The 203,485-nt window shown below is 42.2% G+C and overlaps 3 protein-coding genes, 2 long non-coding RNA genes and 1 pseudogene across 20 annotated transcripts, besides 17 other annotated features; 4 read left to right on the top strand and 2 right to left on the bottom strand.

The window, feature by feature from the left end:
* Nucleotides 15,687-16,241: an enhancer, noted in NCBI's record as "H3K4me1 hESC enhancer chr18:33664612-33665166 (GRCh37/hg19 assembly coordinates)". NCBI's record gives its function as "activates a minimal SCP1, AML or CMV promoter by ChIP-STARR-seq in primed H9 embryonic stem cells {active_cell/tissue: H9 hESC(primed)}" and the evidence as "EXISTENCE:reporter gene assay evidence [ECO:0000049][PMID:30033119]".
* Nucleotides 17,350-17,903: an enhancer, noted in NCBI's record as "H3K27ac hESC enhancer chr18:33666275-33666828 (GRCh37/hg19 assembly coordinates)". NCBI's record gives its function as "activates a minimal SCP1, AML or CMV promoter by ChIP-STARR-seq in primed H9 embryonic stem cells {active_cell/tissue: H9 hESC(primed)}" and the evidence as "EXISTENCE:reporter gene assay evidence [ECO:0000049][PMID:30033119]".
* Nucleotides 29,855-30,015: a silencer, noted in NCBI's record as "fragment chr18:33678780-33678940 (GRCh37/hg19 assembly coordinates)". NCBI's record gives its function as "represses an EF-1alpha promoter that drives an FKBP-Casp9 reporter gene in an ReSE screen in K562 erythroleukemia cells {active_cell/tissue: K562}" and the evidence as "EXISTENCE:reporter gene assay evidence [ECO:0000049][PMID:32094911]".
* On the bottom strand, nt 39,569-60,378 carry SLC39A6 (solute carrier family 39 member 6). Of its 2 annotated transcripts, NM_012319.4 has the most exons (10): nt 60,152-60,378; nt 57,257-58,054; nt 55,558-55,738; nt 54,533-54,702; nt 53,090-53,308; nt 47,712-47,817; nt 45,135-45,512; nt 43,539-43,619; nt 42,097-42,287; nt 39,569-40,783 (listed from the first exon to the last, which is right to left on the bottom strand). In NM_012319.4, exons 2-10 carry the CDS (start codon nt 58,043-58,045, stop codon nt 40,631-40,633), a joined length of 2,268 nt encoding a protein of 755 aa, NP_036451.4. In that variant the 5' UTR covers nt 58,046-58,054; nt 60,152-60,378; the 3' UTR covers nt 39,569-40,630. The 2 variants fall into 2 exon arrangements, with proteins under 2 accessions (NP_036451.4, NP_001092876.1); NM_001099406.2 differs by lacking the exons at nt 39,569-40,783; nt 57,257-58,054 and having other exon boundaries at nt 42,032-42,287.
* Nucleotides 60,176-60,681: an enhancer, noted in NCBI's record as "NANOG-H3K27ac-H3K4me1 hESC enhancer chr18:33709101-33709606 (GRCh37/hg19 assembly coordinates)". NCBI's record gives its function as "activates a minimal SCP1, AML or CMV promoter by ChIP-STARR-seq in primed H9 embryonic stem cells {active_cell/tissue: H9 hESC(primed)}" and the evidence as "EXISTENCE:reporter gene assay evidence [ECO:0000049][PMID:30033119]".
* Nucleotides 60,304-60,598: an enhancer, noted in NCBI's record as "tiled region #13825; HepG2 Activating DNase unmatched - State 1:Tss, and K562 Activating DNase unmatched - State 1:Tss". NCBI's record gives its function as "activates a minimal TATA promoter and a strong SV40 promoter by Sharpr-MPRA in HepG2 and K562 cells {active_cell/tissue: HepG2 | K562}" and the evidence as "EXISTENCE:reporter gene assay evidence [ECO:0000049][PMID:27701403]".
* Nucleotides 60,629-60,818: an enhancer, noted in NCBI's record as "active region_13234". NCBI's record gives its function as "activates an Ori minimal core promoter by ATAC-STARR-seq in GM12878 lymphoblastoid cells {active_cell/tissue: GM12878}" and the evidence as "EXISTENCE:reporter gene assay evidence [ECO:0000049][PMID:35858748]".
* Nucleotides 60,629-61,188: a biological region, named in NCBI's record as "NANOG-H3K27ac-H3K4me1 hESC enhancer GRCh37_chr18:33709607-33710112".
* Nucleotides 60,682-61,187: an enhancer, noted in NCBI's record as "NANOG-H3K27ac-H3K4me1 hESC enhancer chr18:33709607-33710112 (GRCh37/hg19 assembly coordinates)". NCBI's record gives its function as "activates a minimal SCP1, AML or CMV promoter by ChIP-STARR-seq in naive H9 embryonic stem cells {active_cell/tissue: H9 hESC(naive)}" and the evidence as "EXISTENCE:reporter gene assay evidence [ECO:0000049][PMID:30033119]".
* On the top strand, nt 60,937-111,595 carry ELP2 (elongator acetyltransferase complex subunit 2). Of its 15 annotated transcripts, NM_001242875.3 has the most exons (23): nt 60,937-61,109; nt 64,276-64,354; nt 67,345-67,415; nt 69,308-69,464; nt 69,833-69,910; nt 70,457-70,651; nt 72,175-72,239; nt 73,319-73,385; nt 73,864-74,004; nt 75,977-76,072; nt 76,986-77,086; nt 77,288-77,419; nt 85,888-86,037; nt 87,504-87,692; nt 89,873-89,942; nt 90,773-90,868; nt 90,996-91,053; nt 91,970-92,042; nt 95,513-95,705; nt 98,139-98,260; nt 101,101-101,234; nt 102,085-102,198; nt 105,523-111,595. In NM_001242875.3, the coding sequence occupies exons 1-23, from the start codon at nt 60,972-60,974 to the stop codon at nt 105,677-105,679; spliced, it is 2,676 nt and encodes an 891-aa protein (NP_001229804.1). In that variant the 5' UTR covers nt 60,937-60,971; the 3' UTR covers nt 105,680-111,595. The 15 variants fall into 15 exon arrangements, 11 of the variants coding, with proteins under 11 accessions (NP_001229804.1, NP_060725.1, NP_001311395.1 ...); NR_040110.3 differs by lacking the exon at nt 70,457-70,651 and having other exon boundaries at nt 98,191-98,260; NR_136898.2 differs by lacking the exon at nt 70,457-70,651 and having other exon boundaries at nt 98,194-98,260.
* Nucleotides 60,979-61,188: an enhancer, noted in NCBI's record as "active region_13235". NCBI's record gives its function as "activates an Ori minimal core promoter by ATAC-STARR-seq in GM12878 lymphoblastoid cells {active_cell/tissue: GM12878}" and the evidence as "EXISTENCE:reporter gene assay evidence [ECO:0000049][PMID:35858748]".
* Nucleotides 99,571-99,771: a silencer, noted in NCBI's record as "peak3116 fragment used in MPRA reporter construct". NCBI's record gives its function as "represses an SCP1 promoter by STARR-seq MPRAs in K562 erythroleukemia cells {active_cell/tissue: K562}" and the evidence as "EXISTENCE:reporter gene assay evidence [ECO:0000049][PMID:32103011]".
* On the bottom strand, nt 111,039-118,473 carry COSMOC (cell fate and sterol metabolism associated divergent transcript of MOCOS). The gene is made up of 2 exons (NR_134605.1): nt 118,273-118,473; nt 111,039-111,428 (listed from the first exon to the last, which is right to left on the bottom strand). It is a non-coding gene; the product is annotated as a cell fate and sterol metabolism associated divergent transcript of MOCOS (long non-coding RNA).
* Nucleotides 116,757-117,579: an enhancer, noted in NCBI's record as "H3K27ac-H3K4me1 hESC enhancer chr18:33765682-33766504 (GRCh37/hg19 assembly coordinates)". NCBI's record gives its function as "activates a minimal SCP1, AML or CMV promoter by ChIP-STARR-seq in primed H9 embryonic stem cells {active_cell/tissue: H9 hESC(primed)}" and the evidence as "EXISTENCE:reporter gene assay evidence [ECO:0000049][PMID:30033119]".
* Nucleotides 118,339-118,602: a silencer, noted in NCBI's record as "fragment chr18:33767264-33767527 (GRCh37/hg19 assembly coordinates)". NCBI's record gives its function as "represses an EF-1alpha promoter that drives an FKBP-Casp9 reporter gene in an ReSE screen in K562 erythroleukemia cells {active_cell/tissue: K562}" and the evidence as "EXISTENCE:reporter gene assay evidence [ECO:0000049][PMID:32094911]".
* Nucleotides 118,339-118,637: a biological region, named in NCBI's record as "ReSE screen-validated silencer GRCh37_chr18:33767264-33767527".
* Nucleotides 118,448-118,637: a silencer, noted in NCBI's record as "silent region_9402". NCBI's record gives its function as "represses an Ori minimal core promoter by ATAC-STARR-seq in GM12878 lymphoblastoid cells {active_cell/tissue: GM12878}" and the evidence as "EXISTENCE:reporter gene assay evidence [ECO:0000049][PMID:35858748]".
* Nucleotides 118,535-203,195, top strand: MOCOS (molybdenum cofactor sulfurase). Its single transcript, NM_017947.4, has 15 exons — nt 118,535-118,719; nt 126,295-126,384; nt 129,728-129,794; nt 130,721-131,362; nt 134,151-134,227; nt 136,115-136,314; nt 144,404-144,520; nt 146,554-147,015; nt 151,093-151,255; nt 179,960-180,038; nt 182,197-182,321; nt 188,006-188,111; nt 191,075-191,213; nt 197,787-197,891; nt 199,571-203,195. The coding sequence occupies exons 1-15, from the start codon at nt 118,578-118,580 to the stop codon at nt 199,721-199,723; spliced, it is 2,667 nt and encodes an 888-aa protein (NP_060417.4). The 5' UTR covers nt 118,535-118,577; the 3' UTR covers nt 199,724-203,195.
* On the top strand, nt 122,160-125,345 carry LOC124904286 (uncharacterized). Its single transcript, XR_007066343.1, has 2 exons — nt 122,160-122,241; nt 124,505-125,345. It is a non-coding gene; the product is annotated as an uncharacterized LOC124904286 (long non-coding RNA).
* Nucleotides 171,228-171,763: an enhancer, noted in NCBI's record as "OCT4-NANOG-H3K4me1 hESC enhancer chr18:33820153-33820688 (GRCh37/hg19 assembly coordinates)". NCBI's record gives its function as "activates a minimal SCP1, AML or CMV promoter by ChIP-STARR-seq in naive H9 embryonic stem cells {active_cell/tissue: H9 hESC(naive)}" and the evidence as "EXISTENCE:reporter gene assay evidence [ECO:0000049][PMID:30033119]".
* Nucleotides 171,764-172,297: an enhancer, noted in NCBI's record as "OCT4-NANOG-H3K4me1 hESC enhancer chr18:33820689-33821222 (GRCh37/hg19 assembly coordinates)". NCBI's record gives its function as "activates a minimal SCP1, AML or CMV promoter by ChIP-STARR-seq in naive H9 embryonic stem cells {active_cell/tissue: H9 hESC(naive)}" and the evidence as "EXISTENCE:reporter gene assay evidence [ECO:0000049][PMID:30033119]".
* Nucleotides 178,232-178,732: an enhancer, noted in NCBI's record as "H3K4me1 hESC enhancer chr18:33827157-33827657 (GRCh37/hg19 assembly coordinates)". NCBI's record gives its function as "activates a minimal SCP1, AML or CMV promoter by ChIP-STARR-seq in naive H9 embryonic stem cells {active_cell/tissue: H9 hESC(naive)}" and the evidence as "EXISTENCE:reporter gene assay evidence [ECO:0000049][PMID:30033119]".
* On the top strand, nt 195,775-195,977 carry RNU4-3P (RNA, U4 small nuclear 3, pseudogene; annotated as a pseudogene).

Genomic DNA, 203,485 nt, shown 5'->3' on the forward strand with positions numbered 1-203,485 from the left:
TCAGTCATGTTCACTGCAGTCTCGACCTCTGGGCTCAAGCAATCCTCCTCTGTGTCGGCCTCCCAAAGTGCTGGGAATACAGTTGTAAGCCACCATGCCTGGCCCTAAATATTAATACAAGAAACTTCCAGAAAGATACATAAGAAACCATAGGAATTCCTAAACTATCTTTTGACAAGCATCGTTCAAGAACTTTGCGGCCAGATGTGTGGCTCATGTCTATAATCCCAGCACTCTGGGAGGCCGAGGTGGGAGGATTGCTTGAGCCCAGGAGTTAGACACCAACCTGGGTAACATAGTGAGTCCCTGTCTTTACTAAAAATTTAAAAATTAGCTGGGCATGGTGGTATGCGCCTATGGTCCCAGGAAGCTGAGGTAGGAGGATCACCTGAACCTGAGAGGCAGAGGTTGCCGTGAGTCATGATTGTGCCACTGCACTCCAGCCTGAGCAACAGAGCAAGACCCTGTCTCAAAAAATGAAAAGGAAGGGCAGGGCACGGTGGCTCAAGCCTGTAATCCCAGCACTTTGGGAGGCCGAGGTGGGTAGATCACCAGGTCAGGAGTTCGAGACCAGCCTGGCCAACATGGTGAAATCCCATCTCTACAAAAAGTACAAAAATTAGCTGGGCATGGTGGTGGGCACCTATAATCCCATCTACTCGGGAGGCTGAGGCAGGAGAATTGTTTGAACCTGGAAGGCGGACGTTGCAGTGAGCCAAGATCGCGCCATTGCACTTCCAGCCTGGGCAACAGTGTGAGACTACATCTCAAAAAAAAAAAAAAAAAGAAAAGAAAGAGAAAGAAAAAAGAAAAAGAGAAAGAACTTCCAACAAGTAGGAACAGAATATGTATATCTGTGCCTGAGGTTCAGAGATATCGTTGTAGAGGTGAAGTTCACTCTTCCTTCACCTCTTTTCACTCCAATATCTATTCCTATCTTTACATTTCTTTCTTTCTCCATTATACATCTTTTTGTTTATCCAATCTATTTAGCCTAGTTTTTAACTTTAACTTAGTTCGAGTTTAACCTATCTTTTTTTTTTTTAAAAGGAGACAAGATATCGCTCTGTTGCCCAGGATGGAGTGCAGTGGCATCATCACAGCTCACCGCAGCCTCAACCTCCCAGGCTCAGGTGATTCCCCCCACCTCAGCCTACCAAGTAGCTAGGACTACAGGTGTACCATCATGCCCAGCTTATTTTTAAATTTTTTTTTTTAGAGATGGGGTCTCGCCATGTTGCCCAGGCTGGTCTTGAATTCTCAGGCTCAAGCCATCCTCCTGTCCCTGCCTCCCAAAGTGCTGGGATTATAGAACGTGAGCTACTGAGGCTGTCCAAACCTATCTATCCCCTGAGACCTTAAAAGTATCTTCAACAATATTCCATTCCATTCCACCAAAGACTACTTCCCATCTCCCAGTGTCTTCACCTGAGATTTCCACTCTTCTCATTCTCTATCTCTGTCTTCCTCTGTGTCTCAATTCTACCTAAAATTTCAGCTTAAATTCTGCCTTAAATTTCAGCTTTCTTTTCTTTCCACTCAGTCAATGTTAGATTCCTTCCTTGTGTTTTTTAATTACTGAATGCCTTATTTAGCACTTACACTACTAGTCTATGTTATTTACAATTTAATATATGTATTCTCTCTCTCCAGCTAGATTTAGCACTCCGTGACTCAGTCATAGCACCAACTCTTCTGTCTTCCTTGGTCCACAGTCTAATCTGGCTGTCCCTGCTCCAGGCTCCCAGAACATTCTATGTATGAATGTACCATGGCTTTTGGCACTAGGATGTTAGATCTACATTTATTGACGTTGTTACTTATAGCTATATTTTCAAAATATTGACTGTAACTATTTATACCTTTAGATACTTATGACTCGTTTTTATATCTTGTCTCTAAATTGGAAAGCAGGAGGTAAAATGGTCTCCATTCACAGAAGATATGATCTTAGATATAGATCTTGAAGAATTCACCCACAAAATTTAGAGATGATAAACAAATTCAGCAAAGTTGTGGGATATAAGATCAACACACAAAAATGAGTTGTATTTATATACACTGATAATAAATAATTTGAAAATGACATTAAGAAAAAAATCTTATTTACAATAACATCAAAAAAGGCTGAAATACTATGGAATAAATTTAGGCAAGGAAGTATAAGACTTGTATCCTGAAAACTACAAAATATTGGTGAAATATATCAAATACCTAAATAAATAGAAAGATATCCTGTGTTCATGGATTGGAGGATTTAATATTCTTAAGATGGCAATAATACCCCCAAGCAATCTTCAAATTCAATGCAATTCATGTTAAAATACCAATGGCCTTTTATGCAGAAATGGAAAACCTGACCTTAAAATTCATATGGAATTGAAAGGAGCCCTGAATAATCAAAACAATCTTGAAAAAGAAAAACAAAGTTGGAGGATTCACAGTTTCTTATTTCAAAAATTACTTCAAAGCTACAGTTATATCAAAACATATATCAGGCTAGGCGTGGTGGCTCACGCCTGTAATCCCAGCACTTTGGGAGGCCAAGGGGCTGGGGGCGGGGGGGGGGGTGGATCACAAAGTCAGGAATTCGAGACCAGCCTGGCCAATATGGTGAAACACCGTCTTTACTAAAAATACAAAAATTAGCTGGGTGTGGTGGCGTGTGCCTGTAGTCCCAGCTGCTCTGGAGACTGAGGCAGGAAAATCACTTGAACCCGGGAGGTAGAGGTTGCAGTGAGCCAAGATCGCGCCACTGCACTCCAGCCTGGGCGACAGAGCGAGACTCCGTCTCAAAAAAAAACAAAAACAAACAAAAAAAGCACACAAAACAGTGTGGTCTAGGCACAGTGGCTCATGCCCGTAATCCTAGCACTTTGGGAGGCCGAGGCGGGCGGATCTGTTGAGGTCAGGAGTTCGAAACCAGCCTGGACAACATGGTGAAATCCTGTCTCTACTTAAAATACCAAAAAATTCTCTGGGCGTGATGGCGGGCACCTGTAATGCCAGCTACTCAGGAGGCTGAGGCAGGAGAATGGCGTGAACCCAGGAGGCAGAGGTTGCAGTGAGCCGAGATTGCACCAGTGCACTCCAGCCTGGGTGACAGAGTGAGACTCCATCTCAAAAAACAAACAAACAAACAAACAAATAAACAAACAAAAAACCAGTGTGATATATTATTCAGCCATAAAAAGAGATGAAATAATAATGCATGATACAAGACAGATTAACCTCAAAAATATTATGCTAGCTGGCACAGTGGCTCATGCCTGTAGTCCCAACAATGTGGGAGGCTGAGGCAGGAATGAACCCTTGAGGTCAGGAGTTCAAGACCATCGTATACAACACAGTGAGACTCCATCTCTACAAAAAAAGAATTTTTTTTAAGCCCAGACATGGTGGCTGACACCAGCAATCCTAGTACTTTGAACTCCTGGACTCAAGCAATCCTCCCACCTCGGCCTCGCAAAGTGCTGGGATTACAGGTGTGAGCCACTGCTCCCAGCATAATATATTTTATGAACTAAATTAAAGGCTTTAAGGCTAGGCGCAGTGATTCATGACTGAAATTCCAGCATTTTGGGAGGCCAAGGCACATGTATTGCTTGAGGCCAGTGATTCAAGACTAACCTGGCAGCATGGCGAAACTCTGTCCGTACGAAAAGCACAAAAGTTAGCCGGGCATGGTGGTGCATACCTGTGGTCCCAGCTACTTGGGAGGCTGAGGTGGGAGGATCTCTTGAGCCCAGCAGGTCCAGGCTGCAGTGAGCTGTGATCGCACCACTGTACTCCAGCCTGGATGACACAGTGAGACCCTGTCTCAAAAAAAAAAAAAAAAAAAAAAAACAAAGAAAAAAGAAAAAATTAAAGGCTTTGGAGTTTAAAAAATACTCTTACTATCCATAATATCTTAATACTCTCAGTATCTATTCCGATAATACTGTTAAATATAATCATAATATAATTAGGGGAAACTGTTTAGTCTCATCACCAATAGATATGAGCTGCCACTGTCTCACCAGCCACCTAAAAAAAAAAAATACATGATTTTTTTTTTTTTTGAAACGGAGTCTGGCTCTGTCGCCAGGCTGGAGTGTAATGGTGCAATCTTGGCTCACTGCAACCTCTACCCCCTGGGTTCCTGCAATTCTCCTGCCTCAGCCTCTCAAGTAGCTGGGATTACAGATGTGCACGGCCATGCCCAGCTAATGTTTGTATTTTTAGTAGAGATGGGGTTTCACCATGTTAGTCAGGCGGGTCTCAAACTCTTGACCTCAAGTGATCTGTCTACTTCAGCCTCTCAAAGTGCTGGGATTACAGGTGTGAGCCACCACGCCTGGCCTTCGATCTTAGACCAGGATATTTTAGGTTCTGGAGGAGATCAGATAACAACCTTAAAGGAAAGGACTTTAACAAGCACTTTTACCAGTTTAAACAACATAAATTCCAGAGTGTTCATATAATATTGATCTCGTGAGATGGAACATGTACTATCTTAAAAAAAAATCATGCACTTACATCTCTACAGACTTCTCTGGAATATGTAATATTCCTAAAAAGTTCCAGGAAATAAACAAACAAATTAGGAGATTATGTATTCTAGCTGGCTCTAGCTGATACTCCCATGCATGTAAATACTGCCTCAGAGCCATTGTCATGTCAGATAAGTCAACAGCCCATCTTCCAACAAAAGGAATATGAAGTACTGCCTTTAGTTGAACAAAAGATGATGTTCTCTTTACAATCTTCTAATCAATAGAATCTTGACAATGAGTCTGAATTTCACGGAATAACATATTCCTGCAGGTTGACTTGAGCTATGTCAAAAGGGAGTACTGAGAAAGTAAGAAGATAACTCTGGTTACTGACAGCTAAACTGCAATCTTGCCAATGAAACATAAACTGTTCTCACAGGATATAAACAATAATTAGGCAAGTCCATTCTATGACTGTTGTGGAGCAAGACAGAGCCAAGGCCACCCTGCAGCCATGAAAATTGCTAGTATCTCCTTCTGATAACTAACATGAATAATTACAGCTTCTTTGCCAGTGACATCTCTATCCCCATCTTAACCCTCTGACCTCCTACATAAAAATGATCAAAGATCTACCCAATCACCAAATTGCTCCTGCTCCTCACAGCACCCAATCCAGAACTGACTCTGCACCTCTAAAGTCTCTTTAGAATCACGCAACACAAGCTTAAATCTTTTTTTTTGATCAGAATAAATTTATTGGACATTTTTTAAAAAATTTCAAAACCTAAAATAAAATAATATCCAAGTATAAATGCAATTTTCCTTTTAAAATATATACGATGCAACAATTACATTTATGAACTAATTCTTAATACATAGGTATAAAAATGTGAATTTATTTGAAGTGACCTCCAAGCTTAAATCTTAAAATAAGCCCTTCCCAATTCCTTCTTAATAACACACCCCATAGTTGCTGTGGTGTGTTCTCATTCTTGTTTGCTGCAGCAAACTAAATAAACTTTGTTTAACATTATATGGTTCTTATGGTCTTTGGTTGGTGGGTTTGGTTTTTGTTTGTTTGGTTGGTATTTTTAAGATAGGGTCTTGCTATGTCACCCTGGCTGGAATGCAGTGGCACGATCATAGTTCACTGCAGCCTCGACCTCCTGGGCTCAAGCAATCCTCCCACCTCAGCCTCCAGAGTAGCTGGGACTACAGGCATATGCCAGTGCATCAAGCTAACTTTTAAATTTTTTGTAGAAACAGGGTCTCCCTGTGTTGCCCAGGATAGTCTCCAACTCCTGGGCTCAAGCAATCATCCAGCCTCAGCCTCCTGACGTGCTGGGGTTACAGGCGTGAGCTATGGCACCCAGCCCATGGGCTTTGATACATAACATACATCAAACTTTTAATAGTGACTAGCTCTATGGGTAAGAATACAGGCAATTTCTTCTTTCCAATGTATATATTTCTTTTCTTTCTTTCTTTCTTTCTTTTTTTTTTTTTTTTTTTTGAAGCAGGTTCCTGTTCTGTCGCCTAGGCTGGAGAGCAGTGCCGCAATCACGGCTCACAGCAGCCTTGATCTCCTGGGCTCAGGGAATCCTCCCACTTCTCAGCCTCCCAAATATCTGGGAGCAGAGGCATGCACCACCATGCCCAGCTAATGTTTTGTATTTGTTATAGAGGTAGGGTTTCACCCTGTTGTCCAGGCTGGTCTGAAATTCGTAGGCTCAAGCAGTCAGTCCCACTCAGCTTCCCAAAGTGCTGGGATTACAGGTGTGAGCCACCACGCCTTACCTATACTTCAGTATGGTTTGAATTTTTTATTACAAGCATGTATTTGTTGTATAATGAGAAAATAATAAATATATTTTGATTGGGGCAGAAGAAGGACCTCAACTGGCTCCGCTTTGCAAATGAGATAAAGACCATATTTTTAGTATGGCATACAAGGCTCATGTTAATCCAGTTCTACCATTTTCTACAGCCCCATTGCCACAGCTCCCTCACTATGTTCTTGAATCTCCAGCAGGGCCAAACTTCTCTATTTCCCAAATCCATTCCTATTCCATTTTCCACTGCCTTCTATCCATTAAACAGGCAAGCATCATTCTTCCTGCAGCACTCTGACTTCACCCCACCATCAAAATAAAGAACTTTCTCGGCTGGCTCATGTCTATAATCCCAGCACTTTAGGGAGGCTGAGGCGAGTGGATCACTTAAGGCCAGGAGTTCAAGACCAGCCTGGCCAACATGGCGAAACCCCATCTCTGTGAAAAATACAAAAATTTGCCAGGAGTGGTGGCGCATGCTTGTAATTCCAGTTACTCGGGAGGCTGAGGCAGGAGAATTGCTTGAACCCAGGAGACAGAAGTTGCAGTGAGCCAAGATCACACCACTGCACTCCAGCCTGGATGACAGAGCAAGACTCTGTCTCAAAAAATAAATAAAATAAAATTTGATTTGAACAAACGTGAATGTATAAACAAAACATGGTATAATGCGCTGCTTAATGACATTTGGTCAATGACAGACACATAAGGTTATAATGAAGCTGAACACTTCCTATTGCTCGGTGATGTGTAACTGTTGTAACATTGTGCAATGCATTACTCATGTGCTTGTTATGATGCTGGTGTAAACAAACCTACTGTGCTGCCAGTTGTGTAAGTCTAGTGCATAGAATTATGTACAGTGCATAACACTTGATAATAAACAACTCTGTTACAGGTTTGTGTATTTACTATGGTTTTTATCTTTATTTTAAAGTGGACTTCTACTTCTGAAAAAGAGTTAACTGTGAAACAGCCTCAGGCAGGCTTTTCAGGATATGGAGTGAAACTAACCCAACAGCCATCGTGAGTGAGAGCAGGGCAGTCACACCCCATTTGATCCTGTAGAGGGAAACTCTCTGAGCTGAGACACTGTGGTAGGGAAAACTCCCACCAACCACTTGAAAGGGGCATCCAGCAGAGACTTCTGGTTTGGGCTTGGAAACTACCAAATTGGGACTCAACTGTTTTCAACTAATCAGGACTGAATGAGTTTGAGTTCCTCATTTGCGTATACGGACCTGATTGAGGACTGGAGCAGGACCTTTCCCTATTTAAGCCAGAACCCCTTTTTGTTCTCCAGAGCATGCTTTCTTTTTATATCAGAGGCTTCCTCTCCCAATCTGCAGATTGCTCATTTTTAGAAAATAAAGCTCTCCTTTGTCTTTCCCCTGCAGACCTCATGGTCTTTTATAAAAAAGAAGGTGTTTCAGACGACATTGTTATAAGAGATGACAGCTTCATGCATATTACTGCCCCTGAAGATCTTCTAGTGGGATAAGATGTAGAGGTGGAAGACAGTGATATTGATAATCCTGCCCTTGTTTAGGCATAGGCTAATGTGTGTGTTTGTGTATTAGTTTTTTTTGTTTTTTGTTTATTTATTTATTTATTTATTTATTTATTTATTTATTTATTTTTTATTGATCATTCTTGGGTGTTTCTCACAGAGGGGGATTTGGCAGGGTCATAGGACAATAGTGGAGGGAAGGTCAGCAGATAAACAAGTGAACAAAGGTCTCTGGTTTTCCTAGGCAGAGGACCCTGCGGCCTTCCCCAGTGTTTGTGTCCCTGGGTACTTGAGATTAGGGAGTGGTGATGACTCTTAACGAGCATGCTGCCTTCAAACATCTGTTTAACGAAGCACATCTTGCACCGCCCTTAATCCATTTAACCCTGAGTGGACACAGCACATGTTTCAGAGAGCACAGGGTTGGGGGTAAGGTCACAGATCAACAGGATCCCAAGGCAGAAGAATTTTTCTTAGTACAGAACAAAATGAAAAGTCTCCTATGTCTACTTCTTTCTACACAGACACGGCAACCATCCGATTTCTCAATCTTTTCCCCACCTTTCCCCCCTTTCTATTCCACAAAACCGCCATTGTCATCATGGCCCATTCTCAATGAGCTGTTGGGTACACCTCCCAGACGGGGTGGCGGCCGGGCAGAGGGGCTCCTCACCTCCCGGATGGGGCGGCTGGTCAGGCGGGGGGCTGACCCACCCACCTCCCTCCCGGACGGGGCGGCTGGCCGGGCAGAGGGGCTCCTCACTTCCCAGTAGGGGCGGCCTGGCAGAGGCGCCCCTCACCTCCCAGACGGGGAGGCTGGCCGGGCGGGGGGCTGACCCCCCCACCTCCCTCCCAGACGGGGCGGCTGGCCGGGCGGGGGGCTGACCCCCCACCTCCCTCCCGGACGGGGCGGCTGGCCTGGCGGGGGCTGACCCCCACCTCCCTCCCGGATGGGGTGGCTGCCGGGCAGAAATGCTCCTCACTTCCCAGACGGGGTGGTTGCCGGGCGGAGGGGCTCCTCACTTCTCAGATGGGGCGGCTGCCGGGCGGAGGGGCTCCTCACTTCTCAGATGGGGCGGCTGCCGGGCGGAGGGGCTCCTCACTTCTCAGATGGGGCGGTTGCCAGGCGGAGGGTCTCCTCCCTTCTCAGACGGGGCGGCAGGGCAGAGACGCTCCTCACCTCCCAGATGGGGTTGCGGCCGGGCAGAGGTGCTCCTCACATCCCAGACGGGGCGGCGGGGCAGAGGCGCTCCCCACATCTCAGACGATGGGTGGCCGGGCAGAGACGCTCCTCACTTCCTAGATGGGATGGCGGCCGGGAAGAGGTGCTCCTCACTTCCTAGATGGGATGGCAGCCGGGCAGAGACGCTCCTCACTTTCCAGACTGGGCAGCCAGGCAGAGGGGCTCCTCACGTCCCAGACGATGGGCGGCCAGGCAGAGATGCTCCTCACTTCCCAGACAGGGTGGCAGCTGGGCAGAGGCTGCACTCTCGGCACTTTGGGAGGCCAAGGCAGGCGGCTGGGAGGTGGAGGTTGTAGCAAGCCGAGATCACGCCACTGCACTCCAGCCTGGGCACCATTGAGCACTTAGTGAACCAGACTCCGTCTGCAATCCCGGCACCTAGGGAGGCCGAGGCTGGCGGATCACTCGCGGTTAGGAGCTGGAGACCAGCCCGGCCAACACAGCGAAACCCCGTCTCCACCAAAAAAATACGAAAACCAGTCAGGCATGGCGGCGCGCGCCTGCAATCGCAGGCACTCGGCAGGCTGAGGCAGGAGAATCAGGCAGGGAGGTTGCAGTGAGCCGAGATGGCAGCAGTACAGTCCAGCTTCGGCTCGGCATCAGAGGGAGACCGTGGAAAGAGAGGGAGAGGGAGACCGTGGGGAGAGGGAGACGGAGACCGTGGGGAGAGGGAGAGGGAGAGGGAGAGTGTGTATTAGTTTTTAACAAAAAAGTTTAAAAAGTAATTTTTTGGCAAGAAGAAGTTTATAAGATTAGGATATAAAGAAAGAATTTGTGTACAGCTATACAATGTGTTTGTATTTTAAGCTAAGTGTTATTACAAAATAGTTAGAGATAAGAATTCAAGATGGCAGATTGGAGACAAGGCTGATGTACAGCTCCCACTTGGACAGACAGAACAGTGTGTGGAGACTTACACCATGGACTTTTGCTCTAGGAACAACCACAGGAATGTACCAGGAAAACCAAAAGAATTCACAGATCATTTGAAAGAAGTAGTAGGCTGCTGCAAATTCTGTGAGACAGGAGAAAAACTGTGAGTTCTTAAGGTGAGAAGGGGGAAAAGCTGCCTCTGAACACACATCCCCACTGGGGAACCCGAAAGTCCAGATTATGGGAGAAGGATTTACCCTTACTTAAACCTGAAACAGACTTAGTGTGAAATATGAAAGTAGTGAGAAGAGCCTTGTAGGCACTTCCATTCTCCCGCTTGAGCCCAGGGAAGCCATCCCTGACTATATCTCACAGAGGCCCTCGGGAAATGCAGCCAGTGGAATTTGGGAGGGGTCACAGGGTGAAAGTAGTTTCCGGCTAAACTTTATAATAACTTTGACTGGGCACAAACTCTCTTGAGCAGAATCCAGGGCAAATGGGAACTACTGCAGAAAGGAGAGCAGGAGTCACAGCTGACAGTGAGGGCGGATGGGGAGGGGTATGGCTGAAAGCCATGCTTACTTTCTTAGCGGGTGAAACTTAAAGCTTGGGACTAGGTCTGAGTCCTGTGCACAGGCTGCCTGGAGATAAACTTGCACTGTTAGTTGGGTATGTTGAGAGTGAGAACAGCCTTGCCAACTGGATGGGAGCTGGGTGAGGTCTATTGCTACCAGCTTTCCCCCACTTCCCTGGTGATAGAGGCAGCCATAATCCCCTCTGGAACATAACCCCATTGGTCCAAGAACCGCCTTCCCCATCTCCCACAGTGGCTGCAGCAAACCCCACTCAAGGAGAGTCTGAGCTTAGACCCACCTAACCTTGCCCCCCCCACTTGATGGTATTTCTCTACCTGCCCTGGTAGCTGATCACAAAAGACAAACTCTTGGGAGTTTTATGACCCCACCCATTGCTTGAGAAACCTGAATACTTAACCTGGCCAATTTAGGACAAGCCGATATCCCCCTTCTACTATTGCAGCTGGTGGTCTCTTGAAAGCGCTACCTCCTGTCTAAAGGCCAACCAACTCAGGACGTTACAGCAACTCATGACTGAATGAACCTGCTCCAAGGAAGGAGAAAACAACAGCTAATTCCACTGCCTCCAACATCCTGGCAACTGGTGATCTTGAGTCTGTCCATGTGACAACTTCACTGCTAGCATAACCAGCTTTTGAGAAAGCCAACATACTAAACACATCTACAAGCAAGGACTCTCACAGAGTCTACTTCTCTCCCCTATCACCTCCACCAGAGCAGGTGCAGGTATCTACAGCTGGGAGACCTGAAGACAGATGGCATCACAGGACTCTTCACAGGTATTCTCCAGCAACAGACCAGAGCCAGAGCCTGGTAGCACCTCTGGGTGTCTAAACCAAGAAAAGCAATAACAATTACTTCCTGAAGTCTGGCTCACAGGAAGCCCCATCCCTAGAGGAAGGGGAGAACACCACATCAAGGGACCACCCTGCGGGACTAAAGAATCTGAACAGCAGCCTTGAGTTCCAGATTTTTCCACTGAAATAGTCTACCCAAAATAGGAGGAATCAGAAAAATAATTCTGGTAGAACGACAAAACAAGGTTCTATAACACCCCCAAAAGATGACACTAGATCCCCAGCAATGGATCCAAACCAAGAAGAAATCTTTGAATTGCCAGGTAAAGATTTCAGAAAGTTGATTATTAAGCTACTCGAGGAGATACCAGAGAAAGGTGAAAACCAATTTAAGGAAATTTTTAAAAAATACAAGATATGGATGAAAAATGCTCCAGAGAAATAGACATTATTAAGAAAAAACAATTATAACTTCTGGAAATGAAAGACACACTTAGAGAAATACAAAATGCATTGAAAAATTTCAACAATAGAATTGAACAAGTAGAAGAAAGAACTTCAGAGCTTGAAGACAAGGTCTTTAAATTAACCCGATCAGACAGAAACAAAGAAAAAAGAATTTAAAAAAATAAACAAAGCCTCCAAGAAATTTGGGATTATATTAAACAGCCAAACCTAAAAATAACTGGTGTTCCTGAGAAAGAAGAGAAATCTACAAGTTTGGAAAACATATTGAGGGAATAATTGAGGAAAACTTCCCTGACCTCACAAGTGATTTGGATGTATAGACATCCAAATATAAGAAGCTCAAAGAACACCTGGGAAATTAATCACAAAAAGATCATCATTCAGGCACATAGTCATCAGGTTATCTAAAGTCAAGACAAAGGAAAGAATCTTAAGAGCTGTGAGGCAAATGTATCAGGTAACCTATAAAGGAAAACCTATGAGATTAACAGCAGATTTCTCAGCAGAAAACCTACAAGTCAGAAGGGATTGGGTCTTATCTTTAGCGTTCTCAAACAAAATATCTGCCAGCCAAGAATTTTGTATCCAGCAAAACTAAGCTTTCTAAATGAAAGAGAGATAAAGTCTTTTTCAGAAAAACAAATGCGGAGAGAATTTGCCACCACCAAGCCAGCACTACAAGAAATGCTAAAATGAGTTCTAAATCTTGAAACAAAACCTTGCAAAATAGAACTGCCTCAAAGCATAAATCTCACAGGGCTTATAAAACAATAACATGATAATAATTTTAAAAAACCAAGGTATTCAGACAACGATTAGCCTGGTGGATAGAAGAGTAACTCACATCTCAATACTAATGTTGAATGTAAATGGCCGAAATGCTCCACTTAAAAGGTACAGAATGGCAGAATGGATAGAAATCCACCAACCAAGTATCTGCTATCTTCAAGAGACTCACCCAATGCATAAGAACTCACATAAACTTAAGGAAAAGGGGTGAAAAACGCTATTCCATGTAAAGGGAAACCAAAAGTGAGCAGGAATAACTATTCTTATATCCGACAAAACAGACCATAAAGCAACCAATAGTTAGAAAAGACGAAGAGGGACATTATGTAATAACAAGATCAGTCCAACAGGAAAATATCACATCCTAAATATATATGCACCTAACACAGGATCTCCCAAATTTATAAAAAAATTATTATTCAACATAAGAAATGAGATCGATAGCAACACAGTAATAGTGGGGGACTTCAGTACTTCACTGAGAGCACTAGACAGGTCATCAAGACAGAAAGTCAACAAAGAAAAAATGGACTTAAATTATACCCTAAAACAAATGGACTTAACAGATATTTACACAACATTCTACCCAACAACTGCAGAATACACATTCTTTTCATTAGCACATGGAAAATTCTCCAAGATAGACCATTTGGTAGGCCAAAAACCGAGTCTCAATACATTTATAAAAATCAGAATTATATCAAGTACCTTCTCAGACTACAGTGGAATAAAATTGGAAATTCACTGCAAAGGGAACCCTCAAAACTATGCAAATACAAGAAAATTAAATAATCTGCTCCTGAATGATCTTTGGGTCAAGAATGAAATCAAGATGGAAATCTTAAAATTCTTTGAACTGAACAATAATAGTGACACAACTTATCAAAACCTCCAAGACACAGCAAAAGTGGTGCTAAGAAGAAAGTTGATAACATTAAATGCCTACATCAAGAAGTCTGAAAGAGCACAAATAGACGATCTAAGGTCACACCTCAAGGCACTAGAGAAACAAGAACAAACCAAACCCAAACCCAGCAGGAGAAAGGAAGTAACAAAGATCAGAGCAGAACAAAATACAGTTGAAAGAAACAAACAACTAAAGATAAATTAAACAAAAAGCTGATTCTTTGCAAAGATAAATAAACTTTATAGACCATTATCAAGATTAACCAAAAAAAGAAGAGACAAGATCCAAACAGGATCAATTAGTAATGAAATGCGAGATATTATTATACAACTGATACAGCAGAAATACAAAGGATCATTCAAGGCTACTAGTTTTCATGCACACAAACTAGAAAATCTAGAGGAGATGGATAAATTCCTGGAAATATATAACCCTCCTAGATTAAATTAGGAAGAAATAAAAACTCTGAACTGACCAATAACAAGTAGCAAGATTGAAACAGTAATTTAAAAAATTGCCAACAACAAAAGAAGTCCAGGGCCAGATAGATTCACAGCTGAGTTCTATCAGGAATTCAAAGAAAAATTGGTACCAATTTTACTGAAACTATTCCAAAAGATAGAAAAAGAGGGAATCCTCCTTCAGTCATTCTGTGAAGCCAGTGTCACCATAATACCCAAGGCAGGAAAGGACATAACAAAAAAAGAAAACTACAGACGAATATCCCTGATGAACATAGATGCAGAAATTGTCAAAAAATACTAGCTAACGGCCGGGCGCGGTGGCTTACGCCTGTAATCCCAGCACTTTGGGAGGCCGAGGCAGGCGGATCACAAGGTCAGGAGATTGAGACCATCCTGGCTAACACGGTGAAACCTCGTCTCTACTAAAAATACAAAAAGTTAGCCGGGCGTTGTGGCAGGCGCCTGTAGTCCCAGCTGTTCGGGAGGCTGAGGCAGGAGAATGGCGTGAACCCAGGAGGCGGAGCTTGCAGTGAGCCGAGATCGCACCACTGCACTCCAGCCTGGGTGACAGAGTGAGACTCTGTCTCAAAAAAAAAAAAAAAAAAAAAAAAAATACTAGCTGACTGAATCCAACAGCATATTAAAAAGATAATACACCATGATCAGGTGGGTTTCATACCAGGGATGCAGGGATGGTTTAACATATGCAAGTCAATAAATGTGATACATCACATAAAGAGAATTAAAAAGAAAAATTATATGATCATCTCAATAGATGCAGGAAAAGCATTTGATAGAATCCAGCATCCCTTTATGATTAAAACCCTCAGCAAAATCGGCATAGAAGACACACACCTCAAGATAATAAAACCCATCTGTGACAAACTCACAGCCAACATTATACCAAGTGGGGAAAAGTTGAAACCATTCACCCTAAGCACTGAAGCCAGACAGGATACCCAATTTCACCACTTCTGTTCAACATAGTACTGGAAGTTCTATCTAAAGCAATCAGACAAGAGAAAGAAATAAAGGGCATCCAAATCAGTAAAGAGGAAATGAAACTGTCACTGTTTGCTGATGATGTGGTCGTATACCTAGAAAACCATAAAGATTCATTCAAAAAGCTCCTAGATCTGATAAATGAATTCAGTAAAGTTTCAGGATACAAAATCAATATACACAAATCAGTAGCAATGCTGTACACCAGCAATAACCAAGCAGAGGACCAAATCAAGATCTCAACCCCTTGTGCAACAGCTTCAAAAAAAAAAAGAAAGAAAGAAAGAAAGAAAGAAAAAATACTTAGGAATATATCTAACTAAGGAGGTGAAAAATCTCTACAAGGAAAACTACAAAACACTGCTGAAAGAAATCATAGATGACACAAACAAATTGAAACACATCTAATGCTCATGGATGGGTAGAATCAATATTGTGAAAATACCCATATTGCCAAAAGCAATCTATAAATTCAATGCAATTCCTATCAAAATACCATCATCATTCTTAACAGAACTAGAAAAAAATCATCCTAAAATTCATAGGGAACCAAAAAAGACCCTGCAAAGCCAAAGCAAGACTAAGCAAAAAGAACAAATCTACAGGCATCACATTACCTGTCTTCCAACTATACTACAAGGCTATAGTTACCAAAACAGCATGACACTAGTATAAAAATAGGCAAGTAGACCAATGAAACAGAATAGAGAACCCAGAAATAAAGCTAAATATTTATAGCCAACTAATCTTCAACAAAGCAAACCAAAATATAAAGTGGGGAAAGGACACCCTATTCAATAAATGGCACTGGGATAATTGGGAAGCTACATGAGGAAGAATGAAGCTGGTTCTTCGTCTCTCACCTTATACAAAAAAATCAACTCAAGATGGATCAAAAACTTCAATCTAAGACCTGAAATCATAAAAATTCTAGAAGATAACATCGGGAAAACTTATACACATTTGCTTAGGCAAAGAGTTCACGACCAAGAATCCAAAAACAAATACAACAAAAACAAAGATAAATAGATGGTAATGGCAGATGCAGGCCATCTAGAGTGGCCGCTGCTGTCACATGGGCTACAGAGGGGGGGCGCGGGTGGTAGCGGCAGGAGCAGCTGCAAAAGCAGCAACAGCAGCAGTGGGTCCCCTGTGCCCAGTGTTCCTGAGGCAGCCAACTGCACTGCCCCCACCCTTGCATGGCCAGGCAAGACCTATTCCAGGCCCAGAGGCTCTGCCACTCTGGACCCTGGCCCTGCGTCACTGCTGTCACCTACTGCCATTGCAGGGAAGGCCTGATGAGGTGGCAGAGCTGGGCCTGAGGCCAGCTAGAATCAGGGACCAGCGGGAGCTCCCTGGAGCCTGCCATGATAGGCTGCTATGATGGGGCTGGGTGGAGCCCCCCGCTGTGGGGGAGCAGCACAGTTGGGCATGGAGGGGTGGGCAGAGAGGGGCCCAGCGAGGACCTGGAGCTGCCACCCCAGGCTGCATGGAGGCACAGCTGGGGATGCCTGCATGCTCCATGGTGCAAGCAGGAGGCCCACCCTCCCAGGAGCAGGACTCAAGCTCTCGCACTCTGCACCCTAGATGCCATGGATGGTGGCAGGAGGGAGACAGGCTTCTGGGTGAAAAAGGGTGGATCCCTAGTGAGACCCCACCTTCAGGCCAGGGAGGGCTTGAAGGCTGGGGGCTGGGCTGCGAGTCCTGAGCGCCGGAATGAAAACTTGTGGTGTCTTTTTTCTGGGCCCATCCATGGCCACCCATGGACCAATCAGCACACACTTCCTCCCCTCTGAGGCCCATAAAAGCCCCGGGGTCAGCCAGAGCTGGACAGATGACAAGACGACCAGCTGCAGAGGGGAGGTACCCTCTCTGCTGGGAGCTGAACACTTGTTGGGATGACCTGCCTGCAGAGAGGAGCTACCCTCTCTGCTAAAAGCTGAACATTTGACAGGACACCCTGGATGCAGAAAGGAGCTGCTCCCTGCGGGGCTCCTCTGAATTGTCCTATTGCTCATAAAGCTCCTTTTCATCTTGCTCACCCTTCACTTACCTGCATACCTCATTCTTCCTGGTTGCAGGACAACAACTTGGAACTTGCTGAATGTCAAGGGTAAAAAAGCTGTAGCACAAACAGGACTGAAGCATGCCTCTTGCTCACCGTGTTGTAGGCAAAGAGAAGGAGAGAAGAGCTGCAGCCCTTCGGGGAGCCCATACCTGGGAGCTCCCTGAGCCATAACTATGACTGCCTCTTTGGGGCTCTGTGGTTTCTGGCATCTCCAAGCTTCCGGGTATCACCACGTTCCCCACTGCCAGCCATGGAAGCTGCTTGCAGTGAGCCTGGTCTGGCCACAGCCTCGCAGAGAGCTGGTGCCCATGCCAGCATGTGGAGCCGCCTGCCCCGCTGTAGCAGCTGGCATGTCTGACTGTACACAGTGGCCAGACCCCATGCTTGCTCACATACCCCTCACTGTTCCATGCCTGACTCACCCTTAGCAGACATGGGATCCGGGCCTTTGGGAGGCATGTGATCCAGGCCGGTAGTGTGAGCTGAGCGCAGCCTACCAGGCTGAGTGGGCAAAATGAGCCTAGTGAGTTTGAGCAAAACTTGGGCAAAGGTGCCACCAGCCACAGAGGTTTCTAGCCAAAAAGCAACACTCCAATGATTCCATAACAATGGGACCTAATTAAACTAAAAAGCTTCTGCACAGCAAAAGAAATAATCAGCAGAAGGCTGGACACGGTGGCTCACTCCTGTAATCCCGGCACTTTGGGAGGCCAAGGTAGGTGGATCATTTGAGGTCAGGAGTTTGAGACCAGCCTGGCCAATATGACGAAGCCCCGTCTCTACTAAAACTCCAAAAATTAACAGGGTGTGGTGGCTCATGCCTGTAGTCCCAGCTCCTTGGCAGGCTAAGGCATGAGAATCGCTTGACCCCAGGAGACTAAGGTTGCAGTGAGCTGAGATTGTGCCACCACTGCACTCCAGTCTGGTTGACAGAGTGAGACTGTCAAAAAAAAAAAAAAAAAAAAAAAAGAAGAAGAAGAAAAGAAATAATCAGCAGAGTAAAAAGATAACTCACAGAGTGGGAGAGAATATTAGCAAACTATACATCCAACAAAGGACTGATATCCAGAATCTACAAGAAACTCAAACAAATCATCAAGAAAAAAAATAATAATCCCTTCAAAGAGTGGGCAAAGGACATGAACAGCCAAGTCTCAAAAGAAGATATGCAAATGGCCAACAAACATATAAAAAATGCTCAATATCACTAATTATCAGGGAAATGCAAATCAAAACCACAATGTGAAACCACCTTACTTCTGCAAGAATGACAATAATTTAAATATCAAAAAATAACAGATGGTATCGTGGATGTGGTGAAAAGGGAACACTTTCACACTGCTTGTGGGAATGTAAACTAGTACAATCACTATGGAAAACTGTATGGAGATTCCTTGAAGAACTAAAAGTAGAACTGCTATTTGATCCAGCAATCCCACTACTGGGTACCTACCCAGAGAAAAAGAAGTCATTACATGAAAAAGACACTTGCACAAGCATGTTTATAGCAGCACGATTTACAATTGTAAAAATATGGAATCAGCCTAAACGCCCACTAACTGAGTAGATAAAGAAAATGTGGCATTCTACTCAGCCATAAAAAGCAATGAAGTAATGGCATCTGCAGCAACCTGGATAAAGTTGGAGACCATTATTCTAAGGGAAGTAATTCAGGGTTGGAAAACCAAATATCATATGTTTTCACTTGTAAGAGGGAGCTAAGCTATGAGGACACAAAAGCGTAAGAATGATATAATGGACTTTGGGGACTGTTGGGGGAAGGTCAGGAAGGGAGGGTGAAGGATGAAAGGCTACACATTGGGAGCCGGGCATGGTGGCTGCTTGGCACGGTGGCTAATGCCTGTAATCCCAGAACTTTGGGAGGCCAAGGCAGACAGATCACTTGAGGCCAGGAGTTCGAGATCAGCCTGGCCAACATGGTGAAACCTCATCTCTACTAAAAATACAAAAATTAGCCAGGCGTGGTGACAGGTGCCTATAATCCCAGCTACTTGGGAGGCTGAGGCAGGAGAATCGCTTCAACCTGGGAGGCGGAGGTTGCAATAAGCCAAGATTATGCCACTGCACTCCAGCCTGGGTGACAAAGTGAGCCCTTGTCTCAAAAACAAAAACAAAAACAAAAAACCCGATGGCTACACATTGTGTACAGTGTACACTGCTTGGGTGATGGGTGCACCAAAATCTCAGAAATTACCACTAAAGAACTTTCCCATGCAACCAAACACCATCTGTTCCCCAAAAACTATTGAAAAAAGTATTTAAAACACAAGAGTCAAAAAATAATTTAAACGTTTATGAAGTACAGTAAGCTAAGGTTAATATATTATTCAAGAAAAAAATCATTTTTACACATTTAATGCAGCCTAAGTGTATAGTATTTATAGAGTCTACAGTAATGTCCTAGGCCTTCACATTCACTCACTACTCACTTTCTGACTCACCCAGGGCAACTTCCAGTCCTGCAAGCTCCATTCGTGGTAAGTACCCTATACAGGTGTACCATTTTTTAATCTTTCATACCATATTTTTACTGTACCTTCTCTACATTTAGAAAGATTTAGATACACAAATACCATTGTGTTACAATTGTCTACAGTGTTCAGTACTATAACATACTATACAGATTTGTAGCCTAAAACAGTAGGCTATATGATATAGCCTAGTTGTATCATCTAGATTTGTGTAAGTACACTGTATGATATTTGGACAAAGATAAAGTTGCCTAATGGTGCATTTCTTTTCTTTTTCTTTTTTATAGTTTCTTTTTTTTTTTTCAGACAGAGTTTCACTCTGTTGCCCAGGCTGAAATGCAGTAGTGCAAATATTGGCTTATTACAACCTCTGCCTCCTAGGCTCAAGCGATCCTCCCATATCAGCCTCCCGAGTAGCTGGGGCTACAGGCAACACAACCACACCCAGCTAATTTTTGTATTTTTTGTAGAGACAGGGTTTCATCATGTTACCCAGGCTGGTCTCAAATTTCTTGGCTCAAGCCATCCTCCCGCCTCAGCCTCCTAATGTGCTGGAATTACAGACATCAGCCACCATGCCCGGCCTGGAACATTTCTTAAAAACATATTCTTGTTATAAAGCGACACATGACTGTGCATTCAATGGAAAATTATTCAGTCATTAAAAGAATGAAATTCTGGCCAGGCATGGTGGCTCATGCCTGTAATCCCAACCTTTGGGAAGACAAGTTGGGTGAATCACCTGAGAGGTCAGGAGTTTGAAACTGGCCCGGCCAACGTGGTGAAACACTGTCTCTAATAAAAATACAAAAATTAGCCAGGCATGCTGGCACATGCCTGTAGTCCCAGCTACTCTGGAGGATGAGGCAGGAGGGAGAATTGCTTGAACCCAGGAGGCAGAGGTTGCAGTGAGCCGAGATCATACCACTGCACTCCAGCCTGGGTGACAGAGTGAGACTCTGTCTCAAAAAAAAAAAAAGAAAGAAAGAAAACACGGAAGGAATGGAATTCTGATACATGTGAAAAATGAGTGAACCTTGAAAACATTATCTAAGTGAAATAAGCCAGACACAAAAGGACAAATTTTGTGTGATTCCACTTACATGAGGTACCTCAAATAGGCAAATCCATAGAGGCAGAAGGTAGAGTAGAGCTTAAACAATGGTAGGGGGAAGAGGGGAGGGAGGGAACAGAGAGTTATTGTTGAGTGGGTATAAAGTTTCTGTTTGAGATAATTAAAACATTCTGGAAGTAGATAGTGGTGATGGCTGCACAACACTGTGCATGTACTTAATGCCACTGAGTTGTACGCTTAAAAATGGTTTAACTGGTGGCGGAACATGGTGGCTCATGCCTGTAATCCCAGCACTTTGGGAGGCCAAGGCAGGCAGACCACTTGAGGTCAGGAGTTCAAGATCAGCCTGGCTAACATTTTAGTGAGACCCCTGTCTCTACTAAAAATACAAAAATTAGTCAGGTGTGGTGGCATGTGCCTGTAGTCCCAGCTACTCGGGAGGCTGAGACAGAAGAATCACTTGAAGCCCGGGAGGTGGAGCTTGCAGTGAGGCGAGATCACACCACTGCATTCCAGACTGGGCGACAGAGCAAGACTCCGTCTCAAAAAACAAGCAAACAGAAAAAGGTTTAAATGATAAATTTTATGTTATGTATATTTTGCCACAATAAAAAAAAGAAAACTCAATTTGAAATTGTATTATGGAAATTTCTAAGCATATACCAAAGTTAAAAGTATAATGGACTTCCATGTATCCATCACTAGTTTCAACAATTATCAATTCCTGGGCAAATTCTGCTGTTTTACCCACCACCGTCCCTACTGGATTATTTTGCAGCAATATCCAGGCATTTTATTCTCTGCAAATATTTGAGAATGTTTTTCCAAAATAAATTAAGCATTTTTTTTTTTTGAGACAGTGTCTCACTGTGTCGCCCAGGCTGGAGAACAGTACTGTGATCTCGGCTCACTGCAACCTCCGCCTCCCGGGTTCAAGCAATTCTCCTGCCTCAGCCACTGAAGTAGCTGGGATTACAGGCACGTGCCACCATGCCCGACTAATTTTTGTATTTTTAGTAGAGACAGGATTTCGACATGTTGGCGAGGCTGGTCTTGATCTTCCGGTCTCAAGTGATCCACCCGGCTTGACCTCCCAAAGTGCTGGAATTACAGGCTTGAACCATTGTGTCTGAACATAGTAAGCATTTCTTTACCAAGGATTTCCTATTCCTCCTCAAAACCCACATCAGATATCACCTCCTCTGTAAGACCATTTGTTTCCCATTTCCCTTAGAAGCAGCATGACCCATTCCTCTCTATGAGTATTGACAACTTCTTACCTATCCCTCTGAACCATGGTTTCTCAATCTTGGCACTGCAAGTTGTTCCCCTTATCCTAAATGTGTGGGGCACAGTGGCTCAGCCTGTAATCCCAGCACTTTGGGAGGCCGAGGTAGGCTGATGACTCGAGACCAGGAGTTTGAGACCAGCCTGGCCAACATGGTAAAACCCTGCCTCTAAAAACAAACAAACAAACAAAAATCCGCAAATGATTGGGACCAGAAGTATTAAAGATTTTGGATTTTTTGTGGATTTGGGAACATTTGCATATACATAATGAGATATCTTGGGGATGGGATCAAGTCTAAACACAAAATTCACTTATGTTTTATATATATGCTGAAGGTACTGTAATTTTATACAATATTTTAAATGATTTTGTGCATAAAACCAAGTTGAACCCTCAGAAAGCAAAGGTGTCATTATTTTAGTCACCCAAGTGGACAATTTGTGATTGCTTGTCATTACCATCATTCCTGGCTCTGAATTTATACGCTACCAATAAGCCATCATTTTCTTACACTTATTCACATGTAAGTGCTTAATAGTAAAACATGACATACACATCTGGCATGTGTGGAAAAGATGTATCAAAACTGAAGGGGCCTGGGAAAATCTTTTTTTCCCTTGGGGATGTTAAATAAACTGTGTGTTGTGCACCTGCATTTTGTCTGCAAATCATCATATAAAGTCAGGTATGGATTGTCCACTTGTGGCATCATGTCAGCAAAAATGTTTCCAATTTTGGAGCATTTTAGATTTTGGATTTTTGGATTAGGAATGCTTAACCTGGACTGATTTTGCCAGAGATCATTCTTTGATGTGGGAAGTGGTCCTGTGCATTAGAGGATGCTTCGCAGCAACCTGGCCTCTGTTAACTATTTGTAAGTAGCAAACTCCTCACTCCTTGTGACAATAAAAAATGTCTCCACACATCACCAAATGTCTTATATGGGCAAAATTGGCCCCAGTGGCAACTACTTCTTCAAAACTGCCCTGAAGAACTGCACTGCAGATATTTGCTTCTACATCTGTCTTCACTTCTCTTCTGCGAAATCCTAAAGGCCTGGACAACTTCTTCCTTATCTTAGGATAGCCAGTGACTGATTCTTGCTCAGATCTTCATAGGAAGCACCCTGAAAGGCCAAGGAAGCATTGGCAGATCTTCCTAGAACTTCAGGAAATCTGAGGCCATCACATCTAGCTCTAGCACTCCGTGTGGTGCCTTAATCACTTCTACAATGTCCCCTCCAGATTCTGTAAAGAATTCAAGCAATTGACACTTATCTCCCTGCAGGGGTGGGGGGCTCATTTTTAAAAAGTTTTTATGGTAAGCTGAAGCTTGCTGACTGTCTGACTTTACCCAGTGTCTCAATCCTTTTTTTTTTTTTTTTTTTTTTGAGACATTCTTGCTCTGTCACCCAGGCTGGAGTGCCGTGGCACGATCTTGACTCACCGCAACCTTTGCCTCCTGGGTTCAAGTGATTTTCGTGCCTCAGCCTTCTGAGTAGCTGGAATTACAGGCATGTGCCACCACACCCGGCTAATTGTTGTATTTTTAGTAGAGATGGGGTTTCACCATGTTGGCCAGGCTGGTCTAAAACTCTTGGCTTCAAGTGATCCACCTGCTTTGGTCTCCTAAAGTGCTGGGATTACAGGCATGAGCCACCCATGCCTGGACCCATTGTTCCAATTCTATTCTCTGAATTCTTATAAAATTAGCCTAACTTTACTTCCACATGATAGCCTTTTAGGTTTATGAAGACTACCATTATAATCATTCACTCAATCATTTAACAAATACATACTTGAAAAGGAGAAAAGCAACCACTGACATGTGCAGTTGGCCTGGCTCTATCACCTGGCCCTCTGTGGTGTTAGGAGCTCATCTGGCATCACAGACAGGTCATGGTATTCTTCTGATGAACATAAACAATCTCACAGAGCACCTACATCAGACAAGGGCACTCTATGACCTCGGTAAAGTGAGACAAAAACCAAACCAAACAAAAACAAGACCACTTCATAAATTTTATCCAAGAACAGGAAAAAATAAAGTCACTGTGTAAACCACAAAAATAGCCTCCTCTTCCTGCTAATATAACTGCTGCTTCTTTACCAATTATATCCTTAGCCTTGCTCTCTTCTTCCCCCTTCTAAAAAAAAATTTATTAAAATACCCAATCAGATAATTATTCCTGCTTCCTGGCATCATTCAATTCAGAGCAAAACCTCACTTCCTTGAAACCTCTGCCAAATCACCTAACTTAAGCCCAAATCCTCCTTGCTAACATACCAAGCCATTCCATGGTTCCCCCTCTTGTACATTCTCTTTCATGACAACAAGCCAAAAACTCAACTTGTTCAATTACAGGTATGTTCCTGGTGGTCTTTGGCTGGAAGGCATTGACATACTGAACACCTAATATAAGCCAGGCACTAGGGATAGGGCAATGAATAAAACAAACAAAAATCTGTGTCTCCGTCAGAGCTTCTGTGGAAGTGAAGAGTGAACCAGGTGAAAGCATAATATGGTGTGTTAGTTGTGCTATGTGCCATGTGGAAAAGTAATGTCGAGGAAGGAATATGGCTGTTGGGATTTTGGTTCACTAGGAACAGGCTTACTAAGGTGCCACTCTGAGATCTGAGGGAGGGGACATGTGACCCGTGCAGCTATTTCGGGGTGTTCAAAGAGCGAATGGCCAATACAAAGGCCCTAGGACAGGAAGGTGCCTGGGGTGGCTCAGGAGCAGCACGGAGAACTCCTGTGGCTGGAGTGGGTGATCAAAGAGGAGAGGAGTAGGAGACAGTAAGATGGGGCGTGAGGAGAGAACAATGATCAAATAGGGTCTTATAAACCACTGCCAGGATTTTGGCTTTTACTTTGCATAAGTGAGATGGGAAGTTGTTGCAAAGCGTTGAACAGAAAAATCACGTGGTTTCTTCTTCTTTCTTTCTTTTTTTCCTTTTCTTTCTTTCTGTTTTTTTTTTTTTTTTTTTTTGACAGAGTCTTGCTCTGTCACCTAGGCTGGAGCACAGTGGCATGATCTTGGCTCACTGCAGCCTCCGCCTCCCGGGTTCGAGTGACTCTCATGCCTCAGCCTCCTCAGTAGCTGGGATTACAAACACATGCCACTATGTCCACCTAATTTTTGTATTTTTAGTAGAGACAGGATTTTGTCACATTGGCCAGGCTGGTTTCAAACTCCTGACCTCAAGCGATCCTCCCACCTCAGCCTCCTAAAGTGCCGGGATTACAGGCGTGAGCCACTGTGCCCGGCCCAACATTTTTTTTTTTTTGTAAAATATCTTTCTAGCACACTACATTGTTTATCTATTTAACTTACTTCTTGTCCGCCTATTCTTTTTTTTATTTTTTTTGTAAAGACAGGGTCTCGCTATGTTGACCAGGCTGGTCTTGAACTCCTGGCCTCAAGCAATCCTCCTACCTCTGCCTCCCCAAAGTGCTGGGATTACAGGAGTGAGCTACTGACCCCAGCCTCTCTGCCTATTCTTACTAGAATAAACGTTCAATGAGAGCAAGGATTTGGGTCTATTTTTCTAATTAACAAACACTGCACAGAACAGTGTCTGGTTATAGTAGGGGCTCAATAAGTACTTGTTGAATGAATAGTTTTTGGATCCATTGTGACTTTTGTCTCACATCCATGAGCATGCTCCTTTGGCAGTGTTTCTCTAAAATGATCAGGGGATGTTCCAGCCAAATTCTGGAATAGTAGGATGTTTCTCCTTTGTTCAAACCCTGGCATTTTATGGTGCAGCCCAGCAAGCCTAGCCTGTTTGGCAGGCATATCAGCCACTTCATGCCTCCCTATCCAGAACCTTGTACTTTTCCTGCGAAGAAGAAAATCTACAGTCAGCCAACCCCTCGTAGCTCAGGATATGTGCTGTATCTCTAACAGTGGAATCACACATCTCATAGGAAATGGAGAAAAAGGACATCAGACATCCGACTGCAAAATCTCTTTTAAGAAAGGATGTCCCCAATAAAAGAACAAAGAAAGGAAGGAAGGAAAGAAGGAAGGAAGGCAGGAAGGCCCAGCTTGGGCAACATAGCAAGGTCTCATCTCTACTAATATATACATAAATAAATAAAACCGGCATGGTGGCGTGCACCTGTAGTCCCAGCTACTCAGAAGGCTGATGTGGGAGGATTAATTGAGTCTAGGAGTTTGAGGTTGTAGTGAGCTATGATTGTGCCACCTGCACGCTAGCCTGGACAACAGAGTGAGACCTTGTTTAAAAAAAAGGAAAAGTAAAGATGCCAAACTTGAACTCCCAAATTTTCAACTTTGGAGACCGTAGACAGGAGTTTAAGTTTCTTCTGTGGCATCAACTAGCTCTAGGACTTTAACCAAACCAATTAACCTCTCCAAACTTCGTTTTAGTCATCTGCAATATGAAACTAATAAGGCCTATATAGTAAGGCTGTTATGAGGATTGGGTAGAATTATGTAGAGGACTATAGTAGACCTTAGTAAATGCTATTTTTTCTTACTTCATAATCTCTTCCCATTTGCCAAATGTTTTCGGCTAAGATGAAGTGGGAGTAAAAATTAGCTGGGCGTGGTGGTGAGTGCCTGTAATCCCGGCTACTCAGGAGGCTGAGGCAGGAAAGTCACTTGAACCCGGGAGGCGGAGGTTGCAGTGAGCCGAGATCATGCCATTGCGCTCCAGCCTGGGCAACAAGAGCGAAACAGCGAAACTCCGTCTCAAAAATAAATAAATAAATAAATAAATAAATAAATAAATAAATAAATAAAGGACAACTGTGATATCTATTCTTTTGTATCTGGCTTTTCCCACTTAGCATATGTTTTCAAGGTTCATCCATGTTGTAGATAATTTTTTGTCTACAACGTTTTTGGAGATAAATTTGTTTTGTCTACAATTTTTTGTAGACAATTTTTAAATTGCATTTTCTTGTATGAGTGAGATTGAAATCCTGTAATATGTAAGCTTTTATATGATAAAAAGCCATTTGCGTCTTTCTCCATGACCACTTAATTCATGTTTGTAGTCCATTCCTCCTATCCAAGAATAGGAAATAACTTTACATGTACTCAAATATTTTGGCCCATCAGCAGCATTTGAGTTTCTCTTCACATACTTCTTGCACAGTTATGTTAAATAAAACTAGTTCTTTAAATTTACACCAAAAAAATAGCTAGTAATTGAACACTAGTAGCATCATTTCTAAATTAGTCATCTTCTCAATTTGTAAAATTTGAAGTTGTGTTAAAATTCCACAAGGTGGCAGACTGGTTCTACTAAGTTGGGCTTACTGCATGGGTTTAAATAACATCCTAAATGTGTTATATGCATTCAATGGAATAGTATTTAGCTTTAAAAAAGTGATATTCTGACACATGCTTCAACATAAATGAAAAAACTTTGATAAGATTATATTAAGTGAAATAAGCCAGTTACAAAAGGACACATATTGTATGTTCCACTTAAATGTGTAGTCAAAATCAGAAAGACAAAGTAGAATGGTGTTTGGCTGGGAAAAGAAGAAATGGGGAGTTATTGTTTAATGGATCCACAGTTTCACTTTCAGAAGACATAAAAATTCTGAATATGGATGGTGGTGACGACTGCACAACAATGTTAGTGTACTTAATGCCACTAAATTGTACACTTAAGAATGATTAACAAGGTAAATTTTATGTTATTGTATATTTTACCACAATAAAAAAGATGGTAAAAAATAAGATTCAAGTAAAGAAATGTATAAAGAATACAAAAGTCTTCCACTGTACTGTGTATCCTTCCAAAATTTCTGTAAGTACACCCACACCCAGGTGTGGTGTGTACTCAATATTTTACACTGTATTGTTCAATCAAGAGAAATATCCACCTCATCCTTTTTTAGAAAAAAACTTAGGAAAAGTTACTTTTTTCCTATGCAGTAGAATTCTGTGAGATTCACTACATATAGATTTGTGTAACCACCACCAAAATCAGGATACAGAATGATTCCATTACCATCTCTCAACCCCTGCCCCCCAAAAATCAAACTCCTATGCTAGTATTTTACAGTCACAGCCTTCCCAAAATGAACCCTGGGCAACCACTGATCTTTTCTTCCTATCATATTATCTTCTCCAGAGTACCATATAAATGGAAACATGTAATATGTAACCTTTTGAGTCTGCCTTCTTTCACTTAGCAAAATCACCATGTATTCATGGAGGTTGTTGCCTGTGTCAGTAGTTTATTCTTCTCACTACTGGGTAGTATTGCACTACACAGATATACCACAGCATTATTTATCCATTCAACTGTTGAAAGACACTTGGGTGGTTTCCAGTTTCTGGTGATTGTGAATAAAGCTGCTATACAAGTTTTTGTGCAAATGTTAAGTTTTAATTAGTCTAGGGCAAATACACAGGAGAGGGATTGTTGGGTCATAATGTACCCATAATGTAGTTGTATATTTACCTTTGTAAGAAATTACCAAATTGTTTTCCATAGAGGCTGTACCATTTTGCATACCCACTACCAATGTATGAAAGTTTAGTTACTCCACATCCTTGCTGGATATTGATATTGTCAGAATTTTTAATTTTAGCCATTTTAGGAGGTGAATACTGACAGCTCATTATGGTGTTAATTTGCATTTCCTTAGTGATTTATGCTATTGAACTCTTTTCATGTGCCGCCATGTGTTCTCTTTGGTGACATATCTACATATCTATTCAAGTTTTTCCCACATTTTAAAGAACTAGGTTGTTTGTTTTCTCACCATTGTGTTATGAGAGTTGTTTTTATATTCTGAAAACAAGTTCTTGGTTGGATATGTGATTTACGAATATTTTTCTCCCAGTTCATAGTTTCTCTTTTCTATTCTGACAAAACAAAAATTTTCAATTTTTTTTTTTTTTTGGTGGAGGAGACAGGGTCTCACTCTGTTGCCCAAGCTGGAGCACAGTGGCACCAACATGGCTCACTGCAGCCTTGACCTCCTAGGCTCAAGGGATCCTCCTATCTCAGCCTCCTGAGTAGCTGGGCCCACAGGCACATGCCACCATGCTCAGCTAATTTTTTACTTTTTTATTTTTTGGCAGAGATGGAGTCTCACCATGCTGCTCAATTGCTCAGGCTGGTCTTGAACTCCGGGGCACAAGCAATCCTCCTACCTTGGCCTCCCGAAGTGCTGGGATTATAGGTGTGAGCTACTGCGCCTGCCCAAACATTTTCAATTTTTCTGAAACAAATTATCAACTTATTCTTTTATGGATTGTGCTTTTGGTTCAAGTTTGCCTAACCCCAGGTTAGGAAGATTTTTCTCCTATATTTTCTTCTAAAAGTGTTATGGTTCTATATTCATATCTATGATCCATTTTGGATAAAGTTTTGTTTGGATTTTCATTTTGTTCTTTTGCCCATAATGTTCAGTTGTTTCAACACTATTTTTTGAAAAGACTGCTATTACACCATTGAATTGTCTTTTCACCTGTGTCAAAAATAAGTTGATTATATTTGTGTAAGTCTATTTCTAGGCTCTCTATCCTACTTCATTGATTTGTATATTTTTCCCTTGGTCAGAACAACCAAGTCATGATTATGGTAGTTTTATAGTAAGTCTGAAAGTCAGATAGTATGATTCTATCAACTTTATGCTTCTTCAGAATAGTTTTGGTTATTCTCATTCCTTTGCCTTTCTATATAAATTCAAGAATCAGCTTGTCTATACTTAAAAAGATCCTGCAATGATTTTGATTGAAATGAAAACATTTATTATGTTTTTTTCCAATCTATGAACATAGCATATCTCTCATTCAGCGTTTTTTTTTTTTTTTTTTCTTGAGACGGAGTCTTATTCTCTCACCCAGGCTTGAGTGCAGTGGCGCGATCTCGACTCACTGCAAGCTCCACCTCCCGGGTTCATGCCATTCTTCTGCCTCAGCCTCCCAAGTAGCTGGGACCACAGGTGCCTGCCACCACGCCTGGCTAATTTTTTGTATTTTTAGTAGAGACAGGGTTTCACCGTGTTAGCCAGGATGGTCTCGATCTCCTGACCTCATGATCTGCCCGCCTCGGCCTCCCAAAGTGCTGGGATTACAGGTGTGAGCCACCGCGCCCGGCCGCTTGTTCTTCTTCTTCCTCTTCTTCTTCTTTTTTTTTTTTTTTAAACACAGCATTTTGTAGTTTTTAGTATAAACACCCTTTACATGTTTTGTTAGAATCATACCTAAGTGTTGCAATTTGGAGGGAGCAATTTTAAATGGAATTTTATTTCTTAATTTTAATTTCCAATTGCTCATTGTCAGTAAACAGAAATAAAATTGACTTTTGTGTGTTGATATTGTATCCTGTACAAAGCTCAATTCACTTATTAGTTCTAGAAGTGTAACCAAACTCAGGTCCAGCTGCTCACCACCTATCAAGCTAAAAACACAAGAAGCAATGCATGGTAAAAGAAAAGTAACCTTTATTTCAAATGCCATCAGTGAGGGAGATAGCTGAGCTCAAGTCACAAAGAGATCATCTCAAACTTTTGGGCTGACTGAGGGAGTTTCAAAAGAGAAACTTGCTGTGAGAATCATGTAGGAGTGTTGCAGGGTGCAGCTCTGCATGCCTTGTTCTGATGGCTATCTTGAATAATCATCTATTCAGAGGTCTTGTTGGTGTTATCTTGACTTCAGTCTGGTGGTGGTGAACTAATTGTTTATGGACTCCCCTAAAAAGATGGATTTCCCAAGGCCTCCATGCCTGGTTTGTTTCAAGATTAGTCCCTGGAACTTTTAAACAAGGAGATGGTTAGATAAGTGTGTATGGTGCAAGGGAGTGTCTGGTAGAAAGGGGAGAGAAACAAAGAGTTTCAAAGTACATTTCAAGCCCATATTCTGAGTTTAGACAAAAAAGTTCAGAAATGCATTTTATAGCTAAGATACTCAGTTATAGAAGGGCCTATATGCATTTCTCTTACTTTATTTTACCAATGAACGTCCTTTTAAAAATTTACTTTAATTTTTACTTTTAGAGAGAGTCTTGTTCTGTTGCCTAGGCTGGAGTGCAGTGGTATGATCATGGCTTACTGCAACCTCAAACTCCTGGGTCCAAGCGCTCCTCCCACCTCAGCCTCCCAAATAGCTGGGACTACAGGCATATGCCATCATACCTGGCTCATTTTAAAATTTTGCATAGAGACAGAGTATTACTATGTTGCCCAGGCTGGTCTTGAACTCTTGGCTTGAAGCAATCCTCCTACCTTGGCCTCCCAAAGAGTTGGGATTACAGGCATGAGCCACCATGCCCAGCTGACATCCTTGTTTTATATCTGAGTTTAGATGAAAAGCATGTGTTTTTCACCAATAAGTATGATGTTAGCTATATGTTTTTTCTTAATCATATATGGTTAACTCTTTTTTTAAGAGACAGGCTCTGTTGCCCAGGCTAGAGTGCAGTGGTGTGATCATAATTCACTACAGCCTTGAACTTCTGGGCTCAAGCAATCTTCCAACAAAAGCCTACCTAGTAGCAGGTGCACACCACAATGTCTGGCTTATTTTTAAATTTCTTTGTAGAGAGGGAATCTCACTATGTTGGCCAGGCTTGACTTGAACTCCTGGCCTCAAGTAATCCTCCCACTTTGGCCTCCCAAAGTGCTGGGACTGCAGATGTGAGCCACCACACTCAGGCTGTAACTGGTTAATTTTTTTTCTTTTTTTAAAATTAAGTTCCGGGGTACATGTGCAGGATGTGCAGGTTTGTTACATAGGTAAACATGCGTCATAGTGGTTTGCTGCACCTATCAACCCATTACCTAGGTATTAAGCCCAGTATGTATCAGCTCTTTTCTCTAATGATCTCCCACCCCTGCCCTCCCCAAGAAGTCCCCAGTAAATGTTGTTCCCCTCCCTGTGTCCGTGTATTTTCATTTTTCAGCTCTCACTTATAAGTGAGAACATGTGATGTTTGGTTTTCTGTTCCTGCATTAGTTTGCTGAGGATAACGGCTTCCAGATTCATCCACGTGCCTGCAAAAGATATGATCTCATTCCTTTTTATGGCTGCATAGTATTCTATGGTGTATATGTATCATATTTTCTTTATCCAGCCTATCATTGATGGGCATTTGGGTTGACTCCATGTCTTTGTTATTGTGAGTAGTGCTTCAATGAACATACGTGTGCATGTACCTTTAAAATAGAATGATTTCCATTCCTCTGGGTATATACCCAGTAATGGAATTGCTGGATCAAATGGTATTTCTGGTTCTAAATCTTTGAGGAATCACCACACTGTCTTCCACAATGGTTGAACTAATTTACATTCCCACCAACAGTGTAAAAGCGTTCCTATTTCTCTGGAACCTCGCCACAAGGGAATCTCCTGATCCATGGATTGGAAAAAATTGTGGGAAAAGCATAGTACCCCTGGTTGGTGGCACAGTCCCTCACCACTTCCCTTGGCTGGGGGAGGGAGGTTTCCCTGGTCTGTGCACTTTCTGGGTGAAGTGACACCCCACCCTGCTTCTGCTCTCTTTCCATGGGTTGCGCCCACCACCCAGCCAGTCCCAGTGAGATGAACTGGGTACCTCAGTTGGAAATGCAGAAATCACCCACCTTCTCTGTTGGTCCAGCTTGGAGCTGCAGATGGGAGCTGCTTCTATCTGGCCATCTTGGTCCCTCCCTACCGTTAATTTTTATCAAACATTTTTTTCTGTACTAATTGATAAAATCATGAGGTTTTTCTTGGTCTGTAGTTTTCTTGTGCTGTCCTTGTGTTGTGGCCTTTGTAGTTCAGCAGGTGGAAGGGAATGGTGCCCAGCAGTTTTTTTTCTCCCCCATTGCTTAGCGAGCAGGAAGGAGGGTTTCAGTGTTATAGGATTCCTTCGGTGCTACTTTGCCACCTGGAAATCTCTTTGGCTGCCATGAACTCTGTCCAGGACCTCACTTGAGCCTGCTGGGCTCACTCTACAGGCTCGACCCAGCAGGCTCTGCTTGGCTTGCACCCTGGCCTATATCCCACACAGGCTGTGGGATCCGCACTCAACCTGTGGCTGGACCAGGCATGCTGTGAATGGCTTCCACATTAGGCACTGGCATCTAGATGAGGGGAACATGGTGGCACCTGAAAACTTGGAGACGTCAGTAACCACAGAGCCCCAAAGGGTGTTACAGCTCTTGCCTGGGGAGTCCCAAGTTCTGCCCCCAAGAAATGTTACAGCTCTCTCTCATTCCTGCTGCCCACAGCTTGACGAATGGGGTCTTGTTACAGCTTGTTCAGTCCTGCTGCTCGCAGCTTGGCAAGTTCCGGGTTCTTGTCCCGTGACCAAGAGGAATAAGGTACACGGATACCAGAGAGTGAGTAGGGCAGAGAAGAATTTTACTGAGCAAGAGAAAGAAAGCTCTCAGCAGAGAGGGGGCCCAAGAGCAGGTAGTGAGGCTAAGTGGGGTTTTTATGGGCTCAGAATGGGGGAGTACATGCTGATTGGTCCATAGGTGGGCTGGAAAAAGCACCATTTGATCGGCTAAAATGTATCAAGAAAGTTCTCACTCCAGTCACGGACTCTATCCATAGCTGGCAGCTCGGTTTTCAGGCTTCAGGCTGTCTTTGGCTTGAAGGTTGGGTTTCACCAGGGACCTGTCCCTGTCTGCCTAGGAATTTGTCTGTCTCCTTTTTGCTATCACTTGTCTGATTTTGATATCAGGGTAATGTCCTCATAAAATGGGTTAAGAAGTGTTTCCTTCTCTTCCATTTTCCAAAAGAGGTCATGTACTATTGCTATCATTTTTCTTTACATATTTGGTAGAATTCGCCAGTGAAACCATCTCAGCCTGGAATTTCTTCTTCAGAAGGTTTTAACTGTAAGTTCAACTTTTTATTTTTTTTCGACAGTCTTGCTCTGTCACTCAGGCTGGAGTGCAGTGGCATGATCTTAGCTAACTGCAACCTCCGCCCCCCAGGTTCAAGTGATTGTCGTGCCTCAGCCCCCCAAGTTGAGTAGCTGGGACTACAGGTGTGCACCATCATGTCTAGCTAATTTTTATATTTTTAGTAGAGATGGGGTTTTGCCATGTTGGCCAGGCTGGTCTTGAACTTCTGGCCTCAAGTGATTCACCTGCCTTGGCCTCCCAAAGTGTATAAATTCAACTTCTTTAATAGTTACAGTGCTATTTAGGTTGCTTATTTGTCCTGGGTGAGTTTTGGTACTTTGTGGGTTTTGAGGAATTGGTCCATTTGATCTAAGTTTCCAAATGTATGCAAGTGTAATTTTTCAGTATTCCTTATCCTATTTTTTTAAAGTCTCATTAAGTTGCCCAGTTTGGTCTTCAACTCCTGGGCTCAAGAGATTTTCCCACCTCAGCCTCCCAGGTAGCTCTCCTTTTAGGACCCCCTCCTTTTAACTTATTTTCAAGCAGACAAAAATGAAAATGCAATATATCAAAATTTGTGGGATTGTAGGTAAAGCAGTGTCTAGAGGGAAATTTATAGTATTAGATACTTGTATTAAAAAGATTTCAAATCGATATTCTAAGCTTCCACTTTAATAAATTGGAAATTAAAACGAAAGTAAAACCAAAACAAATGGAAGAAAGGAAATAATGAAGATAATTGCAGAAATCAATGCAATTGAAAACAGATGAATGAGAAAATGAAACCAAAATCTTATTTGAAAAAAAATCACTGAGAATGATAAACCTATAGTCAGAATGACGAGGGAAAAAAGAGAAAAGACACATTAGCAATAGTATGAATGATATCCCTACAGAAGCTACTGCTGGTAAGAAAATAGGCAAAGACTATGAATAACTCTATGGCTATAAATTTGGCAACTGAGGTAAAATGGAACAACTTCTTGAAGGACACAAAGTACTAAAACTCATTCAAGATCAAATATGTATCCTGAATGTTCCTATATCTATTAAAGAAATTGAATTCATGGATAAAAACTTTTAAATAAAACTCCATGCCCAGATTGTTTCAATGGTGAATTCTACAAAATCTCTTCCAGAACATAGAAGAGGAAAAAATACTTCTCTACTCATTTCATGTGATCAGGATTACTCTGATACAAAAAACAGACTTACATAAATGTGGTGATATGGTTTGAATTTGTGTCCCTCCCAAATCTCATGTCAAATTGTAACCCCCAGTGTTGGAAGAGGGGCCTGGTGGGACTTCAATAGATATTTCTCCAAAGATATGTAAATGGCCAAAAAGCAAATGAAAAGATATTCAACATCACTAGAGAAATGCAAGTCAAAACCACAATGAGACACCACATCCATTAGGATGGTTATCATAAAAGAAAAAAGAACCCTAAGAAACAGAAATAATATAAACATTGCTAGTGGAATGTAAAATGGTACAACTATTGTGGAAAACTGTATGATGATACCTCAAAAAATTAAACATGGAATTACTATATGATCCAGCAGTTCCTCTTCTGAGTATATACCCAAAGGAATTGAAAGCAGGGACTCAAACACTTATTTGTATACACATGTTTATAGCAGCATTATTCACAATAGCCCAAAGGTGGAAGCAACCTGAGTGTCCATCAATGAATGAATAAACACCATGTGTTATACACTTACAATGTGTGGTGGTTAATTTTAGGTGTCAACTTGATTAAAGAATACTCAGAAACCTGGTAATCCATTATTTTGGGGTGTGGCTGTGAGGGTGTTTCCAGAGGAGATCAGCATGTGAGTCTGAGTGGACTAGGTAGGGAAGATCTACCCTCAATGTGGGCGGGCACCGTGCAATCTGCTGGGGGCCCAGACAGAACAAAAACAGAGACAAGGTGAATATGTTGGTGTATCTGTGGGATCTGGGGTACACTCTTTCTCTTCTGTCCTTGTGCAACAACTCCAGGCTTCCTGGCCTTTGGGCTTCAGGACTTACACTAGTGGCTTTCTGGGTTCTCAGGTCTTTGGTCTTGGTCTGAGAGTTACACTCTCGGCATCCCTGGGTCTGAAGCCTTCAGACATGGACTGAACCATGCTCCTGGCATTCCAGGGTCTCCAGCTTGCAGACGGCCTGTTGTGGGACTTCTCAGCCTCCATACTGTATGAGCCAATTTCCCTAATAATCCCATAATCCTCTCTTATCTGTCTATCTATCTATCTATCTATCTATCTATCTATCTATCTATCTACCTATCTTTCTATCTCTTATTGGTTCTGTGTCTCTGGAGAACTCTAATACACATTCCTTTTCAGCCTTAAAAGGAAATAAAATTCTGACACATGCCATAACATGGATAGACCTTTAAGACATTATGCACAGAGAAATAAGGCAGGCAAAAAAGGAGAAATATGGCATGACCCTACTTACTTGACCTATCTGGAATGCTCCAGTATATAGAGGAGAAGAAAGTAAGACAGTGGTTACTAGGGGTTGGGACCACTGTCTTGCTTTCTGTCAGGGAGGAATGCGGAATTATTATTTAATGGGTACAGAGTTTCAATTTGGGATGATGAAAAAGTTCTGGAGATGGATGGTAATGATTTTACAACAACATGAATGTACTTAATGTCACTGACCTGTACACCTAAAAATTGCTAAAATGGTAAATTTTATGTTATGTGCATTTCACTGCAATTTTTAAAAAAGGAAAAAAAAATTGTAGTCATCAGTGACTCAGTGCTTATGATGATAGCTATGGAACTGCAGCAATTTGCTACCTCCTTAATTTTCATAGTATTTTATAGGTAAGCAGACAAGCTGAGAAAGTCAAGCTCCATCCATGAGTTGTATTATAGTTTATCTTTCTGGTCTACCAGTAGTTCCTCCCTCTCTGCACATTTCCCTCCCCTCTGCTGCTCATTCTTAAACCCTTGACTTCACAGGCTGGGAGTATTCAGGAAAAAGGCAAGTTTTTAATAGACTTTCTGAATCGTAAACATTTTTTTCTATTTGTGTATGCTGAAATGTTTTTCTTTAATCCTGAATATTTTATTAAATTTGTGATTTTTCTCTTTAATCTGTTAGCATGGTGTATGATGATAATGGGTTTTCTGATGTTGAGCCATTCCTTGCATTCCTTGGGATCACCTTACCTAATCATATTATATACTGTTGAGCTTGATTTGCTATTTTATCTAGGATTCTTTTATCTATATTAATTTCTGCTTTTCCTATGAGGTTTTGTCCAGCTCTGAAATTTTGCCCACCTTACAACTACAAGTTAGCCTGTTACTGTTTCATGGATGCTGGAAGATGTGACACTCCTGGGTCACCGAGAAAGAACTTACGGCTCACAGCAATAAAGAAGTTTACATCAGTTCCCCTTGACCCCTGAATCCCACAAGAGCAAAGTGAAACGTTCCAGACAGGGGCTGCACATGTAGTGAGTTTAGGTGGCATATAGCAGTTGAAGGACACTGGGCTTGGGGAATCTACCTCCTTTATATTATACAACACCTGCCCTTTGCCTCAGAATCTTTTTTTTTTTTTTTTTGAGACGTAGTCTTGCTCTGTCACCAGGCTGGAGTGCAATGGCGCCATCTCGGCTCACTGCAACTTCCAACTCCCCGGTTCGAGCGATTTTCCTGCCTCAGCCTCCGAAGTAGCTGGGATTACAGGCACGCACCATCATGCCTAGCTCATTTTTGTATTTTTAGTAGAGACGGGATTTCACCATGTTGGTCAGGATGGTATCGATCTCCTGACATCATGATCCATCCGCCTCGGCCTCCCAAAGTGCTGGGATTACAGGCGTGAGCCACCGTGCCCAGCCAGAACCTCATTCTTCAAGGTTGCTCACTGATAACTGGCCAAGGCAAAGAGTGGTCAGGGCCTTACATTCTCGACATATCTGGAAAGTGCAGGTACTCTCAGGGTCCAAGGCAAATTGCCTTTCCTAACGTGGTTTTCATATCAAGGTTACACTAACCTCAATTAACATGAGCTTTCTCTTTTAAATCCCAGAAACTATTTGGATAAATGAGGGATTTATGTCTTGAAGTTTTGGTCAAACACTGTAAACTGGGCCTATGTTTGGGGTGGAGAAGGGGAGAATTTTGATGTAATAATTTTTTTTTTCTTGAGTGAACATTTTGTATTTTCCCAGAAAGCTAATCTGTATCAAAAAGTTCTCAAATGTATAGGCTGATTTTTTATAATTGCTTGAATCTACTCTATTTATATCTCCTTTTTCATTGAAGATATTTCTATTTGTGACTTTTTTTGCCAGTCTGACAAGTTATGTTCCCTCCCAAAAATCAGCCTTTGGTCCACATTCTACAGCTTTTGCATTTTCCTCTCATCTCCATCCTCTGACACAGAGTGATGGGGACTATCTGAATCTTCCATATACCCGTTAACAGGTTCCAGCTGGAGTGGGAACCATAGTTCCTATTTCATCCTGTTTTTGTGGGCTGGTCCAGCACACCTTCTACCTTCAGAATTTCTGTGAAAGAAGGGACAAGTCTCTGTGCTCACCACACTCCTAGAGGTGCATTTCCAGTTATTAAAAGAACTTCCTCACCTTGCACTGATCTAGCAGTGGCACTATGGTAGGTCTGTGAGTTTCTGAAGCAGAGTAATCTATTCAACCAAAGGGGATGCTTAATTTCATCTGTGCAGGCACCCCCAACCAGGTAATTCTGATACCCATCCCCTTCGCTTGGTCTGAGAAACAGAAATGTTGGTGACGTGGTCTCTCAGTAAGCCCTAGATGAAGGGGGGATGGTATTGTCCACTTGTTACTGATTGTAGTGAATGCTTATAATTTTATGTGGCCTTGGCACTCATTGGGAATATAAGTTGGACTTTCCCATACAGAAGCAGAGCTCAGTCACCCTTGACACAGTTTCCAGTTCTATGTCTCCCAGTTCCTCAATGTGGTCCATCCAGATGGCTGCCTTATACAGCTGCTCACTGTCAACCACTTTGCTATGGCACAGCTAGATGCAGCTTGCCTGTCTGGCCTCATTGACCCTCACATGGGCTGTGTGGATATGTCACAGTGACCACCTCTCAGTCACAGAGTGGTCTCCTGGAACTTATGCCTGCTTGCTTTCAACCTAATTGAAACTCCTCAAGGGAAACTTGTTTGAATAATGCCCTGGACCCAATAAAGGCACTGGCCCATATGTCCCTCTCTTTCCCTGCCTGCATTCTCTGACCTCCATGTGTGTGGCCTCCAGATGTGCCATGTACTTCCCAGGACCTATAAATAATAATACCTGGAGTCTCTCTCAAGCATTGAGTCTCATCACAAGCTCTCCATCGTAAAAATCTTGAATTAAAACACTGACTCTCTTGAGAGTGTAGAATATTAATAATGCTTCTTCTACAGCTTTAGGTCCAGTTGTTAAAAAAAAAAAAAAAAAGAGAGACACCCGAAAACAAACTGTGGACCAATATTTTTTGAAGTGTCCTTTGTGATAAACAATTTAAAAATTGAATAAGGCCACCCAATACAATATTATAAATGAATTGATTAGTATACTACAATCCAGATGATAATTTAAAAATTCAGATAGCTCAATTTTTTAGGAACAGAAAGTAGAATGGTGGTTACCAGGGGCTAAGGGAAAATGGGGAGTTGGCGTTGAGTGGGTATAGAGTTTCAGTGTTGCAGGATGAAGAAGTTCTGGAGATTCATTGCACAACATGAATATACTTAAAACTACTGAACTCTACAGTTAAAAATGGTTCCAATGGTAAAAAAAATTTTTTTTTAAAAAGAAAACCAGACATCTGACGTCAAGCTGATATAAGGAATTTATTGTGTAAAAAAGAAACATCTAGAGAATGCCACAGACAGGCCTAGTATGGCTACAGTACCGTATATAAAAGACAATTGCTCACAATGATAGCACTGAAGCACTGAGAGATATCAAAGTACTTTCTGAATCGAATCAAATGATACTTAGTGTAGTTTTAATATCCTCATATATATCAAAGTTTTACTACTCTGATAATTTTGTAAACCAGGTAACCAGAACATCCAGTCATACAGCTTTTGGTGATATATAACTTGGCAATAACCCAGTCTGGTGATACATAAAACTACTCACTGTACTCATCTGGTATATACCCGCACGAACATTTTGAAATTCCAATTTCTTGGTCAAGTGATATATTGCTTGAATTCATTAAATATATTTAGATTTCTGTATTATACAAAGTTAAATGTACAACTAAATTAGTATATGAAAAGTGCTCACTACGTTTTTACGGGAAATAATCCTGACAAAAATGTTTAATGAATGTACTCTATACTAATTCTGCCTTTTTATACTTAATTCTAAATTTCTCCCCTCTAATTTACAACAAATTTTGTGATTTTTATAAGAATCTATGCCTCCCCAATTCTCAGATTCTTCTCTTTTCTCCTTTATTTCTTTGCTTAAATTCAGTATAAGCTTTCTTGGTATTTTAGGCTTCATGCACATTCTTATTCCTAAACACCAGCAGTTCTTCAGAGACCTAAAATCCAGTATAGGAATAACTGTGTTAGTTCTTGAAAAAGCATTAAAGACATTTTTCCCTGAAACATACAGAACATGTCATGCCAAATCTCTTGTTTACATAATAAACTGGTAATACCGGTGAATTGCACATACAGATTTTATCTCCAAGATAGAATAACTTAAATATTAAAACGTACCTTTAACTGACTTTGTAACAGACAGCAATATTCAATACAAAAATCACAAAACCCACTAACTTTAAACGCTGCATAGTACAGCATACAAACTCATCTCCCTATGACCTACTGAAACTATGACAACTTTTTAAGCTACTCTAGCATTTAAACCTTAACTAGAAATTTATACGAAACACGATTTTATGTTCAAATATGGAAATAAGTAACATAATTCCAAAACCCAAAAGCATCCCAGCATTCTGTAAAAAGAAATACCCCCAGCGGCTACATCCATGGTCACTAGCATCATTGTGCAGCATTTCAGGTACCTTTAAAAAAAAGTAAGGGAAAATAAGAGTGACATTTAAGTTTTTAGAACTACAGATTAGTTTTTAGAAAAATTTATAGGACAGTATACTAGCTTTATTTGTAGCTAGATATACTGTGAGTTAATTCCTTAAAACATGATTACATACATACTGACTCTAGCTAACAATGTCACACAGCATTTCCTAGCAGTTTAACAATGATTACTCATGATGTTCTGGGCAAGAAAAAGTTTGTATTGGTTCCAGTTTCCACTGGAAAATGAAAAGCGATATTGATTTTCCTACTTCAGTTACTGGCTGCATATCTGAACTGGATATAACATGTAGTTTGTCTTTAGTTCAGAGATAGAAAACCTTATACTATATAAGATACATATTGTCTTTGATTGCTTACAAAGTAAAAAATAAAAATAAAATAATAAAATACAATTTTAGCGGTAAGATTGGTTGGGATTGTTTTGAGGACATTAGTGACAAAAAGATATGACTCCTTTGTTGATTAATAAACTAAGCATTCTGAAGTATACAGCATGCCAACAATATGCATCTTGTCCTAGACTTCCTACAAATCTATAGAAAATTCACTGCCTGATTACTGAGATCATACCCTAAAATGATACATCAGAAGGATGTAGATATTTTTGTGAATCTGGACACATATTAAGCAAGATAAAGGTGTGATCAACAATCCAAAAAAAAAAAAAAAACTCTAAAGAACCTATATTCTTATATGCCACAAATTTCTGAATATAGAATCACTTCTCATAATGACTGCATTTAAAATCTTTTTTAAAAAAATGATTTTTTTTTTGAGACAGAGTCTTGCTCTGTTGTCCAGGCTGGAGTGCAGTAGTACAATCTCAGCTCACTGCAACCTCCATCTCCTGGGTTCAAGTGATTCTCCTGCCTCAGCCTCCCAAGTAGCTGGGACTACAGGCGCATGCCACCAACCCTGGTTAATTTTTTTGTAGTTTTTAGTTGAGACAGGGTTTCACCATGTTGGCCAGCCTGGTCTCGAACTCCTGACCTCACGTGATCTGCCTGGTTTGGTCTCCCAAAATGTTGGACTAACAGGCATGAGCCACCGTGCCCAGCCAAAAAAAAAGATATTTTATTGAGCCTATAGTCCTAGCTACTCAGGAGGCTGAGATGGAAGGATCATTTGGGCTCAGGAATTTGAGACCAGCCTGGACGACATAGCAAGATTCCACTTCCTGCTCCCCCAAAAAGAGAGAAAAAAAATGAGGCTTTACCGAATATTTTCTCTATTTTATTGTTGGTCAATAATGTAATAAGACTTCTTAAAAACTTACCATATCAACCAGAGCAACATACATGAATAAGCCAGCAGTAAGTGCAAATATCCACATAGAAACATTTTCAGCATAATGACCAATGAAAATTCCTGTTGCCATTCCAAGATACGCCAGCATGGCTGACAATGCATTATAAAGGACAGCCTGCTTAACGGTCATGCCAGCCTTTAGTAGAACAGCAAAGTCACCTTTAACAGAAAACAAAAAAGGAGGAAAAAGTCATTGAGAAATCATTTTTAAGACACATACCAAGATACTTCCCAGATTTAAGAAAATTTTCCAGTGTTTTTGAGAGGGGGAAAAGAAAACAAAATTAAGAATGACCTAGGGTTAAAGCAGTGTTAGTAAATCACCCTAACAGCTGTAGAAACTATTGTTTTTCCTTTTTATTCTTCATCATTCAACTTGATGTACAAACTTTTTTTTTTTTTCTTTTTTTTGAGACAGTATCTTGCTCTGTCACCCAGGCTGGAGTGCAGTGGCACCGATCTTGGCTCATTGCAACCTCTGCTTCCTGGGTTCAAGCCATTCCTGTGCCTCAGCCTCCTGGGTAGCTAGGACTACAAGTGCATGCCACCACACCTGGATAATTTTTTTACTTTTAGTAGAGACGGGGTTTCACCATGTTGACCAGGGTGGTTTTGAACTTCTGACCTCAGGTGATCCCCTTGCCCCGGCCTCCCGAAGTGCTGGGATTAAAGGCGTGAGCCACTGCACCTGGCCAGATACCTTAACCAAAAAAATTTTTTAAGGCTTACACTTTGTCAAAATGATAAACACTAAAAATTTAATATTGTGGTCTTGCAGTGTTTTCAAGGAGCTTGGAATTTGGCCACAAAGAAGGGAGGAATGGGTGGAGAACACACATGAGATGATCAGCAAATGATAATGGTAATGCATAAAAAACAGCTGAAGAGTTCAATGCTACAATTATAAAAGGAGAAAAGAGACACATGAAGATGGAAATAAGAGAGGGGCTTCATGGGACTTGAATGTGGAACATAGATGCTGAAGATGATAAGGAATGGCTGAACATATAACAAGGAACAAAAGTGAAAATGGCATCAGCGGTATGTGTGTGAATATATCTCCAAAACAAGAAAAACAAGGACGTGAACTGGGATCCAGAACTTGGGAAGGTTTTAATGCCTAGTGACAAAGAAGAACAATATTGAAAACACAACTCATCCACTTCCCTTCAATTCCAATGAGATTCTCTTTCTCAACTTTTGTTAATGGAAGATGATTCCTTTGTATCCTGTAGTCTTATTCACCTTGTGTGTATGAAGATGATCCCTGATGTCATCAGTATGCTGGTTAGCAGACTTATGAGAAGGCATGAAATTGATGAAGAAGCTTGCTGAACTACCATTAGCAAAAGCCAGTGACACTAGAACATTTCACCCACTTGGCAAATACAATTTATGTGGTTCTCTTACCTAATTCATGAGGCAACTCATGACAGAACACAGCAACAGAAGTACTTAAACCACTTGATAAGCCTTCAGTAAAAGCAGCACCTGTGTAAAAATCAATCAGAAAAAGTTTGGCTACATTAATTTGTGTTTTTTAATCTTATCAGTATGCAAAATGAGGTAACAAGAAAATGGTATTTTGGCTGTGAATGAATAGAAGTTTCCCAAACCAACTCTGTATCTTCTTTGTAAGAAATCTTAGAGTACATTCCATGAGGTCTAAATTTCCCAAAGGAGCACATCGGGCATGAAAGAGAAGGGAAGGTTTTCTAGGCCTTAGAATGAGCGGATAAAGTTATACAAATCTGAGGAGTAACTGCTACCATATAAAAGGCATATTCAAGAATATAAAATAAACTGTTTAAAAGGTTTAGGAAAAAACTCTCCTGTCAAGGGTATAAACATGTTTCACTTGCCTCAGAGGAATTTACTATGTAACTAGATGTTTACATTTATTCTTTCACTGTTTCAGTGAGAAAACTCTAAGACAAATAGCCGTCCCCTTTTAAAAATCTGACATATTATACAATCAATCAATTATAAACCATGACTGTGCATATATATTTTTTTTTTTCAGAGACAGGGTTTCATTCTGTTGGCCAGGTTGGAGTATAGTGGTGAGATCATAGCTCACTAGAACCTCAAACTCCCGGGCTCAAGCGTTCCATCTACCTCAGCCTACCAGGCAGCTGGGACTACAGGTGTGTACCACCATACCTGGCTAATTTTTTTTTTTTTTATTTGTAGAGATAAGGTCTCACTATGCTGTCTAGGCTGGTCTTGAACTCCTGGGCTTAAGCGATCCTCCTGCCTTGGCCACCCAAAGTGCTGGGAATACAGACATGAGCTACCGCACCCAGCCGACTGTGCAATCGGACATTCCTCCTTTGTCTGTTTCAGCTCTGCATAATATAGTACAAGAGGAAGAGCACTCGACTCCCAGGGAGCCAAGGCCAGGCCTAGCTATAACACAGCACAGCCTCCTTGGACAAGTGGCGTCACCTTGACAGGCCTCAGCTGCCTAATTGCATGGTTCCTTCCAGCACTAAATTATTAAAATTTGTAAGTATTCTGTTATCTCCCAATTGTGGTATAACAATTTATTAGCAAAAGTTCTATAATTCTTCATAGGATAGAGACTGGTAACTGGACTTAGATGTATGAAGATTCCTTTAGCATAAAAGATGATGGAAAATATAATTTTACTTTTATAAATATTATATTATCGATAAGGGAACTTCAATGTATAGGGAGAAAAAAAAATCTCATACATGCACCATACAAATTAAAGACTGATCTTAAGACCTTGCAATTTAAGAACAGCTTTTGACAGTTACAATTTAGGTAATGGGCTAGGTACAATTCCTAGCATTTAATCATACCTAACATTTATTGAGCACTTCATTGTCAAAGTAGTAAAAGAAAAAGTAACATTTTTATAATCTTGGAAGTCACTAATATCCTCATCTAAACTAATCTATTCTTTGTTAAAATTTGACTAGGTGTTTAATGTGACATTTTCAGAATCAATCAACAAGGAACAAATATGTAGATATATACCAATTGCTAGGCCATCGCTGAAATTGTGCAGGCCATCACCCATTATCACCATCCAGGCCAGAGTGGCGACGCCGGCATCTTTCAGCTCCTCCCGAGAGTAGCGCTGGCTGTGACTGTGAGGATGGTGGTTTTGGTGGTGGTGATGATGGAGAATATGATGGTAGTCATGATGGTGGTGAATGAGATCGTCTGACTGGCCGAGTGTATCGTGGAAATGTGAATGGCATTTATTCTTGCACCCTCTGGGTACATATTCATTGTAGACTTCCTGTGGATGAGCATGAGCTATCATGACCTCTTCTTCTTCCAAGACTGCAGGCTGCTGAGAATCAAAGTGGGAGGGCTCTTGTGAGTCTGCTCGTAAATAGCCTTCAGTTCCTAGGAATAAACATAAAGGGCATGGGGACAGTTAGAAGGCTTTGTTAATGGACTTGGAGACATTTCAAACCTCATTGAAAAAGTCAACAGAAGATCTTAAAGCATGATAACTCCTTCATATCTGCAGAACTAAATATTAAAGTATTACTGATGAAAAACATCAAAAGATTTTAATGAATTCCAGAAATGGAATGGTCTCAAATATTAAGAATGGATTTTAAATGTTAACCTTCAATAACTACCTCTCAGATGCTCCCTCAATTTCTTCTGCCTCCCTACCTTTTTAAAAATGACTTTTTTCCTCATCCTAAGAGAAGAACCTGCTTGTTTTAGAAAACATGTTATGTTATTTAAAATATTTATTTTAGAAAAATATCTTAGAGAAGTAATGAAAATTAGAAATAAAAAAACATGCATAATCCTGCCATCTGACTTCCTCTTTTTTGGAAGGCAAAATTCAAGGAAAAAACAGAGAATCCGAATTATTTCATCATCACCAAGAAGCATTTATTATCTATCTGTGCAAAGGAAAATAAATTGCCACAATAAGGTTATTTTTTTTCTCCTGTACATAGTTATCAATTTTCTTGGAACCATCCCTGACACTGCAGTCCATTTCTAGGGCAGGTATTTCCTCCCCATCATTACACATTTCACTGGAGTCCATTTAAAAAACTGAAGAGGGGGCCGGGCGTGGTGGCTCACGCCTGTAATCCCAGCACTTTGGGAGGCAGAGGTGGGCGGATCACAACGTCAGGGGATCGAGACCATCCTGGCTAACATGGTGAAACCCCGTCTCTACTAAAAATACAAAAAAAATAGCCAGGCATGGTGGCGGGTGCCTGTAGTCCCAGTTACTCGGGAGGCTGAGGCAGGAGAATGGCGTGAACCCGGGAGGCGGAGCTTGCAGTGAGCTGGGATCGCACCACTGCACTCCAGCCTGGGTGACAGAGTGAGACTCCGTCTCAAAAAAAAAAAAAAAATTAAAACAACAACAACAACAACAACAACAACAACAACCATATATCAAAACAGTGTGGTCTAGGCACAGTGGCTCATGCCTGCTGTCGTTGGGTGCTGAGGGAAGGCCTCTAAAGGAGATACCTGATTTGAGACCTGCACAACAAGAGGAGGAATGCATGTAATGGTCTCAGAGAACGGTATTCCAAGTACAAGGAATAGTGAGTGCATGGCCCGGAGACAAGCCTTATGTGCTCCCAGCGTGAAAAGAGGGCCAGTGGGGCTGGAGCACAGTGAACAATGCGGGAGAGTGGTGGGCTCAGCGGGACCTTGAAGATCATGGCAAGGAGCTGGGTTGAAAACATGAATCTTAACTCAGTCTGTCCGACAAGATATGCCAAGCAAACAGCCAAGTTTCAGGAAAAACAGGAGAAACATGGTAGATACAACCTTAGGCAAGTGATCAAAATTACCACCACCAATAAGTGACAAAGAATCATATCAGGTGGCACACCATGTGACAGAAAAGGACAAGTACCATTTTGCGGTATTCCTGCCAAAACTGATCAACCTAATCATGCAAAAATACTAAACAAACCCAAAAGTAGAGGCAACTAAATGCAATATTTGATCCTGAATTGTACTCTGGAACAATATTTTGGTGGGGGTTGGGGGAGTGTTGGCATAAAAAGCACTATTAAGGCATTTGGAAGAATAACGTCTACAGAGAATGGCACTGTATCAGTATAAATTTCCTGATTTAATAATTAAACTCTGGTTATATGAGAGAATGTCCATTTTCCTAGGAAACATAAGTATTTAGGAGTAAAGAAACATCATGTCTATAACTTACTCTCAAATGGTTTAGAAAAAAAGTGTGTGTAGCTGGCCCTTTAGTCACTAAAAAATTAAAGAAAAAGGTGTGTGTGTAGACAGAGCTAGAGAAAGACAGTGTGGTAAAATAACTGGGGAATATGAGTGAATGGGATACAGGAATTCTTTGTACGATTCTTAAACTTTTCTATGAATATGAATTTACTTCAAAATAAAAAGTTACAGAAAAAATAAATGTAAATATACAAAAACAATGTACTCACTGGCAATATTTTACAAAGTATGAGATACTGCAAAAACCAAAACCAAGGGACATGGTCCCATTTCTTCCAGATAGTCAAGTTGCCTGCAAATCATACAGCAATGAACTCCCTCCAGCCCTAAAATTTATGCATAAGAACTTACGATCATCTGTATCTACTTTCTCCTCATTTGTTGAAAGTTGAGATTCATACTTGGACAACTGCTTCTTAATCTCCACATCATCATCATTTTCAGGTTTCTTCTGATTCTAAAATAGTGAGGGAAAACAATACTTTAAAACAGTAATTTGTTTATATGTACAGCTTTCAATCAATAACCAGGTAAGCAAAACACACAGAATGCCCCCACAGTCATCTACTCTTAAGTATGTTCCCACACTAGCAGCACACTATCTCCTGGGAACTTGTCAGAAATGCATACTCCCGGCCAGGCGCGGCGGCTCACGCCTGTAATCGCAGCACTTTGGGAGGCCAAGGCAGGCAGATCATGAGGTCAGGAGTTCGAGACCAGCCTGGCCAATACGGTGAAACTCCATCTCTACTAAAAATACAAAAATTAGCCGGGTGTGGTGGCATGCGCCTGTATTCCCAGCTACTTGGGAAGCTGAGGCACAAGAATTGCTTGAACTCGGGAGGTGGAGGTTGCAGTGAGCCAAGATCGTGCCACTGCACTCCAGCCTGGGTGACAAAGGGAGACACTGTCTCAAAAAACAACAAAAAAATCCAGCTAGGGGCATTTCCTTCAGGCATCTAGTGATCTGGTAACCACCTGCCTGGCTTCTTCCATGCCTCTTCTGCACACTGAAACCCCAAACTTCCCATACTTTTTATAACCTAAAACTATAGTTTTTTAGTTATTAAAACACTTTTCTTTAATAAAACACCATTAACATGATTTCTCTTTTAAAACAAGCCTCTATTAACCCTGAATTCATCACTGGGCTTTTTAACCATCCCAAATACCATACCAGAGATATTGTCCCTAAGTCCAAGCAGCCTTTATGTTGTGTAAAGGTCACTGTTTGAACAATGGTGTCTGTGTATCATCTACTTATACAGAACATTTAAAATAAAAGTTATCACATAAATAACAGATTTCTTATTTGCAGTACCTTTGAATATGATGATCACCACCATACCTAAGATTTCATTCAAGCTCTAATACCATATCAAGTGTCTATACATTCTTAGATTTTAAGAGCTTTTAAAGGCAAACACGGCCGGGCATGGTGGCGAACGCCTGTAATCCCAGCACTTTGGGAGGCCGAGGTGGGCGGATCACAAGGTCAGGAGATCGAGACCATCCTGGCTAACATGGTGAAACCCCGTCTCTACTAAAAATACAAAAAATTAGCCGGGCGTGTTGGCGGGTGCCTGTAGTCCCAGCTACCCAGGAGGCTGAGGCAGGAGAATGGCGTGAATCTGGGAGGCGGAGCTTGCAGTGAGCAGAGATCGCGCCACTGCACTCCAGCCGGGGCGACAGAGTGAGACTCCATCTCAAAAAAAAAAAAAAAGGCAAACACACACACAAATCTTTACACTTATCCTGAATATAATGCCTCAATCAGAGAAAGTACTTAAATATTTGTAAAAATAAATGAACTCAGGGTATCTTAAATCATTTATGCTGGTGCTTTATTTCTCATTGGGCAATTGTTCTAGAAAGTAGTTTAACCAATTCTTTCATTCCATAAGTATTAAGGGCCCACAGTGTTCCCTATGCTAAATGCTGGGAGCAGAACATAAAATAAGCCCCACAGTCTCTGTTCTCATGGAGCTTACTATCCACAGGGAGAGGGTTTTACACAGGTAATGATTATATACTTCTTTGACTATAATTTTTGACACATTTTACAATAGAAAAGAACAGAGTGCTATTAAGAATGTATAATAACATGACCTCAATAATTTCCAGATGGCCACTGAAAAAATATAACTTATACCAAGACCTAAAGATAGGTAGGAATTTGGTGGGGAAGGTTGGGGAGGCAGCATTCCAGGCAGGGAGTAGCACCAGGAAGGGGCCAGCACTGTTCTGGAACTCAAAGAAGTACAAGGTGGCCGGGGCCTACTAGGTCAGAGAGGGTGGCCAGAGATGAGGCTGAGGCAACTAAAGGAGATCAGACAATAGAACTCTGTTGAGAATAGTGGGCTTTGTCCAAAAACTAATGGAGCCACTGGAGGAAGGATTTTAAGTAGTGGTGTGCAACCTCATCATATTTTCATTTAAACAAATCACTGCCCGCTCTGTGAAATCTAGATTGGGAAAAGGAGGAAAACAAAATAACGTGGACAGGCTCCTATTAGGAGGCAGTAACTGTCACTCAGGTGGGAAGTAACCATGGCCTGGACTAGAATGACAGCAAGAAAGATGGAGAGGAATGGAGAGACCATGGACATATTTATTAAAACTTGGTTGGATGTGGGGATGAGGGGGATATCAGAGATGATTCTCTAGTTTTCGGCATGAACAATAACCTTCACTAGCAGAAGGTGAACCTTAAGCAGCAGAAGGCCTATAACCTAAAAATATGATATACAGAATCTCCCAGGGATGCAGGATGGATCTCTTAAGAAAAATCCTAAGTAAAATGCCCTGTTACGAGCTTGAAGAACTCCCCATACTCACAATATAATGAGTAGTAGTTTTCTTTTTGAGAGAATTAGATTAAAAATTATTAAGTAAGTAACTTTAATATCTGGATGCCTTTAACAAAAGATAAACTCAGCATATTCCAAAAAGGGAAGAGAACATGTAACATTTGCAAAACTCCTATGGGAAGTCTTCATCTAGAAATTATGCTTATTTGCTGTTTCATGCTCCTTAAACATTCAATATTTACTACCATCGATTATGTACCAGACACTATTCTACACATTGGAGACAGAGCTGTAAACAAGACAGAGAGATCCTGGCTTTTAAGAGCTTACATTCTAGTAGATACTATTTTAAAGCAGAGTGCATCAAACTACTCTGACTATGACCCACATTAATATATGTAATGTAAAATAGTAATATATAATATTATTGTTGCATTTAAAAATATTGGTTATGACATACAGATTGATTTTACAACTCACTAACAATCTAGAGTTATAACCTAGAGTTAAAAAAGAAAAAATTATTCTGTGTCAGATAACAGAGGGCCTATTTCTTGGAGTCCTAGGTTAAAGAGGGCTAAGTTAAAGAAAAGCTATCCTTAGCTGGGCATGGTGGCATGAGCCTGTAGTCTCAGTTACTTGGGAGGCTGAGGTGGGAGGATTGCTTAAATCCAGGAATTTGAAGCGCAATGAGCTATGATCATGCCACTGCACTCTAACCTGGGCAACAGAGGAAGATGCTGTCTCTTAAAAAAAGATACTGTTTTCTTAAAAAAAGAAAAAAAAAGAAAAGCTGTATTTAGGTAAAATTTGGAAATGAAATTGAAATGAGAATGTTAAATAAATTATGACATTTTGACCCAGATGTACAGTTAAAAAAAGAAGAAAACAACCCAATCCCCAAGTCTCCCAGAATGAAAACTGATCTTTTTTTTAAATGTAAGAAAAACTGCAGAAGACTTAAAGAAGTAGGAATAAACTAGTCCATATATGGCAGATAACCTAAAACTATGATACATGGGATCTCCCAGAGGTGCAAGATGGCTCTCTTAAGGAAAATTCTAAGTAAAAAATGCCTGAAGAGCTCCCAGTACTCACCATATAATGAGTAGCTTTTTTTTTTCTTTTTGAGATAATTAAATGAGATTAGAAACTATTCAATAACATTAAGAAACAGTCCAAGGGAAGCAATTGCGTCAATGGGAACACAGAAGATGACTTCCTTGATTAAGAATAAATAAGCTATTCTTATTTTACTTCTTCCCTCTATATTTAGGTCCACTAAAGAGAAGGCTCAAAATTTTTAATTTGAGATTTCAGTGAACGTAAAATCCCTAAGAGCAAATACTCCTAGTATGTAAACACTCTCCTGTTTACACATGCATTTGTTTCCCACAGTGAGCTCTATGCTCAGCAAAAATCAACTGTGTTAGTTTTGAAACCTCTTCACGCCAGTTATACTTATTACTGTAATTGCACAATTTAATTACACATTGCTCAAACTATGAAATGATGGTAAGGAGTTACTTCTTTTTTGGGGGGTAGAGACAGTGTCTTGCTATGTTGCCCAGGCTGCTCTCAAACTCCTGGCCTCAAGCAATCCTGCTGCTTCAGCCTCCCAAAGTGCTAGGATCATAGGCGTGAGCCACCGTGCCTGGTAGGGGATACTTAATTCCGTGAACACAAAAGCTGAATACTTGGAAGATTCAAAGGCAAGGTGCTAAAAAAAGATATCAAATTACGTAAGGCTACCACTGAATAAATTTTTTTTTTAAATTTCCAAAACCTAGATTCTACATTCAGAATAGCTTTAAGTGTGTAATCTCTTGTTCAATTTTAGAGAAACCAAAATTGGAAATCATAGATGAAGCAGCATGGCTGATAAAGAAAAAAAGAAACGATACAGAATACGGAACTCCAACTTGAAGAAAATCCTGGTCAATATCAAGTGACCAGAATATGAGTGTACAGATGTATTAGGTTAGACTAAAATGTTGAGATATGAACACATCACTTTTCTTTTCTTTTTTTTTTTTTATTTTTTGAGACAGAGTCTCACTATTGCCCAGGCTGGAGTGCAGTGGTATAATCTCAGCTCACTGCAGCATCCGCCTCCCAAGTTCAAACAATTCTTGTGCCTCAGCCTCCCAAGTAGCTGAGATTACAGGCATGCGCCATCTCACCTGATTAATTTTTGTATTTGTAGTACAGATGGGGTTTCACCATGTTGGCCAGGCTGGTCTCGAACTCCTGGCCTTAAGTGATCTGCCTGCCTTGGCCTCCCAAAGTGCTGGGATTACAGGCATGAACCACCCCACCTGACCCACATCATTTTTAAGAGTCTCCTGACAGTCTTCTGAATGACTTGCCTGATCACATCAAATAAAAAGTGGCAAATTACCATAGGCGACTCAAAAGGGTTTTTTTTGGCCAGAAAGAAAGAGCCTATTGTTTGACTTCATACCATTTCTGATCCAATTTGCAAAGGGCAAGTCTGTAAAAGTCACATACCCTTTAAAAGAAAACAGAACATTTAGCTACTGGGTGACTGGAAATTAATGACATTAGTTAATCGTAACTACTAATAAATATTGATAGTGTATCCATGTATACACGATGCTTCTGGTCTTCAAGGCCCTGCTGGTACCTTGTCTGGTCACTTATACAGATGTTCATCCTTGCTTTTCTTATCCTGTCATGAGTTTCAAAAGAATAGCAAAGACAGAAAACTTCAGAGCTATTAAGATATAGAAATGCTCCTCATAAATATCTCTGGGACCAAAAAGTACTTCAAGGGTACTGAACTCCCTCTCAAATAAAGCTCATACAACCTGGGCATGCTATTCTAACAATCTAGTTAGAGTACTACTATAAATAAATATCTGAAGCATAGTAAGTACTCGGTATACTTTTTCTTACCTTTTTCTTCTTATCTTTAAATTGTTTGATCAATGTGAGGACATGTTCAACAAGAAACATGAAATACAGGCCTCCTAGAGCTGTTAGACCCTTCCACGTGGAATCAAAATAGGCACTTTCTTCTATGTTTTGAGAAGACAGATGACTGAAAAGTGGTCCTCTTTTCATTTCCATTGCTGGTTCTTCATGGCTATGACTATGGTGGTGACTTGCATGAGACTGAAGGCAAAATAATTTGTTATTTATAAATTCATCAGTTTCACACACCGAGTCAGAAAGTTGGCTAGGTAAGGTCAAAATTGAAATCATTCAGTTATGCAATTATTCAGATACTTCAGAGATGAGGTGAAGTTTAGGACATTAAAAATAAAATGACCAATGAGCAGCTAGCTATCTAGAACTTAATGCATGTCATGTACTTCAGATACATTCCCAGTGACCCCCATAATATATAAATAGTGAGCATTTTCAATGCTTGACGAATTACCATGGCCACAAATAACAGGAATACTAGACTTAATGTGCACAGTTTCTACTGCTTATTTTCCCAACTGAAAAGCCCATACCAATGTCATCACACTAGCATTGTAAGAAGCCTAGTGTGTGTGTGTGTTGGGTCCTGGCATGTACCCGAGATCCAGGTGCACTGCCCTAGCAGCCTGTAACTGAGTGGAGTAGTAACTACTGCTATTGCACATTAGGGAATCGGGTGTGGAACACACTAAGATACTGGGGGATCACAGAGTACACCCCATACACACGCCACTTTCTATCAGTAGGTATTCCCGAATGTCTGCCATCTGGTGGTCCGAGAGCTTGTCAGAGCAACATAGTTTTCTTTAACTACTGAATGGAACATGAGATTTGTAGTGCTCTAGGTATGGTGTGATTTCCTTTTCCCACATACTTGAAAACCTTTAATGGGAATTTAAAGAATGAAACACGCATATTTTTTAACTGAGCATCTATTCCAAATATCTGATGGAAAAGTAAATTCACTTTACCAAACTTGTTTTATGTGTCATGAAGTGTAAATCTTTAAATACATACATAAACATTCAACTCTGAAGAAAACCTCCAAGTTTCTTGGGTACATAAAGGGTCACATATTTTATTTCTTGGCAATTACACTAACAGATAAAGCAGATAACTCACATTGCTGCAGTCTATCACAGTACTAATAGCCAGGCAGAATTTGTCTCTTTTTATTAAGTGGGTTTCAAAAAGTTAAATTAGTCTGTGTTTTGTAAAAGGAAAGCAAAATTCACAAATGTATTAAGATCGAGCAGAAAAATACAGCTTTCACTTACCAAATATATTTTAAAATAAGCTTTTCTAAACCAAATTTCTAACATTTTATACAAAAAATTCTAGCATAAACCAAAACATTTTTTTTTCAATGTTGAATAATCAAACACTAACAGGACAAATTACTATACTTACATGTGGAAGAAGGTGTAAAAAAGCATCACCACTCAAAGTCCCAACGGCCAGTGCCACAAGGAAACTCAGGAGAAATTTGAAAAACACCCGATTCATGAGAGGCACTAAGATAACCCCCAGCAGAGACAGGAAACTGATGATGGAAATGGCTATAAAACCACCAACCCAGGCTGTCAAACAAAACAAAACAGAGCAAAGAAAAATTATACAACTAATAAACTCTACAAGAAAGACTTTTGGAGAGTAGCATAAAGCAACACGTAAAAGGAGAGAAGCTAAAAACACACAAATTCAATGCAAATAGGACCTACTGTGGCAATAGCACAATAACCAAGAAATCTGTTGTTGGCTCAAATGAACAACCTGACTGGTACTTAAGAACTCTCCAGGTAAGGAGCATAGCTCTAATGGGAAATTCTTCAGGTCGGGGTGAAAGAGGAAAAAAAAATGGTTACCAAGGATGAACTGTAGCTCACTTAGGAACTGAGCTTTCAGACTCCCATAAGAGCTAAATGATAAAAGAATTTTTTTTTTTTAAGAAAAAAGGAAAAGAAAGAAAAGAAGAGGAAGAAACCAGGAATTCAATAATGTCCTCAGAAAACAAAGCAGTGATTCCTTCCTCATTACTTTTGAGCAATGAGACCCTACGCTATAGCAGAGCCTATCCTAGCTTCACTTATCAATAAGAATGCATCAGTATTAGGTTTCTAAGCAGCATAAATGAACCCAAGACCTCTTCCCAAGCAGTGTGACATGATATAAAAATCCCAAATTTCAGGTGATCCTGACACCTTCTTGTAGGATGAACCCAGAGAAGTCATAATTGAAATTTTATTTTCTGGGATTTTTTTTTAAAGGGCAGGGCTAACACCCTTCCTTGCTTTCTTCACATTCAAGGCAAAGAACAACTAAGATGACATATTCAGAATTGTACTGGAAAACAAATAGGCTGATGCAAATCTAAGGAAAAGCACAATATAAATGAATCTACTGAAATTGTTTTTACATAAAAAAGGCAATTTTACCTATTTGTAATGAATAGGTCTTTGGAGGGATTTCAGCCTTCTTTTCACTTGTATGAATCAGACAAGATCTAGCATCAATTTGGTTGATGATGGCTGGACAGAGATAGTTGAACTCTGTTGCATTCAGCGGAACCTGGATGCCCATGCCATGAGATGTCAGTAGCTTTGATGCATTGAAACACTGAAAGAAACAAAGCAGTGAAAATCACCAAAAGCCATCCCCATTAGAGTAGTCTGATGACACAATACCCTTTTTTACTAATGCTACTTCGTTTTCTCGAGTTAATGAAAATTAAAATCAACTTCTGTTTTGAGCACTTTGGAACTTGCCTCCAGCTACCTGGCGATACTATGTCACCACAGTGGTATCCCACCTCTTCTACCTCATCAGAGAAGCAGTACATCACGAGTCACCTAGGGAGAAAGCCTCAGGTGGAACAAGCATGAGGATAAATGGAGATTCACAAGCCTGTTAACTCACTGTATAAACGTATTAAGGAAATGAGCTTTAATTTCAAAATGGGGCTCATCAGAGATTGAGAAATATGTTGCTTCAGTACTAACGCTATCCTACTTGGCCTAAACAAGTCCAAGACATGCCTCTCTTCTAGTAATGACTCTACTTGCAAAAACTCAGTTCTGTCTACATACCTGGCAAAGTAATGCTCTGCAATGAGAGGATATTAAATTATGCAGATTATTCTTGTGGAGGGCAAGGCTGGTTAATAAAACAAACCTGTACCGGCAGGCAGATGTTTTCAACTATTTAATTAGATGACAAACTTAGTTTGAAGATACTCCTCTGTGCAATCTCTCCCCCAGCCAAAAAAGAAAAAAAAAAAAAAACAACAAAAAAACCCCAAACTGGCTTTAGTACCAGTTTCTCATCTTCTGTAAAGACATTTTCAACTCCCACCACAATTCTCAGTTGGTACAACTCAGAGCAAACTTTATCACCAGGGCTGCTATGGCTATGGCCACTACTAGGATTAGTCCAGAATTAGTACAGTCACATGCTGGTTTGAATGAAGTACTAAAGTTTTGCTTATTAAACTGTATCAACTAATTCCTTGTTCCTTTTTTTTTTGACATAATTCCCTGTTCTTGACATCTCTCAGCCAAGGTGAATTACGTACAGTCTGGAAGTCTACTCTAGAAAAACCACATGAACTCAGAACCTCACTGTCCCAACTTTTCCCTTGTCCAGCATGACATTCATGGAAACTGCTCCAATTTCAATCATTCCTCAAGTCATGGTGGACCTTCTGTCAAGGAGGCAGCAGTGGTATTCTCAGTAGTCTTCAGCCCCTTCAGTCACACCTTTCCCTACAATATGGATTCTAACTCCTGCTTTCAACCCCTCATTTTCTATTTTTTATTAATAATGTTCACCTTTATAGACTTTCTCTAAAGATAGCCTTGATATCTTTCTCTACATATTTTATATTCTGTATTAGAAAAAATTGTAGGAGGCAGCACTACGCTCACCAAAAGAACTGTTCCCTAAGTTCTGAATTGGGAATGTTTACAACATAGCAGGCATGCTTTGTGGCAAGTGCCTTGCTGAGAAGGTGGAAATTCCCTTTTCAATAACTTCAACATTTTACTTTTACTTTAAACTCCTCATAACTAGAGATAGAGTAGCAGAGACAGGACAGACACACAGGTATATTAAAATAATGAACAGCACTCATCTTACCTCCTGAGGATTTTCATTTGTGTTTCTGGAATACATAAAGCCTTTTCGGGGCTCACTCACAGATTCATTTGTTTTCCTACCAGCCAGCCGGCTCACCCGGCTCTTTGATGTGACACTGGGTGGAGTGGAGCTGCTTACATCTTTGGGGAAGAGTTTTCCAGGTCTTGGAGTCTCTATTGTCTCTAGAAAGTGAGTTCCTTCAGAGACAGTGTTGTACACAGTTGAGGTCACTTCACTAGCACTAACACTGTCCTTGACATTCCTTCTACCACTGGCATGTTCTGGTCGGTGAGCTCCTTTCCCCTGGCTGTTTCTAGGATCTTTACCTGAACTATCTGAGTCATGGTCTGGGCAAAGAGCTTTTCGCTTATTTTTACCAGAAGCAGCATGATTATGGTGAGAGTGATGATCATGGTCAGAGTGATGCTCGTGCTCTGAGTGATGCTCATGGTCTGAGTGACGCTCATGGTCTGAGTGATGCTCGTGGTCTGAGTGATGGTCGTGGTCATGGTGTATATGGATTCTTTTAATCTTATCTATGCCTATATTTTGAAGTAATTTTCTGAACCCTTCAACTGACAAAGAATTATTTTCTCCATAGCGGTAGAAAAGCTGTTGTAGATGATATTGCCGTGTGGAAATTGCCAAGTCAACATTAATGCCAGATTCCCAATTCGGACTAATTTTCTCAGTGGTCTGGGGGAAAGCAGCTGCTTTTAGTTCATGAAGGGGATTTGTGACAGAGAGGGCAAAGGTCAGGATCAAGATTACAGATAACTTCCTCGCCATTGCGCCTTCCTAGAAAAGACAGGAAAAAAAAATTCTTGACTCACTTCTAAAACAAATTGAATTAAGAAACCTCATACTGAAAATTAATGTGTAATCAAATAATCAAAGTTGCCAGAGCATCATGTGGTGTGACCAGTGTGACGCTAGGTACTGTGAAGATGGAAAGAACTAGAGTCCTAGGCTCTACCCTTGCATTCCTAAAACACATGAAACAACTGGAGAAGAGCTGAGTGCTAAGAGACTGCCATTAGCACTGTAAAAGCAATAGTAATTCAGAGACAAGGGAGATCCATGTGGCCACAGCCATCAACTGCTTACTGAAGTTGAGAATTTATTTGAACGATTATTTGAATCATTGAGGCCAATGATTCATAATTAAATCTAGGCTGGGTGTGGTGGCTCATGCCTATAATCCCAGCACTTTGGGAGGCTGAGGCAGGCAGATCACCTGAGGCCAGGAGTTTGTGACCAGCCTGGGCAACATTGTGAAACCCTGTCTCAAAAAAAAAAAAGAACGAAATGAAATCTAGCTACCTTGATCATCACCATCATTTCATAAAATAACCTTCAAACACCAAAAAATAGAAATAATAATCTCAGAATTCACATATTTAAAAAATTTTAAACTAATACACTCTCCTTACATACAAGCCCATTTAAGACCCCTTTCCCCAATCACAATCCTCAAAGGTGCTCAATTTTGCCAGTGTATCCCTCAGGATATTTTCTATGCATACTCAAATACATGTATACTTAATTTTTTTTTTAAAGTTTTTTTTTTTTTTTTCTAGAGACGAGGTCTCACTATGTTGTCCGGGTTGGTCTTGAACTCCTGGCCTCAAGAGATCCTCCACCTCCAATTCCCAAAGTGCTGGGATTACAGGCGTGACCACTACGCCCAGCCTCAAATAAGTGTATACTTTAAATACACATTGAATCTTTTTTCCGACTTGACAATGAATCAGACACATTATGTCCATACATAGAATTCTTAAAGTAAACTGAACTTCATGAAAAACTCACTGTAGCATCCTTGTGTTACTACAAACCAGTCAACATTTAATCACAGGCTGTTAATCATCCACAGTAGTGTTTGGAACCAAAGGCCTGTGCCCCAAAGAGGAGGAAGCAATTGAGTTGGAGCTTGAAAAGCAGAATTCAGTTAAGCAGAGCCAGAATTCAGTTAATTCAGATCCAGCAGGATGTCCAGCACCAACGGTGGAGGTGATGGTGGTCAAACTCACATCTCCAGCAAAAGACGCAGACGTCAAGTTTACAACTAAGCAAGAGCATGGGGCTATCCAGCTCTACCACGGTCAGCTGTTCTTTGGACAGGGCTCTCGCATTCATTACCTTATCTAAAATACCGGTAAAACCTATTTTGCAAGGCGAAGGAGGAAAACACATGAAGGAATGTATATTACAAGTACTCGTTAAACTCATGTGTTGCACAAGTGCGAGGTATCATACAGGGAACAGTGGGAAATGGAGGTACGGCGTAGAACGAGGCTCCTGAAAGAGGAATCTTTGGGGCTTGAAGTTTCGGGAATTCTTTTACTAGGTAAAAGATAAACATTTAGAAATCATTCCCAGGAGAGAGGCGAGGAGCGGGGTGGGAGGGGACTAGCACAGGGGACAGCTCCGAGCCTTTCTCCAGGGAGGATGCTGAGCGCGGTCGTGGACCCGTTGAAGGATCTCCTTTCCTGCAAGTTGGTGTGTGCTGGAGGAAAAAGGAAAGCAGAAGGGAAGGGCCTTAGAGAAAAAGGCGAGTACAGAAAACGGAAAAGAGGGCACAAAGCTCTCTTCTAAAAGCTTTTTATTTCTAAACACGTCAGTCCCTTCTTCGAATATGGGATGAAAAGTACGGATCTTTTCCTCAAAAAATCCTCCGTTGCACCCCGAAGCCCATCTGAGCACCTTAAGAAGTCCGGCTCTCTAGGGTGAGTGGGCGCCTGCGGCGGGCTCCCCCCAGCATCCTCTTTCTGTAGCCCCCCTGCCCGGTCCGCAGGATCCGGTTCTCCGCAGAACCACCCCTACCCCGCCACGCCTGTCTGGCCTGAGGAGCTCCCCTCCCAGCCGCCCTGCTCCCGGACCTGAAAGACTCACGTCTCCGCGGCCTCGTTGTCCCACGGCCCGGCCACGCGCGCAGGTTTGGTTCCACACGGGCGGTCCAGAGGGCTCGGAACGGGCCCACTGGTGTCTTCGAGAAATCTCTACCAGGCGCGAACACGCGGTGGTTTCATTGGGTTGGCTGCCCCTCGGTCCGGGGGCAGCGCCGCGCAGCCACCCGGCAGCCGCGCCCCTAGCCTTCGCGAAGCTGGAAGACAATCACTAATTACCGCCGCGCGCAGCGCCGCGGGGAACCACCGCCCCCTTCGCCCAGGACTGCAGGGCATGCGCAGTGCGACCCCGGAACCCGGCTCCGCAGACGGATCCGCTTTTCCGTGTGTTCGCCGACGCCGCGGGGGCGTGGCGCGGCCCTAGCGCATTGTAAGCAGTTGGGGGTCATTTCCTCGAGGCCCTACTCGCTAGCCAGCGCCCCCGGGGCCAGCCCTGGCTGCTGCTGGGAGCCGGGTCGTAAGGGGCAGCGAGATGTTTCTGACGCTGCCCCAGGCACATGAGCCCCGGGTCCTTCGGGAGGGTCCCGAGCCACTCGGGTCGGATTTCGCTCTTGAGACAAAGGCCTGGCTCGTTCGCGGAGCGGGGCCACGGTCCAAGAGCAGAGCTAGCAAAGCGGCGGCCTTGCACAGGGGTTCCAGCCTGCGGTGGGAACGGAGAGTCTCAGGGGGGCGGGGCTGCCTCCGTCTGGCCCTCGGCTGGCTGCGAAACGTGGACTGGGTGATGCCTCAGGAGAAACCACCCTAGTAGTTCCGCTCCGAGGGCGGAAGTGCGCGTCTCTTGTTTGTGCGGCTGACCAGTTGGCGACATGGTGGCACCCGTGCTGGAGACTTCTCACGTGTTTTGCTGCCCAAACCGGGTGCGGGGAGTCCTGAACTGGAGCTCTGGGCCCAGAGGACTTCTGGCCTTTGGCACGTCCTGCTCCGTGGTGCTCTATGACCCCCTGGTAAGAGAGGTCGCTGGACGGCCGACCCTTGTGCTTTTCGGGTTGAACCTGTGGACGTGCTCCGGGCGCGCTGTTAGTTGCCGCCCCAGACCTAGGAGGCGAGTCGGGTCGGCTCAGGGGAGCGGGGTTTGGGCTCGGAGTCTCCAGTGGACCTGCCGGACTCGCTCCTCACCCCTCACCCTTTGCCGTCTCACGCGTGGCGTCATCCTAGGGTCATTGCTGCCCATGAGCTGCTAGTAACCTGTTAGTCCCACGCAGAAACCCGAATGATAAGCATCTTACCTGAAGCCTTCCTTGGGAACTGTAGTACCGTTAATCAATTTGGGTTTTAAAACAATTGAAATTTATATGTAGATTAAAACCATCATCCCACAGGTGCAATCTCATTTCAGTATTTCCTTCAGTTTTGGTTAATGAACTTTTGTTGTATTGAATTTCAAGGAAATGTTACCTGTGTTTTAGCTACGGGAATGGACATTTTAGAGAAAGTGTCAGTTTGGGGGAAAGGTCATAGGGGATGGGGATCCTAAGCACTGATTATAAGGCGGGACTTCCCTCGACTTCACCCAGTCAGTTGGTTATTTTCTTGGTGCTTTCCTCACCATATTTCTCAAGTGAATAGTTTTTGCATGCTCCCCGGAATTCATTATAACTCCATTCCCAATGGCTAAGTTGGTCTATACAGTTAGTCTTGCATCTCAAAAGGAGGCTCAGTGTAAAAAGTAAAATGTTGAAAATTCAAATACAACGCAGGAGATGGCTATATGTATTTCTGTTCATACGGCTTTATTAATTTGGTTAAAAATTTCATTATTGGCCAGGAGCGTGTCTCATGTCTGTAATCCCGGCACTTTGGGAGGCAGAGGTGGGAGCATCGCTTGAGTCCAGGAGTTGGAGACCAGTTTAGGCAACAGAGCGAGACCCCAGTCTCTACAAAAAGTTTAAAAAAAAAAATAGCTGGTTGTGGTGGCGTGCGCCTGTAGTCCCAGCTACTCGGGAGGTAGAGGTGGGAGGATCGCTTGAGCTCAGAAGTTTGAGGCTGCAGTGGACGGGGGTCGCACCACTGGACTCCAGCCTGGGCAACAGAGCCAGACCCTATCTCAAAAAAACATTATTCTCACACCCTTTGGAGATTCAAATATATATATGAAATATTTGTAACCACATTACCCCATCTTGAGCTTGCTTGCCTCTTCCTGGTTTTTGTTTCTTGTTATTTGCATTCTTGAATGGCAAGAGAAAGTGCAAAAAACAAGGGTAAACTTTAAAGGGACCATGAGGCAAGGACCGACTGTAGAATGGGAGAGACCACAGCAGGCTCTCCATCATCTCCCACAGCGTCTCCTCATCCAGCGCCGTGAGCGCGGAGCCTTGCGGCATTGCGGCACCGTTCCGCCATGGCTGGGCACTGGGAGGACCCTAAGAGGGGCGGCCATAGGGGTGGAGTTGTCAGGGAAGCAGGAGCCCGGGAGAGCCAGGGTGACACCCTTTTAAAATCAACTCCGTCGTAAAATTAGCAAGGCACACTCTTTGCCAGTCAACCCACGGTCCTGAGATGTTTACGGCAGAGGAAGCATCTTGGTAAAGTCTGCAAGGACAAACTTGCCGCTATATCACAGGACAAGATCTGCTTTTAAGATGATTATACTCATGCTTTGATGTACTTAACACACTGAAATGAAATTCTGATTCAGCTGTAGAATCCCATCTTTTTGCAGCAGTTGAATGGATTTGTTTCCATGTATTCCATCAGATTTTAAATGATAACCTGGTGGCTGAGCTAGTGAATTTTAGCATATTGACAAAGAAGTGTTGAGCCTAAAAAGTACTTTGTCCTGTTAAATATTTGCTGGTCGGGCTTTTTTTTTTTTTTTTTTTTTTTGGAGTGTAGTGACAGTAACTGCTCAGTGCAACCTGCAACCTCCACCTCCCGAAATCAAGTGATTCTCGTGCCTCAGCCTCCCTAGTAGCAGGGATTACAGGTGTGCACCCCCACACCTGGCCAATTTTTGTGTTTTTAGTAGAGACAGGTTTTACCACATTGGCCAGGCTGGTCTCCAACTCCTGGCCTCCTGAAGTGCTGGGATTAAAGGCATGAGCCACCACACCTGGCCTCGATTGGGCTTTTAAGTAAATATGGGAATAAAAGCATTTCAAATGCTAAAATAAAGTTTTGGGAATGATGCTCATTCAGCAAATCTTCGACGACCATCTGTGGGCTAGCCCTGGGCTGAGTGATGATGACACAAGGTAATGAGTGATAACGCGCGTGGCCACCAAGGAATTCTCAGTCTAGTGGGAGAGACAGTGAAGTACAGTAAATTGTTTTCCAGCCTCAAATAACCTATATGTGAAATATATTAGTTTATGCACATTTGCCTCTTCCTTTTTCTTAGCCATGAGAATTCTAGTTGGCGTATAAGCAGATACAAAGCCATTGCCGTTGACAACAGATAGAGAAAGGGGCTGTAAAGAGGAAGGTGCAGTAGTCACAGTTAAAATCTTTAATGGTGTGTGAAGTATGAGACCTCCAAGTGTGGGGTGAAGTTGGTGAAAGCAGTCTGTTGAGGATCTGTGGAGAACCTGGCAATAGGCCCTGCAGGAATCTGATGTGTGAGGACCTTAGTAGTTGTGGCCTTGTGACATTGTGCCACTGGGTCTGAAAAACCCACCGTCTCATTGGCCATTGGCATGCAAAGTGAACTGTGCTTGTACCCATTAATCACAGATTCTTCTATTGGAGGGCTTTTTTTTTTTTCTTTTGGTCAGAGAAACCCTCAGATTGGTGCAAGCATAGTAGGCCTACTTCCACAAGGAAGCAGCTGCTTGTCTAGTTTGGTGTGTCAGGACAGGCTGCCTAGGTGAAAAGGATGTGGGCACTGTAGGAGAGTGAGCAGAAGCAGGTGGGTGGATGCAGACGCGAGAGCTCAGTGTAATGGGAGGACAGGATGCTGGGAATGTGGAGTCTCAAGAAAGGCAGGACTGATTTAGAGGAATGGATGACTTAAGCCATGGTTAAAAGTTTATAGATTGAAGAAGGCAAATCTGTTTGATGTAAACCTGATCTTTTTACTAGCATCGAAAACACTGAAATCTGTTTTTACTTATTTATTAATTTTTCTGTAGGATAAATTCCAGTTTACTAACTGTATTTTCTTCTCTAAAGAAAAGGGTTGTTGTTACCAACTTGAATGGTCACACCGCCCGAGTCAATTGCATACAGTGGATTTGTAAACAGGATGGCTGTAAGTATTAACCAGATTTTAAAGTTGATCTCAATTGTTTTCTGATAAAATAAGGTTAGCCATTTTTTTCTCATCACTTCTCTTAATTTAGCATTACCTTATATGATGTTATGCAATTGGAGAAACAAGAAAAATGGTATTCCCAGTGAAATATCTGAACTGTATTTTTACTTCGTAGCAGTTGAAGCTTGGATTATACAGCAGTGCTTAGGATGAGGGTAGTGCAGCCCTAGACTTTGGCAGGATCCTGTCCCACCTCCCCAGTTGCCTGTAACCTTTATTAAAAGAACTTGTAAGCAGGGCCTAGACTGAGGCTGTGTTTTAGAGACTTGGTTTCTTGGTCTGTTTCTGCCATAAACAAGCTATTGGTTTTTCTTTTTATTCTTTTTTCTTTTATTTACTTATTTATTTATTTATTTATTTTTTTTTTGCCAACTAGTTGGAGACTAGAATGTTTATTTTTTTAAGAGACAGGATCTCTCACTTGTTGCCCAAGCTGGAATGCAGCGGCTCCATCAGAGTTCTCTGCAATAGCTGGGACCACAAGTGTGTGGCACCACGCCTTTCTAGTTTTTTAGGGGTTTTTTTTTTTTTTTTTTTTTTTTTTTTTTGAGATGGAGTCTCGCTTTGTCACCCAGGCTGGAGTGCAGTGGCAAGATCTCGGCTCACTGCGAGCTCCGCCTCCCGGGTTCACACCATTCTCCTGCCTTGCTCTGTAGCCCAGGCTTGTCTCGTACTCCTAACCTCAAGCAGTCTTCCCTCTTTAGCCTCCCAAAGTGCTGGGATTACAGGATTAGCTACTGTACCCGGCCAGCTATTGCTTTTTTAGGCAAGACATTGCATCTCTATTGACCCTAGTTTGCACCTTAATAACATGTGAGAAGTAAGAGATTGGACTAGATCAAGGGTGTCTTAGAGGTTTGTAAGACCTATGAGATCAAATTATTTTCATAATGATATCAAGAAGTTATTCACAGTATTCATTCTCATTGTCATGAATGTACAGTGTTTTCCAGCAGCCACATGATGTATGATACTGCAGCAGATTAAATACAGAAGCAGATATGAAAATCCAGCTATATTCTAATAAAATCATATGTTAAAGAGATTTGTAGGAATGTAAAATAGTTCCTCTCTTTCATTAAGTTTTTGTTTTGGAAACCATTGGGGTTTTTCCCCATCAAAATGTTATATATGTTCACACATCATAGAACCCATTGTTATTTTTAAGTAAATGGTTAAACACATATTTTTCATATTTCTCAGTTTTAATTTCTAATGTGGTTAATATTGGTACATATGGTTCATATAATCAAAAGCTTTTTGGGGTCCTCAAAAATTGTAAGACTGTAAAGGAATTCTAAGACCAAAAGTTATGAAAATTTCTGGACAAGATTATCTCCAGGTCTCTTCATCTCTAAGATTCTGACTCCAGAATTTTCAGTTAAAATATTAGTTGCCTTTAGATGGTGCTCCCAAAATCCTATGATATTTCTTTAGTTATCTTAAATATATCTACTGTAGTTTTGATATGGGTTCTGAATTAGTTTTATTTTTCATTACACACTCATTTGAGGGCATTTTGAGCCAGGCACAAATGCAAAATTTTCTGAATTATTAAGACTTTGCTATGATTTTATAAATGATGTTTAAAAAAGTTTTAATAAGCTACTTATTTGCTTCTGTAGGATTAGTCACATGTTAGGTCAATAAAAATCATTAAATGGTACAAGGGATGCCTGTTAGTATGGATAATAAAACATAATTGCAATTATATTAATTGCCACCAGATAACATCAAAGACTGACTTTCAGTATAGGAGTTTGTTATAAAATGTTAATTTAGGCTTGTATGTTTTATCTTCCGTTTAAAAGTGAGGTTACATAAAATGGATTGCTTGTGTATTACTGTAATCTATAACTATTATGATTGATTTCCTTTCATTGAACTGCCAGATAATGCAGATAGCCTTTCCAACCCTTTATCGGTGATATATAAAATTTTAATATCATTTTGTATTTTTAATATGTCTGAATTTTAACATTACTTTTATGTATAGACATTCTTAAAATCATATAGTTAGTTAAGTGGCTCAATTGCTGTGACACATGAAGTTGAAGCCCATGATCACAGTTGGCTGGCAGCAGAGTTAGGACATGAACCTGGGCCTTCTGAGTTCAAATCTAATGCTCTTTAGTCCAGCTGCTTCCCTGAAACAAATAAAAAGAAAATCCAAACCCAAATTAGGTTATTTGCCCCTTTTTTGGTACTACTTTTTCTTTTGTTATCACTGAGAAGTTGCAAGTATTTAAAAGATCTATTTTGAAGTGTGTCTCTAATTTCAACAATAAGTCATATTCTTGGTAGTAGCACCTGACTACAATGTTTCATATAATGTTCCTGCCAAGAGTGTTTAGCCTGCATCTAATCATGAGGAAACAATCAAACAGATTGAGGGACATTCTGCAGAACAAGTGCTGGGTACTGTCATTGTCACAAAAATGAGGGGGACTAGGAAACTATTCTACATTAAAGGAGACTAAAAAGATTTGATATCCAAATGTTGAGTGTATTTCCTTAGATTCTGAATCCCAAACAAAAAAAGTTTTAAAAGGCATTACTGAGAGAATTGGGACATTTTAATATGGACTGTATATTATATAATAATACTTATCAATGTTAGAATTTTTGAATGTGATAATTGTATTGAGGTAATATAGGAGAACGTTTTTGTCCTTAGGAGATATATGGTCTTTGAGGATCAGAGATCACAGTGTCTGCCACTTATTTTTAAGTAGTTTGCCTCCTAAAAGGTGTGTGTGTATGTATATAGAGGAAGAGTGAGATATTAAGCAAATATGGCAAAATGTTACCAGTTTGTGAATCTAGGTAGAGGGTACAGGGGTATTGTTTTTTGGTGTAGCTTGGAAATTTTTAAAAATTGCAGAAAAAATGAATAAAGATATTTACTGAGATATAATTTTTTTCAGCCCCTTCTACTGAATTAGTTTCTGGAGGATCTGATAATCAAGTGATTCACTGGGAAATAGAGGATAATCAGGTGAGTGGACATGTTTATAATCAAGAAATGACTTTTTTTGTTCATTTGTTTTTTAAGAGGTAGAGTTTCACTCTGTCACCCAGGCTGACGTGCAGTGGTGCGATCGTGGCTCACCTCAGCCTCCTAAGTAGCTGGGACTACAGGTGCCTGACACCATGCCTGGCTGATTTCTGTTTGTTTGTTTGTTTGTTTTTGTAGAGATGGGGTCTTACTTTGTTGCCCAGGCTGGTCTCAGAAATGACTTTTATATATACTTTTATTTTAAGTTTTTTTCTTCAACTATGTTGTTCTTTTATGAAGTTAATCTTGCTCATCAGCAACACAAATGCTGTATCTTTTATACTACACAGGCCCTGTACCCTTTGCTCTGATTTCTACTCCCATATTTGTATGCTGTTAACTGTCTCTGTGAATTTCCTGTCATTTTGGAATAATTTTCAAACTATTCTTACTTGGGCTGATCTGTTTTCAATGCTTTTGGCATACGAATATAGATTTACAAGACTCTTCTCAGTGCTACCCCACACTTCTGTCATGTTATGTTTTTAAAAATTCTCTGATTGAGCTATAACTGCTTAAAGATGTGAAATGAGTATTTTCAATAGATTTAGTTTTTTCAGGGGGTAATGACAGACTTGTTAAAAAAAAAAAGGTTATAAATACAAAAAGTATAAAGAAGGAAAAACCTATGCAAAATCTGAGCAGAGTTAACTTTCTGGTGAATGTCATTCCCCGTCTCTAGTTATGTGTGTATAATTATGCATAATAGAGATTCTATTGTATCCAAGGATTTTTTAAACCTTTTTGAGGTGAGATCTGGCTGTGTTGCCCAGGCTGGAGTGCAGTGGCTGTTCATAGGTAAGATGATGGTGCACTATAGCCAAGGACTCCTGGACTCAGGTGATACTCCTACCGCAGCCTCCCAAGTAACTGGGACTGCTGGCACACACCACTGCACCTGGCTTAAGTGTTTTTTCCAAGAAGTCAAAGGCTAATGATTCTAAAGAAAGTTAGTGTACAGACCCTTATACATGAGTATTATGTGCATCTTCTTTAGTGGCAGAATTCTGTTTTAAGTATTATAATTGGAAAAACAACTGAAGAGACATTTAAGGAACACCACTATTTCAGCAGACAGTTGATAGAAGATACCTTTTAAAAGAAGTGGTGGAATGTCACACATTTGAAACTTAAAAAAAGATAAACCCAAAACATCAGTAGAAGGGATGCCAGAGGGAATAATCTTGATGGCAAGCAGATAGATTTGATAAGCCAATGGGATTTCCCACTTCTCTTTGCTATTTTTCTATTTTGCAGCCCTACTTGATTTAGGCAAGTATCATGAGTGGATGCTAAAAGTACTTAGTAAAAGTTTGATGAGGAATAGAATGTTTATTCAATCCCAAAGTATACTCATATTATCACCAAAAAAAAAAAAAAAAAAAAAAAATTAACATCACGGTGAAAAAACCTGGCAGACAATACTTCTACTAAATATAAAGGTTAGCTTCACTAAAACCTGGACAAACTGAAATGATGTGCCTCCTGATGGGATGTGCTTATGTAGTAATGCTGTCAAAATGTATATTCTGAATCTCTTCATAATGAAAATCACACTAATCCAAAAAGAGGAACATTCCACAAAGTTGACCTATATTCTTCAGAATACCTATTGTCTCCTCAGAGTAGATTCCTAGATATGAGATTGCTGTGTCACAGGGCATGCACATTTTGTGTGTTGTTAACATGGTCAGACAGACTTCTTGAAAAATTCTTTTCAACTTAGAGGACCTATTTCTGGCTCAGCCATTTTATTGGCACATTTATCCAATTAAATAAAGGTAAAAAAAATCCTTTTTTTCACAATGCTTCTGTCATTCTTTCTGATTCAGCTTTTAAAAGCAGTGCATCTTCAAGGCCATGAAGGACCTGTTTATGCGGTGCATGCTGTTTACCAGAGGAGGACATCAGATCCTGCATTATGTACACTGATCGTTTCTGCAGCTGCAGATTCTGCTGTTCGACTCTGGTCTAAAAAGGGTCCAGAAGGTAGGTTTGGAGACATGATAATCCAGACAAATGAAATAATATTTAACAAATGAATGACGAGTAGAAGAGCATATATATAATTCTTTACAACTTTGGAGCAACTTTAAAAATACTATAATTCTAATCTAAATTTTTCTTTTGCACTTATTTAAAATTCTCTATACCAAGACTTTTTCATGTAAGTCATTTTGCTGTCTGTAACATCATTAAAATTTGGCCATTTAACTTCACATGGTCAGTGGGGGCTCAGGATTGACTTCTCTCATCTCCCTTCTGCTACCTGGGGCTGTGATGATGCTATCCAACCTGTCTAGTTGGATAAGCTCTGAGGTAGTTAGTTGTTCATTGTGTTTTTTATTATTTCTTAGTAATGTGCCTTCAGACTTTAAACTTTGGAAATGGATTTGCTTTGGCTCTCTGCTTATCTTTTTTGCCAAATACTGATGGTGAGTATCCTGTTAAGTATATGTTAAAAGGGCAGTATATTTGCATACTGTCATATGATTAGAACCTAAAAGAAATGTATTGGGTCTTAATTTTGTATCTGAATGTTTCTATGAAACAAGATGTGAATAACATACTTTCCTTATAATATTCAAATGATCTGAGTATAGAACATAAAGTTAAGGGGGGCTTATTAGGATTTTGATAGCCATTGATAATTTAAATGACTTACTGTGTACCCAAGATTGATACTGTTATCAAATATACTGTGGATGTATATAGGTCTAATTTGAGGAAAGAATCTAATTCTTTAGAAGGTGAAGGTCTGGGGTAAGTTGAAAAAGTGTTGAATGAAGATGGCATATGAGCATTTCTCTCAAAATGATAGCTCCTTCACATCCCGAATAATGACATTTTGCCCAAGACCACTTAAAATCTGCAAACAGAAAAATTTCCCTTTTGCTGTGAAACCCATCTGTATTTATCTTTGAGTATCTTCTACAAAGATAATAGCCAGTGTGAGTGAGTCAGCCTCTTTGCCTCCACAGTTACCTGGAAGACTGGCCAGGTGGAACGAGGCAGGGCCTGGAAGCCACCAGCCTCTCTCGCCCTCTGTAGCAGGAGCTGCGACTCTATGGTTTCATGTTACGCTTCCATTCTGTGCAAGGCTCTGTGGAAGGAGAAGCTGCACACATTCTGGCATCATAACAGAATTTCATTTCTTCCATCTGCATTCAGGCCAAGTGACTGGAGTTTTGTTTTTATTGTTTTTATTTTTCTTTTTTCTGTAGTTGATCTAAAGTAAGAAAATCTTTGAAAAACACATTGGTGGCAAGGCATGTCCTTAGAAAAAGTCTCTTATCTAGCAGAGTCATCAGGGCTGCCCTTTGGTAATGCAAATTATTAATGATTTTTTATCTTATTAAAATAATTTTACAGTCACATCTTTCATAGCTTTTTAAAATTTTAAAATTTAAAATTTATTTATTTATTTTTTAGAGACAAAGTCTCATTCTGTCACTCAGGCTGGAGTGCAGTGGTGATCATAGCTCACTGCAGCCTCAAACTCCTGGGCTCAGGTGATTTTCCCACCTCAGCCAAGTGGCTGGGACTACAAGCATGCTCCACCACGCCCAGCTAATTTTTTTATTCTTGTAGAGACAAGGTCTGTTTATGTTGCCCAGGCTGGTCTTGGACTCCTGGCTTCAAGTGGTTCTCCTGTCTCGGCCTCCCAAAGTGCTGGGATCACAGATGTGAGCCACTGCGTCTGGATCCCCTTGCGTAGCTTTGTAAATTTTTTATTTTATTTTTTTGACACAGGGTCTCATTCTGTTGCCCAGGCTGGAGTGCAGTGGCGCCATCACAGCTCACCTCAGCCTCCTGAGTAGCTGGGACTCCAAGCACATGCCACCATGCCTGGCTAATTGCCTTGTATAGCTTTTTAGCCACATGCTTAATTATATGCTCTTTTATTTATTTTTATTTTTATTTTGGGGGATGGAGTCTCGCTCCGTCGCCCAGGCTGGAGTGCAGTGGTGCAATCTCGGCTCACTGCAATCTCTGCCTCCTGGGTTTAAGTGATTTTCCTGCTTCAGCCTCCTGAGTAACTGGGATTATAGGCATATGCCACCACGCCCAGATAATTTTTGTATTTTTAGTAGAGACAAGGTTTTGTCATGTTGGCCAGGCTGGTCTCAAATTCCTGACCTCAGGTGATCTGCCCACCTCAGCCTCCCAAAGGATAACGCCCTAGGATTACAGGCATGAGCCACCACACCCAGCCTTTTATTTTGTTTTAAACAAAATAAAACATAAGGTTTTCAAACAAAACATAAAGTCCTCAAATTAACAAACATACCCTTAAATCTGTGTGCATTAGCCATGTTGGTAGGGCTCATAGTAGCTGTTCATTATTTAGTTGTCTTAACAACTTTTCATCTTGGTCTTTGGGCTGACATGGTGAAAATGCTCTCTAGTTGCTCTTGAGCTTATTTTTCACTTCTATCATAAATGTCATAGAATGGAGAGAAGGACTGGATTCTCATTTAATAGTCATTATATTTACCAAGTAACCACTGAATAGAACGTTTTAGAGTGTTCATTGTATTCCTGCAGACATTTATTGAGCATTTTCAATTATTCGTGTAGTGGTGTGGGAAATTGAAGTCAGGATTCTTTACTTAGAGCTTACAATCCAGTACAGTTGATAAATCATAACGTGGTGGAATAGAGAACTCACAGTGAAGCCTGTTTTTTCTTCCCCCAGTACCAATATTAGCATGTGGCAATGATGATTGCAGAATTCACATATTTGCTCAACAAAATGATCAGGTAATAATGTTTATATTAAGAGGCTGGAATTATATTCTGCTTAGTTATATCTCAATACAGACTATATCCAGATTATAGAATTTTAGGGAATGTTCTAATCTAAACCAAAATAATCCAATAGAATCTTTTTTTGACAGTCCTCTGTTAAGATGGTTGTCTACTCTGAACACCAAGTAACCGCTGCCTTGACCATCAGGCTCAGAGTTGTTAGGGGGAAACAGGTCATTAGGTGGGGGAGGAGAGATGGAAGATGCTGTGGTAGTTGTTTTTCTCTTAAAGATTTAAACGAGATATAACATACCTACAGTGAAGCATTCCTAGTAGTGTTTATTTGCCCTTCTGAGCTTTACTTAGATTTTGAGTGGTTAAACTAAAGGAGAGAAATTTAGAAAGGGGTTGGTTAACTCTAAACTCATTTATTTAATAGGATACTCATTTCTTTGCATTCTATAAGAAGGTTAAAAATGGTTGTGAAAGTCCAGCTATTCAACTTTTTTTTTTTTTTTTTTGAGACAGAGTCTTGTTCTGTCTCCTAGGCTGGTGCAGTGGTGAGAACATGCGTCACTGTAGTCTTGACTTCCTGGGGTGAAGCAATCCTCCTGCCTCAGCCTCCTGTGTAGTTGAGACCACAGGCGTGTATCACCATGCCTGACTACTTTTTAAATTTTTTGTAGACACAGGGTCTCACTTTATTGCCCCGGCTGGTCTCAGTTTCCTGGCCTCAAGTGATAGTCCCACCTCCTCAGCCTCGCAAGGTATTAGGATTATAGGTGTGAGCCACTGCCCAACCCACCTTTTTTTCTATATTATATGTATAGTATGTATCATTTTATATCTTAAACATTTAAAATATTTGAGATTACAAATATTATATTATCTACTCAGAGGTGCTCCAGTTAGTGATTTAGATATTACGTGATGGGTTTTTCATTCCCAAAGGAATGCTTTTTCTTGTCTAATCAAATAGTGTTCTCAGTAAAAGAGCAACGCAGTAGGACTGTCTGAGACCAAATGATGTCACTGGTATACATGAAGATGTTAAATTCTTACATCAAGCCCAATGATTTTTATCTTACTAGTTTCAGAAAGTGCTTTCTCTCTGTGGACATGAGGATTGGATTAGAGGAGTGGAATGGGCAGCCTTTGGTCAGTATGAAATTTTGCTAATGCACATACAATGGGAACAAATATGTGTTACTTCCAAGAAAGCAGCCTTTTTTGTTTTAATTTTTAAGTTTTCTTTGTATGTTATGTTTTTCTATTGTCCCAATTAGAAAGGAGGATGCTTATCTCTTCTGTTGTTAGTTGGATGGTAGATGATTAAATAAATTGGTATTTATCAGATGACATTAGCTGTCTTGTTCACATGCAGACCTTCTTGAAAAGTTCTTTGTAGAACTTAGTAGACTATATACTACATGTTGTAAACATGTATTAGCATTGTATGCATATTTGTCAATGTTATTAAAAATGAATATAGATCAAATGAATTGGAGGGTAAGGAAACAAAGTATTGTTTTTTTTCTGGAAAATCTGGAAATATATATATTATAGACAAAAAAGTCTTATACATAAACTTCACAATATAATGTTTTAAAATTAATACAACTTATTTTTTAATTAGGTAGAGATCTTTTCCTAGCAAGCTGTTCACAAGATTGCCTGATAAGAATATGGAAGCTGTATATAAAGTCAACATCTTTAGAAACTCAGGATGACGATAACATAAGACTGAAAGAAAATACTTTTACCATAGAAAATGAAAGTGAGTAATAATGAAAATATCCAATATAACGATACTTAGGTCTCCTAGTTGGTTGATTTTTTTTTCACCACCCACCTATGTGAAGGATAGTTTTTCACAATTGTCAGATTCCTACCTGAAATTTCTTTTTTCTTTCTTTTTTTTTTTGAGACAGAGTTTTGCTTCTTCACCTCGGCTGGAGTGCAGTGGCGTGAGCTTGGCTCACTGCAACCTCCGTCTCCCAGGTTCAAGTGATTCTCCTGCCTCAGGTTCAAGTGATTCTCCTGCCTCAGCCTTCCAAGTAGCTGGGATTACAGGCACGCACCACCACGCCTGGCTAACTTTTTTGTATTTTTAGTAGAAATGGGGTTTCACCATGTTAGCCAGGCTGGTCTCGAACTCCTGACCTCAGGTGATCTGCCCGCCTCGGCCTCCCAAAGTGCTGGGATTACAGGTGTGAGCCACCGTGCCTGGCCTTTTTTTTTTTTTTTTTTTTGAGACTTCTTACCCAGGTTGGAGTGCAGTGGCATAATCACAGCTCACTGCAGCCTTGAACTCCTTGGCTCAAGTGGCTTAGCTTCCTGAGTAGCTAGGACTACGCCATCACACCCAGCTAATTTTTAAAATTTTCTGTAAAGATAGGGTCTTGCTATGTTGTCCAGGCTGTTTTTCAACTACTGGCCTCAAATGATCCTTCCACCTTGGTATCCTAAAGTGTTGGGATTACAGGTGTGGGCCACCATGCTTGGCCTGATACTTTGTATTTTCCTATTTTTATGTGAGAATGAGTCATTTTTCATATGTGAAATATTTTTCTTCTAAACCATATTAGTAAGATTTTTAAAATTGCTGAGGATAATGTTTAGTGCTTCTCATTAAAGTAATTTGTAAAATATTACTAAATTTGCAGTTTTAGCATAGGAAGACCTAAAGGAATAATGTGAATTACTTACACATTTTATTGGCCTATGATAAAAGACAAGCTAAATCTCACCATTTGAGTAGTATATTTAATTCTGATTTTCCTATTGTCTAGCCTTAGAACAGTATCCCTGGATGGTAGATCCTGTTGGGATGTTGTATTTGAAAGAGATATTTTTGGATGTGACAGTTATAAAGGTAGTTCAGTGAACATTGTTCACCTAGGTGTATTCTGTTTTTTGTTACTATTCTTGGTGGTAAAGTCCATCAGAGTTGAGATTTTGGTAACAGTTTTATGGGGAGAACGAAAAAATGATATAACCAGCATATTAGGAGTAGCTATACCCAAATATGAATTTTTTTCTATTTTCATTATATTGTTTGAAAGGTCAAAATACTGATTTCATTATCTTTATTTCTGCATTTATCCTTTTAAAAAATGGGATTTGTATTTGTCCATTCTTACGCTTCTATAAAGAACTTCCCAAGACTGGGTAATTTGTAAGAGAAAGAGGTTTAGTTGACTCACAGTTCTGCAAAGCTGAGGAGGCCTCAGGAAACTTAAATTAATAGCAGAAGGGGAAGCAGACACCTTCTTCACAGGGCATCTCCCACCAGATCCTTCCCTTGACAGGTGGGACTTAGGGGGATTACAATTCAAGATGAGATTTAGGTGAGGACACAGAGCCAAACCATATCAGTATTTTAGGCTATTATATTCTTATAATGAGTGAGGATAATAAAGAGGCTGGCATGACTGTTTTTCCTTCCTCATTGTGGTTTAACAAAAGTAGCTGTCTCAGAAAATTGTAAAAATATAAGATATTCCTTCATATTTATTTATGACCAGCTAGAACAGAATATAAGGAAAAATGTATAACTTTTTCTCCTATAATTTTGAACAGCAGTTGAGGTTGAAGAAATTTAGAATGCATGTTCTTTTTTTGAATCCCAACTATCATATTTTGTCCTAATTTTTTTTTCTTACATAATTGCCCAACTGTCTTGGTTATGGAAATATTCTTTTTAGAAGAGCTTTGAGGAAATAATACCTTCATTGCTTTTGTTATAGGTGTTAAAATAGCATTTGCTGTTACTCTGGAGACAGTGCTAGCCGGTCATGAAAACTGGGTAAATGCAGTTCACTGGCAACCTGTGTTTTACAAAGGTAGGAAGAAAACCATACACATATCCCTTACTCCAGTTAAATCTTATGGCACAGTAAGCTGACCAAATCAAGTGGAGAATTTTTTTACTGTGATTAGAAATCTCAAATACATGACATTTTCAAGTTGACAAAGTATAATACTGCATTCCTGGTCTGCTGGACACTCAGTTCCATTGAACATTGAACTCCTAAGTGGGAAAAGTGTAATTCCTGCCATGATGCTGAAACTACCACACCCCCAGTAACTTTTTATCTTAAAAGTTTCCACTTGATTATTATGGGATTGAAGAAAAACTGACTTTCAAGCCAACTTCACTGGATCCTTTACCCTCAGTAATAACAAAGTTGGTACCACTGAAATACATTATTTATGAGAAAGTAAGACTGTTACTCCTTCTTTCTTTTGCCATTTATCTCCATTTATAGAGTGACAGTTCTGTGCATGTTCAGGCTGGTGCTGGGTGTATAGCTAGGTAAGGCATAGCCTCACATTCTTCCCTGGCCTCTTCCCCAAGGCAATAACAGTAATAATTAATTCTTAGGCAAACTACCATTCACCTCTTCCTTACATTATGCTATGTTTGCTGTAATTTAAAAAACAAAAAAAATTGGAATTATAGATATTACAGCTTGCCTTTTTAGCTTACCGTGTTTTGGAGCTGTATCCACATTGATTTGTGAAGCTCTAGTTATTTGTTTTTATTGCACGGTAGTAGTCTGTTGTCTGAATATACCACAACCCATTTATCTCTTCTTCTAATGGTAGACATTTGTGGTGTTTGCAATTTTTTGCTATTACAAATAATGTGCAGTGAACATCCTTGCAGTACCCATGTTGTTTGTTGTTTTTTTCTGGTCATCTACAAACATGATGATTGTTGATCACCTAAAGGGATTAGGTTTTATTTTTTAGATGGTGTCCTACAGCAGCCAGTGAGATTATTATCTGCTTCCATGGATAAAACCATGATTCTCTGGGCTCCAGATGAAGAGTCAGGAGTTTGGCTAGAACAGGTAAAAATGTTGGATATTTAAGGAACAGAAAATTAAGTTTTGAACTCTGTATTTAAATCCCAAGTCTATATTGATAGACCTGCAAATTTTCACTGTGTACATTAAAATAGTGGGAATTTAACAGTCTCTGGAATCAGCGATTTCTGTTGTGAGAAACATAGACTATTGATTAAGAATTGTTTTCTGTCTGTTATTGTACAGGTTCGAGTAGGTGAAGTAGGTGGGAATACTTTGGGATTTTATGATTGCCAGTTCAATGAAGATGGCTCCATGATCATTGCTCATGCTTTCCACGGAGCGTTGCACCTTTGGAAACAGAATACAGTTAACCCAGTAAGAAAAGAGTGTTTAAATAAAGCATTTCTAATCAAATAGAGTACATTCTAGGTAAATAGTATTTTGCTTATAACACTCTACAGAAACATAGTAGAGGCACTTGAAGTTCAAGTGACATAACTTTTTTCTGTAGACATTGTTAAGGTATTGAAATTTGCATGTAGGTAAATTTGCTACGTAAGTGCACTGTATTCCTTTAAGCTATAGAATTTTTTAATGATAATTTTTCTGAAATGTGTAGCTTTCCTGTCTTCTTAAAAAGTTAACATAATTGGATATCTTGTTGGACTGCTAGATCCCTATTATTGAATGAATGTCAGTCATTTATTGTGACTGACGTTCAACACCTGGGCATGGTGGCTCTTCTCAGCAACTTGAAAGGCTGAGATGGAGGATTGCTTGAAGCTAGGAGTTTGAGAACAGCCTTGGTGAAAGAATAAGACCCGTCTCCAAAAAAAAAGAGGTAGTCTTCTCCCTTTAGTCATGTAACTGTCTCTCTACAGCATTCCTTCTCTTACTTTGTAATCTGATTTGCTTCTAATCTGCTTCTAGCTTGGGAAAATTAGATAGCAAGAACGGAGTGGCCAAGAGCACAGGCCCTTGGAGCTAGACAGCCTGGGTTCACTTACTAGCTATGTGTCCTTGAGGACATTAGTTAATCCCTGTCTCAGGTTCCTCATTTGTAAAACATGGGTAGTTTTTTTTTTTTTTTTTTTTTCTTTTAACAGGATCTTACTCTGTCATCCAGGTGTGATCATAGCTCACTGCAACCTCATTCTCCTGGGGTTAAGCCATCCTCACGCTTCAACTTCCTGAGTAGCTGGGACTACAGGTGCACCTCACCACACCCAGCTAATATCTAAAATTTTTTTTATAGACACAGGGTCTTGCTTTGTTGCCCTGCCTAGTCCTGAACTCCTGGCTTCAAGTGATCCTCCCGCCTCAGTCTCCCAAAGTGCTGGGATTACAGGTGTGAGCCACTGCATTTGGCATGTGGATTGTTAATATTACCTACTGACAGTTTTTGTTTGTTTGTTTGTTTGTTTTGAGACCGAGTTTTGCTCTTTTGGCCCAGGTTGGAGTGCAGTGGTGTGATCTCGGCTCACTGCAACCTCCACCTTCCGGGTTCAAGTGATTCTTCTGCCTCAGCCTCCTGAGTGGCTGGGATTACAGGTGCCTACCACCATATCTGGCTAATTTTGTATTTTTATTAGAGACGGGGTTTCACCATGTTGGCCAGCCTGGTCTCGAACTCCTGACCTCAGGTGATTCTGCCCCTCCCCCCGCCTCAGCCTCCCAAAGTGCTGGGATTACAGGCGTGAGCCACCGCACCTGGTCTACTGGCAGGGTTTTTATGAGGCTTAAATGAGTTAACATTTATATGATATGCAAAACAAGGCCTGGCACATACTGGATGCTATGTAAGTGTATTTTATTTTATTATTATTGTTGTGTTTTTTATTAACACTTACTTTTTTTTATAAAGTATATTGCAAAGGAAACAGAAGCAGAGACGTGTAGGGTGAGGTATGGGAGAAGGGGTGCCAAGCTCCCATGCCCTCCCTGGCTGTGCCGCCCTCCAGGAACCTCCATGTGCTTAGCTATTCGGAAGCTCCGAAGCTCCCTGAACTGTGTCGTCTTTGGTTTTTATGGCAGCTTCATGACGTCAGCATTTTTTCCCCCAGGGTGGAACCCTCTCATGGTCAGGTTTTTGTTTTTTTTTTTTTGAGATGGAGTCTCACTCTGTCACCCAGGCTGGAGTGCAGTGGCGCTATCTCGGCTCACTGCAAGCTCCGCCTCCCGAGTTCACACCATTCTCCTGCCTCAGCCTCCTGAGTAGCTGGGACTACAGGTGCCTGCCACCACACCTGGCTAATTTTTTGTATTTTTAGTAGAGACGGGGCTTCATGGTTTTAGCACCTCGTGATCTGCCCACCTCGGCCTCCCAGAGTGCTGAGATTACAGGTGTGACCCACTGCGCCCAGCTGGTCGGGTTTAAGACACACAGTCAAACAGGTGGGGAAGATTAGAGGCCTGACCCTGAAGCCTAATATACCCAATTTTGTAGGTGAAGACTGTAACAAGGGCTATGGGAGTTTTGAGCCAGGAAGTTTTGTCAGAGAAAACCAGTGTACTTAACACCTCAGGCCATGGATCCCTCAGGCCAGGGATCCTTTACATCAAAAAATATAGGCTGGGTGTGATGGCTCATGCTGGTAATCCCAGCACTTTGGGAGGCCAAGGCGGGAGGATTATTTGAGCCCAGGAGCTTGAGGCCAGCCTGGGCAACATAGGGAGACCCTGTCTGTACCAATAATTTTAAAAATTAGCCATGGGCTTGCAGCCCTGGGTATCGTTGCAGGCGCCTGTGGTCGCAGCTACTTGGGAAGCTGACGCAGGAGGATTGTGTGAGCCTGGGAAGTTGAGGCTGCAGTGAGCCATGGTTACACCACTGCATTCCAGCCTGGGTGATAGACCAAGACCCTGTCTCAAAAAAAAAATGTGTATGCACACACAGTCAATAATTAGTCCAGTCCATCATACTGTATGAATGTCTCCCAGGCTGAGGCCACTCAGGTTTGCAGATTTCCTTCAATCTTGTCAGGTTTCAGAAGGAGTAGCCTCAGTCAATATTATATACAACTTCACTTTTTCAGGCATCTGGGATAATTAAGCTAAGAGACAATGTCATCTCTTGCTCTTGAGACTCTTATGAGTTGTTAATGTGATATTGAATTTTCCTCAATGACCCATTTATTCATTTCTTTACTCTCAGCTGCTATTTCTCCTTCTCTCCATTAATACCCAAAGCTTTTCATCTTTGAAAGGCACATTAGAATTGCCATTGTGTTGATCTAGATTGCTGGCAGTAATACAAGTCAAGCAAGTAGCTCCTCAGTCTACTACGTTCAGACAGGATAAGGTTAGGTAGGTGCAGAACTAGTGAGCTATTTTTACCACCAGGCAATGTAGCTGTTTTCACCATTAGCCCTAATTTTGCTAGATGGGGTGAAGGTACAACCGTACAACCCATTCCCGTCATGCCTTAGGAATTTTGATACAAGACTTAGAAACATAGTTGCAGGGTTTTTTGTTTTGTTTTGTTTTTTTTTTTTTTGCTTAGAAATCATCCCTGCTGTTCCAGTACTTGTTGTTGCAGGCCTGGTCCTGGACCACTGCATCAGGTAGAGGAGAAAAAATAAATTAAAAAAAAAATTTTTTTGAGGCGATTTGGGGAAGAAAGAAAAAAAATATAGTCATTTTACCAGTGTATTCCTCCTTTGGTAAGAACCGCATAGTCATACCAGCATCCTCCCCAACCCCCTTCCCCATATCAACAAGAAAAACAAAAAATCTAGCAGGGACACTCAAGTTCCACTCATGTTGAGTGTGAGTACACACTCATGAAGGTGTGTAAGCCAGCCCTTCATGCTTTTATCTCCCCTTATTTTAGACAACCGATGTTTCAATCGTCCATTTCTACTTCTCTGTCAAACTGTGACTCTAAGGAGGAGATATCTCTACCCATTGTTGGACATTATGAGCTGTACAGTGTATCTTTGGTCTGAAGAAATGATGGTCGGCCATCCAGATCTATTTAATATCTTCTGTTCTGGTTTTTTTATGGCATGTTGAGCATTTTCATCTTTCATTTGATAAGCAAAACCTACTACACAGTCAGTTTCAGTTCCTGTCAAGACCCATTTATAGCTCCCCAGGTCTACTAGCATCAGTCTTACTTGCCAGCCATGTTCAGGGCCTTCCCACCAGAGTCTGCCCTGTAGCCATCAGCAGTCTCTGTTGCTGACAAACAGAGCAGTTCTTTCTGGCATTATGTGCCTTGGAATTGCCATCTACTAACCCAGCAGCTCTTGAGAGCTGTTCATCTGACACTGCAGAATCCAGCAGTTTTTCACACAGTTCCAGTGTCAGTTCTAGGGGAAAAGAAACTCCTTGCTCAAGGGTATCTCCTCCTTCCATTCTCCAGGTAGTATAAAGCATTTCCGTTTTATTATGGAACTCTTCCGGACACTGCCATCCCCATTAGAATGTTTCTCTGACATCACTGGAGACAGTATGGGTGTTTCAGGTGTCATAGGGATAGCTTCAGCTAATGTTTCATAGCAAGACAGTAAATGCCCCTCAAGTGGAAATACTCTAGTCCAAACCCCAGTAGTTGTTGCTGGGAGCTACTCAGAAGCTTTAGCCATAAGCTCGAGGAGCTGTTTCACAGAGGGTGATGAAGTGGAGAATTTATCCTTCCCAGCACTCTAGCTTCTACCCTGCATTGTGTGGTTCAGGCAATTCTGCTGGTTCCCATTTAGCATATCCAGTTAATATTGCTTGAAGGTCAGATTTACATGCTTTCTGTTTTACAGTACCAGGTAGGGGAAACATTCCCCAATCAGACACAATGTTCAGCCCCATGATACAATCAGGTAAAAGAGATGCAACCACTTCATATGAAGTGTGTTCAAATATGCCAACTTTCATAATCCTATTAACCCTTAGATTTTTATGTTCTGTTTTCAGGAACTTCACCCCCAGACCATTTTACCCTTTCTTGTACAAAAAGCTTTGGGTCCCTTGCTGCCAAGGGTTGAGCCAAAGGACTCCAGCCCTTTTGTCAGTAGTTTCCCCCCCTATTGCCCCACGCCAGATCAGATTTTTCACTGTAGTCTCTGCCTTCCAGCTTTTTTTTTTTTTTCTCTTTTTTTGAGACAGTGTCTCACTCTGTTGCTCAGGCTGGGGTACAGTTGTGCAGTCATGGCTGACTGCAGTCTTGACCTCCTGGGCTCAATCGATCCTCCCACCTCCACCTCCCGAGTAGCTGAGACTACAGGCAGGCACCGCCATGCCCGGCTAATTTCTATTTTTTGTAGAGACGGGGTTTCACCATGTTGCCCAGGCTGGTCTCAGACTCCTGGGCTCAAGCAGTCTACCCGCTTCTGCCTCCCAAAGTGCTGAGATTATAGGTGTGAGCCACCCTGACCTGCCCTGCCTTCCAGCTTTTACCATTTCTCCAAACTGGGAGAAGTGCAGTAAACTGGTTTGGCATCCTTTAATGTTGGGAGACCAGGCGGGACTCCCTTTGGTCCACCCAGCCTTTGATAGTGTTGTATTACTACTTCGTTTTAGGCCAGGCATGGCGTCTCACACCTGGAATCCTAACACTTAGGAAAGCTGAGGTGGATGGATGGATCTCTTGAGCCCAGGAGTTTGAGACAAGCCTGGGCAACATGGCAAAACCCCATCTCTACAAAAAAGACAAAAATTAGCCAGGCATGGTTAATTCTTTGGGCTGAAGAAATGATGGTTGGGCATCCAGATCCATTTAGTATCTTCTGTTCTGTTCTGTTTTTTTTTTTTTTTTTTTTTTTGAGGTGGAGTTTCGCTCTTGTTGCCCAGGCTGGAGTGCAATGGCATGATCTTGGCTCACTGCACTCTCGCCTCCCTGGTTCAATTGATTCTCCTGTCTCAGCCGCCTGAGTAGCTGGGATTACATGCACCCACCACCATGCCCGGCTAATTTTTTTTTTTGTATTTTTAGGAGAGACGGAGTTTCACCATGTTAGCCAGGCTGGTCAACTCCTGACCGCAAGTGACCCACCTTCCTCAGCCTCCCAAAGTGCTGGGATTACAGGCCTGAGCCACCATGCCCAGCCAGTTCTGGTTTTTTAATGGTTTTTTTCCAGCTACTCAGAGGCTGAGGTGGGAAGATCACTTGGGCCTGGGAGGGAGGGTGAGGCTGCAGTTAGCCGTGATTGCATCACTGCACTCTAACCTGGGTGACAGAGTGAGACCCTATCTCAAAAAAAAAAAAACAACAAAGATCTTTGTTTTAACACCATCAGTTTCCATTTTATTCTTTGTTTCTTAATAACCATCTAAAGATTTCCACCCTGCCTTTGAATCTCTCCCTTTTACCTTTCCTGTTTTCTTGTCAACCTAATGTTTTTATTAGCATCTGTAAGACTCATGAGAAGCTGAGACAGCAAGTTTAATAAGGCTTCTTGAACGGTTTATTGATTCTGCAGGAGTACCATCACATGGGGTGCCCATGTAGAAGGAACCCCCTTAACCATAGCATTTACTGTGATCTGGGTAACAGGCATATTCAGCAGGTGAATATCCCTGTCATCACATAGCCAGTCTCACAAGGCTTGCATACAAAGCATATTAGCTGCCCCATCTGGGGTGTTACACTTGGCATTTATAGATGATGTTAGGCAGTCCCCATTTTTGGGGGTAAACAGACCTTACAGTGGCATTTATCCAGTCCACCTGGCTGGCCGTTCCCTCAGGAATAATCTCCCGTGTGTCTGGATTATATATCCCCACCCACGATTGTTCACTAGTGAGCTGTGGGTCCTGCATCAACCCAAACATGCTCTTCCACTCTGTAGCATTTAAAACCAAAGATACTGCCCCTAAATTAATCACTTTCATAGTCCACTTTAGCAAAGGTTCCCCAGGAAACTGATGATACCAGTCTATAAGATGGAACAATTCCTTAGCACTACACCCTTTGGTTTCAGTAGTTACTTGGTTTTGCCCTTCCCCCACATTGACTACCTTCTTGGTAACCACAGGACTTAGAAATATTTTCTGTTGTCCCTGCATAATTCTCTGCTTTGTGGGTGACTTTGAGGCTGGTGGCCTGAGCTCGCACCCACATTTTGAGCTGGGTCCAGCCTCAAGTCCTTATCCAGCACCCTCTTGTACTTTCATTTTAGCCATTATAGATAACAGTGACCAAGGGATTGAATTTTGGATTGAATATTTCACTTTTTTCTTTTTAGTTTGCATTTCCTTATGTATCCAATGAACCAACTCTTGGAGTTGGATCTATCCGTAAATTCCACTGGTAACTTTAACCTTTAGTAACTGATCTCAACACAGCTGCAGCTTCATACCATTGGTGAGCACATGATCAAAGATTCCTCATTCCCCACCCTTTTATCCTTTTTCTTCCCAAACCACACGATTCCGTGAGTCAGGGCCTTTCCAGCAAATCCTGCTTCACTAAGTATGTAGGGAAAACTCTCTCTCTTACACCACAGCAATCATTAACTTCTGTGAGCAAATGTGTGGGGGTTTCTTCCCCGACACCAAGCAGCAGACACCAGCTGGGTGTTCTCTAATTCAGTTCCAACACTCTCTACCCAGAGATAGTGTCAGATCCCAGAGGTTGAGGGCTCAGTCCCCAAGACTGCCCCTACCCCAGCAGTCACAGTCCAGGCCTCAGGAACTTCTGACTGACCAGCTTCAAGTTAGGATTCCCTCGACCCCCTCTTTAGGTTCAGTTAATTTGGGGTGACTCACAGAACTCAGGGAAACACTTAACATTTATTGGTTTATGGTATTGAAAGTGACTTGTTTTTTATATAGACTTTTTTTTTTTTATAGAGCAGTTTTAGGTTAACAGCAAAATTGATCTGAAGGTACAGAGTTTCCACGTCCCTCTACCCCCACACATCAACTTGTAGCCTCCCCCACTACATTGTTACAGTCAAGGACGATTTTTTAAAAGCCAAACACTGCCCTTCAGGACTGTTACTGTGGGAAACTGTTAGTCCAAAAGTGCTGTCCATTGCTCAAAACTTTTTGTAAACTCCCATTAGTGCTAACTTTAGAATCAGTTTTTGTTCACAGAGGGAGTAACATTTTTTGTCACAGGCTTTTTTTTTTTTTTTTTTGGCCAGACATAATATAGTTTAGTCACAGACTTATCCATCAGATTAGGTTTTGAATGACCTATTAGCTATTTATACACATTTAATTTTCCTCTAAAGGTTAAGTTTTAGTCCCACTTGAGGTTGTTCAAAAAGGTGCTCTGTGGACCAGGCATATGACATTTTCTATATTTTGTTGTCATTATTTGTTTATATGGTTGTTGTTGCAGGCTTCTTAGTAGGTGAACCAACTAGGTTTGATTCAGTTGTCTGTCCTCTACACCTGTAACTCTTTTTACTTAATAAAGCCATCAGGTCCACATGCAGAACCCACTGACTCGTTTTACACAATATTTTTACATTTTATACAATTTTTATTTAGTTTAATAAATACATAGAACCTAGTGTATACTAGAATTGTCCTGTGTACTTTACAAAAGTAACTCATTTAATCCTCATAATAACCCTAGAAGGTAGGTGCTGTTATAACTGTTTTATTCTATAATTGAGACACAGAAAGGTTAAGTAGTATCTGGCTGCTCAATAAATGATGAATGGAGGGAAATTTCCCACAGTTACTGATTTAAAGGATACAACACATATTTGAATGCTTAAGCTCTTACATGATTGATTGGAAAATGGATCCTATTATTCTGTGATCCGATCTTGTATACTTAGCTTTTCACCTTGCCAGAGGGCTTTAGTCTTCTCTGTTATCAGACGTGAGTGCTTTACTTTGGTGGTAGTCTTTGAGTATTTTGATATGTGATATGAGCACTTCCATTGCAGAGAGAGTGGACTCCAGAGATTGTCATTTCAGGACACTTTGATGGTGTCCAAGACCTAGTCTGGGATCCAGAAGGAGAATTTATTATCACTGTTGGTACTGATCAGACAACTAGACTTTTTGCTCCATGGAAGAGAAAAGACCAATCACAGGTAAAATGTCTTATTTATTTATTTATTTTTTCTTGGGACAGAGTTTCACATCACCCAGGCTGAAGTGCAATGGCACGATCTCAGCTCACTGCAGCCTCCGCCACCCAGGTTCAAGCGATTCTCCTGTCTCAGCCTCCCGAGTAGCTGGGATTATAGGTGCCCACCACCACACCCATCTTCTTTTTGTATTTTTAGTAGAGATGGGGTTTCACCATGTTGGCCAGACTGGTCTCGAACTCCTGACCTCAGGTGATGCACCGCCCCTCCCCCCCCCCCGCCTCCCAAAGTGCTGGGTTATAGGCATGAGCCACTGCAGCCGGCCTCTTCTTATTTTACTAATGTGTTTAAAAGAAAACATCCATGAACACAAGAAAAGTAGGGCAGCCACGCTAGCCATTAGGAAAATGCAAATTAGAACCATGATGAGATACCACCACACACCCTCTTGAATAGCTAAAGTAAAAAATATATTAACAAGTGCTGGTAAGGATGCAGAGCAACTGGAACTTTCATACATTGCTATTGGGGATGCAGAATGATACAGCCACTCTGGAAAACAGTTGGACATTTTATTTTTTGTTTTTTGTAGAGACAGGATCTTGCTATGTTGCTCAGGCTGGCCTTGAACTCCTGGCCTCAAGTGATCCTCCTGCCTCAGCCTCCCAAGTAACTAAGACTACAGGTGTGAGCCACCATGCCCAGCTAATTTTTAGATTTTTTGTAGAGACAGGGTCTTGCTCTGTTGCCTAGTTTCGTTATGTCTTGTAATTTTAGGTTTAATTCATTAGGAAGCATTATCAAGTGTACAATAAAAGCCTGAAGTCATATAGTATTAGATAATAGTAGTGAGGGCAGTTTTTGTTTAAGGAAATTTTCACTGTGTTAGGCACCTAGAATAAAACAAAATGTAAAAGATAGATCCTGTTTTCAAGGAGTTTACCATCTAGCTGTAGGGTAGGGCTATAGGTAGGGGGCAGTGGAACTAATGTTTCTGTAATTATTAGATAAGACCAGTTAATTGCTAAGTGTTGGCCCTGAGCTCAAACAGTTGTAAAACTTCACTACTGGTAAACTTTGAACTGCTATGTGGTAGAGAAAATCAGGATCCTCTGCTTCAGTTTCTGATAGAAATTCACGGAACTGACTGTGGGTCAGTCCGTAAGAGCTAGTGAAGTTTGCCACTAACACTACTGCTTGAGTAACACGTGGTAGATTCAAATAAATAGAGTTGAGAACATTGGGAACAGCATCTATAGTCAACTGAAAAACAAGTCAAATGATTTTGAGTGATTTTTCTGTGGCTCTTGGTAATTTTTACCAATACTGCCCAGTTGTGGTTTATTCATGGATGAATATTTGCCCCATGGTTATATTTCCATTGTATAGTAAATAATTTTCATCTAATAATTTGCTTATTGAAAATTCAGCTTTTGAATGATCATTTTTGTTTATCCCGTTTTACCCAGGTGACTTGGCATGAAATTGCAAGGCCTCAGATACATGGGTATGACCTGAAATGTTTGGCAATGATTAATCGGTTTCAGTTTGTATCTGGAGCAGATGAAAAAGTTCTTCGGGTTTTTTCTGCACCTCGGAATTTTGTGGAAAATTTTTGTGCCATTACAGGACAATCACTGAATCATGTGCTCTGTAATGTGAGTATTTCTCTAAATATTTTACCTAAATCTAGTCACTTCATTTTAAATTTAAAAGGATTTTTGCCTTAGGCTTTAAATGGAATATATGGGTAGAAAGAAAGTAATATTGTTTCTTAATGTAAGATGTGACAAAGTTTTTGTGCACTGTGGGGTGTAATAATTTAAATACTAAAACTAGAAATTTTGTGTAGCAAATGAGCTCAAAATACTACAAAGCTGCATTAGTGTTCAATTGAGACATGAATATGATGTTTTATCACTGTGTTAGGTACCTAGAATAGAACAAAATAAAAGATGGATACTGTTTTCAAGGAGATTACCATCTAGCTGTATGGTAGGGGTAGAGGTAGGGGGCAGTGGAACTAATGTATCTGCAGTTGTTAGATGAGACCAGTTAATTGCTAAATCTTATGGTACTAAAGTAAATTTCATAGAAGGAAGAGGTCATTGTATTGGAATAACGAGAACATGTTTAATGGGACTTGATTTGGGTTTTGTAAGGGTAACTTTCTTTTTTATGTTTATACGCCCTTCTAAGAAAGATTTGAGCTACTTATAAAAGTACATGGATTATAAAAATTATGAAGTAATTTTGAAAGAAGGAAAATTAAGTAGGAAGATAGGTTACACAGAAGTGCATATTATACAGTCCTTCACTTAGAGTTGAGTCACGAATTTGGTTCTGAGCTCAAAAAGGATAAGTACCCTTTTGATAGGCAAAAAGAAGGGGAGAGAGAGGGAGAGAGCAAAGGGAAGAGAGAGAGAGCAAAGGGGAGGCCAGAGCTATTGTGGTACCTGTTGGACTGAAGACTGGATAGAAGTGGGGAGAATGGGGAAAGTCCATGGTGGAAGACTTGGGAGGCAGGCACAGTCTGACTGTGGGGTGCTGTTGGAGGCTCCTACACAAAGAGTGATGAAAAGGATTTTGGAAGAGAGTTATCTGGAAGCCAAGAGACTCTGAAAGCAGTGAAACTAGCACCAGTGTGAGTAAGACTGGAGAAGAAAATGGAATTCATTAGAAATGAAGTAGCCAACTAAATTTCCTGGAATGTATACTCAGCACCTCATGCTACAGGCTTTCTTGATTATGTGAAGAGGATTTAAGATTCTGTTATGCTTGTTTCTAATAATAATGGACAATAGGAACAAGATCAAAAGGGAAGCCTTAATTGTGGTTATTATGTAGAGCTAAGCGTATGGAGGTGGAGGGACAGCTAGTTTCAGGATCTCTTCAGTTCTAGGAATTGAAATGGGGTTTTACGATTCCATGAGAGGCTTAGTCCCAGTTGTACACTTAGTTCTGTGTCCTAAGATACAGGGATCCTGTAGAGTAGCGAGCTGCTTGCTCTCGTTTGGGTTTTGCTCCCATACTAAGTGTTGGGATAGGTATGTAGGAATGCCTCTTACTGTTCTTTTCCATGTTAGTTTTTCTTTGTTTCTGAGATAAAGCATACTGTTTCTTGTGTCCCAGGTAGCCATTTTTGATGGTTTTAAATTCTTACTATTCATGTTTGTGTCTAGTTTCAGCTTCTGTGTTAAAGTCTAAGTTGTACAGAACACTCTTAGCAAATGAGCATGTGCCAGTTTTGATGGTTAGCATATATTTTCACATGTAATAATTTGATTGATATAAATTGCAAAATCTAAGCAGATATTGCCTTTTCAAATGACACTCATACGAAGTTTTAAAATACTCAGTTAGTTAGGTATGTTTAATGAAAATACTATGACTAATGCTGTAACTGTTCCCTTCTGGGAAGCATCTGTGTTTATATGAGCATCATCAGGGGATGTGCCTGTGAGATTATCTTGGAAGTAGAGCTCTGGGCCTTCCATTTTCAGCTCACTGCATTTCCTGTCAGACCCTGAAACCCATTGAAATGTTATGGTTCGATGAGGTCCCTTTATGGATGAGAGGATGCCCGACTTTATGGATTGCATGGGAGTTGGAGGCCTGGTAGGGCTTGTCTGTTGGAGAGTGATTGCTTAGCATTGCATTGTTGGTTCAGGAAGTGAAAGTACGGGTAGACATCCACACAAGATGGTCTTTAAACTGTTTCTCAGCATTTATGAGCGTGACTTTTTTGTAGTGCCTGAAGTAACAGTAACTTTTAGTTTTAAAATTAGCAAATAAAACTTTAGCATTTATAACTTAGATATTATATTTTCTATTCTAGCAAGATAGTGATCTTCCAGAAGGAGCCACTGTCCCTGCATTGGGATTATCAAATAAAGCTGTCTTTCAGGGTAAGGCTTTTGTCTTCAAAATTATTAAACCCATAGTGGTACTTAAACCCCAGTCATACACTTGTGTAATGTCTACCTAATGTTTGTTACAGCTGATTTTTTTTTTAAATCACAGTATATCTTTTCTATCACCTATTTCGTGATAAGTACTCTTTGTACACACTCAGACCACTGAAGTAGATGCAGTTTTCACAAAGCATGTTTTTTCCCTTTTTTTTTTTTTTTTGAGACAGAGTCTTGCTCTGTCACCCAGGCTGGAGTGCAGTGGCGCGATCTCAGCTCACTGCAACCTCTGCCTCCTGGCTTCAAGCAATTCTCCTGCCTCAGCCTCCCAAATAGCTGGGACTACAGGCATGTGCTACCATGCCCAGCTAATTTTTGTATTTTTAGTAGAGACAGGGTTTCACCATGTTGGCCAGAGTGGTCTGGAACTCCTGACCTCAGGTGATCCACCTGCCTTGGCCTCCCAAACTGCTGTTATTACAGGTGTGAGCCACCACGCCCTGCCACAAAGTATGTGTTTTGGTGTTAGAACTACAGATGAGAATGTGGGTAACCTGAAGAGTTGGTTGTGTAGTTTTAAAAGTTTGGAGACTGTTAGATCAAAGAAAATGGAAAGAACCTTTATGGAGTTGATTAATGCTGCCAGGAGCATGTTTGGAAAATACTGGAGTAATGGAAATACTCTTGCCTTTGGAATCACATGGACACAGCTGTGAATTGCACCACTTTGAATTACCACTGCTTTCTATGTGGTGGCCTTAATATTGAGACAAGTGAAGGAGATATAAAAATAGTGACTATATTCTTGATGTGTTTCTTCAAACTAGGAGATATAGCTTCTCAGCCTTCTGATGAAGAGGAGCTGTTAACTAGTACTGGTTTTGAGTATCAGCAGGTGGCCTTTCAGCCCTCCATACTTACTGGTAAGATGTGACAAAGACAATTTAATAAATCGCTAGAACACACAGTATGTTATCTATTGCTGCTGACCTAAATAAGTGCTATAGAATTCACTTTTACATAGAAAAAAATAGCTTCAATTTATTCTAGAGCCTCCCACTGAGGATCATCTTCTGCAGAATACTTTGTGGCCTGAAGTTCAAAAACTGTAAGTTAAACTGTATTTAGCTCTTTGGTCTGATTCTGTCGTAACTTCTGACTTTTCCTCCCCACCCCACAATCTGATGTCTCCTTTTTCTTCCTTCTACCTACCTTTTTCCTCCTCTTCTATATATCTCTTAGTGGCTCTTCATAAGGAATGAGAATTAAACCTTAACGTTTATTTTTATATTACTGTTTATTATGTTCATTAGTTTTGTTTATTCATCTTATTTTTAAAGTAGAGAAGCATAACAATATATATTTTTTCTTTATTAAGAAGACTTGGCTGGGTACAGTGGCTCACACCTGTAATCATAGCACTTTGGGAGGCCGTAGCAGGAGGATCACTTGAGGCCAGGAGTTTGAGACCAGCCTTGACAACATAGCGAGACCCCATCTCTACAAAAAATTTTAAAAAATTAGCCAGGCATGATGATGCATGCCTGTAGTCCCAAGCTACTTGAGAGACTGAGGCTGGAGGATTGCTTCTGCCCAGGAATTGGAGGCTGCAGTGAGCCATGATTGCACCACTGCACCCCAGCCTGGGTGACAGAATGAGACCTTGCCTTGAAAAAAAAAAAAAAGACTTAAGTTTTGTTGTTAGTCATGGTCTTTTTGTCTTTGATGGTTCCTGATGAAGACTTTTCCATGTTTTATTGTTTAGATACTGGCTGGTTGAAAGTAGGAGGTGAAAACTTGTATGTTAATTGTTTGAATGAGTTATATTACTTATAGGAAGCTGACATTTTTCTCCCATCTCCCTGTCTTTCTCTCAAATGTTTGCCTAGACAAACATACAATGTTCCTTAAAAGAATTGTATATTAGCTAGAGAGGTTGATGTTATTCTTTTTACTTTCAAAAATTGTGTGGCATGAGAATAGATTCATTTGCTAATAGTACTTTTTTTCTTTTTAAATTTTAGATATGGGCACGGTTATGAAATATTTTGTGTTACTTGTAACAGTTCAAAGACTCTGCTTGCCTCAGCTTGTAAGGTAGGGAAGTTTACTTTTGATTCTGCTTGGTCACAGGTTATTTGGGTCATCAGGCTCCTGCAAGTTTGGTAATGATTTAGGCAGAACTCTACGTGAAAGGCCACTAGTGCTTGGTTTTTTGAATCTTACTTTCTCAATTTCTCTTACCCTTCTGTCTCTTCAAAAGCTTATGGTTTCATTTTAAGTCTGTTTCAGCTGCACATTTTGAGTTTATCTGTGCCTCCCTGCTAAAAGTGATTTAATCAGGTATCTCAAAATGACACCTGCAATCCCGGCTACTCAGGAGGCTGAGACATGAGAATCACTTGAACCCCAGAGGTGGAAGTTGCAGTGAGTCAAGATCGCGCCACTGCACTCCAGCCTGGGTGACAGAGTGAGACTCTGTATATAAAACAGCGATATCTCAAAATGACACCTAAAAATTTGATGAATTTTAAATAATTGGAGTCATAGAGACACAGGGAAATGAGAAGAGGAAACCTGGAGTGAAATCCATCAGACTGTTTTTTGAGGACACTCTTGGCACTGACCTAAGGTAGATGACTTTTGCATTTACCTGGAAGGATGGTCTTGAATTCATCATTCAGTATTTATCCATATCCTGTGGAATGATATAGCAATTGTGGAGGATTATCCGAAGGGTCTGAAACCCACACATTCGTCTTAAATTTTCTGAAATTTATTTACTTGTTTTAAATATGATGATAAGAGCCGCCCACCTGCATGGGCTTGTGTCCCTGCTTTTAATGTGGATTTATGCCACTGATCTGCATTTTGGACATCATAAGAAATACTGCTGTGCTTCCCCTACACCCACCCCTACCCCACTTGTTTATTCTTTGAAATGGTACTGAGAGGACTTCCTTCTCTTATAGGAGCCTTTGGGAAAAATGGAATTCAGTAGTTCAAATGTCTGGGCTTCTACTGAGCAGATAATTTGTTTCTAACTTAGGGCACTGTCAATCCTGTAATTGATTTTTTTTCCCCCTTTTTAAGTTGATTCACAACAATATGTGTATCCTCTAAACATTTTTTAACAGCTTTATTTAGGGTTATTAACATACTATAAATGGTATGTTTAATGTGAACAATTTGATAAGTTTTGACATGTTTATCCCTGTATAAATCATCACTACAATCAAGATACTGTGTATATCCATCAACCCCCAACATTGTCTGTGCTCTTTGGCAATTCCTCTTTTCTACCTCTCCCTTTCCCCTCCTGCCTCCATCCCTAGGAAACCACTTGTCTGCTTTTTGTCATGATAGAGTAGTTTACATTTTCTAAAATTGTATATAAATAGGATCATGTAAGTATGTACTTTTTTGGTTTTGCTTCTTTCTTTCATCATAATTGTTTGAGATTTATCCATGTTTTTGCATGCATCAGTAGTTCATGCCTTCTTAATGCTGAGTAGTTTTACTTTGTACAGATGTACCACCATTTGTTGATCCATTCACTTATTAATGGACATTTGGGTTGTTTTCCAGTTTTGGGCTTTTACTCATGGTACAGTTATGAAAATTTATGTACAAATCTTTGCATGGATATATGCTTTCATTCTCTTGAGTACATATCTGTGAGTGGAATTGCCGGATGGTATGGTAGATATATATTTAAAATTTTAAGACAATTGACATGCTGTGTTCCGCAGTGGTTATACATTTTTGCAGCAGTGTATTAGATTTCCAGTTGCTGTGCACCCTCACCAGCACTTAGTATCAGTCTTTTTAACTTTAACCGTTCTAGTAAGTGTGTAGCAGCTCATTATGGCTGTGATTTATATTTCTCTAATGATATTAAGCATCTTTTCATGTGCTAATTTTTATCCATATGAAAATATGGTGAAACTATTCAAATCTTTTGCCCATTTATTTATTAGATTGTTTTCTTACTGAGTTTTGAAAAGTTTTTAAAGTTTTTTTTATAGATTTAGGGGTACAAGTGCAACTGTGTTACATGGATATATTGTGTCTTGTTGAACTCTGGATTTTAGCATACCCATCAGCTGAATAGTATACCTTGTACCTTGAGTATTTCATTCCTCAACCCCTCCCACCTTTTTGATTCTCCAGTGTCTACTATTATTTCATGCCATATGTCCATGTATACCCATTGTTTAGCTCCTGCTTGTAAGCAAAGATGTCTGGTTTTTGGCTTTTTGCTTCTGAGTCATTTCCCACTTAGGAGAATGGCTTCTAATTCAATCCATTTTGCTGCAGAAGACATGATTTCATTGTTTTTTATGGCCGAGTAGTAGTTCATGGGGGGTGTGTGTGTGTGTGTGTGTGTGTATACACCACATTTTAAAAATCCAATTATCCATTGATGGACACTGAACAGTTTTTTATATACCCTGGATACAACTTTATCACATGTGCTTATGTAGATATTTTTTCTCAGTGGCTTGTCATTCTCCTAACAGTGTCTTTCAACTAGCAGATGTTTTATGTTTTGGTGAAGTCCAGTTTATCAATTTTTTTTTTTAATTAGGCTGTGTCTTTCTTATATCTAGTCTTTGATTCAAGGTCACAAGGATTTTTCTGCTGTGTTTTGTTCTAGGAGTTTTATGGATTTTTAGCTTTTGCCTTTAGACCTATGATACTTTCAAATTAACTCTTGTATTTGTCATGGAGTATAGGTTAAAACTGATTTTCTTTTATTGTAGATACCAGTTTCAGCATCATTTTTTTAAAAGACTATCCCCTTCATCACTGTGCTTTGTCCCTTTGTCTAAAGTCGGTTGTTCATATATGTGGGTCTGTTCCGTAGACTTTATTCAGTTCTATTGATCTTTTTTGATATGATGCCAGTACCATACTCTGTTAGTAACGATAGTGTTTTAATAATACATCTTGAAATTAGGAAGTATAGAGTTATTTTGCCTATAGTAGATCCTTTATTTTGCATTTTAGAATCAGCTTAAGAGTTTCTGCAAAAATACCTGCAGGAATTTTGATGGAGATTGCATTGATTCTCTAGATCAATTTGGGGAGAATTTTAACAATATTGAGTATTTTGACATATGAATGCAATATGCCTGTCATTCATTCAGGTCTTTAATTTCTCTCAGGATTGATCTTTTTAAAAGTAAACCCTTTATTTTGGGATAATTTTCATTTTTTTCCCCCTTCATGTCACAGTTTTTCATTTTATTTTTCCCCCTCCATGTCACAGTTTTGATCATGGAATAATTTTTCAAGATCTGAGAGCTACAGTGAAAAGGAAAAAAAGAAAGAAAGAAAACATGATACTATAGTCCCTGATGATTGATTTTTTTTAATCCCAATCATCTGTAATTCTTCCCAGAGATAAGAAATGGTTGTAGTATGTTATCTCCTAGGAATTTTTTTTGGAATTCAAACAGATAAATAAAATATACTCATAGAAACAATGTGTTGTTTTTAAAATGTTTTCTCTTCAGTTTATTTTTACTTACTAGCTTCATTGTTTCATCTCTGTCCTATAGGCAGCTAAGAAAGAGCATGCAGCTATCATTCTTTGGAACACTACATCTTGGAAACAGGTGCAGAATTTAGTTTTCCACAGTTTGACAGTCACGCAGATGGCCTTCTCACCTAATGAGAAGTTCTTACTAGCTGTTTCCAGAGATCGAACCTGGTCATTGTGGAAAAAGCAGGATACAATCTCACCTGAGTTCGGTAAAACAGCTTCTGATTGGGAAAGTTATTAGTGAAACAGTTATGTTCATTTTATCTACATTAAGCAGCTTTAGTTAAGAGAAAGATAACAGAGTGAAGGGTAGAGCCTCATGTCTTTGAAGCCTTTCAAAGTTCTTGGATAACTGAGGAAGACTTGACCTTCCTTGTAAGATTTAAATGGAGATGATCTTTATTTGGGTTGACCTACTTGTGATTATGTAGTCAAGATGGCATGCATTCAGATATCTCAGTTCAAGAAACATAAACATCTGTATGTAGGAAGTTAGGTTTTGCAAATGGTGATAGAATGCTACCACAAAGCCTAATGGATAACTTATCCTAAGCTAGGATTTTATGGGACAGGAATAATGAAGATACAACTAAGAAAACTCATGGTTGAGTGGTTTCTTCTCTCTGAACTATTTTATTAATATAGTACTATTTTAAATTATGAAATGTAGAGGAAACCATTATCCTTAGCTTTTTCCTACCCTCTCCAGTCACCTCCTTCATTGAGAAGGGCATATTAGGCATCCATCTGGATAAATGACCCCTGAGCAAGGTGTTAGCCCACCTACCCACATTCTACTCTGAACCTGGCATAAACTGAAAAAAAAAAAAAGAGGACTAAAAACCTTTGTGTAGTTGGGTCAGTGGCCTATTCCTGTTCCCCCAGATTCTTTTGGTGGATAAGTTCTAGAGAGTGTTTAAAGTATATTTGCATTGTTTAATCCTGTTTTAAATTTTTCCATTGATAAGACTCGCATACAGTTTGGTTTTGTGATATTTCTGGTCTCTTTGTTTCTTGTGTTTTAGAGAACACCCAGGGACTGTAAAGTATACTCAGCAATATGTTTTAGAACAGACTGTTTTCTTTTGCATCACTAATCTTTTCCTAACATGCAGCATTTACTGTTTAAAAAGCTAAAGTCCACCAGGCACAGTGGCTCATGCGTGTGATCCCAGCACTTTGGGAGGCCGAGGTGGGCGGATCACCTGAGGTCAGGAGTTCAACACCAGTCTGGCCAACATGGTGAAACCCCATCTCTACTAAAAATACAAAAATTGGCTGGGCGTGGTGGTGCACGCCTGTAATCCCAGCTACTTGGGAGGCTGAGGCAGGAGAAGCATTTCAACCTGGGAGGCAGAGGTTGCAGTGAGCCAAGATGATGCCATTGCACTCCAGCCTAGGCGACAGAGCAAGACCCCATCTTAACAAAATAAAAAATAAGTTAAAGTTGGACGGGTGCGGTGGCTCACACCTGTAATCCTACCACTTTGGGAGGCTGAGGCAGGTGGATCATTTGAAGTCAGAAGTTTGAGACCAGCCTGGCCAATATGGTGAAACCCCATCTCTACTAAAAAAAATGTAAAGATTAGCCAGGCATGGTGGTGCATGCCTGTAATCCCCGCTACTCAGGAGGCTGAGACAGGAGGATTGCATGAACCCAGGAGATAAAGGTTGCAGTGAGTGGAGATCCCACCACGGCACTCCAGCCAGGGCATTAGAGTGAGACTTCGTCCCCCTGCAAAAAAAAATTGTATTAATAACATATTTATTAATTTGTTATATCTTTATGGATTATGGAGTAATAATAGATACGCTCTTATTCCCTCCTCATAAACAGTTATGTGGTTTTTGTTTTTTAGGGTTTTTTTTTTTTTTTTTTTTTTTTTTTTCAGACGGAGTTTCCCTCTTGTTCCCCAGGCTGGAGTGCAGTGGTATGATCTCAGCTCACTGCAGCCTCCGCCTCCTGGGTTCAAGTGATTCTCCTGCCTCAGCCTCCTGAGTAGCTGGGATTAAAGGCACCTGCTACCACACCTGGCTAATTTTTTGTATTTTTAGTAGAGACGGGGTTTCATCATGTTGGGCAGGCTGGTCTTGAACTCCTGACCTCAGGTGATCCACCCGCCTCTGCCTCCCAAAAGTGTGGGGATTACAGGCGTGAGCCACCATGCCTTGCCAACAGTTAGGTGTGTTAGGTTTAGTCCATATAAGGGCTAGAACTTCCCTTACACTTAAATCTTAAAAGGAAAATATTTTCTTAAGATTTCTTTTTTTAAACATTAAGTGGTGCATTAATCTTTTTTCTATAGCCTAATATGCAAATCTGCCTACTTTGAGTAAGGCTAAATAGCTTCAGGCTTCTTCTGTAGGCGTGAGTTGAACTTCAGTTGAGTGTTTGGAAGATGTTTGTCATCAGTCACTAGAGAGTGACCAGTCAGTACAAAAGCATTCCCTACTAGAAAAATAGCTGTGTCCACAGCCTTCTGGTGAGGGGTTGGTTGCCTGGCTTCAGTCTATTTCAAAAGTCAGTGCATATAAATTGAATATTAAGTCATATGGTGTATATGGCACTTAAACATCACTTCCTAACAGGTAAAAACCCAGCTTTCTCTGCTTTGTGAATAGTGTATACATATTTCTTTCAGAGCCAGTTTTTAGTCTTTTTGCCTTCACCAACAAAATTACTTCTGTGCACAGTAGAATTATTTGGTCTTGTGATTGGAGTCCTGACAGCAAGTATTTCTTCACTGGGAGTCGAGACAAAAAGGTAATTATTTAAAAATTTAATATTTTTTCAAATGTAAAAATAATATTTTTATAGGTATGTTTGAATAAAAAATGCATAATCCTGCCTTTCTGTTACAGCTTTTAAAAATCAGCTATGTATTCCTTTCTGTTTTTCGTATATGTACATATAAAAAAAGACTTTTCTTGTTAAATTCTATAAGTAAATTTCTCTGAAATGTCAAAAATATGAGGAGAAGACCTTTCAGACATATGACCTTCATCAAATGGTCCCAGTGGAAGAAGAGTAATAAATGAAATTAATCAAGACCAAGAAACTAGGAGGGCAGCGGGAGGTAGGGGAATAAGGGAAAAACTATTTTCTAGTTTTCTTACTTTTATGAATTTAACATTTTTCTGTAATAAATGATTGTTACCTTTTCATTTGGTGCTAGAAGTGGGTGGAGTATGACTGACCCAAGCTTTAAAAAAAGTCAAAACAAAGTAGCTAGGAATTTTTTTTTTTTTTTGAGACAGGGTCTCGGGTGCAGTGGTACAGTCACGGCTCACTGCAGCCTGGACCTCCTGGGCCCAAGCAATTTTCCCACCTCAGCCTTGGCCTCCCAAGTAGGTGGGACTACAGGTGCTCACCACCATGCCCAGCCAATGTTTTTATTGTGTAGAGATGGGGTCTTGCCATGTTGCCAGGCTGGTCCCAAACTCCTGGGCGCAAGCAGTCCTCCCACTTTGGCCTCCCAAAGTGTTGGAATTACAGGCATGAGCCACCACACCCAGCCTCAGAGTATGTTCTCCAACATGACCTTCACCTTTGTTTTCTGGGAAATGTCCACCTCACCTCTGGTCTTTCCTTTGTTTTCATACTCTTTAAAATATCCTTTTGTTCCTACAGACTAGAGGTGGTGAAGCAGTTTAGTGTTGGCCATTCCTCTCCCTGCCTTCTTTAGTCACAGACAAGGTACAGATCACTGAAGTGGAGTGCTAGCACAGACAGGGTGTCACTCAGGCTAAACACTTACATGTCAACCTCTATGGCAGACTTTACATCTCAGACCCTCCCTTCTGTTCATTTGCCTGTTCTTTCTTTCTTGGCATTGGTGTGCCTGTGCTGTGCTTGATGCTGAGGAAGAAGGACTGCTTTTGTCCCCCACAGTCATACTGTATTAATCTGTTTTCATGCTGCTATGAGGAACTGCCTGAGACTGGGTAATTTATAAAGGAAAGAGGTTTAATTGACTCACAGTTCCTCAGGGCTGGGGAGGCCTCAGGAAACTCAGTCATGGCAGAAGGTGAAACAAACACATCCTTCTTCACGTGGTGGCAGGAGAAAGAAGTGCTGAGCAAAAGGGGGAAGCCTCTTATAAAACCATCAGATCTCGTGAGAACTCACTCACTATCATGAGAAGAGCATGGAGGTAACCGCCCCCATGATCCTATTACCTCCTACTGTGTCCCTCCCACAACATACAGGGATTATGGGAACTACAATTCAAGATGAGATTTGGGTGGGGACACAGCCAAACCATATCACATGCCTATAGAACATGGTCCAGCTGCTACTCTCAGGGATAGGTCAGGGATCCAGCAGACAAAGCAGCATTCGCTGGACATTCTCTGAAATGTACTTCTTCTTGCTTAGACAAAGCCTTCTGCTCAGTATCTTGCTTTGGTTCTGCATTTTGCTACTGTTGTCCACTTCACTTCTCTCTCCATTTCTTTTTTTTTTTTTTTTTTTTTTTTTTTTGAGATGGAGTTTCGCTCTTGTTGCCTAGGCTGGAGTGCAGTGGCGTGATCTTGGCTCACTGCAACCCCCGCCTCCCAGGTTCAGGCGATTCTCCTGCCTCAGCCTCCTGAGTAGCTGGGATTACAGGCACCCACCACCATGCCCGGCTAATTTTTTGTATTTTTAGTAGAAACGGGGTTTCACCATGTGGGCCAGGCTGGTTTTGAACTCCTGGCCTCAAGCAGTCCACCCATCTCGACCTCCCAAACTGCTAGGATTATAGGTGTGAGCCACCACGCTCAGCCTGCTCTCCATTTCTTTGTGACCATTCACACATCCTTGAGGCATGAGCTTCCAGGGAAGCCTCATTTCATGAGGGGTATCATCTAGGTCAGGTTTTCCTCATAGCTGAGTAGATTCCCTGAGCAATGGACAGTGTAGAGGAAGAGCTAGAAAGCTGATAAGTTCTTTTTTTTTTTTTTTGAGACGGAGTTTCACTCTTGTTGCTCAGGCTGGAGTGCAGTGGCACGATCTCGGCTCACTGCAACCTCTGCCTGCTAGGTTCAAGCGATTCTCCTGCCTTAGCCTCCCTAGCAGCTGGGATTACAGGCACCCGCCACCACGCCCAGCTTATTTTTTGTATTTTTAGTAGAGACGGGGTTTCACTATGTTGGCCAGGCTGGTCTTGAACTCCTGACCTCAGGTGATCCACCCACCTCGGCCTCCCAGAATGCTGGGATTACAGGCATGAGCCACCGCGCCCAGCCCAAAAGCTGATTAGTTCTTAAGCATTTTGTGGTAGCTTCTTGGGGAAGTGCATGAGCCTACTGATGGGACTCCACTGGATCAGAACCAATTTGTGAGTATAGAAGGCATGTTAGACACCTCTCTGTGGTCTCTGGGCAGGAACGCTTTGTCTTTGGACCAAGGTGAGCTCTCGGAGACGCATGTCTGCTGTACCGTGCCTTCTTTCTGATGCTTGAAATGCTCTCAAGTCCTGGCACACCATACACGAATGTAATGATGCATTTTTTAAAATACCAGAGCAAATACTTTGTTTTATCTTTGCCGATGAAACTGTAGTACATGGCTAGAAACCTTGCAAAGAGAAGGCTTTACAGTGTGTGATCTGTCTGTATTAGGTGGTTGTCTGGGGTGAGTGCGACTCCACTGATGACTGTATTGAGCACAACATTGGCCCCTGCTCCTCAGTCCTGGACGTGGGTGGGGCTGTGACAGCTGTCAGCGTCTGCCCAGTGCTCCACCCTTCTCAACGGTCAGTCTCTGTGTGGGGCTTAGTTTTAAGAGGACCACTTGGTTTCTTAATATGTAGCCCTCATGTCATTTCATTTGTGAATTCTCCTAGCCTCTGAGTTACTGTCTTTTTTTTCTTTTTTTTTTTTTGTTTTGAGATGGAGTCTCACTCTGTCGCCCAGGCTGGAATGCAGTGGCGTGATCTCTGCTCACTGCAACCTCTGCCTTCTGAGTTTAAGCGATTCTCCTGCCTCAGCCTCCCAAGTAGGTGGGATTACAGGCATGCGCCGTCACGCCTGGCTCCTTTTTTTATATTTTTAATAGAGATGGGGTTTCACCATGTTGGTCAGGCAGGTCTTAATCTCCTGACCTCAAGTGATCCATCTGCCTCGTCCTCCCAAAGTGCTGGGATTACAGGCGTATGCCACCGTGCCTGGCCTGAGTTACTGTCTTTTGCAAAATGCTTATGTTTCTCATAATAATTTTTAAATTGATAGAACCTAATGATTCAGAATGTAAAATACAGGTTAGGAATGGGGCTCAAAGATTCTTACTTCACCAAATCTAGGACTATAATACTTTCTCTGTAACAAGCATCTTCAGTGGAACAAGGGTCCCTACAGCCAGCTGGGGAAACACTGGCTCATGGGCCTTGCCAGCAGAGGACACAGATAAATCTGTGTGCAGCCCCTGTAAAGAGGAGGCTCCTTGAGGACACAGGAGAGCAGTGCAGCATGTCCTGGGCTGATGCCTGCAGAGTCTTTTGTAAGGCAGGGACAGTTGGGACACTGTGAAGAACTACTTTAGAGCAATGACGAAGATAACAATTTCATGCTAAGTTAATCACTGTTGTCCCCCTCCCTTAAAAACAGATACGTGGTTGCAGTAGGATTGGAGTGTGGAAAGATTTGCTTATATACCTGGAAAAAGACTGATCAAGTTCCAGAAATAAATGACTGGACCCACTGTGTAGAAACAAGTCAAAGGTATTTCTTTCCTATTTTTGTTTCCATCAGATTAACTAGAAATTGTGGGGTCTTTCATGGCAAATTTTATGCCACATTTTCATGGAGAGGGACATATATCTGTATTCGTCGTGTCTACCACTTTGTTTTGTGGTAATCTGAAATTGATACATGTGGTAATCTGAAATTGATATATTGCACTTGATTTTTAAAAGTTTGCTTGACCAAATTGCTTGCATGCATAATATTATTTTTATAAACAACCATTTGAGATGAAAGTGATTTCCATAATGGTGTGTTGTAGAATTTGACTACAGTAGATTCTTAATTTGATTCAAAATGTTTGTGATTTTTAAAAATATTCTGGATTGCACTTTGGTAGTCGTATCCTTATGATTGAGCCCTTTACCTCAAAAGATCCTATAGTGGAGCTTTCAGGCATAGCAAGGCTCATGCCCTGGGCCTCATGCATTTGCCACCTGAGCTGGCATAGAGCACCTGCTGTTTACAACCTCCTCCCCATCCCACCCACCTAGACAGTAGGGATCACTTTTAATCTACCCTTTTACAGGTTTTATTCTTTTTGTGTGTGTGTGAGACAGGGTCTCACTCTGTCACCTAGGCTAGAGTGCAGTGGCAAGATCCCAGCTCACTGCAACCTCCGCCTCCCAGGCTCAATCAGTCTTCCTACCTCAGCCTCCCAAATAGCTGGGACTACAGACACGCACCACCATGCCAGGCTAATTTTTTTTGTATTTTTAGTAGAGACGGGGTTTCATTGTGTTGGCCAGGCTGGTCTCCATATCCTGGGCTCAAGCAATCCTCCTGTCTTGGCCTCCCAAAGTGCTGGAGTTACAGGCATGGGCCACTGTGCCTGGCCCACATTTTATTCTTTAAAAATGCCTAAATGTGGCTGGGTGTGTTGGCTCATGGTCTCTACCAGTGAGACCCCTGGTCTCTACCAAAAATAAAAGAAATTAGCCAGGTGTGATGGTGCATGACTGTGGGTCCCAGCTACTTGGGAGGGTGAAGTGGGAGGATCACTTGAGCCCAGGAGGTTGAGGCTGCAGCAAGCCATAATCACACCATTGCACTCCAGCCTGGGTGAGTGAGAGCCTGTCCCCCCCAAAAAAGTATAAACGTTCAGAAAGCTACTAATATCATTCTGTGTTATATTTTCTTAGGCTTTTTCAACCTTCGTATATCTGTACTGTTGAAAATACAATTTCAAATAGCAATTTCAAATGACAATATGATGAGGGTGAGTGCTTAATGGAGAGAGATTTGTGAGCAATGTCTTAAGATATTTCATCCAGCAGATCTTGTCTCCATGTCAGCCAAGCATGTTAGTGCTCATTATAATTATATTTATTAAAATGAGATATTGCCATGCCCCCATGGCTTCTCTCCTGCCTCTCTGGGCTGGGTTTAGCAGTTGAACTAGTTTGTGCTGTTGGCTTGCTGAAGAGGGAAGAAGTCTGTTGAAATTCCATGCTTCAGGCATTTGAAATTTTCTCTCTTCCTGGGCACCCTTTCCTTCCACTTTGCCTGCCCACAGTGCTCCCTTCACCTCTAACCTGGTGTGAAGACCTCTTCAATGGCCACCATGTGGGACACTGGTGGGAAGCCCCTTAGAAAGTGCAGGAAGGGAACACGTATAGAATTTGAGTTTTTTGTCTGAAGGGGTTGTTTTTTTCTTTGGTCATTATGGTGACTTAGGATTTGCAAGATGGAACTAATGCGTGACTTAACATATATTATTTGGATTGCTAATATTTCAGTTACCAAGTTCCAAGTACCTTTCAAATGAAAGCTTTTGCTAGTAATAAGATTTACAGAGGTAATATAAGCAAACACTACCCTTTAGGTTGGTTTGCCAAACTCCCTATCTTCTTAAATATGACATGTTAATATTCTGGATTTAAAGGACATTACCAAAAAAAGAAACCCACTATCTCAAAGCTTACATAGCCAAACAAGTATGTTCCTCAAAGTAGCTCCCTTGGAAAGAGTTATACCACATATGTTTATTTCCGTGATTTCACTACTTCAAATCCTTCTTTTAATGAAATGAGATAACTCTAATCCATAATAATTGAGATTCCAGTGATGTTGCTATCACTTAAAATGTTCTTGGAACTTCTCTGTAGGAATTGTGTTCAGAACTAGCTTACTAATGATGCAAGAAAACAAATTATAATGCCTTTTATAATATTACCTGTTTCAATCATTTCCTCTTTTTAAAGCTTGCCATTTATATCTATTAAGCTTGCCATTTATATTTATTATAAAGCTTACTTCCAGGTGCTTTCAACAGTCAGATTCATCCTCAAAGGAACATGAGCTATCACTGAGAGTACTCAAATCATAGTCTGCATAATATGGAAGCATTTTCTCTAGAATAATTTCAGAAAACAGTTGAGGCACAGCAGTCAGAGTGACTATTTGTAAGGGCACGCAGTCATCTTGTTGCATAGGTTCAGGAGGACTGATTTTTAAAATGGGTTTCGTGACTTCATTCTTCCCTTTTAATCATGAGAATGCATCTGGTGACAGGGACTGTCAGCAAATGAAAGTGTAATGTGTGTGCTCTGGTATTGTTTTCAGTGTTTATTGCCCTAAAACCTACTTAGGTTTTTCACTTTATTCCTTTTTGGTTTGGGAAGCTAATTTGCAGGTTAAATTTATAGAAGATGTTGTATTTTCATAGAGATTTATTCCTAACATACGTTGGTAACACTCTGGGTCTGCCTTTTTAAAGGGCTGGGGAGGTAGGGGGTAGGGAGCATTAATACGATGGTCTTGCCCAAGGTCACGCAGTTAGAGGTCACACTGGAGACCAAGACTCTTTCATTGTGCAGTACATTAAATCTGTCATTGTCTTTCTTTACCCAGTAGTAAAAATGCAATTCCATCCACCTCACAGGGATGTCAAAATAGTAAAATAATCTAGAATATATTGTAAAGTTAAAATTGTTATAAATTTAGTAATGTTATCTAAAAGACTAACTTGAATATCCATTTCATGAAATTCCATTGATCATTAAAACAACATTCATTTAAAAAAATTTTATTTTTTGTTTTTTTTTAAACAACATTTGACAGAGATTCATTGTCTGTGTCTTGCTCATTTTGGTGATGTTATTGCCAGTGAGTAAGATTAAAATTTAGTCTTGCAGTTTTAAGTAAATATAGTAAAATATTTTCCAGGTTAAAATAAAATGGCTAAAATGTTAATGATGCGATTTTAAAACCTGTACATTTCAATTTTCAGGTTTTAACTTCCATTCATGTTTACACCATTAATTGGAAAAACATTTCATGATTTCTCTATCTTTGTTTTAGCCAAAGTCATACACTGGCTATCAGAAAATTATGCTGGAAGAATTGCAGTGGAAAAACTGAACAGAAGGAAGCAGAAGGTGCTGAGTGGTTACACTTTGCAAGCTGTGGTGAAGATCACACTGTGAAGATACACAGAGTCAATAAATGTGCACTGTAATGGACTTAATAACTACATGCTTGCAGTCACTGGTATCTTAAAATATTATCATGTAAACAGGTCATCTTTACCTTCATAACTGAATTGAGTTTCTGGGTTTTTTTTTTTTTTGAGATGGAGTCTTGCTTTGTCACAACCTCCACCTCCCAGGTTCAAGCGATTCTCTTTCTTCAGCCTCCTGAGTAGCTGGGACTAGAGGCACACCACCAATTCCGGCTAATTTTTGTATTTTTAGTAGAGACTGGGTTTCACCGTTGGCCAGGCGGGTCTCAAACTCCTCGTCTCAGGTGATCTGCTTGCCTCGGCCTCCCAAAGTGCTGGGATTACAGGCGTGAGCCACTGCGCCCAGCCTGAGTTTCATTTTTTAAGTCACATAGCAGTAGTCCTTATTTCAGTGCTAGACCCTTTGAAATGCGATGAAAGCTATATGGACCCTTCGCTTTGTTATATAACATATGCACACATACCCAGAATTTTGCACATATGTTCAGAGATTCCTAGACCTGCAGACCTGCCTCTGTGTGTCCCAATTTAAGAACCTCTGTTCTTTCTTCATGACTGGATTTGCCCAATTTTGTGTTATTTTGGGACTTAATTTGTCCCTCTTTGGGACATTTCCTTATTTATTGCCCTCTTCAGAGAGTAGATGTAGAAAATAAAGAGAGGAAACCTAGATTACTTAATTTTATTTTAACATTTTCTATAGATAGCATACCACGCCAAGTGTGCTCTGTCTTGATCCCCTTCTTTCTAGCATCTGCCAGACATTGTAGAGTTTCGCAAGCAGTTGTAGGTTTGAGCTGCAGCCAGTCATTTCTTTTATTCTTTAAAAGTACATAGATTTGTCTTTTTAGGGCTTTACTGAAAGTAAAATATCCTGACATTTAAACTGACAGATGTAGGAGGTAAAAAATAGAGTTCTGAAACATTTGAATTTATGTGACAGCTGAAGTCACGAGATGAGGGATATATGTCCCCCAGGGAGGATGCAGAAAGAAGAAAAGGGTACTGGAAACAGCATGTCAGTGGTGCCAGCTGAGGGCTGGAGGCAGCCAGGAGAGTTGGGAGCCTGGGTGCTGGGTGGAGAGAGGTTAACAGGGAAGACATGGGAAGTATTGTGAAGGCTGGTGTGAGCAGGGGACTACTCCAGCCCTGTTGGAACATAGAGCCATTTGGCAGATTGACAATGCAGTGACAGCTGTATATAATAAATGTGTTGAAAGGAGGAAGGTGAGGATTTTCTTGGTGGGAGTTTATGCTGTTATTTAACATATTTTGCTTCCAAAGGGGTTAAGATGTTTTACCTAAATGGAGGTTTCTAGGTCAGTGCTATACAATATTTCTAATCTGTGTTTTATAGTGTGAGCTACATATGTAATTTTAAAATTTTCAAGTAGCCACATAATAAAGGAAACAGGTGAAATTTAATGACATATTTCCTTTAATACGGTATATCCAAAATATTATTATGTCAACCTATAATCAGTATAAAAACCTGTTACTGAAATATTTTATAGGGCCCATCTCAGTTCAGACTAGCCACATTTAAGTGCTTCATAGCCACATGTGGCTCATGGCCATCCATATTTGGACAATGTACTTTAGACTATTGCATCTGTATACTCTTGTGCCGTCAGCTGGGGGGTGGGGTGTGTGTGCGTGTATACCAAGGCAGTGAGCATCTGAGCTTTGAACCTCAAAGACCAAAATGCCCTGCCCATTTTCCTGCTTATCAGCTGAGGAATCTTTACCCACATTGACACATGGGCTTGTTCTGACCCAAGTGCATGCAGGCTTCCAGAGCAGATTCAGAGGCCTAACTTAGTCCTTTAGCTTTCCTCCCAGCACAGAACTCCCAAGGTTATCTGCAAGTAGGCCTTGCCTAGAGAGACTGAGTTTTCAAGTTGTCAGTTTTCCCAAATTGTCCTCAAGCATCTTCCTCTGGAATCACCTTACTGTTTAGTAAACATTCAGAGGACTTGCTACACATCTGGGCAGTCTGCATTGTAATTCATATGTGTTTACACATTTGTGTCTTCATCTGCTAAAGCACCTTTGAACCATATTGTAATTCATAATATCTGAAGCAATTATTATGAATTGTAGTAATTCATAATATTGAAGCGATTCATAATATCTGAAGCAATCCCCAGATACGGGTTAGGCATGGCCCTGCTCTGAGCAGGATGGCAAAAGTGGCAGTCCGTGACGCAGCCCTTGTTACCCCAGGCTATTACTAAATGGTGGTGGTGGTTTTATCTTAATTAAAATGACATCACCAACAATGGGCCCTTTCCTGTCTGCCAGGAAAAGTTTTCTGTAGTGACGCACGTGTTGTGTGTGTATGTGTGCGTTTGAGGCTATATTACTCATTGCTACGGCAGTTCAAAATGACTTGGAAAAAAACAATGAACGCTGGTCATTGATATGTATACTGACATGTTTGAGGGAAGTTACTGTGGTCTGTAACTTATGAAATACATAAAAAATATGATGGGTGGAGTGACGGACACATGGACAGATATGAAGCAAGCACTGTAAAATATTAGTGGTAGTTTTTGTATGCCCATACTCACGGCACCATTATTCACAGTAGCTAAGAGATGGAAGCAATATGTGCCCATCAGTGGGTGAATGATCAACAAAATGTGGTATATTCATACAGTGGAATATTATTCAGCCTCTAAAAGGAAGATACGCTGACATGTGCTGCAACATGGATGAATCTTGAGGACATGATGCTAAGTGAAGTAAGCCAGTCACTGGAAGACAAATACTCTATGCTTCCATTTATGTGAAGTATCTAGAGCAGTCAAATGCATAGAAACAAGTAGAATGGTAGTTGCCAAGGACTGGGGGAGGAGGAAATGAGGAGTTGTTTAATGGGTATAGTGTTTCAGTTTTGCAAGATAAAAAGTCCTGTGGATTGGTTGCACAGTTAAGTTATGTGAATGCTGTATGCCAACTCAACTGTACACTCTAAAATGGTTAAGATGGTAAATCTTATCTTTATTTTACCACAGTTTTTTTTAAAGCATGGTAAACACCATTTCCCAGGATGTAAATCGGTACTAAAAAAAAAGTGCTCCAAAGTAAGATATATTTGGGAAACACAGGGATAACTAAGGTTAGATAGGTGTTCTTTATTGCAGGAATTCTAAGAGCATTTAACAAATTAATTTACACTGGGAATTTTCAGTGTGGAGGGTCTGGCTCATAGCATTTCACAAACATTATACTTCAGAGTCCCAAAGCCTTTAAATAAAATGTTAATGGTAGAAACTCCTTAAGGGGTGTTCACTGTACAATTCTTTCAACTTTTCTGCATGCTGGGAGTTTTTTTGGTAACAACGTGTTGGGGAAAATGGCCTTGGAATATTTCATTCAAATTGGAGCCAAGCTAACACAAAGCTGTTGCTGCTAGTGGGAACAGCCCTGATGTCCATGTAACAAGCTGCCCTCCCCAACTCCCTCCTTCCTGTTTCTCCCTCCTCGGCACCCACTTCTAGGATTAACAGGCAGGGAGACGGGAGAGCCCAGCTCTGGGTACAGTTGGGCCACAGCAGAAGGAGGGCCAGGGTAGAGGTTTGGGCCTTGGCTCTGATGCTTGAACATAAACACACCTAGTCAGAAGTACATCAGTACAAAGTGGGCCCTACAAAATTATAGGGTCAGAAAACAGGTAAGTGGTTACCAGGGGCTGGGAATGGGGAGAGGAGTGACTACAGAGGGACCTAGATTCTTCAACAAATACATTACAAGAGGAAAAGGGAAGGGAAGGGAAGCCTGGAGATTGAAAGATACTTGAGACGTGTGAATCCAGTGCAATGTATGAACCTTGTTTGCCTCTTGATCTGAACTAGCCAATCAATCTTGTAAAAATGTGCTTAAGGGACAAAGCAAATTTGAACTCTGGCTGGATATTTGATGATATTAAGGAAACAACATTTAAACATATGACAGTGGGGCTATGGTTATGATTGGTTTTGTTTTTTTTTTCTCTAGAGACTGGGTTTTGCAGTGTTACCTAAGCTGGTCTTGAACTCCTGGGCTCAAGCAGTTCTCCCACCTCAGCCTTGGTTTAAGAAAAAAAAAAAAAAAGTTCTCTTGAATCATAATTTCAGTATTTATGGATGAAATCAATTTATGTCTTGGGTTGTTTCATAATGATTGTGTGTGTGTCAAGGACTAGATGGGTTTTAGATGTGTGGATTATTAATGAAGCTGGGCAGTGTTGGGGTGGTCATACTATTCTAATTTTTTAATATACTTAAAATTTCCTTATAAGAATTGTTTAGAAAGAATGAGCATATCCATAAGTTAAATACAAAAATTGTTACATTGTGAGGAGTTCTTCCCCTTCTAGCATGTAGTGGATGGTCCAGTATTAAGGCTCTGCCATGCTTAAACAAGAGACTGGCACTCCAAGGACAATGAGGCTGAGGCCAGAAGAGAGACAGCGTGTTGGATGGCTGCATGTGGTTGGTGGATAGAGGACTCTGAGCCCCACTCTGGTGGACTCAGAGATCTGGGACCCGGGCCGGGCGTGGTGGCTCATGCCTGTAATCCCAGCAATTTGGGAGGCTGAGGCGGGTGGATCACTTGAGGTCAGGAGTTCGAGACCAGCCTGGCCAACATGGTGAAACCCCATCTCTACTAAAAATACAAAAAAAAAAAAAAAATTAGTCGGGCATGGTGGTGGGCGCCTGTAATCCCAGATGTTCCAGAGGCTGAGGCAGGAGAACCGCTTGAACCCAGGAGGAGGAGGAGGTTGCAGTGGGCCGAGATCGAGCCACTGCACTCCAGCCTGGGCAACAGAGTGAGACTCCATCTCAAAAAAAAAAAAAAAAAAAAAAAAAATCTGGGACCCAGTACTGAGTGAAGACACCAGAGTGAAGGAGAGAGGCCATGCTGTGTCCGAGAAGCTCCTACTGGGGTGGAAGGGACAGCTCCACAAAGGCTGCTCTTGCAGGGGCTCTCCTGCAGCAAGGTGCCTGCTGACTGTCCCCAGACTGTCTCCCGACACAGAGGGATGCAAAGGCAGCCTCTTCCTGCTCAGTGGAATAGGGAAATTATATCACCTTTCACTTCCCACTCTCACTTCTGCCCCTGCTACCCTTAGTCTTTGGCTTTTGCTGACATTTTCCCCTCTTATCTTTTCTCCTGACCAAGTTCTAGGTATTTCATAGGGCAGTCTAGGTGAGGGTTGGAACCCCAATGAGTTGGGCAACAGAAACCCAGCTCACACTGGCTGTCACTGTGGGCAAGCTGTTCCCCTCATCTCTAAAAGTGGAGATGAGATTAGTGTATGAGTCTGGCTTCCATTCAACTGTGTGTGAAAAAAAATTGTAAAATTTTCTTTCTGGTTTACGCAAGTTAAAAGTTTATTTCTCTCATATGAAAGGAGTCAAGGCAGACAGACCAGGATGGGGAGGGAGATGTCTACAGGGTCAAGGACCCAGGCTCTTATTTCGCTGTCTGACGTCCTTAGTATGAGGCTTTCACCTTCCAGGATGGCTGCTTGGCCTCCTGCCATGGTCTTTGCGTTCCAGCCAGCAAAGAGGAAGAAGGCATGAAGAAAGGCCTGCCCCTGACTTTAAAAACATTTCTTGGAAGTCCCATACTATTTTGCTTAATCTCCTCGGGCAGAATTTAGTGTTGTGGCCATACCGAGCTTCAGGAGAAGCTGGGAAATTAAATCTTTATTGCAGATGCCCATGTGCTCAGCAGAGAACTGGGGTGCTTCATTCTGGAAGAAAGGGAGAACAACAGTAACCAGTGTGTAGGATTGTTCTGAGAATTAAATGAGCCAATATATGAAAAACACTAGTTTGGTCCCTGGGATATAAATAAGACAGCAGTAATTTGTATCTGGTACTATTATGATTAAATAAAGCTCTGCTCGTGTCAACTCCATAGAGCCTTTGGTAAACCCCTCAAGTATTCTTTTTTGTTTTTCCTCTGAATTCCGGAGTATTTTATTCCAGTTTTGTTTTATGGCACTTGTCACCTTATATCTTCTATTTTTGTGTATGTTTTATGCTGTGTCAGGTAGATGCCTTCTATTGTAAGGAAGTTCATCTCAAACACAAAGGAATTACTGGCTCATATGACTGAGAAAAATTCAGTGGTGGGATAGGCTTCAGGTGCAGTTTGATATGGGCTCTGCCTTCCTTTCTCTAGTTTGCTTAGCTCTGCCCTTTCCATGGCAGCCTTCTTCTTTTGTTATTATTTGAGACTGAGTTTCACTCTTGTTGCCCAGGCTGGAGTGCAGTGGCGTGATCTCGGCTCACTGCAACCTCCAACTCCTGGGTTCAAGTGATTCTCCTGCCTCAGCCCCCTGAATAGCTGGGATTACAGGCACATGCCAACACTCCTGGCTAATTTTTGTATTTTTAGTAGAGACGGGGTTTCACCATGTTGGCCAGGCTAGTCCTGAACTCCTGACCTCAGGTGATCCACCCACCTCAGCTTCCCAAAGTGCTGGGATTACAGGCATGAGCCACTGGGCCTGGCCCGTTATTATTTTTAATAGAGGCAGGGCCTTACTATGTTGCCCAAGCTGGTCTCAAACTCCTGGGCTCAAGCCATCCTCCTGTCTTGGCCTCCCGAAGTGCTGGGATTACAGGCATGAGCCACTGGGCCTGGCCCGTTATTATTTTTAATAGAGACAGGGCCTTACTATGTTGCCCAAGCTGGTCTCAAACTCCTGGGCTCAAGCCATCCTCCTGTCTTGGCCTCCCGAAGTGCTGGGATTATAGGGGTGGGCCACCATGCCTGGCCACATGGCAGCTTTCCCCTGAGGCCGTTCTCCCTCATTGCCGTAAGAGGAATGCAAACAGCCCCTACATTACTTTTTTCCTTGTTAGTATCAAAGGAAATAACTCTTAGCATTAAGTCTCTAACTTTACTCTGACTGGACCATTCCTCAGCTAATCACAGTGGGCAGGGGAAAGCCGCATGTTAAGTGGCTTGGGCCTGCCCATCTGATGTAACAAGCTGTGAGATCACCTGTGCTGGCCTAGAGGCAGAGTAGGTCCCAGTGAGATCACATAGCTGCTCTAACGTGGGGTGGTTCTCCAAAGCAAAATCAGAGGGGCCAATGGATACAGGATGGGCAACCAATGCAAGCCCCCTATACGAACCTGCTAAAGCCTAAACACCTGCGCATCAGATGGTTTTCCTGTTGTCCACAGCATCCCTGAATTCAGCAAATATGTATTGCCACATATTTGCTGAATTCAGGGATGAATGAGTTTGATAATGCTGATGGCTGGTGGAGGAAGTATTCTCAAATGTAATCTGCCAGTCGGTAAATAGAATATCTGAGATTCCTGTCTTGGTGGTTAAAGGGGTAGGGGGCAAAGAGTAGGAGGGAGGTGCTAGCACAGAAGGGACCAAGAAGGGGCTGGCCTGGCCCAGTGGACCTGCTCATGAATGAACATGGGAGAAGCCGAGCCCCCAGGAAGACAGCGCCAGGAAGATTGCTGCTCTGGGCCCTTTGCCCTCTCAGTCCTGTGGTCTACCTAGTATTGGTGGGTTTGGTTGTTTCAAACATTAGATATAATGGAGCCTTGTTCCCAATCATTTCATGATGTTGAACTGCCCTTTTCATTTCTATTCACAGGAAAGGTCTTGTGTCACTCTAGGGGAGGGAGCTTCCTGGGGTTTCTGATCTTTCTTTCCACTGCTCTCAGTTTCTACCAGGGCACTCTGCCAGTCTTTGGAGATAAACTTGCTCCAATGCTATGTCTGTCTCACTGCTTCCTTTGCCAGCCCTCTTCTGACTTCCTAGGTACCAGGATATCCAGGTCTGTGAGCTCTCATTTTTGGAAAAGTGTGCATTTCACTCTAGTAGGAAACACTTAAGTTAATTTCATTATCCAAACCAAATTCAGCCTTCTTGGACATACCTATCCCTATCCTGATATTTGTTGGGAAATTTGATTCCTCGTAATTGCAGCCCCCAACTGTAGGTTGGTGCAAAAGTAATTGCAGTTTTTGCCATTTTGATGCAAAAGCCGCAATTACTTTTGCAGCAACCTAATATCTTCCAGACTAGGAGGCCAAGGTTTTCAGGGGGCTCACCAGTGGGAAAACCTCTACCCTTACTCACCATTTAGGACTTGACCACTATAGTGGAGCTGCCATCCCCACCTGGATAATAGAGCTGTTCCTGCTTAGGCCACTGCATACCACCTACCCAACAAGTTTAACAATCTGTCCTAATTGTTTAACCCTTGTCCTAATAGGCCTTATGGCCTTAGATATTGCCAAGGTGCTCTCTTCTGGCTCTGTCCCCACTTCTCTAACTGAACTTTCCCACCTGTGGCATGAGACAGAGACCCTTTAAGTGCCACTGTCCCCAGGGTTCTGGCCTCTTTCCCTAAACACTTCAGAGCTCCTGAGATGACCTGTCCACAAGCCCCTCACATGACTCAAGTCTCCAACCCCAGACACTCTGTCCCTTTTGAGCCCTGAATCTCCACCGAGATGTCCTGACCGAGTTCCATATTGTCTCCCTATGCCTGAGACTCCCTCTGTCCACTCAGTCTCCCAATCTGACAGCACCAAGTCACCTTGGGCCAGTCCTTCGTCCCATTCATCCCTGAATTTCATCACTTCTGCACGATCTGGGCCTCAGACCAGGCCCTCACTGCTCTTCGCCAGGACTTTTGCCCAGCCTCTGACAGCAGGGCTGCCTGCAACCTCCCCACTCCCACCTCCCCCACTGCTGCCTGGGGTCTAAGCACACCCCGATCCAGCCACTCTCAGGAGGAGACTCTAGGGTGTTCATGTCCCTTTTAGACCAAGGCCAGCTTTCTCCTCTGTACCAGAAAGTCTGACCCCTCTTACTTCTCTCACTCCCCATCACACTTATCCCCACAGAGCTGCAGTCTGTGCTCCAGCTTCATTAAAAGTCCTGCATCTGGAATTCTCTGAGCCTTTTTGCAGCTCTAGACCTTTGAGTATGGAATGCTGCCTTCCTTCCCCCACCTCCTCCTCCAGGACCCTCTGGGCAGGTCTCCCAGCAGCCCCAGGTCTGGGAGGCTCTTTACCCCAAGCCTGGACCTTTGTGGGAAGGACTTTTCTCTAGCGCTCTGCAGCCTGGAGGGGTGACCTGACTATGAACCTATCTCCTTCCTCATCCCAGGAGCCTCTCAGGCACAGAGACTGCCTTGCTGACTGTTGTCTTCTCAGTGCCTACCATGTTTGCAGCAGGGCACAGCTGCCCAGTGAACACTGAATAAATGCCCCTGCCAAAAGCACTAGTAATTTTCAAGTGAATCTTCTAGTGTTTCAAGCCTGGACAGTTGCAAGAGGTTATAGCTGGTTTTCCTGCTCCCAATTCTCACAGGCTCATCCAGTCTGGTCATGGCCATTGGATAGTTCTACCTAAATCACTCATAGGGCACTTTCTAGTTCCAAAGCCTGCCTTTCCTTTGTTTGTCTACCACCAACTCCAAGCCTAACTCTGACAAGCACTCATTCATCTTCTGCTGAGTGAGTGAATGAATGAATGAATGAATGAATACATGAATGAATGCTTTGTATATAGTAGAGATTCTTGCAAGTGGAGCCCATTGCTAGGAGACACTGGGGGTGGGAGTTGTTAACCTGGGAGCAAGGGGATTTCGGGAAGCATCATCAGGAGGTAAGGAATCAGGCTCAGTGAGGTGCACCAGGGACTAAGATTCACACGGGGAGAGATTTAAAGTACAAAATTGAGGGCATCTCACCTGTCTGCCCAACTGGCTCATAGACACATAATTTTTCAAGTTCTTAGGTGAGAAAGGGTTGCAAGTGGGAGTTGGAAGAGCTGTTTTCCTACCTAGCTGTAAACTTTAGGTGCAGAAGCTGGCCTCTGGGGAACTCAGCATGGACCAGCTCAGGTTGCTTGGAAGCTCCAAGGCCAGCAGCTGGACCAGGTGAGAAGTGGCCATGGCAGCCTATAGCACAGGGCCCAGGAGATCACTCCTCCTCCCAGGTCAGACATTCCTTGGTGGGGATAGAGGTTCTGCTTAAGGCAGGGTGAGAGCGAGCAATCTGACTTCTGATAGTCTCTTTCTGGTAGGAGCGGCCCAGGGAATCTTGGTGAAATGCACCTAAGGGTGCCAATTAGAGGCCAAGACTCCCAGTGTTTCTCACATTCCCTACTCCTCCTCCCATCTTGACTGGCTCACTGCTATGGCCCACTTCAAAGGCTTCCTCCTTTGGGCTACCTTCCCTGGATATCTTGCTAGGAAGTAGCCGCTTCCTCTCTTTCAATTCTATACCTGCATCCTGAACCAGTGCTGCCTGGGCACTCAGCCCACATTGCCTTGTGGCTAGTGTAGGTTCATTTTCCTACTCAGCTGTAGGTGCTATCTTCACATCCACCCTCCCAAGCACACAGTGCCCTAGATGGGCATAGCCAACTGCTTTAAAGTATTTCTGGATTAATGGTAGATCCGTGATTTTTAATAACCTTCAGGAGTTCTGCACTGACTTGGCCTATTCCAATCCATCACTAGGCGAGCTTGTCTGAAGCAGCACCCCTGTGGACTGGTGGTTTGTTAGTTGGCTGTAGAACTCCTTGAGGAGAGGTTCTCCTTACATTTCCAGGGAAATGACCTAGGCCCTCCCTCCTCAGAGTGCCATTCGTGAATGGGGCATCAGCATCACCTGGGCTACTTAGAAACACAGAACCTCAAAGAGTCAGAACCTGCCTTTGAATAGGCTCTCTAGGGGATTCATGCAAATGAATGCCTGGAAACCCTGGCCTAGGGGAGACTCTCACCAGGAAGCAGGGCTTTAAAAGGATGGGTGAGGAGTGACACACTGAACAGCTGCTGGGAGGACCAACTCACCCCTCTCAACTTAGATGGGGAAACTGAGGCCCTGGGAACCACGGTGGCTCACACCAGAGAGTTAGCAAAACACACTTCCCTGCCTGGGCTCTGGAGACTGACTTCCCAGGTGCTAGCTTGTCTTCTAGCTGTGTGCCCGTGTGCAAGTTATTCTGCCTCTCTCTGCCTCAGCTTCCCCATCTGTAAGAGCCACCTCCTAGATCTGCATATTTAATCATTGAACGACCAGGACAGGTAAGAGTGTACACAGTGCAGTGCCTGGCACACAGTGAGGCCCTGTAACTAGCTCTTGTTATTAGTGCTGCCCAAAGCCACATTCACAGAAGACAGTCCAGTATCCAAAGTGCCTGCTTGAAGCATGGCCAGAAGGCAAGCAGATGGTGGGGTGGGCAGTGATGTCAATGAGCAAATGCCTGCATCCATCCATCAGTACATTAACTCCTCCTCGAACAACTATGGGTGTTTGTCGAGTAAGGTCCTGGACATTCAGCAGTGAGGGAGAGAGCGGGGGTGGTCAGTGGGCAGAGGCCACTGAGGAATATGGGTACCTGGGCATGGACCCTAGCGCTGCAGTCCACAGACCCCTGGGTCTCCGGCCAGGGGGAAATGAGCTCTTAGTGGCGGGTCTTTCTCTGGCCTGGTATCAGGGGCCTGGGCGGGAGAGCCAGGGCTGCGTGCTGCCTTCCCATGGCTCTCACGCTGGGCACCGGTATGCATCATGCATCAGCAAGGATCCTAGGGCATCTGCGGCCCATACCCTGGGTGGCAGCTGGCCTGGATGCAGCACAGGTTGAGCTCTTGGGGCATAGGCCTCCTTCCCACCTTGTCCCCCCGCTGTATGCCTCCAGGGCCTGTGGGCCGCCTGCACCTGGTCGCCGGCCTTGGGTTCTCCACCGAGCCTGCCTCTGAGTTATCTCCCCTGAGCCCCAGCACCTGCCGCCCATCCGCACTGTCCACCATCCCTGACATTCGATTCCCCCACGAGGCACCTCGCCTGTGCGTGCAGTACCTGTTTTGCTTCCACCCCATTCCCAGCAGCGGGTTCCGCACCTGGGATCGCACGTGAGATTTCCCCCCACCCCCCAACCGCATGCCTGGGCTCTACTACCTGCACCTGCCGCCCCACCCCTGCATCCCGCTCCGCACTTCCCGCGCATAGGTTTGGCCAGGCCCTCCCTATTGAGGCACCTGTTCTCCAAGACAGAGCCGCTGTGTCCCAGGTGCTCTGGGTGCAGGCGCGAGTGGGGATTGAAGGAGGCGCTCTTATTCCACTCTGTCCGGGACAGGGGCGGCTTTGTCCTAGGGCACTCTTGCTTTAATAGAGAGGGCCCGGCCACACCCACGTGCGGGAAGTGCGGGGCGGGATGCAGGGTTGGGGAGGCAAGGGCAGGAAGTAGGGCCCAGGACGCGGTTGGGAGGGCGGGGAAGCTCAGCTCACTTGGATCCCAGCTGCAGGGCCCGCTCCGGGGGAAGCCCCCGAGCTTCCCGGTTCCGAAAGTGTGCAGCCACTGAGAATTTATTAGCCTCGTGGATCCCTAATCTTTCCCCTTTTCTACCCTTTGGTCAGCCGCATTCTAACAAACGGCAAGCACACGCCCCGCTGGGTAGCAGCAACCCGAGAACGCCCCCACCCCCGCCCCCGCCAGACGCCGGTTCCCGCTTGAGAGGGTGAGGGTCCCGAGACCCCTGCGAGGAGGAGGGTCGCGGGGTTCCAGGATGCCGATGCCAAGCAGGAAAGATCACCTCGTTGCTTCTTCCACCGGCCTCTCCGCGAGACATAGCTAAACTTGAACTTGGCATTCCAAGGGTCTGGAAACATCTTCGTGGGACCCATCGAGAGGTTGTTTAAAGACTGGCACCCGCTCCCGCGCCCAGGTGGGGAAAGGGCTGGCCAGAAGTGAAAGTCCGGTCGGGGCGCCACACCTAGGCTGCGGATTCCGAGAGACTGGGAGGCTGGAGGCCTGGGAGGCGTGGCGGGGGCGGAGTCGCCGGGGGCCGGCTTCGCGCACTTCCCGGGCCCGGCCGGCCTGGATGGACTAGCCGGGGCCATGGCCGGCGCGGCGGCGGAGTCAGGGCGGGAGCTGTGGACCTTCGCGGGTTCCCGGGACCCGAGCGCACCGCGGCTAGCCTACGGCTACGGCCCGGGCAGCCTGCGCGAGCTGCGGGCGCGCGAGTTCAGCCGCCTGGCAGGTGAGGCGGGCGGGCAGGCTTGGGGGACACGAGGTTTCTGGAACCGACGTGGACGGATCTTTTGCTCCTAGTGAGAGCGGCGCTACCTCATTCGGGCGCATTTTGAATCGAAACTCCAGGAGGGACGTGTCCACGCGTCCTCCTAGTAGACACGGCTCCCTGAGGTCCCACCTGCAGCCCCAAGGCTTCTTGCTACTCTTACTCTTCCGACTTTCCGGTGGGCAGGACCAACCTAGCCGTCTTCCCCTTTTCCCGCCCTCCGCGAGCGGGGCTTAGGATGGTTCTTGCCCTCTCTTGCGGGAGACCCCTCACTGTAAAGGGCCTGCTGGGGCCGGGGTTGCAAAAGACAGCATGTCCAGCGGCCGTGACCCTTCGGATGTCCTCCCGAGGTAGGAGCGGTGCGTGGACCGCCAGCGCCCGGGCTGGGACAGCACCTCTGACGGCGCGCCAGGTTGGGACCGGGAGGCCAAGGCCTCTTGGCCGGGGCCTCCCGAGGCTGCGCTCTGCAGACTCCTCTGGGATAGCCTGTATTCAGCTTTGATTTTCGAAACCTCATTTTCCTTACTCTTACAGCGTCAGAACAATCCCTCTGAGCTCCAGTTCTCTGGGGGACTAGAAGAATTAGCAAACAGTGCAATTTCACCTTTAAGAACAGGGCGAGCCTGTGAATTAGACAACACCAAGATCACATCGTGCCTTTCCTCAGAGCGGAACAGGCTGATGAAATTGCAAATCAAGCTCCATCTGGCCTTGGCCGACCCAGCCCTCTGCTGCCAGGGCCCAAGTTCGTGACTCATCCCTCTGCCAGGGACTTTGGGTGCAGGGCTTCATCAAGCCCCAGGGCCGCGTGCCGGATGGTCAAGGAGGGTGTGCAGGTGAAGTGGGCACGTCTTGGCACAGGGCACCGGGGTTTGAGTGTATCTGCTCTGTCGCGATGAACAACTGGTGACTGCTCCCCTTCTGGGGGCAGAACAGCAACCATGACTTAGGTTTCACTACTCGGGTAGCTGATTTCAGCGCTTCGGGTCACTTCCTGGTGTTGTGGAGGGTAACTGTGTTTTCCCTTTGGGGGCTGTGAGAACTGTGGCCTCCTCCTGTGTGTCTCCTCTGGCTTCCTAAGTAGGGAGAGTCAGGAGGGAGACGGGGGTGCCTTCTGCCAACCTCTCTATTCACTCCTCATCCTTCCCTCTCGCAGGGTCACCTGCTGGAGACAGCTCCTCACCCTTCTTTCGTATTCTCTCTCTCTCTCTCTCTCTCAACTATTAATTATGGAAATTTCCTACCACTCAGAAATAGAGGGGTACTATGAATGCCTACAGGTGCTGGGGAGGGAGGCTCTCCATTCTTTGAAGCAACTCTTCAAGGCTACCTGAGTAATTATATCAGCACCGCACCTCCTTAATCCCCTAAATCTCCTCCAGCTGTGATCTCTCACGCCCACTATTGGCCAACCTCTCCCCTCAATGCTACCCTGGGAAAGTAGAGCTATGTTCTGGTCCCCTCCTGGTTTCACTCTTGTCCCTCAGAGAACAGTACTTTTCCCCTCAAATGCAAAATTGGGATGTGTCAGCCAGGCTGGCCCTCAGAACTCGTTACCACTTACTGTATGTCTGGTAGTGTTGTGGGCATCTTTTATTTAATGCAAGTTCCTTGTATTTCCTCTACATTACGGTTAAAGCAGACATTTGTGCACTAATCTGACGCCCCTCCCACTGCTGGGAGTCTTGGAACATGTCCACTTGTTTTTCTCCTAGAAACAAGACAGAGAGAGGGCGGGAAAAAACAAACCAAAATAACATCACCTCTTCCTCGTTCCTCCTCTCCCCTCATGAAGTTTTTCTGCCAATTTGAGAATTACTCTGGTTAAGTGGTGGCTCAGAATAATTAAATGCTTAAGATTTAAGTGCTGAAATGTGTTACCTAAAGATTTGGATGGGAACTTCCTTGCCTTTGTGAAGGGAGAGTATTGAATATACGGATGTGTGTCAAGGGTCTCTGGAAGCCTTCGTGCTGAATCATGACCACTCACCATGCTGGAAAGAGAACTGGAGGGGGATGACCTAGAGCTGACCCTGGAATTCTCTTTCCTGAAGAAGGTCTGATGCCATTTAACTTTGGGGTAATTCACCTGTTTCTAATAACAGCTACACCTGTGTCCCGAGCATTGGACTGGATGCTGCCATATAGCAGCTCATTTAACCTTTGTCCCATCTGCAGATGAAAGAACAGGGGCCCAGAATGGCTACTGGTGGAGCCAGGATTCAAGTCTGGGTTGATTGACTTGGATTTTGTACTGTTAACCCCTATGCTGCCTGACTTTCTCCTAACATCACATCTATGGGTGATTTAACACAGCTTTCCCACCCTTTTGTTTTTCCTGCAAAATTAACCATTGGACCAAAAGCCAAAGCATCTTCTTCTCCAATAGCTACTTGGCCCTCCAGAAGACTGTGGCACAGTGTGAGATGCTCCCCAGCAGCTTCCAGGTCTCACCTGTGGCCTTGATGCCTGGGTGAACAAAAGCCTTTCTTTTGGTTTGGTACCTTTGTATTTCTGAATCTTTAGTAAAAGCGAACATTGTTTTAAAAGTATCTTTTTGGACTAGCTCATACATTTGATATGGTTTGGCTCTGTGTCCCCACCTAAATCTCGTGTTGAATTGTAATTCCCAGTGTTGGGGGAGGGACCTGGTAGGAGGTGATTGGATCAAGGGGGTGGATTTCCCCCTTGCAGTTCTCGTGAGGGTGCGTTCTCACAAGATCCGGTTGTTTAAAGTGTGTAGCACAAACTGGGTATGGTGGCTCAAGCCTGTAATCCTAGCACTTGGGAGGCTGAGGTGGGCAGATCACTTGAGCCCAGGAGTTCAAGACCAGCCTGGGCAACATGGTGAAACCCCGTCTCTACAAAATATACAAAAATTAGGCAGGCATGGTAGCTCATGCCTAAAGTCCCAGCTACTGTGGAGGCTGAGGTGGGAGAATTGCTTGAGCCTGGAAAGTCAGAGCTGCAGTGAGCTGAGATTGCACCACTTCACTCCAGTCTGGGCAACAGAGTGAGACCCTGTCTCAAAAAAAACAAAAAAACAAAACAAAACAAAAAAACTTTCTTTGGCCAGGTGCAGTGGCTCATACCTGTAATCCCAGCACTTTGGGAGGCCAGCCTGGCCAACATGGCAAAACCCAGTCTCTACTAAAAATATAAAAAAATTAGCCCGGTGTGGTGGCACATGCCTGTAATCCCAGCTATTTGGGAGGCTGAACCTGGGAGGTGGAGGTTGCAGTGAGCCAAGATTGAGCCCCTGCACTCTAGCCTGGGTGGCAGAGCAAGACCCTATCTCTCAAAAAAAAAAAGAAAAAGAAAAAAAAGTGTGTAGCACCTGCCCCTTCACAAGCACCTTCTCTCTCTCTGTCTCTCTCTGTCTCTCCTGTCACCATATGAAGATGTGCTTGCTTCGCTTTCCACCAAGATTGTAAAGTTTCCTGAGGCCTCCCCAGCCATGACTCCTATACAGCCTGTGCAACTGTGAGTCAATTAAACCTCTTTTCTTTATAAACTACCCAGTCTCAGGTAGTTCTTTATAGCAATGTGAGAATGGACTGATACAACATTTAGTGGTATCAGATTCAAAAGTTGCCAAAGGAGGGTGAAGAATCACCAGGGAGCCTCCCTCTCACGCCAGCTGCAGCCACTGTGTCTACCTCAGAGTCAATTGCTGTCACTCATGTCTTGTGTATCTTTCCAGTGGTTGTCCATATTTATGTGTGCATGTGCACACTTTTTGAGACGGGGACTTGCTCTGTCACCCAGGCTGGAATGCAGTGGCATGATCATAGCTCACTGCCGCCTTGACCTCTTGGGCTTAAGCTATCCTCTTGCCTCAGCCTCCCAAGTAGCTGGGACTACAGGTGTGCACCACCATGCCTGGCTATTTATTTCTATAGAGATGGGGTCTCACATGTTGCTTATGCTGGTCTCAAATTCCTGGCCTCAAGCAATCCTGCCTTGGCCTCCCAAAATCCTGGGATTATAGATATGAGTCACTGTGTCCAGTACACTTAAAATACGTGTGCACACACACACACACACACATGTGAGCCATATGTCTCACCACTTGACATAGTTTGTGTTTAAGGTCTTTCTCTGCCATTATCATGCTATCTTCTATTTTGTTCATTGCTGTGTCTCCAGCACTTAGAACAATGCCTGACACATAGTAGGTGCTCAATAAATATTTCTTGAATGCAAATACACTCAATAAACTAGGAATGAAGGAAAAGTTAACCAACTGATAAAGGTCATCTGCAAAACCCCCCACAGCTAACATCATACTTAGTGGTGAAAGACTGAAAACTTTCATCCTGAGTTTGAAACAAGACAAAAGTGCCTGTTCTCACCATTTCTATTCAACATTGTACTGAAGGCTCTAGCCAGGGCAATTAGGCAAGAAAACAAAATAGAAGGGATCCAGATTGGAAAGAAGTAAAACTATCTCTACTTGCCAATAATGTAATTTTGTGTATAAAAAATTTCAAGGAATCCACACACAAAACTATTGGAATTTAAAAACAAATTTAGCCAAGTGGTAGGATACAAGATCAATATGCAAACATCAGTTCAATTTCTATACATTGGCAATAGATACTATGAAAATGAAATTAGAAAAACAATTCCGAAGGCATCAAAAATAATAAAATACACAGAAAAAAATTTATCAAAAGAAGTATCACATACACTGAAAATTGTAAAACATCATTGAAAGAAATTAAAGAAGACCTAAATAAATGGAAAGATATCCTGTACTGATGGGTTGGAAGACTTAATATTGTTAACATGGCAATAATCCCCAAATTAATATACAGATTCAATGAAATGCCTATCAAAATCCCAGCTGCCTTTTTGCAGAAGTTGACAAGCTGATTCTAAAATTTATATAGAAATGCAAGTGACTCAGAATAGCCAAAGCAATCGTTTTATTTTATTTTTTGAGTCAGAGTCTCACTCTGTCACAAAGACTGGAGTACAGTGGTGCAATCTCAGCTCACTGCAATCTCCACCTCCCAGGCTCAAGTGATTATCCTGCCTCAGCCTCCCAAGTAGCTGGGATTACAGGCGCACGCCATTACCGCCTGGCTAATTTTTGTATTTGTAGTAGAGATGGGGTTTCACCATGTTGGCCAGGCTGGTCTTGAACTCCTGACCTCAGATGATCCACTCACCTCAGCTTCCCCAAGTGCTGAGATTACAGTGTGTGCCACCACACCTGACCTCAAAGCAATCTTGAAAAAGAAGATCAAAGTTAGAGGAATCACACTTTGCAGTTTCAAAACTTACTACAAAGTTACAGAATGGGCCGGGCGCGGTGGCTCACGCCTGTAATCCCAGCACTTTGGGAGGCTGAGGCGGGTGGATCATGAGGTCAGGAGATCGAGACCATCCTGGCTAACAAGGCGAAACCCCGTCTCTACTAAAAATACAAAAAATTAGCCGGGCGCGGTGGCGGGCGCCTGTAGTCCCAGCTACTCGGGAGGCTGAGGCAGGAGAATGGTGTGAACCCGGGAAGCGGAGCTTGCAGTGAGCCGAGATTGCGCCACTGCAGTCCGCAGTCCGGCCTGGGCGACAGAGCGAGACTCCGTCTCAAAAAAAAAAAAAAAAAAAAAAAAAAAAAAAAAAAAAAGTTACAGAATGAGGACAGTGTGATATTGGCATAAGTATACACATATAGACAAATGAAATATAATTTTAATTTAATAAACCCATATGTCTATGGTCAATTGATTTTCAACAGATACCAAGACTATTCAACGAGGGAAATAACTTCTTCAATAAGTGATATTGGGACAACTGGATATCAACATGCAAAAGAACGAACTTGGACCCCTACCTCATTCTGCATTCAAAAATTAACTCAATGGATCAAATACCTAAATATGAAACAGCTAAAAGTATAATATTCTTAGAGTAATATATAAGCATAAATCACTAGGACCTTGTTGAATTAGACAATAATTTCTTATGACACCAAAAATGCAACAACATAAATAGACAAATTGGATTTTATCAAACTTAAAAAGAACTTGTATGTTTCAATGAACACCATCAAGAAAGTGAAAGGACAACCCACCAAATGAGAGAAAACACATCCACACAAAAACTTGTACACCAGTATTCATACCAGCAATCATTTATAATACACAAAAGTGGAAACAATCCAAATATTCCTCAGTAGATGAATGGATAAAATGTGGTATATTCATACAATGGAATACTATTCTGCCATAACAGGAATGAAGTTCTGATACATGCTAAAATGTGGACGTACCTTGAAAACATTATGCTAAATTAAAGAAGTCAGACACTAAAGGCCACATATTGTATGGTTCCTTTTACATGAAATGTTCAGAACAGGCAAATCTAGAGAAGCAGAAAGTAGATTAGTGGTTATCAAGGGCTGGGGTTGGAGGCATTGGGGAGTGATTGGTAATGATATGGGATTTCTTTTGGGAATGAATGAAAATATTCTAAAATTGGTATTTATGTAATTTTATGAATATGTTAAAAACCACTGAATTGTATACTTTAAGAGAGTGAATTTTATGTTATATCTCAATAAAGCTGTGATAAAACAACCCATTCTACACAAAACAAAATATTTGATAAGTGAATGAATGGATCTCTTCACATTATATGTACTTGAAAGTGTATCTCAGAGTTTGTTTCATGTCAGTACTTATTATTAGTGTACAATGTTTATTTTAAAAGCGCATTGATGGATATTTAAGTTGTTTCCAATCTTTTGCTATTGCAGGCAATAGTTCGTCGAATAGCCTTATATTCAGGTCATTCCACAAAAGTGTGGGTATTTGTAAGATGAATTCCTGCAAGTGGAATTGCTAGGTCAAAGGGTGTGTACATTTTAAAGCATGAACTGATGTTGCCAAATTGCTGAGCATAAAGGTGTACCTGTGTACCCTCCTACCAGCCGTGTACCAGTGAGCTTGTTTCGCCACAGCTTCATTCACACAGTGAGGAATCCAACCACTGATCTCTGCCAATCTGATCAGTAATCCGCGGTATCTCATTTTCATCTAAATTTGCATTTCTCTCAGAGAGAGGTTGGATGGATCATTTGCATTCCTTGTATTCTTGGAAGCTCTGCAGCTGCATTAGTGTTGAGGGGTGCAGAGCAGTGTGGGAAAGTAGGATCAGGGCTCTCCCCTCAGGGACTCCTCCCAGAACCTCCAGAATAGGTTGTGAGTGACAATGTGAAACAGCTTTGCCATCATTCATCACGAATGTCTGCTGGGCGTCTTCTCTGTGTGGGATGCTGTTCCAGGTTCACAAAAGAGTGAAGAGAGCTGATTAATCAGGAGGGCTCTCTCAGTGCTTTAAAAGTCCTTCAGCATTAGAAGTGCAGTCCTTCCACTGCTCATGCCTACACTTGGATTAAGAGGCACATATCAAGAGGCACAAGTCAGTGGCCTGATGTTACGTCTGCATGCATTAGATGACATTGGTTGGGCTTACACAAACCAGATTCAGGTAAAATTTTAGTATTTATTTTGTGTTTTCTTTCAGGAACTGTCTATCTTGACCATGCAGGTGCCACCTTGTTCTCCCAGAGCCAGCTCGAAAGCTTCACTAGTGATCTCATGGAAAACACTTATGGTAAAGAAAAACACCTGAAACAGGTTTTAGTCAACTACATGCAGCTGATATACCTGTGCATGTTAAACGCTGGATTAATAGGCCAGGAATATTCTGACCACAAAAAGCTGAATAAGCCCCATGTAAGATAGGGGCCAGGCAAGCACCCTGGGTCATTCTGTACTGTAAACATGTGGCCGGGATGGAGGGAGCTGGCTCAGGGACAGACACACAGGTTACTACCAGAAGAAGAGGCCAGTGTTAGGAAGGGCACAGAGATTCAAAGGTGCTGTATTTGGTGGTGGTGAGTGACCCTGTATAGTGCAGAGAGTGGGGCAGCAGGAGGGATGTTAATTCAGTCATTCACTCTATAACTGTTCATTGAGCCACTATGATGTGTGGGGGACAGTGCTATAATGGGAACAAAATAAACATATCCCTTTCTTCTTGGACACTGTGATCTAGTCCTGGAAGACAAGACCTTAAGTGAACTCCAAATAGATGTGATTACCAACTGTGTGAAGGACTATGGACAAAAGGTGCCTGGTTCCAGGCCAGCCTGTATCTGCAGTGACAGTGGGGTTGGCTTGTGCATGTCTAGGGAAAGCTTCCTTTGGAGTGGAGTGGATGCTGGAGGATGAGCCAGAATTCACTCAGACAAGAGGGGGAGAAGTGCGAGCAGGCAGGGTAACAGCCTGAGCCAAGATCCCATAGTGGTTTCAGGAACCAGTCCAGGAACACGGAAGGGAGAAGAGTGGGAGAGGTCTGAATGGGGAGGGAGGGAGAAGAAGCCAGTGCAGGGCATTGTAGATGCTTGATCTTTGTTCTAGGAGCAATGGCATTGTCATCAGTGGCATTTATTTGCAGCACAACATGATCTCACATACTTTGGAAAGGGAACTTGAAATCATAGTGGCAGTAGCAATTGTAATATTTGTGATGAGAATAACGATAAGTAACATTTATCAGGTACTCGCTATGAGCTTTCTCTCTTCAGCCTCACAACAACCCAAGAGGCATAGGTTCTGGTATCACTCCTGTTTTATAGGTGAAGAAATGGGGCCCCAGAGAGGGCAAGTAACTAGCCTGAGGCTGCACAGGAAGGACTGGAGCTTGGAGGAGCTAGAAGCTGTGTTTGCAGGCAGTTTAGCTCCAGAGCCCAAGCCCTTAGCCTCCACCAGAGTGCCTCGATTCAGGATACTTCTGTTATGCCACATTAAGGGGTTTGGATTTTGGCTCTGGGCAGCCAGCAGATATTTAAATCTGGGGAACAGTCTTCTGGGAAGGTGCCAAGGAGGGATTTATCCTGATTTTAATCTGCAGTTTGCAAAGGTTCTTGTAATTCTCCTTCTTTAACCTTTGCAAGAGCCATAACCGTGGGAAAGCCTGAGAGATGGCAGAGTTGAGATTGCAGGTGGTGGTAATGATGCAGCGCTAAAGCCAAGCAGAGGAAAGGCAATGAGGATAATTACCAGGTCCCACAGGTTACTAGCAATGTGGAAACAGAACATATGGTAGCTGCAGTGGCCAGAAATCCAGTGCAATCTTTCAGTGTATTTTGGAGGAAAAAAAAAGTCTAAAACTAAAGGGCAAATTCTGCGTTAATGAGCACATGTAGCTCCTGAGAAATGCTGGTGCCTGGTCTTATAGGTCAGGCCCTACCAAAGCCTGTCTGGGGGTTAAGTTTGAGGGAGGTCATGATACTCTGGGACACATTTGGTGAGGACACCAGGAAGGGAGCAAAACTAGAAGTTAAGAGGAAGAGTGACATTGGGAGGAGGGCCTTCCTCCTTGAAAGTGGATGGCTAAGGGCAGCACAGTGGCCCCCTTCACATATTTGGAGGCCGGGATCAATTATTTCTGCAGGAAAGGCATCAGCAGTGGTGGTGGGATCTGCAGGGCAATACGTGGGGACTTAGATTAAGTGGCGTTCATGGCTCTGCTTCATGCTTGGAGAAAAGGGCATCCTCCTGAGGCTGTATACTGCATTCTCTGGAGTTAAACAGAGCCACAGCCACCTGTCTGGAACATGTAGAACAGACTCTTGCACTGGCCTGCTTCTGAGCTGACTTCCAGCTCTAAAATACTCTTCCCGATCACATTTGGTTTTACTAGTGAGGAGAGATTTTTTTTTTTAACTATATCATAAAATTTACCAGCTGGGTACAGTGTCTCAGGCCTATAATCCCAGTGCTTTGGTAGGTCAAGGTAGGAGGATTGCTTGAGCCCAGGAGTTCAAGACAACCCTGGGCAACATAGCAAGAGCCTATCTTTACAAAAAACAAAAATTTTAAAAAATCAGCCAGGTGTGGTGGCACATGCCTGTTGTGCTAGCTATTCAGGAGGCTGAGGCAGGAGGAGCCCTTGAGCCCAGGAATTCAAGGTTATAGTGAGCTATGATCAGCCACTGTACTCCAGCCTGGGTGATAGAGTAAGATTGTGTCTCTCTTAAAAAAAATCTATTTCAGGTGTCCAATGATGATTTTTTAGTGATTGACCTAGTGATGCAATCATCACTATAAATCAGTTAGATGTTTTCATTCCCCTGAAAAGATCCTTCATGCCCATTACAGCTAATCCTTGTTGCTGACCTTACCCCCAGGCAATTGCTAATCTACTACTTTCTGTATCTCTACAATTCTTTTGCTGGACATTTAATGTAAATTGATTCATGCATTATGTATATTCTTGTGTCTGGAGTATTTCATTTATCATGCTTTTGAAGTTCTTTCATGGCATAGCCAGTAGTTTGTTCCTTTTTATTGGCAAATAACTTCCCTGGCTGGGCACAGTGGCTCATGCCTGCAATCCTAGCACTTGGGGAGGCTGAGGCAGGAAGATTGCTTGAACCTAAGAGTTCAAGACCAGCCTGGGCAGCACAGTGAGACCTCATCTCTACAAAAAGTAATTTTAAAAAGTTAGCCAGGTGTAGTTGTGCACACCTGTAGTCACAGTTAGGAGGCTGAGATGGGAGGATCGCTTGAGCCCAGGAGTTTGAGGCTGCAGTGACCTATGATCATGCCACTGCCCTCCATCCTGGGTGATGGAGCAAGACAGAACAAAAAACCAAATCACTTTTTATTTTATGGATGTAGCATATTTTGTTTATCTGTTCACCCATTGATGGACATTTATATTGTTTCCAGAATTTGACTTTCTGAATAAAGCTACGAACATTCCCATGCAAGTCTGTATGGACATAAGTTTTCATTTTTGAGGGATAGAAATCTAGGAGTGGAATTGTTAGGTGATATGGTAGTTTTATGTTGAGCTTTTTGAGAAACTGAGGGAGTGGATTCAGAAGGAACACAAAAGAAGCGACCCTAAGTAGTGACTTGGTGGCCTTGTCTTTGTAACCTGCCAGGTAATCCTCACAGCCAGAACATCAGCAGCAAGCTCACCCATGACACTGTGGAGCAGGTGCGCTACAGGTAAGCATCAGGGACACCTGCCTGACTGGGCATACCTAGGCAGACAGACTTCCTTCCTAGGACTTGCCTGCATCCCACAAAAGTTCTGAGTTGGTTTCAGGAGGATCACAGTTGGCTAAAAGGCAATGCATGTATGTTGAGAAACATCAGAGTCAGAGCTCAGAAAGGCAGCGGTGAGTAGATGCAGTGTGGGGCAGATGAGACACACAGGTAGGTGGCTCTGAGGTGCACACAGCTGTTCTGTGTGGCTCCAGAGACTCTGCAGTGCCAAAGTGACAGGAAGTGACCCAGGATCCTAGGTCTTGTTTTCAGAAAGAAGAAAAGTACTATTTCTCTGGTTTTCCTTTTCATAAGAAGTTTTATTAGGCAACTTGTTTTCTTCCTGTCTTTTTTCCCTTTTCCCCCCTTTTTTACTAGTATTTGTATGTTAAACAGCTCTCTATACTTTCTAAACATAACAGTATCTGGCAAATAATTTCCAGGTTGTCCTTAAAATTATTAACACAATTTCCAATCACACAATTTCAAGTTAGTTCAAATGTGAAAGTGATACTGTTTTGCTATTAGAGTTGCCAAAACTAAAAGCAATGTAAACAGGTTGATTACTACTTAAACCTTGTTATGTTAGAGCTGAGCAGAAAGCACCAAGGAGAGAAAGTAGTATCAACTCTGATTAAGTTTATTGTGGATTTTTTGTCATACATATCCAATTGGAGATATCCAGTGATATTTGGGAGGTAAGAGGATTTTGCCAACTGGAACTCGTTCCCACGGCTTCCATTGCCCTCGCCCTAATTTCGCAGCTGTGGCAAACCTATCTATCCATTAAGGTAGAGATGTCATAGTTAATAGAAATAAAACAGCCTGCAAACATTCAGTGCTGGGGCTGAGATCCGCGGGTTGCGGGGATGCTGTGCTTCTTCCAGAATCCTGGCGCACTTCCACACCACCGCAGAAGACTACACTGTGATCTTCACTGCCGGGAGCACGGCTGCTCTCAAACTGGTGGCAGAGGCCTTTCCATGGGTGTCCCAGGGCCCAGAGAGCAGTGGGAGTCGCTTCTGTTACCTCACCGACAGCCACACCTCCGTAGTGGGTATGCGGAACGTGACCATGGCTATAAATGTCATATCCACCCCGGTCAGGCCAGAGGACCTGTGGTCTGCAGAGGAACGTAGTGCTTCAGCCAGCAACCCAGACTGCCAGCTGCCGCATCTCTTCTGCTACCCAGCTCAGAGTAACTTTTCTGGAGTCAGATACCCCCTGTCCTGGATAGAAGAGGTCAAGTCTGGGCGGTTGCACCCTGTGAGCACGCCTGGGAAGTGGTTTGTGCTGCTGGATGCAGCCTCCTACGTGAGCACCTCGCCTTTGGACCTGTCAGCTCACCAGGCCGACTTTGTCCCCATCTCCTTCTATAAGATCTTCGGGTTTCCTACAGGCCTGGGCGCTCTGCTGGTCCATAATCGTGCGGCTCCTCTACTGAGGAAGACCTACTTTGGAGGAGGGACAGCCTCTGCGTACCTAGCAGGAGAAGACTTCTACATCCCGAGGCAGTCGGTAGCTCAGAGGTAACCTTGCCACAGGGGAGGGGTCAGAGGAGTTCAGCAAGGTGGGGTCTGGCCTGTTTCTCCTGGAGGATTATGCAAGAGGTGGGTCTGGCTTTGAGGGTCAGCAGAATTCAGGTTGCTGGCAGGGACAGGCTGATGGCAGGGCTCAGATCTGGGAGGCAGAAGTTGACTGGAGGTGACACAGGTGTTCAGTGAACTCTACCCCCATTTGAGAGGCTTCTCCAGAGCTGTGAGAGGACTGGGGCCTGCAGATAAGAACTGCACACAGGAGAGATAAAAGGCCCTCATGGGGTAAGGAGGGTGAGCTACCAGGCCTCTGCCCTCAGCACTGACAAGAGGTTGCAACAGTTGAAACAGTGGCCTTAAAAGGTGGCACCCAGTGGCTTTAAAAGGTGGCACCATTTGGAAAAAGTCTGCCCACACATTGACAGCATAGCTGGTTCTCCAGGAGCTAGGATCAGCTCAGCCTGGCACCTAGTTAGCAGGAGGAATCAGTTAAAGCAGAGGCCCCCAGACTTGTGAGGCAGTGTTAGCGGCAACCTCTATGAGCCCCACTGTGAGTGAGTTACAGAGGGAGTCTGGGTGCAGGTTGTCACTTGCCCTCAAATGCCAGAGGCCTCTGCCTGGGTTGTTGGCATATGCATCATCCCCAGGCTGCAAGGGCAGGTGGTGTGGGTTATGCTCAGGACTCTTTCAAATGGTAACAGCTGGGACCTGTAAGGTCGAGTGTGTCAAGGCTGAAAATGGTGGCTGATCCAGGGTTCTGCTGGGTCAACAGTGGGGACACAGGGTTGGGTAGGCAACTAATCACCTCCAGGGTCCGGAGAAGGCCTGGGGCATAGACGGGAAGGGCTTTAGATCCCCAACAGACCCCACACAGACGCAAGGGTCCTGCACGTAGGGCCATGGCCTTGACGATAGAGTCAGTGTTAGCTGTGTAAGCCTCAGGCTGGACCACTGGGGAATGAGTCCCCGCTCCACTGCACACCAGCGAGGGGACATGTGACTTGTTCTCTGCACCTCATGTTTTTTCTGTAAAGTAGAAATGATAATATTGGGTCGGGTGTGGTGGCTCACACCTGTAATCCCAGCACTTTGGGAGGCCAAGGTGGGTGGATCATGAGGTCAGGAGTTCGAGACCAGCCTGCCCAACATGGTGAAACTCCGTCTCTACTAAAAACACAAAAATTAGCTGAGTGTGGTGGTGGGTGCTTGTAATCTCAGCTGCTCAAGAGATTGAGGCAGGAGAATTGCTTGAGCCCAGGAGGCAGACGTTGCAATGAGTCAAGATCATACCCACTGCACTCTAGCCCTGGTGACAGAGCAAGACTCCATCTCCAAAAAAAAAAAAAAAAGAAATGATAATATTGTCCTTTTAGAGCTAACATGGGTGAAGTATCAGAATGGTAGGGATCAATGTTAGGAGGCTATTTGATGCCTCTTTTATTTAGGACTTGTCCATAGTTGGGGGGCTTCTAAAACAGGAATGCTCATGTAAAACCTCTTGACTCCAAGTGTGATAATTTACCATGTAACAGAATCAAATGAGAAAAGAATGACAGGCATAACATAATGTAAGTTACAGGCAGAACAAAGCGACACCTCAAATTTAATTTGGCCAATAAGGGCACCTGAAGGCCAGGAGAAGTGGGGCAGCTCACTGGGGGCCAGGGCATGAATGGGCTGGGGGGGATCAGACCTCTTTCCTTTGATTCAGGTAGATGACTTTACAACAGATGACACGCCAACATTCCCAGAAAGCTGAATTTATTTATTTACCATTATAAGCCAATTTTTTTCTTGTGAACTTAGGACTAGAACTCAATAGATTTAATACTCAACCTAAAGGTTTATTGAATAAATACCTTGACTATGTTCTCAACTTTATTTTATAACTCAGCGAAGTACATCCCTTGACAGAAACAAAAAACTTTTATTTTAAGAAATCTATTAAGTATTTGATCAATAAATAATTGTCAATCAATAACTGGCTAGTTTAACAAATTTTTTTGTAGAGATGGGGTCTTGCTATCTAGAGATGGGGTCTTGCTTTTTGTAGAGATGGGGTGTTGCACAGGCAGGTAGTTTCAAACTCTTGGCCTCAAGTGATCCTCCCACCTGGGCCTCCCAAAGTGTTGAGATAACAGGCATGAGCCACTGCACCTGGCCACCCTAGGAAATTTAGAGCAGCCCAAGAAAACTGCAGAGTGGGTCAGGGCCAGAGGCAGCTGGACAGGTCTTGGTGTACAAAGTGCCCCCATCCTGAAGGGGAGAGCAATGTTTTATAAGACAGCAGAGGGAAGGTATTAATAGATTACAGCGGTATTAGTCCAATTTCACACTGTTATAAAGATACTACCCAAGACTGGGTAATTTATAAACAAAGGAGGTTTAATTGGCTCACAGTTCTGCATTGCTGGAGAGGCCTCAGGAAACTTACAATCATGGCGGAAAGGGAAGCAGGCACTTTCTTCACAAGGCAGCAGGAGAGACAGAGAAGAGCCCAGGGGAACTGCCATTTATAAAACCATCAGATCTCGTGAGAACTCCCTCACTATCACGAAATGAGAACAGCAAGGGGGAAACCATCCCCATAATCCAATCACCTCCTACCAGGTCCATCCCTCAACACCTGGGGATTACAATTAGAGATGAGATTTAGGTGGAGACATAAAGCCAAACCACATCAACAGCTAAGCCTAAAATCTAAAGCTCATTATATACCACGAAATGCACATGGATTGTTTTGACCACAGCTTGACCTGTTCTCCTTACCCCGTGGTTATAGGTTTGAAGATGGCACCATCTCATTCCTTGATGTTATCGCGCTAAAACATGGATTTGACACCCTAGAGCGCCTCACAGGTCAGTGGACATTTCTATCCCTGTGGAATTTGCTCCTGTTGTGTCCTTGAGGGAGCTCTGGCACAGGTGTGATTCAGGTAAAGGAGACAGAGTCTGTGGAAGTGACTGGCACTCCATGTAGTTAAATTTGATTCCTAGTAACTTCAAAACCACTTCAGAGAGCAAGAGAATGAGGTGGGGTTTTTGGATTGTTTTTTGTTTTTTCAGCTAAAATAACATTTTAACAGGTAGAAGACATTCCAAATCAGGAGATTGCTAGCTTCACAGAATGAGAGGAGCATCCCTGGGTCCTGGGAATGGTTACAGATCCTGAGGCCTTTACCTGCTCTTGCCTTTCTGGGTCCTCCCCACTGCCCCACGGGGGAGCTCTGCCTATGAATGAGCTGATGCTCAGAGAGGTTAAACGCCTTCCAGGCCAGGGAGCTGGAAACCAGGAGGGCAAGGATTTAACCCAAGTCATACTGATGCCTAACCATGAGCACCCAACCACTGTGTCTGCCGATGGTCTTCGCATGAGGCATGATTTCTTTCCTGGCCATTGCTCTTTTGTCACAGTAATGGGACCCTTCAGTGCCTTAACCTTAGCCTTAGCCCAACATAGGGGCAGACAGGATTCACGGGAAGAGAGGGTCGCCCTGATGGCAATGCAGGGAGGTGAGTGGGCATGATCTGGGACAAACGGAGTAGTTAATAAATACAGGCAGTGAGTAGTGAGTACTTTCCAAGGAAAGATATTAACAGGGCCCCCAAACTGCAGGTGACAGTGTCTAACAGGTCCAGGTAGCTCGGAATGCAAAGGTTGACTGTACCAGTCCACAATATGGCAAACCCTGATTTTTTTCCTATGTCATTGTTCCTTTTTTAAAAAATAAAAATTGTGGTAAACTATACATAACATAAAACTTACCATTTTAACTATTTTTAAGTGTACAACTCAGTCGTAGTAAATACATTCACAATGTCGTGCCACCATCACCACTATCTATTTCCAGAACTTTACCATACCAAACAGAAACTCTGTACCCATTAAACAATAACTCTCTATTTCCTCCTCCCCTTCCAACCCTTGGAACTACTTTTTTTTCTCTGTGGATTTGCCTATTCTTGGTAACTCATCTAAGTAGAATCATACGACATTTGTCCTTTTGTGTCTGGCTTCACTTAGCACGTTTCCAAGATTCATTCATGTTGAAGCATGTATTCTTCATTGCTTTGTGTAGTGTTAAAATGATTTAAACATTAATAATAAAAACAAACAGCAAAAATATGTTTAGAGGAAAAAACATACATTTTGTGATCTGTTACCAAAGGGTCTAAATATCTAAATGTTTAAGTAACATTATGTATAAAAAAGAGGATGACAGGAATGCCTATGGAAAAATTCTGTTGTTCAGTACTGAAGACCTAAACATTTGTCACAAGGGCAGTACCATCCACTATTTACACACATTTAAAATTATTAATGTGAGGTCCAGGTTTGCCAGTTATAACAAACTTGTTTTCTTAAAAGTGAGTTAGTGGTGCCAGGCGTGGTGGCTCATGCCTGTAATCCCAGCACTTTGGGAGGCTGAGGCAGGTGGATTACTTGAGCCCAGGAGCTCAAGACAAGCCTGGGCAACATGGTGAAACTCCATCTCTGCAAAAAATACAAAAATTAGTCAGGCATGGTGGTGAATGCCTGTCGTCCCAGCTACTTGGGAGGCTGAGGTGAGAGGATCACCTGAGCCCAGGAGGTTGAGGCTGCAGTGAGCTGTGATCATACCACTGCACTCCAGCCTGGGTGACAGAGTGAGTGAGACCGTGTCTCAAAAAAAAAAAAAAAAAAAAGAGTGAATTGAGAATTTACATAAAGCTCATGATTCTCTTGTGTTTCATGATTGATTTGAGGTGGAATGGAGAATATAAAGCAGCACACCTTCACCTTGGCTCAGTATACCTACGTGGCCCTGTCCTCTCTCCAGTACCCCAATGGAGCCCCTGTGGTGCGGATTTACAGCGATTCTGAGTTCAGCAGCCCTGAGGTTCAGGGCCCAATCATCAATTTTAATGTGCTGGATGACAAAGGGAACATCATTGGTTACTCCCAGGTGGGTTTTCTTTCCATCCTGCTGACTTTATTACAACTCATCCTAGTTCCAGACGAGAGCAATGTAGTGTGACAAAGTCCATGCACTGTTGAAGAGGCCACCAGGCCCTCAGCCACATGCCTTTCCACCTTCATTCACCCTCGTTTTTCAGTCCTCTTTACTCAGCCAAAAGTGGTAACTTTCAAATGGGAAGAAAGAGGCCAGTTCTTCTGATGGCAGGTGGGAAACTGTTGGGTCTTTGCCATAGTAGAATAAGCTGTTCACTTCACTTCCTGGTCCACTAAAATGTCCAGAGTTGCACTGAGCACTCAGGCATGGTGGTAGGTGGTTATCAGACGGGGTGTCACAGATGGACAACAGGAACCAAATGTTACTCCCAGAGCAGCACTGTGGGGAATGGATTCAATCGTTGGGTGTTTGGAAGACGGTGCTGGTTTTTCCTTGAAAGCACATCTGCATCCCCATTTTTATTTATTTTTTTGAGGTGGGGTCTCGCTCTTTCACCCAGGCTGGCATGCAATGGCATGATCTTGGCTCACTGCAACCTCCACCTCTTGGGTTCAAGCAATTCTCATGCCTCAGCCTTCCGAGTAGCTGGGATTACAGGCACACACCACCACACCTGGCTAATTTTTGTATTTTTAGTAGATACGGGGTTTCACCATTTTGGCTAGGCTGGTCTCAAACTCCTGACCTCAAGTGATCCACCTGTGTTGGCCTCCCAAAGTGCTGGGATTATAGGTGTGAGCCACTGTGCCTGGCCCACATTTTGTTTTTAACAAAGAAAAAAAGGTTTATTTGGCTCATGGTTCTGTTGACTGGAAGATTGGGCATTGGTGAACACCTTAGGTTGCTTCCACCTGTGGAGGAAGGCAAATGTGAACTGGTATGTGCAGCCAGAGAGGAAGCAAGAGAGAGGGTGAGGGAGGTACCTGGCACTTTATTTTTATTTTATTTTTTCTTCCAACTTTTTTTTTTTTTTTTTTTTGAGATGGAGTCTTGCTCTGTCACCCAGGCTGGAGTGCAGTGGCGTGATCTCAGCTCACTGCAACCTCCACCTCTTGGGTTCAAGTGATTCTCTCACCTCAGCCTCCTAAACAGCTGGGACTACGGACATGTGCCACCATGCCTGGCTAGTTTTTATATTTTAGTAGAGATGGGGTTTCACCATGTTGGTCAGGCTGGTCTTGAACTCCTGACCTCAGGTGATCTGCCCGCCTCAGCCTCCCAAAGTGCCGGGATTACAGATGTGAGCCACTGTGCCCGGCGTTCTTCCAACTTTTATTTTAGGTTCAGGGGATACATGTGCAGGCCTGTTACATGGGTACCTGAAAGGTAGTTTCTCAATCTTCCCCTCCCCCCACCTTCTACCCTCAAGTAGGCCCCGGTGGCCGTGGTTTTCTTCTTTGTGTCCATGTGTACTCAATGTTTAGCTCCTAATTATAAGTGGGAACATGCAGTATTTAGGTTTCTGTTTCTGTGTTAATTCACTTAGGATAATGGCCTCCAGCTGCATCATGTTGCTGCAAAGGACTGGTTTCATTTTTTTGTGGCTGTGTAGTATCCCAGGGTGTAAATGTACCACATTTCTTTAACCAGTCTACCACTGATGGGCATATAGGTTGATTCCATGTCCTTGCTGTTGAGAAAAGTGCTACAATGAAGATATGCATGCATTTGCCTTTATGGTAGGATGATTTATATTCCTTTGGGTATATACCAGTAATTTAATTAAGGAATTGGGATGGCTGGATTCAATGGTAGCTCTGTTTGTTTGTTTGAGACAGTCTCACTTTGTTGCCCAAGCTGGAGTGCAGTGGAGCAATCTCAGTTCACTGCAAACTCCGCCTCCTGGGTTCAATTGATTCTCCTGCCTCAGCCTCTCAAGTAGTTGGAATTACAGATGTGCACCACTACGCCCGGTTAATTTTTGTATTTTTAGTAGAGACAGGGTTTCACCATGTTGGTCAGGCTGGTCTCAAACTCCTGGCCTCATGCGATCCACCTGCCTCAGCCTCCCAAAGTGCTGGGATTACAGGCATAAGTCACCATGCTTGGCCAATGGTAGTTCTGTTTTAAATTCTTTTAGAAATCTCCAAACTGTTTTCCACAGTGGCTAAGCTAATTTACATTCCCACTAGCAGTGTATAAGTGTTTTTTTTTATCCACAACCTCAGCAGCATATGTTAATTTTTGACCTTTTAATAGCCATTCCAACTGGTGTGAGATGGTATCTCATTGTGGTTTTAATTTGCATTTCTCTCATGATTAATGATGTCGAACATTTTTTTCATATGCTATTGGCTGCATGTATGTCATCTTTTGATAAGGGTCTGTTCATGTTCTTTGCCCATTTTTAATGGGGTTCTTTGTTTTTTGCTTATTGATTTAAGTTCCTTATAGCTTCCAGATATTAGACCTTTATTAGATGCATAGTTTGCAAATATTTTCTCTCATTCTGTAGGTTATCTGTTTACTCTGTTGATAGTTTCTTTTGCTGTGCCAATGTTCATTAGTTTAGTTAGGCTTCATTTGTCAATTTTTCCTTTTGTTGCAATTGCTTTTGGAGTCTTCATCATGAAGTCTTTGTCAAGGCCTATGTCCAGAATGACATTTCCTACATTTTCTTCTAGGATTTTTATAGTTTCAGGTTTTACATTTAAGCCTGTAATCTGTCTTGAGTTTATTTTTTTATGTGGTGATAGGAAAGGGTCCCATTTCAATCTTCTGCATATCTATAGCCAGTTATCCCAGCACCATTTATTGAATAGGGAGTCTTTTCCCCATTGCTTGTTATTGTCTACTTTGTCAAAGATCTGAGGGTTGTAGGTGTGCGGCTTTATTTCTGGGTTCTCTAACCTTTTCCGTTGAATTTATGTGTCTGTTTTTGTACTAGAACCATGCTGTTTTGATTACTGTAGCCTTGTAGTATAGTTTGATGTCATGTAGTGTGATGCCTTCAGCTTTATTCTTTTTGCTTAGGATTGCTTTGGCTATTTGGGCTCTTTTTTGGTTCCATATGAATTTTAGAATAGTTTTTTTTTCTAATTCCATGAGAAATGACATTGGTAGTTTGATAGGAATAACATTGACTCTGTAAATTGCTTTGGGCAGTGTGAACATCTTAACAATACTGATTGTTCCTATCCATGAGTATGGAATGTTTTTCCATTTGTTTGTGTGGTGTGTGATTTCTTTTAGCGGTATTCTGTAATTCTCATTGTAGATATCCCCCCTGGTAAGGTGGATTCCTAGGTATTTTATTATTTTTGTGGCTATTGTAAATGGGATTGCATTCTTGATTTGGCTTTCAGCTTGGTCATTATTAGTGTATAAAAATGCTACTGATTTTCATGCATTGATTTTGTATCCTGAAACTTTACTGAAGTTGTTTATTAGTTCTAGGAGCCTTTGGGCAGAGATTATGGGATTTTCCGGGTATAGAATCATGTTATCAGTGAAGAGAGATAGGTTGACTTCTTCTCTTCCTATTTGGATGTCTTTTATTTGTTTCTCTTGCCTAATTGCTGTGGCTAGGACTTCCAGTATTATGTTGAAAAGGAGTGGTGAGAGAGGTCATCCTTATCTTGTGCCAGTTTTCAAGGGAAGGGCTTGCAGCTTTTGCCCATTCAGTATGATGTTGGGTGTAGTTTTGTCATAGATGGGTCTTGTTATTTTGATGTATGTTCCTTGGATTCCTAGTTTGTTGGGAGTTTTTAACAGAAGGGATGCTGAATTTTGTTATAAGCCTTTTCTGTGTCTATTGAGATGATCATGTGGTTTTTGTTTTTAGTTCTGTTTATGTAATAAATCACATATATTGATTTGTGTACGTTGAACCAGCTTTGCATCCCAGGAATAAAGCCTACTTGATTATGGTGGATTAACTTTCTCTTCTTCTTTTTTTTTTTTCTTTCTTGGAGACAAGGTTTCACTCTGTTGCCCAGACTGGAGTTCAGTGGCATGATCTTGGTTCACTGCAGCCTTGACCTCCCTGGCTTAAGTGATCCTCCCACCTCAGCTTCCCGAGTAGCTGGGACTACAGGAACATGCCACCATGCCCAGCTAATTTATTTTAATAGTTTTTTATTGTACAGGTGGTTTTTGGTTACATGGATAAGTTCTTTGGTGATGGTTTCTGAGATTTTGGTGCATCCGTCACTTAAGCAGTGTACACATTGTACCCAATATGTAGCCTTTTATCCCTCCCCAATCCCACCCTTCCCCCCTGAGTCCCCAAAGTCCATTATATCATTCTTATGCCTTTGCATCCTCATACTTTAGCTCCCACTTATAAGTGAGAACATATGATATTTGATTTTCCATTCCTGAGTTATTTCACTTAGAATAATGGCCTCCAGCTCCATTCAAGTTGCTGCAAAGGCCATTGTTTTGTTTCGTTTTATGGCTGAGTAGTATTCCATGTTGTGTATATACCACATTTTCTTTATCCACTCATTGGTTGATGGGCATTGAGGTTGGTTCCATATTTTTGCAATTGTGAATTGTGCTGCTATAAACATGTGTGCGTGTGTCTTTTCCACATAATGACGTTTTCTTTGGGTAGATACCCAGTAGTGACACCTGGCTAATTTTTTGGCATTTTTTGTAGAGACAGGGTTTTGTCATGTTGCCCAGGCTGGTCTTGAACACCTGAGCTCAATTAATCTGCCCACCTTGGCCTCCCAAGGTGCTGCGATTACAGGTGTGCACCACTGTACCCGGCTGGATTAGCTCTTTAATGTGCTGCTGGATTCTATTTATTAGTATTTTGTTGAGGATTTTTGTGTCTATGTTCATCATAGGTATTGGCCTGAAGTTTTCTTTCTTCATTGTATCTCTGCCATGTTGTGGTATTAAAATGATGCTGTCCTTATAGAATGAGTTAGGGAGTCAATCCACATTTGTTAAACCCTAGATTTCCCAAACAAAATTCATTTCCCAAGGAATCTTTTTCTCCACTTTTCTGAGTAGCCATAAACTTTCTAAAGAATACTATTGGGCAATATTCTTCTGGGGGAGATGTCGGTCCTCACTGGTGTTCAGGGCAGACACTGTACAGCCACAGGTGGTCTCTTGAGTATGGCAGCTGTGCAGACCCCTTGCCCCCACTGCCCTCAGCTGTCAGTACTGGCAGAACCAGCCCTGACACTACTAAGAAGCACAATATTTTAAATGCTTTTGGAGGGGACAAGGTGGAAAATGCATCAGAGGCAAAAGGTTTGCCTTCTTAAATATGTTATTCTAGGTCATTGGTAACATAAGTTTTATTCTTGAATCAAAAGTAAATGTGCCTGGGTGCGGTGGCTCACACCTGTAATCCTAGCACTTTGGGAGGCCGAGGTTGGTGGACCACCTGAGGTCAGGAGTTGGAGACTATCCTGGCCAACATGGCGAAACCCTGTCTCTACTAAAAATACAAAAATTAGCTGGGCGTGGTGGCACACACCTGTAACCCCAGCTACTCAGAAGGCTGAGGCAGGAGAATCACTTGAACCCGAGAGGTGGAAGTTGCCATGAGCTGAGATTGTACCACTGCACTCCAGCCTGGGTGACAGAGCAAGACTCTGTCTCAAAAAAAAAAAAAAAAAAAAAAAAAAAAAAGTAACTGTGTGTGCTGTGGCAGTGGCATGGGATTGGTAGTGGAGAAGAAGCCTCCAAGAAGAAGAATCACCAGGGTGTGAGGCTGCCTGTGTGGGTGTCTGGGGACTCTCATTCCCCAGGGCTAGACACAGGATGAGTTTCTCCCTCTGTGCCTTGGTAGAGGAAGCTCATTGTGTGAATGGATTCTGTGGCTAAGGCATGACTAACTGTGCCAGTTCAAGAAAGTGCAGTTACGGTTTTTTCAGGTTCAGGGAACTTCACGATATGGGAATTTCCACAGGGATTTTGGTGGCCTTCGGAAACATCAGCTGGGTTTGGCTGTCTCTTTTTCATCAGGGGATGTGTAAAGAATTTAGCTTCCTATGAGAAGGCTTTGTGTTCTTGTTTTGGTATATCCAGGCTTCTAATTTTATTCTCCCACTGTTGGAAGTCACTGCATGGTGATTAAGAGCAGGGACTCAGAGTCTGTCTGCCTCTTGCCAGCTCTGTGAACTTGGGCAAGTTAAGTTCTCCAAGACTCTGTGAAATGGGGATAAAAATATACCCTGATTATAGTGTTGATATGAGGATTAAATGAGACACAATATATACATCCCTTAGCACAGGACCCAGAAGAAAGTAAGTGCTCAATGAATGTTGGGCACAAAGGCTCCCGGGCTGGGAGCCTCCAGGGCATTGTGGCTGGGCCTGTTTCTCAGTCCTCCCTGAATGCTGTGCTCATCCTGCCATAGAAAACAACCTCCTTCACCTGGCTGGGCACAGTCTGGGCCTGTGTGGGATTCCCCAGGGCTGAGGGCAAGAAGAGACTGATGCATAAAAGGGAAATTAGGACAAAGGGTAAGTGTGGCTGCAACAGCATCTTCTGCTCACATCCTCTCCTGCCATGAGACTTTGACACTCCTCCATGGAGGGCTGGGGATCTGTGGGTCTTCCCCTAGAATCTGGGCTGATCTGTGACTCGCTCATAGCTAACAGAGTGCCGGGAGGATGACACTGCATGGCTTCTAAGGCTAGATCAGAAGAGATGATGCCCTATTGGCTTTGTTCCCTGGGACACTAGCTTTGGAGCCTGGAGTTACGCTGTCAGCTACTGTCTCGAGCCCTGAGGCTGCTGTGTGTGCTGCAAGGATGCCAAGCCACATGGAGACGCCAAGCTCAGGACTGTGGCTGGCGGTCCTAATTCTGAAGCCCTTCCAGCCTGTGGACCAGAAAGACCCAGGAGTAAAGGAGTCTCCAGATGATCCCAACCCCCAGATGCCAAACTACTCCCAGACTTTGAGTCTTCCTAGCTGAGACTCCAGACATTTTGAGACAGACAGGAGACATCTCCTCCATGCCCTGTTTAAATTCTTCCCACACTGTAGCCATGAGCTGCATAAAATGGTTGTTGTTTTATTCTCCCTAGTTTGGGTGGCCTACTTCACAGCAAAAGTAACTGGAATGGTGAATATGGGGGAGTGGGTGAGGGGCAGCCACGGGGACTCTAATTCAGCCTGGTGGGAGCTGGACGGGGGTCGGGGGTCTCCCTAGTAGTTGCCTTGTGACGGGAAACCTGACCTGGAGATGGAGTTGGCCAGGCCCAGTAGAGCTGCCAGGACTCACCTTAGAGCTGGGAAACTCCTGAATTCACTAGCAGGTCTGCATGCCAGTGGGCCATTAGCCAAGGGTGAAGGAACAGAATTGTTCATCTGAAGCCCCTCAGTTCAACCCAGAGAATGGCTTCTTCTCACACACCAGAGGAGATGGCCAAAGTGAAGACTGCCGTGGTCTTGATAAGGGTCTGTGGGAGGCATCGTTGCCCAGCCAAGATCCCTGGCTGACCACACGGTGACCTCTGGCCACCCCACATGTGACTTCCCAGGGAGAAAAATTCAAAGGCTCACTCAGCTGAGCAAGATGTGTTTATTTTCCTGAATGCAGTTCAGTGACTCCTCCTCCTGAATTCAGCCTGAGCCCCCAGGGTGAGGACTCTTACTGGGCCCCCAGGCCCTTGGGGAATGGAGTACTTGATTCACAGCCTGGAGGAACTGGAGCAAACATCCCAGGGGCTCATGTGAATGAGAACCACCTCCCAGAGCCTTCAGAGGGCAGGAAAGAGCTTTGGGAACTTCTGGACTGAAAAGCAATTCTGTGATTAAACCGAAAGTTGGAGAAAGTAGGAAAAGCAAATCAATTATACTCAGCATGGACACAGTAACACTTGGAGTCCAGGCTGCGAGCTGAGGCGGGGCTGCTCGGAATAACACTTCGCGGGGCCTGCTCTGTGGTCCAACCCTGTGCAGCTGATGCCAAGAAGCCACTGTCTCCAGCCCCACTGAAACATTTTATACAACGTTTAACCTGTGATAAATCATTTTAGAGGACAATTCCAGGCTTGTATCATCATTTTATTATTAGGAAAGAGAGGTCCAAATCCTGATCTGAATCTCTCAGAGTAAAACTGCACGTTGGTAATGGCTCATTCCATGTTACATTAAATCCGCAGGTGGACAAAATGGCCAGTCTTTACAACATCCACCTGCGAACTGGCTGCTTCTGTAACACTGGGGCCTGCCAGAGGCACCTGGGCATAAGCAACGAGATGGTCAGGAAGCATTTTCAGGTTGGTACAGGGCTCTGCGATCCAGACGCTGGTCAGCGAGACCCAGCAACACCTGTTGCTGCCTGTGTGTCTGGGGTGGGGGCTGCTGCTGCATACTCATTTCTCCACGCCTACTCTGTGCATGTACAAAGGAAAAGGAATACAAATGGAAAATGCTTCAAGAAGGCCGGGTGCGGTGGCTCACGCCTGTAATCCCAGCACTTTGGGAGGCCGAGGCAGGTGGATCACCTGAGGTCAGGAGTTCGAGACAAGCCTGGCCAACATGGTGAAACCCTGTCTCTACTAAAGATGCAAAAATTAGCCAGGCATGATGGCATGCGCCTGTAATCCTAGCTACTTGGGAGGCTGAGGCAGGAGAATCGTTTGAGCCCAGGAGGCAGAGGTTGCAGTGAGCCGAGATCGCACCATTGCACTCCAGTGCCTGGGTGACAGAGCAAGACTCCATCCCCCTCCAACCAAAGAAAAAAAAAAAGAAGAAGCCGGGCACGGTGGCTCATGCCTGTAATCACAGCACTTTGGGAGGCCGAGGTGGGCGAGTCACCTGAGGTCAGGAGTTCATGACCAGCCTGACCAACATGGAGAAACCCTCTCTCTACTGAAAATATAAAATTATCCAGGTGTGGTGGTGCATGCCTGTAATCCTAGCTAGTCAGGAGGCTGAGGCAGGAGAACTGCTTGAACCCGGGAGGTCGAGGTTGTGGTGGTGAGCTGAGATTCTGCCATTGCACTCCAGCCTGGGCAAAAAGAGCAAAACTCAGTCTCAAAAAAAAAAAAAAAAAAGAAAAGAAAAAAAAGAAAATGCTTCAAGATATTATCTCTATAGCAGACTTTCAGATTCATTTTTTACTTTGAGGCCAACCATTTAAAGGCAAGGGAGGGGTGTTAACAAGGGATGTGTGAGGATGTGCCCTTACCTGGTTCAGCCCTCCTGAGGTACGGCCTCCAAGCTAGAGTTAGCTGACATCTGGGTTGGGTGCGGTGTGGAACTCTTCTAGGGCTCCAGGGATTCTGCGTCTCCCAGAATCCCCACCCTCCCTGTCTCTTCCCTGGGCTGAGGTTTTTCACTTCAGGGTATAGCCTGTTTTGAACCATTTCATTAGGAATAATTTGAGTGGCAAAGAGTGTTTATTGATTTGAGTTTCTAATTTGATTTTCCTTTGGTTGCTGTGAAATACTGTATATACTAGATCTCAACTAACCATGAACTGAGTTTTGTTTAAAAAGAAAGAGGGATAGGACAGAAGGAGAGGGAGGAGATAGGAGAGAGGGAGGAGAAGAAATAGAGAGGGAGAGGGAGGCTCAGAACACAAACACAGCTCCAGATAGAATATTTGGTCCTATGGAACGCTGTGGCTCCATTTGTTCGGGTGTCTGACCCGGATCCAGCACCAAGGTTTGTCCAGGACTGCTCCATGCACTGTGCTGACCTGTGACCAACACCAGGCAGCCGGGCTCGGAGACTGAGATTCTCCTGCCTTTCTTCCCCATCTCCCTGCAGGGGCACTCAAGCTGACCTTGGCCTTCACAGTGGCCCGGGGCTGGTCATTTGCAGGGGCAGCATCTCTGCCTTTCCCTGTTGTCAAGGGGCAGCTCTCAGGGATGCAGGCCTCCCCTCAGTAATGAGAGGCTAACGAGAGTGACCAGTGATGTTTCTCCCATCTCAGCCCCGGGTAGACCTTGAGGTTGACCCCTTGGTGCTTCTGAAACCTTAGTCTGTGTTTTGACACCTCTGTGAGCCAGCCCTGTGCCTGGCTCTAGGTAAATGCTTTCCATGAAGTATTTCTATTAAACTTTTAATGGCCCCTTGAGATTGATATTGGTCCCAATTTACAGTTGAGCAAAATGAGATCCAGAAAGTGGTCCCCTGCAGGTAGAGAGCTGAACTATGTCCCAGACGCACAGCACATATTAATGTTGCAGTTCTGTTTTCCTGGGTTAATTTTAAAATTAACAAAATTTATTTTGCCGAACTGTTTCCAGTGTCTCTATGAGAAAGGGGTCACTCTGGCTGATGCACTTCCCTCTTATCCTAGGCTGGTCATGTCTGTGGGGACAATATGGACCTCATAGATGGGCAGCCCACAGGATCTGTGAGGATTTCATTTGGATACATGTCGACGCTGGATGATGTCCAGGCCTTTCTTAGGTTCATCATAGACACTCGCCTGCACTCATCAGGGGACTGGCCTGTCCCTCAGGCCCATGCTGACACCGGGGAGACTGGAGCCCCATCAGCAGACAGCCAGGCTGATGTTATACCTGCTGTCATGGGCAGACGTAGCCTCTCGCCTCAGGAAGATGCCCTCACAGGCTCCAGGGTTTGGAACAACTCGTCTACTGTGAATGCTGTGCCTGTGGCCCCACCTGTGTGTGATGTCGCCAGAACCCAGCCGACTCCTTCAGAGAAAGCTGCAGGAGTCCTGGAGGGGGCCCTTGGGCCACATGTTGTCACTAACCTTTATCTCTATCCAATCAAATCCTGTGCTGCATTTGAGGTAAGGAATTTCACAGCAGCACAGAAAGTCTTCTCTTTGTTTACTCTCTCTATTTTTTGATAAAGTGAAGAAAAGCATGAAAAAAATCAAAATCATTCATCAGAGTGTTGTGGTGAGAAAAGCCATTCTCACTCTCCCTTTCTTGGTCTGTGCTGACTTTTGAACATGACTGCTCACGGGGACTCCTGAGAGGACCCTGTTTCTGAGTGGTGAATGTGTCATTACTCTTATTAATTATAGCTGTAACTTTCACTGAATGTGTGTGCTGGCTGTGTGCTGAAGCATTGTATGTGTTTATTTGTTTCATTTGATCCTTAAAATGGTGAAATATGAGGTAGATAGTAATATTATCCCTATTTTATAGATATGGAGCCTGAGGGTTTTGAGGTTAAGCACTTTGCCCAGGTGACCTGAAGATATGTCAAAAGGACACAAGAGCCAGCTTGAAGGAGCTCCCGTTGGCCAAGTCTTTGGCAATATGTACATCAAAATAAGTACTGATAGTGATGAGTGGTGAGCATTTGAGAAACACAGGAATCCATGAGTCCAGTAGAAAGTAAAAATGAATTAGCGAATAAATAGAGAAGAAGCTCAACCCTACTATAGAATACCAACTAATAAATCAATGATAGAATTTTAAAAACTACCATTTTGCAACCATCATGCCAATAATTGATTTAGGCAATAGTCATCAATAGATGCTAAATCTAATGAATGAAAATTTGATAAGTAACAGGATATCTGCATATTCTGAAAATATCTCTCCATAAAATACTTATTAATTAGTAAGTACCGCCTACTTATTGATGAATTTTACAATGGAGAAACCTAATAGACCCCATGTTAACCAAGTGGCAAAAGTTGACATCACCAACATTGGGACAAATGAATGGGGTGTGTCTCCTGGGATGTACAGAGAAGAACATAGCGTTGGTCCTGAGGCATTCCTACCAAAAATGCAGAAATAATAAGGAAGCTCAGATAATCCCACCTTAAGAGACATTTAGCAAGGTAGCTGGACTCTACTTCTCAAAAATATCATGGTTGTGAAAGACAAGAGGAGACTGAAGGAGACTAGAGAGACGCGACAAATGTATGCAACGTGATATTCGATGCAGACAGCAGAGGTGGAATCTGAATGGAGTCTATTGATTAGTTGTAATATCAGGTCAATGGTAATTCCTAATTTTGATGGTTGTACTGGGGTTATGTCAGAGAGTGTCCTTATACTTAGAATATGTACAGTAGAGTATTATGGGGATGATGAGACATTATTTTGCAACTTATTCTCAAATGATTTAGAAAAGTCAACAATCAGAATTGGAGTGAAACGTTTATGGGAGCTCTGTGAACTGTAACTACTTTTATTTAAGCTTAAAGTATATTAAAAATATTAAATTTTAATTTTTCTAAATTGTGGCATCAGTAAATAATGTTACTTTTTTTTGCATCTTTACTACTGAGGGTAGCTGGGCTCCCTTATGTGTGCACTGCAGGGACATCTATGACTAGTTCTGTGGTTGGAACTCTGAACCTTTGCCTTTGTCCACACCCTTCTTCAGCAGACAGCTGGCTCAGGAAAAGCCCTCATTGAAGGGACATTGCACCCATGCTATCACTTGCTGGTGCTGTTAAAACCTAACCTGTGGACAACCGCTCCTGCAAAGGGCAGGAGCAGGAAGCCAGCAGAGACGAAATTGGACTAATTCTCTCTGTACTCAGAGAAAGCACATCCTTGCTAAAATAAAGGTTCAAAGAAGAAACGAGATGAAAACTGAATTGGTCTTGTAGCTTAGGAAATAAGTGGAGGGGATGTATGAAACTTACAGAATGTAACCCACAGCTGTTTATTCCCAACTAAACCCCCAGATGGCTTAGGGAACCACCATGACATCTTGTGAGGATGCTGCAGCCTTTCCTCAATGTGGGCCTCTGTTTCTGAACTTGGGCCCTTCTCACAATTACATGAAGCTGCTTCTATTGCTCCACAGCTGAACTTCTATACCAGAACGGTCAACCCAAAGAACATCATCTCCATTAGTTTAGGATCTCACCATCTTGCAAAAGCAGGATGGGGCGACAAGGCTTGGCATCTGTGGTAGGTGAACCCAGAGATATGGTGGAAGGAGCAGCAGGAGGGAGCTGCTGGTGGGACGGCTACACCTCTTATACAGGTCAGCTGTAGGCTGGGAAACTGCACTTCAGAGACCCTGATGGAAGGAAAACAAGCAAAGTTAGAAATAATCAATGCCTCTTGTTATTCTGTGATGTCAGCTTTTGATACCTATACCCACCTAACTGGTGGTTTTAATTTTTTCCATCAGCAGACTCTGTCAAATTTAATTTTACCTTTTATGGCTTTTTTTTTTTCTTTTAGAGAAACACACCACCAGGAAGAACATTTGTACCTTATCTTCCGGGTCTTCGAAAAAGCCAGCATCTTTTTGGGGAAACAGTTTAAAACTAGTTTCTCAGGGAGCTTTCTTCTGTGCTGAAAGACTTCTTACTTGCTACTCACTTTATCCATTTATTCATTTGCTTATTATTATTTTTTCGAGATGGGATCTCACTCTGTCTCCCAGGCTGGAATACAGTGCTGCCATCAAAGCTCACTGCAGTTTTGAACTCCTGGTCTCAAGCTATCCTCCCGCCTCTGCCTCTTGAGTAGCTGAGACTACAGGCATACACCACCATGCCTGGCTACTTTTTAATTTTCATTTTTTTTAGAGACAGGGTCTTGCTATGTTGATCAGGCTGGTCTTGAACTCCTTGCCTCAAGTGATCCCCCTGCCTCAACCTCCCAAAGTGCTGGCGTTACAGACATAAGCCACTGCGCCCAGCTCTACTCACTTTATTTTATTTTATTTATTTATTTATTTATTTATTTATTTATTTATTTATTTATTTTTGAGATGAAGTCTCGCTCTGTCGCCCAGACTGGAGTGCAATGGCACGATCTTGGCTCACTGCAAGCTCCGCCTCCTGGGTTCAATTGATTCTCCTGCCTCAGCCTCCAGAGCAGCTAGGACTACAGGCGCCTGCCATCAAGCCCGGCTAATTTTTGTATTTTTAGTAGAGATGGGGTTTCACCATGTCGGCCAGGATGGTCTTGAACTCCTGACCTCGTGATCTGCCCGCCTCAGTCTCCCAAAGTGCTGGGATTATAGGAATGAGCCACCATGCCTGGCTATTTATTATTATTATTATTTTATTTTATTTTTTTTTTTGACACAGAGTCTCACTCTTGTCGCCCAGGCTGGAGTGCAATGACATGATCTCGGCTCACTGCAACCTCCGCTTCCTAGGTTCAAGCAATTCTCTCAGCTGATTTTTTGTATTTTTAGTAGAAAAATATGTCTATACTATTATGAAATACCTGGACAGACACCACTGCTAAGGAAGGATATACAAGAGCAAAGGGGTGGGCGTGGTGGCTCATGCCTGTAATCCCAGAACTTTGGGAGGCAAAGGCAGGTGGATCACTTGAGGTCAGGAGTTTGAGACCAGCCTGGCTAACATGGTGAAACCCTGTCTTTACTAAAAATACAAAACTTAGCCGGGCATGGTGGCAGGTGCCTGTAATCCCAGCTACTCAGGAGGCTGAGGCAGGAGAATAGCTTAAACCCAGGAGGCAGAGGTTGCAATGGGCTGAGATTGCACCACTACACTCCAGCCTGGGCGACAGAGCAAGACTCCATCTTAAAAACAAACAAACAAACAAACAAATTAAAAAACAGCAAAAAAAGAGCAATGGCTGGAGCCAGCTGGGAAAGGAGGCTTGCTTTTCACTGTAGACTCTTGTACTCTCTGAATGTCAGGCATTACCTACTTAAAACATGGCTCGAAGTGGAGAAGGGTGGAGTGTGGACCTGGAGGCTGAATGGGAGATATCCAGCTCCTACATCATCTTCTTTGCACTGTCCTCTCTGTTTTAGTTTCTTCTCTTCCTCCCTTTCTTCCTTCCAGTGTAGGTGCTGAATTCATGAAGTCTATCTGTGTTTGTGTAGCCACTGTACAAATAGGTGAAGACCAACTTTGGGGAGCCCTGGCCTGAGACACGTCTACCTTTTTGTTTAGGTGACCAGGTGGCCTGTAGGAAACCAAGGGCTGCTATATGACCGGAGCTGGATGGTTGTGAATCACAATGGTGTTTGCCTGAGTCAGAAGCAGGAACCCCGGCTCTGCCTGATCCAGCCCTTCATCGACTTGCGGCAAAGGATCATGGTCATCAAAGCCAAAGGTGGGAAAACTGCTTCATTTTCACAGAGCAGCTCCCAACAGCAGCTTTTATATTCATATGAAATACTCTACCAAGTGTTAGAATAACCCATCAGCCTGGGCAATACAGTGAGACCTCATCTCTACAAAAAAAAAAAAAAAATTATCCTGGGTGTGGGAGCACGTGCCTGTAATCTCAGCTACTCAGGAGGCTGAGGCACAAGAATCACTTGAACCCGGGAGGTGGAGGTTGCAGTGAATCGAGATCATGCCATTGCATTCCGGCCTGGGCGACAGAGCAAGACCTTGTATCAAGGGAAAAAATGGGTAAAATAACCTGAAAGTAAGGGAAATAGTGTCTAGGAAACACAACAAAGAGTTTGTTCCCCTTGATTTTGGGAAATTTCGGGAGACAGAAAGATCTGACAGTTCAATCAGACGGTAAAGAGGGGCCAGGTGCGGTGGCTCACGCTTGTAATCCCAGCACTGCAGAGGTGGGCAGATCACTTGAGGTCAAAAGTTCGAGACCAGACTGGCCAACATGACGAAACCCCTTCTCTACTAAAAATACAAAAAGAAGCTGGGCATGGTGGCACGTGCCTGTGATCCCAGCTACTTGGGTACTTGGGAGGCTGAGGCAGGAGTATCGCTTGAGCCCCAGAGGTGGAGGCTGCAGTGAGCCCAGATCGCACCACTGCACTCCAGCTTGGGCAACAGAGGGTGATGATGTCTCAAAAGAAAAAAAAAAAAAGTATAAACTTTATATTAATTAGATGATGTCCTATTTACTTAAGTTTCTTTTATTTTCTTCACTCATCATCATGTATACTGCAGGCTTTAATTCATCCTTGTTGATTTTGTTATGAGTGACATGAATGATCAAACCAATAGAAAAGTATAGGCCCACTCTGTTTAGTAGAACTTTCTGTGGTGATGAAAATGTTCAAACTATACCTTGTCCAGTTTAGTGGCCACCAGTCACTTGTGACTATTGAAATGTGGCTAGTGGGACACTAGAACTGAATTTTAAATTTTACTTAATTTTAATTAGTTTAAATAGCTACGTGTAGCTATGCTACAGTGTTGGACAGCACGGGTATAAAGAATAATACACAATTACAGCATTCAATTTTAGCAAATCTTAACATTTGGCCACATTTCCTTTAGGTCCTCCTCCTCCTCTTCCTTTTTCTTTTTTAGCACACATACGTACATACATAAAACATTACATAGCAGTTGTGGTGCTGGGTTAAAAAAAGGTAAAAGACATTACAGATACAGCAGAAATTTCCTGTGGACCTCTCCTGAGTCTTACTCCTCCTCCTTTCCCATTCCACTAACTTGCAGTTGTACTTTTGTGATATATAACATTTCCATATATTCACGATTGTGTTTCTTGGCTGTAAGTGTTCTGTTCTGTTCTGTTCTGTTCTGTTCTGTTCTGTTCTGTTCTGTTCCCGTGGTTTATTTTTCCTTGAACCAAGAGGCCAGTGTTATTACTAGAGTTATAGAATAAGTCTTGATATCCCATTGTTTTTTTTTTTTTTTGAGACAGAGTTTCACTCTTGTTGTCCAGGCTGGAGTGCAATGGCGTGATCTCGGCTCACTGCAACCTCTGCCTCCTGGGTTCAGCGATTCTTGTGCTTCAGCCTCCCGAGTAGCTGGGATTACAGGCATGCAGCACCATGACTGGCTGATTTTGTATTTTTAGTAGAGACAGGGTTTCTCCGTGTTGGTAAGGCTGGTCTCGAACTCCCGACCTCAGGTGATCTGCCCACCTTGGCATCCCAAAGTGCTGGGATTACAGGCATAAGCCACTGCGCTGGCCCTATTATCCCATTTGTTTAAATTGTCTGTTGTCACATATTGCAGAATCTCTTTTAAGATTGAGTAGTATTCCATTAAATGAGTATACCATATTTACTTTGTTCATCTCTTAATGGACATTTAGATTGTATCCATATCTTGGCTATTGGAAATAGAGCTGCAATGAACATTGGGAGTGCTAATATCTCTTCGGTATCCTGGTTGAAATTATTTTGGATAAGTACCCAGAAGTGGGATCACTGGATCATTTGATAGTTTTATTTTTAATTTTCTAAGAAATCTCAATATTGTTTTTCATATTAACTGAAAAATTTTACATACCCACCAGTGGTTGCAAGGGCTCAAGTTTTTCCACATTCTCGACAACACTTACTTACTGTCTTTTGTTTGTTTTCTTTTGACAATAGCCATCCTGACAGGGGTAGAGTGATATCTCATTTTGATTTCAATTTGCATTTCCCTCATTATTAGTGATGTTAAACATTTTCCATATACCCATTGACCATTAGTACATCTTCTTTGGAGGAATACCTAGAAATACCTATTCAGGTCTTGAACCCATTTTTTTTTTTTAATTTTTTAATTTTTTTTTTTTTAGAGACAGAGCCTCGCTCTGTCGCCCAGGCTGGAGTACAGTGGCGCGATCTTGGCTCACTGCAAGCTCTGCCTTCCAGGTTCACGCCATTCTCCTGCCTCAGCCTTCCCAGTAGCTGGGACTACAGGCGCCCGCCACTACGCCTGGCTAATTTTTGTATTTTTAGTAGAGACGGGGTTTCACCGTGTTAGCCAGGATGGTCTCGATTTCCTGACCTTGTGATCTGCCTGCCTCGGCCTCCCAGAGTGCTGGGATTACAGGCGTGAGCCATCGCGCCCAGCCACTAACCCATTTTTAAATTAGGTTATTTGGTTTTCTGTTTGTTTGTTTACTGCTGAGTTGTAGGAGTTCCTTATATATCTTTGAGGTTAACTACTTTTTCAGATAAATGGTTTGAAAATATTTTCTCCCATTCCACAGGTTGCCTTTTCACTTTTTTAATTGTTCCCTTTGCTGTGCAGAAGCTTTTTAGTTGGATATAGTCCCATTTGTGTATTTTTGTTTTTGTTACTTGTGCTTTGGGTGTCATATTCACAAAGTTATTGCCAAGACCAATGTCATGAAGTTTTTCCCCTATGTTTTCTGCCAGGAGCTTTACATTTTGGGATCTTGTGCTTAAATCTCTAATCCATTTGAGTTGAAGTTTTTGTATGATGTAAGATAAGGGTCCAATTTTATTCTTTTACATGTGGATATCCAGTTTTCCCAACACCATTTGTTGAAAAGACTATCTTTTCTCCATTGTGTTTTCTTGACACCCTTTCCAAAGATCATGTAACCATATATGCATGGATTTATATCTGGACTCTCTAGCCTGTTTCATTAGTCTGTGTATCTGTCTTTGTGCCAGTACCATACTGCTTTGATTACTATAGCTATAGTGATATATTTTAAAATCAGGAATTGTGACAACTCCAGCTTTGTTCTTCTTTCTCAAGATTAATTAGTTTATTTGTCATCTTTTGTGGGTCTATATGAATTTTAGGATCGTTCTTTCTATTTCTGTAAAAAAATGCCATTGCGATTTTGATAGGGATTGCATTGAATCTGCGGATTGCTTTGGGCTCTATAGACATTTTAACAATATTAATTCTTCTAATCCATGAACATGGAGTGCCTTTCCATTTGTTTAATTTCTTGTTTGTGTCTTATTTCTTTCATCAATGTTTTGTAGTTTTCAGAATGTGAGTATTTCACCTCCTTAGATAAGTTTCTTTTGTTCTTTTAAAAGAGATTTAGGGTCTCACTCTGTTGCCCAAACTGGAATAGAGTGGCATGATCACAACTCACTGCAGCCTTGAACTCCTGGGCTCAAGCAATCCTCCTGCTTCAGCCTCCTGAGTAGCTGGGACAACAGGCATGTGCCACCATGCCTGGTCTAGATGAGTTCATTTCTAGGTATTGTACTCTTTTTTTTGTGCTATTATAAGTGGGATTGGTCTTCTTATTTCCTTTTCAGAGAGTTTGTTTTTAGTGTATAGAAATGCAATAGATTTTTGCATGTTGATGTGTATCCTGTATCCTGCAACTTTACTGAATTCATTTATTAGTTTAACAGTTTTTTAAAATGGAGTATTTAGAATTTTTTGAATATATAAGATCATGTTTTTTGATCAAACAAGGACAATTTTACTTCCCTTTTCCAATTTGAATGTCTTTTATTTCTTTTTCTTGCCTAATTGCTCTGACTAGAACTTCCAGTACTATGTCAAATAGTGGAGGCAAGAATGGGCTTCTTTGCCTTGTTCCTGATCTTAAGAGAAAAAGTTTTCAGTTTTTCATCATGGAGTATAATGTTAGTTGTAGGCTTTTCATATGGCATTTATTATCTTGAGGTAACATGTTCTATTCCTAGGTTATTAAGTTTTTATTATGAGAGGGTGCTGAATTTTGTCAAATGCTTTTTCTGTGTCCATTGAGATGAATATGTAATTTTCTCCTCTATTCTGTTAATGTAGTATGTCACATTAATTGATTTTCATATGTTGAATCATCCTTACATCCCAGGAATAAAGCTCACTTTCTCATGGTGTATGATCCTTTTAATGTACTGTTAGATTAAGTTTTGTTGAGGATGTTTGTGTTTATATTCGTCAGGGATATTGGCCTGCAGTTGTCTTTGCCTGCCTTTAGTATCAAGATAATGCTGGCCTCATAAAATGAGTTTGGGAATGTTCCCTCCTCTTAGTTTTTAAGTAGAGTTTGAGAAGATTTAGTATTAATTCTTCTTTAAATATTTGATAGCATTCAGCAGTGAAGCCATTTGGATGTAGGCTTTTCTTTGTTGAGAGGTTTTTGATTACTGATTCAATCTTCATACTAGTTGTAGGTTTGCTCAGGCTTTATTTTGTTCATGTTTAGTTTCGATAGATAGTATGTTTCTAGGAATTTATTCATTTCTTCTAGGTTATCCAGTTTGTTGGCATATAGTTGTTTATAGTAATTTCTTAGAATATTTTATTTTTGTGGCATTATTTATAGTGTCTCATTTCATTTCAGATTTTGAGTTTTCAATTTTTCTTTTCTTTTTTTTTGTTTTGTTTGTTTGTTTTTGAGACGGAGTCTCATTCTGTTGCCAGGCTGGAGTGCAGTGGCACGATCTCGGCTCACTGCAACCTCCGCCTCCTGGGTTCAAGTGATTCTCCTGCCTCAGCCTCCCGAGTAGCTGGGACTACAGGTGCGCACCACCATGCCCAGCTAATTTTTGTACTTTTTGTAGAGAGAGGGTTTCACCATGTTGGCCAGGATGGTCTCGATCTCTTGACCTCGTGATCTGCCTGCCTTGGCCTCCCAAAGTGCTGGGATTACAAGCGTGAGCCACTGTGCCCGGCAAGTTTTCTATTTTTCTTAGTCTAGATAAAAGCTTGTCAGTTCTGTTTTTCAAAAATCCAACTTAGTTTTGTTAATGTTTTCCATTTTTCAATTTTATTTATTTCCATTGCAATCTTTGTTGTTTCATTCCTTGTGCTAAATTTGGGTTTACTTTGTTCTCCTTTTTCTAGTTCCTTGTGGTGTAAAATTAGGTTGTTTGAGATCTTTCTTCTTTTTTACTGTAGACACTTACTGCCATGAGCTTACTATTTAGTACTGCTTTTGCCATATCCCATAAATTTTGATATTTTATGTTTTCATTTGTCTTTGGTATTTTATAATTTTTAAAATTTTCTTCTTTGATCAAATGGTCATTTAAGAGTGTGTTGTTTCATTTCCACATATTTGTGAATTTTTCCATTTTCTTGCTGCTACTATTTCTAGTTTCATTTCATTGTGGTCAGAAACTTGATATGATTTCAATCTTTTTAAATTCATTGTCTTTTTTTTTTTTTTTAAGTCTTGTTTTAAGACCTAACATGATCTATCCTGGAGAAAGATCCGTGTGTGCCTTAGAAGAATGTGTATTCTTCTGCTGTTGGGTGAAACGTTTTATGTATGTTTGTTAGGTCCATTTGGTCTACAGTATGATTCAAGTCCTCCCTTGATCTTCAGTTTGCATGTTCTGTCCATTATTGAATTTATTTTTCTTTTGCTGTCTATTTCTCCTTTCGGTTCTGTCAATGTTTGCTTTATGTATTTAGGTGCTCTGATGTTGGGTGCATATATATTTATAATTGTTATATACTCCTGGTGGATTGATCATTTTATCATCATAAAATGTCCTTCTTTATCTCTTGTGACAGTTTTTGACTTAAAGTCCATTTTAATGGACATAATTATAGCCACTCCTACTCTCTTTTGGTTACCATTTGCATGGAATATCTTTTTCCATCTGTTTACTTTCAGTCTATGTATATCCTTAAACCTAATGTCAGTTTCTTTTAAACAGCATACAGTTGGGTTTTTTTTTATGTCTTTTTATGCTTCTTTTTTTTTATTCAGCCACTCTAAGTCTTTTGATTGGAGAGTTTAATCAAATATATTTAGAGTAATTATTGATAAGGATTTAATATTGCCATTTGGCTAGTTGTTTTCTGTTAGTCTTATAGTTCTTTTGTCTGTCTTTTCACCTCTTGCTGTCTTTGTGTTTTGTTGATATTTTATATTAATGGGCTTTAATTCCTTTGTCTTTTCCTTTTTGTGTAACTTCTATAGGTTTTTTCTTTTTTTTTTTGGTGTGTAGTTATTTCGAGGCTTACATAAAATATCTTAGAGTTATAACGGTCTATTTTAAGCTGACAGCAAGTTTAATCACATACATAACTCTACACTTTAAGCTTTGCTCCCCATACTTTACGTATGGTTGTCAGGATTTACATCTATTCATGATGTGTATCTTTTTTTTTTTTTTTTGAGACAGGGTCTTGCTCTGTTGCCCAGGCTGGAGTACAGTGGTGTGATCTTGACTCACTGCAAACTCTGCCACCTAGGCTCAAGCAATCATCCCACCTAAGCCTCCTGAGTAGTCCTAAGCTAAGTCCTAAGCTAAGTCCTAAGCAGACACATGCCACCATGCCTGGCTAATTTTTGTATTTTTTTTTTTAGAGACAGGGTTTCACCATGTTGCTCAGGTTGGTCTTGAACTCCTGAACTTAAGCAATCCATCCTCCTTGGCCTCCCAAAGTGTTGGAATTATGGGCATGAGCCACCACCCCTGGCCCATATTTGTATCTTTTAACACATATGTATATATTTTAAGAGATGTGGTCTCACTCTGTTGCCCAGGCTGGAGTGCAGTGACATGATCATAGCTCATTACAGTTTTGAACTCCTGGGTTCAAGTGATCCTCCTGCCTTACCCTACCGAGTAGCTGGGACTACTGATATGTGCTGCCATGCCCAGCTAAATTTTTTTTTTTTTTGAGATGGGGTCTCGCTCTGTCACCCAGGCTGGAGTGCAGTGGCATGATCCCAGCTCACTGCAACCTCTGCCTCCTGGGTTCAAGAGATTCTTCTTCCTCAGCTTTCCGGGTAGCTGGGATAACAAGTGCATGCCACCACACCCAGCTAATTTTTGTATTTTTAGTAGAGATGGGGTTTCACCACGTTGGCCAGGCTGGTCCTGAACTCCTAACCTCAGGTGATCTGCCTGTCTCGGCCTCCCAAAGTATGGGGATTATAGGTGTGAGCCACTGTGCCTGGCCCATGCCCAACTAAATTTTTAAAACTTTTAAAAAGATGAGTTCTCTCCAATCTAGGCAATACCATTCAGGACATAAGTAAGGGCAAAGGTTTCATAGTGAAGACAGCAAAAGCAATTGCAACAAAAGCAAAAATTGACAAATGGGATATAATTAAACTAGAGAGCTTCTGCACAGCAAAAGGAATGATCAACAGAGTAAACAGACAGCCTATAGAATGGGAGAAAATTTTTGCAAACTATGCATCTGACAAAGGTCTAATATCCAGCATCTATAAGGAACTTAAACAAATTTACAAGAAACAACCCCATAAAAAGTAGGCAAAGAACATGAGCAAACACTTTTCAAAAGAAGACATATATGCAGCCAACAATCATATGAAAAAAAGCTCAACATCACTGATCATTAGAGAAATGCAAATCAAAACCACAATGAGATATCATCTAACACCAGTCAGAATGAGTATTATTAAAAAGTAAAAAAATAACAGTTGCTGATGAGGTTGTGGAGAAAAAGGAATGCTTATACACCGTTGGTGGGACTGTAAATTAGTTTAGCCATTGTGGAAGATAGTCTGGTGATTCCTCAAACACCTAAAGACAGAAATACCATTTGACCCAGTAATCCCATTACTGGGTATATACCCAAAGAAATATAAATTATTCTATTATAAAAACACATGCATGCATACGTACATTTGTGACACAATTCACAATAGCAAGGACATGGAATCAACTTAAATGCCCATCAATAATAGACTGGATAAAGAAAATGTGGTACATATACACCATGGAATACTATGCAGTCATAAAAAAGAATGAGATAATGTCTTTTTCAGGGACATAGATGAAGCTGGAGGCCATTAGCCTTAGCAAACCAACATAGGAACAGAAAACCAAATACCACATGTTCTCACTTATAAATGGGAGCTAAATGATGAGAACACATGAACACATAGAGGGGAACAATAGACACTGAGACCTACAGGAGGGTGGAGGGTGGGAGGATGGGGAGGATCAGGAAAAATAACTAATGAGTATTAGGCTTAATACCTGGGTGATGAAATAATCTGTATAACAAACCCCCATAACGCAAGTTTACCTATGTAATAAACCTGCACTTGTACCACGGAACTTAAAAGTTGAAAAAAAAAAAAAAAAAAGATGAGATCTCGCCATGTTTCCCAAGCTGGTTTCAAACTCCTGGCCTCAAGAAATCCTTCTGCCCCAGCCCCCTAGTAGCTGGAATTACAAGCATTAGCCATTGTGGACTGCATATATTTTAACCTATTTTTGTAGTTATTCTTTAATACTTTTGTCTTTTGACTTATTTTTGACATATTTTTGTAGCTATTTTAAATATTTTTGTCTTTTGACCTTTATGCTAGGATTAAAAATGAGTTACCCACTACCAATAGTAACATAATATTATTTATTTGTCTACATATTTACTTTATAGCAAATTTCATGCTTTCTTATGCTATTGTGTTGTTGTTTAGTGTCCTATAGTTTCCACTTGAGGAACTTTCTTTTGCATTTTTTATAAATCAGGTCTAGTAGTGATAAATTTTCTCAGCTTTTTCTTGGTATGGTATTCTTGTTGGCAGGTTTGTTTCTTTTAATAGTTTGAATATATCATTCTACTTTGTCTGGCCTACAAAATTTCTGCTGAAAAAAATCCACTGATTGTATTATGAGGGTTCCCTTGTATATGACAAGTCAGTTTTCCCTTGCCTTTTTCCTTCCTTTTGACTTTTGGCAATCTGATTATATGTGTCTTGGCGTGGATTTTTTCAGATTTATCTTATTTGGTATCTGTTGGGCTTTTTGAATTTGGATGTCCATTTTCTTCCTGGATTTGGGAAGTTTTCAGCCATTCTTTCTTTGAATAAGCTTTCTTTTCTTTTCTCACTCTTTTCAAAGTTTTAGACTCCCATAATGTATATATTGGTCCACTTGATGATGTCTCATAATTCCCCTAGGCTTACTTCACTGTTTTAAATTTTTACTTCTTTTTGCTCCTCTGACTGAATTATTTCCAGTGACCTGTCTTCAAGTTTGCTTATCTTTTCTTTTGCTGATCTAGTCTGCTGTTGAACCTCTCTTATAATAAATTTTTTAGTTCAGTTACTGTGTCCTTCACCTCCATGATTTCTATCTGGTACTTTTAACATTTTCTATTTCCTTGTCGAACTATTCATTTTGTTCATGCACTGTTCTCTTGACTTTGGTGACTGTCTTTATAGAGTTATTTTAAACTCTCTGTCAGGTAAACCATATTACTCTGTTTCATTAGGGTCAGTTGCTGGAAATTTATCTTGTTCTTTTGTTTGGAACATCTTTGCCTGATTCTTCATTTTCCTCAAGTGTCTGTGTTGGTGTCTGTGCATTACTTGTTTGTTTCTTTGTTTCAAGACATCTTGCTCTGTCACCCAGGCTGGAGTACAGTGGCACGATCTCGGCTTACTGCAACCTTTGCCCTGAGGTTTCAAGCGATTCTCATGCCTCAGCCTCCCGAGTAGCTGGGTTTACAGCTGGTGTGCACCACTACACCAGGCTAATTTTTTTGTATTTTTAGAGATGGGATTTCACCATGTTGGCCAGGCTGGTCTCGAACTCCTGACCTCAGGTGATCCACCCACCTTGGTCTCCCAAAGTGCTGGGATTACAGACATGAGCCACTGTGCCCAGCCTGTGTCTATGCATTAGACAAAGCAAGCAACTCTCCTAGTCTTCACCGACTGGCCTCATAAAAGAAGACCCCTACCAATCAGATTGGCCAGAGATTCAGGGGGTCACTACCAACTCTTTCGTCCCTTAGGATAATCAGGCAACTATGTTTTCTATCTGCTTATGGTGTGATGAGCACTGGGGAGCTCAAGATGCTACCTCCATTCTCTTGCGAGTGGCTTCACTGTGCCAGGCCCATCAGAGCTCTAAGACTGAGAAGACAGAAGCCAGTCCTCTAGGGAGCTCTCTTGGAAAGGTTGGGGTGCTAGACACACAAACCAGCCCCTTCTCTTCCCTGAGTGAAGCTGAGAGTGAGGGGCTCTCTTCCTGATTGTATGGCACTGCACTGTGGGCCAGGTGTCTGTGGAGACGGTGCTGGAAATCTCCCTACCAGTTTCAGTGAGTCTGGTTTCATGTTCTGGGGTTCAGGAGCCTGTCAATTAGGTTCTGATTTCCATGTCATCTTCTAATAATGATAGTTTTGTACCTTTCTTTTTCATTTTTATTTCTGTTAATTTTTGTCTTACTGCATTTGTTAATCTTTCCTATATAATGAGGAATGGAGCACTGATGGAAGACATTCTTCTTTATTACCAACTTGAGTGGAATGCTTCTGAAGTTTCAAAAATAAGAATGATGTTTATTGTAGGTTTTTGATTGATTTATTTTATCAGGCTAAAGTAGTTCTTTTCCTATTTTGCCAAAATTTTTATCATGACTAAATTTATTTCTTACTGAACGCTTTTTCTGTATTTGTTTATCATATTTTTTCCCATAAGCTATTAATATGATGTATTACATTACTAGATTGTCTATAACTGAGCTATATATTTGGTATCTTAAGGAAAAAGTACACTTGGCAATGACTTTCTAATACATTGCTGGGTTTGGTTTGCTAATATTTTAGTGATGTTTGTGTCTGTTTTTATCAGTGAGAGTGATTATAGCCCATTGTTATTAAATTATTCTTGTTCAAGTTCAAGTACCCAGGATATTAACATACATTAATTATTGTTATTTTGAACTGTTACCTATGCATGTTACGCATTCCTTTATATATATGATGTGTATAACATAGAAAAAAGACTAGCTTTCCAACTCTACTGTGACATAGTAAGTTTTTTGTTTGTTTGTTTGTTTTGTTTGTTTGTTTTTTAGCAATAACGATGATTGATGCAGGAATCCAATTTGATGCTAACTCCTAGAGGCTAATGAGATTTGACACTCTATGCTGATATCTTTACAGAATGAGCCTTCATGCTTGTCTGTCTATTTCTAAAGGATTGAAGGTAGCTTAGAGAACAATGACCCACGATGTGGATGATCCAGAAGTACAGAAATCTTTCAAAATAATTTACAGAGTGTCCCTGGGGCCTTGGATGTGATCGCCCCCATTCAGGCTCTTCCATAAAAAACTTGCTCAGTGCACATACTATTGGTGGCACTGATAATGATGAAGAAAGTCTTCATGTTATAAAAAGATTTCTAAGACCCAGGCACTTCCTTGATCCAACCAAATTCTAGTGTCATTAAAATTCTTTTTTTTGTTGTTTTGGTTTTTTTGAGACACGTTCTCACTGTGTCACCCAGGCTGGAGTGCAGTGACACAATCTCAGCTCACTGCAACCTCCATCTCCTGGGCTCAAGCCTCAAGCGATCCTGCTACCTCAGCCTCCGGAGTAGCTGGGACCACAGGCATGTGCCACCACATCCAGCTAATTTTTGATATTTTCAGTAGAGATGGGGTTTTGCCATGTTGCCCAGGCTGGTCTGAAACTCCTGAGCTCAAGCGATCCACCTGCCTCGGCCTCTGAAATTGCTGAGATTCCAGGTATGAGCCACCATGCCTGACCTTAAAATTATTGTATATTTCATAATAATGAGCTTTGATTTACAGTTATTCCTTTTTAATTTTGAACAGATACAGTAATTGTACATATTTATGGTGTACAATGTGATACTTTGATACATGCATACAATATGTAATAATAAAATCAGTGTAATGATCAAATCAGTGTAATTATATAGCATATTCATCACCTCAAATATTTATCATTTCTTTGTGTTGAGGATGTTTAAAATCCTCTTTTCTAGCTATTTTGAAATATTTAATAAATTATTGTTAACCATAGTCACCCTATTGTGCTACAGAATACTAGACCTTATTCCTCCTATATACCTGTAATTTTGTACCCATTAACCAACCTCTCCCTATCCCCTTCTTTATCCTACCCGTCCCTGCTTTTGGTAACTACTATTCTACTCTTTACTTCTATGAGATCAACTTAAAAAATTCCCACATATGAGTGAGAACATGCAGTATTTGTCTTTTTATGCCTGGCTTATTTTACTTAACATAATGTCCTTCAGGCTCATCCATGTTGCTGCAAATAACATAATTTCCTTCTTTTTTATGGCTGAATAATATTCCATTACACACACACACACACACACACACACACACACACCATTTTCTTTATCCATTCATTAATTGATGAACACTTAAGTTGATTCCATAACTTGGCTACTGTGAATAGTGCTGCAATAAAAATGGGAATGCAGATATATCTTAAACATACTGATTTTCCTCTCCTTCGTTATTATTATTATTATCACTTCAATAGTTTTTGGGAAACAGGTGGTGTTTAGGTACATGGGTAAGTTCTTTAGGTGTGATTTCTGAGATTTTGGTGTACTCATCACCCGAGCAGTGTACACTGCACCCAGTTGATAATCTTTTATCTCTCAACTCCCCTCCACCCTTTTCTGCAAGTCTCCAGAGTCCATTATGTCATTCTTATGTCTTTATATCCCCATAGCTTAGTTTCCACTTATAAGAGAGAACATACAATGTTTGTTTTCCATTCCTGAATTACTTCCCTAAAAATAATGGTCTCCAACTCTATCCAGATTGTTGCAAATGCCATTATTTAGTTCCTTTTAATGGCTGAGTAGTATTCCATGGTGTTTGTGTGTTTGTATACCCACATCATATTTTCTTTATCCACGCATTGGCTGATGAGCATTTAGGCTGGTTCCATATTTTTGCAATTGTGAATTGTGCTGCTATAAACATATGTGCACAAGTGTCTTTTTTATATAATGACTTCTTTTCCTCTGGGTAAATACCCAGTAGTAGGGTTGCTGGATCAAATTGTGGTTCTACTTTTAGTTCTTTAAGGAAACTCCATATTGTTTTCCATAGTGGTTTTACTAGTTTACATTCCCACCAGCAGTGTAAAGTGTTCCCTTTTCACCACATCTATGCCAGCATCGATTATTTTTCAATTTTTAAATTATGGTCATTCTTGCAGGAGTAAGGTGGTATTACATTGTGGTTTTGATTTGCATTTCCCTGATAATTAGTAATGATGAGCATTTTCTCATGTTTGTTGGCCATTTGTATATCTTCTTTTGAAAAATTTCCATTCATGTCCTTAGCCCACTTTTTGATGAGATTATTTGGTTTTTGTTGCTGATTTGTTTGAGTTCCTTGTAGAATTCTGGATATTAGTCCTTCGTCAGATGCGTGGTTTGCAAATATTCTCTCTCACTTTGTGGATTGTCTCTTTACTTTTCTGGGTATTTCTTTTGCTGTGCAGAAGCTTTTTAAATTAGGTCCCATCTATTTATCTTTGTTTTAGTTGCATTTACTTTTGGGTTCTTGGTCATGAATTCTTTGCTTACCGCAATATCTAGAAGGGTTTTTCCAATGTTACCTTCTAGGATTTTTATGGTTTCATGTCTTAGATTTAAGTCTTTGATCCATCTTCAGTTGATTTTTGTATAAGGTGAGAGATAAGGATCCATTTTCATGTTTTTACATGTGGCTGGCCAGTTATCCCAGCACCATTTGTTGAATAGGGTGTCCTTTCCCCACTTTGTTTTTGTTTGCTTTGTCGAAGATCAGTTGGCTGTAAGTATTTGGCTTTATTTCTGGGTTCTTTATTCTGTTCCATTGGTCTGTGTGCCTGCTTTAATACCAGTGCCATGCTGTTTTGGTAACAGTAGCCTTGTATTATAGTTTGAAGTTGGGTAATGTGATGCCTTCAGATTTTTCTTTTTGCTTAGTCTTGCTTTGGCTAAGTGGGCTGTTTTTTTGTTTCCATACGGATTTTAGGATCATTTTTTCCTAGTTCTGTGAATAATGATGACGGCATTTTGATGGGAATTGCACTGAATTTGTATATTTCTTTTAACAGCATGGTCATTTTCACAATATTGATTCTAGCCATCCATGAGCATTAGTCCATTTGTATTGTTGTGTTAGCCTGTTTTCACACTGCTATAAAGAAATACCTGAGACTGGGTAATTTATAAAGGAAAGAGGTTCAATTGACTCACAGTTTTAAATGGCCGGGGAAGCCTCAGGAAACTTACAATTATGGTGGAAGGCAAAGGGAAATGAGGACCTTCTTCACATGGTGGCAAGAGAGAGAAGGGCAAAGGAGGAACTTCCAAACATTTATAAAACCATCAGATCTCATAAGAACTTACTCACTATCATGCAAACAGCATGGAGGAAACTGTCCCCATGATCCAATCACCTCCCTCCCTTGATATCTAGGGATCACAACTTGAGATGAGATTTGGATGGGGATACAGAGCCACACCATATTATTCTGCCCCTGGCCCCTCCCAAATCTCATGTCTTTTAACATTTCAAAACCAATCATGCCTTCTCAACAGTACCCCAAAATCAATTTTTTTAAATTTTTTTATTATTATACTTTAAGTTTTAGGGTACATGTGCACATTGTGCAGGTTAGTTACATACGTATACATGTGCCATGCTGGTGTGCTGCACCCACTAACTCATCATCTAGCATTAGGTATATCTCCCAATGCTATCCCTCCCCCCTCCCCCCACCCACAACAGTCCCCAGAGTGTGATGTTCCCCTTCCTGTGTCCATGTGATCTCATTGTTCAATTCCCACCTATGAGTGAGAATATGCGGTGTTTGGTTTTTTGTTCTTGTGATAGTTTACTGAGAATGATGATTTCCAATTTCATCCATGTCCCTACAAAGGACATGAACTCATCATTTTTTATGGCTGCATAGTATTCCATGGTGTATATGTGCCACATTTTCTTAATCCAGTCTATCATTGTTGGACATTTGGGTTGGTTCCAAGTCTTTGCTATTGTGAATAATGCCGCAATAAACATACGTGTGCATGTGTCTTTATAGCAGCATGATTTATAGTCCTTTGGGTATATACCCAGTAATGGGATGGCTGGGTCAAATGGTATTTCTAGTTCTAGATCCTGAGGAATCGCCACACTGACTTCCACAATGGTTGAACTAGTTTACAGTCCCAACAACAGTGTAAAAGTGTTCCTATTTCTCCACATCCTCTCCAGCACCTGTTGTTTCCTGACTTTTTAATGATTGCCATTCTAACTGGTGTGAGGTGGTATCTCATTGTGGTTTTGATTTGCATTTCTCTGATGGCCAGTGATGGTGAGCATTTTTTCATGTGTTTTTTGCCTGTATAAATGTCTTCTTTTGAGACGTGTCTGTTCATGTCCTTCGCCCACTTTTTGATGGGGTTGTTTGTTTTTTTCTTGTAAATTTGTTTGAGTTCATTGTAGATTCTGGATATTAGCCCTTTGTCAGATGAGTAGGTTGTGAAAATTTTCTCCCATTTTGTAGGTTGCCTGTTCACTCTGATGGTAGTTTCTTTTGCTGTGCAGAAGCTCTTTAGTTTAATTAGATCCCATTTGTCAATTTTGGCTTTTGTTGCCATTGCTTTTGGTGGTTTAGACATGAAGTCCTTGCCCATGCCTATGTCCTGAATGGTAATGCCTAGGTTTTCTTCTAGGGTTTTTATGGTTTTAGGTCTAACATTTAAGTCTTTAATCCATCTTGAATTGATTTTTGTATAAGGTGTAAGGAAGGGATCCAGTTTCAGCTTTCTACATATGGCTAGCCAGTTTTCCCAGCACCATTTATTAAATAGAGAATCCTTTCCCCATTGCTTGTTTTTCTCAGGTTTGTCAAAGATCAGATAGTTGTAGATATGTGGCGTTATTTCTGAGGGCTCTGTTCTGTTCCATTGATCTATATCTCTGTTTTGGTACCAGTACCATGCTGTTTTGGTTACTGTAGCCTTGTAGTATAGTTTGAAGTCAGGTAGTGTGATGCCTCCAGCTTTGTTCTTTTGGCTTAGGATTGACTTGGCAATGCGGGCTCTTTTTTGGTTCCATATGAACTTTAAAGTAGTTTTTTCCAATTCTGTGAAGAAAGGCATTGGTAGCCTGATGGGGGTGGCATTGAATCTGTAAATTACCTTGGGCAGTATGGCCATTTTCACGATATTGATTCTTCCTACCCATGAGCATGGAATGTTCTTCCATTTGTTTGTATCCTCTTTTATTTCGTTGAGCAGTGGTTTGTAGTTCTCCTTGAAGAGGTCCTTCACATCCCTTGTAAGTTGGATTCCTAGGTATTTTATTCTCTTTGAAGCAATTGTGAATGGGAGTTCACTCATGATTTGGCTCTCTGTTTTTCTGTTGTTGGTGTGTAGGAATGCTTGTGATTTTTGCACATTGATTTTGTATCCTGAGACTTTGCTGAAGTTGCTTATGAGCTTAAGGAGATTTTGGGCTGAGACAATGGGGTTTTCTAGATATACAATCATGTCATCTGCAAACAGGGACAATTTGACTTCCTCTTTTCCTAATTGAATACCCTTTATTTCCTTCTCCTGCCTAATTGCCCTGGCCAGAACTTCCAACACTATGTTGAATAGGAGTGGTGAGAGAGGGCATCCCTGTCTTGTGCCAGTTTTCAAAGGGAATGCTTCCAGTTTTTGCCCATTCAGTATGATATTGGCTGTGGGTTTGTCATAGATAGCTCTTATTATTTTGAAATATGTCCCATCAATACCTAATTTATTGAGAGTTTTTAGCATGAAGGTTGTTGAATTTTGTCAAAGGCCTTTTCTGCATCTATTGAGATAATCATGTGGTTTTTGTCTGTGGCTCTGTTTATATGCTGGATTACATTTATTGATTTGCATATATTGAACCAGCCTTGCATCCCAGGGATGAAGCCCAGTTGATCATGGTGGATAAGCTTTTTGATGTCCTGCTGGATTTGGTTTGCCAGTATTTTATTGAGGATTTTTGCATCAATGTTCATCAAGGATATTGGTCTAAAATTCTCTTCTTTGGTTGTGTCTCTGCCTGGCTTTGGTATCAGAATGATGCTGGCCTCATAAAATGAGTTAGGGAGGATTCCCTCTTTTTCTATTGATTGGAATAGTTTCAGAAGTAATGGTACCAGTTCCTCCTTGTACCTGTGGTAGAATTCGGCTGTGAATCCATCTGGTCCTGGACTCTTTTTGGTTGGTAAGCTATTGATTATTGCCACAATTTCAGCTCCTGTTATTGGTCTATTCAGAGATTCAACTTCTTCCTGGTTTAGTCTTGGGAGAGTGTATGTGTCAAGGAATTTATCCATTTCTTCTAGATTTTCTAGTTTATTTGCGTAGAGGTGTTTGTAGTATTCTCTGACGGTAGTTTGTATTTCTGTGGGATTGGTGGTGATATCCCCTTTTATCATTTTTTATTGCGTCTATTTGATTCTTCTCTCTTTTCTTCTTTATTAGTCTTGCTAGTGGTCTATCAATTTTGTTGATCCTTTCAAAAAACCAGCTCCTGGATTCATTAATTTTTTGAAGGGTTTTTTGTGTCTCTATTTCCTTCAGTTCTGCTCTGATTTTAGTTATTTCTTGCCTTCTGCTAGCTTTTGAATGTGTTTGCTCTTGCTTTTCTAGTTCTTTTAATTGTGATGTTAGGGTGTCAATTTTGGATCTTTCCTGCTTTCTCTTGTGGGCATTTAGTGCTATAAATTTCCCTCTACACACTGCTTTGAATGTGTCCCAGAGATGCTGGTATGTTGTGTCTTTGTTCTCGTTGGTTTCAAAGAACATCTTTATTTCTGCCTTCATTTCGTTATGTACCCAGTAGTCATTCAGGAGCCGGTTGTTCAGTTTCCATGTAGTTGAGCGGTTTTGAGTGAGATTCTTAATCCTGAGTTCTAGTTTGATTGCACTGTGGTCTGAGAGATAGTTTGTTATAATTTCTGTTCTTTTACATTTGCTGAGGAGTGCTTTACTTCCAACTATGTGGTCAATTTTGGAATAGGTGTGGTGTGGTGCTGAAAAGAATGTATATTCTGTTGATTTGGGGTGGAGAGTTCTGTAGATGTCTATTAGGTCCGCTTGGTGCAGAGCTGAGTTCAATTCCTGGGTATCCTTGTTGACTTTCTGTCTCGTTGATCTGTCTAATGTTTACAGTGGGGTGTTAAAGTCTCCCATTATTAATGTGTGGGAGTCTAAGTCTCTTTGTAGGTCACTCAGGACTTGCTTTATGAATCTGGGTGCTCCTGTATTGGGTGCATATATATTTAGGATAGTTAGCTCTTCTTGTTGAATTGATCCCTTTACCATTATGTAATGGCCTTCTTTGTCTCTTTTGATCTTTGTTGGTTTAAAGTCTGTTTTATCAGAGACTAGGATTGCAACCCCTGCCTTTTTTTGTTTTCCGTTTGCTTGGTAGGTCTTCCTCCATCCTTTTATTTTGAGCCTATGTGTGTCTCTGCATGTGAGATGGGTTTCCTGAATACAGCACACTGATGGGTCTTGACTCTTTATCCAATTTGCCAGTCTGTGTCTTTTAATTGGAGCATTTAGTCCATTTACATTTAAAGTTAATAGTGTTATGTGTGAATTTGATCCTGTCATTATGATGTTAGCTGGTGATTTTGCTCGTTACTTGATGCAGTTTCTTCCTAGACTTGATGATCGTTACATTTTGGCATGATTTTGCAGCGGCTGGTACCAGTTTTTCCTTTCCATGTTTAGCGCTTCCTTCAGGAGCTCTTTTAGGGCAGGCCTGGTGGTGACAAAATCTCTCAGCATTTGCTTGTCTGTAAAGTATTTTATTTCTCCTTCACTTATGAAGCTTAGTTTGGCTGGATATGAAATTCTGGGTTGAAAATTCTTTTCTTTAAGAATGTTAAATATTGGCCCCCACTCTCTTCTGGCTTGTAGGGTTTCTGCCAAGAGATCCGCTGTTAGTCTGATGGGCTTCCCTTTGAGGGTAACCCGACCTTTCTCTCTGGCTGCCCTTAAAATTTTTTCCTTCATTTCAACTTTAGTGAATCTGACAATTATGTGTCTTGGAGTTGCTCTTCTCGAGGAATATCTTTGTGGCGTTCTCCGTATTTCCTGAATCTGAATGTTGGCCTGCCTTGCTAGATTGGGGAAATTCTCCTGGATAATATCCTGCAGAGTGTTTTCCAACTTGGTTCCATTCTCCCCATCACTTTCAGGTACACCAATCAGACGTAGATTTGGTCTTTTCACATAGTCCCATATTTCTTGGAGGCTTTGCTCGTTTCTTTTTATTCTTTTTTCTCTAAATTTTCCTTCTTGCTTCATTTCATTCATTTCATCTTCCATTGCTGATACTCTTTCTTCCAGTTGATCACATCAGCTCCTGAGGCTTCTGCATTCTTCGTGTAGTTCTCGAGCCTTGGTTTTCAGCTCCATCAGCTCCTTTAAGCACTTCTCTGTATTGGTTATTCTAGTTATACATTCTTCTAAATTTTTTTCAAAGTTTTCAACTTCTTTGCCTTTGGTTTGAATGTCCTCCCGTAGCTCAGAGTAATTTGATCGTCTGAAGCCTTCTTCTCTCAGCTCGTCAAAGTCATTCTCCGTCCAGCTTTGTTCCGTTGCTGGTGAGGAGCTGCGTTCCTTTGGAGGAGGAGAGGCGCTCTGATTTTTAGAGTTTCCAGTTTTTCTGTTCTGTTTTTTCCCCATCTTTGTGGTTTTATCTACTTTTGGTCTTTGATGATGGTGATGTACAGATGGGTTTTTGGTGTGGATGTCCTTTCTGTTTGTTAGTTTTCCTTCTAACAGACAGGACCCTCAGCTGCAGGTCTGTTGGAGTACCCTGCAGTGTGAGGTGTCAGTGTGCCCCTGCTGGGGGGTGCCTCCCAGTTAGGCTGCTCGGGGGTCAGGGGTCAGGGACCCACTTGAGGAGGCAGTCTGCCCGTTCTCAGATCTCCAGCTGCGTGCTGGGAGAACCACTATTCTCTTCAAAGCTGTCAGACAGGGACATTTAAGTCTGCAGAGGTTACTGCTGTCTTTTTGTTTGTCTGTGCCCTGCCCCCAGAGGTGGAGCCTACAGAGGCAGGCAGGCCTCCTTGAGCTGTGGTGGGCTCCACCCAGTTCGAGCTTCCCAGCTGCTTTGTTTACCTAAGCAAGCTGGGCAATGGTGGGCGCCCCTCCCCCAGCCTCGCTGCCGCCTTGCAGTTTGATCTCAGACTGCTGTGCTAGCAATCAGCGAGACTCCATGGGGTAGGACCCTCCGAGCCAGGTGCAGGATATAATCTCGTGGTGCGCCGTTTTTTAAGCCCATCGGAAAAGCGCAGTATTCGGGTGGGAATGACCCGATTCTCCAGGTGCCGTCCGTCACCCCTTTCTTTGATTAGGAAAGGGAACTCCCTGACCCCTTGTGCTTCCCGAGTGAGGCAATGCCTCGCCCTGCTTCGGCTCGCGCACGGTGCGTGCACCCACTGACCTGCACCCACTGTCTGGCACTCCCTAGTGAGATGAACCCAGTACCTCAGATGAAAATGCAGAAATCACCCGTCTTCTGCGTCGCTCAGGCTGGGAGCTGTAGACCGGAGCTGTTCCTATTCGGCCATCTTGGCTCCTCCCAACAAAGTCCCCAGAATCTTAACTCATTTCAGCATTAACTCAAAAGTCCACAGTCCAAAGTCTCATCTGAGACAAGGCAAGTCCCTTCCACCTAGGAGCCTGTCAAAGAAAAAACAAGTTAGTTCCTTCCAAGATATAATGGGGTACAATAATTGGGTAAATATACCCATTTTAAATGGGAGAAATTGGCCAAAACAAATGGTCTGCAGTCTCCTTGTAAGTCTGAAATCCAGCAGGGCAGGCATTAAATCTTAAAGGTTCAAAATGATCTTCTTTGACTCCATGTCTCACATCCAGATCACACTGATGCAAGAGGTGGGCTCCCATGGCCTTGGGCAGCTTCTTCATGGGCTGAAGTTGAGTGATGGGGCTTTTCCAGGTGCAAAGTGTAAGCTGTTGGTGGATCTATCATTCTGGGGTCTGGAGGACAGTGGCCCTCTTCTCACAGCTCCACTAGGCAGTGCCCCTGTGGGGACTCTGTGGAATCTCCAATTTCACATTACCCATCTGTGCTGCTCTAGCAGAGGTTCTGCATGAGGGATCCACCCCTGTGCAGACTTCTGTCTGGATATCCAGGCATTTTCTTACATCCTCTGAAATCTAGGTGGAGGTTACCAAATCTCAGTTCTTGACTTTTGTGTACCCACAGGCCCAATACCACATGGAAGCCACCAAGGCTTGGGGCTTGCACCTTCTGAAGCAATAGCCCAAGTTGTACCTTGGCCCTTTTAGCCACAGCTGGATTGCGAGTGGCCAGAATGCAGGGCACCAAATCCTGAGGCTACACACAGCAGTGGGGCCCTGAGCCTGACCCGCGAAGCCATTTTTTTCCTCCTAGGCCTCCGGGCCGTGATGAGAAGGGCTGCTACCAGGATCTCTGACATGCCCTGGAGACAGTTTTCCCCATTGCTTTGGCAATTAACATTTGGCTCCTGGTTACTTATGCAAATTTCTACAGCAGCGTTGAATTTCTTTTCTGTAGCACAGACTGTGAATTTTCCAAACTCTTATGCTCTGCTACCCTCCCCTTTTAAATATAAGTTCCAATTTCAGATCATCTCTCTCAAGTTGAAAGTTCCACAGATCTCTAGGGCAGGGGCAAAATGCTACCAGTCTCTTTGCTAAAGCATAGCAAGGTGACCTTTGATCCACTTCCCCACAAGTTCCTCATCTCTATCTGAGACTACCTTAGCCTGGACTTCACTGTCCACATCACTATCGGCATTTTGGTCAAAACCATTCAACAAGTCTCTAGGAAGTTCCAAACTTTCTGACATCTTCCTGTCTTCTTAGCCCTCCAAACTGTTCTAACCTCTCCCCATTACCTAGTTCCAAAGTCTCTTCCACATTTTCAAGTATCTTTGTAGCCATGCCCCAAACTCCTGGTACCAATTTACTGTATTAGTCCATTGTCACACTGCTATAAAGAAATATCTGAGACTGGGTAATTTATAAAGGAAGCAGTTTAATTGACTCACAGTTCCACATGGCTGGAGAGGCCTCAAGAAACTTACAATCATGGTGGAAGGTGAAGGGGAAGCAAGGACATTTTTCACATGGTGGCAGGAGAGAGAAGGGGGTAGGAGGAACTTCCAAACACTTATAAAACCATCAGATCTCATGAGAACTCACTGTCATGAGAATATCAGAGGGAAAACTGCCCCTGTGATCCAATCACCTTCCTCCCTTTATGAGTGGGGATTACAATTCAAGATGAGATTTGGATGGGGACATAGAGCCAAACCATATCAGATTTGTTTCCATTTGTTTGTGTCATCTATGATTTCTTTCAGCAGTGTTTTATTGTTTTCCTTGTAGGTATCTTTTCCTCCTTGGTTAGGTATATTGCTAAGTATTTTAATTTTTTTTTGCAGCTGTGGTAAAAGGGAATGAGTTCTTGATTTGATTCTCAGCTTGGTCACTGTTGGTGTGTAGCAGTGCTACTGATTTGTGTACGTTGATTTTGTATCCTGAAACTTTACTAACTTCATTTATCAGATCTGGGAGCTTTTTGGATGAGTCTTTAAGGTTTTTTAGGTATACAGTTATATCATTGGCAAACAGGGACAGTTTGACATCCTCTTTACCGATTTGGATGCCCTTTATTTCTTTCTCTTGTCTGATTGCTCTGGCTACAACTTTGCTGAGGGTTTTAATCATAAAGCGTTGCTGGATTTTGTTAAATGTTTTTTCTGCATCTATTGAGATAATCACATGATTTTTGTTTTTACTCCTGTTTATGTGGCATATCACATTTATTGACTTGTGTAAGTTAAACCAACTCTGCATCACTGGTATGAAACCCAGTTGATCATGGTGTCTTATCTTTATGATATGCTGTTGAATTTAGTTAGCTAGGATTTTGTTGAGGATTTTTGCATCTATATTCATCAGGGATATTTGTCTGTAGTTTTCTTTTTTTGTTGTTATGTCCTTTCCTGGTTTTGGTATTAGGGTGATACTGGCTTTATAGAATGATTTAGGGAGGATTCCCTCTGTCTCTGCCTTTTGAAATAGTTTCAGTAGGATTGGTACCAGTTCTTCTTTGAATGTCTGACAGAATTCAGCTGTGAATCCATCTGGTCCTGGACTTTTTTTATGTTGGCAGCTTTTTTATTACCATTTCAGTCTCGCTACTTGTTATTGGTCTGTTCATAGTTTCTATTTCTTCCTGGTTTAATCTAGGAGGGTTGTATATTTCCAGGAATTTATCCATCTTCTCTAGGTTTTCTAGTTTGTGTGCATAAAGGTGTTCATAGTTGCCTTGAATGATCTTTTGTATTTCTGTGGTTTCAATTGTAATATTGCCCATTTCATTTCTAATTGATCTTATTTGAATCTTCTCTCTTCTTTTCTTGGTTAATCACACTAATGATCTATTGGTTTTGTTTATTTTTTCAAAGAACCAGCTTTTTGTTCTATTTATCTTTTGTGTTGTTTTTTGTTTGTTTCAATTTCATTTAGTGTTACTCTGATCTTTGTTATTTCTTTTTTTTTCTGTTTGGTTTGGGTTTGATTTTTTCTTTATTCTCTAGTTTTTTGAGGTGTGACCTTAGATTATTTATTTGTGCTCTTTCAGACTTTTTGATGTAGGCATTTACTGCTATGAACTTTCCTTTTAGCAGTACTTTTGCTGTATCCCACAGGTTGTGATTGGTTGTGTCACTGTTATCATTCAGTTCAAAGAATTTTTTAAATTCCATCTTGATTTCATTGTTGACCCAAGGATCAGTCAGGAGCAGATTATTTAATTTCCATGTCTTTGTATAGTTTCGAGAGTTCTTTTTGGAGTTAATTTCCAATTTTGTTCCACTGTGGTCTGAAAGGGTACTTGATCTAATTTCAATTTTCTTAAATGTATTGAGACTTGTTTTATGGCCATGATATGGTTCATCTTGGAGAATATTACATGTGCCAGTTAAAAGAATGTATACTCTGCAGTTGTTGGGTAGAATTTTCATAAATATCTGTTAAGTCCATTTGTTTTAGGGTATAGTTTAAGTCCATTGATTCTTTGTTGACCTGTCTTGATGACCTGTCTAATGCTGTCAGTGGAGTATTGAAGTCTCCCACTATTATTGTGTTGTCATGTATCTCATTTCTTAGGTCTAGTAGCAATTGTTTTATAAATTTGAGAACTCCAATTCCGGTGTTAGGTGTATATAGATTTAGAATTGGGACACTTTCCTGTTGGACTGTTCTTTTTATTATTATATAATATTCCTCTTTGTCTTTTTAAACTGTTGTTGCTTTAAAGTTTGTTTTGTCTGCTATAAGAATAGCTACTCCTGCTCACTTTTGGTTTCCATTTTCATGGAATATCTTTTTCCACCCCTTTCATCAAGTTTATATGAGTCCTTGTGTGTTAGGTGAGTCTCTTGAAGACAGTAGATACTTGGTTGGTGGATTTTTATCCATTCTGCCATTCTGCCTCTTTTAAGTGGAACATTTAGGCCATTTACATTCAAACATTACTATTGAGATATGAGGTACTGTTCTATTCATCATGCTAGTTGTTGCCTGAATACCTTTTTTTTATTGTGTTATTGTTTTATAAGCTGTGTGAGCTTTATGCTTTAAGGAAGTTCTATTTTTGGTGTATTTCAAAGTTTTGTTTTAAGATTTAGGACTTCTTTTACCATTTTTTTTGTAGTGCTGGATTGTAGTCACAAATTTTGTCAGCATTTCTTTTTCTAAAAACGACTTTATCTTTCCTTCATTTATGAAGCTTTGTTTCACTGGATGCAAAATTCTTGGCTGATAATTATTTTGTTTAAGGAGGCTGAAGATAGGACCCCAATCCCTTCTGACTTGCAAGGTTTCTGCTGAGAAATCTGCTGTTAATCTGTTAGGTTTTCCTTTTGGGTTACTGATGCTTTTGCCTCACAGCTCTTTAGATTCTTTCCTTCATCTTGACTTTAGCTAACCTGATGACTATGTGCCTAGGTAATAATCCTTTTGCTATGAATTTCCCAGGTGTTCTTTAAGCTTTTTATATGTGGATGTCTAGATCTCTAGTGAGATCAGAGAAGTTTTCCTTGATTATTCCCTCAAATAAGTTTTCCAAAGTTTTAGATTTCTCTTCTTCCTCAGGGACACCAATTATTCTTATGTTTGGTCATTTAAAATAATCCAAAATTTCATGGAGACTTTGTTCATTTTTTAAAATTCTTTTTTATTTGTCTTTTGGATTGGGTTAATTTGAAAGCGTTGTCTTTGGGCTCTGAAGTTCTTTCTTCTACTTTTTCAATACTATTGCTGAAACTTTCCTGTGTATTTTGCATTTCTCTAAGTGTGTCTTTCATTTCCAGAAGTTGTGATCATCTTTTCTTTATGATATCTATTTCTCTGGAGACTTTTTCATCCATATCCTGTATTTTTTTAAATTTCTTTAAATTAGTTTTCACTTTTCTCTGGTGCCTCCTTAAGTAGCTTAATAGTCAACCTTCTGAATTCTTTTTCTGGCAATTCAGAGATTTCCTCTTGGTTTAGATCCATTGCTGGAGAGCTAGAGTGATCTTTTGATGGTGTTATAGAACCTTGTTTTATCATATTACCAGAATGACTTTTCTGGTTACTTCTTGTTTGGGGAGACTGTTTCTGTGGGAAGATATGGGACTCAAGGGCTGCTATTCACATTCTTTTGTCCCAGGGGTGCTCCCTTGATGTGGTGCTCTCCCCCTTCCTCTAAGGATACGGCTTCTAAAAAGCCAGACTGCAGTGATTGTTATTGCCTTTCTGGTTCTAGCCATTTAGCAGGATTCTGGGGCTCCAGGGTGGTGCTAAGAACTGTCTGCAAAGAGTCCTGTGATGTGATTCATCTTCACGTCTTCCAGCTATGGATACCAGCACCTGCTCTAGTGAAGGTGGCGGGGAGTAAAGTGGACTCTGTTGGGAGTCCTTGGTTGTAGTTTTGTTTTAGTGTGCTGGTTTTAGTCCTTGGTTGTAGTTTTGTTTAGTGCGGTGGTTTTCTCAAATGCTGGTTATGCTAGCAGTGAAGTTGTCACATGGACAGACTCAGGACCTCTGGTTAACCAGGGTGTTGCAGGTGGTGAAATTAGCTGTTGTTTTCTCCTTCTTTGGAGCAGAGTTGTTCTCTTATGAGTTGCTGTAATGGCTTGAGTTGATTGGCCTCCAGCCAGAAGGTGCTGCTTTCAAGAGAGCACCAGCTGCAGCAGTAGAAGGGGGATATAATTTTGCCCTGCCTTGGCTAGGATAGGTACTTGGCTTCCTCAGGTAATGAACAGGGCCATAGAGCTCCCAAGAGACCATGTCATTTGTCTTTGGCTATCAGGGCAAGTAGAGAGAAACCATCAGGTGGGGGCAGGTTAGGTGGGTCTGAGATCATACTCTCCTTGGGCAGGACTTGCTGTGGCCACTCTGGGGGTGGGGGGCTGGTTCTTGGGCAAATGGAGTTATGTTCCCAGGGGAATTATGGCTGTTTCTGCTGTGTCAAATAGGTCTCCAGAGACATGGGGGAAAGCTGGCATTGAAAGACCTCACCCAGCTCCCACACAGCCAGCAAGGCCAGTCTCACTCCCACTGTGCCTCCCCAGCAGCACTGAGGTTTCTGTACAGGCATCTGGTAAGCAGGGCTGAGATCTTGCCCCAGGCTACAAGCCTCCTGCTGAGAAAGCAAGCAGGGCTCTCAGGCCTTGCTCCTCCCTGCCTGCCAGGACAGTTGGCTGCAGCTTCTACGCTTGTATCTTTACTTCCCATTTGTCTCCTCTTCTGCATTCTACTTAGGAAAGTTTGTGCTCAGTTAAAATCATTACAAAGTCAAGCTAGGAGCTTCCTTCACCCTGTGGCCCCTCTCCAATTCCACTGGCTGCCTTCCCTTCCCCAAGAACCCCTGTGAGATAAGTCCAGGAATGGCTTTCCTGGGGTTCAAGCTGGAGACCAGGAGTCCCTACAGGGCTCTTCCTGCTGCTGCTTCTACTTTTATATTTTGCTTGGCTGCCTAAATCCATTTCAGCTCTAGGTAAGGGTAAATCTTTCCCTTGTCATCTGGATTTTCAGGTTCCCCAATGGGGATGTGTGTTCGGAGACCAACTTCTCACCTTCTCACACTTTGGGAACTCAAATTTTTGGCCATCTTGTGTTTGCAGCAGCAAGCTGCTTCTTTCAAAGTGTCTGTGAATTCTATCAGTTTTCCTGATATGTTCCTGCAGCGGTTCATGCAGCAAAAGTTCACAGTGTGAGTCTCTACATGCTGTTCTGTCTGTCTAACTGGGAGCTGTACATTAGTCCTGTCTCCTATCCACTGTTCTTTTTTTCCTCTGATTTTCCTTTCCTTTGGATAAATACCCAGAAGTGGGATTGCTGGATCATACGGTATTTTTATTTTTAGTTTTCTGAAGAACCTCAGTAGTGTTTTCCATGATGGCTGTACTAATTCACATTCCTACCAACAGTGTGTCAGAGTTCCCCTTTCTCTGCATCCTCACCAGCATTTGTTATTTTTTGTCATTCTGGTAATAGCCATTCTAACTGGGGTAAGATCTCATTGTGGTTTTGGTTTGCATTCCCCTGATGATTAGTGATGTTGAACATTAAAAAAAAATTGATTAGCCATTTGCATGTCTTCTTTCAAGAAATATCTATTCAGATTATTTGCTCATTTAAAAAAATTGAATTACTTGTTTTTTTTCACTGTTGAGTTGTTGATTTCCTATTTGGTTATTAATCCCTTGCTGGATGGATGCTTTGCAAACATTTCCTCTCATTCTGTTGGTTGTCTCTTCATTCTGTTGTTTCCCTTGTTGTGCAGAAGCTTTTTAGTTTGCTATAATTCTGTTTCTCTATTTTGGCTTTTGAGGCTGATGCTTTTGAGGTCTCATCCAAAAATTGTTTGCCCAGACCAATGTCTTGAAGCAGTTCCCCAATGTTTTCTTCTAGTAGTTTAATAATTTGGGGTCTTAGATTTAAATCTCTAATCCATTTTGAGTTGATTTGTGTATATGGTGAAAAATAGGGGTCTAGTTTTCTTCTTCTGCATATGGTTATCTAGTTTTCCCAGCATCATTTATTGAAGAGAACTCTTCTTGCTCCAATGTTTGTTCTTGACACCTTTGTCAGAAATCACCTGACTGTAAATGTGTGGATTTATATTTTGGTTCTGTATCCTGTCACATTGGTCTATGTGTCTATTTTTATGTCAGTACCATGCTGTTTTGGTTACTACAGCTTTGTAGTATATTTTGAAGTCAAGTAGCTGTTGTTTTTACATAATGATAAATTTGTTTTTAACCTTTGTTCATTAGGGATGGAGCCTATAGAGGTGCCTCTTGAGGAAAATAGTGAACGGACTCAGATTCGCCAAAGCAGGGTCTGTGCTGACAGGTGAGACTCTGAAGCACGTGAAAATCTCAGCTTTATTGACAGGCTGGCACAGAGGGGGAAGAGGGTAATGCCCTATGCAATCTATCCTTTGCTACCCTTCAGTCCAGTTGCTGTCCATTTCTCCCTTGCATGCTTCTCTCTAACCACACTCTTGGCTCTTTGGTCTTCAAACCTCCCAAGCATGCTCCCTTCTCAGGTCTTTGCACTTGCTGTTCCCTCTGCCTGGTGCTCTTCCCCTAGTTATACCTCCACAGGGCTGTTCTCTCACCTCTGTCAGTTTCATCTCCAACAGGTCTCTGTTCAAAAGCCCCCTTCTCAGAGGGCCACATGACTACCCACAGAAAACAACCTCTCCCTCTTCATTTCCCCTTTTGTATTCATCTCCTTTGCCTTTGTTGTTTCCAAGTTAATATATATCTGTTTATTGATCTTTAGTCCCTCCCACTAGAATGCCCATGTTGTTCCCTTCAGAGCCTGGGACAGTGTCAAGAGGACAGTGTGGGGTGGGAAGAAAAGGTGACACAGAAGGAACAGTCTGGAGGGCACTGCAACACTCCAGAGGAGGCCTCATAGGGAGGGAAAAGACCTGATTTGCATGTTGAGAAGACCAGCTGGTGCCTGTGGAGCAGTTGGAAGGGGGAAGGGGTGCAAGCAGGAAGGCCACATAAGCACCTGTGTTAGCAACACAGGTGAGACAAGATGGAGGCTTGGACCAGGGTCAGAGAGAAAGTCAGGAAGCTGCAGGTATGTATTCTGGAAATAGAATAACCTGAACTAGCTGATGATTGGATAAGGAAGCTGAGGGTGAGGGGGGTTATCAAGACATCTCTCAGGTTTCTAAAACCTAGCTTTCAGGTGATAACTCACAGATTATATACCCATATTATGGGTTATTATCTAATCTGGTTTGCTGATGATAAATCATCTACTGAATTCTAGGAAATGTAAAGTGGGGTTGAATGTAATAGCATTGCTATTTTGTTTATTGATTGTACATGTTTCTAAGTCTTTTTATTGAATAAATCAAATGTCTGCATCCCTTGTTATCTAATCTTATCTGTACCTGAATACATGTGGAATAGCAAATTTTCCAATCTTGGGAAATTTATCCTATCTTAAGCCCCAACCAATTCCCCTTTCACCCCCGCCCATATACTAAAACAGTTAACTATATAACACTTCACTAAAGATTTATGTATAATAAAAAACCTTCAGAGTGCTGATTGCCTACCAGTTAACACAATGCACTCATTAGTGGGTAGGTCTGTGCTCAGTAGATGGTGATACTGCATGGTATCAAACCATATTGCACGTCTTTGTGCACTGCCCTGAACATATGCTGTCATGCAAGGCAGGAAATGGTATGTTAAATGCTAAAGCTACATCCAAGTTGGACCCCAGTCGTTAGTGCTCTGGGTGATAGGCAGAGGATCACTCTGGGAGTGTGAAGGGCTATACCCCCAGGAAAGCACAAAGGTGATGATGTGATGATTGTGCTTGACACAGTGGAGAATCCTGGGCCCTGGTCCCAGGATGCCTTGGAGGCTAAAGAGTGAAGCACACTCTACATCTTCTTACCAGTACTTGCACCAATGTCACCAACTTACACATTCATTTAGCACATTTTCAGTCAGAACAATACATTTTGGATAAACAAAATTCTAGAGGATTCTTGAGTTTTCAAACACCAGATTGGTAAATGCAGTACTTATATCTGTAACTCACAGGCACAGTGTTCATTTTACAAACCAAACACGTCAGTCCATGTGAGAGAAGATATTTCAATCAGGCCCATAGTGAACAAATAGGACATATTTCTGGGTTCAAGGGCTTCTGAAAGCAACATATCACTCTGGAAGTTCTCAAATTCTAAGCATTCTAAGCTTTGTGGTTCTCTGTGTCAATAATTAATAGTAAAAAGGTCTTTCCAGGAGAAATGTTGAAGCTTTTTATTTGGTCTGAAAGCTTCACATAAGCCCCAGATGGCAGGTCGTCCTGCCTTGGAAATCTCCTTGCAGCATCTGTCACTTCAGGCTGCCTTCAGGGCTCATGCAATGTTTTGTTTTATTTTATTTTGTAACCAAACTTTTTGCAATTCAGATTATTATTTAAATAAATACTATGTAACAGTTCACTCTTTCTCTCTCTCTTTTGCCAGAGTAAGTACTTATGATTGTGGAGAAAAAATTTCAAGCTGGTTGTCAACATTTTTTGGCCGTCCTTGTCATTTGATCAAACAAAGTTCAAACTCTCAAAGGAATGCAAAGAAGAAACATGGAAAAGGTATTACATTTTGAATTGGTTCGTAGAGAACAGGAACCCTGGCTTACCCTTGCACACATCAAAACAGCCCATGAACTGCACTTACGGGTGACTTGCTGATGTATGGAAAGCAGGGGTCATCAGCCTTTAGCAGAAACCTACTGCAGTAGCCCCAGGTCAGCAGGCGAAATGGGCTCCAGGATCTTCTTAAGGAGGCTGAGGAGGGCATAAAGCCAGCTGTCCAGCCTCTGCCCAAACATTCAGCCTTAGTCCTGCATGTTCAAAAGCATAATTAATCCAATTGTATTAAATAAAAACCCTAATAGCTTGCTATGTCCTCAGATTGGATCTGGAAGCAAGGAAACCTGGCTTGCTAGTTTTTAGCTCTATCACCAATCAATGGCGTGACCTTGGTGAATCCTTGAACCCCATGGTGCCTCAACTTCTATAGACCTCAGCTCCTCAGACTTTCAAAAGTTTCCACAATTTTTCCCACCTTAAGCCATTGTTAGGATGAAGTGAGGCAGTAGAGATGAAAGTACTTTGAAAGTTAACAGTCCCAGGTGTGCAGAAAAGATCATTTTCATGTGTCCGCTCAAATGTCACCTCCTTAGGGAAGCCTGGCTGACTACCCTCTTCAGAACAGCACCCTGTACCTGAATCTGCAGCAACGTAGCAACCTTCCCTGTCTCATTTTTCTCAGTGGCACATTTTTTTCACATTCTTCTTGCTATATATTTTGCTCACTTATTTTGTTCTGTTTTCCTTTTAGTAGATGTAAGCAATCTCTATGAGGATAGGGATTGTTGCCTGTTTTTTTCAGTGCTGTCTCCCCATGCTTAAAATAGCACCTGGCACATAGTTGCTCAATACATGGCTAGATGAATGAATGAATGATTACCAGTTTGTTCAGATATTACCTGGCCTAGTGATCAGTTCCCAGAGGAACTAGTTTGTAATCCAAATAGCATTTAGAGTTTGGGTGTGGTAGCTCACACCTGTAATCCCAGCACTTTGGGAGGCTGAGGAGGGAGGATTGGTTAAGCCCAGGAGTTCAAGACCAGCCTGGGCAACATGGCAAGACTCTATATCTGCAAAATAAGATACAAAAATTATGAAACCGTATCTCTTCAAAAAATACAAAAATGAGCCAAGTATGCTGGTGCATGCCTATAGTCCCAGCTACTTGGGAGGCTGAGGTGGGAGGATCACTTGAGCCTGGGAGGTGGAGGTTGCAGTGAGTTGAGATCACACCACTGTAGTCCAGCCTGGGTGACAAAGCGAGACTCTGTCTCAAAAAAAAATTTAAAAAATTGCTAGGTGTGGTGGCATGCACCTGTAGTCCCAGCTGCTTGGGAGACTGAGATGGGAGGATCTTTTGAACCCAGGAGTTCGAGGCTGCAGTGAGTTATCATCACACCAGTGCACTCCAGCCTGGCTGACAGCAATATTTTATGTTTCATGTTTCTAAAACATAAATAAACCAAATGGCATTTGACCATATATGGACTGAAAACTGGGTCTAAGGCCCTGCATAGTTTAACCTACAAATCCCTGAAAGTGTATGCTATAGAGAGGAGTCAAAGGATGTAATGTACTTAGAGTTTTTAAAGTTCTGATGATTTTCACGCCATAAGCTGTTAAGAATTTGAGTTGCTGTGTGATAGAAAAGGGGAATAGATTTATACTCATTTTATTGAAGTTAGATGGTGGTGGTTGGGGTATGGATAAGCTTAGAGACATGATTAAAGGGAGAGAGAAATAGGCATTTCCAGGGGTAGAGGCATGAAAGGAGTAGGATTTGTCAGGACCTGTGTACCACCCTTGTAAATTATCTGGAGAAGTGAGCAGCAGTGAAATCTCTAAGTGCCAATTATTCATAGCACCCATTGCCTACCTGGGGTTTACTGGGTTTCAGGAGGCTGGCTGAGATAGTTAAGCCTTAGTCCTGGTCCTTTGGAGTCTCCGTTGGTGAGATCAATTGCCAGCAGATAGCAATGCTGCAACGTAAGAGATGTAATAAAGGTCTATGCGAAGGGCAGAATCCTCTACACCTGGAATGAGTCACAGAGGGCTTCAGGGAGGAGGTGAGTTTGGAGCTGCAACTTAAAAGGAGAGTAGGAGGCCAGGCGCGGTGGCTCACGCCTGTAGTCCCAGGACTTTGGGAGGCCGAGGCGGGCAGATCACGAGGTCAGGAGTTCAAGACCAGCCTGGCCAACATGGTGAAACCCCATCTCTACTAAAAATACAAAAATTAGCCGGGCATGGTGGCAAGTGCCTGTAATCCCAGCTACTTGGGAGGCTGAGGCAGGAGAATTGCTTGAACCCAGGAGGCAGAGGTTGCAGTGAGCCAAGACCACGCCACTGCACTCCAGCCTGGTGATAGAGCAAGACTCTGTCTCAAAAAAAAAAAAAAGGAGAGTACGAATTTTTCAGGCAGTCACAGGCGGGATGGTTACCAGGGAGCAGCATGGCAGGGCTTGGCATTCATGGGCTCAGAGAAGGGTTTAGAGGGTCAGATGTGAGCAGGGGAGTGACGGGGGATAGATGGGGAGAAGGGTTGAGTGTGCCACTGAGGAGTCAGTAGTCCTTTACCTGTGGCTGCGGAACTCACTGGAGGATTCTAAGCCGAGAAGCTTCATAACACTGCTTATGTTAGAAAGTCAGCCCTGACTTGGCGAGGTGGCTGCATCGAGTGGGAAACTCAGGCAGTAAAGGCACAGGTGGGAGGCAGCTGGGACTGTCCTGGTGGGAGATGGGGCCTTGGTGGAACAAAGGTGGTAGGTGCAGAGGAAAGAAGAAAGCCTGTCTTCCTGCTCCCTGCACGATGCAGAATCAGGGAGTGTCAGCTTGTGACTGTTTACACTTAGAGGACACCCCTTAGGGTCCCATGTTCTCTGGCAGTCTAAGCCATTGGTCTTGAAACAGTTTTTTTGAGTTGGTATACCTTAGAAGGATTTTTTAAAACTATATTCCTCACTCATACTAAAATTTTTACGTTGTCATCTAAATTTTAAAAATAGTTTAAACAGCTACAAAGGATGTGATTTCCAGTATATTGTAAACATTGTCATTTTAAATTTAAACTTGTACATTGTTCTTTTCAACAAAGCCAGTAGAATCTCAATACTGCAGCATTTTTTTAAACCACAACAATTTGAATCTCGTGAGTATTCATTACAAAATACATTATCTCTGTGTGTGTGTGTGTGTGTGTGTGTGTGTGTGTGTGTGTGTATAGAGAGAGAGAGAGCGAGAGGGAGAGAGAGAGAGAACAAACTGTCCTTTAATAGTCAGTTTTATTTCTTTCCTTTTCATATATATGTGTGTGTGTATATATATATACACACACACATATATATATGAACGAACTGTCTTTTAGTGGTCAGTCTTTTATTTCTTTCCTTTTCCTTCTGCAACTTGTATTTCCTTTCCATGCCCTCAACAGAATTTTATCTTAGTGTTATATATTCTGTGCTTGGAAATCTTTCATTGACTACTACCCTATCATACTTCTGTGAAATTAAAATGTGTATATAAATTGACATGGATAAACATTTTTTAAAGTTTACTGTGATTGTAAGAGTTTAAGTGCTAGGAAATTTCTTCTGCATTGAGTTCTTATTTTTTATTTTTTATTTTTAATAGAGATGGGGTTTCGCCATGTTGCCCAGGCTGGTCTCCAACTTTTGAGTTCAAGCAGTCCTCTCACCTTGGCCTCCCAAAGTGCTGGGACTACAGGCATGAGCCTTTGCACCCAGCCCATAATTTTTCGTAGTACACAGTTGATCAAAGCAACATAAGTATATTATAACTTTTGAAAAATAATTATTAAACGTAAGAAAAAAATTAGCGAAAATGAGCCTCTTAATGAGGTGGCTGGGCACCCTGCCATTTGTTCCTATTCCCATGAATGACTGTCACTCATGGCCAGAATAGCTGGTGCTCAGCCTCGGGTCTCTTCTGAGACGCTTAAATAAAGGGCTAGGGAAAGGAGTTTCGTTAGTGCAGTGTCACTCAAACCTTGCTTCTGAAGTATGTGACCGAAGCACTGGACTCTAAGATTGAAATGCCTTTCATCATCTGTCTCTTGACAACTTAATTAGGTCCTGCAGTTTTGTGGAGAGCAAATAATTGGAATCCATCTGACCTACAGGAGGATCATTTGCCCAAGCTTTAGAGACTTTTATTTTCTCAGCTCGGACTCCAGGGTTTTGAATGGGGCTTTTGTCTTCCACTCTGGAGATTGTTGGTCCCTGAGGGAGTGTGCTTTAGGAGACCTTGGCCTTTCCTCTGTGAAAGAGGAAGGGTCTTTGTGGACAGGGCTGGGATTGCACCTCCCTTCTCTGGCAGAGCCGTTTTAGCAAAGAGGATATATGCAAGTGGCAGATCTGGAGGGCAGTTCTCTCAAAAGTATCCGTTTGCGTCTACTCTGGGGTCCACACACCTGATTTGGAAACAACTCAGTAGGTCCTGGTCCAGGCAAACCTTTTCTTCAATATCTTGGATAATGATAGTGATGCCGGGCCTGCCAAAGGGAGATGGGAACTGGGTGATAGGGTGCCAGCTATTCTGAATACACTTAATATTTTCTTTCAATAGTTTCGTCCCCCTTTTAGTAGTTTTTTTTTTTTTTTTTTTTAGACAGTTTTGCAGTTTCACTCTTATTGCTCAGACTGGAGTGCAATAGTGTGATCTCGGCTCACTGCAACCTTCATCTCCTGAGTTCAAGAGATCCTCCTGCCTCAGCCTCCTGAGTAGCTAAGATTAAAGGCAAGTGGCACTGCGCCCAGCTAATTTTGTATTTTTACTAGAGATGGGGTTTCTCCATGTTGGTCAGGCTGGTCTTGAACTCCCGACCTCAGGTGATCCTCCTGCCTCGGCCTCCCAAAGTGCTGGGATTACAGGAGTGAGCCACCGCGCCTAGCCCTCCCTTTTAGTAGTTTTTAAACATCTACTATCTATTTCTAAACTCAATATCTGGCACTTGCCCAAGGGCAAACAGCTTTTCCCTGATTAGATTCAGAAGCTCTTCCTGGGCCTTTTGCCCTCACCAGGGCTCTCTGCCTTGCTCCGTCCTATCCAGGGAAAGGATGCGCCTGCTGTCATCCCTCCTCCTCGAAGTCTTGCCTCCAAGTCTAATTTGCTGGAACAATTTCATCTCAGCATTTTTCATTTTATTTTTTTAATTTTCTAAATTTTTTTGAGACAGAGTGTTGCTGTGTCACCCAGGCTAGAGTGCAGTGGTGTGATCTCGGCTCACTGCAACCTCTGCCTCATGGGTTCAAGTGATTCTCCTGCCTCAGCCTCCTGGGTAGCAGGGATTACAGGTGTGTACTACCACACCTGGCTAATTTTTGTATTTTTGGTAGAGACAGGGTTTCACCATGTTGGTCAGGCTGGTGTCGAATTCCTGGCTTCATGTAACCCTCCCACCTCAGCCTCCCAAAGTGCTGAGCCACTGTGCCCAGCCCTTATTGTTATTTTCTCCACGTTATTTTAAACAGAGTATTCTAGAATCTCCTTTTGCCTCTTTATTGAGAGATATGCACCATGCTTAGGACATTTTTATTATTGCCAGGACATCACTTTTTTTCCCTTGTAGAAATAGTCTCTACCTTTTAAAAAAATACAAGTCTATGGAAACATGATTCACTGGCATTCTGAGAAAGCAACTCTTCTTTTAAATGCTCCATCATTTTCAGATCAACTTCCTGGTACAATGGCCACCCTTTCTCTGGTGAATGAGGCACAGTATCTGCTGATCAACACATCCAGTATTTTGGAACTTCACCGGCAACTAAACACCAGGTAAGACCTCATACCTCGGGACTAGCAGACAAGCATAACCATTTGCCACTGGGAGCAGGGCCTGGCACCTGCCTGGAGCGGAGAGATCTGAGAGTCATGAAGTTCAGCCCTGCTTCATGTACAGATGAGAAACTGAGGCCCTGAGAAGTAAGCAGGCCCTTTTGTCCAGCTTCCATTCATCTTTATAGAGGGTTATCTTTTATCTTACAAAGATCCTTTTTGATATCCTCAAGATGGTTAATGGAGAACCCCTAGCTCTCACTGTTTAATCATTCAATTTCTTAATGTTTGTTTTAATTGAATTGCCACCAACTTGACTAACTTTTATTGCCCACCCTCCCACTATCCCCTGTCCCCGAGGATCTCTGCCCTACTTCACACAGTCATTTTAAAGGCTAAAAAAGAGTGGTTATGAAAGCTTTTAAAGTTGTAATTGCAGGCACACTTTATTTGAAAGATGCACCACAGATGGAATTAGCACCCCTCCCTGCCCACTCCCACCCAGTGCTCTCCCAAGGACCCTAACAGCATTGGGAGGTCAGCTCCAGAAAGGGTCATGGTTGGGCCAACCCTCTCGTTGTTCTTTAGAGCAAACTGAAGTCCCAAGGTAGCCAGGCAATGAGGAAAAATCACCCAGCTCTCATGCCACAGGGTGACTGGGACGGGCTCCTCATTCCTGGTCCACAGGCCAGAGATGAGTGTTGTTAGTGGCTCACCCCTAACAGCACTGTGAACTGGGGGTCCTGTGACTGTCTTGCACCACGTGGTCAAGTACACACACATACATATTTGCAAAGACATACAAATACAGTTTAATAAAGCTGACTAAGCCACCTCGTCCGCCTCTGCAGGGATGGGCTATTTGTAGTCACTCTTGTTTCTATCCATTGTTGAAAATATACAACATCATTCTCATACTGTGGCCCAGCTCGCTATCTTTGAGAGCAAAAGTGTGATGCAGCCACATGTTCTCTGGGTATTCACTGAGTTCTTCTGGCACTGAGGGACCCTTCTCCTCAGGCATCCAGAGTCCTGGAAAAAGTGGGTCTGCAGTTTTTTGGGGTTCTTCGTGTGGAAAGATAGGAGGTGGGGAGAGGCTTGCTGTCACCCCAGTTCCTACCAGGAGGGGCCACGTTCCCCACCATCTGGTTTATAGCAGGGTGGACCCGCTGGGCAGCTGATCCAAGAGCAGAGCTAGGGTCCCCTGCTAGGTATTTCTCTGTGCTTTATTTGCAAATTTGAGGGACTCTATCATGCACATGTTAACCATGATAGCTTTTGGACATAAAACATGCCCTTTTACGAAGCCCAAAGTGAGGGTTTATAACCCAGAGAGTTGATCCAGAATCAAAGGATTTGAGGACTGGAAAAGTGCTAATCCTCTTGTTGCAGATGAGGAAATTGTGGTCCTCATAGGTTGTGGGAGTTGCCCTTAGTAAGTGGCAAAACCAGACTCAGGTATCCCGGTCTCTGGCTTTTCATACGTTGTTTGCCATTCAAAGGAGATTGGGACTCCTCCTTCCCAACCCCATAGTCTTTCAACCCTGTCTCTGGCGCATACTCTAACCATGCCTGAGGATTTACCTCACACCAACTTAAGCAATTAAAAATTGATTGAAGCACAAAAAAGTGCAAAAGTCATCAGTACACAGTTAAATACAGTTTTACAGATGTATACGGCTATGCTCCATCATTTTCAGATCAATCTCCTGGTACAACAGCCACCCTTCCTCTGTTGAATGAGGCAAAGTATCTGCTGATAAACACATTAAGTGTTTTGGATCTTCACCAGCAACTACCACTACCTAGATCAAGCTAAGAATGTACTCCAGAAACCTCCCTTGTATCCCATCCCAGTCAGCCTCACTGAAGGTCACCACTATTCTGACTTCTTTCACCATAGCTAGTTTCACCCATTCTTCAACTTAATATGGTGGGATCATACAGGATGTGTTCTTTTGTCAGAGAAGTTTTAAGATGTATTTTCAGTGCGTTCTTCTGGGTGGGGGTGGGGGGTGCAGAGGGCCATTTTTTTTGGAACCTCATGGCAATAAATAAAAATTACAAAAATAAGAGTTACAAAAATAGGCTAGGCATGGTGGCTCACACCTGTAATCCCAGCACTTTGAGAGGCTGAGGTGGGAGGATCACTTGAGCCCAGGAGTTCAAACCCAGCCTGGGCAATATAGTGAGACCCCATCTCTAAAAAAAGTAAAAATAAGTTAGCTGGGCATGGTGGCACATGCTTGTAGTCCCACCTACTTGGGAGGCTGAGGCAGGAGAATTACTTGAGCCTGGGATCTTGGTCAAGGCTGCAATGAGCTGAGATTGTGCCACTGCACTCCAGTCTGGGTGACAGAGCAAGACCTTGTCTCAAAAAAAAAAAAAAAAAAGGTATCAGAAAAATAGCAGATGTTACACTGCAAATAGAATGGAAATTAGGAAATACTATCTTCTTTATTTATAATGTTTTAATACCCAAAAAAAAAAAAAAGAGTGAGATCTCAACACCTGTGAAAAGAAGGGGGAAAAAAGGGAATGAGATCTCAGTGCTTCTTAGGTCTTTGATCATTAAGCCTGTTGACAGGTTTTTAAATGCCTTATGCCGCCCCACCTTATAGAACTGGTGTGTTCTCAGAAGTTCCTTTTTCACTGGAGTTCTGTTCTTCTGATTTCCAAAGTCCTTCATCTCTTCAGCTAAGATCTGCTCGCCCTTTGCCTGGCTCTTGTGGGACTCTCACTGGAGATGGGACCGTATCCCAGGGGAGGCCCTGATGCCTGTTTAGCAGATGGGTGTCTCTTGGCCTTGCACTCATGGTAAAAGTCTGTTTTGATTATCCAGGGCACAGGCCACAGTAGAGCTGATGAAGTTAGGTGTTACATGGCAGGCATGATGAATTATTATAGTGGTACAATTATCTGCCATCCTCCCCCTACTTACTCTTTTTGGTTGCTTTAATCAGTGATGAGAATGGAAAGGAGGAATTATTCTCACTGAAGGATCTCAGCTTGCGTTTTCGTGCCAATATTATTATCAATGGAAAAAGGGCTTTTGAAGAAGAGAAATGGGATGAGATTTCAATTGGCTCTTTGCGTTTCCAGGTAAGTTTGGGGAAGTTCTATTATCCTTCCTCCAGGGTTGTCAATGAAGATTGACCTCAATCCCAGACCTGGATAGCTGCAGGTGGGACTCCCTCCCAGTCCTTGTCTCTTAACTACAAAATCTTGGTGGGAGGTTATGTAAGCTTAGCCTTCTAAGACACCCCATGGAATAATCCATCCTTTATTTCCCAAGAGGATGGTAGCAGTCAGTTTCGCACACACCACAGAAGGTGTGCGAGGGCTCGACACTGCCTCTGTGCTGTCGTTATGTCCAGACTTAAACTCTGGTTTTTTGGAATGCTTGTGTCATGAGACTGTCATCCTCCTGAAACTTGTTGGACTTTGTGGCAGTCTGGAGCTTGTGGAGGGAGGCCCAGAAGCCTGGCGGTGCCTCTTTGCCCATGGCCACCCACTCTTCCACACGCTTCACCTTTTCTGCCTTTGCTGGTGGCTGGGAAGGAGATTGTCAGAGGCAAAGCCACCACGATGTCCTCTGTCCCTGGCTTTGGACTCCCAAAACCTTTGGCTATGGGCTTCAAAGATATGAGAAAGAGGCGAAAGGTCTTAGGCTAAAATCTGTGCTCCTCACATGGTTGACAAGGCCCTACGAGATCCCATGCTGCCACTGTCTCTGAGCTCATCACCCCTTCCCTCTCTGCCTCCGTCACAGTGACCTTCTCTCTGTTCCCTAAACAGCCACCCTTCCTGCCTTAGCCCTTGCCATCCCTTCTGCTTAGCATGTTGTCCAAGGGTCTCAGCTCAGATGTCACCTTCTTGGAAAGGATGCCCCTGACCTGCCGCAGGGTCACGTTCTGCTTATTCCTGCAGTGTGTGGGAGGGTGAGACCAAGTCTGTTTTATTCCCTGCTGTACCTCTATGGCCTTGAATGACACTGGCCCAGAGTCAGTGCTCAATAAGTAATTGTTGAGGGAAGAAATGGACAGAAGAGATAAGGAATATCTAATGCCAGAGAATGTGCTCTGTTCTTTAGTGGGGGCTGAAATTATTTTTATAATACAGGCTGAACATCCTTAATCCAAAAATCTGAAATCTGAAATGCTCTAAAATATAAAACTTTTTGAGCACTGACATGACATTCAAAGAATATGACCACTGGAGCATTTTGGATTTCAGATTTTCAAATTAGGAATGCTCAACTGGTTAAGTATACCAGAGATATATAATGTAAATATTCCAAAATTAAAAAAAAAATCTCAAAATGCTTCTGGTGTCAAGCATATTGGATAAGGAATACTCAACCTGTGGTAGTGTAATTAGCCACTGGTATAAACTGACTATAACGAGCTACCTTGTATTCAGGCTCTGCACTCAGAAGGAACACCACTCTAACATCTAGGAAAGCAGTAAACAGTCATTTGAATCTTTATTAAAGAATTTTAGAGATCTGGGGTATAGGAAATAAATTGCATGGCACAATAAAATGTTCCAATGATGTTTTTGATGTTTTTAACTCCCTAGACTTCCTCTTACCCTGACAGTGGCTCCCCCTTGACAAGCAATCTATATTATGTCCTACATTCTCTCCCACAAGCCCATCTCAGGCACTAGCCCTCCTGCCGTTTCCCTCATCCCTCCATCCTTACTTACTCTTCCTTATTTTCTATCCCTGTGTCTCTGCCATGTTTTTTAAAAAAATGCCTACTGTTACACATCCTGCTGGGAACAAAATAGACACTAAATATACATTATCAAATAGGTGGAGAGTGAGAGGAAGAAAGGAAGAAAAAAAAGGGAAGAGAACTAGAACTAGACTGAGATTACTCTCAGAAACTTACCTGGCAACAGTAGCACCTGTGCCTCTCCAGGTATCTCGAGACATAAATATAAGGAAGACTCTTTAAGGAACCTTTCTGAGATGACTTAGCAGGCTTTGCTTTCTTTAGGTCACCATTCTTAATAGACCACAACTAGTAAAAATCAAAATATGCATGCCCTTTGACTCAATAATTTCACTTGTAGAAATCTATCCCATAGAAACGCTAATACAAGTATTAAAATAAGTATAAAATTATTTTCACCAGCCTGGGCAGCATAGCAAGACTTCGTCTCTCTCTACACACACACACACACACACACACACGAAAAATTAGCCAGGCACGGTGATGTGCGCCTGTAGTCTCAGCTCCTTGAGGTGGGAGGATTGCTTGAGCCCAGGAGCTCAAGCCTGTAGTGAATCAAGATTGCCCCACTGTACTCTAGGCTGGGTCTCAGAGCAAGATCCTGTCAGTCAATCAGTCAATCAATAATAGCTATATGCATTAGTCCAGCACGAGCATTAAAGAGCATAAGATATGGTTAATACTGCACCTTTCTTTTTTTTGAGACAGGGTCTTACTCTGTTGTCCAGGCTAGAGTACAGTGGTGCAATCTTGGCTCATTGCAACCTCTGCCTCTCAGGTTCAAGCAATCCTCCTGCCTCAGCCTCCTGAGTAGCTGGGACTACAGGCGTGCACCACCACACCTGGCTAAATTTTTTATTTTTGGTAGAGATGGGATTTCACCATGTTGGCCAGACTGGTTTCAACCTCCTGGGCTCAAGTGACGTGCTAGCCTCAGCCTCCCAGTGTTGGGATTATAGGCATAGGCCACCACGCTTGGCAATACTGTGCCTTTCAAGAAAGTAAATGCTTGGCTGGGCACAGTGGCTCATGCCTGAAATCCCAATGCTTTAGGAGGCCAAGGAAGGAGGATCACTTGAGCTCACAAGTTTGAGACCAGCCTAGGCAAAACAGCAAGACTTTATCTCTACAGAATATTAAAAAATTAGCTGGGCATGGTGGTACATCCCTGTGGTCTCAGCTACTCAGGAGGCTGAGGTGGGAGGATTGCTTGAGCCTGGGAAATGAAGGCTGCAGTGAGCTATGATGAAGCCACTGCCCTCCAGCCTGGGTGACAGAGCAAGACCCTGTCTCAAAAAAAAGCAAATGCTCAAAAGATGTTTGTTGATGATAATACTCAGTGCCGAAGCAATTACTGTGAAACTAGCACATCTCTTTTGGAAAACAATTTTTTACTGGATGTCATCAAGTCATAAATATTTTTTATTCCTGTTGACCTTATAATTTCATTTTGGGAGACTGATACTACAAAAAAAATGAAAAGGAAAGACAGTTATGTGAATTAGGCCTTTATTGCAAAATTATTGATCACAGGAAAGCATTAGAAACTATTCACATGGCTTCAAAGGAGAAGAACTAAGTGTTTCAACCCATGGAATGCCAGGCCATCCATTGTGAAAATTGCAAAATGCAAGGATGAGGTGGCTTTCTATGTCCTGACTGGAAGGATGTCCTTGCATATTGCAGAGTAATTGAAAAAGAAACCCAAGTGGGCTCTGAGATCCCAGCGAGTGTGTTTACACAGGTGCACATACACAGTTGTATGCAGTTACATGACACAGTCTGGGATGGTCTGGGATGGTTTGGATGTCCTAGGATGGCCGGGGACAATCTGGGATGTCCTGGGATGGTCTGCAGCCCATGAGCAGCACCTGTCTCTGTGGATGGGGAGAGGGGGATCACTGCTGTTGAGTGCTTTCTCTTTTAATTCTTCAAGCTTCTGTATTGTTTGACTTGTTTTTTAATGAATATATATGCTAGTAAACACATTTTAAAAATACTAGTTGCTAAGAATACCAGAAAAGAAGCTTTAAAATGAAGATTTTTTAAGAAAATTGTTTCTTTTGTATTGGTGTTTGGGGCTGGGTGCGGTGGCTCATGCCTATAATCCCAGCACTTTGGGAGACTGAGGTGCTCGGATCACCTGAGGTCAGGAGTTTGACACCAGCCTGACCAACATGCAGAACCCGTCTCTACTAAAAATATGAAAATTAGGTGGGCGTGGTGGCTGGTGCCTGTAATCCCAGTTACTCAGGAGGCTGAGGTAGGAGAATCGCTTGAACACAGGAGGTGGAGTTTGCAGAGAGCTGCCTGGGTGACAAGAGTGAAACTCCAGTCTGGGTGATAAGAGTGAAACTTCACCTCACAAAGAAAAAAAAAGGTAAAAGAAAATAGTGTCCAGAAAATGCCCCTTTCTTCTGCTAGTTTGAGAAACTGTTCTAAGAGGGCCTTTCATTGAAGTGACAGGATTTTTACAGAAGTTGTTGCCTGTCGGGTGGCTGCTAGAGGCTGGGGCTGGTGCAAGCTGCAGGGCCCTGGCATCCTTTCTGCAGGAGCTGGCCCCATGCATCAGCTGTTTTCTAGGCAAAGAGGTAAGAGGTAAGAGGGTGCAGGAGCCACACTGGCTCCTCGAGGACACAGCTTTGTGGCGTTACAAAAGCCTCGTTCCACTGCAGGGATCCTCGTGTATAATAGTGATAGTTTCCACTCTCGAGCACGGTCAAGTGCCAGGCCTGGGCTTGAGTCCTTGTATCCCTGATGTAGTTCTCACCAAATACAGCCAAGAATCTAGACAAGGAAACGATATCTGGAGAGGTCACAGGTTTGCCAAGTCCTTGGTAGAGCTCCTTTCCAGCAAGTTCTGGGTGCTTACGTGGCCTGGGAATCTTGACTTCGGTACCACAGGGAGCATATATTTCCGCTGATTTAGTACCCAGTGCAGAATGTGAGCGTCAACCTAAAAAAAAAAATTAGAGCTTTGTACAGTGCCAGTATCAGAGCCAATGAGGTTTTTCTGAGGTGTGATTATTGCTAATTGAAAACTTTTCCCAATTAAAAACAAAAACAAAATAAAATTTAAAAAACACACCAGAGAAAATGATCTCCTAATGTGACGAATTTATTCAGGAGTAAGCAAAAAGGATTATAAACTAGGATGCATAGCTATGGCAAGCCACAGGTGCACCTGAAGAGGAGAGAGTAAGGGAAAGCTTTTATTGGCAAAAATAAAGTCATACAAGCTGCTTGAAAACAGAATTTATTGGTTCCTGGGGCTCACAGCCAGAATTGGCATCAGTTCATTGGTGGAGACGCTGTTACTGGGCAAATGTTCCTTTAAGAGCATCTTATCTGAACTGCTGCAGTCCTGAAGAATGTCTAGTGATAAACCCTGTCTAGAAATACGTGCATACATGCAAGACATGGATCATGAAAAGCATGAGATGCATGAAGGACATGGAGGAATTTCTTGTGGGATTATTTTAGAAAGTCCTTGAGACAGTCGTTATCTCAGAAATGCAAGCATGAACTCCCTGCCTTCGTGCCATCCTGGCTCCAATTTCTTCGGGTCTAATCAGTGATTTCATCCTGGTATCTGCAACTTTCACACCAGTAACAGGAACAGGCCAAGACACATCCAGATTAGGTGAGTGTTTCTAATTTCAGTGCATAATTTGTATTTGCCCGTGAGTGAGCTGAGGAGAAAATGGTTATGAGAAAATAGTTTTAAGAAAATCAAGTACCTTTGCACTTTTTACATGTGCAATAAAAGAAGCATCTCGTTATTGCTGAGCTGCATGCTTTCTTTTTGATGTTTATATTATGGGGGATTTTAAGCTCCACCAGACAGTATGACCTGTATTAAGAAATTGTAACAATGCGTTTTAAGTATTGTGTATGTGTGGCATGTAGGCGTGGGTACGTATGGATATATATATATATATATATGCATACAGATATGTATATTAAAAATAATTTTGTTTCCTACTTATTACAGTTACAAAAACAATTCCCCATTTTATTTAAAGGTTTTTATAGATTCCTTTTAATACGTGCATGATATAATTTTAATGCCTGAACCGTATACATCATATATATGTAGCATGGTTTACTTAACCATTTCTCTCCACTATATGACGTTAATGATGTTAACAAGTTTTTCCTATTATGAACAATGTGAGGATAAATCTTTGTCCATGACTGTGGTTGGGCTTCTCGTTCCTTTCTTAGGTTGGATTTTTAGATGTGAAGTTGCTGGGTCAGCGGGCATTGACACATGAAAGTTCTCTCTGATGACCTTCTCACAGGGGCCAGCGCTGGCTCTGCGACCTCCTCCTCCTCTTTCTTCTTTCTTGCTCTGTTGCCCAGGCTGCAGTGCAGTGGTGCGTTCTTGGCTTACTGCCACCTCCGCCTCCCGGGTTCAAGTGATTCTTCTTCCTCAGCCTCCTGGGTAGATGGGATTACAGGCATGCATCACCACGCCTGGGTAATTTTTGTATTTTTAGTAGAGACAGGGTTTTGTCATGATGTCCAGGCTGGTCCTGAACTCCTGGCCTCAAGTGAACAGTCCGCCTCTGCCTCCCGAAGTGTTGGGATTACAGGTGTGAGCCACCATGCTGGCTTTCTGCAACTTTTCTCTTTTTCCAATTTGTCTTCCCAGTCACTGAGTGCTTTCCTTCCTCAAATCCATTCTCCAACATTTCCTGAGAACCGTCAAGATCTCAGTCCCTCTTTTCTTTGTCTGCAAAGACCTTAAGCAGTGGTCTTTTAGCTGACAAACAAATGCAGATGATTCCCCAGCAGAGACGGTGAACAGGTGCCACGTTCTGGCTCTCCATAGTTAGGGGACTGGGCATTTCTGTGTGATTCCTCCCTCTGAGGTGCAAGGCTCTGGTCACTTTTGTGGCAACGCTGTGTTTTCCTTCTCACCTGCCAGGTTTTGGGGCCTTGTCACAGATGCCAGATGATTTGCATCGACCAGCAAACTGGGCAACGAAACCAGCATGTTTTCCAAAAACTTTCTGAGAGTCGTGAAACAAAGGTAAGCGTGATTGCAAAATATGACACCTGGTTTCCAATCCTGGTGTTATCAATACCAGAACTATGTTCATAATAGCACAGAGTTATTTTTTTAAATGGGGGATTTGCTGCCCATCCAAAGCTGTTGGGCTGCCATTAACCTATCCTTGTTTGTAGTTTCATTTTATTTTTCCTTTCCATCCAAGTTCTCACTTTTTTTTGTTTTACTTCATGTATTTTTATGCTTTCCAATCTTGTTGAAGAGATATGGAGTACAAAAAAAACAAGTAATTCTGTTGTCTTGATCATTATTTTCTTTAACACAGAGAGCTCATGAAGAGTAAAGTGCCTTAATGTGAATAGAGTAGCTGCATAGAAAGAGTCAGTACATTTCATTAAACTGGAAATACATTCATTAAGCCTGGAAATTCATTTTCTTGAGGGTTAAAACAACAAAGTGTTGTTATGAATTCCAGATTATAGAAACTGAACTTCCAATGTGTTGATTCTTTAGAAAGATTTATTTTCAGGCTTATACTTTCTGTTAGGACTTTTTGTTTTCAAAGAATTCCAGGAAGCCAAGAAAAGCAGTCAGGCTACATAGAACAATTCTTGAAAATTAACAGAAATAATGCAAACACTGTATCTACTTCCAATAATAAGCTGGCAAGTTAATTCATGGTAAAATGTGCTACATTGTTTCCTGTGTTTCTTCAAAGCCAGGGTTTTGTTTCACAGTATAGACATTTGATTTATGTAAGTTTTCTTACCAATATGGGATAGAAATGGCCTGCAGAGTAGTGCATTTGACTGTTACAGCAGCATGTCTGTCAATGCAGGCTGTGTTGTCTGGGGTGTGGGGACCTTGAGCCTGCACCATGCAGGTTGCCAGGAGAAGAAAGAAGAAGGCACAAATACAATACTAAGGTCCATGAAAATAGTGTTTCTCAGCATCACTGCAATTTTCATGTGCATGATGAACCTTTTATTTTTAAATTTTGGAATAATTTTAGATTTACGGAACAGTTGCAGTGAGAGTGCAGAGGCTGCACTTTTCACCCACATTTGTACAAATCATGAGGAATTGGCCCAATCCCCTAGCCTGGGGCCTGGAACATGAGGGTGTCCAACAGATGTTATCACAAGAACTAACAGATCGGAGAGCATGTCAAGTCCTCCAAAGGGTCCTGAGTGGTTCACTTGCATTGATGGTTAACATTGAGCAGACTTACCTACTCTTCATTTTGGACCTTCCATCCTTATTCAGGAGAATTTGACAAAATTAACTTGCATCATTCTTTCTCAAGGAAAATGCAGAGTTCTGCCACTGTCTTCCCCAAAAGGCTTTTACATCAGGCAGCAAACAGGAAATGGGCCTGATGGTGGTCACAAGCTGAGAGTAGGAAGAAAGTCCTTCTGCAGGAAGTTCAGGGCATGTGGGACAGAGATGTGCCCAGCAAGAAAGAGGTGTGGGGTGACCACAGGGAAAGGATGCCTTAGAATGAGAATCTTTGGGGTCTAAAGTTAGGATTCTCTTAATGTTCCAGTGCATTCTACTGTGTAACAGATAGGAGATATCAAGTCTCAGTATATGTCTTTAAAAATCTGACTTGATTTTAGTTAAACATTAATATTTACAAAGTTATTTTAATTGCTAAAATAATCTAGCCTTTTTTGTTGTTGTTGCTGTTTTGTTCACAGGTGAACTTTGGCATGTACCTGATGCATGCATCATTGGATTTATCCTCCCCATGTTTCCTGTCTGTAGGATCTCAGGTGCTCCCTGTGTTGAAAGAGAATGTGGAAGGTCATGATTTACCTGCATCTGAGAAACACCAGGATGTTACCTCCTAAAAAAAATTTTTAGCATAAAGTTTCTCTTTTACAGTGATCTCTATTATTGTTAAGATCTGCAACTTGGTTCAGTAGAACTTGATGTTTTGAATAAGGAGAGCTCTTTTTCTTTAGAGGCAGGGAATGCTCTCACCTGCTTCCTTCTGCCTTTGACTTCTCACCCTGCAAATTTGCACTGGCTGTGCTCAGGAGAGCACTTCTGAGGCCTCAGGAACGAATGCTGCACCCACATCCAGTGAGGCTCCTGTAGGTATTTGAAGTATAATCACTTGTAATCAGATGAAATTTTTAATGAAGTTCACTGGGAAGATTGAACTTACTGCGGGTCCCTATTTTGCCATTTTCTCACATTGTTACTTTGTTTTTAGAGAGCATCTTTGGATCTCTCCAACCCGTTTGTAGTGAGGAAGGGAGTCTATGCCCAGTGATCCTGGGTATGAGAAGGTGCTCCTCTCCTCCCATGTACATGATGGTGTGGGTTTATGCTCAGGGGCCCAGAGGGTAACTTGTGACCACATTCCTTGAGGGGAGTTTCTACCAGAATATTTATATTCTGAGCAAAGGCACAGGCCAGCAATTCCTTTCCTGTTGCTTCCCATCCCTGGCCTCCGTCCTCATCCCCCACTGAGTTGATGCACTGAGGATGGCTCACGAGCCTGAAGTTACACTCAGTGATGGCTGTGCTTATGCAGGTTGTCATCCTCCCCTCCACAAGCCCACAGGATGGTGTTGGTCCATCACCCGAGAGCCTCCAAATCCTATCGAGGGAGGAACTTTGGCATTCAGGAATCCTGTCTGTATCATCTTTGACCACTGCTCCTGCAGCCTCCAGATGAAAATGTCCAGTGAGGAAATCTCATTCTCTAATGAAGTTACCCATCCCGCTGAGTTTCTAAGAAGTTTCTCCCTGTGCGGAGCTTGTGTGTGCCTTATCTGCTTCTGCATGACTTCCAGCCTGGGGTCTTACCCTGTCCTCTGGAGCAATGCAGAGTGAGTACATCCACTCCACATTCATTCTGCTGGCGTCCTTCTGAAGCCTGCTGTCCATGTGTGAACCCAGTCCCTTCATCATCTTCCCCCTGGATGGTTGTATTTTTCCAGTCACTTCTCCCCCAAATGTCTGCCTGCTGCAGCCCACTGCATCTTTTGAAAGCCTGTGCCACCCCATCTCTCCTGCTGCTCAGTTGGAGAGCAGGCTCCAGGCTCAGGCTTCCCTAATGTATCTGTTCAGAGCCTGTGGGATTCAGGGTCAGTTTGTTTCATTATCACATTTGTAGGACTTTGTGTTGTTCCCAGCACTAGGTGAGATTTGAAAGATGAGGTGTGCTCTGTTCTCAAGGATTGTTGAGATGGAGCCTAATGATTGCACACTCACGTGCTGTGAAGAGTTAAGGGTAAAAAGTACAACTCTGACTCTGGTTCCTGAGATCACCGAAAGAAGAGGCAAATGAAGTTAGGTGGGGTGGGGTGGGGTTTATTGTTTTGAACTGTTTATTAAAAACGCAACCTCTTCAAAGACTCAGCACTGCCACATCATATGAGTGGACTTGTCCTCATCAGCTAACTGATAGGAGAACAATGCCCTAAAGTAATGGATTTATCCACCTACTCAGGCCAGTTTCATGCAGGAGGGAACTTTCCAGATGGCACATTGCCCCATTTCCAAGACCTTCCGCTGACAAATGCATCATATTAATTATGATGGAAAACAAGTAAGAAGGCATGCTCTACAAAAATTAGGTCACTTGCCCAGGTGCGGTGGCTCACACCTGTAATTCCAGCACTTTGGGAGGCTGACGTGGGCAGATCATGAGGTCAGGAGATCGAGACCATCCTGGCTAACACGGTGAAACCCCGTCTCTACTAAAATACAAAAAATTAGCTGGGCATGGTGGCATGCACCTGTAGTCCCAGCTACTTGGGAGGCTGAGGCAGGGGAATCGCTTGAACCCGGGAGGCGGAGGTTGCAGTGAGCCGAGATCATGCCACTGCACACCGGCCTGGTGACAGAGCAAGACTCCATCTCAAAAAAAAAAAAAAAAAAATTAGGTCACTTTTGTCATCAAGAATATGTTTTTCTTATCCACGTCTATGTCACCTTTTGCAGTAGATACTTTCATGACTGATTTCAGGCTTTTTGTTTTTTTGAGACAGGGTCTCACTCTGTCACCCAGGCTGGAGTGCAGTGGCATGATCACAGATCATTGCAGCCTTGACCTCTTGGGCTCAAGCGATTCCCCTGCCTCAGCCTCCCAAGTAGCTGGGACTACAGGCACACATCACCACATCCAGCTAATTTTTTTTTTCTTTTTTTTCTTTTTGGTAGAGATGGCATCTCACTTTGTTGCCCAGGCTAGTTTTGAATTCCTGGGCTCAAGCCATCCTCCCGCCACAGCCTCCCAAAGTTCTGGGATTACAAGTGTGAGCCACTGTGCCCAGCTTTTGATTTCAGACATTTTAATGCAGATCCTCTCCTTTACAGCACTATTATTTGGTTATCTACTTATAATTACTGATTTAACATTGATCTGTTTTCACTAGACTGTAAGCTCCATGAGGACAAGTCCTGTGCCAGTATATCTCTAGTGTCAGCAGACAATACTCAAAATTTGTTGACAGACTATTTAAAGCTGCCCCTATTTTTATCATTAATTGATTGAATATTAATTAAATATATTTTATTAATTTAAAATGAATTTTAAATGCATTTTTTCTTTAGTGTCTACCTTCAATATTTCTTGTATGAAGTTTCAGCTAAAAATGTACTTTGTGTATCTGTAGAGTGGCTTCATATTCAGAGTTTATGGACATTTATGATTTTATGTCCCCTCCTTGGTTCTTATCTCCTGGAGTTCAGCCTTATGTGCTTCTCAAAGTGTATAACAAAATCAAAGACAATGTCATGTCCCTTGAATTTAATTCTAACACCAAACCTTGGTGTTAGAGTCACAAAAAGTCCTTTTTTAAAAAAACTTGGTGAGAACAGACAATAACTTGTCTTTCTGGGCATTCGCGTCATGGTCCTTTTAGCCAGAAGAGAGGTTTTCTTTTGCATAGTTTGGTGAGCATCAAGAATCCTTTAAGGAGGGTGGCGGTGCTGACTTCTCCCCATTGAGAGTCAGCCTCATCCCCTCCTCAGCCTTGTGGATGGAGAAGAACAGGCAGTGATATACATTTTCTGCTGTTGAAAGATGTCCGCTTATCCTTCTCTTTCAGTGAAAAGTTGCTTTTTTATTCAATATGTACTGAACAGGTTCTAGAGTTTCAGAAACAAAAGAAACAGAACCAACATTTATAGATCTCACTATAGAGGCATCACTAATTGGGGAAAGACAGACTAGGTAATAGTCAGATGTGATATAGTATGTTTAAGCTATAGGATGGCAGGTGCATGAGTGTTGGTTGTATTATTCTTTATTTTTTTGTATGACTTATGATATTCATGATAATTAAAACGTTTTGGAACAATTCATCTCAATTTTCTTTGCTTTGTTTAAAAAGCAAACATTGGCCAGGTGTGGTGGCTCATGCCTGTAATCCCAGCACTTTGGGAGGCCAAGGTGGGTGGATCACTTGAGGTCAGGAGTTCGAGACCAGCCTTGCCAACATGGCGAAACCCCATCTCTACTAAAAATATAAAAATTAGCCAGGCATGGTCGTGTGCACTAGTAATCCCAGCTACTCGGGAGGCTGAGGCAGGAGAATTGCTTGATCCCTGGGAGGCGGAGGTTGAAGTCAGCGGAAATCCTGCCACTGCACAGC

This window comes from Homo sapiens, chromosome 18, assembly GCF_000001405.40.
Source record: "Homo sapiens chromosome 18, GRCh38.p14 Primary Assembly".
Lineage (NCBI taxonomy): Eukaryota > Metazoa > Chordata > Mammalia > Primates > Hominidae > Homo > Homo sapiens.

What these genes read in the sequence shown, in the direction of transcription:
- MOCOS (NM_017947.4), top strand. Translation starts at nt 118,578, where the DNA reads ATGGCCGGCGCGGCGGCGGAGTCAGGGCGGGAGCTGTGGACCTTCGCG. An exon ending in ACATCATTGGTTACTCCCAG is followed by an intron (nt 136,315 to 144,403) that starts GTGGGTTTTCTT and finishes TTAAATCCGCAG; the next exon opens with GTGGACAAAATGGCCAGTCT. An exon ending in TTGGCTCTTTGCGTTTCCAG is followed by an intron (nt 191,214 to 197,786) that starts GTAAGTTTGGGG and finishes CTCACCTGCCAG; the next exon opens with GTTTTGGGGCCTTGTCACAG.
- ELP2 (NM_001242875.3), top strand. Translation starts at nt 60,972, where the DNA reads ATGGTGGCACCCGTGCTGGAGACTTCTCACGTGTTTTGCTGCCCAAAC. An exon ending in TGGTGCTCTATGACCCCCTG is followed by an intron (nt 61,110 to 64,275) that starts GTAAGAGAGGTC and finishes TCTTCTCTAAAG; the next exon opens with AAAAGGGTTGTTGTTACCAA. An exon ending in TTTTTTGCCAAATACTGATG is followed by an intron (nt 69,911 to 70,456) that starts GTGAGTATCCTG and finishes TTGCCTCCACAG; the next exon opens with TTACCTGGAAGACTGGCCAG.
- SLC39A6 (NM_012319.4), bottom strand. Translation starts at nt 58,045, where the DNA reads ATGGCGAGGAAGTTATCTGTAATCTTGATCCTGACCTTTGCCCTCTCT. An exon ending in CAAATGAAAATCCTCAGGAG is followed by an intron (nt 55,739 to 57,256) that starts GTAAGATGAGTG and finishes TGTTTCTTTCAG; the next exon opens with TGTTTCAATGCATCAAAGCT. An exon ending in TGAGTTGCCTCATGAATTAG is followed by an intron (nt 42,288 to 43,538) that starts GTAAGAGAACCA and finishes TTTCTGTTAAAG; the next exon opens with GTGACTTTGCTGTTCTACTA.